We start from the raw sequence: 287,121 nt of genomic DNA on the forward strand, positions 1-287,121 counted from the left end.
TACTAGTGGGTGGACATTATTTTCAAATGGTAACATTATTTTTAAGACTGAAAGCTAAGCATGATAATTTAATGACACTACAAAACAGAATGCCTTTAGCGAGGGCAACTTATGGTCGAAAAAGGCGTTTCGCCGTCGAATGCCCTTTTTGACGGCAAATTGCGTCGGAAGTCGAAAACGCTGGTTGCAAATAGTTTTTTCCGACCAATCCGTCGGAAATAATGTATTTCCAACGCCCATGTTTCTCCGATATTGCTTGAATTTCTGTCGGAAATGAATTTACAAAGCGGCTATACAAATTCATTTCCAACCATAAGTTTGGTCGCAAATACTTATGCAACAATCGGAAATAGTTTTTTCTCCAGATCTTTTGTTACGCAACGCTATATATTTTCGACCAATGGCTATTTGTCAAAAATAGTATTTCCGACCCTAAATTACTATTTGTGATCAATATAATTTATCGGAATTGTGCATTTCCAACATGGAAGTGTGTCGAAAAAAATGTTTTTCCGACTACATTTATAGCAATTATCAAGAGTAAAAAGTCGTCGGAATGTACGAATATTTTGGAAAAGAAATATAAAAAATATTTCCAATGAGAAATTGTTGTCCGAAAAATAATATATATTATCATTAGGAAAAGACCAATGTAACAAATTCCAAAAACTCATTACAATCCTAAGATATATCCTATATCAATAGTCCTCAAAGCCCTCTTCCAACCAAATAAGGTGTTTGAATGCAGCTTTCAAGTCTTCCAATGACTTGTATATAAATACGGCTTCCTTGAAATGCAAAACCTTATCCCATGATTCAAGCACATCTACATACAAACAGTTATGATCCTGAATTGAAAACATATAAATATTCTTTTGGATGAAAAAAAAATATTATGAGGAATCAAAGACATAATACATGCCTTAATTGAAATAAAGAAACAAGTGATTGAACTAAATTTTACACATTTAAACACCTATATTCCAAGATTTCATCTTCACTCTCCTTTGGCACATGCCCTAATCCTTTATCACTGAAGCTCTCTGACTCTGGCCAAACTACTGCCAAACTAATAAAATAACTATAAAATAGTATACAGAAAAGGACCAGAGAAAAAAAAAGATTGAAGCCATACAAGTGTCAATCACACCCACAATGTGGAAGCAGCAATTGTTACTATATAATGTAAATTGAAAATTCTTTTCCCTCTTATTTTCTAATTAAGACTTAATCCCAAGTCCTAATGGACTGGAGTTAATTACATGGTCCCTTAAGCTTCTTGGTCCTTTTATGAAAGTTTAACAGAACTTGAGATCAGAAATTCTTAAACTTATCAACAAAGGAAAATAACACTAATTCCATATAATTAATTCATGCTAAGGAAATATGAACCCCACTCCAATTCCATTACATTTTATTCATGCTAAGAAAATAACAAAATAATCAATCCTGAGTATAGAGGTGTTGAAGTATGCCCCAACCTATGTCTCTCAGTGTGAAAACCCCACCAGTCAATGGCCCTCCGAAAAAGTCCAAAAGCCAAAACTTGACCTAGTTAAAAGTATACATAATAGTAGTTCAAAAATCCTTTATACTATGAAGTATTAAAAAGTTCTCTTCTTTATGACATTTATACAAGCAGCTAGAGCACAAAATAAACAGGGGGCTACTTACAAGTCCCAACATTCAGAAATCCCTAAACTCCCATTCTCGTAAGCACTTGTCAAGCTCTGCTTCATCCCGAGAATAGGTGTGCACAGCCACACCCAATCCAGCTAGGTTTTTCACCATGACATACGTGAATTGAAAAGAGAGCAAGACCAAAATCCATATAATCAATTTCAACAAAAAAACTTAGTTTAGAAGAAAACCATAAGACCAATTGAAAAACTTTCTAAGAAAATGAGAGAGAGAGAGAGAGAGAGAGAGAGAGAGAGAGACCTAATTCCACGAGTGCCAGGAGGTGACGAGGGCGTCTTTCCCTTGAAAGAACATCTGGAACTTTGTAAGGCTACATGAAAAGAAATAGCGAGAGAGAGATGCAAACGATATAGGGAGAGGTGATTACCCGCGAGGAAGAGAGGTGCTTACCCACGAGGAAAAGAGGTTCTCCGTTGACGACGAGGAAGAGGAAGATCGAGGTTGAGTTTTCCTTGCGTCTGAGGGAAAGAGAGAACGGGGTTACGGCGTGTTGAAAAGATAATGGGGTTAGGGCGTTAGTTCCCTAATTTTGTTTGTGCATCGAATTTTTTTAATTTTTGCTAGGAACGGGAGTTTTTAATTTTTAGTGAAAAAATAGGCGGCAACAAAATTTTTAAAGGGTCTTTTTTTTTTAAATCAAATTTTTTTAGAGGGTTGAATACATAAAAAAAAAAAGTATATACATTTATAAGTAATTAAAAAAATTTAAGAGTTAATGTCCAGTAAATATTATCAACAAAGAAGGATGAAATAACAAATAAAAAACAGAAAGAAAGCCCAGTGGCACGCATGTGAGCTCGTGACAAGAGATTAGTAGTAGTCTAGTAGAATGTAATCCAGTTCTCAATTAAAGAACAAGTTTATGTTGTGGTACCAATAATAAAACAAATTTCAGAGGTACTACCTTTTGTTCAATGAGAAGTGACTGCTATATAATTAAATTGTGTAATCAAATCCTCAATTGGATATTCCAAGTTAGGTCCTTCAGAGGATGTCATATAAAAATAAACTATAATGTTCTCTTTGACCATGTATTACTTTATTTTAGAAATGTCATGATTCATATTCACAATTTCACAACATAAAATGTGTCTAAATTTATTTGTATGATAATAATAAAAAACACTATTGATATATATAGTGTACATGTATAACTAAAACATTGCATTGAACTATAACCAAATGATGAATTTATAATTTATTGAAATTGGACATTTAAACTTCATTTAAGTTTAACTTAGTAATTAGTATATAAAAAAGAACGTAAATTTAAAGTAACCACACATTACACCAATTAATCATTGGCTAGTGTTGTATTGATTTTTTTTTCAAATGGTGAAAATTTGTCAAGTTTGAAACCCCTTTTTACTGTCAATACAAAGAAAGTAAACACATATAACATTAGATGATCATAATAGTAATAATATTAAGAGAAAAAAAACATTGGAATGGTGGAAAAGTATAAATTGGGTATTAGATAGTCTTTTCAGACAACCACTAGATGCCCTCTCAAATAGACATCCTTTTGCGAGAGCTACTGATTGCCCTCGAAATAAAGAATCAGTTTGACGACCTCTACTTCCCTTCAAACTCCCTTGAAAATGGTTATGGTTTCCGACAACGTGAACATTCCGTCGGAAGAAAGCACAACTATTACCGACTAGGATGCCTTTGGTCTTAAATAAATGTGGCGCCAATTTTTCCCGCTAAAAAATAGTTATTTCTGACGGCAAAAGCACTCTTTTCCGAGGGCAATTTGGGTGTCGAAAATGGTGAACACCTCATTGATGTATTTCCGATGAATGGTACTTTGTTGTCGGAAATAGTGTTTGTTCCGACGATATTTGGAGTCCCTCGGAAAAAATTGGTCGCAAATGACTACTTTTTTTGTAATGTGATATATTGAGTTCATTATTTCATTAATTGTTGAACATGATATTTATATATATTTTTTGAAATATATATTTGGGTTTTAGCATATTGCAAGTATATTGAGTTGATATATAATATTTTCGAGAATTCCTATCTATGATTGGTTATGTGTGGAGTACATGGGGTGTTGGTTTGAGATTGTGAAAAGAGAGTGGATTATAGTATGTCAGTTGAAGCGCTATACACACTACCCTATGTACCTCCCCGGATAATTGAAATGCAGTCATACTTGGATATGTCGTAACCTTGGCACCCTTGACGGGGTGTTTCGTAGACCCTTAACAGGGTTAGTCTGCGCACGAGGACTTGTCACAAGCGCACAGTATTGAGGATTTTGCTGTACGTGCTGGTAAGCTTAGTCCCAGTTGGACGGCTTGTTCCCTAGCCACATGGTCAATTGAGGATTCTTCCATGTGGACTAGTCAAACAATCCCCCGGTTGGATTGTTTCCCTGGTACAACTTAGTGGTGTCATACTTATATAACTATTTCAATAAAGACTTGTTGTCCAAGTTAGGTTAGGACTTTTAATTAATTCTTTTCCTATTCTTTCTTGGCATGTGGAGTATATAAAGAAGGCTTAACATATTGCTTAGGGGGTTGGAGAAAAGGGAACCCAACTTACACATATTCACTTTCTTAGCCGTTCATAGCAAGATTTTGCAGAGAAGGTTCAACTACAATGGATTCATCTAAGTGTTTTTCTATCTTAATTAAAACTTTGTATTTTATGTTCATTAGTATATTGTTTGTTTCTAAGACGGCTATGGGTACCTAAATTATTTGCTAGGGATCTAATGTAACCTAACATGATGGTTCTATGTTATTGAGTTTATATCTTATTTTTAATCAATTTATATTTCTTGTTTCATTCATTCTTATAATTGTGATCTTGAAACTTGTAATTGGCCATTTTATAGGTATTTTGGATTGTCTAAGATAAGGTTGGGCAATGGGTTCATCCCTAATCTTATAGGTACTATGAATGAATGAGTTGTTGAAGCTGAGGTCCAAGCTAAGACACTTCTTGGTTCTTGATTGTTCTTCTTGAACTTAATGGGTTCTCGATTAATCTTTGGCTATGGGGTTCATTAGTTGGGTTTAATTGAGAATACTTGGTGATACCTCGGCCAAACTAATCATTATAATAACGAAAGAACGAACTCTTGGAATTGAATTGAAACTTTATTCTAAAAATTAACTCGATACATAAAATAGGGTTGTGGTGAAATCGGAGACCTAGTATTCATCTATTGATTTTCAAAACCAATTTCCAACATTTATTATTTTATTTTATTGCTTTAAATTTTCGATACTAAGATTAAAGTTGAGTAATCTTATTTTCGGTTCTTTTAGTATTTTAATATTTTGTTATGTTTTTTTCTATTTTTCTTAAGGTATTCATATTTAGAATTACTTGATAAACTTTATAAATCTCTATGGGAACGACTCTCGTATTTTCTTGCTATACTATCTTCTCGATTTGTGCATTTGAGAGATATAACTTTTGTTCATTAGTCTTTTCGCTATTTCTTAACGGGATTCATTTGCGCAAGTTTAGGAAGCCTTTCAAATGCCTAGGTATGATTAATAGTCATTTTAACCTCAGTATGTATAAATCAAAACTATAAATATGCAACTTTTGTACATAATATATTACAATTTCATCTACAAACATGGATTGCATATGCAAATCCCTTGAGTTTGTAGTCATTCCACTCACCCTTTGCCTTATTTCCCTTATCATTCTCATCAACTTCTTACTCATGTCCCTAATCCGTGTCTCTACTTCTCTTTTGCTTCCCTTCGTATTCCTCTTATGCTTCCTCTTCCCCTTGTAATCTCACCGTCTCCTTTGGCAATTTCGACCTTACCCTTATTTTTAGTATACCCTATTAGTGCCCTGGATAATGAATCATGGTTCTTTTTGTAAGAAATGATTTCTCACGGATATTAGTTCCACAGTCTCATACTTTCTACAAGCTTTAAATACTTTAACTCTATCTTATTAGTTCTTTTTCGACCTAACATCACAACTTCAACAAAATATATGAGACCTAAATTCAACCTATCGTCCTTGACTGTGAAAGAATTCAGTATAGTGTCTACATCAACAATTATAACAATTTATTCCCTTTGAAGTAGGTATCTTGCACGATACTACCTTCATTGTTCTTCGTGTCTACTTAGGGAAGTTCACCACACAACATACCAGTTATTAATCAAAAGTCTCGCTTGATGAACTATATGACAATCTCCCCAATTAGAAAACTAACGGCATCCAGTTCTCTAAGCCTATTTCCGGTAACCTTAAGGACCATTAACCCATGGACAATGGAATGGCTTCACTTCAGGTCATGTATATAAACTAGATGTACAAAAGAGGACTTCTTTCAACTGTATCAGTTGTTGCCCATTGAGTGGCAGGATATGATTGGCTTGGAATTCGTATTGGATCTTCGCACTAAAAACTTCTTCCTCTCAAATAACTAACTTGATTTGCTATTGCTACTCCATGATGGTAATAAAACACTTTTGATATCACCCTGGACCATACTACAATCTCTGCTTGTCAACATGTATTTATCTTATATTACATCATATTATGATTACAAATATTATCAAGGGAAATATGTTCATCTAATCTTGCTAACAAGTAAACCAAATTATAGAGCATATGATGTAGAATAGATAACTGAAGCCATTGAAGAGGAGCTGGAGCGAAACTTGCTCAAAGGCAAATTAGGTAAACTGTAGATTTGGGCTCCGAGATCATAATTGAGCCCATGACTAGTTGATTCGAAGAGAACAACATCACGAGTAAAATACATTGCTTTTCCATGACGTATGGGCTTTTTCGGGCATCCGAGATAGTTTACTAGCCCGAAATCCAGTTTTAAAGTTTTTATAATTTTTGAAAACTTCGTTATTTTCCTATTTTAATTCCTTTATTATTCCTAGTGTTTCTAGGAGTATTTAAGCATACTGTACCTATAGTTATGGTTATGTTTTGTTATTCCAGTTTATTAAATAAATCTTGAGGTTTTCTCATATCTTCTTGGTGGATTCCAGAGTTACATATTTTAGGCTAAGGTTTAGCTAATCAATTGTCACGTTGCGTATACAAGCATATTAGGGATAATTCAAAACTAACACAACAGTTAATACAACAACTTAAAAAGAGGTCATCATTATGTTCTCTATCACGTTTCAGGCATGAATCTTCACTTGGTTTAACAAACACAACCCCCTCCCTCCCCAACTCTATCTAGGCCCCAAATGTCAACTTATATTATGAATTCAACAAGTGCCAAACATATGAATACAACAAAAATGCCCATTATAAAACCGTTCATTTCATTACTGCGCCCATGCCTAATCATTAATAATAAGAAAATGTATTACTTATACTTCCATATGTTGTAATGGACATACTGAAGTAACACTTCAATTCAAAATATCCTAACTTTAATTTTGTCACAACATGTTCAACCCCTAATGTTTACAAAATTTGAAAATATGTAGGGATTGAAACTGTTCACCTTTGGTTTCACGACGATCCTGGGTGTTGTAACAGAGCCAAACTCGTCTATTATTTTTTTGACATACGTCAAAGAGAGAGAAGGGTATCACCCAATTTGGGGACTGCAGGATATTAACGCCACCCAAATCCGTTCCGGAGCGACATAATGAATTGGGGCACTAACACGACACTAGTGGTAATGAGTTAAATATTTAAAAGAAGGGTTTATAAGCAAATATGTGATAGTTTATGATTATTTGGGGATGAGATTTCCAAAGGGTCCATTATAGAATAAGTGATCTACAAAAGGTCCATTTTAGCACAATCACCTTTTATCTTTGCTTTTTTTATTAATTTGAATTTGCAAGATTTTTAAATAATTTGTTAGGGAGTTACATCAGTTACCACCAAATCAATGAGATCAATTCAATACGATTTGTAATAGCTTTCAGTTATAAGATTAATTTGTAATTTACTCTGTAATTAGTATAGAGCTGTTACATTGGACATCCTTGTATAAATCTTGTATTCTTATGTCCTTCATAAATTTATAAAAATAAACATTTTCTACATGGTATCAGAGTGATACCCTTAGTATGATCTTTGCTTTCCTTTTTGTTAGTATTACCTTTTATCCTTGGGGTTATATTATTTGTGATTTACATTCCGATAATTTTTTTTTTCAAGGCCAATGTAAATATGGTCTTTATCATGTCTTACCGTCTTCTTCTCCATTCTTTGGCTTCAAGCAAGCTCTCATCTCCATTGTCGCCTCAACCTCCTTTTGGCGTCGTCGTCTTGGACATCTCTCTGATCGTGTTCTTGGCAATCTAGTTTCTCGATCCTTGTTAGGATCTCATCTTTCTTTGTGCACTTGCTAAATTTACTCGTCTTTCCTTTGTGTCTCATGATCATTGGTCCACTGCTCTATTTGATTTAATACATTATGATGTTTGCATGTCCCATACTATATATGTCTTTGGCTTCCGATATTATGTTATTTTTGGGAATGATTATACTCATTACATATGGCTTTTTCCCATGTACTAGAAATTCGAAGATTTCCCTCATTTCTCTAACTTTGTGACTTATTTGCAAACTGAATTTTCATCATTTGTTAAACAATTCCAAAGTGATGGTGGCAAAGAATTTGATAATTTGATGTTCAAGCATTTTTGTGCACATAAAGGCATTTTACATAAGCTCTCTTGTTCTAGCATCTTCAAACCCAACCCGAAATTTCAGTCCAACTTCTCTTCTCACTATCCAATTCCACAAGCTCTCATGGCCGCGGTTGGGTCTGAGATTGAACCCACTTGTTACACACAAGCATCCAAGTCTCCCTACTGGCAGCATGCTATTTTAAACCAATTCAATGCTCTTCTTGAACAAGGAACATGGTCTCTTATCCCCTCTTCTTCCTATCAAAACATAGTTGGCTGCAAATGGGTATTCAAAATCAAACGATATAAAGAACGTCTTGTCGCCAAAGGGTATCATCAGCAGTCCGAGATCGATTATTTTGACACGTTTAGTCTAGTGGTCAAGCTGACCACTATTCTCACCATTCTAAGCATTGCTATTTCTTGTGGGTGGGGAATACGGCAACTCGAAGTTAAAAATGCTTTTTTGCACGTTTATCTCTCCGAGGCGGTGTTTATGCAACAACCTCCTGGCTTCTCTGATCCTCTTCGGCCCACTCATGTTTGTGAACTCCATAAGGCAATGTATGGTCTTAAGCAAGCCACCCTGCTTGGTTTCAGAGGTTTAGCGCTTTTCTACTTCTAGTTGGTTTCGTCCAAAGTCGATCTAATTCGTCCTTGTTTGTGTATCATGATGGCTCGCATGTCATGATTTTACTCCTCTACGTCGATGATATTGTGCTTACAGGCAGTAATCCCTCTCAACTTTCCACTTTTATTCACGCTCTTGATATTGAATTTGAGGTTAAAGATCTTGGCAGGCTTAATTACTTTCTTGGCATCGAAGTCTCACATCTCAAAGATTCTGTTCACCTTACACAAAATAAATATACACTCGATCTTCTCTGAAAAAGTAATCTTCTAGATTGTAAATCAATCTCAACCCTCATGGCTTCCTGCAGACTCTACTTTTCGCATTGATGAGTCTTTCTTTGCTGATCTAACTCTATATCGCCAACTAGGGGTGGGCATTCAAACCTGGAAACCGGAAAATCGAGCCGAACTAGACCCAAAAAAATCGAAAAATCGAGTTGACCAAAAATCGGACCGAATTGACCAAAAATTGGACCGAACTCGTTTAATCCGATTCCAATTCCGGTTTTTATATTGAAAAAATCAGACCGGTCCCAATCGGACCGGTCATATTAAATATATATTTTACTTACACATGGCGTTCTATTATTTGTGTTTGTATTAAAACATTGTAATTAAAAGGCAAGTTGGGTTTGCATTCATGATATTGATGTCTTGGGCAGAGAAATAGAACGACTCTTTTTTTTTTTTTTTTTCTTTCTATGAAACCTGTCTTACTTTTTGTTTGAAGTCCACGCCTATAACCTCACTTTCTCTCATCCCATGCCTATTTGTATTAAAATATTGCAATTAAAAAGCAACTTCGGTGGGCTTTCATGATATGATGTTGATGTTGATGTCTTGGGCAGAGAGAAGAGAAAGGCTTTTTTAAATTTTTTTAATGGAATCCCTCTCATTTGACGTTTCTTTTTGAAGTTTGTTTTTAATCCCTTTCATGATATGTTGATGTTGATGTCTTGGGCAGAGAGAAGAGAAAGGCTTTTAAATTTTTTTTTTAATGGAATCCCTCTCATTTGACGTTTCTTTTTGAAGTTTCTTTTTAATCCCTCTCATTTCTATGATTTCTTCTTTCTCTCTCATTATTTCTTTCCTCTCTTCTTGCTCAGCAGTTCTTTCTTCCTCTCTTTTCTCTACTCTCATCCCATTTATTCTTTCTTTCCTCCATTCTTTCTCACTGATTATTTCTTCATCTCTTTCTCTTAGTATTATTATTTTTTATTTCACACCAGGTCTTTATTTCTTCTTCTCCTCTTTGTCTGATTTCTTTTTTTGGTTCTTACTTTCCTTTGGTGCATCAATTAGATATGTTTTGCTGGATAATTTTTTTTTATGTTAGCATATTTTAAGGTTCAGATATGGTTTTTCTTGTATGGATTCGGCGATTTGCTCTATTGCTTTGTGTAAAAATATAAGTTAGGCTAAGAGCCGGTCCAAAGTGTGAAAAACCTGAACCAAACCGGACTTAAATCGGCCCGGTTGGTCCGATTTTCTTTGGCATTCTAATTAAAACCCAAACCGGGCCGAATCAGATGAACAGTATTGGTTTCAGCCTGCTTTTGCTTGAAAATCAGGCCGAACCGGACCGTGCCCAGCCCTATCGCCAACTCATGGGTGCTCTTCAATATCTCACCATAACTTGCCCTAATATAGCCTACATAGTTCAACATGTTTCTCAATTCATGAGTTCTCCTAGTGATACACATTTAGAGGCTGTGAAATGCATACTTCGTTACCTGAAAGGAACTCTTGGGCATGGTTTATCCCTTTGTCGTTCCCATGATTCTTCTCTACTTATTGCATACCCGGATGCTGATTGGGCAGGGTGTCCAAACACTTGTTGATCGACTACATGGTATCTTTTTAGGACCCAATCTCATTTAATGGAGTGCCAAGAAACAACATACAGTCTCTCGATGCCGAAGTCGAATACCATGCTCTAGCTTATGCATGTGTTGATACTATTTGGATTCAAGGCCTTTTACGTGAACTTCAGTATCCTTTCTCGTGTTCGGTTATTCTTAATTGTGATAGTCTTTCTACTGCTTACATGGCCGCTAATCTGGTCTTTCATTCTAGCACAAAACATATTGGGCTTGATTATCATTTTGTTCGCGAATGCATTGCCACGGGAAGTCACCAAGTTCAATTTATTCCTTCTACACACCACCTGGCTGACGTTTTCACCAAAGGTTTACCTACGATTCGGTTCAATCGTCTCGTTTCCAAACTTGTCACCTCCCCAAAGTCAAGTTTGTGGGGGAATTTTAGAGAGTTACATCAGTTACCACCAAACCAATGAGTCAATTCAATATGATTTGTATAAGCTTTCAGTTATGAGATTAATTTGTAATTTACTATGTAATTAGTATAGGACTGTTACATTAGACATCCTTGTATAAATATTGTATTCTTGTATCCTTCATAAATCAGTGAAGATAAACCTTTTCTATATAATTATTTATCTTTTTATGAATTTTAAATTACATTTATTTATTTTTAACTACGCTTAGATAGAATGTTTATAAATTGCTAACTTTGTAAATGACAACTAGCCTCTTTGCACGCACTTCCGCGCATGTGAGAGGCTTTTTTTAAAAAAATTTAAATTTATTTTATAATTAAAAAAAAATGATGGATAGTTATGTTTTATAAAAATAGGATCCATCATCTGATTTTTTTTTTTAAATTTTAATTTTTTAAATATGAAAAATTGTGAATTTACCATATTATCTTCATTTAATTAATAATTTTAATTCTTAATATTTGCATTAACTAAGTGCATTTTATGGTATTTTGAATGTTGTACCATTCTCTGCTTTTTGCTTTATATATATGGATGACCAAATCTGCTAAATTTTTGGTCAAGCCAAGTTAAAAATGACTTAACTTGCAAAAGTAGTCTATTGGCTAGTTTGACATTGCTGTCTATGAAAATAATCACGATTTCTTGTGGAGTGAAATCAAGAGAAAGTAGTTTGTTGGTAAAATTTTTGTTAAAAGTGTTGTTAGTATTGATTTTACGCATAATCAAAAAATGATTGTTGCATAATCATTAAACTCAGCGCCTCTTTGAAACTAATTCCTACATAATCAAAAAATAAAAGCATTTCATTAGCTGATTTCCCTTATAGCTTTTCTAATAACAATTTTTAACAATAAGTGATTTTCTTACAATTTACCAAACGGGTTGGACTTCTCAAAATTTTTAAAAAATCACTTATCACCCTAAATAAGCAATGCCAAATAGGCACTAAGGTTTAATCCCAATTTCCCAATGGCACTACAACATGTGTAAAAAACCTCTCCCCTTTCTAGCTTTGGTAGAAAAAAAGGGGCAATTTTTTTTTAAATTTTTTAAAGCGATCAAATTGAATTTTCCTATAAATTAAAAAAAAAAAAAGAAAAAAAGAAGAAGGAATTTTTCCCAAAAAATTAAAAAAAAACATTTCCTGTTGTTTTTGTTTTGGTTTACAAAAAAAAGTAAGGCCTTTTTCTTTTTCAGCTCGATCGCAGCTAAAGAAAGACGTAGGATTGACAACGCACAAACCTCTTCCTTCTCTCTCACGAACCATGAGTCTCTTCGGTCTGGGCAGGCAAGTATAAACTTTTGATGTGTATATTTCTTTATTATCTTTAAGAATTGAACTTTCTTCTATACTTGGAAGTTTCCATTTTCTTTCCTTCCTGATCAGTTGATGCCTTATATGTTATACCGGGAGCCCTTTCACTTGATCTATTGAAATTGGTGACTTTTGATAGGTTTGTTTTGCTCTATTTGTGTTGATTAATGGGTTTTTCTCCCCTCCCACAGTTTTATCTTTTGTTATTCAAACACAATGATACTGTAAGTGTTATGTAAATGCAATATTTGGTAGGCGAGGATTAGTGTAAAGAAAGAAACTAAATCGAATGACCATTGATATTTGTCTCGCTCTTTGTTGATTATTAAATTTTAGTAATAGTGATAAATGATGCCTATTGATAATCAAAAGCTCTTTTCCAGGTTTGGTAGTTCATGAAAATAATAACGGCAAGATTGTTGGTGGTGGATAACATTATAGATGAATAGCAATATGGTAGTCAATGCATGACATGGGTCATTCAGTTGCTTGGAAGTGATTATTTTTTCTTTGCATCGTTTTTCATAATGATGATTTGGTGTCTGGAACCTAACGGATAATAACTATTTGCTCAATATGTTGCCGTTCTCTGGTATTAAAATGGGATGAATGTGTGGAATGCAAAGATTGCTGTGGCAGATGGAAGGAATCTGTTTTTGCCGAGGGGAGGAAGGCTTACTCTACTTTAATACGTTTGAAAAGTTTTCCAAATTATTATCTTTCCCTTTTATAATTCCAATTAAAGTGTGAAAAAGGTTCAAAAAGGTAATGCGGAAATCCTTGTATGAAGGTATTGAGAAAGGAAGCAATGAGCACTTAATTAGTTGGGATGTGATATATAGAATGAAGAAAAGGATGGTTTTGGGGTGGCTAATTTGAGGCGCTACTTGGGAAATTGCTGTGGAGGTTTCATTTGGAAGGGCAGGAAGTATGGCTTACTCTTACTTCGTTCTCTTTTGTGTAGTTTGCCAATTGATATCTTTCAGTATTTAGAGTTCTTGCGAAATGGCAAAGAAGTTAGAAAAGTTAATGAGGAATTTCTTGTGGGAAGGTACTGAGGAAAGGAGAAAGGAAAAAGGAGCATTGGTTTGGTTGAGATGTAATATCTAGAAGGAAAGCAAAGTCTTGTTTAGGGGTGGGTAATTTGGTGATGAAAAATAAGGGGCTACTCGGGAAATGGTTGTGTAGGTTTGTTCAAGAGAGGGATCTCCTGTACTGCAATTTTATTTGAAAGGTTAAGGTTTTTGGGGGGATGTAAAAAGGGTGAAGTTTTTTTTGGACGTGATGTTTTGTCTGTGTTTTGGGATGTGTTGCTTGTAAATAAACAGAAGGATTTTTGACAATTATGGAGCGAAGGGTGTAGATGTTTTGCATGACAATGTTCGATTTGGGTCTTCCGAGCGAAGGGTGAGGATGTTAAAATTTTAATGAGCTCTCAGAACCAACACCCCATAATTTCAATATGTCACCAACTTTCTAACCCCTCTCTCTGCGCCGCATTTTCCTGTGTGCGCGTGTTGATGTATGCAAGTTCATATTTATTTGCTTCTTTAGAAATTAGTATTTATTGTTTAGTCATTATCAATTTTGTAGAACTTACGTTTACTATTGATGCAGAAACCAGAGGACATTCCGCCCAAAAAAAAGCGCACCCTCAGGGAGCAAGGTTGTTTCCCTTAATTAACATGTGATTTTGGTAATCTTTATTTGTGATAGTTTGAGCATGCTAAGAGTTGTATATATTGGGCTTGAACTTTTCAGTGGTGGTGCGCTTGTGTGCTTTTTCATGCCATGTTTTCTGTTTATGTTAGAAATGCAATATCCGGTTCTTAGTAGTGAAATTTGAAATTTAGTGTTCATTTTTATTTTAATGTTATATTGGCTGCAATAGTTAAAGCACCCTACTTTAGAGGATAATCCTGCTTCTGCGGCTCAGCTTTGAGAATGCTTATGCGGCTGATGTAATATTACATTAGATTTGCTGAAGATTGGGGAGCTGCTGTCTCAGTGCACCTTTTCTTGTTCTCTTGTTTCAGCTTCCAGCTAATGACTTATTGAGTTTTTTTTTTATATTCTGTATATCATCTCCACATGTATGTGGGGCCTCTAACTAAGCTTTCTGGAAGACAAACAAAGCATTATTAGGTTCCTAATCTTGGCGAGCCTAATCTTTGAATTAGAATTTGGTTTCTTTTTCAGTTATGATTCTTGTCCTTTGACTTTTCTCCACATCAGTAATTTAGCACTGACCAAATGACATGCCAACACCTTTTTATCTTCAGTTAAAAAAAACTTGTTTGTTCAATTCCTAGATTAACCTTAGTGCTTTGACTTGAGATTTGATAGGCTGAGTCCGTTTGGGCAAACTTTTGGGGATTCGATCAGGCGCAAAAAAACCCATGAGGCCTTTTTTTTGTTTTTTGTTTTTTCTTTTGTTATCTTTAGCCACCTAACAACATCTCCACCTTCTCCTTGCCACAACAACAATCATTTCTCAATGTGGGATGCAGGAAATAAACACAAGGAACAGGAAGAACAATAGGATCGACAAGGACCACAAACCCAAAACCTTTGTTTTCGCATAACCTTGGTGTATTTTCTGAAGTAGGCTTTAAGCTTATCCTCTGAGGGTTTGCAGCAGTAAAAAGCTTGCCGTGATGTGAATCCTTGTGGGTTTTCACTTCCTTTTCACTCTTTATATGAGTGAAAGTTTGGATTTTATTTGTTCTGGAGCGGTTTTGTTAGATGTTTGAGATCTATGATTTGAAGAGGAAAGGAGGGTTTGCGGCAGACTAGAGATAGAGAGAAGGGATTGGGTGAAGTATGTATGTGTTGGCTTTGACAATGGGGGTTGGGACTTGGGAGATGGAAATGCGTGTTTGGACAGATGGCATATGCTGGATTGGTTGTCAGAAATGATTTTGATGTAGGTGGTGGGGTCTGGACGGCTTGGATTAAGTCGTCACTCGTCAGTGTGCTTATGTATGTACCATGTGTTTTATATGTACATACATATATGCGTACATTTCCCAACATATATAAGTTTCATTGAATTTTCTTCTTGTGGTTTTTACCTATATTTATGGATACATTTGTCAATCAAATTCTCTTTTTCTATCCCTCTAATTCCCTGCCATGGATAAATTTTTTCCCTCTCTTTATGTACCCATGATTATTTTCTCCCTTAATTTTGTGTATGTATCTATGGGTCTTTTAAGCGTACCCTTCCTTATATAAGTTTTGTCAAGTTTCATTGTTGTCATTTGTACCCATATTATATGGGTATATTTTGTAAATCTAATTTTCTTCTTTTGTCAATCTGACTTCCTTATTGAGATGCAGCCGTGGATAAATTTTTCCTTGTGTTTAGATACCTATTGGTATTTTCTCCTAGTGTTTTAAACTATCATACTATCATAATTTATGGATTTAAAATTGTGAGATTTATACGGTTTGAATCCTGTAGATGTGGGATTTAACTCTGTTAAATGCTATTGGGGACAATTTTGGGATGAGAAAAATAAAACTTGGTAAGATGTGTAAAAAACTGGATTTGCATCAGAAAAGGAGAATCCATAAAGTTATGATTTAAGGATGAGAAGATGCAATTTACCGGGATGAAAATTCAAAAATGAAAAGAATGGAAAGAGCTTTTGGGATTTTATACTACAAATATATAGGTAGAACTGAGTTTCTTCATTAATTTTTGTTCTTGTGCGATGCAGGGGGCTCAGCTTAGAAAGCACATTGATGCTACACTAGGTAGCGGGAACCTAAGAGAAGCAGTAAAACTTCCAACAGGAGAAGATTTGAATGAATGGCTTGCTGTCAACAGTTCTCTCTCTCTCTCTCTCTCACACACACACACACACACACAACACACACACATCACAAAATGTCGCCTTTCAATTTTTTAGTCTTTTTGGTTCTTTACATGGTTGATACATGATTACAAGTTTTGTTTCTTACGAAAATAGTTGCCTTCACATCTTGTGGCTCTTGCTCTATCTGCCCCCAATTAATAGAATTAAAAAACCAAAAAATTAACACCAAATGGGTTCATTTTCTCCCATCTGTTTTAAGACGAAACAAACAGAGCCAAAACGTTTAAGTATCTCTTTCCCCAATTTCTTATTTAATGTAATCTCTTCTATGGTGATCTATATCTGAAATTTGATTGTTGCTCTTTTAATTTCAGCTGTGGATTTCTTCAATCAGGTCAACTTGTTATATGGTACTCTCACAGAGTTCTGTACTCCAGAGAATTGTCCTACGATGACTGCAGGCCCCAAGTATGGGAGTATATCTTTTTAATTTATTTAAATTATGTATGTCAGTATATTTGTTACTTTATTGTTCTTTTTTTCTTAAATGATTAGTTTATGGTAATGTTATTGTTTGACATTTCATTGTTTGAGCTTTTGTACCATTGTGTACTTCAGTGCCTTTCTTAAATCATATCAATATTAATGAATTCGGATATTTAATGTACAAGATGTTAAATATTTAATAGTAATGGATTCAGTTTGCTGCAAGCTGTTCGCATAAGGACAGACTATTAATTCAACTATTACTTTGAGTCTCTGGTACTGACATGTTTTTTCTTACAATTAATTAATACTACTAAAAGAGTAAATATTCAATATATTTGTAGATAAGATAGAATGAAATGAAGCTTCTCATATCTCTACACCTTTCACCACCCTGCCCCACCATGCCCAACTTCCTTGCTCCCATGGACAACCAACCTACTCCTTCAAACAGTATGTGGAACTTCTTATGCTTCAACTTCCCCTTTTCTGGATTTTCCACCTTTCTCAGCCCCACAAACCCCTGTACTTGCTTCCTACACCATTACAGATAAGAATTCCATTCTGGTTATTCGAGATGTGGATTCTCCAGTAACCAACTGTGCCTACAGTTTTAGAGTTAATTTTCAGTCTCTGCTATATAAAATCATTTTGAGAATTTTTCAGCAAAACACCACACAATTTCTCTTTTTGCCTAGTACAACCTTTTGTCTAACCCAGCTTCTTTTGTTAATAATTATTTTTTTGGTTTTTGTTTGTAAACAATCTACAGGTATGAGTATAGATGGGCAGATGGTGTACTAATTAAGAAACCTATAGAGGTCTCGGCTCCAAAATATGTTGAATATCTGATGGACTGGATTGAATCTCAACTTGATGATGAATCCATATTTCCCCAAAAGCTAGGTAGTGTTTATTGTTATATTTTCTTTTTAATCATTTTGTGCCTTTCATCTGATCATTATAATTCATTGCCCCAATATGTGTTTTTTTTTTTCAGGCGCACCATTTCCCCCCAATTTCAGGGAGGTTGTGAAGACAATATTCAAAAGACTTTTCCGTGTATATGCCCACATATATCACTCTCATTTCCAGAAAATTGTGAGCCTTAAGGAGGAGGCCCATTTAAACACTTGCTTCAAGCATTTCATACTGTTTACCTGTGTAAGTACCCGCAATAACTTTGCTTTTTCCTTGGTTTTTAAAAAATTATCCTGAAATAGATTTTCTTGTGTTTTCTGATTTTGAATTGTATGGGCCTCCCCTTATGGGGTAATTTGCGTGCCATAAATTTTTGGGATCATGCCTTTTATTGGATTGCCTATTAGGGTGTTAGGACGATTGACAAATTAATAAGGGATTGTTTGTGGGAAGGTAGTGATGAGCGAAGGATCACCTAATAAAGGAGAAATAAAGCTCTGTAATTGTATTCTTCTTTTAGGCTAAACAAGATGTTATTAGTAATAATCATAAAACATGGCACAAAGATTTGATGAACAAGAGGTCCACCAACATTTTAATACAACTCATAAAAAGGAAAACAAATATACTCTTGACTTCATAATCAAAACTCTATAAACTCCCCTACAGAAGCTCCCCAATCTTATAAAATTACAGAAAGTGAAAGATCCCTAAAATCTGGAGACAGTGAAGTCTACAAGGATGCCCTGAATTTTACACAAGAACTCTCCTCTTCATTGCCACTATGATTCTAAAAATTTCTTCTATTTCTCTCCCACCAAATTAGCCCCAAAACAGCTACAATTCCACAAAATTCTTGTCTTCCACCCGAAAAGACATTTTCACAAGAATGTTTGAGGGTCACAAAATCTTGTCTTCCTTCCACTCTCAATCAAACATCACCATTTCCATAACCCTTGCACCTTGCAGTGAAGCACGCCTTTTATGTCCCACATGGGAAATGGAAGCATTGCATGAGTAGTTTAAATGATCTTGGGTCTCTCCACCAATTGCCAACTGGTTTGTGTTGGATACTCAAATTCTAACATTCTGAACTTCATTTCACTTCTATCCTGTCAATGATGTTAGAGGAATCTTGAAAACTTAACTTAGAAGTAATAACAGGACTCCCATGGTACTGGATAGGAGTGTGTCGCGGAGAATAGCAAAAGAATTGAAGAATAGGAGCCTTAGGTGTTGCCTTTTACTAATATTATCTGTTAGGGTCGAGAGAGATTGGAAATCATCAAGAGAACTCATTGAAACATAAGCAGGGTAAAGGTCCCCATGACAGATGATGAGATCATCAGAAAAACAAATATGTGCGAGTCTAAGCTTACTACACTTCCTCTGGAATTTGAAAGAGGGGTTTAGTGTGGAGATTCTTTTGAAGAATACGTGAGACAAGCCACCTGTTGCTAGGAAAAAAAAAAATCCCACTAACTCACCATTGACTGTAAGAGAGGACTCATAGGTAATGCAGGCTTGGATCCATTGCATCATGACTGTTAGGAATTATAGCCAGCAACAGACATAGATTGGGATGAGTCATGACTGTAATGATATCCGGAAGAACAGCCTTGATTCTATTAGCGATGAGTTTGGAAATAATTTTACGTAGGGTGTTGCTGGAGGAGATAGGCCTAGATTCACACACCTCGGAAAGGTTGGGGAGTTTAGGAACAAGGGCACGTTGGTGAAGTTTATTTCCTTGAGAAGCTGACTCATACAAAAAGAACTCCGTAACAGTTGAGTAACATCTGCTTTCCTAAGGAAATGACCATTTAAATTATATGGATCCAAGGCCTTGTTGGGATTCAAAGAAATACGAACTTGAATCACGTCAAAAGCCACCTCAATACACATAGCATTAGCTTGACTATCTGAAATCGAATTTTTAATTAAGTTTCTGATATGGGAAAGCCTATTTGAAATGAAGTGTTCTTCGTTGCACTTGTAGCTTTTATAGAGAGATAAAGCTTCACTCTTGATATCCTCATACTCTTCCATAATGTTGGCAACAGATATCCCAATGGACGTGATCCTAGAACAATTCCTCTAATTAATGCATCTAAAGAAAACATGAGCTCTGAGATTTGTATTGAAGGGAGTGCAGCTCATGTTGACGAACCGCAAGGGTTCCTTTAGCTTCCCTAGACGTAACTGAGACATTCCCAACATGGACCTAACTCCTCTTCTGAGTTCAGTTTTATTAGCCTAAGCCTGTGACACACTTGAAATTGCAACTTACCAGCAGCCTGAGAGGTCCAGCATTGAGAAACAGTAGGTAAGAAATCACCCCAATATTCCACGAAACTAAAGAACTTAAAGGGACACATCCTACCTCTAGGCATCTGCCCTACCTTCACCAAAGTTGAATTCCAGGGAATGATGAAATCACCAGAAGGATTTGGAAACTTAAAAATGCAGCCCTGTGTACCTCAAGTCTCCAACTCAGCAGGTTGAATACACATAAGGAAATCATCTGTAGCTCGAGTCCTCTTAATTCCACCAGCCACAACCTGCCATCTCCGACAACACTAAGGTTCCTAAAACAGTCGACGAAATACCATAACTGCCACTAGCTCCAAAAGAAATTGTGCTGCTCTTGAAATTCAGTGTACCAGTATAACTAATCTTCTTTTTGTGCTTCATTAAATATATCTGATTTAGTAGCCATATCTTGGGACACTCTTTGTACGTTCTTATGCTTCCGCTGTTTCTGAAAAGCATGTGGAAAGTTTCATACAGTTTGAAATGCCTACTTTTATGAAACTTTGGTACTGTGTAATTCCCCAAAAACATAGTAGGAAGCAAGGATGAAAATATTGGCCGTGCAGATAATATCGTGCCTCCAATTTACGGATATTTCGGAGGATATATTGATATCGTTTCAAGTATCGTGAAAAGATTGACAAAAAAGATAGATATTGGCATTAAAACACAGAAGTTTGGAGTAAAGCTTTCATAGACGTTAAGTACAACCCATTAACACACCAAAGGCCTATTATTTTAATTATTAAACATAAAATATTGAAACATATGAAATATACAAAAATAGATGTAAAATTTGAAATTAATTAATTGATTTCTGGGCTTATTTTTGCTGATTTTCTAAGTAGTTTTAGGCACAAGGATATTATGAGTTTGTTTGGGCTTTCCTTAAAAAAAAAGGAATTTGTTTGGGCTCAGCCCGAGGTTAAAGTTAGTATCTTAATATATTAAAGAGTTTCTGAGGCATCATCTTCTTCGTCACTCCTCTGTTTTCCTGTCTTCTTTTTCATTCCAAAACCACCGGACTTGAGTTCAAAATCACCAGATTTAGTTCAAAACCATTCAAAAAATGGCTCCAGAGGCGTAAGCCTCTTTCGATTTAGCGCGAAATCATGCATTCGCATATGCCTCGACAATGCGCAAGTATCAGGGAAATGTTGGCAAATATTGGAAAATATAGAAGATATCGCAAGTATCGGAGATATATTGCCTAAGGGGGGAAGAAATAGACTTACCCCCTATATTGATGTCGACACTTGAAAATAGCGATATATCGGTGTATCGGCCGATAGGAAGTCATTTCTATTGGACTATGAGTAGTGTGATTGTATTGCCATATTTGATGCTAGTGCGAGAAAGCAGAGTTACTTCTATTCATCTTTGTCCGGTTGATGAAATTATATGGTACTCAAACATTGAAGTCAATTCCCGGTAAAGCAGTACAGATTGTTAGTTGTCCAAACATGCGGCATGGCCCTATTATTATCAGATGTTAAGTAGATTCCATGAATAGGAACATGAACAATCTTGAGATAAGATATTGCAAATGATTAGAATCATGATATTTCTGCAAATAAGAAGGGTAGTTCATGAGTGTTGGGTGAAGTGTATAGATGCAAATATGTAGTATGAAGTATGTCATTGAACCTTTTGCTTTTAAACCCCCTAACCAAAGCAATATGCGGTCAAGTGCATCAAAGAAAAGCTCAGTTGTGTTTGAAAATATACAACAACAAAAAAATGCATGGAGTGTTTAAACATTAATTTATCAGCATGAAATCTTACTTGATGTACAAAGTTCTTGCTTGAATGGTAAAGTCAGTTGCTGATGCCACTATACTGTGTTTGTTTTTGCAGGAATTTGGGCTAATTGACAAGAAGGAGCTAGCTCCACTTCAAGAGCTTATAGAATCCATCATTGTTCCTTACTAAACAGGGTTTGCACATCCCATGGGATGCATATTTAAATTAAATAAATTGTACTCATCTTCACAGTATCCAATGTTGTGTGCTATAAATACTTTTTGTGCATATGATGTGTGCCTTGGATTTGAAATATTTGCTCTCTACTAATTTATATGGGATTTGAAATACTGTGTAAAGCAATTGGGCAGCCCTTGTTCTTTGTATGAGCGGCTAAGCTAATTTGGCTGAAGTGCAATGTGGGTTTATCATATGGAAGTGCAATCAGCCGATACTTTGCCCAGCTGGTTTATCATATGAAAATGCAGTATGGGTGCTGCATTTGATTTTGTTGGTTTTATGTAAAATAGTAGTAGCTCATTCGCTCAAGTTTGAAACTGGTTTGGAAATAAATTCTAAATTCTAGATTGTTTGAAGCGATATGCGGTTTTAATCAGTTTTGTTTGAATCGCCTAGAGTAGCCTTCGGAATTGTAGTATTATATGCAGTTTTAGGGTCATTGAAATTCGCAAGTTATGAGTCACTTAGGCAGGACTTAGAAAATTTATATGCTTTGTTGCAATTTCCCATATGAACGGAAACAAAATGTTTGAGTAAATTTGCTACTTCAATTAAGATTTTGTTATAACGTGCCATCTATTTTTTTTGGTCGAATAATATGCCATCTATTCGAAAAGGCTGTGTGATTTGCATGTCTCTGTTGGAAGATATTTTAACGTTCAAAATATTGATACACATGCATTGAAAGGATATCGTGCACATGCAACTTTTTGAACATTAAAATGAACATGGTTAGTGAAAGGTGATAAATTATAAGGGTTTTAACTTAAATGGTTCCAAATCTATACACAATTTGCATTTTAGTCTCTCAATTAAATTATTTGTTCAAGGGGTCGTATTGAGAGACCATGACTCATTGGAGTTCATGAACATGGTTAGTGAAAGGTGATAGTCATGAGCAGCCAAAATTATCGAAATCTCGAAAATCTCCCAAATCCCCAAATACGAATCCTAACCCAAAATCTCTAACGTTGCATTCGAACCTCTCATGTTGCTGTCAAAGCCCCTTGAGCTATGAAAAAGAGGCATATACCCTTCTTATACACATATGTTCTGTTCACATGATTAAAGCTCAGAAAATGTAATGGTGGGACCAATTCACGAATAATAAACAGTATGTGGACCATTTAAATAAATAATTTAGTTGGGGACCATTTGAGTTAAAAACCCTAGATTATAAGAAATGTTTTAATTCCTCTCAAAAAAAAAAAAAAAAAAGGAAGAAGAAAAGTTTTAATTAAGGTGGCAAATTATTGGTTTATATTTATTTATAAATATAACTTTGTCTTTTCGAAAAATTTGTAATATGGTTGTTCACCCCTAAAAGCGTGCAAATGTATTTTCTAGTACTGGTGTATTGGTTCTAAGCACAGTACAAAATTTAGATATTTTCGCTGAAATATCGGTGAAAATATCATTTTTTTGGGGCTCCGAAATTTTAGCACACTTCCAAGTATATATCGTCATTTTATCGATATTTTCCTCGATAATTTCGAGGATATTTCAGGGAAGATATTTTCGTCCTATTCGCAGTTTAAATGGTCATAATATCGCGACTTGAATTGTGTCAAAAATGAAACAATTTAAACTCAGCATTGTGGGGTTCGAACCTCTCCCAAGTTGGAATTTTTGCAGCCACTTAACCACCACGCTGACATTCACTTTGTGGAGTAAGCTATAGAATATGTATTTATAATACATGCGAGCTGTTTCTCAAAATAGAAATTAACATAATTACTTATTGTTTTATATTGTTAATCAGTTACTTAATTACTTAATATAATTTATTTCTTTTCTATTTAATTCATTTAATGTTATTGATTATTTTATTATTCATTATAAGTACTTACTTTACTAAATTCCCCATCAAATTGTTGCTCAATTACTTAAATCTCTATAATTATTTTCTTTGCTTACTACTTAATTCTTCCTTTGATAAATTTATTTATGTTCTTAGTTAATTTTCAATCTTCACTATTATTTTTTAAGTTGTTTACTACTTAATTCTTCCTTTGATAAATTTATTTATGTTCTAGTTAATTTTCAATCTTCACTATTATTTTTTAAGTATGGTAAAGTGCCTAATTTTCATGAAAAGTCAAGTTGGTTTAATTATTTTTCAATTTTTGATAAATAATAAATATAAGAACGTGTACCATGTCTAATGAATAATGTGAAATAAGGTCACACATGTATCTTACCATGCAATTTATAAAGTGTAAAATATTTTACTAAAAAATGATAAATAAATTACTATGGGGTGTTTAATTCTCTTCATTAATTACTCCATATTTTCTAAGTCACAGAGTTTGTCAGCTCGTAATATAATCAACTTAAATAACTCAAACCCACTATGCAATGCATTTTCTTCCAATTTTTTTGTGTCAAAATAATAGATGATTGACTAAATAAACTTCTTCTAAAGTTTCATTAAAAATTTCCATGTATTTATCATAATTTCCGTGGTTTTTATCCAATTTTTATCGATATCGATATTTTCCGATATTTCCATCGATATTTCCGTGTTTTTGAACCACCGATATTTACGAAACTATCAATATTTAAGACCTTGGTTCTAAGTTATTTCGGCCCTAGATTGACTGAAATATGTTAATTGGCTTAATTATAGGCGTGCCATTTATTGGTACTAAAAGGCCTAATAAAAAAGTGTTTATTAGATAAAAAATAGAGTGGATGTCTTGAGCGTTAAGAAACTTATTTTCAAGTCATTGTGCTCCAAGGCCCCGTTTGGTTCACGGAATAAATTTGAGGGGAAATCATTTCCATGTCATTTCTCAAGTGATGGGAAATGGAAGATTCTTTTCCCACGTTTGGTAATGCTGGGAAAGTAACCGGGAGATAACATTTTATTTCCTTTCTCATGTTTGTTTTGAGTAAGAATGGAAAATAAAGTTTGTATAAATTTTCAATTATACCCATATTAAATTAAATTAAAAAAAGAATGCATTTAATGATATATTGTAAAACTAAATTGTTAATGGGGACAAAATTGTCATGAAAAATGTTTATTTAATATTGGTTCATTTCCCCAAATTTTCCCATCAAGAGGGAAAACAAAACTCAAGTTGGAAGGATGACTTCACCTTTCCTCCTACTTTCTCTGGACTTACCAAACATGGGAAAGTAATTGATTTTCCATCCCCAAGTCTCCTTTGCCATGAACCAAACGGAGCCCAAATGGGGAATTGGCCTGAATTGATTCTTTTTATATTTGGTTAATTAAGGACTTCAATATTCCACTTGTGTGATGGGAAGCTCAACGAAACAAAGTGATAGAGCTATAATCAGCATGAATGACCTTCTTTTAATGGTAGTAAAATTGGGTCCAAATGGACGTTACAAACTAAGATAATAAGTGAAACAAATCCGATCAGATTGAAATAAAAGTAAAAGAGAAGCAAAATGACTAAGCCAAGCTCGAATTGGACTTACCTAAACTAAAAATGCAATAGAACTTTAGATAATCATAGTTTGAACTGAATGTCAACTAGAAATCATACCAACCCAAAGAAGAAGCAGAGCAAACGAACAAAAAATTTCTTAGAAGTTGTCGACTGGAAATGAAGAAGTGAAAGCAAGAAGGTTGTTGAGAAACTAGAAATCAAGTTGATCAAATCTGTTTGAGAGAAACTGTATATCTTGCTTCCTCCTTGCTTTTCTGTGGCCCAATCTTTAATCCCAAGTCAATTTTGGCCCAAACTAAGAGAAACATGACTTTGAACAAAGGCCTCTACATTATTTGACAAAAATTTCCATTTGTATCTTTGATGTTATGAATGCCAAACTCTACATCCACATATTTGATGACCCTCAAACTCCAAATCCATGTTTGAGCTTTTCCCTCCCGTAAGCATTAGTTTTTTTCTTATTTTTTTTCCGCAGATATTCATTAGAAACCTGTAAAATCACATAAGTAATTTTGTCAGCACTGGTTGCATGCAGATTTGAAGACAAACAGTGAAATAGTTTTACCTAAAAATTAATTCAAACGTTTCTTGATGGTTTTCCCTTGAGTTCCAATCTTTCTTAAACTTTCTCCAAAAAGAAAACATCATCATGCTAGAACAGTGCCATTTTATTTACCCCAAAAAAAAAAAAACAGGTTTCATCAAAAGAGAAATCTTGCTGCCTCAGGAATGCTTTTCATCCCTTTTTGTTTTTGGGTTATTTCAACTCATTCCACTGCCAACATTGCAACAAAAATATATACAACAAGAATAAGCTAGCGTACCCCTATTTCGATCTTCAACCAATACATCTTATACTGCACGCAAGCTCCTTGGATCTGAATGGCCAAATCTTGAAGCAACAAAACCATATCCTCCCACAACTGCAATAAGTACACCAAGAACCAGGACAAAGAACTGGAAGTTTGCAAGCAACTCACCCCGGACCTCATTGTCCACAGAATGACATGAGATCATATCATCCTTAAGCTGACAACCATCTGGCATCATGGGGCCATAGAGAGTGAATGCAGTCTGATAAAACCAGAGGCCTTGTAGAGTCATGGCAATACCGCTACATAAATCAATTGGAAAGCTGGTTGGTAAGAGGGCTCCAGCAACAGTCGATAATATGCAGAGCCCAATTAGAAGGACAAGGAGGATGTGGTAATAACCCTCGAGGCCTTTATGAGTTGTTGAGTGAAAGTAGAACAGAAGATACTCTGCACAGAATGCTGTGGCAGCAATCAGACAAAGAGCTCCTTCAGGCAACGGAAGAAATCTAAATGCAAGAAATTAAAAGAAAAAAAGAATTAGACATACTTACAAGGTTATCACATACACAACAGGCCAACAAAAAGAAAAAATACAGAGGTTATTGCTTAGATGAAGTGATGGATGAATAAATTAGCACTTAATTAACAATTAGGGGTTATGATCGGATGAGTACTGTAATATTGTTGAAGCACCCATAACAATGCGAAAATAGCTTTCACCACCTATCCATGTTTAACTGTAGTCTCTAATGTTAAAATTCCAACTAAAAATCAAATAAGAAAAGGGAATCCAACAACAAATGGCTTAAGGCCTATGCGGCAATGAGAACATCCTGAACCATCTAATGAGGTGTTTAAACTACCTGAATCCTATATACTGTGCAGCAATAAATGAACTGAGTCAGAGGAGAAGATTGATGAAGTTGCTGCCGCCATCTCATAATTTAATCAGTTTTCATAAGGACTTGGATCCTATTATTTTATAAAATTAGTTTCACAAGTAATTCTGAGATATTTTTGCAGAAATGGATTTAATCTGCATTCTGCAGGCTGCTGCAAATTTCATGGACTTCGGTTCTATTGGGCTTCTTCAGGTCCTGCTCAATAGGCATGAGCTCATAGAAACTCAGAATTGGAGGTGCCTTAAACCTTAGTATTCCAAGACTGGAACTTCGTATAATGTTCCCACAAGAAAATTGGATCATGGAAAGAAAGACAGAAGTTGCACAAGCACTAATATTTTGATGCCCTAACCCGCAACCCTATTCTACTTCTATTTGCTCTTTTTGCTAGATGAACTACCAGACTAGATCATTGACATCCCATCAATGCTTTTATTTTGAGTTTACTAGGACAAGTAGATTATTCAAGTGGTCAGAATCATTGTTATTTCATCTTCAACACGCAAGGGCTTGACAGGTACTGGTGAAATGAATGTCAACTTGGGTAGGAAAAACAGGAGTAAGAGCCCTTACCTCGCCTATCAAAGGGAGGAACTTAAACAGTAGCAAAGGCAACGTTAGGAGGACCAGACCATAAATTTCAGATGGTTCAGAAAATGGCTCAAAATTCTGAGCATAAGAGCTAGTCCCCTGAAGTTTGGGACCATGCTGCCTTCTTCCACCACCTGCTGAGGTGGTGTCACCACTTTCTGACCTCTAGAGGGGAGGTGGAGGTTCAAATGCATTGTCATTGAAGACTCCTCCAAAGGACAATTGACTTCTTTTCTATAGCAACCCAAAAAAAAAGAAGGGTTTTTGGTTGATGTGTGGCATCTAGAAACTACTGTGTTTCAGCAAAAGGGAAGGCATCAGGGGGTTTCACAAGTCAGCAGGCCTGGCTCAAAATTGGAAGTGGAAGAAGCCCCTCCAACGTCAGCATGCACATGTACAAAATGGGTAGCACCAGGTTGTATGGGCTGCAAAGGAGTCAATCTGTCATCTTGAGAGCTGATAAAAGTTCAAACAATTATCTACTCTTCCTCCATGGTCAAACAATGGAGCTGGTTGGAAGTTTGCTCCTCCATGACTAGAGCTGACTTGAGTAGGACATAAATGTATACCTCTCAGCTGACTTGTTTAGTGCCTAGGTTTCGTAAATGTAGGGGCCCTACCATATATTTCTTGGGCTAAGGAATTAAGGGAAATCTACTGCAGGGTACAAAGGTTTTAGGGGAGGAAGGGAAGTGGTGATGGGGAGAGGGTGTGCTGTTTGAAAGGAGGGTCTTGCTGACATCCATTTGCTTCCGGTCACATTACAAAGATTGCGGACATACAATATTTTAGGTTATAACAGAACAGAAATAAAATAACAGATTGCAATTTCATTGACTCTTAAAAACTGGGTTGACTAATACCAAACACTCTGCACAACAAGCCAAACTGTTGAGTTGCCCAGAACAGAGCGAAAGCCCAAGTTTTACTGATGTCCTAAATGAGGAAATTATAAATTTGTTATCTTCTTAGTTTCAGTATACAGATTCACTAGAAACCAGTAATAATCATGAGAATAATGTCAAACCAATATCAACACGATAATAAAACCACTAAATGAAAACAACCTAGAGACAAAAACAGATGATGCAGATGGAGAATGCCTGAAGGAAGCTTAGGCCGAACTCAATGTAAACCACCCCATGCCCTATTCATTTGCACTGGATTCTGGAATATATAGTTGCAAATTATTATTCCCACCTAATATACACCAGGTGACACAGCCATCTACATGTGCAAGTACTATTATTTCAACAGTTTTGCTTAGTAAGTTTCTATAATTATAATCAATTAAAATTTTAACACTGCTAAAGAAACAGAGGAAACACAGATACACTTGCCTCCAACCTGAAACAAAAAAAGAAAAAAAAAAGTTTTTGAATGTGTGCCATTTTTGTTAATTTGTTTTTGGTGCAGTGAAAACATCCACTTGAGTAAATAGAAGTAATGCTCTCAATTGACTGAAACATTTACTTCATCAGTCTCAAGCAGTGATTTAATAGCCGCGCCTTTCAACGCAAGGCTCTGGATCAAACGCCTCGCTTTACGCCTTAAGGAAAAACACTGGTCTCTAAGTACTAAAGATCTAACAGTCCATAATTTTATCTCTTTCCGTATCCTATAACTTTCCCAAGAATCAAACAGATTGTTACACAGCATGACATAAAAGACAATGAAAAAGGAAATTAACATGATGAATCAATTGACTACAAGCATACCTTGTCTTCTCTGACAGCAGACTGACAACGCCAAAGATAAAGAACATAAGAAGCATTCCAGAGTGCTCAAAATCATTCATGTGAGAAGGGTTCAAGACTCCATTGACAAAGAACTTGAGATGGGTCGAATACAAAAGCTCGATACACATATCAATGAAAGTACCAATAGCTATAATATAAAGCTCCAAATACTTGAGCCTCCCATCAAAACCCGGCACAGGACTCCATACCCGAACTCGGAAGGACTTGGGGTTGGATACATATCTCACCAACGAGCTCCATACGTGCCATACCCCAACTACAAAAAACAACGTCCCTGGCAGAGCATGACCTGGGAAAGAACCCATCTTGCCTGATATATTATCTGCAACTCCTTTGTCTTCTTCAACAAAACCAGTTCATTCCCTTTCAAGGGGAGACACTTTGAGGGTCGTACTTCGAATTTCTTTTTCTTTTTTTCAGTTGAAAGTTGTGGCTGCCTTTTGGGTGTCTTGCTTTGAATGAATTTGCTTCTTCTAGAAAAAAGACTTTGATTAGAAAATTTATGCGAGTATTTGTCAATTACCATTCATGAAATTTCCAAATACGGCTACTTTTGAGTTTCTAAAGTCTCATTTGATGAAAAGAAGAAGAGGAACCATTCTTGAAAGCCAAGCTCTTTCTTAGTACTTGAAAGTTAGACCAAAAACAAAAGAAAAAAGGAAAAAGTCTCACCAGAAAGTCAAAGTTGAACAGCTGATAAATAAATAAATCCCCCAATTAAACAAGATTGTTTGAAGAAAAAGATTGTGAAAAAAGAGTAGAAATTTACCCAACAGCTCAAGACAGCCTAGAAACAAAAACCCAGGCTTTTACACATGTAAAACTGCATCGATTCACAATTCACAAAACCAGCTTCTTTCTTTTCCCAAAGAAAGTGGTAGAGAGAGATATATATATATATATATATATATAAATATATTTATTATGATTATTATTGAGTGGAATTATTTGAAGAAATTAGTGTTACAAAGTAATTGATTAGCATGTAAAGAGCAATCATCGTGATATTAAATAGAAAAAGGAAATTAATAATTCAAATCGACGTACTTGCAATACTAATAAGCGTATGATTGATCAAAGCCTTGTCTTCTTTTTTTCAGACCCAAAAAGCCACAAAGACCGAGAGGAGAGAGAGAGAGAGAGAGAGAGAGAGAGAGAAGTGTAAAGGGGGGCTGGCTGGCTGTGTCTCTTGTGAATGTGATGATGATGATGGTGATGATGATCCGTGAGACCGATGGCTGAAAACACAAAAAGGCAAAAGAGACGGAGATGGTTAAAGGGAATTGTTTTCACGTGTGTCCTTCGTGCGCCTACATCGATGTCTCCCATAACGTGGTAGGCCCATCCTAGATCTACACCGTCGGGTCATTTTCTTCTTACAGTTTGTTTCCCATTGCATCACCTGTGTCAAGCCTAGATGGTAAATTCATAGAAGGCTTTTCATCAAAAGGCATCTACTTGTTACTTTTCGTTCTTAACATTTTTTTGTGACATTAATGGTTTTAAGGTTAAGTTTTGCACATTAAAATGGTCCTTGTCATCACCTACTATTCAAAATATCGTTAAAAATAGTCACTTGCTATTTTTAAGGGTCATTTTCGATCTAACCCATGATTTAGGGCAATGTCTATAGTGCATCAGGTATACTGATACACCCAGTTTTAAAAAAACATGGGTACCAATTATACAAGTTATCAAGCTTCCACCTTTTGTTAATATTTAATGCAAATGCAATTGCATAAAGGTCATGCAATTACGACCTCCCTATTTGGCAATTGGCATAAGATTTGACATGTTATTTTTCAATTGAATTTATTTTAGGTTTATTTACTGCAGTATTCCATGAAACTTTGGTCAATTCTCAGTTTGCCATTCGAAAGTTAAAATGACCCACTTAACTCCCTTGACCATGATTTGGTGTTCCACTTTACTCCCTACCATCAACTTCATCCAAAATTCAATTAAAATTGCTACGTAGCAAGGGTATTTTAGTCATTCCAAACTCATGAGTTATTTACCCACTAATATGATAAGGCAAAGTGGATCACACATCCACCATGGACCAAAAAAACTAATAAAAAATTTCTTTACCTTTAAAAAATCAAAAAATCAACTACACACCATAATTACACAATAAAAAAAACTTAAATAATCAATTACCTAACCTCTCTCTATCTTCTTTTCTTTCTCCTTTACTTTGCCACACGCTTCGTGCTGGGTGGATGTGATGGGACAGATTGGTCTTGAAGTGGAATTCTTGTTTTTTGGTGTCTTTGGATTTTGAAGGTCTTTAAGTGTAGTTTATTTGGTTTTCTTCTTGATTTGCAATTTACAAAAAAGGTTCTAAAAATGCCTATGTTCTAGCCAACTGGTAGGACAAGAGTTGGGGATATGAAGTTTGATGTGGGTAGTGGTGGCCAAGTTCTAGATCGAGACACTGCAATGAAAGATGGGATTTTGGGTGGTTAATTTGTGGTGGTGGTGTTGGTGTTGTGGTTGAAAAGTTGGATATGAAGAAGATGATTGAAGAGCTTGAGGCCATTGAGATGGGTTAACCTTCATTGATGATGCGGCACGTGGGGCACTCATAGAGCTCGTGGCTCGCACTCGCTGCCTAGAGGAGGACGCCGACCAGCTTCTTTGTCTTGGATTAAGCTCGGCTAAATCTTTCTTGAATAAGTGTGCCTTGTCGGCTAGAAATGGAGAAAGAGAAAGACGAGAAGATAGAAGCAGTCGGGGAGGGGCTGGAGTTAGGGATGGGAAAGCGGCTAGGGTTGGGTTGGTGCTGCTGAGGGAGGTTGGGAAATTTATTTTGTAATTTTGTAATTATGTAATTGATATTTTATATTTTATATTTTGTAAAGGCAAATTAATTTTTTATTAGTTTTTTTTTTCCATGTTGGATGTGGGATCCACTTTGCCTTATCAGATTGATGAGTAAATAACCCATTTGTTGAAAATGACTAAAATACCTTGCCATGTCATTAATTTTAACATAATTTTGAATGGAGTTAACGGTAGAGGGTAAAGTGGAAGACAAAACCATGGTCAAGGGGGTTAAGTGACTTTAACTTTCAGGGGAGAAATGAGATTTGACCAAAGTTTTAGGGGGTACTATAGTAAATAAGCCTTTATTCTATTTGACTCACGATGACATGCTTATAAATTTCGCAATGACATTTGTTTACTTTTATAAATCTAAAGTTACCGATTTAGACTATCTTTTTTTTTTTTTATGAGAATCATTTTAGACTCTTTGTTTTTTATTTTATTTTTTTCTTGATTTCTATCCTTCACCTCATTGTAGCTTTGCTCAATTTCATCATGATAGTTGATGGTTTTATTTATATAAATTCTGATGGCTATTCCTCTGTATTTTATGTTTATTTTTAAAAATCAATTTAGGCTGATAGTTTTAATTTTTGTTTCTTGTGTTTTTGTAGAATTGGTGAACGTACACCAATATTTATTTGAGAGCTTGGAAGTATTTATCCATTTGTAAGGGTCTTTTGTTCCAACAGCTTGACGAATGGACTTGGGCTTTGTAAGGGAAGGCGAACAAAATTTCCCCTGTACCTGAGTTCAAGAACCAGGCTCCAAAAGAGTTTTGAAAAGTTTGCTTAAACCTTAGAAAACACTTTGGATCCTTTTCATCAGTAAGCCGAATGAATATGAAAAATTTATAATATGGCTTGCTTAAGGAGCCTGCAACATGGGAGCTAGAACTTCACGAGTTTAGCAATTGAGAAAAAAAACAGCTTGAATTTCTTACAGAAACAAAGGCTCAGAGTAGGGGAGGAAGTAAACTAGGGAGGTTTTGCCTAGAGAAGAGGGAATGAGATGGGAATGGAGAGTGGGGTGGCTTGAGTGAATTTCCAGTTGCTTGACAAAGCTTGGTCGCACTCTGGATGATGCCTTTGCTGGGTAGAAGAAGCCTCCTTTTATAAGCACTTCGACCCCTTAATTTTATCAGACCTCTTCCTTGCTTTTCACTCACTTTCTTCCATTCACTCTTATTTGGTGAACTTCCCATACGCAGCGTGCATAGGTAACAAGCCCTTTGGGGTTCCAAGATTTTTACACAGCTGGACCTCCTCATGTGGGTGAGGCACCACCCGCTTTTCTTCTTGGTTTTCCTATTAGAGCTTGCAGAGGAAATGAGAATGGATAGAGCTTTTGCCTAATGGGTATGCTTCCCCCATGTACGAATTCCCTTTGGTTTTTGCGATGGCTTCATGTTGACTTTGCTATGAAGCTTTGGCAAGGGCTGAACACAACGCTAAATATTTTATTAGGTATTGCGCTGGGCTTTTCCTAAGGTATTTGGTCATTGGCATCTTGTTTCCAATAGTTAGCTAAGTCTTTCATGGTTTCGTCAAGCTATTGGAAGTAGCTTATATTCTCTTCTTTTGACGAGATGCTGAGTGTCTTAGTTGATGAGAGGCTTTCTTAAACGTTGTAGACCACTATATACTTTCTTAAGTTGCCAGGTCACGTTTTTCTTTTTCTCTATTGCTTACCCACATGCTTAGGCCCAAGAAATGGGCTTGAGTTTTGGCGCTCCCAAGCAGCCCAAAACTTCCATCCCTTGAACCCGCAATGGGTCTCATGAGGGCTCGTACTCATCCATACCACAACCTTCTCAGCAAGCCCCAGATTTTACGTGGCTTAGGCCCACTTGGGCCTGTAGTGTAGCTTGGTATTTATAGTAGTGATCCTTTTGCCTGTCATTGCGTGTTTATTTGGCATGTTTGAACTCCAGGGTATGGCAATAGGTTGTGACAGAGCTAAATAGTATGTTAATAGGTCAATGAACGTGGGCTTACAGAGCCGGTATGTTTTTACTAGCTCGTTGTTGACCCTTCTGCATGGCGGGTTTGCGTGTTTGCTTGGCATGGCATGTGACCCATGATTTATACGGGTGTATATGACAAATTCTCACCCATTGGGCTTTTTTCTTGCTTAAATATTGTGCTGGGCTAAAATTAAGCTTGGTCCCAGCCTTGGATTTTTAGGCCTTAACATTAGCCTCCTTGATTATTGAGGCCATGAATAGGTGCTAATATGGGCCAAATAATCAAACTCATCCCAATAATTAAATCCACATTGGTGATATGACCTTCTCGCTTCCGGCGTGTGACAGCGCCATAATCACCTTCTAGCAGCTTTTTACGGTTCCCACGTAGGTATTTGAAAAAAAAACTTTTATGTTCTTCGCTCTTCTTCACTCTTTTCACTTCCTATGCGTGCAAACCCAAGCCTTTCACCTTTGGAGACGCTAAGGCGTCAAGGGCACCATATGCAATCATTGGCTAGTTACCTCAGACCCTCACCCCTCCAAATTTTTAAAATCCCCTCCAAATTTCTCATTTTCCTTAGATTTACCCTAAGGCCAGGCTTGAGGAGACGCCTTGCGAGGTGCGGCATAACTTGGGAGAAATTTGCAGGTAGCAAGCCCAATTTCCCTCTCCTTTCTCTTGATTTGGCAAGTCACTGGAAAGGACGCAAGCGGGAGTGGTGGTAAGCATCGTTCCTCTTTCCCTTTTTGTTTCTTCATCTTGTTACTGCATATATATACACACACACGTACATACATATATTCTGAAAGTGCTTTCGATGAAAAGGATAATTGTAATCTTCCTTAGTTCTTCTTCTTGGTCTTTCAGCGCTGCATGTTTGTTTGATCCCTAGTGCCTGTCTTTATTTTCTTGAAATTAGATATTGACCACTGATTAGGGATTTTTGGGCACCCTCCAAGTAATAGCTTGTCTTGGTTGATTCTCTGTATCCACTCTTATTTGTTTGAAACCAGATATTGAATATTAATTGAGAACCTCTAAATTCCCACTAAGCGATAATGTGTCCTGGTCGAGTGCCATGATATCCATTAAACCTTAAGCAACGTGAGTCGAGAACCAAAGATCGAGAACTGCGTGTCCTTCTTCTTGCCTAGGTGTTTTGCCGATTGCCAACTTCGTGGCGTAAGCACTAGTTCATCTCATCAGCTTTTTTTTTTTTTTTTCTTTTTAGCTACATTTGACGGTTTTGAGGTCCGTGATTCTTCATCCCTTCTCATTTTACTCTTCTCTTCTACTTTAGTAACCTTGTCCGGCACCAGCCTATTTTCTTCTAACATTTACCCTTACTTTGCCTCAGTAGGTGTGTTTGCTTCGTAGACTGACCGCTTGGCACGCTTTAGAATTCCTTCTGAAATCGAAGAACACATTAATCTTTGGCCTGTATATCTTTTGCATGTCCCAAAACTTCTACTGTGGCAACTTCGTATTGTAATGTTGTTATGTTTGAACTGCTCGAGACATATTGTAATCCTTGCTCGCTATATGTATATATATTATGCATGGTTGGTGAATTTATTCATGTTTGAAATCTTCTAACAGTTTGGGTGGCCTTAAAACTAGGTATATGCTGCCAAAATTTTGGCAAGATCTTTATCCAAAATTCTTGACATATAGTTTTTTCTTTTTTGTGTGGCTTGCCTAGTTGTTTTAAACCAAAATGCACCCCCTTGTCATGCTTTAGAGGAGTCAGACCAAGATGCGCATGATTTCCTTGTACCAGCTTCGCTTTGGGTAACCCATATTATTTTGCTTAAGCTTGAGGCTTGTTAATGATTCGAGATCCCATCCAAGTGACTTCGCTTGGCATGCTTACTGCTAAGTAGCGTTTTGTATTGATTTTTATATTTGCTTATTTACATACGTATATATATATATATATATATATATATATTCCTTAGCACGAATGGAAGTTTGAGACATAGAAAGGCAAAGATTCAAAGCCCATGCTGCCATAATGGCGCATTTTACAAAAGTTTCCTAAAACACAACATAGGAATATAGAAGGAGGTCATATTTAAAATGAAAAGAAATGCAATAACACAAGAGATAAAACATGATGCTGACTTAGCAGTAGTAAGGCTTGAGCCACTTTCCATTGATGGATCCATTGCTGTGTACTTCCTTGACTGCAAACGGGCCTTCCCATTGCATAGCAAACTTGGAAGGTCCCGACACTTGTCTTCTCATATGCTCGACAACTTTTAGCACAAGATCTCCTCGTTTGAAGGCTTAAGGCGTGACTATCCTGTTATATGCTTGAGCAACAATTTTGTGGTAAAGTGCCATCATTCTTTCGACTTCTACTCTTTTTTCGTCCACCAATTCGAGGTTTAATAAGTGTCAGTCCGAGCATGACCTTGCATCCCATTCAAGATCATTGACAGCCGATACTTGGCCGTGGGAACAGTGATTTCCACAGGTGAGATGTCATCGGACCCATATATAAGCAAATAAGGCAAAAAACCTATAGCACTTCTTGGAGAGGTGCAGTAAGCCCATAAGGCATCCGACAGATGAACACTCCAACCACCTTCGTACTCATATACTATTTTGCTCAAAATCCTCAGTATAGTTTTGTTGGTGGCTTCTACTTGACTGTTTCCCTGTGGGTAATAAGGCGTGGAGCGACGATGCTTGATACTATAGCCACTAAGTGTCGAGCTCATTTGTTTGTTAACGAAAGGCTTGCCATTGTCAGTAACAATTTTGTACGGGATCCCAAACCTGCATACAATGTATTCCCGAATAAAATTTGAGATAACTGCCCACATGGCCTTCCAGAGAGGAATTGCCTCCACCCATTTCGTGAAATATTTCGTGGCAGTGAGAATCCATATGTAGCCGTCGGAGGGCGGATGGATCCTCCCAATCAAGTCGAGCCCCAAAGTATGGAAAGGTCAATGGGTTCGCATATGCTGCAACAACGTGGGAGGCTTGTGACTTAGATTGGCATGAATTTGGCATGTGTGGAACTCAGTCACAAAGTTGTGCGCATCATTCTTCATGGTAGGTCAGTTATACCCAAAACTCAACAGCTGCCGGTGAAGCTTCTTCGTTCCCTGGTACTCACCACATTCTCCAGCATGTGCATGACTTGATGTGCCTCTGATTCTCCCAAGCGTTTTAACTGTTCACCATTTTACGATAGAGAGTCGACCCATCTACGAAGTACTTCTTTACTATCTTCTTAAGCTTGTAAGCGTGTTTGGAGTTGGTCGGCAGAATTCCCTCGATGAAGAATGCTAATTATGGAGCCTTCCAGTCCTCTGCGAATGAGATAGTGAAAAATTATTCGGTAGAGGGTATTGTAGAACACATGGGGCAATTAGACTGGATCTCAGCTGCTTGTTTCTTCATTTTTGGCCAATAATAACCTTTGCGTTGCAGACGCCGATACAAGTTGATCACTGGCTCCAAGCTACAAGTAACATTATTTACCTCTTACAAAACCTCCATTGTGCTTCGACCACTGCTATACACCGGGTTAAAATGCCTCCCGTAGGACGTTTGTAGAGTTCTCCAAAGATGATTACATAGTCATTCAAGTCTTTAATGTTGCCCGCTTCTCCTAGCTTTTCTTTGACTGGCTTTCTCCAATCATTTTCTTCTTGCAGCTTCTATTGGACCATTGCTCCGACAATGGGCATGTCTTTCTTTATTACAGTAATATTGGGCTGCTCTTCGACAAACGAAAGCTTCGACCCAATGTAGCCAAAGCATCGGCATACGTGTTGGTGATCCCTGGAATATGCTCCAGCACAATTTACTTGAAAGAATTAATAAGTCTTTCGGTAGCTGTACGATATGGGGCTAAGGTTGCCTCTTTACGTTAAAGCTCCCTTGCAATTGACTTGGTACCAGATTTGAGTCACCAATGACTTTCATCTTTTCCACACCCATTTCTCTTGCGATAGACAATCTCTAACAAAAGCTTCATACTTTTCCACATTATTTGTGCATGAAAAATTCAGTTTTAACGAGAGGGCTAAAAATTCAGTTTTAACGAGAGGGTTATGGCTTGCCCCTCAGGGTTGATGAGTACCACACCTGTTCTTCCTCATTTTGATGTGGATAAGCCATCAAAGTAGAGGGTCCATGGTTCCTCCTCTGTAGCAATGACAACCATTTCCGGTAGCTCTCCTAGAACCTCTTCGGAGAGAGTGGGCTCCTCCACTTCAGGAAATAGAGCTAACATATCAATCACGACTTGTCCCTTGATAGCTCTAGGAGTCGTGAATGTGATATCAAATTCGAACACCTATAGCAACTAGCGTGCGAGGTGTCCGGATAGCACCGGCCTTGTGAGCAAGTATCTTACGAGGTCGGACTTTACTATGAACTGTAGCTTGTGGGCAAGGAAGTAATGTCGCAAACGTTGTGCAGCATAGACAAAGGCAAGACACAAGAGCTCGGTCTTCAAGTATCTCGTTTTAGCTCCCTCAATTGTCTACTTACATAATAAATTGTTGTACTTGTGGGTAGGCTTCTTGGCACTCCTTGCTCCACCCGTAAGGCTTGCCCTTCTTAAGTCCCTTCTTGAGTAAAGGAGTAAAAACACTCATTGTGGCAGCAAGGCCTGGGATGAAACGTCAAATGTATGATAATCTTACCATTAAGCTTTTTAATTCTTTTGCTAGCTAGGATGGGTGCTTGATGGCTTGATGAATATAGCAGCTAAAAGCTTTTCAATCTCCACTTTGATTTGCATTTCGATTTCAGGATGGAAGTTTTTTCTTGGCTGTACAACAGGTTTTGTACCAAGGTCAATATTCAAAGTATGGCTTACCAAATTTGGATCCAAGCCGGGCATTTCCTCATAACTCCAAGCAAATATAGACATGTACTCTGGGATGCACGGTGATCGAGATGGCCACCAAGTGTGCTCTGTGGCCTTGTGTTTCTGGCCCTGTATCAGCTATGTACCTAATTGGGTTTTCCAATGAAGTGCTGGAGATACCTAGCTTTTTGTCGAAGCAAGGCAAGGACTTTGTCACCAAGTGTTTGATGAGGGACCCAATGGAGAGGTGGTCAGCTGGTGAGCTTCTCAAGCATGAATTTTTACTTGAGGCACCCAATTATTTACTCAGTCCCACAACTGTGTTAGATTATGGTTTGTGGGAGGAGGAGTTTGATTTGGATTTGGAAGACATTTGGGAACTGACCCATCAAAGTGGTTGCTCAAATCGAGCTAGGGGAAGGATCCGACTGTCGAGTAAAGGCAAAGCGGCGTCGTTTTCAGGAGTGACCAATTGGCCTTGTGATGATGAAGATACTTGGGTCACAGTGAGAAGCAACGACATTGAACATCCAAATGTGACGCTCTATTGGAATGAATATGAAGCCAATGATATTTATGACGACGAGCCTCAGCCAAGAAAAACAAATGCAAAAACTACCTGTGATGGTGGGTTGGGTTTAGACACTAGTGAGGCTGCTAGCTTTAGCAGTAGGCAAAGGAAGAAGAGCAGGGCTTGGACGGCCTCCAAATGTAACCAATATGTCTTTTGTGGAAATCTGAATTTTGTAAACATGGAATTAAGGTTGTTTATTGATCAACTCCTTATAATTCTTCACTGTTTTCCTTCTCTTATTCTTTCACACACACAGCCTAGGCATGGCCCATCATACTTTCATTTCATAGTGTTGTCTGTTTCGAAAATGGGTTAATTTTTTAGACACCCAAGATGTGTCGATGGACACCCACCTGCCAAAAGCTTAACCAAAATTTCCAAAGACGGCAAAAAACTTTGTTTGGTTTGCTTTTGACATGCCCAATAGCCACCTGTAAATGGTTGCGACTCTTTGCAACTCTGGGTTTTAGTGTGGATAGTACTACTACAAGCATACCAAATACCGCACAGACTACACTTTCTCCACCCATAGACACAAGAAGAATAAGTGATGCAAACAATGTAGTGAATTTGTGAAACACTTGCATATATAAGATCAAAGAAAATATAAAGACGAGATAAAATGCGGAAAATATAATTCCCGAAGTGATGTAAGAACTCAAATGTGAAAAAAAAAAAATAATCATCTTCCAAACAATTGTCATGAAAAATATGAACTAAAATGTGAAAAATAGAACTCCCTAACAACTGTCATGAAAACTAAATAACTAAAAAACATCTTGAAAGGTCTGTAATCCCCTTAATTAATCTTGTTGGCTACCTTGTGAGTCTGTGACAATCTCCCATTCTAATTGGCTTCTTAAGATCTTGGTCTCCTCAAGTAACTGATCATACTCAAGAATATCATCTTTTAAATCTTCCTTTAGATCAATAATATTAGCCTTTCTCTCTGTCTTGACTTCATATTCTAGTTGTTTAAGCTTGTTGTCATATGACTGAAACTGGCTCTTCAAGCTTTGGTTTTCCTCAACTAGAACACCTTGCTTAATGAGTGACTCTTCAAATAATTTCCTTACAACATCAGTATTGGCTTCTGCAACACAAACCTCTCTCTCTCTCTCTCTCTCTCTCTCTCTCTCGATTTTAGATTCTAGCTGTTTGAACTTGTTGTCATATGAATGCAACTAGCTCTTCAAACTTTGGTTTTCCTCAAGTAACTCTCCATATAGGTTCCTTAGAACATCATTATTGGCTTCTGCAACATTAATCTCTTTCTCTTTGTTCTCAAGTTCAAATTTTAGTTGGTCCAGCCTTGTTCTCAATGACTGTAATTGCTTCTCTTTTTCAGCAAATAAACGATTGTGGTTGAGGAAAGCCTCTTCGGATCTTTTCTGTAACGCACTAACATAGTTATTTCCTGCCAAAACCTCTTGTGTCATTTCGTCAAGTTCATATTGTAGCTGTTGAAGTTTGATGTTTGATGATTTTAACCCATTCTGCAGACTTTGATTTTCCTGCACTACAATGCCTTGCTCAATATGTAACTTATTGAATAAGTTACTTAGAGAAAAACTATTGGCTTATGCAACAACGAGCTCTTTGGTTTTGGTCCTAAGTTCGTATTCTACGTGGTTCAGTTTTCTTCTCAAAAACTGCAATTGGTTTTCTTTTTCCCCAAGCAAACCATTGTCGTTCTCTTCGAATCTCTTGCGCAATTTTGCCACCAAACTTATTTGTCTCCGAAATTTTTTGATATCCTGACATACTTCGTGCATCACAAAATCAAGAAATATGCATAATCCTGCAAATAGACGAAAATATTTTAACTAACAAATCAGAAAGCATTATCAAATACAAACTCAAAAGGAAGAAAAAAAGTTCAGACATTATCCTACAACACATGCACCAGTACGATGCAACTTTCATAAGCACTGCCTATAGGTATGGTACTGTTGTGGACTATGGAGTGGTGGGTGTTTGATATTTGTTAATATCATCGTTTCTCAACGTTCTAGCCCACAATGAATAACATACCAATTCATTCTACGGAAATAAATGTGTTATCTAGCATAAATACTTAGATCATGCTAGTTTATACTAGGGACTCTAATATTCACACACAAATTGGGGATTCTCAAAGGGAGGGATGTATAATACAAACTATAAAAAAAATATAAAATATAAAAAATCAACATTTCAATGAACATGAAACTATCCACTAAAATCAACATTTAAATGAACATGAAACTATCCACTAAAACCAACATATGGCGATTGAGCAAAGAAAAAACACTTTATCAATGAGAACTAAGTCAATGAAGTAGTCAAATAATTGGGAGTAGTTGACGACATGCGACAAAGGCTTCTGAATCATCCTAACATAGTGCAGAAAGTAGAACAATCTGAGTATGCTCTTAACAATCATGAGCCAAAACAACGGAACATTATTACTCCTCATAGCGGACATGTTCATATTTTTAGTGTTGAGAATATCTCCAGAAAACTAGATTAGTTTATGATGAATTGAAAGCTACATAAGATTGTGTTTATATATATATATATATATATATATGTCAGATTAGGCCTTATGGGCAATTTCCTTGATGCATTAGTAATTAGGGGTGAGTTAGGAATCCTATCAAACTAAGGAGATTGAAGACAGAATATGAACCTCAAAACCGAACTTGCATAAGATGGTTCTTTATAAACTTTTCGTTTTGAGTTTTGGGTTCTTTTTCTTTTCGGGATGGGAAATGCAACCTAAAACCAAACGAAAAGGAAAGTTATTGTGGTTTGTACAACAACTAAAGGAAATTAATCAATCACGGTATTTTGTAATTTGAATGAAATAAAATTACATGTATCATTTAAAGAAATCCCATCTATAAACTGCCCAAATTACGTACATTCAAAAGGGGTTCAAAGTCCAATCCCTTATTAATTATAATTCATATTGCTACCTGGATGTGATAAACTCTATCCCGTTTCCCGATCCTTTTCCTTTCATCAACAAGATTTGAAAAAGTTTGTAATAAATAGCTGTTAATTACTATTTTACCCTTAAATTGAAGATTTATTATTTGAATTTACTTAAAATTAATATGACAACATCGACATGTCATATCCTCGAGTTGACAATGAGAGTTATGTTATTTTTGTCGAATTATTTTAAACCTTTTTAGTAAAATTAAAGAAGAAAATATAGTTTCTTAATTTGAATAATTTTTCGGTGTGACGATTACGCTATTATATGATATTACTACAACATGTCTCTATAACCTATATCAATGATTTATCAACTTTGTCGCTCACTCAAATTATATAACATGTAGGTTACTCAAAATTTCTTATTTATTTCTCTCTCTGTGGTTCTAGTTTGTACGAAGTTTTTTTCCGAAATTAAATTTCTTTCTAGATCCATGTTGGGGGAGGTCAGTTGTTTTTGTTTAGTTTTTTTGGGCCGTCTCTTGTTATGTTTTAGGCCCTCATTGTTTCGTGCCCTTGTTGAATTAAGTTTCACCGACCCAAAAGAAAAATGAAATAACAAAACAATAGTCTTCCTTTTCTTTTCTCAAGATATTTATGCAGTTTTTTAGCTCTTTCTTTTCCTTTTCTTTTTCTCAAGATACATATACATACTTATATCTAATACTATGGTCACATGCCATTATTTTTGACAATTTATATGGGTAACATTTCTGGATTAATCAAAACAAAAGAAATTGTTTTAGTTTTTAGTTTTTTTTTTTGGGACAAACTGGTCAACTGGGCCCACGAGGCCCACGACCTCCAATTTTCGATCCTAAAGTTCCTATGGGTTCAATAGGGTTTAACAAATATGTCCTGCTAGTTTGGTCAGAATCGAACGATCGGATTGCTCGCGATCGCATGATCGGACTGTTACCGTTTACCTAAACTTTGAATTATTGAATTGGAGTATCCGGGACTCCAATTCTCGATATGCGAATTTTTACATGATCCTAGATGTGCATAGATCAATATATTTGAAAATGAAGTCGATGCAACGGTCCGAACACATCGACCCCGGATAACGCCTAATATGCGATATTTGATGGATAACGAATTTCAAATCCGAGCTTCCCGTCATGCTCGTGACGACATGTGGATTATTTTGGGACGCAAAGAGTTGCCATAAAGTGGCCCACACACCACCAAACCCACCGAAAGCGCGTAGGTGTCCAAAGTGATTCCCGCAATAGGAAAATCTCCAAATCGCCGATCAAGACCTATACTTATATGATTAGAACAATGAATGAAGCAACTTTTGCTCTTGGACCATGGCCAAAACCTAACCGCAACTAGCCGGAATGAAGACAAAATCGTGAGCCCTAAGTGGGTGTTTTGAACGATCTCTAAAACCTCAAAATCGATCTAGAATACATACATAAATGGATAGAGCACGAAGAGTAGATGAAGTTTTATATCTCACTCGACGAAAACGGTGGCGAAGTCGCCAGAACTCAAAACTTTGAAAATCGCCAACACTTCTAGTCGCTCCACCGCGAATTCTTGGGTTTTTGAGCTGGGAAATGGGCTGGGTTAGGTAGAGGCTAGGTTGGGAAAAAGCCTATTAAGCTTAAGGAGAGGGAGAGTGTCGCGAGAGAGAAAAAGATAAACAAAACCTGGGCATCAGAGCACCCGGTTATCAGTTGCTAAAGTAACAAATTTGAAAATTTCCATTACGTCCTTTTTGTTTCGAAACCTTTCCTCCTTCGTTACAACTTGGAATCGGGGGTGGCAGCATGTCTATGAACTCATATCATCGAGTCCTACGCAGCGGTACTACCAAAATCACCAAATTCTTTCTTGAAAAAAAAGTCAACTTTAAACCCATCAAAATATCCTCGGGGTAAAATTGTTTTTTACTAAAATATTGTAATAATTAAATATTAATTTAGGAATGGAATGTCACATAAAATGTTAAGGTTGTTGATGAGTCAGCCTCAGATGGATACTCAAGTCCACCTTCCTATTGAAAACTTTACATTAGTTGAGGAAAATGAGTCCAACCAAGATGATGATACCAAACAATTGGTCGAGATTGAAGATCGAAATACGATATAACCTAAGGTGACCATCCTAAGAGACAATGGCCTACAATTTAGTAAAAGAGAAGGTCAAAGCATGACCCAACTTGATGCAATCATGATAGACAAAGTTGTAGAAGTAAAGCATGACATAGTGATACTACAGTTTCAGCAAGGTTCTAAGATAATATAATCCCTCTAGTGCCTACAAATAGCTTTTGCATGATCTGTCAGACAGTAAGAGATTAGATCGTTACCAAGATTGGATGTGAGTAGCTTTTCACATCAATAAAATGCAATTTTCAACTCTTTCATAAACATTTTAAATGATTTGTTGCTCCAAATAATTTTCAACTTGATGTGCATCAAAGTGAATATGTTCCAAAACTTAAGTGTAATGGTTGTTTTGCATCCACTAGCAATGTGTAAAACTTGTTTGCAATTGCATTTTGTTATTCCATACAATCTTCTTCTATTAAAATAACAATTTAGAATCAACCAAATGACTTAACATACCATCTTTCAGACAATTATTAAAATTTGATGTCATATATGTACTAGTCTTCAATTGCCTAAATAATTATGAGTTATTGGCGTGCAAAATCATCTATGGAACATTTTTACCTTTCTTTTTCTACCATTTTCTTGTGTTGTTTATATTGAAAAGCTTATGTATAGGACATTGTCATGTATATGCATACTTGTTATAAATAAATTACTTAGTCATTCTTACATGCATCCATCTTATTACAATATGAAGTTCTTGAACAATTTGCTTTGCACCATAACAACATGATCTATTATGAAAAATTAGTGAGGACCTTTAGGCATAACCTTGTGCTTTTATTTAGACAACCAAATAGAATACTTTATATTCTCATCATTCGGAAGGCCAGACCCTAGTTTAATTCCTCTCTCTTTAAAAAGCTTACATGAAAAACTCCATTGTAATCACTTTATTAGAGAAATTGATGGGTTTAGTCTATGTGTTTGGGCCTCAAATGTCAGTTGTTATTGTTGACAACTTGAAAAGCTTCTAGTTTTTGTTGGGAGATATCCATCGCAATTTTCTGTATAAGACTTCACATGAAGTTAATACAAATTGTATGCTTCATAAGAGGGGAATTGAAAATGGGTTAAAAATACTTTGGCTTTTGGGTGTGAAGTGATCGTAATTTTTATAAATTGTAATACTACAAAGTAATGTTTGTACAATGTAAATTAGTTTATGAAATCAAAAAAACAAGGGCTCTCATTTGAGCTTTCAATCATAGTAATCAGATGAGTTTTAGGTGGTGACTAGATAATGGACATGAAATTCCTAGGTTGGTCTCAAGCCTATTATGAGTCACCACACATGTTTACTTATCAGGAATATGTATTATAATTATTCCAATTCATGTTTCTAATTTTTTTTTATACTAACATGTGTGCATTATAATTATTCCAATTTCTGACTTTTCAAGCTTTTACTAACACATAAGGAGTCAAAAATTACATGGGTTCCACGTTATAATCCATAATCAAAGATTTGAAAAATTAGGAATTAGATTGATTAGGGCAGTAGTTGATCCTATTTCTATTCCCTTTTTCCATATTATTACTTTTTTCAATTCATGACTTCTTCCATTAATAATAAGTAAACATGCCTAAATGTTCTAAGATAGTGAATTCATTGAGGATTTGCGTCTCTGAAAATAGTTGTAGAGCCACAAATTTATAGTCTCCACAATGGATGCTCTAAGTAAGGGTGGCCATCGAGACCACAAAATCGGAAACCAAGTAGAACCGGATGGGAAAAAATGGTCAAAAATCAAGTTGACTAAAAAGTCAACAAACCACAACCAAATCGAATCAGATTGGTTTAAACCAGCCTCAGTCTTAGTTTCACACCTCATAACACCGGACTGGACCGATTACTGTATTTAATATATATAATATATAATATATAATATATAATATATAATATGTATTAATATATATATTATGTAGGCTAGCTATATTGTGTTACAATAGAATTGGCCGCATGTGATTAACACGAACACACAACCTTAGCCTTTGATTAGCATGACTTAGGTTTTTTTTTCCCCTCTCCCTCTTCTTTTCTCTTTGCCCTCTTCGTATGAACACATAGCCTCAGCCTTCGCTCGCAGCTATTTCTTTACCGACGACGATAACGAAACAACTCACGCCTTCTTCTCGGGTAAGTCAACGTTCTTCCTATCTTTCTCCTTTTTTTAACTGAAATCTCTCTCTCTCTCTAATCATGATTTCTTCTTTGTGCAGTCGCCGACTCGCTTTATCAGTCTCTGTTGCCGACATCATCGATTCCTCTCATTCAAAACTCTTATCTTCGTCTCCTATCTTCGCTGGTTTCTCTATAAGCATCTTGTTTATTGTTCTAAATTGAAGTTAGGGTATTGTTTGCTGTTAAATTAGGCTTAAATTAATTTCTAATTGTTGGTTAAATTGCTTATTAGATATGTTTTTAGGTTCTATTTGTATATTGATTAACTAGGATATGTTGTTGCTATATTGGTTTTGTTTTGATATTATGCTCTGATTTTTGTATTGATAATTAGCTTCTGATTTTTGAATATTAAAGGATGAATTGATCAATTTGAACAAGTGCCTAGTAGTAGTAATGAAGTACGTTCTCCTTTTGCATCTGCATCATCGCATCATCACATCACCTACTTTACCAATAACCCAACCTCAAGCCTAAACACCTCCTCAACTGAGTCGTTTTCCACCATTACCTCATTTCGAGACTAGAAAATCATCAAGAGAACAATTGGAGATATGGAATCACTTTGAAAAATATGATGATGTGGTTAAGACTATGAAGAAGGATGAGAGCAAATCTTTGACATGTAAAAAGAGAGCTAGATACAAGTATTGCTCTACTACTTATGTCGTAGACCTAATATGAATGAGACGTCAGGTTTGAAGAAACATATTGAGTCTATATGTAACAAATACCCAAGAGGGTTGATAATGATAAAAGGCAAAAGACCTTGTCTTTTGACCACGTACTTGGTGGTCTTTCAACAATCAGGTATATTAAAGAATATTGGTTAAGGTCTTGTGTAGAAATGGTAGTGATGAATGAGTTGCATTCTAGCATGGTTAAAGGTAAAAGGTTTAGATAATTTTATGAATCATTGAACCCTCATTTCCAAGTGCCATCTCGTAGGACACTTGTAAGACATTTTATAGTTATGTATGATGAGATAAAATAAAGGTTGAAAAGAGAATTAGCATTACATAGAGTGTGTCTCACAACAGATACTTGAACAAGTGTTCAAAACATAAATTACATAGTGATTATGACACACTTTATAGATGGTGAATGGAATTTGCACAAAATAGTTTTGAACTTTTGTGTCATTGCTAACCATAAGGGAACTCAGTTAGTAAACTTCTTGAGAATTATTAGCTTCATTGGGATTTGAAGAAGATACTTACAATCATGGCTAATAATCTTCTTCAAACACGAAGGCAATAAATTAGTTGAAGTGAAAGATTGGTCATTGGGAAAATGATAGTCTTGTGTTGGAAGGAAAGTACATGCATGTGAGGTGTTGTACTCATATTGTTAATAAGGAATGTGGTTATGCATGTAATATCATCTCCTCAAAGGTTAAAGGAGTTTAAAACTTTGTTTTGAAAGAACGAATTGAATGCAAAGGGCTTGTGGTGTTGGATGTTCCAATTAGGTAGAATTCAACATATATGATGTTGGATGCCACTTTGAGGTTTGAAAAAGCCTTTGTGAGAATGGGAGAAGATGATGATGCCTCATTTGCGTCTTGCTATGGTGAAGATGAACTGGTTAAGGAAGATAAGGGGGTCATTGCATCTCATAAGCCTAAAAAAAGGGTAGGGCCACCAACTAAGGAATTTTAAAGAAAAAAATAGACAACTCAAAAATGTTTGATTAAAAAAAAATCAACTCGTTTTACCTTGTGAGAGTTTTCACTGCTTCAAGAGACAAAAAAGGTACTTCTCTCTCCTTGTGAGAGTCTTCTTGCTAACAACTTGCCTTTGTTAAAGACTTCTTGCTAACTTGCCAAAGATTTTATATTGAAAATAACAGCAATAAATATCAAAGTAGTCATACATATAATTACTGGGATTTCGCAAAAAAAGAGTGTCATTTTAGTACAGATAATTGCATTTCTTTTCTGTCTACTAATGTCACATTTCTAATAGTGGTTCTACACTCTTATACATGTTTTCCAACAACTACAAGGAAAAACAACAGCTCAAAGCAAGCAGAAGCACATCAAATTCACAGACTCAAGGAACGTCAAATATTGAGTATACAATTTCTAAAGCTAACCAATACAGAAGAGTAGTAATGCTCATTTGTGCTTTTGTTCTCGCAAACGGATTAGACTAAAGCCATTTCAAGAACCACATTCCAATTAGCAACATGTAAATTCATAAATTCATCAAAACTAAAGCCATTCTTCCAACCAAACAATAAATGATTAAAAAAGCAGTCATATTCCAGTTAGAGATTAGGAACACCAATGGTTTCTGGTATTAATTCTAACAAACCACTTAAAAATTTAATGGTCCTCAATCATATAAACCTAACTCAGCAAACAATTTGATTTTTACACATGTGCGTGCTTGTGAACTTGAGTCATGAGCCAAGAGAAGAATAATTTAGTGGCTTACTAAAGAGCATCAGTTGCGACCTCAGAACAACCCTTTGTGTGGCAACAGCTACCAGCCCAATTATGTGAATAGAGTAAAAAACAATGAATTTGAATGACAGTAGATCAGGGCGAAAATGAGAAGGAAAAAAAGGAAAAAAAAGAAAATTTGATATGCTTGTTCTAACTATGTATAAACCATCTTCCAATCCCACAGTTTAACATCCATCTACATATATAGTACCCTGTTGGATGAAGTTCATAAGGCAGATCTGTATTCCTAATCATGTTTGTCTAAGAGCAATTACTTCAAAGGCCTCAACTAGCACTAAAGGAATCGAAGGCAAGAAAGCAAAAAAAGTAACTAACAAACATTCGATTAATTTTTGTGAAATATATTAAATAATTTTGATATGACACCTTATCAAGCACATGGGCAAAAGAATGATAACTGGAGCTCCCAATACACAACAAATTAAACGTAAACTAAAAGCTCCCCAATACAAGTACACAGCAACAAAAGGATTTACAAACACATATCCAGAAGACATCCCAAATTACTTCGAATAATGCTCTTACCTTTGTCAATTTTTTTAAAGATCTTTTATGATATGACATTGAAGATGAGTACTTTTTCGCATCCTACTTCCCACACCACCTTCATAATTTGATTACAATGGAGCGTGAAATTGGTGATTTGTTCTTTGGAGAGCAATTACTAAAGTTAAACTCACATCTCCACAGTTTTGAAAGATATGACATGTAGCATGACAATGAAATTTGAGAAGTATTGAGGTGACCCTGATAAAGTGAACTAACTTTTTATGGTAGTGCTTGTTCTTGATCCTCAATACAATTTGGGGAACTTGGAGTTTGTATTAAAGAGGAGGTTTGAAAACCTGCAAGATGCTACTAAGAAGAAGAATGAAGTGAAAGAGCTTTTAATGAAGCTTTCTGAGAAGTATGTTATCCCACCACCTCCTACTCAATGTACTAGTGCTAATGGTGATACTAGTTATACTATTAGTACTACTATGACGAGTTCTAGCTAAAAAGGAGGAGGAAAGCACCTTTAGGAAATGGAGAAAAGTTAGCTAATAGAATCTTAAGCAAGTAACACCGTGATATCAATAGTGGCTTCAGAATTATGATGCTTTAGCATGGGTGGTCGGGTGGTTAATTCATTGGGTGCTTCTTTAACTCCTAAGATTATGGAGGCCTTAATTTGTTCTCAAAATTGGTTAAGGTCCGATGACATCTCCGCTATACAATATAAACTAATTATTCAAGAGATAAAGTTTTATGAATCTATTAAATCATGTATTTGTTTTTATTTTTATGTGATTTAATGATGTATACTATATATATATATATATATATATATATAGTTTGCATGTTTGCCTAATGATGGGTTTATGTTTCTATTTGTAGATTTTATGAGTTTACTTGCACCTACCAACTTAAGTCATGCTATTATCTAGTGATCACTTAATATGTGAAGCTTCCATTAGTGGTGTAATGTTTTAATTTTTGACTTATGTTTCGAACTTCTAATTTGGTTTGTATTTTAATTATCAATTTTTACATTGGGTTGTAATTCTTAAGATTGTATATTGTGATTATACATTTGGATTGGATGACCATATTTTGTTTTGGAAGTTAAAATACATATGCATGTATCATGTATGTTGTTTGCTTTGTTGGATTGTATTGATTGTGAAACATAGGATTCAATTAAAGTTTAGGCCCAATTGAAATGTGAAATTAGAATGAATTAGATTGCATGCATGTTGAAATTATTAAAGTTTAGGCCCAATTGTTATACAAATGTGAAACATGGTCTTGATACTAAAGTCCAACACAAACAAAGGGACAAAAAAAGAAAAAGAAAACCGATCCAAACTAGAAAACTGAAAAATCGCACTTGGAATAGCTGGTTCAGCTTAATTCGATTTTCCTCCTGTTTTTCCTAAAAATTAGACCGAATCAGACCAATTGAATAACACCGATTCTAATTCTGATATAAAATTCAAACTAAACCGAATCAAACCCCGCTCAAGCCTAACTCTGAGAGCACTTCCACCCATTTGGCATGGTAAAGGGCAAGGGGAGGCAAGAGCAAATACTAGTCATGTGAATATTGTAGCCCTTGCAAAAAGTAAGTTGTATTTCCACCCATTGCCATGACAAATGACAAATACTATTCACTTTTCTTTTCTTATTATTATTTTTAATTTTTTTGTACCTAAACAATTAATTTGGAGAAGATTTTTGGATAAGATTTTGGGTTCCTATGTGTTAATATTTATTATAAAATTCATATTTCATAATTTGAATGAATTTTTCGGATAAGATTTTTGGTTGCCATGTGTCGATATTTATTAAAAAAATAAATCTCAAATTTCAAATAAGATTTTAGGATAAGATTCTCGGGTGTCACGTGTCGATACTTATTATAAAATAAAAGTCTCATATTTCAGATAAGATTTTCACCTTCTAAAATTACACCACGTGTCATCTCTATCTTCTAAATTTTTCTATAAAATAAGAGGCTCAACTCATACCTCTCACACCAGATCTTCTCTATCCTTTCATTTATCAGATTTTAGAATTCATACTCCACTCTCAATGTCAGACATGAGGAGATGCTTGGAGAGGTAGGAGTGAGAAATTAAAGAAAGAAGGCGTAGACGAGCTGAAGAAAAAAGGGTGCAGCAAGAAGAAGATGAACAAGTTGCCATGGCAGTGGGTTTGCTCGATCTACCAAGCCAAGGCCGCCGCTGTGGTTCACAAGTCGGCCGTGACCTGAATGTGGATAGACATAGGCGTTCTCGGGATAGGAATCTTTTGGAAGATTACTTTATCTCAAATTATGTGTACTCTAATGTTGATTTTCGAGGGTGATATAAAATGCAACCCCATTTGTTCAAAAAATTATGCATGATGTGTACAATTACGATGCAAACTTCGTTCAGAAGTATGATGCTGCTGGGATTTTGGGGCTTCTTCTAGAGCAAAAGCTGATAGCTATTATACGAATGCTGGCGCATGGTTCATATGCTGATTAGGTGGATGAGATTGCTAGGATGAGGAAGTCCACTACTCTAGAGAGCTTGGTCAGATTCTGTGATGCAATTGAAACTTTCTACACCAGGGACTACCTCCGTAAACTACGCCTAGGGACTTCCAAAGGTTTCTACAGAAATCCGAAGCTCAAGGTTTTCCAGGCATAATTGGAAGCATTGATTCTATGCATTGACAATGGAAGAATTGCCCAACTGCCGGGCAAGGAGATTATGGAAATAGGAAAGGGCAAAAAGTATCATCCTCGAAGCCATTGCTGGATTTAATACATGGGTTTAGCATGCCTTCTTCGGAGTTGCTGGAACTCAAAAGGACTTGAATGTGCTGGGTCAATCCCCAATATTCAACGATGTCTTGAGAGGTGAAGCCTCGAATATCACATGAAATTAACAGTACCGTATATTGGAATGAGTATTATCTAGCAGACAACATCTACCCGAGGTGGACCACATTTGTCAAATCAATTCCGCATCCCCGATCCAAGAAGGAAAAATTACTTTTTGCCTATCAAGAGAGTTACAGGAAAGATGTTGAAAGGTGTTTTGATATCCTCCAAGCTCGGTGAGTGATTATTAGGGGTGCTGCGTGTATGTTTGATGACGAGTTGTTGAGAAGCATTATGATAACTTGCATCATCCTCCATAACATGATTGTGAAGGATAAGTATGATTATGATGTTCTAGACGTGTTCGAATCGGATCCCATGAACACGACCTTGACAAGAATTTATGAAAGGCCCATGTGCTCAAATGGACAACCACTGGAATATGACTTGTTGGTTAAGGACAGTCGTTTCATGAACCGTATGATTGATTGATATATGGAGATGCAATTTTCTTATATTCATGAACGACATCAAGTTGACTTGATGGAACATTTATGGGTGGTAAGAGACAGTGACGGTGAATGAAGTGAAGTGAAAATGCTTTGTTTTAAATTTTGCTTTGTGTTGATGTTTTATTTTTTATTATGCTTTGGTTGTGGTTTTTTTATTTTTTTATAATTATGTTTTGTTTGATGTATGCAATGTGTGGAATAAAAAGGTATGTGATTGAATGATTTCTTTATTTACTCAAATAAAAGCAAAACAACTAATTAAGAATTACTACTACTTAAATAAAAGACAAGAATTACAACCACTTTAATACAAAACATTACAATACAATTAAATAAAAGACAAGCAACCTAACTTAATGGTTTTGATCATTTAACCAATCAGTGTTGCTAGGTCCATCGTCATAGAAAAGTCTTATTCTCATAACATCCATTTGTTCTAGCTTCTTTAATTATTTTGTTTCAGGGGACATATGGCTTATATCCATGACCATGGTTTCCCGATCCTTCTTCTCAATGTCGTGTTTGCATATATACCCCCTTTATCTTGCATATTCTTCATTCATTGCCTTCTCGTCCGCATCTTTTTTCATGTCTAATTCAATTCTCATGGTGACATTCCTTGCAATTTGTTGTAAAAATTTTGCAATATCATTGCTGGAAGTACTCCCTCTCTTCTCCTTCACCGTCTTTCGACCAATAGGCCTCAGCTCCTTTTGGATTGGTGCGTCTTGACTCATTGGGGAATCCAAAGACAAATCTGATGCCGTTGAATTATGGAGTGACGTCTTGTTCAACACAACGGTCGGACCCGTGGGAATAATTCTGAATCTCGAACAATTTTTTACTGCCTCCCAACATTGGTCATGGTTGAAAGATTTTTGCCTTACCCAATGGCACCGAACCACATTTGTGCTTGCATAATCTATTTTTTTTTAAATATTGAAAATGCAAGAAACATTAAAAAAAAATATTGGAAATGCAAGAAACATTAACAAAATATTGGAAATGCAAGAAACATTAAAAAAGAAAAGAAAAGGACATTAAAATTAATAAAATAGAAATTACAAATAATTTATCTCATTGCCAAGATTTTCCTTGCTTTGATGGTTGTCCCTCGCTTTTGCCAATGCATCTCTCCATTTCCCCAACTCTTTATTCAAAATTTTCCACATACTAGATAATGCCATTTTTGTACGAGCCGAACCGATCTTTCACAAAATTCGGCATGAATTTTTCTCCACATATGAGAGAATTTCATCTCATTGCCCATGACTGGACAATGATCAACTTGGACCCAACACTCACATAATAGAACATCTTCCATGGTGCTCTACGCCCCTTCGATTTCGATGGAAGATGCTATAAGATGATGAATAAAAATGAAATTTGAAAGTGAATAAAATGTTGTGTAGAAAGTGAATAATAGTAGAAGGAGAAGAAAATGTATGAGGATTTGGTATTGAAAGTGAAGAATATTGGTAGGTATTTATAAAAAAAAATTCAAGAATTTTTTGGTAATTTAAAAATATTTTTTCTAATATATATTTTTCATATTTTTAATACAAAAAAAGGGGCAGCCATTGGATTGGAGTAGAAAACTGGATCGGAGAGCCCAGAGACCGCCAACTGGCTTCTAATCGTTGGCTGAAAAACAGGGCTAATGCCAACTTGGCGTCAGCGTGCTGAATTTAAATTTTTTTACTGTTGGCGTTTCATGAGCCAATGATAAACGCCCTTGGGCTGGAGCACAGGCTTGTTCTGCCTTCGAGCCAGCCTAATTTCATGGGACCCACAAGCTACTCGGACAGCTTTGGCTCACTAGACGAGCGTTTTGGGGCTTGGGGCCCCCCTGCCCTGGCATGGGCTCATGGATGGAACCGCTCTAAGTAAACCAAGGGAGCACAACACTCTTTTCAAAATTTGCGAAAGCGTCCACGGCGCCAAGATACACCGAAACCTCTACCGGCCAATGAAGTTATTCCACGTGGCGTAGTTTCTCGATGACACACCTTTTCTTACTTACGTGGGATCTGCCACTTTTGGCCGTCAGAATCGCACCCTCAATTCACTGTCGTGGGATCATCGCTACCTCCCTCGCTGTCGCTGACATCCCAAACTTGTAACGTCGTCGTTTTGCATCGTCGTCCCTGATCCCGGCATTTCACCCACTTCTGAATAACACCGCCACCTCTTACTCTCTCTCTAGCTTTTGGATTCATATAAACGTGGAATTTGACATTCTAGATCTCAAGGAATTCCAATTCCACTTCCAATTCATGCCAATGGTGAATTTCGATTGCTAGGTCTTGACTGATTCGCTGATTATCTGGTTCTGGTTTGAGCCAGGAGCCAAACCATGAGTGATCAGATTACATAGGCTCAGAGTGGTCTCGCTGGAACCGAAGGTTGCGATCGGAGCTTCCGAGTCGGTGAGGATTTCGGTTTCAGAAGTAGATTTTCCAAGCCTGACTCTGGTAGCATTTGAATTGAAACGATGTCGACCAAGGTCGTGTACGAAGGGTGGATGGTACGATATGGGCGGAGGAAGCTCGGCCGGTCCTTTATTCACATGCGGTATTTTGTGCTTGAGTCTCGGCTTCTCGCCTACTACAAGAGGAAGCCCCAAGATAATCAGGTAAGTCTCTTTCACTTTTTAATTTTTTTTTTCATATTTAATTTATACACTGAATGTTTAGGTGAGTGAACTTTCAGCTGAAATTGGTAGTATATGGAGAGAAAAAAGAGGTTGTTTGATTTCCTTTTTAGTAATTCTTTTGTTATATATAAATTCAAACCATTTATTTTCTGCAAGACTGTAAATGTGTTTCTGTGTGCTTGATTAGGTTCCGATCAAGACACTTTTAATTGATGGAAACTGTAGAGTGGAGGATCGAGGCTTGAAGACTCACCATGGGCATGTGAGTTGATCAATATATTTGTTTATATCTGTGTATATTAGTGTATATAATAACATCATGTATATGTATGAGGAATTTCTCTTTTGCTAGATTCTTACATTAGCCCATATATATGTAGATGCATATAAGAAATTTACGCACTTGATACTTGATGTCAGTTAGTTTAAAACCGACTATGCCATTTACTTAGAAGTTCTAACCCTTGCTTGTTTTAATCGTTGAATATTTTCTCTTGCTAAAAAGTCTTACATTAGCCAATATATATGTAGATGCATATAAAGAATATTTGCACGCTTGATACTTGATGTCGGTTAGTTTAATACCGAATATGCCATTTACTTAGAAGTTCTAAGCCTTGCTTGTTTCAATAGTTGAATTTTCGACTTGGAAGTGTGGTTCGTTGGCATAGTTTTTGAACTACATGTACTATTCTAACATGTATATACTCATGGTGTTGTTTTTATGAAGAATATATAGATATATCTGAGTTTCAATTGCTGGACTTCCCAAAGACATGGGAACCATTGGTTTTGTTGAGTACATGATGAAATTAACACAAACAATACTAGGGGCATCACCCTTTTTGTTACATTTGTTGTATCTTAGGGGAAATGAATGTATACACTGGATAATGTTATCTTCTGTTGTTCTTGGAAGATGGCTTATGACTAAATCACTTGTAGCTCACTAGGTTCCTTAGCCTCCAACCATTTGAGATGGATTTGAAGAAGGGTAAAAGGGTCCATCAGTTAACCAATTCAAATAATATTTGCAAGTAAAGGTTTTAGAAGATTTGTGTTTCCAAGCCCTTCTACCAAACCTGAAGGGATACAAGAGTAAATTTTTGATCAAAGATAATTGGCTGGAAAGCCCCACAATTTCAATGTCATTTAAGTTTCTTCAAAAGTTAAAATTTAAGAGAATGAGAGTGACAAATTGGAAATTGACACATTATAAGTAGGTGGGAAAACAATAAGCACAAATGAAATTCCCATCTAATTCTTTCCCTATCCCCTACAGAAAGATGAATATTTTGAGATAATCAATTCTCTACGAAAAGTTTTCCCAAATGCTTATAAGCAAGCCTCTCAACACCATATTGGAATCCCGCCTGCTAGCATCAAGATCACATCTACTTTGAATAATAGCGTGCCAAATGACTTCCCTATCTTAAAGAACTCTCCACAACCGTAACAGAGCCACCCTCCTCTTAATCAATTTATTATTGTGAAAGTTGTGGTTCTAGTAATTGAAGACAAGTTTTGGGCATATCAACGTGATTTGCAAACATGACCCATTGGGGCATGTTCAGGTTAAAGCGGAAGTCACGTAAGGAGTCGAGAAGTCCAAAAAGGATAGATTAGAATCCCAAAAGGTGATTTATTAATCTGGCACATCCTTTGTAAAGAGGGGGAGTAAAGTGTGAATCATGTGTTTCTTCACCGTCCTTACTCCTAACATTTTTGGTGGACTGCTTAAGGTATGTGCTGGGTCATTCGAAAGTGGTGCTTTGAGTTGTTGAGTATTCAGTTCAAGGCCTTCTGGAATGGGAGGAAAGCCAAAACCTTGGATGGTTGTTTGGTGTTTGCATCTTTTGGGTTATTTTGGAGCATACTAGGAGAACTTTCGAGGATTACAAAGTTGTGGTGGAAGATCTTTGGGATTGAGTTAGATTTGGTCTGCATTGTGGTTGTCAGTTTCTGAAGATTTTTGGGCGATTCCTTATTCAAGTTTTTTTGTTGGATCTGCGAGCTGTGGTGGAGTGATGTTTGCTTGTTGAGGTTCAGTTTGTTTCTTTCATGATGGCTTGTAATATGTTGTTAGATTAGAGTGTTTGGTCATATTGTTTCTTATTTCAAGTTGGCTGTTGATGCCTCATCCTCAGTTTGTACTTAGCTTTTTAGTTAATAAAGTTTGTTTGTTTTTTTTAGGTCTGCATCCAGTAGCTCAGGCTAAATGCTTCTCACTGATGATGCTTGCTTCCTTTTGCAATACTAAGTTGTGATCTTCAGGTCTTAGCCTTTAAAAATGAGAGAGAGAACAGTCAAAATGTGCTGTAGTATAACTGAATGTTTTATTTTTATTAATTAAAGAAACATGTTTAATGCTGTCATTCTTCTACAATGTTTTGAATTTTTTGCAATTTTAAGAAATTCTGGTATGTTTTTTGTTGCTTAAGTGGTGAGTTCTTAAATCTTATTTTGTAAGGGTGGAATTGCTGCCTATATGCTAGGTTTTTTGTGGTTTTTAATACAACCAATATTTCATTGGCAATTCATGTGGTCTTAGGTGATGGTTGCTAAATACTTTGTATTGTTTTTTATCCAGTTGGATGATCTTGAATAAAGTAGTGTTGTAATTGATTATACAGTGTTCTCTGAGTGCTATGTATAATCATACTCCTCTAAAGAGCATGCCAGCAAAGTACAGTGTTCTCTGAGCCATACATATGAGTTTGGGGCAGTTGGGTGAACATGCCTATACAGATCCTTAGCTTGTTTCCACTAAAAAAAGAAACGAAAAAAAAGAAATGATTGTTTTTGAAATTTTCTGATTCTTTGGAAAGCCGAACCTTCTATGTAAATCTGTTTTGGAAAACTAGCGGATTCATGTTTCCCTCGAACAAACTTAGTTAGCTATAATTGATCGTTGGCTTTGCCACATGCTGATCTCTGCTTCTGATACATCTACTTTTTTTATTTACATTCTGCCCTCAATATGATAGTCTTACAGTGCTTTCCATATTTCTTTCCAAAGCTGTTTCTGAAAGAGATTATTTTGATGCAGATGGTATATGTTCTGTCTGTTTACAACAAGAAAGAGAAATACATTCGAATTACGGTGAGGGGCTTTTTCCTTAAATCTTTCAAAAGTAAATGAAGATACTACTTTTGATGTTCTTTTGATCTTCTATTCACATGTATGTGTAGTTTGAAAAATTACCGGAGTTGGTATATTGTACATTTATAAACTTCATTTTCTTTTTACTCATGCCTATTTACAATTGATTTCACGGAGCACATCGAGTTTTATAAGCTGGTTCTACTGTACATATATTTTAATTTTCTTTTGTCAACTTAACTTGCATTTTCAAGGGGTTACAATTAAAATCATCTCTTTTCCCTTTCTGTTATTATTGCTGATGAATATAGCTATGGAAAAGAGGTAAAATATGATTCCAATGAGTTGTTAGTCCCGTGGTGTTGGGACTAGTTGGGCCCCCCATGTGGTCGGGGTTCGACACTCATCAAGGTACCTATCAAGCAATTTGCTTGTGTTTTCTGCCCCAAAAGATTGTAGGGTTCGGTGGTGGGCAGAGAGGAAGGGAAAACAAAGGAAGGATGGTTCTTATGCATTCATAGGGTGTTGTTTATAATAGGGTGGGGGAGGGTGCATCTCTTAAGTCCACCTTTTGATTTGATTTGATTTTTAACTTTCCCTTTCAAAGTTGGATGGAAAGGAAAGTGCTTATCTATAAATTATGTTATCATGAACATTATCAATGGGCCCAATAAAAAAATCTGTAGCATGTCTTAAAGCAAGAGAGAGTTTTATTTTACTGGGAATAGCATAATGCAAAGAGCAGCTAGAGCACTTTCTGTGCTTTATTTCATTGACAACATATGGATTTAGTTTTTTTAAAGAGTAGCTGTTGGGCAGGATTTCTGAACTCCTACGTTCACATATATACACAGCGTTTTGATCTTCTGAGTGCTGGAAGTTATACTGCTTAAATTTTTGTGGGGAATACTTATTCATTTGGGTAATGTTCCTGCTCCAGATGGCAGCATTTAACATTCAGGAGGCTCTAATATGGAAGGAAAAAATTGAATACGTCATTGATCAGGTAGTTATTTTTGTACCAGCTCCTGTTTGTTCGACAAGGTCTTTCCTCCCACTCTACCCCCCATATCTAATTCATTTAAACTAGAGATAGGCTATGCTTTCCTGCATCTCATGGGCTAATGGATACAGGAATAATTGCTTCTTGATCTGTGTGCAGCATCAAGGTTCACAAGTTGCAAATGGTAACAAATATATTTCTTTTGAATACAAATCTGGAATGGATAATGGGAGGACTGCTTCCTCATCCGACCATGAAAGCCAGTAAGTAATATAACTTATAGAATATGACCACAGCAATGTTTTTAATTTTCTAGATGCAAATATGGTATTTTATTGTGCGACTATGTGTGTAGTTGATTAATGATGTATTGTCTTTTAACTGTGGTCTTTTTATTCTTGGATTACTTCTTCAAAGTGTTCCTATTGTTCACTTGTGGGTTGCAGTTCCATCATTAATTTATGTCTCAGCATATACTTTTGGAAATTGATATGCTTGTGCTTGTCATCTATGTGCCCCAGTTGTGGATGCAACTTGTGTAGTCTTGATTTATTTTATGTTTCATAATTTTTTTGCAGGTTTAGTGCCCAGGAAGATGAAGATGATGCCCATCCAAATTTGTCACGGAGAACAACAATTGGAAATGGTCTAAACTGATTTCTTTCTGCCATTGAGTTTGAGATAGATTGGTGTCATCTCTTTCTGAATCTCATTGTCTTTGTTAAGTGCAGGTCCTCCAGAATCAATATTTGACTGGACGAGAGAATTAGATTCAGATCTGTCAAACCAGAGTAACAACAACCAAGCATTTTCGAGAAAGCACTGGCGTCTCCTCCAATGCCAAAATGGTAAGCACTGCCATGTCATAGAGCTTCTTATTATTATGCTAGAAATGAAATTTGGGAACATAAACTACAACTATTTGGTAATGGTATTCATGGTGCATTAATGATTATTATTTTCTATTCTGGTCTTGGCAGGCCTGCGCATTTTTGAAGAACTTCTTGAAGTAGATTACCTTGTATGGAATTCTTTATTTGTTTACTCCATGTACGTTATGCTATTTCTATATATCAGCTTGTTTTAGGTTGCAACCACAATTTATAATTCGGTATATGCAGCCAAGGAGCTGTAGTAGAGCCATGAAGGCTGTTGGAGTGGTGGAGGCTACTTGTGAAGAAATTTTTGAGCTTGTGATGAGCATGGATGGAACACGGTTTGAGTAGGTGTTTTCCTTCTACAATGTTTATTTTTATTTTTATGGAGTTGCTCTAATAGCTTGTTAATAAATAAAAAAAAAAAAAAAAAAAAAAAAAAAAAAAACAGAAACAATAAGAACAGAAGTATGAAACTGTTCTGATGCAGGGCAGCGGCTATAAGCTGCTGTCCAGTGACCCAAACATACCCAAAATACAGAGAATAGAAGCATAAAGCAATAGAATTGAAGTTGGAACGAAGATAATTGAGTTCTAGGGCAAAATCCCAACAGAAACTCTATAGACTAACGTCTGAAATTATATTCATCAACAAAAACTCCATACCAAGAGTCTCTAACTAGACTCTTTATACTAGAATACAGAAAACCTAATTGACATAGGAAAGTATAAACCTAAACAGGAAATTAAACCAAATCCTAGTAAGAATAGGAAAACAAAAGAAGTAACTAATAATTTAAAGTAAATAGAACCCTAGCCCAATTGACTGACGGGCCTAAGTAATCTTAGAGAGCTTTGTAGATGCTTCTGCATCAGGCTCTCGACTTTGTATGCTAACCATGCTTTGGTTTGGTTATCTAATTTAAACTTGATTGGCCTGAACTAATGGTATCAGATTGAAAGGAGTAAATATTGGTGTATTATATTGGGTTATTTTTTGAAAGAGGTTAATCATACAAAAAAATGGATTTTGCTGTTTCCCTATTGTAGCAGAATTCTACGATTTGCCATATAATAAGCCCCCTTTTAAAGTTGTAATTTGTTTTAAGAGTACCATTTTTATTCATTATGGATCTTCATTGGTCCAAAATTCCCAATTGGTCTTGGTTAAAGTTAGACAATTCAACCAGAAACCCATTGGCAATGAATGAAGAGGCCCGAGCCGAGGCTTATAATTCCTGATGTGGGAGTTTATATTGTGAACATGCCCCTTCACGTGTGAACTGTATTGAGCTAAATATGTGCATCAATTATATAGAAAATCAATACATCACTTCTAATAGTATTCTCCAGAAATAAACTTTGAATCATGGGGACAAGAATTGAGGACCAAAATTGAGGTAAACGGTCAATGTTACCAGCACTGTGCTGAAGCTGGAGAGTAGATATTAATTATTCCCAGCTTGCTCCAAAATAGTAATGATGTTGGCTAACTGATAGGATTGGAGCCCTTTAATTTTGTATTAGTGAAGAATGAGTTCTTCTTGTCCGTTTATCGCCCATAGGAAAAGCAAACTGAGTGCCAAGATGAGATCTGAAACAACATAAGAGACAAGAACTGAGATTTCAGATGAGAAGATTCAAGGTGAACATATATCATAAAATCCGGATCGGAGCTGCTCTCTTTGCTTCTTTATAAAAAAAAAAAGAACTACAACACCTGAGCATCTGAAAGATCCATAAAGGCAAAAAAATACCTGAGACTGATAGTGAGTGGCGGGCTGGTTGCTGAGAGCTGTGATGACGTCATTGTTTGTGCTAGTGTGCTGCACTGGGTTGATGAATCAAAAAAACAGGGAAGTGGCATCAAGCAGTAGGTTGATGGTGGTTAAACTCTTGTTTGCAACACTATGTTTAAAGTCATTGTTTTAGAGAGAGCATGACAAGCAAATGGCCTGAGTGAGTTGTGGGTTTAGCGGTTGTAAGGTTCAGGTTTTTTGTTCTTTTTTTTTTTTTTTGGTGGCAAAAGAGGGCTTTGTGGTGGCTGTTTTTGGGTCTCAGGAGTATGCTGCTCTGGTACCACACTAAAGTTAGAGCATCTAACCTAAAACCAATTGGCAATGAGTGAAAATGCGTATAATATTTTATGTATGTAATTATGTCACTAGGGTGCAGAATTCCCAAAGTGAGATTTTATATTCTCAACAGCCTAAAATGTGTTCGTTGTTCGCTGTTCATTTTTCTTTTTCTTTTCTTTTGTGTTTCTAGTTTAGAAAGCATGAGCAGTCATATTTTTCCATTGCAGGTGGGATTGCAGTTTCCAGTATGGTAGCTTAGTTGAGGAGGTTGATGGACATACAGCAGTACTTTATCATAGGCTTCAGCTAGACTGGTTCCCAATGTAATCTCTTACTTCTATTCCCTATTACTTCCGTCACCATGTTCATGGTTGCAGTTTCATATTCTGTCAAGTAATATAAGCAGGCAATATTTTCTACAGTCTATGTGTAGATGGTTTCTTACAGGCTCCTCCTGATTTTTTTTTTCTGGATGGGTGTGTTAGTAAAATTTAGGGTCTGCTTGGTTCGTGGTTGGCTATTAAGTTTCAAAATCTATGTTACAATCTGAAAATTCTTATTGTGTTCAAAATTTTATCTTATTTGTTAAAATATGAAAACTTGTTTGGTATTAATTTTGAAACCGGTTTTCTGAATTTAAAATAACTTTTCCATTTAAGAAACCTTCTCTTATTTTGAATTTTTTTGTTGCATTATCTGAAAAGGGTCCATTTTTATTCTTGTTTTTACAAACTATTCTACCAAACACAAGTTTTTTTTAAAAAAAAATGAAAAGCAGTTTTTAAATTCTTTACCAAAAGGGAGCTTAATTTTGTGAATTATGACTTATGTTTCATGTTTTATTATGAATCTCCTTATTTCTTCTGATCAACTTTGAGAAATGTTATGACATAGAGGATGCGAGGTGCTTGACTAATGTGCTAGTTAGCAGTGTGCAGTTATAGTTTTGGTTCTCAAGAATTCTTTATATTACAGGTTTGTGTGGCCTCGTGACCTTTGCTATGTGCGCTATTGGCGTCGAAATGATGATGGAAGCTATGGTAATTTGCTCTCCTTGTTCCCTTGCTTGAAATTCTGGTTAATTGGTGTATATAAGTTTTCAATTGTTGTTTTGCAGTTGTGTTATTTCGTTCTAGGGAGCATGAGAACTGTGGTCCACAGCCAGGATATGTGCGGGCACATATTGAGAGTGAGTTCTGTACCTTCTTTTGAGGTCTTATATCATTCAAGGGATGAGAACTAGTTGGGATCTTTGTTCTTATTGTTTAATTTTTGTAGTTAGCCATCTCAGCAACATGTATATTGATTTTTCCAGGTGGGGGTTTCAACATTTCCCCTCTAAAACCTCGAAATGGGAGACCCAGAACTCAGGTGCAGCATCTGATGCAGATTGATCTGAAAGGATGGGGTGTGGGTTATGCCCATCCTTTCAACAGCATTGTCTCCTTCAGGTGTTAAATAGTGTTGCTGGTAAGTTCGTTGTTTACTTGTTATAACTTCTTTGGTGTATGTTTGTGTGTTTTATTTTATTCTTTTAAAATCGTTAATAAGACACAAAGTTTCGAGTGTTGTGGTTTGGTATCACTTTCCTCATTGATTTCCATGCCTTGTCTAACTAGATACCCTTTGTCTATATTCCCATTCTGCTTTCATCTGAGACATGTTTTCTTTTATTATGCTATATTGGGAGTTAAATGAACTTTTGGACAACACGTATTAAAGAAATGGTTTGACATGAATATGATATGAAACTCATTGTTCAATAGATCTATGAAATTTGAAAATTTTCCTCGACTACAGTCTACAGGTAGCAGTGGTTGAAAATATAAACTTGGTAGATAGTTTGGTCAGTTCAAGTTGTGATTCTCCTCACTATGGTTGGTGCAATATTGTACTTATTTTTATTTGGGGCAGTATTTGGTGTGTGTGTATTTATGATTGTTTGTTTCTCCTTAATTATATTTTGATCGTGCTTTGAGACTATGGATTTCTGTTAGCACAGAAAATGGCTATGCTTGGTGCAATATGTACTTTTATTCTTTTATGGCAGTATTTGGTGTGTGTTTGTATTTACGATTGTTTTGTTTCTCCTTATTATATTTTGATGCTCTATGGATTTCTGTTAGTACTTTTAAACTGCCCAATATTCTTCATCAAAGGACAATAGAAATCTTTCATTAAAAAAAAAAAGAACAATAGAAATCTTCCTGCTTAAACTTCTTGGATGCCAAAAAACAAATCATAAAAGGGTTGTAATGAGTAGGAATTCTGTTTTTCTTAAAGCTTGTTTCAATCTGAGTTGACAGTCCAGCAGAAAGTCATCTCTTTCTTGTATAATTGAATCTTTGTATTTTTTTAATATTTTTTTATGACAGGACTACGTGAGTGGTTTTCCCAAACAGATGAAAGGAATGCTCCTCCAAGAATCCCTGTGATGGTCAATATGTCCTCAGCTTCTGTTTCTTCACGAAAGGGGCAAAAGTTGCATGATTCTTCTATTAATTCTGCAAACAGAAATTCTGTGATGATGGATGACTACTCGGACGAGGATGAAGAATTTCAAATTGCTGAGGCTGAACAAGAGGTTTGATCCAAACTGGTTCTCTTATGCTTTCCTCTTTTGGAATTTAGGTTATTTTTTAGAGTTACTATGATTTTCTTTATTACATTTTTCAGGCATACCAAAATGGCCTTGAGAACGATATGAAGAAGACAGGTAGGCAATTACTATTTCTGTTTCATTCTATTGGTCTAAGATCCTTCTTTGTGGATTTGTGTGTAACACCTTATCACAATGTTTCTCATGACATGCAGCTGTAGAAGAAGAACCGGCCGATCAAATTGATTTATCCTGCTTCTCTGGTAATCTACGGCATGATGACCATGATAAGGCTCGTGATTGCTGGAAAGTTTCTGATGGGAGCAATTTCAGAGTTCGCAGCAAGCATTTTTGTTATGATAAGACCAAGGTTCTTTTATTTTTCCCCAATCCTATGTAGTTTGTGATTTTTGGGAAGCAACATTTATTGATTAATGACGGTTAGAATTTCCCTTATACTGTTGTCGGTATCTGAAGATTCCTGCAGGGAAGCATCTAATGGATCTTGTTGCTGTTGATTGGTTCAAAGACACAAAAAGAATGGACCATGTTGCTCGGCGTCAAGGATGTGCAGCACAAGTATGTATTAGAAGCTCTGTTCCTTCTTGGATTGATTTGACAACATGTTTTAACTGATGTTGCATTTTGGTGTAAAAACAATGAAATTTTAATTAGATCTTCAATTGGGTTGTTTTTGTCTTGTATTGCCACCTGATGAGTTACCGACCTTGTTAATCTATTTTTTAATGATAGAAGCTCAAATTTTGTTCAACTAGAAAGAGTTTTAAGTAGGATGAGCAAGAAGCCGATCCAAAACTCAAAAGTCAATCCATTTGGTCCCTTATTTTGGCTTCATTATTGGCCTTCTCTTTAGGATGGCCCCAGTTTCGTTCTATGGTATTTAGATTGGAAGGCAGCTCTGAGTTGATGGTTAGAGTTTATTTATTGGGGTTTGTTGTTTAGGTGTTTTGTCTCCTCCACTTTGAAGTTTCTATGCAATGATTATTGTAAATAGGAGTATTCATTTCTATATAAAATAAAATAAAAAACTTAAATGTCAATCAAATCAAATCTCCACCCTACTCATGAAGATTGCCCATCAATCTGTTATATATACAAATATGTGTATATGATTGTTTGATTACCTATTGTCTTCTTGTTAAGTCCTCTATAGGTTGTCAATAGCATCTAAGCCTTGTTTGTGAATTTGTGTAGGTTGCTTCAGAGAAAGGGCTTTTCTCTATCGTCTTTAATCTGCAAGTAAGTAGCTTTATTTTATTTGGTTCAAAATTTTACACCTGATTAACAGGGAGACAGCAAGTGATGAAGTGCTGTACTCTAACAGGTGCCGGGGTCAACACATTACAGTATGGTATTTTATTTTGTAACTAAAGAATTAGTACCTGGATCCCTCTTGCAACGGTTTGTTGATGGCGACGATGAATTTCGTACTAGTAGACTGAAGCTTATTCCATCTGTTCCAAAGGTATTAATCTCTGTTTCTTTATATCTGAAAAAAAGAATATGCACCAGTCAAATTCAGGGCGATTGCAGCCATCCTTCATTCTTGGCTCATGAATTTTATATGAATATGAATTATAATGTTGATAACTTTTAGAAGATTCAATTTCTTTAGAATGTGGTCGTGTACAATTTCAATGATGATTGTATGTGGGCTTGCATTTTCCTTTCCACTCTAAAATAGAAAGATAAATCAATGTGTATGTGTTCTTGTTTTATTCACTGTCATTAATCTTATTATTATTTTTTTTTTCAATTCAAATGTTGGAAAAAATAATTATCTTGATGGATTTGTATGAAGGTTGCAAAACATGTCAGTTCATAATTTCAGGATTATATGGGCATAGAAATGGGAGCTAATTTGGATGACATATTTGTACCATATCATTACCGAGCTACTTTGAAAATCATTCTTATCTTTGTTATTTTATTTTGGTAAATAAAAGTATATGGAAACAAAAATTCTAGGGGCACACCCCAGAAGACCTCAGCACCAAGGGCAGGTCACCTTGTTTTTACCACTCCCTTACTCAAAGGGGACCACAAGAAAGACCTTCAACCACTCCCCTAAAGACTTGCTATTCTATAAAGTTGTGGCAAAAAATAACTTCTTAAGGATAGCAAAAAGATGCTTCCCTTCCTACATCCACTTCCTTACGCTGAGCCACCTTGTTACTATCATTGTTCCAACAATTGAGTGGTCAAAGGTCCTGCACTGCACACAGTTTTAGGTCTTAGGTCTTCAATAAGTCAACCATAATATCAACTAGAGTAGAGGGGCAATCCAAGCTACCTCCATTAAAAGTTAGGTCAATAGAGTCAAGAAGCTTCTCAGAAGCATCCATCTGCCCCGCATATCCCAGCATAGGATATCTTCATATCCTCTTGTGAGATTAAGTGTGGCTGTCAGCCTGTCAGCAAAGAGATGGTGTCCCACAGCTCTAGAAATGTAGCTTAAACCACCTCTACAAAGTGAATTAGGAATATTGTAGAATTTGACTCCTGTCATAATCTTATAGTCAGTGTCCTTAGTCCATCTATATTAACCGATATTTTCCTCAATAGCAATATTTCCACGGACATTCATAAATCTGGACTACTAATCTTTCCAGCGACACTGATATGTTCATCTTTGGTTTGTATTAGGATACTCAATATGTCAATGATAATGTCACCTTCGAGTGACTTATGGATTGAACCCTTGGAATACACTTTCAGCTAATAAAATCTTAGCTGCAGGTTTACTGATAAATATGTACATTTTTTTCTCCTTATCCTTAATACGGTGTTGTTCTTTTCGTGCTCCCTACCACAATTTTTTCTTTTGTTTTGATGTAAATTCTGATATATAATTTTTTTTCCCGTTCTCTTATCTCTGTTTATACCATAGGACGAGGTTATTTTGTGGGATGTATGTTATTAAATATTATTTATGGAACCATGCAGGGTTCGTGGATTGTCCGCCAGAGTGTTGGGAGCACCCCTTGTTTGTTGGGAAAAGCTGTTGATTGCAACTATATCCGTGGTCCTAAGTATTTAGAAGTAATATATTCTGGCCAGAGATTATCAGAATTTTTAAACTAACTTATTAGCTCTTGTGCTCGGCAAGGTTCTTCGATTATAATTTCTTACCAAGAGGTGCTCGTTTGACGCCATTATTATGTTTTAAGTTGGTTCATATGTTTGCAGATTGATGTGGATATTGGTTCGTCTACTGTTGCTAATGGGGTTTTGGGCCTGGTAATTGGCGTAATTACCACATTGGTGGTTGACATGGCTTTCCTTGTACAGGTATGTTTCTCTTAATATAATGTTATCATCTGAGTTTTTATTGGCCATGGAATACTGTACTGTGTACCATCGTCATATTCAGCAGTACATTTGAACTAGTGAATAAATGATGGGTTGAATAAAACACAAGTTTTGAGTTTATGGGGCTAAAATAATCTAAAACCCACTCAGGTAGTCAACGGGACATGTAAACTTCTTTACTGTTGGTGTTTTGACCTGATCATAGTTACTGTTATAGATTTTAAACTTAATTTACATGATCTAGAGATAATAAATTTTGGTATCGTATATTATTAAATACTATATCAAGGTCAAATTTAATTCAGTAGGTTGGTAGATTTGGTTTAGATATGGTTTCACATTAGGCTTTCCTATCATGCCCTGAAGCAGCCAACAGAGTCATCTCCACCTGCTACATGTGATGAAACTGTTCTCTAGTTGTAGTTTCAATTTTCAAAAGCTTGTAATACCCATGAAGCTAGAAGCCAACTAGTCAGTCTCTGAACAATCTTTGGTTCTACAGGAGTTAGTCCTAAGAATGTGTCTTTCCTGGTACCGTTGTATGCAATTAATTCTGGGATTGATTATTCCGTCCCTAGTCCATAAATATTAGAATATAGTTCTCTCTTATTTCTGAATGGATTTGGTCCCTTGCTCAACGATTTGTTTGCCTATTTGTATTAGCCCAGTGTAAATCTTTTGAGTGTAACTAAATCTTTGCTCTCATCTTTTAGAGTATGAAATATAGTTGTTATTGCATTTTCTGAGAATCTAAATGACATAACTTTCATTCTTTGCATTTTTCTTTACTTGAATTTTTTACTTTCAGGAAACATTTTTTTAGTATCTGTCAAGCGAACTGATGATGGAAATTAAGTTTTGTGGGAAAAAATGAATTAATGCATGTGTCTCCAATATCCTTATGCAATATAATTAAATTTTTCATACCATCCTTGTACAATGTTGCTCACAGATGCATTATCCGTAGTATAGTTTTTTTTTAATGTCTTGGTCTTATGTATAAGTTATCCTCAGCTTTGCCTACAGATTCTATGTTAATTATTGTTCTTGTTTGATAGATATTGACGAATGCTACCAAAAGTATAACATTGATGTAAAACAAACAATTAAAATGAAAATTATTGTATTATGAATTTTGAGAAATGTAGCAGTAATTGATTTTCATACTTTGCCAATTATAATCAAAATGTTATAATTGGCGCATTTTTATATAAAAGAGAATCTATTGTCAACCCAGGAAAGACAGAGAAAAATCATCAAATGAGAGACCTAATCTAAAAGAAAGAAAGTCATCAGTCTTTTATCCAATACAAGAAAAATAAAATGTTCTATATCTAATTTCATACTCAAAAGCTTGCATTTAACAGAAGCCAAATAACATTTATAGTCCCTGTAGTTTCTCCGATTTTCCACTTTAATTCCTGTAGTTTTAAATTTGGCAATTAAGGGTATGTAGTTAAAGTTGCCATCAACTCCGATCTGTCAACTCTATCAAATGGGTGGATGGAAAGATAATGTTCTCAGCACCTGTACACGCTTTCTATAAGACCCACCCTTTTCACATGCTAAGAGTGTATCCTTCACATCATCTTTCCATCCTCCCATTTGACTGATTGAGTGGATTGAAGTTGATTGTAGTTTAAGTAAAATGCATGCCCTTAATTTCCAAAATTGAGACTACATGGATTGAAGTTGATTACAAGTATATATGCCCCGAATTTCCAAAATTGAGATGACATGGACTGAAGTGGAAGCTCGGGGAATCTCAGGGACCATAAATGTCTTTTGTCCTTAATAGAAACTACCTCTGTTAGATTTGGATTAATAGGATCACCTAACAGAACCTACCTCTGTCATAGAAGACAGGAGTAATGGGAAAAAGTTAGATTATGGTCTTCTCTATGGGCATCGACTTCTGCAGACTTCAGAGATTTATCCTCATGGATTATTTGGTTAGGAAAGCAGCCATTCGCTAGTTTTCCATGGTTTTCTTTTGCTATAAGTTTAGGGGTTTGTTTTGTATTGCTGCTATAGCTCTGTTTAGGTTTCTTTTTGTGGCCATCTTGGCCACCACTTTATTTTATTGTTATATGCAATAGACTTTTGTTTCTAAAAAAAAGGAGAAACAAAAGTTTTTTGTGTTCCTTTGTTCTCACTTTGTGGTTTGGGGAAAGGGGAAGCACGCTTCAACTTTATGGGGCTGTTTGGTCCACTCTGTATTCTGGAACATTTGGATGGAGTGTAATAGGAGAATTTTTGAAGACTATAAGGGAGTGGGAGTGGTTGAGCTTTGGGATAGAGTTAGTACTGGGCAGCTTTGTGGGCTTCGGTTACAAATGATTTTAAAGACTACTCTTATTCCACTATTATGAGGGATATGGCAGCTACGGTTAACTGAGGGTTGGGGGGTGTGTTGTTCTGTGGTTTTTCAGTTTTGTTCCTCCCTGTTAGTTGGGGAGGGACTGGTGCTGTTTGTTTCTCTCTGTGTTGTTTTTGTTTCTTCGGTGGTGGTTGCCTTATCCACCTCTGTGCTCTTTTGCTTAATAAAGTTCGTTTCTTCTCAAAAAAAAAAAAAAAAAAAAGGGAGTCTGAAATTTTAATCAAGACTCAGATGTTCCAGTAAAAATTTCCTACCAAGTTCTTGTTTGGTTTTCCTAGAACATAATGATCCACATTTTTGTGTAACTTTGGCTTGGTCGCTCTGTATCTTGTATTGCCCTTCGTAAGGTGTCATTGCTAAGAAGGAACACTTAAAAGAGACCAGCAGTTTCTTAACTAGTCTTTTTCGTTTTTCTAGGTTTTTTTTAATCCTCACAGGGCAATCTCCTTACAACCTCAGTTAATTTGTTTCGAATGAAATTGATATCAATAGTATGCTCTTAGTTTGTCGCTTTCATTTTGTACAGAATGCTCACTTATTCTATTTTGTCAAGCACTATTCAAGAGCTTTAAGGCTTTTATGTCTAGAAGGTTCTTATAGATAAGATGTCATGAATATTTAAGTAGAATAATAGTGGTGGCTTAAGTTATTTAGTATTTCTGATTGCTAATATTCTATCTTGGTTGATATAAAATGTTTGATTGACTAATGAACGGATGTCAGAGGCGTGAAGATACTAGGTTTCTTGGTATTTCGTTGCTTGATTTAATGCATGTGAGCAATCGTTGGCAAATGTTATGTTACATTGTATATTGACTAGGAAATGGTTACCTACAGGCAAACACTACAGATGAATTGCCAGAGCGGCTAATTGGTGCCGTCCGTGTTTCTCATATAGATCTCAAATCTGCCATAGTACCAAAGCTGGAACTGGATCCATCATGATGGACAGACAATTAACCCTTACTGATTTCATACAAAATCATTGGTTCAGATATGCATGCCTCCGGGTTTCATTGCCATATCTCATTTCAGGAATGAAGGTCGTCTGTTTCAAGTGCAATTTTTGCATAAAATAGTGACAGGACTGTTATGATAACTAGGTAAATTGTTTTCTGTAACTCTTTTTTTGAAGTAAATTCTTTTTTCTCTTTCGAGCCTCTCAAGACTGTTGCATACTTAGTCTTGTGAGTTTGAGGTGTTTCTGAGTGATCTTCATTGGTAAAGAAATGGCTATGTCCATTCCTGAAGGCCCTAGATTGGGGATTGCGGGATACCCATCTTAGTACGTATTCATGAGAACATTTTACCGAATGGGAACCGCATAGGGCTGTTGGTTCGTTATAAAGTCCCTTTTGGAACTGTTTTGTGCTCTAGCATATAATGTATTGAGGCAGACTCTCTTGGCCCTTGTATGTTCCGAGGCACGAACCAGTTCTTGACATGGCTACTTATCCAGAGAGTTCTGGCTACAGGTTAGTTGCAGTAAATACTTATAGCACAGCAGCTGACCCTGGTCATTGAGTTTGAGGTACATTATCCGCAAAATTCAATAAGAGAACTCTATTCCCTAGCCAACAGGAGATGTTTCATTTGTTTAATTCGTTTATTGTATTCTTCGGATTGCCATAAAAACAGTTTTCTTTTCATTGGAGATGCCAATTGAGTTGTTCGAGTTGTACTGTTTCTGTTCGTTTAGAATATTACAATAGTATCACTTATCAATTCTCTTGAATTCTGTGGGTTTCTTTAAAAAGGAAAAGGAAAAAAAAGCATTAGTATGACTTGCCATTCGGGTTAGTTTTATAAACCTGACCTGTTTATTAATTGTCTTGTTTAGGTCGTTTCGTCGTAAATTATAAACATTGATTAGAAGCCTCTTATTCCTAAATTAAGCTCATTATTCTTAAGTTTACTTGATCTAAATACTAGCACATCTAATGGGAAGGGAACCATTTCTACTTGCAGGAATTCATAAATGATAAAGACCAAAAGATGAAAGAAAATAACACTACCAAACCGTGAACTCCGCTTGCCACAAATTGGGAGTTCAGTTACTTGAGTCGCAAGTTATAATTTATTCAGTAATGCTGATAACCATTTCTTTGCAATGCCAAGAATATTAATATCTTCAAGCACAAGGATCCTTTTGGTACTCTTTGGATGGGAAACTGGAGTGGAATTATGTTAAAATAATTATGTTCATTTTTAATTTTGAATTACAGAAAAAGGCTTTACATATTAATTTTAAAGAGTGGGAATCTGGTGGAGGATTTTAAAAGTCTTTAATGCACCATGTTGCCTTTGTCCAATAATTAATTAATTAATTAATTATTATTCATTGTATGATGAAAAGAAACTTACTCATCAATTAGATTCCTTTATTTCTGCGTTATAGGCGTATTGAAAGACAAGACTTCTGTTCCTCCAAAAAATAAAATAAAATTACGAGACTTCCTTAATAAAAGATAAAAGTTCATTTAAATAAAATAAAGGGAAATTACTCATTAATCACAAAAAAACGATGTTACTGATGTGAGATAAGGTAAATTTTGGTTAGAATACGTGTGCCCTGATACATTGATACAATGAGAAAGCATCTAATAAAACACAACACATGAAAATTCAGTAAGCTTAAGCTGCTTTTTGAGCTACAAAATCCCTAAAAGCATCTAATGCAGCAACCGAACTCGTTGGAAAGCCATGCTCAAACTTGGCACTAAGCCTAACAGCTCGTTGTTTCATTTCTTCATCACCCATCAGCTTCTCAATTCCCTTCACTATATCATCCTTCTTGATTTTCTCTGAAATTTCATCAGAAATCGGATACCCCACTTTCAGAAAACTCACCACCAATTTGGCATCATGGTGTTGGTCGCCTCTGATTGGCCACGCCAAAAATGGGACCCCACGCCCAATTGCTTCCACGGTTGAATTCCATCCACAGTGCGATAAAAATCCTCCTGTTGATGGGTGGCTCAGTATCAACAGCTGTGGTGCCCATCCATGTATTATCAGACCCCTTTTACCCACCCGTTCTTCCAATCCATGAGGGAAATATCCTTCTTCAGCTTTTGCACCGGCATGGGGCGGACCCGGCGGTCTACGTGAACCGGATTGGACCACCCATATGAATGGCCGGTTTGATGCTTCTAATGCCTCTGCCAGTATTGAGAACTCCTCCACAGTAGGACAAACCTCGCTTCCGAATGACACATATAGTACTGATCCATTTGACTTCGAATCTAACCACTCAATCACCTCGTCCTCGCTGATGTTGGATCTTCGACTGCTGGTTCGGAGTTTGCCGTCGCGGAGAATTGAACCGTCTGATTTCCAGTATTGTTCAGGCAAAAGCGGGCCCACTCCCCAAACCGGTTTCCCAATTTGTTTGGCTAGGTATTCTATAAATGGGCGCTCCAAATCATCACACGTGTTGATCATTAAGGCAATAGAGCGGTCCGCTTCATCTACCCAAAGAGGTCGACCGCCTGGTTTGGGTGGGCCCCTTCTTTGCTGCCCAGGTCCATCGAAAGGTGGGCCAGGTGGAGGAAAATCTACACCTGGGCCTGATGGTGGAGGCAGGCCATGTGGAGGAAAATTTCCACCTAAGCTTAGTGGTGGGCCATCGCTATGCCCACTAGGAGGTGGACCAGGTGGAGGAAAACCTGCACCTGCCCCTGGTGGTGGACTGCCGCCATGATTGGGTGGCGGTGGCTCCCGAGAATGTTGTTTCAGATCAGATAGCGTGAGGGCCATTTCTTCGGGTAGCCCGGGGAGCAAACGGGTCTCCCCGGATTTGATATCCAAGGGTTGGGCCTTCCACATGGCATACTCCATGGCAGCAGAACAAGCACCGGAAGTGAAGATGGTCACAGTTGGAATTCCAAATTTCTTAAAAACCTTGGCATTCCAGCCCGCCATGACGTCAAGGACAGCACAAACGGGTGTTGCAGAATCCGGATTATCGGATCGGGTCGAGAGCAGCTTTTCAAGGCCAACGCCCATCTGATTATGGCCATCATGGTGGGGGCGGGGCGGGCCTGAGCTGGGCTGAGGCAGCGGAGATGAACCAGACGACAATGGTGGTGGGATTTCATCTGGGATTTCAGCGATTTGGACAAGTGGGAATTGGCGGAGAGATGAAGGGACAGAGGAGGAAAGGTTGGAGGAAATGACGAAAACGGCTTTGAAGTTTCTGGAGGCTATTTGCTTGCAGAGCTCCATTAATGGGAACAGATGACCCTGCCCAAAAAATGGAACGATCCATATCTCATTTGCCATCTTCAATTTGGTTGTGTTTTGGATTTGGATATGGTTCTGGGTTTTTATAGAAGAATGGAGAAGAAGAAAGCTTAGCTACGAAGGAATTGATGCTCAAAAGAGAGCTCTGATGACACAGGTTGTCTGCTTGGTAGGAGTGGGGTTTGAAGTTTTTAATGAAAAAGGAGGGGTTTGACTGTTAGGTTCGTTGAAACAGTTGAAGGGGAAACTTCTAACTTGCAGGAGATCTCTCTGAAACGAGGACACTTGGCAACGGTGCTATTATTTTATTGTTTAGATTATTAATTTTTATTTTAATTGCTATGAGTGTGAAATTTTAAAACCGAGTAACCGACCTTTGAGATTAGGTCGGTGGACATCATGAACGAGTAATGTAAAAGTGAAATTCATATTATAATGTGGAGAGAGTTAGGTGAAAAGATTCTGACTGTAGGGTATTATGGATTGGCTTTCATGATTGATTTGTCAAAGCAGCTATGTTGGTTTGTTTTGACGTAAGCGATATTAGGGAGGGAAATTTGAACGCCAAACCTCGGAGATCAGAGTCTTAAGACCCACCCCTAGTCTTAATTACTTGAACTACAAACTTATTACTTATCTATATTGGTTTGTTTGTTTTTGCAAATATTAAGAACTTGATATAACTAGGCATATACCTTAAACTTGTGGCCTACAGCCAATGTGGGTCAATAGGTTACACTAGGGGTGAAACCGTGGAGGTGGGTCGAACCGAACTCTGCCGACCTTTAGTTTACACATACAAGCTACCTAAATACGTTTTGAACACGGATTTGGGGTGCAACGTGTTTTTATGTATATTTATATAGATAACTAGCATATCCTGCATATTTTGTTAGTAGTTTATTCTCAAATACTTATCAGATTTTGACAACATTGAAGCAAATGCTGTAATAGCTTTATACTACTTTTCTTATAATAAGAAGGCATGAAGATGATATGCTTTACGGCTCACCGAATGAGCTGATTAGGCAACAAAAGCTCAAGCCGATGGAAGAATATCTAAAGCCACTTCCTTTAGCGATGGCATAGCTTCCTGCTGGTGCAAACAAACGTATCTGTTCCTCACTTTTCTGAACACTTTCCATGGACCTGGGTAGCACCTAAATGCAGCATAATAAATCAATACATAAAAGGTTAGTAAGTTTTTCGTATCACAGACCTGTTGAAAAGAAAAACAGCACACATCTATCTCTTGGTTTGTATATAACTGAAACAGACAGAGTATGAGTAGCTAGCAAACCTGAAAAGGGTCCCTCCATTGCGTCCCTTAAAATTGTGAATGTAGTATACAGTCTCCATAACTGGAAATAGGGTCTGGGAAAGTGCAGCGAGCTTCGGGTAGAAGAAAGGCGGATAATCTTATTTCATTCAAGAAAAAGGGTTATGAATGTCATGGAAAAGATCACTAAGGGTTTCAAGAATTATGCTTCATGGTTTTGATTCTCAAAAATCCTAATGTATTATCCTGATGCTGTAATGCATTCATGGCTTGTAATAGGAATGCAATGGCACTGATCGATTGGTCGCCAATACTGATATAATAGTGGGCATAAATACTGATGTGCATAACTATATTGGATGAAGAATATATATTAAGACCATCTAAAATTTGCAAAGGATACACCCAGATCTTATGCGGTCAAGTTCTCCATTGAAAATAATTAGGTTCCTGGAAGTGTTCTCAACAGCTTCTTTGTAAAGTTCTTCGACCACGAGCATTTCTGCATTGCAAGAAATAAGTACAAACTGATCACTAACTGTTGGGAGATTAAATCAGAATTTAGTCAATTATGTGTCCAGAAATGTATATTCAATTATGTGAGGTTTACTGATATGAGAAGAGAAATAGAAGAGGATAAAAAGTTTCAAAAGTCATCTTAGTGCTGTCTAGAAACTCTGTATAGCCATAACCATACATATCATTTATGTCTTTGTTAGATACATGTCCATGTAATATTTCTTTGCTAGAAACACCGCCACACAATGATTATGTAGATTCTGTTTTCACTGTGTTATATTTTCTAACATGTTAGAGCTGATGGTTTGAATCCTACCCTCATCCAAACAGAGCACAAAATATAATGGCCGTTTCAAAATAAAAGTTTTGCCACCAAAAGACAAGAAAAGAGACAAAGCCAATAAATAAAAGCAGCAAAAACAAGACTAGCAAAGAGGTAAAACAAGAACTGCTGAAATTAGAGATGTACCCTCCATTAAATCCAAAAAATGCAAATGAAACAAAAGCAAGAATGAGAACAATGTAACTTAGTTTGGAACTCTCACCAAATAGTCAAAAAGAACTAGCTTAGAATACTGGGATATAAGGGTAAAAGCTCATCCTGAGCATGGCCATCCTCATATTGCCGTGGGAGTAATAGTGTTACCAGTAGGTCAAAGAAGAAACAAGAAAACGAAGTAAAAAGAGATTGCAGGCCTTAAAAAGAAGAGGATATGTTGCAGGCCTTGGAATAAATTATTCGTTTCAGGATTGTTGAGCACATAGACGTATTTGCAAGAAAGAGGAAGAAATCATTAAGAAAGTGTTGAAGGTAATTTGCAAGAACTAGAGAAAAACTCAGACATCAAGAAAAGTGTGATGAGAAAATCCAAAAAATTCAGTGTTAAAAAATTGTAAACTCATGTCTTTAGAAATGCAGCGCTATCGGAAAACCTAATGGGATATAGAACCTTAATGTAATCCACTGAAGAAAAGAGGAACGGGAGAAAGAGAATCAAAAATCTTATTGTTATATCTAGGAGCTCAATTTTCTCTTTGATTTCTTATTGGTTTGAATTTGGTCTTTGCTATGTATAGTCCGATATCATATTCTTTGCTATGATCATAGATCCCATAAAAAGAAAAATGCGTTCCCTCTGCATTAGATTTTGGAACAATTATAAGAAGGGATATTTGGAACTACCGTTGACATTAAAATATGGATAGGCAGCCAGGAAAAGTTCATCTTCTGGCTTCACACGGTCTTTCATTTTCACTTTCTCAACAAAACCAAAATCCTCAAAAAATGATGGCTTCGTCAGATAGTCCAGCTTGAAGGAAGCTCCTTCAAAAACTGATTCTCTTGCAAATTTAACTTCGCTGGCCTCAGGGAAGAACTGAAAGCTTTCATACAAAGGTTAATACACTTTACTTACAGGTTAGGTACTTAAAAAAGATAACCAAGGAAAAGGAACAAATAGAGTAGTTAGGTTACTACAGAGTTGTGGATCACAGAAAAGGATTTTTGATGATATATGCTACTAGGTGGTTCAAGAAGACAAGCAAACACCTTAAGAAGAAAAGATAATGTGAAACCTTTCACAGCAACACTCCCAGAAAGCTTGTATCATGTGGAACTTGATATAGAAAACAAATCTTAGAAATCTATGCTCAACAGTGATCACATGCATCTACCAACGCATGTACATGCATTGCATATTCTCAGACATGGGTTAGGCCAGCTGACCAACGCAGGTGCTGCCCCTTTGCACCTGAGTTCGAAAGCCCTTCCCCATAGTTTATAGTAGTTTAGACTATAGCTTATGCAAATATCAGTAGCTTGAGTCATATCTTGAAGAATCCACAAAATAGAACATCAAATTTCGGTAACAGATTGATTTCAACTATTAAAACAGAATAGCATGTTTCCTTTTAACAAACTAATTTAGAAGAGTTCCGTCTTATTTGGTTCAGGGAACTGCGTTTTTTTAGTTAGCGTCTCTGCTTCTTAGAAATTAATGCAGTATAATTTCTCACAAGAAAATATTCATGTACGTATAAGTGAGTCCATCACAATCCCCTAAGTAAATGTGAAACTGCAGTTATTTATCTTCCGAAAAAGAAAAGAGAGGTTAAAGATGAAGAAAATTACTATTCTGGTCCGGGTGGCTTTCTCTGGGTTTATTAAGCGGTTACAAAATTCTCGAATTAGCTGCATACTTTCTGTCATTTCTATTCCTCCTTCGCCATCCCCTGAAATGTGTAGAATGGATTAAGATGAAAAACATAATGCAAGTTGATGGTGGAAGGAACAAACAGCTGTAAACATATATATCAGCTGGTGGAAGGAACCTGGTACAGATTCAAGTCCAGAAGTAGGGAACTCAATCTCCTGCACAAGTGACTTGTCGTCATCCCGACAAACATACTCCATAAAATTTCACAAATGGCCTGGTATAACGTTCTCATTATTTCTCAATAAAATTCGAACTCACCATCAACTGCTTGTTGTCCTTCAAAGCCAAATCAGTTGCCTTTCTGGCCTATCAATTGTCATGTAGCCCAAGAAAACACTTAGCACCAAATAGCTGTAAATTAGAAACCAAAGCCACACCTGACACCTAACAAATCAAGTGAAATGCTGACAGTGTAAACGAGAGAGAGAGAGAGAGAGAGAGAGAGAGAGAGGGAGGGAGGTGCTGCTTGTGATAAGGTGGAATAAGGCATGGTTTGCAAATTTTAGGAAAAAGCATATCCCAAATTAAAATTTAAATAAAAAATATAAGTTCACACCAAACTAGTGGCAAAGTAGAAAGTGCATAATTACTTGTTCAAGGAGCTCAGAATAGTCGCTAGGAATTGAGACCTCATCAAACTCAACCGAAGCAGTAGCGTCGTTTTCATCCCGAGAAGCTGAATTTGCCACAAATTTGAGATTTCTAGAGACACTGAATGCAGCAGCAACTTTGCGTGTACTAAAGTTGCCGCCATAAGTTTTTGGTGGCAAACGATTGCAAGTAACAGCAGCAACCTACAGCTTGTGGCAATACAAAAGAAAGAGGTAGGTCAAGACTTTGGTTGCACATTTCGAAATTACCAACGGGTTTCATTTAAATTACCTTGCGACTTGGAAGAGAAGGCACCACCGAAAACGGAACCTCAGATAAAGGCATTTTTCATTGATCACTTCTCTCTTCTGTAACAGAGAGGGAAAGAGAGGCGCGTATCTCAGTCAAGAGTTTGGGGGCGCCACATGGCGGGGATGATCCAATCAGCAGGTGTTTGATTGGACAATAATAATAGCCAATGGCGATTCTATCCTTTTTCTATATCTTCGGCCCAGCCCATCAAAAGAAAAATATTTCTGGAATTTGAAGTGAAATTTCATTCTCTTAAGGCAGTTCTACTCATTTGCCATGACAAATAATAAGTAAGGGTGGTTACTGTTTATGTGAATAGTATCTGCTCTGGCATTTTTTTTTTTTGGCTTTTCCACTCATTGTCATGGCAACCCAAGAGCAATTACTATTCACATGAAATTAATTTTATTTACACATATGAGATTAATAAATAAAAAATTGCTAAGTACTTATAACAAAAATTTCTAAATTTCTTTGTATTTTTCAGAATTTTTTCCAATTTTCTTTGCCCTCAAGCAACAGCTCGGGCTATTTTTGCCTTCGAGCCTGCCTAGTCTTGCTGGAGACCACCATTTTCTCGGGCTTGATTGGTGGAGTGTGTTTTTGTAGCCTACAGGGCCTTTTGGTTTGATAATACATACCGATGGAACTGCTCTTAGAAGTTAGATATGTTAATGGCTAGTCAATCAACAGTAATCTCACACATCCATCCGATACATTAGTGAGTGAAATACTTTTTTAATTGGGAAATAGCTCAAAATACCTCCCATTTTATAATTTTTTGTCAAAATACCACCCCTCCCCAAAAATTTTAGAACTACCACCTATAAATAATATTTATTGTAAACTGATTGCACCTGTATCACTTTTTCAGAAATTGGGTTCTCTTTCAACTCTCTTGGCTCTGTCTCTCGCTCTCTTGCGCAACTCTCTCCGTCGTAACTCTTTTTATCTCCGACGTCTCCTCCCTCACCATCAAGCTTAACTCCACGGTTCACATCCACGAGGTACTGTTCATCTTCCTTTTCTTAGAAATTTGGGGTTTTTGTGAATTTGGTTTATGGTATATGGATTTGTATGAAATTGGTTTAGGGGTTTCTTCCAAATTGGTTTAGGGTTTTAGGGTTTAGAGGTTGCTCTAAAATTGGTTTATGGTTTATGGGTTTGTATGAAATTGGTTTAGGGGTTTCTCTAGAGTCTAGGGTTTGGAATTGATGAGATATCTGATCTGGGCTTTAGATTACCCTAATTTGTTTTTCTTTATTGTGATTGTGATTTTAGGTAAGGATTGGGTGATGGGTTTTTATTTTGGGTCATTTGATATGGTTTTGAGATTGGTTTCATATCTATGATTTTGGTTAGTGTTAAAGTAAATAAATGGGTATTTCATTCATGCTAGCTAAGAATTGGGTGATGGGTTTTTATTTTGGGTCATCTGATATGGTTTTGAGATTGGTTTCATATCTATGATTTCAGTTAGTGTTAAAGTAAATAAATGGGTATTTCAAATGGCATAAAAAACTTCAAATGTGGGCCATGGATGATGTTTAAGGGGTTCTTACTTCTTTGCATTTCCTTGCACAAAATCATGAATTGATGAAAAGGAGCAGAGCAGATGGCACTATACAATTGGGCTGTGTGTGCACTTTCTTCATGATTTTCTTTGACAAATTGATTTGTGGTATTAATTTGTGTGTTAATTGGGTATTATAGGTATTGCTAAAAATTATGGGTGAGGTTTCTTTCTAGGTTCAATTCAAATAAACAAGTGCATATGTGGTGCAATAGGGTCTTTAATTTTTGTAGATGTTTACTAGTCCTCTTATGTGAAAATATAGGTTGTTTACTTTGTAAGATGGTGCAGAGTTTCAAAACTAAACGAAATCAATTCCATTCATACTGAAGGTTGGAATGTATATTTTTTTTATTCACTAGGTAGATGTGTTCGATGGACTGGTATTATGCATGACATGACAAACCTTGCAAATCCTCACTTAACTCATCATTTGATGGTTATCTAGTATAGAGTTCTTCAACAGAGCAGTGACTCTGCTACTCTCATTATAAAGTACTTTTTGCCCGTGATCTAGCCTGGTTACTTCTTCGTCATGTTTTGTGGCTCATAATGAATTGTTTTAACATCACTCTATTTTTGGGTGTCATTCGGGCATGGTTCAAATGGGTAATGAGAGACTTGTTTTTGTTGCTTGTTGATTGCTCGATCATGTCATAGGTGCATGAATAGATAGAATTCAAGACATGGAAGGAAAGAAATTTGAGGAAGGGAGGTTAGGGATTAATGTATTTCTTCTTCTTAAGGACTAAGGTGGCTAACGATGAATGAAGAAATTCTACCTCAGCCCATGAACCTATATGTTGTTTGTTCAATTTACCCATTAAATGCTTCTGTGATTGAAGAAATAGATTTGCCCATCCTGGTTTCATTTAATTTCCAGCTCCTTTGTTTATTGCATATGTATCATGTAATTAATTATTCCTTTAGCTGCGAAGTTCTATTTGATGAGATATCCACTTGTTATGCATTATTTGTCAGTGAAGTCTGGTACTATAGTGATAATGGCTGAAGAGGTTCATAATTTTATATATTGAAATGCAAGGCTTAGAATAGTGGATGTGTGATTTTATATTCTCAACAATTTGACTAATGTTTTAACAATTTTGCTGATGTTGTTTTCTGTTTATTTATTCTAATCAGAAAATATCTTCCGATTCTTGTAGGTACTTGATAAGATGCTGCAGTTTAATAATACTAAAGCTCATAGGAGAAAGCAAATCAAGTCAATGTTTTCTTTGTATCCATGAATTGGATTACTAAATGTTGCTGTAAGTTATTGTGGTCAATTTAATTATTTTTTTATTTTTTTTTGTTTTACATGTAGTATTTTATTTTATTTTTCGCATGAATTGGATTACTAAATGTTGCTGAATGGAATGATAAACAAAATCTGCGAAAAATAAAATAAAATACTACATGTAAAAAAAAATAAATAAAAAGATACTTAAACTGACCAGAATAACTTACAGCAACATTTAGTAATCCAATTCATGGATACAAAGAAAACATTGACTTGATTTGCTTTCTCCTATGAGCTTTAGTATTATTAAATTGTAGCATCCTATCAAGTACCTACAAGAATCGGAAGATATTTTCTGATGAGAATAAATAAAGAGAAAACAACATCAGCAAAATTGTTAAAACATTAGTTAAATTGTTGAGAATATAAAATCCCACATCCACTATTCTAAGCCTTGCATTTCAATATATAAAATTATGAACCTCTTCAGCCATTATCACCATAGTACCAGACTTCATTGACAAATAATGCATAACAAGTGGATGTCTCATCAAATAGAACTTTGCAGCTAAAGGAATAATTAATTACATGATACATATGCAATAAACAAAGGAGCTCGAAATTAAATGAAACCAGGATGGGCAAATTTATTTCTTCAGTCACAGAAGCATTTAATGGGTAAATTGAACAAACAACATATAGGTTCATGGGCTGAGGTAGAATTTCTTCATTCATCGTTAGCCACCTTAGTCCTTAAGAAGAAGAAATACATTAATCCCTAACCCTCCCCTTCCTCAAATTTCTTTCCTTCCATGTCTTGAATTCTATCCCTATTCATGCACCTATGACATGATCAGTCACAGAGCAGTATCAACAAGCAACAAAAACAAGTCTCCTCATTACCCATTTGAACCATGCTTGAATGACACCCAAAAACAGAGTGATGTTAAAACAATTCCGAGCCACAAAACATGACGAAGAAGTAACCAGGCTAGATCACGGGCAAAAAGTACTTCATAATGAGAGTAGCAGAGTAATTGCTCTGTTGAAGAACTCTATACTAGAAAACCGTCATATGGTGACAGTCAAAGTGAGGATTTGCAAGGTTTGTCATGTCATGCAGTAATACTAGTCCATCAAACACATCTACCTAGTGAATAAAAAAATATACATTCCAACCTTAAGTATGAATGAAATTGATTTCATTAAGATTTGAAACTCTGCACCATCTTACAAAGTAAACAACTTATATTTTCACATAAGAGGACTAGTAAACATCTACAAAAATTAAAGACCCTGTTGCACCACATATGCACTTATTTATTTGAATTGAACCTAGAAAGAAACCTTACCCATAATTTTTTAGCAATACCTATAATACCCAATTAACACACAAATCAATACCACAAATCAATCTGTCAAAGAAAATCATGAAGAAAGTGCACACACAACCCAATTGTATAGTGTCATCTGCTCTGTACTCATTTTCATCAATTCATGATTTTGTGCAAGGAAATGCAAAGAAGTAAGAACCCCTTGAACATCATCCATGGCCCGTATGTGAAGTTTTTGTGCCATTTGAAATACCCATTTATTTACTTTAACACTAACCAAAATCATAGATATGAAACCAATCTCAAAACCACATCAGATGACCCAAAACAAAAACCCATCACCCAATCCTTAGCTAGCAGGAATGAAATACCCATTTATTTACTTTAACACTATCCAAAATCATAGATATGAAACCAATCTCAAAACCATATCAGATGACCCAAAATAAAAACTCATCACCCAATCCTTACCTAAAATCACAATCACAATAAAGAAAAACAAATTAGGGTAATCTGAAGCCCAGATCAGATATCTCATCAATTCCAAACCCTAGACTCTAGAGAGACCCCTAAACCAATTTCATACAAACCCATAACCATAAACCAATTTTAGAGCAACCTCTACACTCTAAAACCCTAAACCAATTTGGAAGAAACCCCTAAACCAATTTCATACAAATCCATACACCCTAAACCAAATTCACAAAAACCCCAAATTTCTAAGAAAAGGAAGATGAACAGTACCTCATGGATGTGAATCGTGGAGTTAAGCTTGGATGGCTAAGGAGGAAGATGACTGCGTCGAGAGAGAGAGAGAGTTACACGACGGAGAGAGAGTTGCGCAAGAGAGCTGAGCGACAGAGCGAGACAGAGCCAAGAGAGTTGAGAGAGAACCCAATTTCTGAAAAAGTGATATGGGTGCAATCAGTTTACAATAACGATGTATTTATAGGTGGTAGTTTTAAAAATTTTGGGGAGGGGTGGTATTTTGACAAAAAATTATAAAATTGGTGGTATTTAGAACTATTTCCCTTTTTAATTTGTACTATACAATGACACAATGACTTCAATTAGAAGTCCTTAACTAATCCTTACAATGTGCCTGGATGCGGTAAAATAACTCAAGATTTTAATCAAAGTCGGGATTTGGAACGTGGAAAAGGGTAAGTTCAGCATCATCAACTCAGGATTCGCCAAATTACACGTAGAAAATATTGTGGGGATTCCACATTTAAACTCCCGAGTTGAAATTAGATGGTAATAGGCATAATTGTATAATTCCCAATAGAGAGGGAATTTTCATCTTCTGCTATCTTTTTCAAAGAGAACAAGCCTGCACACCATAATAGATGGGTATTCGTTTGATGGTGTTCTGCTGAGTTTTGTTGGTGAGTTTTAGTTTTCAATTTCTTTCCTTGTTGTTGGCCTCTTTTTTGTTAGCTATGATTGTTTTCATCTATGGAACTAGGGTTTATCCTATCTGCCTTATCTCTACTTTTATTTTATTTCTCCTCTCTGCCTTTCAATCTGACAAGAATATTTGCTTTTCCAATAATCAAGGTAAGAGTCTCAACTATCTAGACTCATCTTTCTCTGTTCTTCCAAGACTCATCTTTCTCTGCTCTTCCCATGGCTGTACTTGCTAATTTTGAGTTATCTATTTTTCCTTTGTCAGTTAATTGAATTTTGTTTACTAGATAATAATTCTATGTAGTTCTCCTTGTGCTTGCCCCTGTTATGTGCTTGGTTGTGCTTTATGTGTTATATTCGTATTTGTATTGATCGTATTGTTGATTAGTTGCAACTTACAATATGTGATTTTTCCTTTTCCTTTTTGTTTTTTAGTTGTTATTGACGCCATTGAATCTAGAGGTCCTTTTCTTTTTGTAGGTTTACAAGTACATTTGTGATTGTTTTATTTCAGTTTGTAGGTAGTGAAAAGTAGGCTGGATTTATATGTTATGTGAGAGTTGATTTTCTGTTTCAATATCACAAAGAAGGTGGGGAAGTTTTAAAATTAGGATAAACGTTGTTTTCAATCACTTTGGAGCTAAATCTTGTTTGTTGAGAAATTAAGCTTTTCTAAGACCCAATTTTGTGTTTTGAAGTATAATCATTTCACTATTCAATTATGTGCTGTATGATATTCTTCTTCTTGGCATTATGCTAATGGCTTTGGAATTTCAGTTTGCAATGAATTGCTATATCCATCTGAAAGATTAGTTTTGTGTAGAAAAGGAGTGAAAGTAAATTGTACTGCATTGTGTTGCATGTCTATACTAAGGCCAGCTCCATTAATAAATTGTATGATTACCATACTCAGGGTTGTACTGCATCTGTTTTGCAATGCATTTGGTTTAATTTGCTTGTCAGGTTTGATATCATAGAATTGTGTGGATCATGTAATCCTTAGGCTTAATTTGGTCATTCATTTGTATTCATTTAATTAGTCTTCAGTCTAATTTAGTCTTAACTCTTTGTGTTGATACTCTTTCTGCAGGAAGAAGAAAATAAGAAGAAAATGACAATTATTCTTAGTACCATTACATCTATCACTGCCATTGTTGGAGCCTAGTATAATGAAAATTATTTGGTTAAAGAGCCTTCAAGTTAAATTAATAATTAATAATTGAATTAGGATTGGGTTATTACAGGCTCAACCATTTGAGACTCTTTGTACGACACTCGGACCTATCCTTTAGGGTTTCGAAAAAGATAGAATTCACTTTTTAAGTCTAGTTTTGGAGTTCTGGTTTTGCTAATGGTTTTGTCCTTTCAAAGAGGTTCACAGACGCCACGTATCGCTTTGGACGCACCTAATCAGGGTTGAACGTGCTTGGACCCACAATGAGTGGACATTTGTTTTATAAATGGTTTCCATGTTATGAGGATTTTATTAAATTTTTATGATTACTTTCAAGCATACTATTATGATTTAGTTTTCGGTTTTGGTTTGAGATGATTTTAAATACGCATGCATGTTGTTAAATAATGATAATTTGGGAAGTTGAGAATGGTTTAAAGACTGGATTTGTGAAAGGGTCTTGGAGAGTGATTTTATGGGAATGGTTTTATAACATGTTCAGGAAAGGTTTTCAAACCCACAATAGGTACCCTAGTTGTTGCCTTTCGGAATATTGGCTGCCTTCAGATGTTATGATGTCCACGAACATCCTAGTTGCCTTCGGAAATTAAAATGTCTTAGAACTATTGAGTTGCCTTCAGATAAGTCTACGCAGGTATGACATTGCCCCATGAGTCTTGAGGACGCTGAAACAATGTGGTGCTAGGATTTGCATCTTAGGTTGACCATTGGTCCCTAAGTTCTGCTAGGATTTGCGTCTCATGTTGACCACTTGTCCCTGAATTTTGCTAGAATGTACCACATATGTGTAGTACTTGGAATTGATGGATTATTATTGGATTGACGGATTTTCTATGTGGTACACCTAGGTGGAGAGTATTTTCAGTTTTGAGATGTTTTATATTGGAATTTGATGATTTTATCTTGGGTTGATTTCATTTTAGTTTTAATGTTCATTGTTGATTTATCTCTTCGCATGAGTAGTTATATATGTATATATGAAATCTCGCCTTCCTGTACTGATATATAATGGAAGTTTGAATGGTTTTCAAAACGGTTTTTAAACTGTGGGGTTAGTATGTTTGTATTATGTTTAATAATTTTTTTTTTGTCCACTCACATTTTTACTGTTTTGTGCCCCCTAGGTCATAGAAGAGTACCGGACCACCACTTGAGGGCATCTATTCTTCTACTACTCTTCCAACTTTCCTCTTGTCGCCGTTGTAGATTCTCTTTATTGTAAACTTAACTTGACTAGATATGCTCTGATATAGCCCTGAATGTTTCTGAGGCCTGAGACCATTAAGATTACTTGTTTTTAGTGTGTGAACTTGTCTTGTGCATGCTGAACGTTTGGGTTTTAAACTGTGTGTTCTACAGGTGGTGTTGTTGGGCTGAGCCTTTTTTTCAGGCAAGACTTGCCGATTTTCTAGTAGGAGTCTAACTCTAAGTCGGTTTTAAATTTTTTGTTTAAAGAATGGTAAGTTGGTAATCTGGGCCCGACATCTAACAGGTGTTATATAGGGGGAATTCAGGGTGGGACCTGTCACCTATGGTTAATGGATCAATTTTAAATCCTCAAAGTCATATTTGGGCCCAGTTCAAATATCAAATGTCATAAGTTAATGGGTTCGTTAAAATGCATGATAATTTTTCTTGGACATTGACAATAAAAAAAAAGGTACAAAATCATCCAATTTTTTCATGGGTCATCTACCTATGAAAATCTTAAAATCTCCAAATTGTCTCAAAGACACAAATTCTAAATTAGTGGGCCACACTTACCCATTAATTTCTAAATTTTCGAACTACGTTAGTTTGATCCCTTCGAAAGGATACATAGGCAATCTAGGCTCAATCTAGATGCAACCGCTGTCAAATACAAGTCAAATAGAATCCCTGGTTTCTTAACCAAATTTGCCCCAAAACACAATTCACAATCGAATCCCTATCTTATTCAGCTAAATTCACTCAATACAATTCAAATCAAATTTTCCTTGCAATGAGTCATTTATTCATTGCGATTCTTTGAATTATGAGTGACTTGATTCTCTCAAAAAGATACGTAGGCACCCGGAGGTTCGACTTAAGAGCAATCGCAAAATCAAACACACACATTCTGTTTCTTTATGATGGAATCGAAGGGTGTTCCCTCTAGGGATTGTAATTAAGAGACACCAAGTCTCAAATGGGTCGAACCTAAAATAATAAAATTTCATTATTTAATTAGTGGTTGGTGAAATTATGTTGGAAGATTCACATTTTTCTTAAACTTATATGTAAGTTTAAGACCCTGCTCTTATCATACGCGTTCTCTAACCCTAGTCTCATTGGAAAGATCTAAGACAGAGTAGAAGCCTTAAGCCGCTAACCCTTGCAAGTCTCAAATCTTATTGTTTGTGTTGCCCCTGCTATTAGATGAGTTTTGAAGTTATGTACTCTAGGAAGATGGCGACATGTATGAGTGCCATGTGTTTCAGGTTGTGTGAAAGATCCTAACTCACTTATAGATTCAAATCCTTACATATTATACCTTGATTGAATATGAAATATAGGCATTTTGTTAGTCTAATCCATCCTAGTCTAATCCTCCAAACAAACGAGGCAATCTTTTTGGAAGAAAAAAAGGGTAAAAAATTAAGGAAAGCTTTGGCAAAACCAAAAAAATAAACAAATCCCAAACGGGGGTATGGTATCACACTTACCTCAAAATTGGTGATATTTCATAAGAAAATGGCCTTTGTGGAGTGCGATTCAAGTTGGTCATCATTAGGTTAGGTAAGCTTTGGTTTGGGGTGGCCAAATGTCGTCATTTGCCATTCTTTGTTTACCAACAAATTGCCCTTGTTGACCAAAATGGGGCACCTTGCCATGCATCGTCACTATTCTATACCTACTACATACCATTGTTGTAGGTTTGATTTGAATAGTTCTGTGTTGACCTGCTGTGAGTTTTGCTATCAATTGTGCATTTCACCAAATGTAAAAATAGAAAATTTAACGTACATCGCAAAATGTTTTTCAATTTTGGGAATGCAATGATCTTCTCTTTTTCAACAATAATCAATAATACTTTAATTATGTTTCAATAGCTTCTGGTCCACCAACTTTAGATAACTTTTCGATAATTTTGTTAGAAAAGAAACTGGTATTTAATTTTTATTATAATTTTTCAGTCCTTTTAGGTGTTTTAGTTTCATCGATAATTAATCTAAAATTAGATGAATAACAAATCTGATCAGCTCATAATCTTGTCATATTGACTAAAAGGAATTTTAATTGCAATGGCCCCTGTCCCTGAACTTATACATTTTAGTCCACCAATTCATTTCCTTGCCATTTTGGTCCTCTAACTCCTGATCAATTCATTCATTTTCGTCCCATTTTCTGTTAAGTTTAAGGGTCATATTAAAATAAGTCCTTACAATTCAAAAACTCTAGACAATAACCCATCAATAATACAATGTTTAAGTAAAACTCAATTTTAAATTATGATAAAATGTGTCCATATGGAGGTTGGTTTATTTACAAGATGCTAACCGTTTTTCAATCACCTAATTAAGGCAAATGAATAATACCTCACTGCACATTTATGTTTCCACTCCCAGAAATAATGGGCTACAATCAAATTACTTCAAATATTCTCTCCTAACCTCCTATAGCTCGAATAAATGAATTTAAATATTATGTCTAATATCCTCCTATTATATTTAAACATTACCTAATATTCTCCAGTATTATAGATGTATATGTATAATATATATTCTAATAGCTACAATACTCATAGAAAAATAGGTATGTTAATTAGATGACACTTTGTAAAAAAAAAAAGTTAAAAAAAAATTATATAGCTCAAATAGATTAATATTTTTTGGGTGCATTATATAGAAATTAATTAATTTTTTTTGGGTTTCGTACATTATATAGAAATAATGCACCTATTTTTTTGGATACCTATTATGTAAGAAAATAGGTACATTTATATAACAAAAATAGGTATAAAAAAATACATTTCTCGGATAAATGATTTTTTTTTTTTTTACCTATTAAATTATGAGAGGCAAAAATTGGTACAATATTTCTATATATATATATATTTAAAAAAAGACACATAGCTCGGTTAAATGAAATTTTTTTATACCTATTTTTGTTAACGAAAATAGATACATTATTTTCATACAAAAATAGGTATGTCACTTTATAATTGGAAATTTTGTACACTTTTTATAAATTGAAAGCATATTTACAAAATAACGTACCTAGCCCGGATAAATGAGGTATATGTTACTTTGTAATAGAAAATTTTGTACACTTTATATAAATTAAAAACATATTTTAAAAAATAGGTAAAAACAAAATATCGTACAACACACCCAAAAAAAAATCAAAAATCGAACAATTGTCAATTTTTTCAATTTAAGCTATTTTTTAGTTTATTTGTGTGTGTAAAATACTTATATTGCCTTTGAGAGAGAAAAATCAGATATATCAAAAAACCAAATTTGATTCATTTTCTCCTTTCACGCTGGTGCTTTCTCGGTGTTGGAGCAAGATGAGCTTCCATTGAAGCTCAATCTCAGGTCCAATTATATTCTTCATCTCTTATCTACAATTTTCAATATTTCACATTCGATTTCTTGTTCTAAAATCGTGCTTCTATTCATATATATATATATATATATATATTTGGATTGTTCGGAACCTCGAATGAACCTTGATCAGATGCTCTTAGCTCTACTCTTCATCTTCGAGCTCTACTCCTCTTTTGCCATGTTGTTGTCATCGTCGTCGTCGTCATCGTCATCGTCATCGTCGTCATAATCCTCATAGTTTGCTTTGGACTTGAGATTTTTGATCTTTTGCTTCAATTATGTGTTTCTCTTTCGAATTTTAGTTGATTTTCGGATTGTATTTTAAGCTTTGATGATCGATTTATTTTTTGTTACTATTTTAGTTATGGATCTCATTTTTGTTTAACAATGTACTTCTATGACAGAGTATTAACAATGTACTTCTATGACATAATAGTATTAACAATCTAGGCTCGGCTTGTTTTGAGTTGGTCTAGTTTGTTCTTTCTTCATCTTTTCTTTGGTGGACATGTATTGGAAATAGCAATATGACAAGCATTAATCAACATGACAGTAAACTAGCAGTGTTATTACCCTAGACTGGAACATTACAGGGATAGACATGCATTAGAAATAGGATGTCATAGGAAACTAACAGTGATTATTACCATAGACTGGAACATTACAGGGGTAGACATGCATTAGAAATATGATGTCATAGGAACCTAGCAATGTTATTATCCTAGATTGGAACATTATAGGGGTAGACATGCATTAGAAATAGGATGTCATAGGAAACTAGGATAACTGGAACATTACAGGGGTAGACATGCATTAGAAATAAGATGTCATAGGAAACTAGGGTAACTGGAACATTACAAGGGTAGACATGCATTAGAAATAGGATGTCATAGGAAACTAGCAGCGCTATTACCTTAGACTGGAACATTACAGTCATTAATCAACATGACAGTAAACTAGCAGTGTTATTACCCTATACTGGAACATTACAGCCATTAATCAACATGACAATAAAGGTGTGGAACATTATAGTCATTAAACAACATGACGCGTTAATGAAGCTACGGTTTTCAAGACGTTTTATTTGTAATGAATTGTTTGGGTTTTTTTGTTATAAAATTGGGCTGGGCTTTTTGGGTGCTTTTTAAGTTTTTTATGTTTGGCTTCTTTTAAGTTGATCAATGACAGTCACGTAATTTATAGAAACTTCAACACCAATTTCTTATGTAGTAAATGAGTTTCGGGTGTGTTTCTAAAGTGCATTCCATGTGGGGCTTTTTTATTTATAATTTCAAGCCCTATTTTGGGTATATTAGTGAAGCACCCAAAAAATAAAAAGCAATCCCAAACAGGACCACAGTATCACACTTACCTCAAAAATGGTGAAATTTCATAAGGAAATGGCCTTTGTGGAGTGGGATTTAAGTTGGTCATTAAATTAGACAAGCTTTGGCTTGGGATGGCCAAATGTCGTCGTTCGCCATTCTTCATTTACCAACAAATTGCCCTTGTTGACCAAAATGGGGCACCTTGACATGCATCGTCACTATTCTATACCTACTACATACCATTGTTGTAGGATTGAATAGTTCTGTGTTGACCGACTGTGAGTTTTGCTATCAATTGTGTATTTCACCAAATGTGAAAATAGAACATACGTCGCGAAATGTTTTTCAAATTTGGGAATGCAATGATCTTCTCTTTTTCAAGAATAGTCATTAATACTTTGATTATGTTTCACTAGCTGCTGGTCCACCAACTTTAGATAACTTTTCTATAATTTTGTTAGAAAAGAAACTGGTACGTAATTTTTTCTATAATTTTTCCGTCCGTTTAGGTGTTTTAGTTTAATCGACAATTAATCTAAAACTTGATGAACAACAAATCTGATCGGCTCCTAATCTTGTCATATTGACTAAATGGAATTTTAATCGCAATGGCCCCTGTCCCTGAACTTATACATTTTAGTCCACCAACTCATTTCCGTGTCATTTTGGTCCTCTAACTCCTCATTGATGCCAAGCCATTCATTTTGTCCCATGTTCTGTTAATTTTAATCCAGTGAATAGCACGCGACATTATTTTTAGGGCTAAATTTGACGTTTGAGTCCATTCTAAGTCATCATTGGTAAAATTATGGCTAAATTGGGGTTCTAAGAATTTTGGTGAATTAGGATTTCAATTTGAAGGAAATAAGATAGATACGTGAATGAAAGTTTCAATTTGGGGGAAATGGGCGGTCAGGAGTTGTGTCAGACATTTTAGAAGAATACTTGTGTTTGAATCGATTGTTTTACCCCTCAAATAGACAGTGAAATTGACGAAATGAGATGAAATGCAACAAAATAGTGGAATTGATGTGAATGAGAGAGCTGGAGAGGCTAAAATGACATGAAAATTAGTTGGACGACCAAAAAGGAACTCGGGTATAAAGTTCAGGGACTATTATGGTTAAAAACTCTAACTAAAATTTTATTTGGGCAAAGAAAGAAGTTGAGTGCATTGCAGCAAGGGATGGTGCAAAGTTGTTCTTTTGGCCGATGACCTAGATCTTTCAGGAAAAATCTTATTTATCAGCTGTACTGTTGAAAATAAAATAAATCTTCTTTATCAGCTGTACTGTTTTAATTTGGATATATACTTGGGCTGGAGCAGATGAAAACAATTGCACTTGCGTTCTTCATGGATATCTTTAACCAAGTAATTAATTTGATGGGTTGCATGGTATTAAGTTGAAACTTGAATCATCTTTCAACTTCGGAAAAAGAATGCCACTAAAGCTTTTACTTCTACTCGATCATGCCGCGTCAGGAAATTTAGGCAATGATTACATGAGGCTGACACAATTGGTAGAAGGACCAAACGAATATTTCTCTCAGCCAGCATGGAATTAGTTGAGCAGCCTGCGAAAACACCGACTGTGTCTACCACACAAGTCAGAGAAAGAAAAAAAGAGATGAAATATTATGCAATACATCAATTATTAGCTGGGACGTGATCTGAAATTTCATTTGAAATCAATGGAGGGCATGGACTTGGAGGGTTCATAACTTGATGACCTAAACACATCAACAACTTGTGTGATATTTACCCATGTGTTATGCGTCTAGTGCACCGTCGATAGTTTTTTGTCAATGTTTTTTTGTTGTTGTGTCTATAGCTACCTAGCCCACCAACTGATTGATAAAGAGTAACTTGTACTGTACTACAAAAAATAAAAACCCTAGCTAGCTTGCATATGAAATATTGTGACTGAAAAGGAAAATATTGTGAGAAGTGTCTATATAAATATGTATCTTCTGTTCTTAATATTTGCAAGAAAAGCAAAGACCCTAGATCGAAATGGGAAAGAGCAAGGTGCTTGTGGTAGGTGGAACTGGGTACATGGGAAGAAGGATTGTAAAGACAAGCCTAGCCCAAGGCCACCCAACCTATGTCCTTCAAAGGCCAGAGATTGGCCTTGACATTGATAAGTTGCAAATGCTCTTGGAATTCAAGAAGCAAGGGGCTCATCTTGTGGAGGGCTCATTTTCTGATTTTCAAAGCCTTGTTGATGCTGTCAAGCTTGTGGATGTTGTCATTTGCACAATGTCTGGGGTTCATTTTCGTAGTCACAACATTTTGTTGCAGCTCAAGGTTGTCAAAGCTATCAAAGAAGCCGGAAATATTAAGGTACGAAAAAGCTTAATCTCTCCGAACATCCTATATTTGTATTAGGCACATATTTACAAATTAAGCAAGGATGAATGCTCACTTGCTCATTGTATTTGTCACTTCTTTCCTGCCTTGGCATTTTTGTGTAGCGTTTCTTGCCATCAGAGTTTGGTCTAGATCCAGCACGTATGGGACATGCACTTGAACCTGGGAGAGTTACATTTGATGAGAAAATGGTGGTGAGAAAGGCAATACAAGATGCTAAAATCCCCTTCACTTATGTCTGTGGTGCCAGCTTTGCCGGTTATTTCGCTGGCAACCTTTCACAGATGGGAACACTCCTTCCTCCAAGGGAAAAAGTCCTTATTTATGGAGATGGCAACTCTAAAGGTACAAGTTAAAGAATTAAATCAAAAGCCACATCACCATATGCGTTCATTATAAATTTACCCTGCATGCAGGCCAATAATATATAAATTTACTATTCATTCAGATGTCTACACGTTATTTTTATGCGGATGACATTGTAAATAGGGAGGAAAGCAATTATGGGTAATAAAAAATATATGGCGTCCGCAAGATAATAACGTTCAGACATCCGCATAGGAGAATTTCTGTACATATATAATACGTGTCCTTTTTTCTATATTTTTTTATGCATGCAAATGCAACTCAGGTGTGGTTGAAGTATAAATGACATAGAATTAATCGTCTTTTTATGATGTTCTTCATGTACTGTGCAGTGACTATTGTGGATGAAGATGACATTGCAACATATACGATCAAAACAATAGATGATCCACGAACATTGAACAAAACATTGTACTTTCGTCCACCCGAAAACGTACTCACTCAAAAACAACTGGTCGATATGTGGGAAAACCTTATAGGCAAGAAACTAGAACATATCACCATTTCGCAACAAGACTTCCTTGCCTCTATGAAAGGTTTGTATCATACGGAATTTATTGAACGCAAGAAAATTACCAAGTTACATTTAATCTATAATTTTATATTTCAGGTATGGACTATGCTGGCCAGGTAGGAGTGGGGCATTTCTACCATATTTTCTATGAAGGCGCTCTAACAAACTTCGAAATAGGAAAAGAAGGAGAAGAAGCTTCAAAGCTTTACCCAGAAGTGAAATACACCCGCATGAATGAATATTTAAAAATTTATGCATGAGAACAAAGTGTTTATGGACATTTCGAGCTCTATTAATCACCTATTATGTATTGTCATTCCTTGATTCCAATTCAATTCATCAACTGTTATAAACAAAGATAATAACATTTGTGGACATGAGATGTTTTACGTCTGCAACAATTCATGGTGCACATTCTGACCAATCAAGCTGTTGTAGTTTGCTCAATTGATACAAAAACTCAAGAAAATTGGTCTAAACTTTCAAGCATGAGAAATAAAAATTGCATATCATGACCTGCTTAGCAAAATACGTACATGAGTGTAAAGAAAATAAGCAAATAACATATACGATTATTTATTTATTTATTTATTTAGAAATGAAATTCATTCATAGAATCAAAATAACGTAAATAGAGGGACATCATATAGTGGCCTCGTTAAGACTTTCATAGGGAACAAACCCCGTGATAGGAAAGAGTACCACACATGTCATGGACTAACAAGAGAGTCTGATGCAGTCATATAGGACTAATACAAAAGCAAAGAAAAATAACACTGACACAAAGACCTCCAACGAGAATACATCAACACAACACAACTGTCAAAAGAGTTCTTCTATGAAATCATAGTATTTTGCACAACCATAAGATAGTGAGAGCATCTAACAGAGAACACACCAAATCTCCAAAAAAGACAAATAGAACCCACAAAGCACACCAGCTTTATCCACCTTTAATAACGAATGGCCTTGCGAATAGCGAAGTCTGCAGGGAGCAACACAAGAGAGACAAAAGACAACGAGCAAGCCAAGATAAAAGGAAAACAAAAAATCCTCAAAGACACACTGTATCACCCCTACTCTGACAAGGAAACCTCTAATAATGAATCCATAGTCCTTAAGACAAGCGGATAATCAAAGGTATGCTGAGAGAAGAATTGAGAAAATATAATGCAACAATAACAAAACTGGCCTTAGCCACTTAACTTGAACCAAAGATCAGGCACAAAAGCATTCGTTGGATGCCAATCCCACGAATGTTCCAATAACACATTAAGAAAGGCTCCTAGGAGACCCCACTAGACCGGTTTCCATAGGTTTGTCAGAATAGGAATCAGTGCAAAGGTGCTTAGGAGCCATGAAATCTACCTTAGAAACCAAGGTATCACCACCAGAAATGGGCGCAACCAAATCAAGATAGCCAAGAACTGACATAGACATGGTAGCTGCAGGGAATATTGTGGGTATGGTGTTGTGTAGAGATTTCTAAAAACTCTACAACCAAACTTTGAGAGTATAAATCACTTACCAAGTCATATCTAATATGAAATCAAAGTAGGAGTAGAAGCATTAAATAAACTAGGGATTCATGCAAGTCTCATTTAGTCCCAATCTTTATAAGTCTATGAAGATAAAATGTTCATACCCTTGGAGCGAATCTTGAAACCAAGAATGGTGTTCAAGTAGAGGGAGTGGTCCCTTTGTTGTTGGCTCTCCCTTTGATGTTGATTATTCACCTTGTAGCTCTCCAAATAGGTACAAATATATGAACCTCCCCAAAGCTCTTCACCAAGGATTGAATGGGATGAGAGAATTAGTAGACAACAAGTGAAGAGTGGTGCTAGCACCCTCATTTGATGTGATAGATTCAAGGGGTTAGGAAGAGAGAGCTTGATGTTTTCTCTCTTCCAATTTCACCAACTTGAAAACCCTAGGATGATAGGATACCATAGCTACACACTTATAGGATAAAAAAAATGTCACCAGAGTGACAAAAATACCCCCATGCCATAGTGTAGCCGCATCCCCCCCTTTGTGTGTCATCTTTGTGCTATCTTGGTCCAACACATTAATGCTATAATGTGTCACATATGTGCCTAAGTCCATATGGTCAAATCCCTTTTGAATTTCCAAGTCATATGGGACCTTTAATTAAAGTTTCATAACTTTAATTAGATAATTAAATTAATCTAATCAATTTAATTACTCCAGTGACTTGACCAATTCAATCACTCACTTGTCTAACGAGTGTTGGTCCTGGTCATTCTTAGTTGACTGTGTCAAGTGTCGGGTCAATCGTTTGACCTTTGACTTTTGATTTTGACCTTTGACTTTCACATTGACTTTGACCAAGTCACAAAAATCATTCGTACTCTTCTTAATCTCCCAATCAATTCCTTTTCGGTGTGCAATCTTATAGGTTCTAATTAGCGAGGTAGTAGGTATGAATGATTCACTCTGAATCAAGTGTGAATTGTATCCCTCCACACAATTCTCCCTATTGGCAAAGGCTAATTATAATTAGTCCTTACAGGGCTTCCACAAGCCATGAGTGACACTTAACAGTATGTCATGGCTACCCAAGCTAAAAAGAATTCATTTAGAGAACCTAGTCAGTTTGTGATTACAATGCAATTCGATTCTTCTCTAATTCAATACTTTATGTCATATTCTTGGGATATGGTAAACTTGTGTCAAAATCCCTAATATAACATTTCTAGAATATATGATTTAATTTGATGAAATTGTAAACGTTCTTGTTTCATCTGATACTTTGGCCAAAGATTCATGAATCATATATTTAGAGTATTCTCTCTTCTTACTAAGAGCAGAGATTCCTTGTTGTACATTTACCTATCTCTACATACATGCTGAGAATCCAGAAGAACACCTTTAAGTCACATTATTTTGATACGATTGTATGGTGCTCTCAAAGAGAAACAACATATATATAAGACAATTGTTATGTCTCAAGTCTAAGGATTATTTTGCATTATCACAACTTAGAATTCTTTGTTTGACACTTGTGAGTAAGACTTCCATACAAGAATTCCAGAGTTGATCGCGTTCAGTGGACTCCATCTCTATAGAGCACCTACACATATGTCTCAATGTCTCTACACGAATGACTTAAGACTAGTCATCCTCCTAATTGAGCAGACATTATGTGTACCAATCTTTGCGAGTCACTATTGTCCAATTGGTGATCCTATGACCAGGAACATATTAAGATATGATATTTATATGTATGGAAATGTCTCATGCATCTAAGTTCTTTGTGTATGTTATGTATCTAAAGCAATGTTCTTGCCCCTTTGATTATTATATATATATATATATTATTTCTTAGAATGATCCATTTTTATATTGGCTTCTAGGGCATGTATCTAGCAGCAGTGACCAGAGGAAATAAGGCCCAAAACACAAGGAAAACAAGCCACCGAACAGCATGGGAGGGAAATCTGAGAGTGATCGAACCAAACCTCATCGCCTTCCTCTTCTCAGTCCACCTTCGACCTTCCGCACAATGTCACCTTATCTCCAGTCCGTTGTCTTTGTGCCTCTCAAATTTCTCTTTGTGAACGACGGGCTGGGGATTGAGTATCTAATATGCTTGCTTACACATATTAAGAGCTTAGCATCTTAATCATTTGAACAAGTGCGTTTTCGTTCTAAAACATGAAACTTAAGCTCTGATATCACATGTAAACTCTGCATACTGCATATAAAAGAGCCACTAACCTTGGTATGCTGCCATTCTGACTATTTAAAAACTATTATGGTTACTTTAACTTCTATTATGGCTACTTGGACCGCAGTTATGTCTCTATGTGTGAACCTTAAACACTAACTTTAAAAGAGATGTCGGATTAGTTTTAGTTAAATTCCTAATCAATACCAAGTCTTAGATCCCTATCATGATTAGAAGGCAACAATTATTAAGTGGTTCAAGGATGGGTCACTAATGGCTATGTCAACTGAGACACAGGTGGTGGCGATTCATAATATTTCTGTATCATGTTTTGCCTAAACCTCTATGAAATATGTGTAGTAATCTTTAATCTTTCACGAATTAGTTTAAACTTAAGACACAAAAAATACAAGATAAAGAAAATATGAGGAGAGAGAGTGGGGAAGGATATTATCAAGGGAACATGCTTAAATTGTAATAATTTCTCCTTCTTTTTTCAGATATTTGTTTCAAAAACTCTAATATATATATGTAGATAAAAAAAAATTCAAAAGAAAAATAGGAGAATATAAAAGAACACTAGAAAGACATTTGAAAAAGTGATGTGGATAACATGGTGACAATGCAACACAAATGACAAAACAACAACTCTGCATTCTTCTCTTATGCCTTGACAAGAAGGAAAAGAAAAAAAGGCATTTGGTATCATTTCCTTAAATGAGTGAGCTTACTATGAATTGAAAGTCTGGGTGTTTGTATTTGCAAGATATTGGAGAAATGAATAATATCCATGCATATATACCCCAAAACATTACAACCATAGGCTATTATGATCCACACCCTAAAAAATGCAAGGAAGGGACGACTCATGCCAAGCGACAAACAAAAATATGGACTACGGTGTACATACATAGGGTGCGCAACATTTGGCGTCAGTAAGGGTTAGGGGAAGTCTGGTGTAATTAACTTAACTTTTTTTTTTTTTTTAATACGTTTTTAATTATTTTTAGTTGTAATTAATTGATGGAAATGCCCGGGAACTTTAACGAAGTTAGACGTAGGTGGTGGATTGCAACACTTTATATAGGTGGTTAAAAATAACAATTATTAAAAGATCAGGTGGTAATGACACACATGCAAGGGTGAAATTGGTACTTAGGTGACAAATGGTAAATTTAATTACACAAACAAGACAAAACAACACAGCAATCTTCACACACTTTAAACCTTGACCAAATACACGTATGACTAGTCAACTGCTAGTCATGAACAATCACAATCAAGAGAACACACAGATCATGCCACAATGTACCTGCAACCCTAGAAGATTACTAGTGACAACCTAGGCACTCTGAAGGACCCATCAATCTAGGCATCCCCTGTGCTAGCAACAACTATGTGAAAGTGTGTGAAATCATCAAAATCATGCAAACATCAAACAGCGATAAAGATGACTAGTCAACCACCAAGAACACAAACCCAGAAAAATTACAGATATGTAAAACAGATTTTGTTCACCTAGAAACCCACCATTGGGAAAATCGGAGTCATCAACCGACTGCATTCCACTAAGTAGAAAAGATTCTTACAAAGGAAATACAATCAAGCTCAAGATTCACCTAGGTCTATTTAGGAATATGAGCAATACCTCCTTTGTGCAATCTTCTTCACCAACTTAGCAAAACTTGAAGCTCAGTTCTTCATGGCAATGGCAGCTCCTTCTCCAAATTGTTCATCCCATGACACAAGCTTGCAAGTTCCAACACGGACCAAAACCAATATTTGGATTCAAAGAGAATGACCAATTTCTTCAAGAAACCATACTCTTGAAGAAATCAGTCTTGAATCTGACCTAGATATAAATGAGAGATGATTTGAATAGCTAGATGCAGATTTGGGTTTTCAAAAGCAGTTTTTCAAAAAGAAATCAATTGGAAAAACTCATAGATGAAAAATATATGGTTCTCTCTTGAGGAAGAAGAGAAAGAAAGCAAAACAATCTTTCCCAAAAATTCCACGCAAAAGAGACAGCCGCCAAATGACCAAAATCGTGACCTTTACAGCCAAAAATTCGTTAGGTCAGAAAACACAGATGGCAGCAGAGAGAGAGAAAGAGGAATAGGACAAAACAGTTTGTTATCCAGCTGGAAGCAAGGATGACTAGTCATATGAGAAACGGATGACTAGTCATCATTTTATGAAGACTGTTTAATGTAATGATATGCAATGCTCAATACCTTTGTTAACTTGCTTGAGCTACCATAGAGCAAAGATTAGAGAAGAGCACCAATAAAAGTTTTCCCTAATCTAGACTTGAGCTTGATAAATTACATTACACATCCTATTACAAAGTTGTCAAGGGAAGCCAAAAGAAAATAGTAAAAACCATACATTAACAATCTCCCCATTTTTGGCTTTCCTTGACAACACACTCTCTAAGAACACTCAACCCAAAACCAAGACTAATGAGATGATGAAGTGAAGGTACCTGCAAGAACAACCAATCTTCCCGGCACAAAAACAAGCATATTATCACAGAAATTTTAAAACAATATGCAATGTGGGGTTGAGAGTGTTCTCCCCCTTGTTGATAAGGAAAGTGCAAAAAGGCAGAGAGAGAGAAACAGCATATAAAAGGGATTAACCACAAAGTGATAGGCATATAGGAACAAAGTTAACAGCACATATTCATATATGGATGACTAGTCAAACAACAGTTGGTTAAAAACAATACAGAACATAGATTTATGACTAGTCAAATATTAGTTGTTCAAAACAGGACAGAACGACTCCCCTTATCACAATGCATAGACTACCCACAATGTGTTAACAAAAACAATCCCCCCTTAGCAAAATGCACAGACTACCCATAAGGAGATTACAAAACAACTCCCCCTATCAAAATGCACAGCCTATCCAATATTAAACTTCCTAACAAGGACACAGCCAAGAGCAACACCAAGCTAAAACACCAAAGAGCCACCAGAATCCACAGAGTCATCCGAGTCCTCAACAGTGGCGGAGTAGGTTGAGTATCTGCAGCAGCAGCAGCAGGAGTCGAAGTGGATGGAATGCGGCTTAAAAGATGCTTGAATATACTCCTCCTTGGCAGCTAGCTGATCTCTGAGAGAGGCATTCTCAGAGGAAGACGACACAGAAGTGAGAAAGGTTCTAGAAACTTTCTGGCTAAGGGCAGCAGAGGCCTTGCCATAAGGAGCAATGGGAGGATGCCACTGATCGGAATCATGAAATACCACCCCATTTTTCTCACAAAGGCGCTGAATCAGACAAGGGAAGACAAGAGTCCCCTTGTGCTTGGTACCATGACCAATGGTTTTTCCAAGAATGGCATTATAAAGGATATCACCAAGGGGAATTTTATCATGATTCACCATGGAAATCATGAGTTGACAGGCAGCAAGAGTGGGATTAGAATTGTTCCCAGTGGGGAGAACATTATGACGGATAAAGTCCCACAAAAATTTATAAAACGGTGACAGGTAAGACTTGATAGGCAGACCTTTAGAAGTCAAAGGCATGGATTGATCAGTTTATGCCATAGATTTAAAAAGATCAATGGAGTAATCAGCAGAAGCAAGAGCAAATTTCGCATAATCAAAACCAGGGCACGATCGAAAACCTAAGACCCGATTGATAACAGATGGTCTCAGAGTAATGGGGACTGACCTAACAATTATCTGAAATTTTAACTCCTTAGGATCAGCAGGAAAGTTAGAGTAAAATTCTTGAATTACAAAGGCATTAAACTTACCAGAGAGAGAGTTTAGGGCATGAAGGTGGTAGTGCTCCAAAATTTGATTTGCAAACTCCTGAGCAGCCAAAGGAATAGCATCAAACTGGTAAGACATCTCAGGAACAAATTTCCTTTTGGAGACAACTTCTTCAAAGAAGGAGGCAGCCTCAGAAGACACAAATGGAGAGGAATCTCCAACAGGAACAGAGGAAGAGGGACGGGTTCTAGGAGCCCTAGGAATTGAGGGAATGAAATCCACACTTTCGGTGGATTTGGATTTGGAACGACGGTGGTAAGTGAGGATAGGCTTTGAGGAAGACATGGCTAGTAGCGGGAATGAATTTCGAAGAGAGAAAAAAAAATGAAATGGAGAGGAAGACGAAACTGTCGAGAACAGAGAGAGAGAGAGAAGAGGGAAATGAAAACGAGGAAGAAGAGGAAAAGAAATGACCTAAAAAGGAAAAAGACGCAAACGACACGACCCAAAAAAAAGAAAAAAACCGCTCAGAACCAAAAATTAAAAAAATAACCGCCAAAACGAAAAAAGAAAAAGACGCATCGGTTAGGAGACAAAGCGGATGACTAGGCAACCACAAGCAAGATGACTAGTCAACCCAGGCAAAATTGGCACAGGCAGAACCGGATGACTAGTCAACCACAAATATGATGACTAGTCAACTAATGCAAACTAGAGCGAGTATCAAACGCAAAACACCAAGATGACTAGTCAACCATAAGCAAAGATGACTAGTCAACCAAAACAGCAGTATGACAAACACCAAATAATATCGACCCTGTGAAAGACAAGGTTTTGATTTCTAAAAACACAAGCATGAACTAGCACATATATCAAGTGATCAAAGTTGCATTAGCACAATAGCCTAGACCAAGTCTTCAACACATGAAGGAAAAGGAATGAAAAAGAAGAAAAATTAAAACCATATGCAGTGTACATAGACAATCAACTCTGAGAGATAGGCAATGAGATGCAATTCATGCTCAGAGACAAGGCATATTTAGGAGAGAAGGAGGTTTAGAGCCAAGGGACACAAGAGATGATATCTTATCTCTCTTGGAGAAACAAGTATACAAAGCATTCTTAAGACATGATCATAGTATGGGCTCACAGCAAAAAATCATCACTCTCTAATGGCAAAATATTTGATGATTTATTTTGAGTTACTTGCACATCCCGAACATAAGTGCTTTGAATGGCCCAATTTTACGGCTCTTTGCTCTAGATTCTTCAATCAAAACACCTTATACCGTCCTAGAGCCGTGACTACATTGGTCACACTTCCTTTTTTTTTTTTTTAAATTTTATTTTATAAATTTTAAATAGATTGGCTAAGAGAGTGAGACCAGCTAAGAGATAATAACAAGAGCAGTCCAAAATGAAGCAAAGATACGTGGTTCACCAAGAGGACAAGATAGCACGATTTAAGTCTCATATAATAGCATCTTAAACAAGAAAAGGGATTATGCACAAGTCAGACAAAGCACAAAAACATTCAATCATTCACACCATCAGAAATGAGAGATATGAACAGTGACATATCAACATCAAAACAAAACACAAAATTTTGGGCTTGACTAGTCAACTACAAGCAAGATGACTAGTCAACTGTTTTGAAATGTGCTGAAGACAAAGAACAGACCAGCTAATCAATCAATTGAACAAAGGCCAATGGACTGCCGAAGTGTAACACGTTTATGAAAATCCAAGGCCTTGGTGAGTATATCTGCTAGCTGTTTTTCAGAGGGAACAAATTCCAAAGATAAAATGTTGTCTTCCACAAGATCTCTAATAAAATGGTGCCTAATGTCTATATGCTTAGTCCTAGAGTGTTGAACAGGATTTTTTGAAATATCTATGACACTCATGTTGTCACAATAGATTAGAAAGGATGATTGAGCAAGACCATAGTCTTCCAACATTTGTCTCATCCAAAGGAGTTGAGTACAACAACTCCCAGCTGCAACATACTCTGCTTCAGCATGGATAAGGAGACAGAATTCTGTTTTTGCTATGCCAAGCAACAAGATTGTTGCCTACATAGAAGACCCCGGAAGTGCTTTTCCTATCATCACTACAACCTGCCCAATCGGCATCACTATACCCAACAAGATTGACACAAGTGTCATAGGTATACCACAACCCAAACTCAATAGTCCCACTCACATATTTAATGATTCTCTTAACAGCAAACAAGTAAGACTCTTTTGGATCACTTTGAAACCGAGCACACACACCAACACTAAAAGAAATGTCAGGTCTACTAGCAGTTAAGTAGAGAAGACTCCCTATCATGCTTCTATAGAGAGTTTGATCCACACTTTTACCATGCAAGTCTCTATGAATCTTAGCACTAGTGCTCATTGGAGTTCTTGCAGATTTTACCCCCTCCAAACCAAATTTTGTCACAAGATTTTTTGCATATTTAGATTGAGATACAAAGATCCCATCATGGCTTTGTTTAATTTGAAGACCTAAGAAATAGTTAAGCTCACCTACAAGACTCATTTCAAATTCACTAGTCATGACATGAATAAAATCTTGAACATGCAAATCAGAGGTAGAACCAACCACAATATCATCAACATACACTTGAGCAATCAAGACATCCTTTTAAACCGTTTCACAAACAAAGTTTTATCAATGACCCTCTAACATACCCATTTCCTAGAAGATGAGAGGATAACCTCTCATACCATGCTCTAGGAGCTTGTTTCAAACCATAGAGAGCCTTTTTTAACCGAAACACATCATTTGGATGATGTGGATCTTCAAAACCCTTTGGTTGCTCAACATAGACCTCTTCATTTAGGACACCATTCAAGAAGGCAGTTTTGACATCCATTTGATAAAGTTTGAATTTCAAATGACAAGCAATGGCAAGAAGTAATCTAACTGATTCTAATCTTGCAACAGGGGCAAAAGTTTCATCAAAGTCAATGCCTTCCATTTGAGTGTATCCTTGAGCAACCAATCTAGCCTTGTTTCTTACCACATTACCTTGCTCATCGGTTTTATTTTTGAAAATCCACTTAGTGCCTATGACATTTGTGTTGACTGGTCTAGGAACAAGGTACCAAACGTCATTTCTCACAAATTGATTTAATTCTTCCTGCATTGCAAGAAACCATTCACCATGGTGTAGGGCTTCTTTCACATTTCTAGGCTCTTCCTTGGAGACATAACACACATGGCTAATTTCTTGAGCAAGTTGCTTCCTAGTTCTCACTCCCTGATTAAGAGGGCCAATAATGACACTCTCAGTTTGAGTGAGAGGACTAAGATCAGTATGAGAGCTAGCAGCCTGGACAGATGAGATGGAACTAGAAGTTGAAAAGGTTGACAGGTCAACCGGGACAGAATTTCCAAAAGTTGACAGGTCAACCACAAGATCCAGACCTGGAGATTCTTGCTCAGGAGGAGGAGGAGGTAAAAGATCATCCTCATCCAATGCCATCTCTGTAGATGCAGCAAAATCATCAATAGTGACATTTATGGATTCAATGATGGTTCTGGACCTACAGTTGTACACTCTATAGGCTCGGCTTGTGGTGGAATACCCTAGAAATATTCCCTTATCACACTTAGAATCAAACTTAGCAAGATGCTCCCTATCTCTCAAAATATAGCATGTGCTACCAAAGACCCTAAAATATGACACATTAGGCTTCTTTCCTTTCCAAATCTCATAGGGAGTTTGTTTGGTACTGCACTCACAAATACCCTGCTTGAGATGTAACAAGCTGTATTGACAGCTTCAGCCCAAAAGTGTTTAGCAAGATTTTTGCTATTTAGCATCACCCTTGCCATTTCTACAAGCACCCTATTCTTTCTCTCCACAACACCATTTTGCTGAGGTGTAATAGGTGCAGAGAACTCATGTTTAATTCCCATTTCTTCACAAAATTTCAGAAACTGAGAATTCTCAAATTCAGAGCCATGATCTGTTCTAATTCTAACAAGAGGTAGATGACTAGTCATCTTCTCTTTTTGCAAAAGGTGACAAGCAAACTTAAACCTTTGGAAGGTTTCAGATTTCTCACGTAAGAATGAGACCCAAGTGAACCTAGAGAAATCATCAACCATGACAAGAATATATTTCTTTCCACCAAGGGACATGGTTTGGATAGGACCAACAAGATCCATGTGAACAAGTTCTAGACTAACATTAGTTTGAATGTGTTTAACCTTTTTGTGTGACACTCTAACTTGTTTGCCTAATTGACATCCTTCACAAACATGCAGATCAGATTTTTCAAGCTTTGGTAGACCACTTACTAACTCTCTCTTGGACAATTTATGCAAGTCTCTAAAATTCACATGTCCAAGCCTTTGATGCCACAAAACACTTGTTTCATTTACAATCTTGTTGCAAACTACTTCTTTTGCATCATTGACACCATCAATGCAGTAGCAATTGTCCCTAGACCTTGCCACGCTAACAATCTCATTGTCACCTTTTCCAATGATTTTGCAGCCATGCTTGGAGAATCGAACCTCTACTATTCCATCATCACACAGCTGACTCACACTAATGAGATTGGATGTGAGACCCTCAACAAATCTAACATTCTTAAGCTCAGGCACTGGGAATACAAACAAGACTTTTCCAACAACTTGAGACCTATGACCTCCACCAAAAGTCACAGTGCCTCCATCAAAGGGGGTGAGGGATGAGAAAACATTTTTATCCCTAGACATATGTTTGGAACAACCACTATCAAAATACCAAGAGTTGGTGTTTGAAGCAGCAAAGGCATTTAGCACAACAAGAGATTTGGTATGACCTCTTGCAATCCAAGTAGACTTAGGCACAATGGGAGAACTCATTTTGAGGGAGACAAGTTTGGCTATCTTAGTAACTTCATTCATCAAATGATCAACTTGATCTTGCAAAGACCTGGGATTCCTTTTAGATTTTGAAGACAATTTTCTGGTCTTATCTTTGCTAAACATATGATGATGGTCGAATATGACCACTCAACCCACACCTGTGACAAGTTGGAACAAACTTAGGTTTCTTGACAACCTGCTGAACATCAAGAGGTACAGTGACTGGAGTTTCTGATTTGACAAAATTAGTGGTAAAGCTAGACGAACTAGAACCAAAGTGATTAAATCCAAGGCCACCTTTGTCCCCATGAACTTTTCCCATATTCAACATTTTGTCAATTTTTGAAGCACCAATGGTCATAGATATAATCTTCCTATTTGCTTCATTCAATTCACCTAGGAGCTGTTTGTTTGAGTTCTGGAAACCAATGTTACTTTCCTTGAGCACATTAACTTGATTCTCAAGGTTACTCCTAATTGACACAAGAGCATTACTTTCTTTTTCTAGAGACTCAAATTTGTCACTTAACTCCTTTTTGGTTTCTTTTAGGATGAGAATTTCATGTTGAAGATCTTGGTTATTGACCTCAAGTTTGAGGCTCTCTTCTTTCAAACACAAGGTCTCTTTAAACAAACAATCATATTTTCTTCCTAATGACTCGTATGACAGGTCATCTGACTCGGAATCAGATTCATCAGACATGGGCTGCACAGAGGCAACAAAGGCAACATGTTGGTCATCAACATCAGAGGAAGATGAATCCTCTTGAGACCCTTCACTTTCACTCTCACTCCAGCTCACTTTCATGGCCTTGTCCTTTCCTTTGGAGTATTTTTTCTGATTGTTTGCACAGTCAGAGCATAGTGTCCAATGCCTCCACATGTGAAGCACTTGACAGATTTTCTGAAATCTTTCGTGAAAGGTTTGACATCCTTATTCCTCTCATTAGACCGATCAGTTGATGGTCTAAACAGTTTCTCACTACCAGAGCTGCCCTCTCTAGCAAACTTTCCATTATCCTTAAGAATTCTCCTAAATTTTTTGACAAACAAGGCCATCTCATCCTCAAAACCTGATGGTTTTTCACCAACTTTCAGAGAGGAAACATGCACTCCTTGAAGTGCAACATTTTTTTATTTTTTGGAGTCATTTTCTTCCATATTCAATTCCAGCTCATAGGTTTTCAGTTTTCCTACAAGCTTGCCAAGCTTAATTTCATTTAAATTTTGGACCTCCATGATTGCGGTTTTCTTTGCTCTAAACCTAGATGGTAGAACACGAAGAATTTTCTGAACAACAAGAAGCTCTTCAATGGGTTGACCTAGACTCATGGCTTCATTTGTGATCATCTCAACTCTCCCATGGAACTCAGAAATAGACTCAGTTTCAGACATCCTAAGTTCTTCAAATTGTGCAAGCACCATCTGAAGTTTTAGGGTTCTAACTTGGTCATCCCCTTCATGAACCACCCTTAGTTTATCCCAAGCTTGTTTAGCATTAGGGATATGTTGTATATGTGCAAATTGTGTACTAGACAAAGCAGTAACTAAGGCATTTCTGGCCTTCTTGTTCGAATATGCACTAAACACCTCAGCTTCAGTCCATTCTGACCTAGGTTTGGGCACAACCTCACCAAAAACAGTCTTGACCGGAGCAACCCACTCTTTTGTGAGATACTCACTTGCATACTCATCAAGAGCATCAAGAAATATCTCAAATTTTTCTCTCCATGCAGCGTAGTTATTACCGTCAAAATAGGGAGGGGAGTTGCAAGATCCAGCAACTCGATCCCTTTCCATAGTGAGCACACCTAAACACCAAAATAAATCCTCGGATCTCTCTATTTGTGTTAAGAGCTGACGCTCTGATACCAATTGAAATTGGTACTTAGGTGACAAATGGTAAATTTAATTACACAAACAAGACAAAACAACACAGCAATCTTCACACACTTTAAACTTTGACCAAATACACGTATGACTAGTCAACTGCTAGTCATGAACAATCACAATCAAGAGAACACACAGATCATGCCACAATGTACCTGCAACCTAGAAGATTACTAGTGACAACCTAGGCACTCAGAAGGACCCATCAATCTAGGCATCCCCTGTGCTAGCAACAACTATGTGAAAGTGTGTGAAATCATCAAAATCATGCAAACATCAAACAACAGATAAAGATGACTAGTCAACCACCAAGAACACAAACCCAGAAAAATTACAGATATGTAAAACAGATTTTGTTCACCCAGAAACCCACCATTGGGAAAAACTGGGAGTCATCAACCGACCAGGCATTCCACTAAGTAGAAAAAGATTCTTACAAAGGAAATACAACCAAGCTCAAGATTCACCTAGGTCTATTTAGGAATATGAGCAATACCTCCTTTGTGCAATCTTCTTCACCAACTTAGCAAAACTTGAAGCTCAGTTCTTCATGGCAATGGCAGCTCCTTCTCCACTGCGTTCATCCCATGGCACAAGCTTGCAAGTTCCAACACGACCAAAACCAATATTTGGATTCAAAGAGAATGACCAATTTCTTCAAGAAACCATACTCTTGAAGAAATCAGTCTTGAATCTGACCTAGATATAAATGAGAGATGATTTGAATAGCTAGATGCAGATTTGGGTTTTCAAAAGCAGTTTTTCAAAAGAAATCAATTGGAAAAACTCATAGATGAAAAATATACACTATAAGAAAAAACCTCTTCAGTGACGAAATTTTCAGCGACCAACCCAATTTTGGTCGGTCAAAAAGGAAATTAGCGACAAACGTTTTGCAGTTGGTCGCGAAAGGTTTCGTGACATTAAGGCATCGTCCAAGACATGATCAAAATGAATTGCTACCAAATTCTTCAGAAGGGCGACGAATGTTTTCGTGGCTATGGTTGCAAGTTGCAACGAAAAATAATTTTGGTCACCATTCATTGAATAGAGTGCACGCGAAATTAAAAAAATTCAAGGTGACAAAATTTTTTTGTCGCTATGTTTGCCAGAGTCGTCGCAAAGCAAAAATTCGTGCTTAAAAATTTTGGGTTATTTGGCCACCACTGGTTTTGGTCGCAAATTAGTGTGAGCTAAGAATTAAATTAAACCCATTCCAACACACTTGTTATTTCCCTCATTCAGTTCACATACCCACTCCCTTCATCTCGCACACCCTAACCTGCTCTGACGCCGACAAAGCAATCAGTCACTGACGTCGGCCAAGCACTCGTATGGACATACCCACTCTCTTCCCCCAAGATTTCTGATGGCCTGGGTTATTTTCCACTGCCTCTGCCCCAGACCATCTACCCTTCAGTTCTCCAGAATTTTCAGAATCTCTACAGCCCCTACAGCCACAACCACGCAGTGATTCAAAGGTATTTTCTTCTTTTGTTTATTCAACACTTGTTCTATAGTTAATTGATTTTGATTCTTTCAAAATAAAATCTGTTTTTTTTTTTGTTCTTAATAACAAGGTTGTTGTAGCCCCTCAACCATTGAATTGACAAAGTCCTCCTCTCACGACTTCTTTCATATGGTGCCTTTATGTTAGGTATGAAGACCATTTGCTCTGTATGATGTGCTTTTTGAGTTTTGGAATGGAAATATTTATTTGGTCATCTATGATTTATTGAAAACTACTTCATACCATGTGGATTGGTCCTTAATGATAATGTTGAATGAAAGAAGGTTAAACAATTAAGGACTGACAAGTAACAAACTGGTACATGAGTGATTCTCCCAAGTATAGTAGACTTTTGAATTATTTAGAATCAGTTACGAGCCCTTGTGTAAGTGTCTTTAATTTATTAGACGAGTTTGTAGTCAAGCCTAATTGGATTTGCACACAATTGAAGTAAAAGAATTGGAAGTTGGAAGTGGGTTATGTGGGTGTGTATTCGTTTCAAGGTTTCTTTGCTTTTGTCTGTAAGATTATGCTTTATTTTAGTTATTATTATTGTGTGTTTTTTTTTTGGTCAAAGGAGCTTATGCTTTTATTGTTTGGGAGAATTTAACTAGGAAAAATAATGTTGTTGTTTTTTGATGATTAGAGAAACTTAAAGGGAGAAGTCATAGACTATTTTGAGTTTGCAGACTAATTTGCTCTCAAGCTCTCCCAAAATATCGTGTCTAACAAATTTTGTTATTTTTTGCAATAGCCTATTTGAAACACTTTCTGTGATAAATAATTCATCTATCTCAAGCACCTTTGTGATGAGAGTCAGTGTCATAAAAGTTGAATGCTTTAATTTTTTTCCTGTCTTTTTTGTTTTATTTTAGGGAATGATATATTAGTATGTTGCTCTGTTTGAGGCTTTGAGCCTTCTCTCTCTGTTTTTGTGCTTTGTAAATGTGCAGGATGATACTTAAGATGGCTGTTAGCTTAAGCAATAATAATAGGCCACATCTCAGCGTGTGTCTCATTCTCTAAGGTGGTTATTTCTTTCACCCATGTAATCAAATCTTCAAAGCCTGTTTTCTCAGTTGTCTTTTTGTCATTCCTAGGCAACTTGTACACTTTACGGGTCTGGCTTTCAATCCTCCCTATTGTCTTGAGGAACATTTACTCAAAATGTAGTTTACAGAACTTCAAAGAAGTAGATGGCTTGAAGTTGTACGGTTGGATCACTATACTTTCAATCCTCTATCTATTTCCTGTGGCTATTTTTGTAAGGTCTCAATGGGTTCAAGGGTTTCACAGAGCTATTGCAACTATAGGAAAGCCATCCACATTTTGTTGAAGTGTCTTTTTTCTTAGCAATGGTAGAAGACTAAGTGCCTAGTATGTGCTTAAGTGAACTTTGAGTCTTGGGCCTGAAAATATTATAAAGAAATATCTTCTAGGCTTCTAGTTTTTCACTAGGATCATCCTTTCTTAGCTCGTGTTTTCACTTTTAAAGAATTTTTCATGTCATTTTATTTCAATTCAATCCTCTTTTTGTACATTTAGATCTCTTTTTATTTCATTTCCTCATTGTATTCTAGTGGAAACTGAAAAAGTTGTCCTTAAATGTTTCTATTTGCATTGAAAACATTAAAACTAATACTTGTTTATGGTTAATTGATATTAGTTCATGTTTGATTGGAAACTTATTCTAAGTATTACATAGGAAGAATATAACAATTCTTGTATGTAATCAAAACAGAAACACTGCTTTGAACATAAAAAAGAAAGAGTTTGATCATACAGGGGGTCACATCCTTTCCTGAAACACATGGAAGCTGCTAAACATGTTTATAATTTTATGTCACTTTTATTCTTTTTCTTAGTTATTATATTGTAATAATTTCAAGTATTTCTAAATTTCTTTTGGTTGGAAAAATGTAGAAGGGTGAAAATCCTACATACATGCAAGTTTTTGACAACCCATGATTTTATGGTAACTGTGTACCTGGTTTTAGCATCAAATGAAGGCCTTATTCTTTTAAGAAACTGAAAATGCTTGTATATCTTGACAATGGTTTTTTATACTGAAAACTCAGTCTTTTTTAATTTTTTTATTTTAAATTTTAAATACTAAAAGGCCTTAATTTTCCACTGAATTGGTTGGGTACATCAATGTGGAATGGAATCACATTTTGACAACCTCTCTCTCGTTCTCTCTCTGATTTTGTAGTAGCGTTTTCCTCTGTTTTCCCTTTATTTAATTGGTTGTGCTTTGTAACTCAATATTGCACTGTAGTCTTGTACGTTTCTTCAATGATATATCAAATTGTCCATTTTTTTAATAAACAATTTGTATTTGTTTTAGAGTTCTGTTGTTTAGTGCAGGAGATGCTGCGTAATTGTTGAAGCTGCCATTATGGTTTTTGTTGTAAAAATTTCATAGTTGGTTATTCAATTTAAGCTTTGCCTTTATGTATTTTTAATTGTAGTTGGTCAATTCATATTAATACTCTTTCAATAGTAAATAGAAACATTTGTATGGTTTAGTGTTTTGATGTTTAAAGTTGATAAGTGGTGTATTTTTAAAGATTTGGGTTGGTTGATGAAATCTGAGGTTATGCAGAAATCTGTGATCTTGTTTTATGTTCTGGACCAGAAGGCCTAGTTCAGATTTATATTTTGGTCTGGATTTTTTATAATTAGACATTTCAATGAGCATGTCCAACTTGGTTTCATACAGATTGGAGTTAAATTGGATTTTTGGCAAATTTTTAAACTAGTTGTTATGTTGCAGGAAGCAGAAAACTCTGCAGCTCAGTCTGTTTTGGATTTTGTTTTTGACATGCTTCCTTAACTTCAAATGCCATGAAATTTTGATGTGATGAAATTTTATGTGTCTAGTTCTGATCTGGAAAGTTTCGCACTATTTCGACTCAAACTGGTTTTTTAGTGAATTTCCCAAGTTGAAGTGTTCCTTGCCAAATTGTTTAACAAAGTATTTATTTGGTCATATATGATTTACTGAAAACTACTTCATACCCTTTTGTTGAATTGTCTTTTTTCTTGTCAACGTTTGAAGACCAAATTGAAGTGCCTAGAAAATTAGGAATGTTGGGCTATGTGCTTAAGTAGACTCTGTGTCTTGGTCTTGAAAATATGATAAAGAAATATCTTCAATTAAAGAATTTTGCACTTTTAAAGAATTTTTCATGTTATTTTATTTCAATTAAATCCTCTTTTTCTACATTTAGATCTCGTTTTATTTCAATTCTTCATTATATTCTAGTGAAAACTGAAAAAGTTGTCGTTCAGTGTTTCTATTTGCATTGAAAACATTAAAAACCAATGAGCGATTGCCTTATTTGGGTTTGTGGTTCTCTTTATCTTATAATGTGTTTAGAAAAATGTCATTTAGGGTCTTAACTTTACTGAGGTAATATCTTGTTTTTGCATGTCAGATTATTTGAGGAGGTGGAAGGATTTGGTTTGTGGTTTGTGGTAATATCTTCTCATTACACTCAGTTCCATTTGTTTTCTTATTAACAGCTGTAGTGGTTGTCAATGTCATTGTGGTGTTGTTTGTTTAAAGGTATTAAAATGACATATGTGTTTTGTAATGTGTTGAGAAGTTTTGCAACCCGTGTTGGTTAAGGTGTATATTTTGGATTTTATGATTTATGTTTTATAATGGGTTTGTGCTATGCATGATATTAGTCTTTACATTGGTTTTTCGGAATTGTTTTCCTTCTTCATTTGTGGTATTTGTTATTATCACAAAGGTCTCCTCCTTCATTTGTGGTATTTGTTATTATCACAAAGGTATGCTTTAGACAGTTGATATTGAGAGGTATGAAAAATGAATTCAAATTTTATTAAGTTTGTTCAAATACCATTCTCAAACATTCTTAAATATTGATGACCAATGATCATTTTTCTTATGTAGATCCAAACTCTTTTTAATGGCTTATTTAGTTAAGATTGTGAATTTCAGCTTTTGGGCAAGATTTCTTGTAATTATGTTGTCGAAAATTGTTTGTTTTTGGTCTATATATAGTTTTATATTTAAATTTTCTTGGTTTTGGCATCTTCTTGACCATTGGCATTTCATTGTTTTGTTTCTTTTGTAAAGGAAGAGGATTGATGAGTCTGAGAAGATCAAGCAACAATTGGCAGAGTGTTTGGGAATTCCACGATATTAAATCGCAGACTCACAGTCCCTATCCACAGGTGTTAAAGATCATAACTACAAAACTTGGAATTACAAAAGGCAAATACATGCATCTTTTTTAGTCGAAACCCAGTCTTAGAGTGGGGAAATAATTACTACAAAACTTGGGTTTACCAAGGGCAAGAATATATGGAGCTTGGCCTCTAGTCTTTGAGTGAAGAGTTCTTCACTCGTTTATATTCACTATTTTTGGATATGTTATGTGTACTTGAATAACTAGTATGCTCGTGTACTTTTGAATGAAAGAAACTTTTATTCATGTCATTTTCTATTGATCTATTTACCTAAATTTATTGTTTTTCAAAATTACAATATGTTAATGAAAAAAAGGTTAATATTATCACAAAACAGAATATAAATTAAATAATTAAAAACACTTAAAATATACAAATTTTAGTGACCAACTAAGTAAGCTTTAGCGACGAAATCAGGTAGTCACCGAAACCTATCAGCGATGAACAACCTATTTGGTGGCCCAATCATTCCTCAGTTCGCGGAAAATTTTGGTATTTTCAAGCGAACATATCTTTTAGGCGACCAACTCTCATCTGAACGCGACGAAACAAATTGGTCGCAAAGGTTTTGGCGACGAATAACATTTTCGTCGCTTTTGTCTCTCGGTATTTCAGCCACGAGCCTTAGGCGACCAAATTGGCGACGAAATAATTTCGTCGCTAAAGGGTTTTGGCGACGAATGACAGCTTTTAGCGACCAAACGTGGTGGTCGCCAAAAGGGTTTTTCCTTGTAGTGATATGGTTCTCTCTTGAGGAAGAAGAGAAAGAAAGCAAAACAATCTTTCCCAAAAATTCCACGCAAAAGAGACAGCCGCCAAATGACCAAAATCGTGACCTTTACAGCAAAAATTCGTTAGGTCAGAAAACACAGATGGCAGCAGAGAGAGAGAAAGAGGAATAGGACAAAACAGTTTGTTATCCAGCTGGAAGCAAGGATGACTAGTCATATGAGAAACGGATGACTAGTCATCATTTTATGAAGATTGTTTAATGTAATGATATGCAATGCTCAATACCTTTGTTAACTTGTTTGAGCTACCATAGAGCAAAGATTAGAGAAGAGCACCAATAAAAGTTTTCCCTAATCTAGACTTGAGCTTGATAAATTACATTACACATCCTATTACAAAGTTGTCAAGGGAAGCCAAAAGAAAATAGTAAAAACCATACATTAACAAAGGGCAGTTTTGTGCACATGGCAGGTTGGGTGCACGCCCATCCCAAAATTTAAAATTAATTAATTAATTAATAAAAAAAACACCCTATATATGTTATAAGTCTAGTCCAAAATGTAAAAAAATTAAAAGCAAACCCTACACACATCCTGCCCATCCAGGTGGTCTCATTAAAATTGAGTATTGTAGGTTTATTTAAGGATGAAAGAGAGTTTGTCAATACATCGATAATTGAGAAATTTAAGAGTTTTAAGCCTTGCATGGTTAAATTTTAGATTTAAAATAGTGTTGTTTTATTTTGTATTGCAATTTTACTTTTGGTTTCAGTTTTAGTTTTTGTATTTGTTGAACTTCTTATGGATAGATATGCATTTGAGAGTAAGGCTCATTACGTCCTCTCTGACTATGTATTTATTTTTATGTTTATAATGAAATTCACTGGTACCGTCAAATTTAGTATGTATGTTTTGCCCAACTAGCTTTCGAATCCTGAAAGTGCTAAAGTTCATATATGATATTTATGCAAATTGCCCAAAATTTTCTATTTGGACCAATTCATTTATTTGTTGGGAAAATATCTATCGAGAGTACTTTTTCCAAAACATGTCTTAATGATTCTTTCTTTTTGTTTTTTTGGTTTTTTGGTTTTTTGGTTTTTTTATTTTTGTTTTTGTTTTTGTTTTTTGGTGTTCAATGCATACCAAGCTTTGCGATGACATTACGTAAAAATTGGTCATATATATTTTTCATAAGAAAATTGTCGCCTTCGTGGAGTGGGATTTGGCTTGGTTATCATTAGGTTAGTCAAGCTTTGCTGGTGCAATGTCATCGTCTGACATTTTTAGTTTACCTACCAAAACGGGGCACATTACCATGCATCGTCACTATTCTAAAATTCTTAATACGTGGAATATTGTAGTCCATGTAGTCCCTTGACTCGACATTTTTGTCCATGTTTTTCTTCTTGTGTCTATAGCTATATATACAAAAGTAAAACCCTAGGTATATATACACACATTCAGAGGGAAAAGTGATACAATTAGATTGATATGGAAAAGTGCAAGGTGCTTGTGGTTGGTGGTACTGGGTACCTGGGGCGTAGGATTGTTTCTGCAAGCCTATCCCAAGGCCACCCAACGTATGTTCTTCAAAGGCCAGAGATTGGCCTTGACATTGATAAGCTCCAAATGCTCTTGGCGTTCAAGAAGCAAGGGGCTCACCTTGTGGAGGGCTCATTTTCTGATCTGGAAAGCCTTGTCCGTGCTGTCAAGCTTGTTGATGTTGTCATCTGCCTCATGTCTTTTCGGAGTCACAACATATTGCTGCAGCTCCAGCTTGTTGAAGCTATCAAAAGAGCCGGAAATATTAAGGTACAAACACTACTAGAAGAGCTTCATATAAGTCATGGATATACTCGTGGCCGGTGCTAGTGTCAGTCACACACAACCTGTGGCCAAAGATCCTATTTGTATTAGGCATATATACATGAATTAAGCAAGGGTGGATGCTCATTTGCTCTATGTGTTTTTTGTTTCTCAAAAGGTTTTTACTCTCATGTTATAGTATAGGGTTTGTTTATTGTGCACTTATATTATAACACATGGATTAGTAACACTACGTGACATAAAATTTCTTGGGTATGTAACAAGTGGTGTTATGGTGTTACTAATTAACTCAAGTGTTAGTTGGATGACATGATTGATATTTCATGAACTTATGATACAACATTAATTAATAGATATATGAATTTTGAGGGGATTGATAGTACCACATGACAATAGGGCAGTCACACTGCAACATTTCTTTGTGTAATACGATCACATAAAAAAAGTTTCAAATAATCTAGTAAGATGGCTTTATTTCCCCGTATATGAATGATATGATTTATCTTTTTTTGTTTTATATAAATGCAACTGAACTGCAAGGGGCGGGGTTTCTCATACACAACCTACCAAGGTGCTATGCTGGTTTGAACATGAGATCATTGGTCTTCAAGTCAAGGCTCTTTACCATTGGGCTGGACCGCGTTGATGATTTCGCTTAATTATATATTTTTTTTGTCAGAACGATTTAGTTTAATTATTAGTGGTTTAACTTTTTCATTAATTAGGGTCTACTTCAATATTTGAAACCACAATTGATATTTAGGATGCTGATTTTCCCACTTCCTTTTTGTCCATTTATACTCCCCCCTTTAAAAAAAATTATATACTTTTTACTATAACAAAAAAGGGAGTGTAAGGGGATAAAAGAGAAGTGAGAACATACAATTTCCAAGTAAAGAGAGTGTAAGTAAATAAAAGAGGGATGAGAAAATCAACTCCCTTGATATTATTGTACAATAGATCGCATGACTTTAAATGCCTCAGCCAATTTATGCTGAGGAAGAGACAGTGTTTTATATAGGAGTCAGACTTGTCTTTTTAGTCGAAATAACAACTGTGAATGATCTTTTTGATCTTTTTGGTCGTGACTCGTGATCAAATTAACATACTGATTACAAACTCATAAATATCACTTTTTTCCTGCCCTGGCTTTTTTGTGTAGCGTTTTTTGCCATCAGAGTTTGGTTTTGATCCAGCACGTATGGGACATGCACTTGAACCTGGAAGAGTTACATTTGATGATAAAATGGTAGTGAGAAAGGCAATACAAAATGCTAAAATCCCCTTCACTTATGTCTGTGGAGCCGGCTTCGCTGGTTATTTAGCCGGCAACCTTTCGCAGATGGGGACACTCGTTCCTCCAAAGGAGAAAGTTCTTATTTATGGAGATGGTAAAGCTAAAGGTACAACAAAACTAATAAATTAAATTAAACACCACTTTTCACCTCCATAGGCATTTACTATTATGCAGGATAATACTCTGGTTTATTTATATATGACATTGAATTAATCATCTTTGTTGATCATCTTCATGTACCGTGCAGTATCTATAGTGGATGAAGATGACATCGCAGCATATACAATCAAAACAATAGATGATCCGCTAACATTGAACAAAACGTTATACCTTCGTCCACCCGAAAACGAACTCAGTCAAAAACAATTGGTCGAGATGTGGGAAAACCTCATAGGCAAGAAACTAGAACATATCTCCATTTCAGAAGAAGACTTCCTTGCCTCTATGAAAGGTACGCATGATATCATATGAAATCTATTGAATGCATGAAAGTTATCAAGTTGCATCTATATATGGTTAACCTCGCCAATCAATCAGCCCCTGGAATGGATTTCATTGTTCAGCACATTAAAATTCCTAGGTTATTTTTGCGCAGATCGATCAGACTCTGACTCATTACTCAGATTTTAAATTTTAACTCTTGAGTTGTGGTGCCTAAAATCCAAGAACCTGAACCTAATACAAGCTCTAACCAGAAATTTCACACCTTGAAGTAATCCATAAATGAAATTACAAAATCGTAAAATGTTGAGCTGTGGGTGCTTATGTGGTTAGCCATTATTTGAAAGTTACATTTTATCTTTAATTATATATGTAATTTTCTTTTGATGTGAAATACTATATTTCAGGTATGGACTATGCAGGCCAGGTAGGAGTGGGGCATTTCTACCACATGTTCTATGAAGGCGCTCTGACAAACTTTGAAATCGGAGAAGAAGGAGAAGAAGCTTCAAAGCTTTACCCAGAAGTGAAATACACCCGCATGAATGAATACTTAAAAATTTATGCATGAGAAACAAAACAAGGTGTTTAATAATAGTTTCTGAAAGAATACATTTGTCTTGTGATCACTTTCATGAAGGATATTACAGCTATTTTGTGTATGTAATACCGCATATTAAACACGTATTATCTATTGTTATAAATGGGGGCGGATTAGTGACATTATATTTTATACATAAGTTTTGACATAATTAATTTTTGGGTCAATAGATTACTCCATTTTTAGTGAATGATTTTAAATCTAAGATGGGATCTATCATGCCATATTAAGCTCCACCATCCAGCGTAAGGCTAAGGCTAAGGCTCCACTATTTTAATGTACGGGGAGGAGATCAAACTCGAGCAGACACAGGCGTTCGAGTGGGAGGCGCGAATCCAGCCCGGATTCGTGGTGAATTAGAACAGATTTCTTCCTAATTTTGGGGTCTTTTAAGTTTCCTATTCCTTTGTATGATTGTACTAAAGTACTATAACATATAAATAGGCAATTTAGTGCTAGGGTTTAATCTAACAAGTGCAAGAGAAAAAACTAAGGCATCAAATTGGGTTTCAGCCAAGGGTGAGAGAAACGAAAGCTAGAGTTTGTGAGAAAGCAAAGGGGGTTCTTCATTGTAACCAAAGAGTTCTTTCTTACTAGTGAATTTCTCGAGATTCACCAAAGATGACGTAGACACAACGCCGAACCTCTATAAATTCTTGTGTTCTTTGTGTGTGTGTGTTTACTTTTCAGTTGATGTGTGTGCTTTATCTTCATGTGGCTGTGGTAGTTGCATAGTCCATCAAACGACAAGATCTTGGGGTGTTTTCACACAACAAGCACTTATTCCCTTTTGTAGAAATAAACAAGCGTGAACATTTATGGGCTTAGACTGAGTGAAAAGGATGGAAACTCATGTTAAACAGTCCTAGATTAATAAAGGGATCTATCAAGCCACATTAAGGAGCACCAAACAGCTTAAAGCTAGTGCTCCACTTCTGGGCTTAGTGCTTATGTTTTGGAACAATGCCACCAACACTTTCGACTTTGGAGTTGGTCCAATGTCCATATCAATCCTAGACCTGGCAGGGGAGCTTCTACAATGAGGAGTTAAAGTGAGGAGACCGATCCGACCGTCAAAAACATTTAAAATATTTAAGTCCCATGATTTCTTTACATTTGTTGATGGTGAGATTTGACCTCCTCAAATAACCTCCTCACTTTAAGCCCTCATTATAGCCTTTCCGACATGGCAGTGGTCTTTGGATTTAGGCCTCATGGGAGGATGGCCGATTGTTTAAGAGATTTTCAAAGGACCACCCAACGGCTAAGAAAATGTTCCTAACTCGGCCCAAATTGATTGATGAAGTCAAGATCAAGGCGCTCACCATCATACCACTCTTTTTCCTTTCACAACCATCATCGACCACGAAAGCTGACACGCCACACAAGCTCTCACACTAAAAAGGACGACTTTGTTGCCAAATCAGCTCGACTCATCAATTATTTAACTCCGAAGAATCCACCCAATTGGCCAAAAAGATTTAGCGTCCAAAAAGATTTTGATGCAGCTCAAGCTTGTTCAAGCTATCAAAGAAGCCGGAAATATTAAGGTATTAGTGATCGATCTCCAAAAATAATATATGTGTAATAGGCATATATACAATTTACAAATGAATAGATGGATGTTCATTCGCTCCGTGTGCGTTTTCACTCACATGTTACTACACATCATGTTTTTTTTTTTGAACTTAATTAATATCCTATACCTAAAATATAAACACGTTATTCATTCATATTCTATCATATGGATTAGTAACACCGTGTGATGGCAAAATTATTGGTTATAATGTCACCCCAACTCGTGGTGTTACAAAACCCAAGTATTATAATATTGGTGAATGACATCTATAAATTTAAGAGATTGAGGATATACTATTAATAAATAGATATATACACACGTTATAAGATAAATGAATTGATTGTGACGCTCACACCAAAAATTTCTTCACCTACTGGTGTTCCGGTCATACAGAAAAGTTTTTTCAACTCTTAGTAGCGACAATATTTTATCTATTTTTATAGGTACCTTTCATTTTGGAGTCACTACAGAAAAAAAAGGGTGGCAATAGTTACCATTTTGTCACCAATTTTGGGGTTACTAAAGGCCTCAGTCACTAAAAAAAAGCAAAAAAGGTGATTGAAAGCCCTTTTAGTCACAAAAAAAAGTCAAAAAATGTGACTAAAGCCTTTAGTAACCTCCACAACAGTCACCAAAATTGATGACAAAATAGTAACTGTTGCCACTTTTTTACCTTCTAATTATTTTTCATTATTGCTCGTGTCAGGTGGCACTTGTAAGTATCTAGTTACCATTAATAGAAATGATATGGTTTTGCTTAAGAAGTGGTTTAACTTTTTCCTGATAAGAAAGAGAATCAAAGAAAAAGTGGCTTATGGTATCGAAGGTCATGGTGGTGGGTGGTTAACTTGATAGTGATATTCCAAGTCTTCAATATGAAAAGAAACAAAGTGAGTCCTATATATTATTTGATACTAAACTTATTAATTTAATTTACCACGGTTCAAAACTTGGGTACAAAGGCTCATTGTCCTTGTTAATTCCCCTAACTTAGTAATCTACCCTAAAAGAGGAAAATAATGAATTACATATAAATGTTTAATTTCCAAATTAAATATTTAAAAGAACACTAAGCATGATACAAACACACTGTATTTCTTATTCTCTTTGTTTCACTGGCTTTTGTGTGCAGCGTTTCTTGCCATTAGAGTTCGGTTTTGATCCAACACGTATAGGACATGCACTTGAACCTGGAAGAGTTACATTTGATGAGAAAACGATGGTGAGAAAGGCAATACAAGATGCTCAACTCCCTTTCACTTATGTATGTGGTGCCGCCTTCGCCAGCTACTTTGCCAGCAACCTTTCTCAGATGGAAACACTCTTCCCTCCAAAGGAAAAAGTGCTTATTTATGGAGATGGTAACATTAAAGGCAAAATTTAATAAATTAAGTTAAACATCACTTTTTACCACTATAGGCATTCATATATCGAAAATGTTTATCAACGGATTTCTAGCTCAAGTAGTTAAGAGCATTCAACCCTGCATTTGACAAAGAACACACCAAAGCTCCAAAAAAGACAGATAGAACCCACAAAGCACACCAGCTCTATCAACTTCCAATAACGAATGGCCTTGAGAATAGAGAAGTTTGCATGGAGCAACTAACCTTGGTATGCTGCCATTCTGACTATTTAAACACTATTCTGGTTACTTTAATTTCTATTCTGGCTACTTGGACCGTAGTTATGTATGTTCAAATGAGTATTAAGAATAAGAACAAGTGCTCTTATCCACTTAATTTGATGTTTAACTCACTTATTCTAGATGGGGTATGAATGTTTTTGTGATGGTGTGATCGAATGAGAATGAGCACTTGTATTTATAGGCATCAGTTGAGAGTCTTGCCCATCAAGAAATTCTTAAGCCTTTCCTTATCGCTTTAGGTTTAAAACTTCTAATCCACAATGAAGTAGGAATCCTTCTGTCTCTATGTGTGAACCTTAAACACTAACTTTAAAAGAGATGTCTGATTAGTTTTAGTTAAATTCCTAATCAATACCAAGTCTTAGATCCCTATCATGATTAGAAGGCAACAATTATTAAGTGCTTCAAGGATGGGTCACTAGTGGCTATGTCAACTGAGACACAGGTGGTGGCGATTCATAATATTTCTGTATCATGTTTTGCCTAAACCTCTATGAAATATGTGTACTCCTCAATGAATGAGTTTCAAATTTCCATATAAATATGAAAATTGTGGCACTCGGAATTCTTAATATTGTACGATTATGGAAATATCATCAATCTTATCTAAACGTTTACTTCAACAAAATTAATTATTTGCCATTTCTTACTCTGCATTCTTCTCTTATGCTTTGACAAGAAGTAAAAAAAAGCATTTGGTTTCGTTTCCTTAAATGAATAATATCCATGCATATATACCCCAAAACATTACAACCATAGGCTATTATGATCCACACCCTAAAAAATGCAAGGAAGGGACAACTCACGCCAAGCGACAAACAAAAATATGGACTACGGTGTACATACATAGGGTGCGCAACAATTGGCGTCAATAAGGGTTAGGGGAAGTCTGGTGTAATTAACTTAACTTTTTATTTTTCAATACGTTTTTAATTATTTTTAGTTATAATTAATTGATGGAAATGTCCCGAAATTTTAACGAAGTTAGACGTAGGTGGTGGATTGCAACACTTTATATAGTTCAGGTGGTTAAAAATAAAAATTATTAAAAGATCAGGTGGTAATGACACACATGCAAGGGCGGTTCTGTGCACATGGCAGGTTGGGTGCTCGCCCAGCCCAAATTTATAAAATAAAAAAATTAAAAAACCTATATATGTTATAAGTCCAGTCCAAAATTAAAAAATAAAAATAAAAGCAAACCCTACACACATGCATCACATCTTCTCTCTCCTTCTCTTTGGGCTATGCGACATCTGCTTGTTTCTCTCTCTCTCTTAGCTACCCGACTTGAGCAGCTTCTTTGTCCCTTTATTTTCTATATATCTTTAATTGTAGTTTTAATTCAAAGTTGAGTATTGTAGGGTTTATTTAAGGATGAAAGAGAGTTTGCTTGGAAGATAAAAACATATGTGGGTGTGACCACCCACCCACTCTCACCGAAATCAATTTGTTAACTCAAAAAACTTGACTATTACCTTCTTTTCTTGTAGTGTATATATTTTTTATAAGAAAATTGTCGCCTTGGTGGAGTGGGTTAGACAAGCTTTGCTGGTGCAATGTCATCGTTTGACATTTTTCTTAATAGGTGGAATATTTTAGTCCATGATCTAGTATGTAGTCCGTTGATTCGACATTTTTGTCCATGTTTTTCTTCTTGTGTCTATCGCTATACATACAAAAGTAAAACCCTAGTATATATATATATATATATATATATACACATTCAGAGGGAAAAGTGGTACAATTAGATCGATATGGAAAAGAGCAAGGTGCTTGTGGTTGGTGGTACTGGGTACCTGGGGCGTAGGATTGTTTCTGCAAGCCTATCCCAAGGCCACCTAACGTATGTTCTTCAAAGGCCAGAGATTGGCCTTGACATTGATAAGCTCCAAATGCTCTTGGCGTTCAAGAAGCAAGGGGCTCACCTTGTGGAGGGCTCATTTTCTGATCTGGAAAGCCTTGTCCGTGCTGTCAAGCTTGTTGATGTTGTCATCTGCCTCATGTCTTTTCGGAGTCACAACATATTGCTGCAGCTCCAGCTTGTTGAAGCTATCAAAAGAGCCGGGAATATTAAGGTACAAACACTACTTGAAAAGCTTCATATAAGTCATGGATATACTCTTGGCCAGTGCTAGTGTCAGTCACACAACCTGTGGCCAAAGATCGTATTTGTTTTAGGCATACATACATGAATTAAGCAAGGGTGGATGCTCATTTGCTCTATGTGCTTTTTGTTTCTCAAAAGGTTTTTACTCTCATGTTATTCTACAGGGTTTTGTTTATTTTGCACTCATATAATAACACATGGATTAGTAACACTACATGACATAAAAGTTCTTGGGTGTGTAACACGTGGTGTTACTAATTAACTCAAGTGTTAGTTGGATGACATGGTTGATATTTCATGGACTTAGGATATAACATTAATTAATAAATATACGCATTCTGAGGGGATTGGTAGTACCACATGACAACAGGATGGTCACACTGTAATAGTTCTTTGTGTAATAGTGTTACGATCACATAAAAAAAGTTTCAAATAATCTGGTAAGACAGCTTTATTTCCCGTATAGGTCCCTATGGAGGAGCACCTTTTTTTCTTCATTATTGATATGAATGATATAATTTATCTTTTTTTGTTTTATATAATGCAACTGAACTACAAGGGGCGGGGTTTCTCATACACAAACTATTAAGGTGTATTTTTTTGTCACAACGATTTAGTTTAATTATTAGTGGTTTAACTTTTTCATTAATTAGGGTCTACTTCAATATTCGAAACCACAACTGATATTAGGGTGCTCATTTTCCCACTTCCTTTTTCTCTATTTATACTCCATTTGTTTTTTTAAAATACTTTTTACTATAACAAAAAAGGGAATATAAGTGGATAAAAGAGGAGTGAGAACATATAATTTCTAAATAAAAGAGGGATGAGAAAATCAACTCCCTTGATATTATTGTTATAATAGAATATTGTAATAAGAGCGCATGACTTTAAATGCCTCAGTCAATTTACGCTGAGGAAGAGAAAGTGTTTTTTATAGCAGTCAGACTTGTCTTTTTAGTCTGAATAAGAACTGTGAATGATCTTTTTGATCTTTTTGATCTTTTTGGTCGTGACTCGTGATCAAATTAACATACTGATTACAAACTCATATATGTCACTTTTTTCCTGCCCTGGCTTTTTTGTGTAGCGTTTTTTGCCATCAGAGTTCGGTTTTGATCCAGCACGTATGGGACATGCACTTGAACCTGGAAGAGTTTCATTTGATGATAAAATGGTAGTGAGAAAGGCAATACAAGATGCTAAAATCCCCTTCACTTATGTATGTGGTGCCGGCTTTGCTGGTTATTTCGCCAGCAACCTTTCACAGATGGGGACACTCGTTCCTCCAAAGGAGAAAGTTCTTATTTATGGAGATGGTAATGCTAAAGGTACGCCAAAACTAATAAATTAAATTAAACACCACTTTTCATCTCCATAATAATAGTATATATGACATAGAATTAATCATCTTTGTTGATCATCTTCATGTACCGTGCAGTATCTATAGTGGATGAAGATGACATCGCAGCATATACAATCAAAACAATAGATGATCCGCGAACATTGAACCAAACATTATACCTTCGTCCACCCGAAAACGAACTCAGTCAAAAACAATTGGTCGAGATGTGGGAAAACCTCATAGGCAAGAAACTAGAACATATCTCCATTTCAAAAGAAGACTTCCTTGCCTCTATGAAAGGTACGCATGATATCATATGAAATCTATTGAATGCACGAAAGTTACCAAGTTGCATCTATATATGGTTAACCTCGCCAATCAAATGGATTTCATTGATCAGCACTTTAAAATTCCTAGGTTATTTTTGCGCAGATCGATCAGACTCTGACTCATTACTCAGATTTTAAATTTTAACTCTTGAGTTGTGGTGCCTAAAATCCAAGAACCTGATCCTAATACAAGCTCTAAGCAGAAATTTCACACCTTATGAAATACTATATTTCAGGTATGGACTATGCAGGCCAGGTAGGAGTGGGGCATTTCTACCACATGTTCTATGAAGGCGCTCTGACAAACTTTGAAATCGGGGAAGAAGGAGAAGAAGCTTCAAAGCTTTACCCAGAAGTGAAATACACCCGCATGAATGAATACTTAAAAATTTATGCATGAGAGTTTGGGTGTTTGTATTTGCAAGATATTGGAGAAATGAATAATATCCATGCATATATACCCCAAAACATTACAACCATAGGCTATTATGATCCACACCCTAAACAATGCAGGCAAGGGACAACTCACGCCAAGAGACAAACAGAAATATGGACTATGGTGTACATACATAGGGTGCGCAACAATTGGCGTCAATAAGGGTTAGGGGAAGTCTGGTGTAATTAACTTAACTTTTTATTTTTTAATACGTTTTTAATTATTTTTAGTTATAATTAATTGATGCCCGAAAACTTTAACGAAGTTAAACGTAGGTGGTGGATTGCAACACTTTATATAGTTTAGATAGTTAAAATTAAAAATTATTAAAAGATATGGTGGTATTGATACACATGCAAGGGCAGTTTTGTGCACATGGCAGGTTGGGTGCTCGACCAGCCCAAATTTTAAAGTTAAAAAAAAAAAAACCTATATATGTTATAAGGCCAGTCCAAAATTAAAAAAAAAAAATTAAAAGCAAACCCTACACACATGCTGCCCATCCAGGTGGTCTCATATCTTCTCTCTCTTCCCTTTGGGCTATGCGACATCTGCTTGTTTCTCTCTCTTTTATCTACCCGACATCAGCAACTTCTTTCTCCCACTACAGAAAAAACACATAACAATCATTTTTTTTTCGTGACTTTTGGCAGTATTAGCCACGAATATTAAGTGACTAAAGCCATTAATGTAACGGTGCAATTACAAGTTTTGATCCCGTGACTTTTGTGGCCGTAACTATTGGGTTTTCTCACGATTAAAAACACCATTTCGTAACAAATTGTGTTGACCATCCAATTGCTCCAAAGTGGGCCCCACATCATGTCTAATCAGACTATATTATATTTTATTATTTGACTTTGACTTTGACTGCACCGTCCAAGATCATTTCATTATCTTTAATTTTTTTTTTTAAAGAAATCCTTTCCATTATTATTTGTGTTATATTTGTGCATTATATTTTTCACAATTATAAAAATAAAAAGAGAGGAAGAGATGGAAAGTGACGGAAGGAAGAAGAAAATGGGAAATAAAAAATAAAAAAATTAAGGTGTTGGGAGAGATGAAATTACAAAAGAAAGAAAAAGAGGGGTTGGTTTGGGAGCATCCTCAGATGCACATGCATTCTCTCACATTTTTTATTATACTATTTTATTATTTAGAGTAACTATTACTAATTATATAGAGGGAAGGGAAAAGAGCCTTGGTTAGTGAGAAAGATTCCATCCATATATTTTTATTAAATTACCATTGTAAATATTTTATTATGGGAAAGATTATCCTCTTATATTTTATTACATTATTACTATTCATGTGTCAGCTACAACAAAATTTATTATATTTAAATCATTAGACACAAATAATGGTGACTAATTTGGTTCAGAACGTTGACCACCCATAATTGTCCCCAAAATAAATTAGTTACTTAAAAAAATGTGACTATTGCTTCCTTTTTTTGTAGTGTCCCTTTATTTTCCCGACATCAGTAGCTTCTTTCTCCCATTATTTTCTATATATTTTTAATTATGGTTTTAATTTAAAATTGAGTATTGTAGGGTTTATTTAAGGATGAAAGAGAGTTCGCTAATGCATCGACAATTGAAATTTTTTAGAGTTCTAAGCCTCGCATCGTTAAATTTTAGATTTAAAATAGTGTTGTTTTATTTTGTATTGCATTTTTACTTTTGGTTTTAGTTTTAGTTTTTGTATTTGTTGAACTTTTATTTATGGATAGAGATGCATTTGAGGGTAAGACTCATTATGTCCTTTATGACTATGTATATCTTCTTATGTTTATTAATGAAATTCACTCGTACCATCGAATTTAGTATGTAAGTTTTGCCCAATTAGCTTTCAAATCCTGGAATTACTAAAGTTCAGATGGTATTTATGCAAATTGCCCAAAATTTTCTCTTTGGACCAATTCATTTAATGATTCTTTCTTTTTCTTTCTTTTTTTTTTTTGGGTGTTTAATGCATACTAAGCTTTGCGATGACATTACGTAAAAATTGGTCATATATATTTTTCATAAGAAAATTGTCGCCTTCGTGGAGTGGGTTTGACTTGGTCATCATTAGGTTAGACAAGCTTTGCTGGTGTAATGTCATCGTTCGATATTTTTAGTTTACCTACCAAAACGACACATATTACTGAGTGTACAAATTTCCCCACGAGAATATTCGGTTGCAAAGATTCCTCTTCCTTCTCCGCCTCATCTTTCTCCCTGCAAAATAGAACAAATGAGAGGGCCACACCCGGGGGGTGTTGGCCAAAGGCCCTCCGATGCCTAAATTAGTTCAATTGAATCGTATAGAAAACAATAGCTAACTAGTGTACGGAGATGTATTTATGGTGTAAACCGGGCGGCCGGAGCCTTATGTAAAAGAGAGAGAGAAAGGAGGTGGCTAGGGTTTGAGAGGAATTTTCTGCAGAGTTTCAGTAGGGATTTCCGACTTACATCAACCCTTGTGTGTGGCTATGCTTTTATAATGGTCTTGGAGGCTAGAGTTTCAGAGGAATAATTCCGTAGATGGAAGGGAATTATTCCTCCCCTTTTTGGAATTGATTTGATTAATTAGGGATTTGATTTATTATGGTAAATCAAATCGCTAATTGTGGTAGGTATCAAATCAAATCCTAATTCAATTAGGTAACTCCTCACTTAATTGGGAATCGTGGTAATTAATCAAATCAATTCTCAACCCAATTAGGTAACGTTCAATTTAATTAGGTAATCCCCAATTAAATTGAGTAACTCCCAATCAGGTTAATTAATTCCCAATTAGGTCAAATAATCCCCAAATGGAATGAATTATTTGACCTAGGGTTTTGATTTAATTTGATTACCACAAATGCCCCTACCTTCTGCATGGCGTGCGGTGACATGTAGGAGATGTGAATTATATGTTGGGCTATCAAGTTGTAACTGGGCTTCCTTCTTGGATTTGGACTCCTTTTGTAGATTGGGTTCCCAATTGGAGTGAGCCTTTGACTGTTCTTGGAGTTGGGGTCCCAGTAGGAATAGGCTTGCGATTCCTTCTTGACCTAGGATGCCCAACTTGTGTAAATGCAAGGCTCCTCTTCACTCTTCTTCACATCGCAACCTTAACTTCTCTACTTTCTAGCTTGAGAGAGATCTTGGAGAATTTGTACTGCTTGTCGAAGAGAGGAGTCGCCACGCATCCCAAAGTAAGTCGAGCACATATATTTCTTTTTCTTCGTCTTTTCTTCTTTTTTGCTGCAAAAGTTAGCTGGGGAAAATCCGGCTAGTTGTCATCATGATATGCGACGGTTGGCGTGGGCGGCAATCGTGGTGAGGCAGGCCTAGGCCGGAGCATGTTGAGCCTCGTGAGTTGCAGGCCTCGTTAGCTAAGTGGGTATCCGGAGGAAGTTGGTGGCCTGCCCCCTGCTTAGGATATTGAGAGATGGAAGCATAATGGTCCAGACTTGGATGATCTGCTGGCTGGGCAAGAGGAGTGTTCTGCTGGACTCCCTAAAAAGGAAGGCTAATGTCAAGTCTTCAAGAAATGAAGCTGCGAATTCGCTGGCAAAAGATGGGTCCCCATTGAGGAAGAAGCCAAGGATCCCTTCTACTGAGAAGACTCAAGTGAGAGCTATTTCTTTTTATTTGAATTTCTTGAAGTGCGGCTGACTAACTTCTATCTTCTGCTTATAGTGAGTGACATCAGCAAGCAATGGGAGCTTGGACCGGACATGGCTAAGGTCCGCCGTGCTTTGAACATCCTTTTAAAGTTTCGCGAGTGGCGCTGGCTGTTGAGCAAGTACCGAGAGGTAGACGATGGTCTACCCCTGCCGAGGATGTCGAAAAGTGAAAGCGAACGGCCATGATCTGACGATTTGCTTGGGACAGGAAGAGTGTTTCGCTGAATCTCCCCAAAGAGAAAGGCTGCTGCCAAATCTTCAAGGGGTGAAGCTACTTCTTTGCACCAAAGAATGGGTCTCCATCGAGGAAGAAGCCAAGGCTCCCTTCTACTAAGAAGACTCAAGCGGGGTCTGCTCCATCATCATCTGCCAGGGTCAAGCATCTCGTGGGTACAAATAGCACAAAGGTTGGTATTATGCGTGGTGCTCAGGGTGTTCTGCCCGAGCCTCCTGCTGACACGCTCAAGAACCATGATGTGCCGTGAGGTAGCTCGTGCCTACCTAGGTCTGCCGAGCGTCAAAGAGATGCAGACATTCCTCCTCGGTTTGAGTCGTGCATGCGGTCAAAAGATGAAGATTGAAGCAGAAGTCTGCTCATAATCCATTGTTAAGTCATGGGCAGTCAAGCGTAGAGTTGATTCAGTATCATTGACTCATTTGGAGATGAGGTTGGCGGAGGCTAAGAGGATGAGAGAGTCATCTGCCCGGGCTAAGGGTTCTTCTCCAGTGTCGGCGGTTGATCCCAAGGCGAACAAGTCTAGCCTTGCATGGGACGCATGCGTGTCGATCTGCTTAAGACGAACTTCCTATCAAACCCGTCTTCCTGTGCTGAGTTGGTTGATCACATCCTTCAGGTCGGCGATCTTGGCACTTTCCCGAGCCTTTTCTTGGAAAAACAAAGGAAACCAACATTTCATCTAATTAAAAAAGGATTGGTTTTTGCTTGAGACTATTCGAGCTCCTCTGTTGTTGCCCCCTCTTCGCCTTTCAGTGAGTTAGAGAAGAAGAATGAATTGGCCACCCACTTTCCACGGACCGTTATGAGAAGAAGACGTCGATTTGAGGGCGATGATATATGAGCTGAAAAGCTCCTTTACCGAGAAGGATTTCGAGCTCAACTCTTTTGCCGCTGATTTGGTTACTCGAAAGATGTCTTCTTTGTCTTGAGCGTAAGAATGCTGACATCTCTCTTAGCTGCATTGTGCAGATAGGACTACTCCATTGTATGCAATTGACGACGTAGACATCAAGACGCTCTACCCGACTCACCCCGTGGAAGGAGGAACCAAGAGCAGCAACCGAGAGGACGCAGAGATGAGATGATGGCGATGCCGCGGAGTAGGGAGCCAAGGCGTGGATGATCAGTGGAGGCCGAAGAGACTGCAGCTCGAGGTCTCCTGCTGGCGTCCCAGAGTAGATGAAGACTTCTTTATTTCTTTTCAACTTTTGTAGTTTGCTTTCTTACTTAGAATAATTGGTTTTATTTGACCATCTTCTCTTTGTTGAACTTTGGCCGATTGGTCAGCTTGTTATGAAAATTTTAGTTTATTTTTCACCTCAATTTGTGTATTGATTTGTGAACTACTTGAGTAACCAGCCTGTGTCTTGATTGCACATCTTCTTCAGAGATTTATGAGTGACAGGATCCCTCTTTGAGGGATTCCGAGCGTATTATGCATATCTCGTAGGATATTTTCCCTTAGCAAGTTGGCGAGTGCCAGGATCCCTTAAGGGACTCCGGGCGTGTTCTACACATCCCTTAAGATGGTTTCCCTTAGGAAGTTGGTGAGTGTCAGAGCCCCCTTTAAGAGGCTCCGGGTGTGTCTTGCACATCCCTTAGGATGGTTTTCCTTAGGAAGTTGGCGAGTGTCAGGGCCCTCATTAAGAAGCTCCAAGCGTGTCTTGCACATCCTTTAGGATGGTTTCCCTTAAGAAGTTGGCGAGTGCCAGGGTCCCCTTAAGAGGATTCGGGCGTGTTCTGCACATCCCTTAAGATGCCTTGGTCGTCACCCTGCGTCTCACGAAGGACGCTGCTTATGGGCAACTATGTGACTATCCTGCCTCCCTTAGGAAATAGATAGGAATCTGGATACTTCCCTCAGAGGGCATGGAAACCTCCTTTTAAGAAATTCTGGCGCACTATGCGTCTCCCTTAGGAGGCTTTTTACGGGATGCATCTCCGGAAGGACGCTTTGATCGTCGCCTGCGTCTCCCTTAGGACGCTACTTATGAGCAATTGTGTGTCTATCCTACCTCCCTTAGGAAACTGATAGGAACTTGGATACTTCCCGAGAAGGCATGGAGACCTCCTTTTCAAAAATTCCTAGCACACCCTGCGCCTCCCTTAGGACACTTTTTACGGGCTGTGTCTCCCGAAGGATGCTTTGGTCGTCGCCTACGTCTCCCTTAGGACGCTGCTTATGGGCAATTGTGTGTCTATCCTGCCTCTCTCGGGAAAAAGATAGGAACTTGGATACTTCCCGCAGAAGGCATGGAGACCTCATTTTAAGAAATTCCTAGCGCACCTTGACTCCTTGGCGTCGGCTAGGATTGTATTAATCCTTATGACCTTCTAGGGTGGTTCCTTGGCGGTGTCTCGATCTTCAATTCGCTGGATGGCCTGCTTCGCGATGAACTCCGTGCAATGACCTTCTCTCACGAGTTCTTCAAGGTGTGCTTTCCAAGCGAAGCAGTTGTTGGTAGTGTGCCCGTGTGTCCCATGGAAAGCACAGTATTTGCTAGTATCCCTCTTGTCTGGATCTCCTTTCAAGGGTAGTAGTCTTCTTACCCAAGGTTTGTTTTTCACTTGGGCTAAGATTTGATGTATGAGGATGGTGAACTTGGTGTAGTTCTCTCCTGCTGCAGTGTCTCCTTGTGGGTGTGACTTGCGCTTGTCCTCACTCTTGTTGCTAAATTCATCGCTTCTTTGGCCTGCCCGTCTAGTCGACTGGTCTTCCTGCTTTGTAGACTTCTTTGCGATGATTCGATCGTCATCCCAAAGCGCGTAGCGTTCCACGGTCGCATAGACCTCTGCCAGAGTCCGGGGAGTGATAGTCATTTCCGCGGTACAAGACGTGTTCAGTTGGAAAACCTTTCTTGAAGGCAGATGACGCGATCCGGTCGTCACATCCTACAATGTTGGCCTTTTCTACTTTGAATCTCTTAATGTAATCTTCTTGATCGCCCGGTAAGAGGTGTACTCTTTGGTGAAGAAGTAAGCCAACTCATTGAAGCTGCTGACCGACCCGGATGGTAGGTGTGGAACCAATCTTGGGCTGCCCCTCGCAAGGTTATTACAAATACCTTGCACATCAGCGCGTCGTCGGCCTTATAGAGGATCATGACACTTTTGAAGTGTTTTAGGTGGCTCTCGAGATCGGAATCCCCTTTGAAGTAGGTAAACGAAGGCGTTGAGAACCGCTTCGGGAGCAGCCTACTCGATTTCGCCCGTGAAAGGTGTGGAGTTTTCCTAGTTGATCTCCTTACGTAGTACATCTTCAAAATTCCTGCCGGTCTTCAAGTCTCGAAGTAGGTCATTCACAAGCTTTTCTATGTCCTCCACACACATTGCTGGTCGGTTTAGTTGGCGCTGATTGACCTCCTCGTGGTCCGTGAGGGTCAACCTTCTCATCATCTTGCCTAGGCGGCGTGTTGGTGGATTGTGCTTGTGAGAGATTCTCCGTAGCTTGTTGACGAGAATCGTCTCTTCGAGAGTGAGCAGCGGAGCGCCTTTTCTCGTGGTCCTCATTTGAGGATTATCAGGTTGACCACCCTGATGACCTAGCCTCTCATGAATGCTCCTCTGCGAGTGGACAGCTGAGCGTCTTTCTTCATGAACCTCGTTACGATGGTTGTCCGGCTGACCTCCCTAGGGGCCTAGCCTTTGAAGCACATTTCCCTGCGGGCCCAAGCGAGCGTGGACTTCAAGTCGTGGGCCTAGCATCTCGCGCATGTTTTTTCTCAAACTTAATCTGCTCTGAGTGGGGCTCGCAGATGCTTGTGACATGTTGGCAGGTCGATCAAGTTGTTGTCCCTCGCCTTGTCCGCCCACTCCTGCTCGACCTGCTGGGTACCCGTTGAGCTGCCTGGCCGGTGCGTTTGTCCATCCTTCTCTCTTCTCCCGGTTGTCCAATGCCAAAGTTTTGAGCCAAGCTGATTTGGTGGAGGAGTTGCCTCGTCAGATCGCTTTGGTCGTCCATTTTCTGAGCTAGCTGGTCAACTCTCAGACTAAGGTCTGCTTGACTTCATGGATCGGGAGGAGAGAAGTGTGTGGAGCCCAATTGCACACGGGCTAGGGTTTCATTGAAGGTGTGCGCGAGAGCGTATATCGAGTGTGGAGGCAATGGAGGGAACTCTTGAAGTTGCTCCAAGACCGGACCTAAGTCAGCGGTGGTGACAAGCCCACCCTGATGGGAGGTTCCACCATGTTCGGTTGCGGTGGCCGGTACAGTGGTGAGAGGTGGTGGTGCCACCATGTCGATCGCGGGATCATGGGTAGAATGGCTTTGGGCCGTCGTGGATTAAGCCATGGCGGCGGCTTTGCCTCTCGTCTTCATGCTTTCAACCATGATTCTTTCGAAGTTTTCGGTGGATTGGAAAATAGGAGGAACGGATTCCTTGAGCACACGTTGAGTATAACTCGTGCTCTCAATGAAAGCACCAATTTGAGTGTACAAATTTCCCTACGAGAATATTCGGTTGCAAAGATTCCTCTTCCTTCTCCGCCTCGTCTTTCTCCTTGCAAAATAGAACAAATGAGAGGGCCACACCCGGGGGGTGTTGGCCAAAGGCCCTCTGATACCTAAATTAGTTCAATTGAATCGTATAGGGTGTAAACCGGGCAGTCGAAGCTTTATGTAAAAGAGAGGGAGAGAAAGGAGGTGGCTAGGGTTTGAGAGGAATTTTCTGCAGAGTTTCAGTAGGGATTTCCGACGTACATTAACCCTTGTGTGTGGCTATGCTTTTATAATGGTCTTGGAGGCTAGGGGTTTCAGAGGAATAATTCCGTAGATGGAAGGGAATTATTCCTCCCCTTTTTGGAATTGATTTGATTGATTAGGGATTTGATTTACCCTATTGTGGTAGGTATCAAATCAAATCCTAATTTAATTAGGTAACTCCTCATTTAATTGGAAATCGTGGTAATTAATCAAATCAATTATCAACCCAATTAGGTAACTTTCAATTTAAGTAGGTAATCCCCAATTAAATTGAGTAACTCCTAATCAGGTTAATTAATTCCCAATTAGATCAAATAATCCCCAAATTGAATGAATTATTTGAGTTTTGATTTAATTTGGTTACCATAATTACCATGCATCGTCACTATTCTAAAATTCTTAATACGTTGAATATTGGAGGTGTACCATCAAATAGACAAAAGAAATATGAAATATTTGCAATGCAACCCGCCACATGTTATAAAAAGAAATACAATAAGTTAGACAATAATTCCACATGTCTTATGTTTATTGGATAGTACACCAACCACATGGTATACCCGGAACATATAAAAATTTCTCCGAATATTGTAGTCCATTGATACCTGGACTTGTACCGAACACATCAACCACTTCTCTGATATTTATCTATGAACCCACTCGAAGTTTGATTCGACATATTTTTTTCCATGTTTGTCTTCTTGTGTCTATCGCTATATATACAGGGACAGATCCACGTTGTAGGGCTACAACCCATACAAATATTTTTTGTATTTGTAATATCAGTATTCTTAAGATTTACAAAAAAAAAAAAAAAAAAAAAAACAACTTAATAGAGATAGCCCATCCCAAAGAGGGGGAGAGAGATATAGAGAGAGAGAGAGGAAAAAAGAATAATAAAAAAGTGAGAGACAAGAAAATATAATAAAAAAGAGAGCAGGGGAGATATGTGTTGGGATGAGATGTGTTTTTATTTTGTTAGGTTCCCTCCCGCACAAAATGGGATATTTTTATTTTATTATTACTTTCTTTTTTAACTTCAACTCCTTATAAATATTTTTTTTTTCCTTTTCTTTCTTTGTTTCCCTTCAATCCCTTCCAAATATTTCAACAATATTATCAATAATTCTAACATTTTCTCTATTTCAAATGTCGTATAATAACAAAAAGTTCTAATGAAGAAAATATACTGAAAAAAGAGTGCTTATATAAAATAAAAATATAACAAACTAGGGCTTATGATTTACCCCAAAAAAATTTAGCCACACCATGTGGGTTAACTCTAGTTTTTATTTCCTAAAATCTATTATCCAAGCCTAAAAATCTACAAAAACCAACCAAAATCCACAAAACTCACCCATTTTTCTTAATACATTTGTACTTAAGGTAAATTTAGCCCATCCGATTTGCAATTTCTGGATCCGTTCCTGTATATATACAAAAGTAAAACACTAGGTATATATATACACATTCAGAGGGAAAAGTGGTATAATTAGATCGGTATGGAAAGGAGTAAGGTGCTTGTGCTTGGTGGTACTGGGTTCCTGGGGCGTAGGATTGTTTCTGCAAGCCTATCCCAAAGCCACCCAACGTATGTTCTTCAAAGGCCAGAGATTGGCCTTGACATTGATAAGCTCCAAATGCTCTTGGCATTCAAGAAGCAAGGGCCTCACCTTGTGGAGGGCTCATTTTCTGATATGGAAAGCCTTGTCCGTGCTGTCAAGCTTGTTGATGTTGTCATCTGCCCCATATCTGGGGTACATATTCGGAGTCACAACATTTTGCTGCAGCTCCAGCTTGTCGAAGCCAGTGGCGGACCTAGTCTTTTTTCAATCTGGGGCAGAAAAAACAATTTCATAGCTGACTCCTACAAAGTCTAGGTTTTCATAGCAATACGATATATATTATAACACATAATCTATTTCAATAAATTTTTAATATATGATTTTGGGCCAAAATCTAAGGCTTTATATATTGGACCATATGTTTATTAAGTCTTGGGCCTTGATATTTTCAATATAGAAGAGGTTTTGGGCTAAAACCTCGAAGGCTTTACTTATTTAGGGTGCTGGGTGAGGGATTTTGCATGCAAAATATTAGGCTAGTCTCTAATTTTTATTGGCTAGGTGGGTGAAGAAACCACCTAAGTGTGGGCAGTTGCCCACAGTAGGCATGTATTGGGTCCGCCAGTGGTTGAAGCTATCAAAAGAGCCGGAAATATTAAGGTACAAACACCACTAGAAAAGCTTCATATAAATCATGCATATACTCGTGGGGCCAGTGCCAGTGATTAGGCATATTTACATGAATTAAGCAAGGGTGGATGGTCATTTGCTCTATGTGCTTTTTGTTTCTCAAATGGTTTTTACTCTCATGTTATTCTACGGGGTTTGTTTATTGTGCACTCATATTATAACACATCGATTAGTAACACTAAATGACATAAAAATTCTTGGGTGTGTAACACGTGGTGTTACTAGTTGACTCAAGTGTTAGTTGGATGACATGGTTGATATTTCATGGACTTAGGATATAACATTAATTAATAGACATAGGCATTCTGAGGGGATTGGTTACGATCACATAAAAAAAGTTTCAAATAATCTGGTAAGACAGCTTTATTTCCCTGTATAGGTCCTTCCTTATGGAGGAGCACCTTTTTTCTTCATTATTGATATGAATGATATGATTTATCTTTTTTTGTTTTATATAAATGCAACTGAACTACAAGGGGCAGGGTTTCTCATACACAAACTATCAAAGTGCTATGATGGTTTGAACCTGAGATCACTGATCTTCAAGTTAAGGCTCTTTACCATTAGGCTAGACCGCGTTGATGATTTAACTTAATTATATTTTTTTTTTTGTCACAACGATTTAGTTTAATTATTAGTGGTTTAACTTTTTCATTAATTAGGGTTCACTTCAATATTCGAAACCATAATTGATATTAGGATGTTGATTTTCCCACTTCCTTTTTGCCCATTTATACTCATTTTTATATATATATATAAAAAATACTTTTTACTATAACAAAAAAGGGAGTGTAAGTGGATAAAAGAGAAGTGGGAACATACAATTTCCAAGTAAAGGAGTGTAAGTAAATAAAAGACAAATGAGAAAATCAACTCCCTTGATATTATTGTACAATAGAGCGCAAGACTTTAAATGTCTTAGCCAATTTATGTTGTGGAAGAGAAAGTGTTTTATATAGGAGTAGTCAGACTTGTCTTTGTAGTTTGAATAAGAACTGTGAATGATCTTTTTGATCTTTTTGGTCGTGACTCATATGTATCACTTTTTTCCTGTGCTACTTTTTTGTGTAGCGTTTTTTGCCATCAGAGTTCGGTTTTGATCCAGCACGTATGGGACATGCACTTCAACCTGGAAGAGTTACATTTGATGATAAAATGATAGTGAGAAAGGCAATACAAGATGCTAAATTCCCCTTCACTTATGTCTATGGTGCCGCTTTGCTGGTTATTTAGCCGGCAACCTTTCGTAGATAGGGACACTCGTTCCTCCAAAGGAGAAACTTCAGATAACTGCTGTTAGTTTGAAATTCAAAGTTCAAACATATCCGTTCAAACAGATATGTCCAAGGGGTGTCTTAGGCTTATTTAAATAGCCAAACGTACAAAGTAAAAAAACCAACTTTTGAAACCCAATACATCTCACACAACACTGAAAAACCATTGAGAGTATCCATACTGTAGTTTGCCAGATACCAAAATTCAAGTGCTAGAATTTTGGTTTTGATAGTTGTATCCTGGTGGACAGTCGTCTGCAGAATCACAAGCACAGAAGTGGGGGCGAAATACTGTCTAAGGACAAAGCAAATTTGCTAGCCTCTTATCATCTCTACAAGTTAGTATTTCTGGTTTAATACAAACTGTTGTATATGTAATTTTTCTGTTGTTATATATTGATTCTTTCAAAAGCCTTATATACATATATATATATATATATTATGTTATATTATTCAACTTACTGATTGTTTCCAACAATGTTAGACAGTATTCAATGGAACAATCAGGGAAGAACTCTTATTCCGAGAAGCCTCAAAAATTCAAGGGAGAGGATTTCAAACGTTGGCAGCAGAAAATGTTGTTTTATTTAACAACATTGAATTTGGCTAATGTTGTGACAGAGATTGTACCTAAGGCAGAGGGAGACAATATTTTTGCAGAGACTTTGAATGCAATTTGTGCTTGGCAACACAATGATTTCCTCTGCAAAAATTACATTCTCAATGCCTTGGATGATTCGTTGTATGATGTATATGCAGTCTTCACAACAACCAAAGAACTGTGGGAGTCATTGGAGAAGAAATATAAAACAGAAGATGTTGTTGGCAAATTTCTAGACTTCAAAATGACGGACTCCAAGCCTGTTGTCAATCAAGTGGAAGACCTCCAAAAAATCATTCATGATATTCTTGCAGAAGGCATGAAAATAAGTGATTCTTTCCAAGTGGCATCTATTATAGAAAAACTTCCTCCATCTTGGAAAGACTTTAAGAATTATCTCAAACATAAAAGAAAGGAGATGACTCTTGAAGATCTTATTTTAAGGCTGCGGATTGAAGAGGATAACAGAATAAGTGAGAAGAAAGGAGTGTGGTTTCAAACATGGAAAGCCAAGGCAAATATAGTTGAGAGAATCCTTCAAAGCAGAAATCTGATTCCCAGAAAAATAAGAAGTCTACAAAGAAATTTGTACCAGCGGCTAAAAGGAAGATTTCAAGAGGATAAAAAGTAGTTGTTGGGTTTTGGGAAACCAGGTCACAGAGCACAAGAATGTCACCATAGAAGAGACCACAATCCTGCGAATTCAAACAACCAGGCCAGGAACAATCAAGCAAATGTTACATAAGCAAAAGATGCTTTAGCTGCAGTAGTTTCTAAGACAAATATGGTCTCAGATTTTTTTGACTGGTGGATAGACACTGGAGCCACTCGCCATATTTGTGGTGATAGAGCAATGTTCTCTACTTACCAGAAAATAGATGGTGATAAGCACTTATCCATGGGAAATTCTTCTACATCTGCAATAATGGGAAATGGCAAGGTGTATCTGAAGTTTACCTCTGGAAAAGAACTAACCCTCCTAGATGTGCTACATGTGCCAGAAATTCGAAAGAATTTGGTTTCTGGTCCAATTCTTAGCAATAAGGGATTCAAACTAGTGTTTGAGTCTAATAAATTTGTATTGACTAAGGGGGGAATGTTTGTAGGCAAAGGCTATTTTGCTGATGGATTGTTTAAACTCAATGTATCTGCCAATCTTATTAATAATAATATGAATAAGGCTTCTGTTTATATTGCTAACTCATCTAGTTTATGGCATGCTAAATTAGGTCATGTGAATTTTCGTTCTTTATATAGGATGTGTAATTTAGGTTTGCTGCCCAAGTTTGGTTTTATTTCAAACAATAAATGTGAAATGTGTACAGAGTCAAAATTTGCAAGGCAAACCTTTAACTCTATACCTGAAAAGTCCAATGAGTTGTTGGGATTAATTCATAGTGATTTGTGTGATTTTAGATAAACTCCTACACGTGGTGGGAAAAACTATTACATAACATTTATAGACGATTGCAATAAATTCTGTTATGCATACTTAATACATAGCAAGGATGAAGCCCTGAATATGTTTAAGACATATAAGGCAGAAGTTGAAAATCAACTTAACAAAAAAATAAAAATATTAAGGTAAGATAGAGGAGGGGAATATGAATCCACTGCTTTTGCTGAATTCTGTGCATTACATGGAATTGTTCATCAAACAACAGCACCATACACACCACAACAGAATGGTGTTGTTGAAAGAAAAAATAGAACATTTAAAGATATGATAAATTTCACGTTAAACAGTTCAGGGGCTCCACACAATCTGTGGGGTGAAGCCTTACTTACTGCAAATGTGATATTGAATCGAATCCCACAAAAGAAGACTAATAAGTGTCCATATGAAGTTTGGAAAGGGAGATTGCCCACTTATAAAATTCTAAAAGTGTGGGCTTGCCTAGCAAAAGTACAAATCCCTTTGCCAAAACGAACCAAACTTGGACAAAAAACAATTGACTGTGTTTTTATTGGTTTAGCATCTAATAGTGCTGCATATAGATTTTTAGTTTTTAAATATGAGGTTTCAGACATACATGCAAACACTATCTTAGAATATGTTGATGTTGTATTTTATGAAGACATATATCCATATAAACAAGATAGGTCCTTTACAAGCAAAAGGAAATCAAGTGATTACCATTCGAAAGAGAATGATGATGTTGTTAATCCAACTTCATCTAGTTTGTCTGCAAATGAGGCAGAGCCTAGAAGAAGTAGAAGAACTAAGGTTCCAAAGGATTATGGACCGGATTTCTTGACATTTATAACTGAAACTAAGCCACAAACTTATAAAGAGGCCATGTCTAGTCCAGAAGCTCCTTTTTGGAAGGAAGCAATCAACAGTGAGGTTGAATCCATTTTACAAAATAATACATGGGAATTGGTGAACTTGCCACCTGGTAACAAACCAATTGGGTATAAGTGGATTTTCAAGAAGAAATTGAAACCTGATGGTACAATCGATAAATATAAAGCTCATTTAGTAGCAAAAGGTTACCGTCAAAAAGAAGGGTTGGATTTCTTTGACACCTATTCTCCTGTAATGAGAATAACATCTATACGAATGTTGATTGCTATAGCTGCAGTTTATAACATGGAAATACATCAAATGGATGTAAAAATTGCATTCCTAAATGGAGACTTAGAAGAAGAAATATTTATGGAGCAACCAAAAGGTTTCGTAGTTGAAGGTCAAGAAAATAAAGTATGTAGACTTGTCAAATCCTTGTATGGATTAAAACAAGCACCCAAGCAGTGGCATCAAAAATTTGATCATACTATGCTGAAGCATGGTTTCAAAATAAATGAATGTGACAAATGTATTTACATTAAAACACATAACAATGCATGTGACATAGTATGTTTGTATGTGGATGATATGCTCATCATGGGAACTAATAAGGATATAATTAATTCAACAAAAAAAATGTTAAATTCAAGCTTTGATATGAAAGACTTGGGTCTTGTTGATGTGATTATTGGTATAAAAGTCAAGAGAAATTCAGATGGCTATATCCTTTCACAGTCTCACTATATAGAGACAACACTACGAAGGTTTGGTCAATATGATTGCAAACATGCCGTTACGCCATTTGATGCCAACTGCAAACTTAAAAAACATGTTGGAGATGCTATATCACAACGTGAATATTCCCAAATTATTGGAAGTTTAATGTACATTATGAATTGTACAAGACCTAATATAGTATATTCAGTGAGTCAGCTGAGTAGGTATACTAGCAATCCTGGACGTGATCATTGGGATGCCTTAATTAGAGTGTTAAGGTATTTAAAATATACTTTGAATCATGGATTGTATTATACTAAATATCCTCCAGTATTGGAAGGATATAGTGATGCTAACTGGATCTCCGACAATACTGAAACTAAATCCACAAGTGGATATGTATTTACATTAGGAGGAGCAGCAGTGTCTTGGAAATCTTCTAAGCAAACATGCATAGCCCGATCGACGATGGAATCAGAATTTATTGCCTTAGACAAGGCAGGAGAAGAAGCAGAATGGCTGAGGTTTTTTTTAGAAGATATTCTAATATGGCCTAAGCCTGTAACAACAATCTGTATACATTGTGATAGTACAGCAGCTCAATCAAGAGCTAAAAACAATGTATACAATGGAAAGTCTAGGCATATTAGACGAAGGCATAATACAATAAAGCAATTGCTCTCTAGTTGAATAATTTCCATTGACTATATAAGGTCAAAAGAGAATCTTGCGGATCCGCTCACTAAATGTTTATCAAGAGAGCAAATAAAATTTACATCGAGGGGAATGGGGCTACAGCCAACAGAATAAATGATTTAGCCTTATGGAAACCTAACCTAGCTGATTGGAGATCCCATGGTCTAGGTTTAATAGGCAAACTGGTTAGGTATAAATCAAGTTGTTGACACACTATATGCCGCATTCTTATGGTGGAAGAGTGTGTTGTCTACTGAAGTCTTTTAGGGTACTTATGTTTAATGACACTAATTACTTATATTTAAGGGGAATATGGCAGACTATTCCTAAGTTGGTGTCACCTATATGAGAGTAAATGTGGGGTCGCATTTATGAGAATTATATGGCTGCATTCTCTAAAGCTCTCATGAATCCAGGATTTGTTCAGGACCAAAATGAACACAAATGTATGAATGCACAGTGTGTCTAGATGTGACATATGTGATACTTGTTGTCTTGGTATACTAGTTTGGTGAACAGTTCAAGATTAGATATCCACTGCGTCACCTTGTATATCCGATAAGTATTCACTAAGGTAGGTTCAGGTCCAAAAGACATCTCTCCTGATGTATGTTACATCTAACGCATATTCTCAGTGGTTACATATAGGCTTACTTTTCCCACTCAAATGTGGGGTATTGTTAGAGTTTGAGTGGGAAAAGAGTTTCCTACACTCTTTATAAAGTGGGGATCTTTCACTATAATAAACACAATTGGGTTTTTCTGAAGTAGGCTTTGGACTTGTTGGCCTTATTTAAATTAAATATATATATTTATATATTTAAGTTTGATAACTTCAGATAACTGCTGTTAGTTTGAAATTCAAAGTTCAGACATATCTGTTCAAACAGATATGTCCAAGGGGTGTCTTAGGCTTATTTAAATAGCCAAACATACAAAGTAAAAAAACCAACTTTTGAAACCCAATACATCTCACACAACACTGAAAAACCATTGAGAATATCCATAATGTAGTTCGTCAGATACCAAAATTCAAATACTAGAATTTTGGTTTTGATAGTTGTATCCTGGTGGACAGTCGTCTGCAGAACCACAAGCATAGGAGTGGGGGCAAAATACTGTCTAAGGACATAGCAAATTTGCTAAACTCTATCATCTCTGCAAGTTAATTAGTATTTCTGGTTTAATACAAACTGTTGTATCTGTAATTTTTCTGTTGTTATATATTGATTCTTTCAAAAGCCTTATATATATATTTTGTTGTTATATTATTCAACTTACTGATTGTTTCCAACAGGTAACGCTAAAGGTACACCAAAACTAATAAATTAAATTAAACACCACTTTTCACCTCCACATGCATTTACTATTATGCAGGCTAGTCGTATATAGATACTCTGGTTTATGTATATATGACATAGAATTAATCATCTTTGTTGATCATCTTCATGTACCGTGCAGTATCTATAGTGGATGAAGATGACATTGCAGCATATACAATCAAAACAATAGATGATCCGTGAACATTGAACAAAACATTATACCTTCGTCCACCCGAAAACGAACTCAATCAAAAACAATTGGTCGAGATGTGGGAAGACCTCATAGGCATGAAACTAGAACATATCTCCATTTCAGAAGAATACTTCCTTGCCTCTATGAAAGGTACGCATGATATCATATGAAATCTATTGAATGCACGAAAGTTACCAAGTTGCATCTATATATGGTTAACCTCGCCAATCAAATGGATTTCATTGATCAGCACTTTAAAATTCCTAGGTTATTTTTGCGCAGATCGATCAGACTCCGACTCATTACTTAGATTTTAAATTTTAACTCTTGTGTTGTGGTGCCTAAAATCCAAGAACTTGAACCTAAAATCACTTGAACCTAAAACCTAGGATTTTTAGTACCTGCGCAAATAGGGTTAAAATCACTGAAAATACTTGCAAGAATACAAGGTAATTGTAGTATAAATGCTCATGCAAGGTCGTTGTCCCCAAAGATTGTTTGACTAATCTGTAATTAAACTAACTCTTAATTAATAATTAAAATAGATTTTATCAAAGATTTGAAGTTTATGAATTTGAAAAGATTAAACTAATAGTAAAAGAAATCTGAAAGTTGGGAAATAATAACAGCAAAGGAGAAAAACGATTTCTTTTTAAAGACTAACAATTTAGAGAAAACTAGGGTTTAGCCAACACCGTCGCAATCCTATGCAATTCTATCAATTACTTATGAATTTCCACATATATGCTTTGAAGGTTAGGTTTTCCTAATGCATATTTTCCTTGTGATGTTCAAGCGAAAACGTATATCTAACATGCAATCCGTCTGTGATGTTCAGGATCAAATATAAACATGCAAGACTCATTAAGCTTTGTGAAAACCCTTTGAAAAACCATGCAACCCTTAAGAGCGTGATGTTCCAACAGAAATTGCATCAAATTACTTGTCTACATATCCTAATGGTGATCAGTCATTAAAATAGATAGATAGTTTTAAACACAGTGATTAATAATTCAAAGCAAACATGCATCCATTCATAAGCAAATTAATAAAACTACATATTCATGCTAAGGCTTACGGCCTCGCCCTAGCAAAAGGAATTAGTTACACATAATCATAATTGAAATCCAAGAAAATATCATTCGAATGAGTAAGAATGAAAACACCTGAAAGTAGCGAAAATCCAAAACCCTAGCAATTGCTCCAAAAGCCAAAAAGAAGTTCTAAAAGGAGATCCAAATTGCTGTGAAAAGAAGCTTAAATACCTCCTAAAACCTAGCTACCCAATCCCCACAAGGAAACTAAGTTAAAATAAAATAAGACTAGGAAATAAAGTCCAAATTGGATTAGGAGAATCTGCCCAAATCTGCCCAGCCACGTTTTGGTCTCAAATCTCCTCCAAATCTGGCCCAAGATAGCTCGTTTTAAAGATAAAAATATTCCGAACACTTCTCCAGAAGGCCACGAACCCATCCGAGGTCATCTTGGGCTCTAAAATCGCAATAAAAGCCCAAAATGTCATTATTCCAGCACAGCGCACTGCTCCTTTATTTATTCGCCAGGAAATCATCGCTTGGTGAAAAAGTCTGAAATTCTGACACGATCAAGTTAAGTGACTCACGAACGTCCTCCAACTGGAATTACTCCAAAATTCGTCCATTTGATTATGTTTTGCTCCAGAGGAAGTTGAAAGACCTATATTAGAAATATAATTCAAAGTATCAAAATTCTTCCAAAATATTAACCAAAATATACTAAGAATGGGGTTAAATATATAATATAAAATCGAACTCATCAAAATACCCCCAAACTTAGCTCTTTGCTTGTCCTCAAGCAAAACAAGACTCAAACAACAATAAAAACTTAACAAACTAGACATCTGGCTAACACTTTAACCAGAACAAAATTTCCACCTTCAAGTTGCAATCCATAGCGAATTTTAAAAACTAGAACATCTGTTCAAAAGATCCAATTAATCCCACCACAAAGTCTAAGCTATTTAGAACCAATTAGAAAAGAATTCACAAACTTCCTTCGGTGTAAAGTGAACCATCATAGTTAAGGAGATTCGACTAAAACCCTTACCTCTCATCCCTTTTATTCATACTTCACACACTTACTTCACACTTCTTTTTTTTTTTTTTTTTTTGAGTAACAGTAGTGGTTGTGCAATGTCGGTTCCCTTAAGCTTTCGATCCAACCCATGTAGCGAGCTTTAGGTCAATGACTCCCAAACCACTAAGGCTTTAGGGCACTAGGTGTAGAACACCCCTAAGGACTTATTAATTCAAGCTGAAAAGGCTACGAAACCAACTAACCACCCTGCCTCATGCCAAAACTCTACTGTTTGTCTCGAGAATCACTGCTGATTAGGCAGGACTGGCCCGGTTACTAGCAAAGCTTCGGGTGAGGCAATTATTACTTTATAACACATACTAACTTTATTTTTATAAAGAACAAAAATTAAAACATGCTTAGACAAAAAGTAAGTATTTCAATCTCACTCCCCAAAACCATGTTGGTGTGATGTGCAAATTTCAAAGTATAATTCATGAATTAGTGTCTAAGCAACAATAAAAAGAAAAGACTCTACTGTGGGATTGATTTTCACCATGTCCATTTGTTCCAAAGTTTAAAATAATCTATGGGTATGAACTTAAAAACGAAAATTTTAAACAAGACCCAAAAAATTAAAAAAATTAATTTTTAGTTTCCCACCCCCAAACTTAAATCACACATTGTCCTCAAGGTGTGGAAAATAAACAAAAGAAAAGAAGAGCAGACCAAACAACTAAATCCTAGAAAATGGAAACCAAACATCAAAGAGAAAGAAAAAATACTACGAGAATAAACTAGGAAAGAAAAACAAGAAAAGCCAAAGAGAAAAATAAATAAAAGACACGGAAAATAAAATAGGAAAGGTAAGAAACAGAAAACAGAAAAACAAGAAATGGAAAAGAATAGGAAAGAAAATAAACAGAAAACAGAAAAACAAGAAATGGAAAAGAAAAGGAAAGAAAATACCCGGAACTGGACACTTCGGGGTTCGAAAGGACCGGGAAGAGCGGAGATCTTGCATAGAGGCGCTGACCAACTCCTCCAACTCCACACTTGAGTCAAATTCGGGCAGCAGCGACAATATAACCGGATGCAGCCGCTGTAGTGTCATTTGAAAAATATTAGATCCCCTTCGTCTCACTCCTCCAACACCACACTTTGGCCATTCCCATCACTGATTGCAAAGCAGACAAACATATTTTCCTTCTCTCAGTTGAAACCCATCCATCTCCGCCCTCTTCCTTCTTCATCTCTCTCAAGAACTCAAGAGCCTTGTCTCTCTTTGCTTCTGTCACAACCGAAACCAGCAATTCATTCATATATATATATATTTTATTTTTTTTTTTTTTTAAATTAAAAGGAGTAAAGAGTTTAGAAAAATTGGGTTGCCTCCCAATAAGCGCTTTATTTTAAGTCTGTAGCTAGACTTTGCAGAAGCCTGGTGGTCAAATCACTGGTTCCTTCAGAGTCAAAGACTCGTTTGCAGTGTCAAAGGGTGTCTCCACGTAGGGTTTCAGCCTGTGACCGTTGACCTTGAATGTGTTGCCTTGAGCTTCATTAGTGATTTGAACTGCTCCATGAGGAAAAACTTGAGTCACCAGGTAGGGTCTAGTCCAGCGAGATTTTAATTTCTTTGGAAATAACTTGAGCCTTGAATTGAATGTCAGAACCTTTTGTCCTGGCTGAAATTCCTTCCGTAAAATCTGACTTGTCATGAAATGCCTTCGTTCTTTCCTTGTAGATGCGAGAACTATTATAAGCATCTTGACGAATTTCCTCTAGCTTATTGAACTGCAATTTTCGCTTTTTCCCAGCAAACGGTTTATTAGATTGACCTGTATTTGAATTGGCATAAAAATTGTCTTGAACCATACTGTCTACCACATCAATGCGCATGCATTCTTGCTGTTCAGCAGGACGTTTTGCTGCCTCAAACAAATTAAACACCACAGATTGGTCCTGAACCCTTAGAGTCAATGTTCCAGCTTCCACATCGATTAAAGTCCTAGATGTTGCCATAAACGGTCTCCCCAAAATAATAGGTGTTTGAAGGTCTTCGTCCATGTCTAGAACCACAAAATCCGCCGATAGATAAAGATTATCAACCTTTATAATTAGATCTTCAATAACACCTCTTGGATAAGTAATTGAACGATCAGCTAGTTGAAGTATCATTGATGTAGGCTTTAAATCTCCTTGCCCCAATCGCTGGAAAACAGAAAAAGGCATCAAATTAATACTTGCACCCAAATCAATTAAAGCACTTTTAAAATTAGTATTTCCAATAGTGCAAGAAATATTAAAACTCCCTGGATCTTTTTTCTTAGGTGGCAATTTGTGTAGCAAAACTGCGCTGCACTGTTCTGTCAAAACGACTTTGTCCAAATCTGAAAACTTCTTTTTGCTGCTACAAACTTCCTTCAAAAATTTGGCATATGATGGAATTTTCTTGATTGCATCCAGTAATGGAATGTTGATTTGAACCTTGGATAATGTCTGCATAAAGTCCTTGAGCTGCTGGTCCTTCGCTTTTGGCTTCAAACGTTCTGGATATAGAATTGGGGCCTCATAAACACGCTCAGGAACTTGTTTTGGAACAATTTTTGGATCTGCCCATTTATGTTTTTCTGCAGTTTTGGTAGGTTCTGCTGCTGCAAAATTTTCTATATTATCCTCCACTGCATGTTGCTCCTTTTCAATGCTATTTTCACGATTGTCATAGCTTTTTCCACAACGTAAAGTCCGAACAACGTTGCAAACTTCACGTCCATTTGGATTAGGAATTGTTTGACTAGGAAATTTGCCTTTGTCTCTGTCTGAAAATCTGTGCAGCTAGCTGGCCAAATTGTTGCTCCAAATTTTTAATTGATGCTTCAACATTTTGAAATCTTTGATTGTTGCCCTCGATGAATGATTGAGTTGTTGCTGCCAATTTAGCTAGTTGATCATCCAGAGATGGTTTGGAGGGAACAAAAGCTGTTTGTGCATGTTGGAATGGTTTTGCATTATTTTGATTGTCACCCCATTTGAAATTAGGATGATCCCTCCATCCGGGATTGTAATGATTGGCATATGCATCATTCCTAGGCCTTTGATAGCTGTTCATCATATTGACATGTTGTTCAACAAGCTCTGGGTAGGAGTCTCTATGTGGGCAGCCCATTATGTCGTGTGTAACCATGCTGCAGATAGTGCAAACTGTTGTTGCAGGTGGCTGCTGTGTAGAACTTGCCATCTGTTGTAGAATAATGTCAAACTTTGCATCAATTTTCTTCTCCATTTGTGCCATTTGTGCAGACATGTTAGGAGATCCTGCTGATAACTCAAAAATTCCCCTTTTCTGTGAATGTTCTGCTGCCCATTGTTGAGATTCTGTAGCCATCATATCAAATAATTCAAATGCTTCTCTTGCAGATTTATTTGACAACGATCCTCCAGCTAATGCATTCACATGACTCTTAGAGTTGGATTAAGCCCATCAAAGAAAATATTCATCTGTGTATCTGAATCAATATTAACATGCGGACACTTTATGTACATCTCTGTATATCTTTCCCATGCTTCATGAAACTCTTCATTAGGCTTCTGTGTGAATGTCAAAATCTCTCTCTTGTAATTCAATGTCTTGGATGCTGGATAATATTTGTTCAGGAATTTTGTGTGTAACTGCTGCCAAGTAGTAATGCTATTAGCTGGTAGAGTAAATAACCAAGTTTCTGCCTTGTCTTTCAAAGTGAAAGGAAAAAGACGTAACTTGATAGCTTCAGCAGAAAAACCCCTAATCAAAATATTCTTGCAACCCACAATAAATTTTGCAATATGTATGTTCGCATCTTCATTAGGCAGCCCACGGAATGTTGGTAAAATCTCAAGCATGTGGTGCTTGATCTCGAACGAATCACCCTCTTCTTGGGTCGGATAGACTATGCAATTAGGAACATCAGTGGCACGGGCTGCCAATGACTCTCTGAGTGGTCTGCCTGCTGCAGGTAATTCTAACGCCATGTTACCCTCGTCTACAAACAAATTCTGCAGAAAAGTGCCTGCAGTGAACAGTCCCAGGCCCAATTAACTTCTCTTCGTTATGCATGCGAGTGCGCTTTGGTTCTAGATCAAATGTATAAGATGTGCAGTTCTGATCTAGTCGGACCATGCGGTTTGCAGAATCAAACAAATCGTTCAATTTTTTTTTTTAATACTAATATTTTGACGAAAATTAAAAATATATATATATAATAAATAAAAAAACAGAAAAAGTGTAAACAAAATCAACTAAGAATATGATAGAAACAAATTAGTTAAAACAATCCCCGGCAACGGCGCCAATTTCTTGATAGGATTTTTAGTACCTGCGCAAACAGGGTTAAAATCACTGAAAATACTTGCAAGAATACAAGGTAATTGTAGTATAAATGCTCATGCAAGGTCGTTGTCCCCAAAGATTGTTTGACTAATCTGTAATTAAACTAACTCTTAATTAATAATTAAAATAGATTTTATCAAAGATTTGAAGTTTATGAATTTGAAAAGATTAAACTAACAGTAAAAGAAATCTGAAAGTTGGGAAATAATAACAGCAAAGGAGAAAAACGATTTCTTTTTAAAGACTAACAATTTAGAGAAAACTAGGGTTTAGCCAACACCGTCGCAATCCTATGCAATTCTATCAATTACTTATGAATTTCCACATATATGCTTTGAAGGTTAGGTTTTCCTAATGCATATTTTCCTTGTGATGTTCAAGCGAAAACGTATATCTAACATGCAATCCGTCTGTGATGTTCAGGATCAAATATAAACATGCAAGACTCATTAAGCTTTGTGAAAACCCTTTGAAAAACCATGCAACCCTTAAGAGCGTGATGTTCGCCTTAAGTGAACTTACAATTACTAATCACAAGAAGCCCTCCTCAATTTCAGGGTGATGTTCCAACAGAAATTGCATCAAATTACTTGTCTACATATCCTAATGGTGATCAGTCATTAAAATAGATAGATAGTTTTAAACACAGTGATTAATAATTCAAAGCAAACATGCATCCATTCATAAGCAAATTAATAAAACTACATATTCATGCTAAGGCTTACGGCCTCGCCCTAGCAAAAGGAATTAGTTACACATAATCATAATTGAAATCCAAGAAAATATCATTCGAATGAGTAAGAATGAAAACACCTGAAAGTAGCGAAAATCCAAAACCCTAGCAATTGCTCCAAAAGCCAAAAAGAAGTTCTAAAAGGAGATCCAAATTGCTGTGAAAAGAAGCTTAAATACCTCCTAAAACCTAGCTACCCAATCCCCACAAGGAAACTAAGTTAAAATAAAATAAGACTAAGAAATAAAGTCCAAATTGGATTAGGAGAATCTGCCCAAATCTGCCCAGCCACGTTTTGGTCTCAAATCTCCTCCAAATCTGGCCCAAGATAGCTCGTAATATTCCGAACACTTCTCCAGAAGGCCACGAACCCATCCGAGGTCATCTTGGGCTCTAAAATCGCAATAAAAGCCCAAAATGTCATTATTCCAGCACAGCGCACTGCTCCTTTATTTATTCGCCAGGAAATCATCGCTTGGTGAGAAAGTCTGAAATTCTGACACGATCAAGTTAAGTGACTCACGAACGTCCTCCAACTGGAATTACTCCAAAATTCGTCCATTTGATTATGTTTTGCTCCAGAGGAAGTTGAAAGACCTATATTAGAAATATAATTCAAAGTATCAAAATTCTTCCAAAATATTAACCAAAATATACTAAGAATGGGGTTAAATATATAATATAAAATCGACTCATCAGACCACCCAGCGACCGAGAAAATGTTCCTAACTTGGCCCAAATTGATTGATGAAGTCAAGATCAAGGCGCTCACTATCATACCACTCTTTTTCCTTTCACGACCATCATTGAAGAATCCACCCAATTGGCCAAAACGATTCCAACAACAACTAGTAGTAGTAGGTAGTGGAAAGAGACAGATTTTTAGCACATGGGGTATGGAGACTACCCAACAGTGGGCATGTAGGAAGGTAAAAGAATTATCAGAAAAATAATAATAAATTAGTTGTGAGATTTAATCAGAGCTATTAACAGTACTTCAATCTAATGGTTCAAAATTTGTATAAAAAATAGTGTTTGGGATCCGCCCGGTATATCAAGTTAGTAAGTCCCAATATACTTATGGATACTTGCAGTATGATCATGAAACGTTAGTTGAACAGCCTGCGAAACAAAAAAACAGAGGATGAAATGTTATGCAATGTATCAATCATTAGCTGCGATGTGATCTGAACATTTTCATCTTATTAATACGTTAACCACAAAATCATACTAATAAACTAAAATTCGTAATACGTGAATATTATTACAGTCCATGAATTGAAACCTGCAATGCACTTGTAGGGTTCATAACTTGAATTAACACATCAACCACTTCTGTGATATTTAGGCACATCAACCACTTCTGGAATACTAATATATTATATTTTATTGTTCGAAACCCTTGCATTATCGTGCACCGTCAACCACTAGAAATTTGATTCAACATTTTTGCTGTTTTTGTTGTTGAGTCTATATATAGCTAGCTAGCCCACCAACTATTTGATGAAGAGTAACTTGTACTGTATTACAAAAGTACAAACCCTAGCTTGCAAAGGAAACATAGGTCACCACCAAGTGAGAAGTGTCTATATAAATATAGGTCTCTTCAGTCCTTCATATTCGCAAGAAAAAACACATTAAGATCGAAATGGGAAAGAGCAAGGTGCTTGTGGTAGGTGGAACTGGGTACGTGGGGAGAAGGATTGTAAGGGCAAGCCTAGCCCAAGGCCACCCAACCTATGTCCTTCAAAGGCCAGAGATTGGTCTCGACGTTGATAAGTTAGAAATGCTCTTGGGATTTAAGAAGCAAGGAGCTCACCTTGTGGAGGGTTCATTTTCTGATTTCCAAAGCCTTGTTGATGCTGTCAAGCTTGTTGATGTTGTCATCTGCCCCATGTCTGGGGCTCATATTCGGAGTCACAACATTTTGATGCAGCTCAAGCTTGTTCAAGCTATCAAAGAAGCCGGAAATATTAAGGTATTAGTAATCGATCTCCAAAAATCATATATGTGTAATAGGCATATATACAATTTACAAATGAATGGATGGATGTTCATTTGCTCCGTGTGCTTTTTCACTCTCATGTTACTACACATCATGTTTTATTTTTTTGAACTTATTAATATCCTATACCTAAAATATAAACACATTATTCATTCATATTATATCATATGGATTAGTAACACCGTGTGATGGCAAAATTATTGGTTATTAATGTCACCCCAACACGTGGTATTACAAACCCAAGTATTATAATATTGGTGAATGACATCAATATATTTAAGAGATTGAGGATATATTATTAGAAAATAGATATATACACATGTTATAAGATAAGCGGATTACTAGTGACGCTCACATCAAAAATTTCTTCACCTACTGGTGTTCCGGTCGCACCAAAAAGTTTTTTCAAACTCTCAGTCACGACAATTTTATCTATCTTTATAGGTACCCTTCATTTTTTGGAGTACACCTTCTAATTATTTTTCATTATTGCTCGTGTCAGGTGGCACTTGTAAGTATCTAGTTACCATTAATAGAAATCATACGATTTTGCTTAAGAAGTGGTTTAACTTTTTCCTGATAAGGAAGAGAATCAAAGAAAAGGTGGCTTATGGTATCGAAGGTCAGGGTGGTGGGTGGTTAATAGTGATATTCCAAGTCCTCAATATGAAAAGAAACAAAGTGAGTCCTAAATATTATTTGATACTAAACTTATGAATTTAATTTACCACGGTTCAAAACTTGGGTACAAAGGCCCATTGTCCTCGTTAATTCGCCTAACTCAGTAATCTACCCTGAAAGAGGAAAATAATGAATTACATATAAATGTTTCCAAATTAAATACTTAAAAGAACACTAATTAAGTATGATACAAACACACTGTATTTCTTACTCTGTTTGTTTCACTGGCTTTTTTTGTGCAGCGTTTCTTGCCATCAGAGTTTGGTTTCGATCCAGCACGTATGGGACATGCACTTGAACCTGGAAGAGTTACATTTGATGAGAAAATGATAGTGAGAAAGGCAATAGAAGATGCTAAAATCCCTTTCACTTATGTATGTGGCGCCGCCTTCGCCAGCTATTTTGCCGGCAACCTTTCTCAGATGGGAACACTCTTCCCTCCAAAGCAAAAAGTGCTTATTTATGGAGATGGTAACGCTAAAGGTAAAAGTTAATAAATTAAGTTAAACATCACTTCTTACCACTATAGGCGTTCATAGATAGAAAATATTTAGCAACATATTTCTAGCATTAACCTTGCATCCGAGGTCCTAGATTCGATTTTCCTCTTGCTCAATATCACCTGTTTAAAAAAATATATATAAAATATATACTTCTATATTTGTTTCTGCATGCAAGAGCAATGATTTAAGTATATATGACATAGAATTAATCGTCTTAGTTTATGCTTTTCATGTACTATGCAGTAACTATTTTGGAGGAAGATGACATCGCAGCATATACAATCAAAACAATAGATGATCCGCGAACATTGAACAAAACATTGTACCTTCGTCCACCCGAAAACGAACTCAGTCAAAAGCAATTGGTCGAGATGTGGGAGAACCTAATAGGCAAGAAACTAGAACATATTTCCATTTCTGAACAAGACTTCCTTGCCTCTATGAAAGGTACGCAAATAAAAACTATTGTATCAAGAAAGTTACCAAATTGCATCTATGGTTAACCTTGTCGATTAATCATCAGCTCTACTCATGGATTTTATCCGCCGACACAATAAAATTCTATGATTTTTTGTACGCGCAGATCAATAGACATTCACTCATTACTCGGATTTTAGGTTTGAACTCTTGAGTTGCAGTAGCCTAAAATCTAAGATCTGAACAAAATATAAACTCTAAACTGAAATTCCAAACCTTGAAGTAATCCATAAATGAACATAAAAAATTGTAAGATGTTGAGCTGTGGCGGCAATGGTTAATAAATCGGCATTCTAAACTGCTTGTGTGGGTAGCCTGTATTAGAAAGTTAATTTAATCTCGATATGCGTAGCTTTCTTTTGATCTCATATATGTAATACCATACTTCAGGTATGGACTTTGCAGGCCAGGTAGTAGTGGGGCATTTATACCACATGTTCTATGAAGGCGCTCTGACAAACTTTGAAATCGGGGAAGAAGGAGAAGAAGCTTCAAAGCTTTACCCAGAAGTGAAATACACTCGCATGGATGAATACTTGAAACTTTATACATGAGAGAACAAAACAAGGTGTTTAGTAATCGTGCCTGATGCTCTATATTGTGTATGTAATACAGCATATTAATAACTTATTATTATGTATTGTTAGTGAGGTTATAGTTTCCTAGGTGATCTCAGTGTTCTCAAACTGGGACAAATATATATGCCTCTATGCATTTGTATGGGATATGAATTTCTTATTAAGAAAACAAAACCGTAATTAATACCACACGTTGAACCAAAAAAGGTGTCCTACATCCTTTTTTCCTTTTTTAACAACAAATAAAATTAGCGAGTTTCACTATTATGCACAATAATAGGGGCTCAAATTATTCATTAAAAAAAGGGGTATAAAATGGCCTTTAGAAACACACTCAAATCTCATTTACAACATAACAAAGAGGCTTAGAACTTTCTATAAATTACAAAATTGTTATCGATTTCTTAAAACAAATCCAACCCCAAAACCTCATAAAAAAAATCCAAAACACTCAAACGGGCATCATAGTAATTTAATAATCAAAATTAAATTCAAAAGGATCAGCTGTCCTTTTGGGTTTTTTGTGGGTTTGTTTATAGAAATTAAATGGTGTAGAATTTATCTATATGCTAATAATGGGTATATACCTCATAAAATTACAACAGGATCCCTAAACATACAAGTAGTTTGTATTGTTTATAGAGAGAAATCAAAGAAGCAACAATAGCCAACGAAGTCTAGCTCAGTGGAAAATGGCATTTACTTGTAGACCAAAGGTTTTAGGTTTGAATACCCATGGTATCATAATTTTGTGTGTGTGAGAAATCCTCCTCCTATGTAGTTTAGATTATCGCTTGTACTGAAAAAAATAGAAGCAAACAAGAAAAAAAATGATTTATTTACATTAACACCTAATGAGGATTATGGTATCTTTCCAAAACCCCGTCAGTTTTCAAAAAGTTTACAAAATTCCCAATTGTTTTCTCCCACAGTTGATTTCTCTCACAACAAATTTGATAGCGATTATTTTCACAAGCAATACCAAATTGGCCATAACCCATGTGGGAAAATGGAAGAAGATCACTCGTTCTTGGATCCAGGCTTGTGTGGCCATGCTTTGGCTTTCTTAATTGGGTTTTAATTGCTCTCGCGGACCAACTCCTTGCTTTTAATAAACATAGTTATGGCCCAACTACGTATTTATTTCAAATGTGCTACATCTAGTTATTTCAAATTTAGTCAATCAATGTTGTTTTTATAGAAAATTTAGTCTTGATATCAAATCCAAATCCTTTCTTTCAAATCCCTTCATCCAAATGGACCCTCAAGGCTTTTAGCAAAAAAACAAAAACAAAAACAAGGACCCTGATTTGCTGGTTGTGTTCTCCTTTTGCAATTGCATGGTTCCAATCGATATTGCATCTGTTTTGATGGCCAATGCTAGTATATTCAATTGATTTTAAGTTCTTCTGCTACCCTTATAAACTACAGCTTTTATAGTTGAAGAACAATAATCTTTTTACTGAGAGAAATTGAATTACAACACAAAACTACACCAACTACCCTAACCCCAAAGACCAAATAAAATTCATTAGAACACAGTATATTTCTCTAACTGTACGAGTGATGTAAATCAAGTGTCTGGGGAGATTCTGAATAATAGTAATCTAAGTTGTAATCGGATGATATTGTGATCAATAATAACACATGCATTCTTTTAACCACAGAAAAAAGAAAGTTGAAGGAACTCATAAACAATGAGAACTCAACAAAAGACATCTCTTTTTCTTTTTCTTTTTGGCAACAAATATTGCACTTAGCAGCCTCTTTTTTGAATAGAATGTGAATATAAGCTCAGTGTTGCGTGTTTGTCATCAAAGTGTAGTATCTTGTAAACGAAAGCGTCTCGGTTCGAAATCACCTGCATTTGAACCAACATAATCATAGCTCCCTTTAGTATTCAAGTCAAAATTTATAGAGCCCCTCTCAACCTTAAGCTTTGCATCTTTATTTTCTTCTGTATTTCCCTCTTCATAAATCTCAAAAGTTGAACCACTGCTCTTTCCTCTTCTATCCTCCTCATGTATATTCTCCATAAAATTTGATAGAGCCAAATTGAAGTCAGTTAATTGGGCTCTTGTAGCTTCTATAGTAGTGGGGCCCTTCATGTCTAGGGAGAGGCCCTTTTGGGCCTTCTCCAATATGGTTTGCAAGTACTTCCCTTGGGCTTCTATTCTCATCTGCAACTTCTTCTGAACCTATTGGAAAAGTTGTAAAAGATTTTTATCATAAGAAAATGCTGGCATATTATTTGGCCATTGAGATTTCTGATAGCAAAACAACATACCTCAAGCTGCTCTTGCAATCTGTTTTGTACTTCAATCTGACACTTGAGTGCCTCAGAAAATGGAAGTGTTCTGTTTTCAGCATTTTCGTTCATTAGTATCCAAGCGGGTTCATAAGGAAAATGAGCATAACAATATCCAAAGCACCACCAGTTTTTCTTATCTTAGCTAGTGACTGAAACCTCAGAAGGAAGGCTAGCTAATGCTAACACATGAACCAAACTGTAAACTACGTATTAGCTAAGTAATCAAATTGCAGTTGATGATAAGTGATGGTTTCACATACCCTTGTTCCGCATTACCACCTCTCGACGATTTGGCGCTCGAACCTGTTGAATAATGATTACTGAAATGTACATATGAATCCCCTATAATTTTTTAAAAAGGAAAACAGCATCAGTCAAACTGCAAAAGATATTGAAAGAACATATTACCAAAATTACACACAAATATTTCTAGGTTTATAATAAACTCACGATTATTCTCTCTGTTGTGTTCTTCTCCAGAGTTCTGTTTCCGAGCATGCTGTCCAAGCCTATACTTCTGCAAATTGACTAGCTTAGTAATGAATGCATTTGTCCATAAAAAAAAAATAAAAGAAAGAGGCAAAAGATACCTGCAAATGGCTTTTCAAGTGGTACAATGTTAATCCCTTCAGGCCCATTAGCCTCAAGACGGACTTGGGAGTTGCTTCTGAAAACAGAAACCCTCTTCAAAATTAAATTAGCTGGATCAGATAATTAAGCTTTGCAAATTACATGCACTAATACCATTGAAAATTCTGCCAAAACGACAAATTGATCACCCAATATTTATTCATATTTCAGGTTTAAATTAAAATCCCACAAAATATTACCGCATCAAGAATTAAAAGAAATATATACAAGTAGTTGATAGAAAAACAAACAAAATTACAAGAATTTAAGAAGACATACTGTCAGGGCCACCAAGTTTAGTGACAGCATCTACAAATCTGTCATGAAGATCAGGCGTCCACCTTAGTCTTGGTTTGGGGTCTCTTGTCATCATCACCCCATTCTCGTATCCACAATTCCCTTCCCCATCACAGGCACCTCCATAGTTCCTTTCCATTAACAAACAAATGCAAGCCTCCCCAAATCCCACTTCCCAAATTCAAGCAAATCTTGCTTCTCTATCTCTACCAAATAATTCTCAAAACCCAAAAGCCCCCCAGAAGCCAAAACAAAGAAAGGTGAGAGTGATGGAAGTGTATTGGGTTGTAAGAAAGACAGAATCAGAAGCAGGGACACAGAGAGAAAAAAGAGGAGGGAATAAGTTACTTTAGAGAACAGAACAGAACGGAACACAGAGAACGCGTTGTTTTTAAGTGGCATTTATTTATTTATATATTATTTATTTATTTGAATAATGCGCATATAATTTCAGCTATGCAATAGAAGAATTGTATAATTTGTTTTTGTAGAGAAAAGCTCGGCGACGAATCTGAAGAGGAAGCAGCAATGCATTAAGAGGGGGCTGGCTGGTGGGCTGTATATATTATATATTAATAAACAAAATCAGAAATATTTTTAGATAAAAGCGTTCATAATTCAGGCTTAAAGGATATCGATAACCATAACCAATGCAAAAACAAATAACCACCACTAGTCCACCAACAACAGAAAGCGCATATACTTTTTTTTTGGGTGAAAGGTATACCTACACTAATAGCCATGCATAGCCTAAGAAATGTTCAGGAAAACCAATCATATGCCTCAGCGCACCAAACCAACTATAACCTTATAAGAGCATCTCCAGATGTGTTAAAAGTGTTATATATATATTTAATAATTAGAAATAACATCTATCATCACTCCAACCAATGTGTCAAAGCTGATGTGGAATGAAAGCTAGAGGTTAAGATGTTATTTTTGACATTCCAAAAGTAAGATGTCAAATGAATATTTTATTACTTTTTCTTTTCTTTTCTTTTTAATTCAAAATAAATCAACACTAAAATGTAATAAAATAATAATTTAATTTGACATATCGAGTGGAGTGTAAAGCTGTGTAAAATGTCAAATTGTCACATCAGCCATTAAATTTAAATTTGATGTTTGGTATTTGATATCTCCCTTGGAGATGCTCTAACTCTTTATTAATAAAGACTATAAACACACAACAAACTAAAAAAAAAGTTGATGCACTTATTACAACTTCAAAAAACTGTAACACAAAACAAGTAAATAAAAATCGATCTACAACCACATCATCATAATGTAGAACAGATGACGAAAACAATCAAAGAGGAGTTGGAGAGACGCGCGAGCAAAGATAAACCTAAAAAACTACGACTCCAAACTCGAATTTTGACCCATGATCCATCGTTTTGAAGGGAATGACATCACGATTAAAACACATTGTTTTACTATGATGTATGGGCTTCCCTGAAATGTAATAGCTAGGCCAACCAGAAAACTTTTAACTTGCGCATAGTTTGTCTGATTAAAAAAGGCGTCTCGCTCGGGTGAATGGGTTAGTATTAAGGAATTAGAGGAACACGTGGAGGCCAGCGTGGAATATTCGACGGCAAGCCATTGGCTCATCTCGTCTTGTCTCACAGTGTCAATGATGATAGACGTAAAGGTTCACATGTGCAGAGAAAGACACGTTCCGAAAGCTCCGCATGCGACGGGAGTGCAGAATATTCCCACTGCCCAAGGGGAAGGGGGGGGGGGGCCATTGGGGCCATTTGTCCCGTGAAAAGCTGTCATGTCCATCCAACCCCCCTTTCCACCTTCTGCTGCCTTCTCCTATTTTAGTCCTCTGCATGCTTTCTCCTAATTTCATTAATAATTAATTAATTAATATTATTAATATTATTAATTGTTGGTTTACTTGTTAGATTTGGTTGACATAGCTTCATTTGAGTTATTTTTATTTATTTATTTATTTTTAAACGGATCGAAAGGTGCTATCGTTTTTGATAGGCCACTGCCGGTGCAAGTTTTAAAACTCCAAGGAGGCCAACAAACAAAGAAACACAGAATAAACTACGAGGGTCAGCTTTGGAGTCTTCATATTTAATGACTTATTCCAACAAGGGGAATAATGGAGAATGATGCTTCAAGAGTTTAATCGGTTATTTCGGTTATCAAAAATTGCACTAGATATAGTCATGTCATCTTTGCAATGGACATATCAGCGATCCAAAAATGCGAAAATTTCGATAAGAAATTACTTGAATAGAAATTGTGAAAATAGTATGAAAGTTTTGAATGGAAGTTTGACAAAATAATTTGATAAAGACTCAGTTGCATGGCGGAATTGTGTGTGACTAAACTTGAATATAACACCCATTGTCAGCCATTGTCATTTACAAAATGTTCACTTGTTATTAAAGTTTAAATACATATCAATTTCATATACAAACTACAAGTTTACATTGTCAATGGAGGATCTGCTAAGGGACCTGTGTAATAGAAATGATCATTTTAACATCTGCAATATGAATCCACTATGATTCATCAACCGCCACGCCCACACGCCACTATTATGAAAACACACTCCACATCAAAGTAGACATAAAAAATCCATTAAAAAGAAAAAAAAAAGAAAAAAAAAAAAAAAAATGAAACTTCAGAGGCATCATAAACACTACTATAATGCTGCATAAACATGTTTGGGTCATGAGTCCGAACAAGATTGTAAATCATTTGATGCCAAAACTCAGAACGAACTTACCGGTGATACTAAGAAGCATTGAACTCATTATGATCCCCACCGCATTTAGCCACTATAAGAACATCATACTAGACAACCTCTAAAACCTTTTCTAAGAGTAGTTTCATCCAAATTCCTTCCTATGAACACAAGCTTGTTAATCCTCTTCTCATCAGGTCCCCATGTACTGCCTGGGCACCCATCCAATGTGGAGTGCACCCCCTGAAGAGATTAAACATAATGGCGGAAGGCCAAAATACAAGCTAAATTTAGATTTGGCAAAAATTATAAAATGTTTTTCATCAAATCATAAAATAGAAACAAGCGAAAAAAAATGAAAACCTGGAAAACATAACGTTGATCAGAACCATTTATAGATAAGACACCCTTCATCCTGTACAAGTCTTCTCCTTTTTCTTCGATCAACCTTTCAAGCCAATCATCCACCTGGTCCATCCATTTGATCAAACAAAGGTGGAATAAATTCTAATTCCGTAAGGAAACAGTTAAACAAAATTGTTGCCTTTTCCTATCGTTTTCATGAAATTTCTTTTCTTAAACAAAGCATCTTCAGTGGGTATGGCAATTGAGAAAGTTCAATACCTTCTATCCCAGGAATTATGATCATTCTATGTATATGAAAAACAAATGTATTCCTAGACTCAATTTAAATTGGTACTCATTTTGGTTATGAAGTATTGTGCAACTATGCTTTGATTGAGTAATTAATGGCTTAAATATTTGATCGAGTAAAAATTCCAATTAACTTCCAAGATGAGCTTATGTTTCCAAAGTAAATTAGACAGAAGCAGAAACAGACACCAAACTGCCAATATAAATATATGTAAACAAAATGATAAAGTAAAATTTTGCTACCTCGTCAAGATCAAGGGTTCCCTCATAAACTATGCTGACACTTGCGACGGTAGAATCATGTACATGGTCGTGATGATGATTGTGGTGTTCTGTAAAATCCCAGCCATGTTAGAAATAAATCGAACAGGAGAAAATAAGCTTGGAATCACTTTAGAGAAAACCCTAAGTAGATGATTCAATTAACTAACAAGAAAAACAATAGAATTAGGATAAAAAAGGAATACTCAAGGAGAAAGTTATTCAAACAGAAACTAACAAGTTTAAGTGATCCCCCTCGAGTTCAACCACATGTAGTTTGATTTCGCTACACTTCTAATCATATAAAAAGTTTATTAAAGAAAAGGAAATTACAATATGTGGACAAGCAACAGAGATGAAACTACAATTTGCAAGATGAGTTACAACGAAGACAAACACTAATGATAAACAAACAACCCCTAACATTTAATGATAAATTTTATAAAATTACTGTTTCGTATAAAATAAAATAAATTTATCTAGATCCTATAGAAATAGGAAGCTTCACCTGCATAAATGAGAACAGATTATGAGTTCACCTTAGCAAATTTATAAAAAGTTTTTTAAAATCCTAACTTCTATTATTAATCCAAACAAGGGGAAAAGTAAATCAAGACACAAAACACTCAGATGCAAGAAAGAACAAAAGAGAGAGAGAGAGAGAGAGAGAGACCAGCACCATGTCCAGCTTCATGGTGATGGGATGGAGAACAGGAACTATCTACTTGAACTTGACTATCGATCCTGCAGATCAGGGCATTTAACGTGCTACAAAGATTAGTATACACTATATACATCGAGTAAAAATTGGTACTCATTTAACGTAAACAATATATCTATACATATATATAGACACCCTTTTCTAAGAGAGGAATCAGAGGAAGGTAAAAGTGTGAAAAGTGTGGATGTCCTTCACAATTTGCAGTTCAATAACTGGAACAATCAATTTTTTAGGTGCTCCTTCAAAAAAAAAAAAAAACATCCCCATAAAAAATCAGCAATCGTAACTCAACTATCCGATTAACTACCTTCCACATCACTGAAGTTTTATCAAACACACTATGTTTGTCTGTACAGTTTAGAAGACCACACAACTTCTGGTATGTCTGATTTTCTGTAGGGATGATCCTTGAAGGAGGAACTAAAGAATAGATTTTCAATCATTGAAATACATTGTAGGGAATCAACAGTATGCACTACATATGAATAAGAGTAACAAATCTCTTTTTTCTAGAACTTGAAAAAATAAAAGATAGCAACAAAGCAACAAGAGTAATATTATTTTAAAATGTATGAACAAATTTGAGATGGCGAAAAAAAAAACACACACACACACACACAAAGATTAGACAATGACCTTTCGAGATCATATCCTCCTACACCCAAAACAAAGTCCATGTCCACAGATCCAAATTTAGCTAGCTTGATTTGCGCCATCCCATTGATATGCTAGCATCCATGCACAAGTATTGCAAAATAAATAAATAAATAAATAATATTTCTCTCTTTTTAAGGGGTAATTAAAAAATCCAAATACATGCAACAAAAGCATAAAACAGAAAGAAATGAAGCATTGCCAATCTAGTTTGAAGTTAAGCAATAATTTCTACAAGCCAAGTGATTAACCCAGTTTAGCATATGCAATTCCACTATTAGAATAGTCCCACATTTCAAATTATGAATAACATGCATCTTACATGTTATTGATTAAATGTTGACTATTTGCAGCTTGCAAGTTCCTATACCCTAGGATAAGTTTTTTCACAAGGTGACAAGATAAGAGCCCTTGTAGCTTCTAAAGGCTAACAATCTTGCTCATTTATCTAAGGCTCCAGTCAATGTTTATATGATCTCTGTAACTCACATGAATATAGGCTGATTAGTATGCACAGGATATTGGACCCATTGGTATCCATGATTCCACAAGCTTAGCATTGATTCTGTCCAGGCCAACTTTTATACCACTTGGAGTGTGGACAAAGTTATATACTACTCAATGTTTTAAAAGGCGAGGCGTAGAGACGAGGTGTTTTTAGTCCGCTATGTGAGGCGAAAGCCTTGAAGGCATGCCTAAGCACGCGTTGGAGCTAAGTTAGTGTCCCCAGATCAAGAAGCAGAAAGATAATGAGCTTACTGGGATCTCTATAAACACCTAGAAACCTTCTTTCACCTCGGCGCACATGAACAAGACAGTCAAAGTGTGCAAAACATCACTAGATATCAGTTACCCCCATGATGTTTTACCTCACATTTCGACTCCAATGCCTCATCCTACTCCATCCAATGGAAATTTGAATGGGCCTAGGATTATATAATATATTCAATTTTCAAGCCATGCACACAATGTATAATATCCTGGGTCTGCTGTCTGCCCATTGCCAAATGATTTTAGGTTAGATGCTAGACCCTAACATAAATCTTTCTTCTCTCTCTACTATACTCCCGTATACTCTTTGTTTAAACAAACCAACTGCATAAATCTTGTGTAGATACCTTGATTCTGTTAGTCAATACCTCCAATTCAGTCTCGGTCACCAAATCTATCTGCCAAAACAATTGATAGAATCTCATAAGTTTGGAGCAGAAAATAGCATTCTAATTGGGAAGAAATGGCTGGAGTACAGAAATTAGACAGCAGAAAAAGGAAGGGAAAGACAGAAAGAACAACAGACAAGGAAAAGAACAGCACTTTTAGAGTAAGAAATAAATACCCACCTTGTTCAATATAATACGATCAGCATATGCAACTTGTTCCACTGCCTCATTCACCACAAATCTTGGTTTCACTTCGTTCAAATGTTGCATTGCATGCTTGGCATCAATCAAAGTAACAACTCCATCCAGTTTCACACGTCTTGAAACAAGTTCATCCATACAAAATGTTTCTATAACGGGAGCTGGGTTAGCAAGGCCTGCAGAAAAGATTTTATGTCAATCTTGAGTTCTGGCACCCTAAACTCAAAACACTATTGGCCCCTCTTTCTCTTTATTGTTCTGTACTTTCCTTCTAATGCGAAACACAATTTGGAATAGAACTTCTTTAAATTGGATCAAAATCTAGTTCAAATGGATTTCATACATAGGACTCAAATCTTTAATCATTTAGAATTTGAGTAATACTTACACCACCACCTATGAGTAAAATTTGAGAAATCCAACATACCCGTGGTTTCTATAACAATATGATCAAACTTGTCTCGTTTTTTCTTAACCAACTCCAACAGCATTTTAACTAGATCACCCCGAACAGTACAGCATAGGCAACCATTATTGACCATGACAATGTCTTCACTCACAGATGAATGACTAGCAACCAATGATCCATCAATATCCACCTCACCAAACTGCATTTACATAATCCTATTATTAAAAAAAATCTTAGGAACAAACCATTCCAATTAAAGAAAAAAATAAATCTCAAGAACAGATACAAATACTGTATGAAAAAAAAAATCATTATATATGTTAAATTCTTTATCACTTCCAACTTAATACATAGACTCCAAAAAAACAAAAAAAAAAACAAAAAAAAACTCTCAGCATATAAAGATGTGGGTAAAAAAGTTTTCAATATCCTAACATAAACTTGAGATCCAATCAGATCAAAGACTAAAGGCATATGTGGGTAAAATCTTATGACATGCATATGCTTTGAATGTACACATCCAATTGAAAGGTCAAATGCGCACTTAATGATGGCATCAGTGCATGGACTTGAGATCCAATCAGATCAAAGACTAAAGGGAGAGTCAAGATAACGTCAAGATAGTCATAATCAAATCAAGACATCGTCAAGCTTTAGGAGTTTTTTTGGTACTGCGTCTTGGGTTAACTTAAATCCATTGATTTTGTTGTGGATGTAGCCGGGGTCAAATTCAACTAAATTTTGTTGTTCACTGTATAGATGCTTATTGATTTAGTTTGTTAAATGGTCTTTTGTTTGTATGGATAATATTAAATGGTTAAAGACTTTGCTTCACATAAAAGATACACACAGTATTCACAATAAACAGTTTGTACTGAATGCCTAATATTATAAGCATATACCAGAATAAATATGAAACATATCAACATAATGACCAACACACTTGAGGACAAAAGATACTCGCACCTAGGGACAATTTAAGAGTGAAGCACAATATAAAAAATAGTAAATATTCCATAAAAAAATATGGAACTACTTAAAAAGAAAATTAACAACATAAGGTAGGAGCTTAATATAAAAACACCAAGTTAGGGTTAATTCAAGAAAACAATGAAGAAAAAGGAAAAAAATATTTTGGATATTCACGCTAAAAATTACTTTGTCATATTGACCCCTCCACCACGCAATTTCACTAATAAGATTGCTCAAGCAAGAAAGTTTTATATTCCAAACTCTAATAAATCATAGAGCTATACCCCAAAAGAAAAAGAAACTGAAACGACACAAAAATAAAATCATTTGCTTTTGTTTTAAGCCAAAAGTGTAGAAGTCGCAGAAATGCACACCATGAACTTGAGTCTAATCCTTCTTTGGTCATCCCATACTCCTTCATTAACATTTAGATAATCAAATCAACTAATGCATACATTTCTCGTATTTCACTGTGAATGTTCACATAAAATCAATACAAAGAAAAAATATAGCACAAAAATAGTGGCAATCGTGAAAATCAACTTCATTTTCTATTGGCACAAAAGAAAAAATACCTCATTTTCTATGACCGCAATCCGCTTCCCATGTTGAGATGTCAGAATATGATTCAGCAGTGTAGTCTGCATTATAAGTAACAATTCGATTCAAATTCAAACAGAAATGGGAAAACAAAAAAAAGAATCGTACAGTTAAGATGACGCCTATCTCTTTGTTTTAGCAAAAACCAACAAATACCCACTACAAGAAACAAGCAGAACTTCAAATTAAGCAGGTACAGTACAACACACCATTTCTATTTCTCCATTGTTACAAAAGTACAAATTAAAAACCAACCTTTCCAGAACCAAGAAAGCCGGTGATGACGGTGGCTGGAACACGAGTATCAAGACTCAAGGCCGAGTCCTGGTCGAGATTGTAGTTTGAAGCAGAGACCATGCTCCTGGAATATCCGGGACGAGGATTCTTGAGGTTGCGGAAATTGGATTCTCGGGAAACGACGGAGGAGAGGTTTCTGATGAATTGAGAGAGTGGTGAGGAACCATGGAGATTGAGATTTTTAGTTGATGTTCTTGCTCTTGAGAGTATGAATCTCGTAGCCATCATGTTTTTGCGCCTAAAGAATGTAGCGAGTGCTTAAACCCATTCAAGGTTTTAGAATTTATTTCAAGGATTTTTCATTTTTCATTTTTCATTTTACACCCCTATTTTGGGCTGAAAAGAGACCCATTTTTGGCACACTATGCCTCATGGGACTGGGTTCAATAGTACTAGAAATTAGGTGTCAGGTTCATGTTGTTTCGGAGTATAATAAATGTGTCAAGAATACTCAATCTGAACCTGACTCATTTAATAAGCGTGTCGTGTCGAGTTCGGATCGTCTTAAACAGGTTATTAAACAGGTTACCTGTTAATAACCTATTTACTTATTCCTATTTTCCAATAAATTGGTACACTTGTGAGTATTTATAGTTGGATGAATAGCACATTAATTTGTGTCGTTAAAATTTAAAATAAAAAAATAAAAAAAAAAGAGAAAAATATTTATTTCACATTAAAAAAACAAAAAACAAGGGACTACATTAATTTTTTAAAATTTTTAAAAAAACAACATCACGGCGCGCTTCTTGATTCCGCAATAAGAGCCTTTAGTTTGGCCATCTAGACCTCTTCTCTTGGGTTTTCACACGCAGCTTCTTGGGGCTCATCACTTGAGCTCCCAAAGATCACACCCTTAGCTTGAGCATAACTTGTGTCGTGATCTCATTGATTGCGACTCGGTCGATCCAGGGCCTCCAGTTGCTTTTGCATGTCTTGAGAGTAAAAATCTATCATCTTTGATAGCTTTTGATTCTCTTCCTGCAATATTTCAAGCTGACGTCGATTCACCTCCGCCGTCTTTGTCCTTTCCCTCTTCAAACTCTTTATAACACGCTGACAATCTTCAACCAAACTTCGCTCTACCACCAACCAATCTCTTAGCACCTACATCTCATGGGATTTCGCAATTAGGTGATGTCCCACACTTGCGACAGATGCAGCATTTTGCATGCTCGGTGCCATGACATTACTCACCACCCGGTTATCATCCCTCATTCCCAGCACGTGCACATTCCGGAGTCACCGAACTCCTCACAGTTCCAACAGCAACATCGTTATCAAGGAGTAATGAGTCGTTTACGGTAACTGGTCCTCGAGAGGAAGCAAAGTAGGGCATTCACACTGGTGCATTCCCTTGGCCCCATGCCTGTGTTGGTGGAGCTAGGTTTAGATCAATAAAAAATGGGAATGAATAGGCCATTTTATTTCTGAGTTTGAGAGATAGGTTTAGAGCGAGAGAAATGGGAAGGAAGAAAATTGGCGGAGCTAGGTTTTTTGTTTTTTGAGGTGTGATTTTTTTCTCTCTTTGTCTCCTTTTATAGACGTCCATTATGACACCCGTTTATGATTTTTCCCGCATTCCTTGATCTCCACACCCGTAATTTCTGGCTTTTCACCTCCGTGATTTCCACTCCGTGTTTTTCGCTTTCCATGTTTTCTCACTTTCCACCTCGAGTTGTACACCCATGTTTTCTGGTTTTCCACTTCGACTCACTTAATTAGAGAGAGAGAGAGAGAGAGAGAGAGAGAGAGAGAGAGGAAAAAGGAGGGAGAAAAAAGAAAGAAAAGAAAAGAAAAAAGACATGTGAAATTCTACTTCTTGTACAAACATTATAAATATCACATAGTGTATTATATAATCACAAAGTTGTATGTAGGGATGGCAATAATACCTGTCGGGTCGGGGACTTGAAGGGATTTTGCAAATTCGGGGATCCCCATACCCAGCCCCGATAAGTAATATATTTATTTATAATCAATATATTTATTAATATAATATAATAAACAAAGTTACCATATAGACTAGATGGATTTATTGTGCTTACTGAAAAAGTTTGTAAAGATTTGTATAGAAATGATTTCAAGTTTTGTGTCCACCTTCTTTGGCTTGTTGAGTTATTATTTTAACAAGAAATATCTTGTGGTGGTTGTTTTTAAAATTTCACAATGATGTGATTGTGCTTTAGAAAATTATTTTAACAAGAAATATCTTATTAAAAACTGGGGATTGGGGCGGGTATGGAAGGCACTTCCCGACGAGGATGGGGACGGGGATTGGGTCGGGGACGGGGGGGATGGTATTGCCATACCCGGGCCCTAACCGGCCCGTTGCCATCCCTAATTGTATGTAACATGGTGGATAAGGTGTTAGAGAGGAATGTAAGTGGCAAGGGTTCAAAACCCCTTGTGTGTGTGGTGAAGTCTCCATTTCCTTCATTTTTAGCAGGTTGGTAGGAATTACAAGGGTACACGACCCGTTTAATAAACGGGTTAAACATGTATTTTAGTAGGTTGATAGGTGGACTCGAAACCCGCCCATTTAATAAGTGGGTCAAAACGGGTTGACCCAATGACCTATGTTGTGTTGAAGGGATATATATATGATTCAATCGATTGTGTAAATCCCACAGTAGCAACGGAAAAATAACTCAATTATTAATCGTGCGGGTTCAAGTTGTGTTTTTTTTTTATATGGGTTTCGAGTCGTGTAACGGGTCATATTGAAAATTGTCACCCCTACTAAAAACCCATATTCAGATAAAGGAGGATTAACTTAAATGGGATTGTATAGTTCAATGGGGAAAAAAATTATCAGAATCGCTTGTCTAATATAAACGTGGTTCGCAAAATACCGATGGTGATACCAATACCACCATCAAGCATGCGAGCCTGACCACCATCATCAAACCTATAACCAGCCATCACAAACCCAATCAAACCATCATCACCACCCAATCAGTCAATCAAACCATCACCATCACCATCACACATAACCAGCCATCACATAGCAAGCTCAACCACCATCACCACCGAATCAAACCACCACAACCATTAATTAGTGGAACCAGAGAGAAAGGGGTGGGTGTTTGCAGCCACCACATACCCAGAAGTGGATGAAGAGAGAATGAAAAGGGGAAGAAAAAAGGAAATAGAAAGGAAAGAAAGGAAGAAAGAAAGAAAAAAGAAGGGATAGCCTGGGAAGGAAGAAAAAACAAGAGAAACGGGCCAAGAAGGAAAGAAAGAAGAAAAGACAAAGGAGAGAAGAGGAAGAAAGGAAGAAAAAGTAGGGAAAAAAAGAGATAAGATAGTTTTAGCATTTAAAAATATTACTATTTTTTTATTTTTTTATTTTTTATTTTTATGTCAAAATCCTTAATTAAATAGTAAAATGAATATTAGAATTTTAATTATTTATAATTATTTATAATTATTAATTATTAAAATAATTATTTTTTAGTCTGACGCAACACTAAACGTTGATCAGTACTTAATCCAACTTAGGCCAATTTGAGTTAATCCAAGACAATCCTAGGATATAGTCCAGTCCATAACAGTCCGTTGTACAAAACGATTCCTAAGGGCTTTCTTGGTATACCGTATTAGACTCTAGATATGAGTAAATAGTCCATGTCAGTTGTTTGGTGTCAACTTGTATTATCTAATTACCTGACTATTTTAAACAGTTTGAGCTTTTAATACTCTCCTTACTTGACTAACTAATACAACTTACACTCCCTAGTTTACATAATACACGCTTAATTATAAGACTAGGAAAAAAAGAACACACGTGAAAAATCAAACGCTATATTTTCATCTTCTTCTCCCCGATTCTTCTCTACTATCTTTTCCAGTGGTTATTCTCTTCACTCTTCTCCAAATATCCATCTCTCTCTCTTTCTCTCTCTCTCTCTCCCCCTCCCCCCCAAAATATGCTTCTCCTCTTCACTCATCATCTTCTTCTCTGCTATCTTCTTTAGAGGCTACTTGGTGGTTTTTTTGTTTGAATTTCGAACACCCAAGTTTGCAGCTTTGCTTAGTGTTGAAACTCGTTCTTGCTCCATTTATGTTGTTTCGATTCAAAGCTCAGCCAAACAAGTTTGGTTTTCAATCCTATTTTAATTTTTTTATTGGTGGGTTAGTATAATTGGTTCTCGATTCAAAGCTCAGCCAGATTCCAGATTTTTTATATATTAATTTTTTGGTCAAAATCCCATATTCCAAATTTAACTTGGGGGGTTTTGCATCAATGATATGGTGGGCCGGCAAAAAGACAATGAAGGAAGCAGATAGAGGGAAGAGAGAATTGGGAGAGAGGTTTCTTGTTTTAGTATTAGGCAGTCATTCGATGTATCTAATGGCGAAAATGATTTGTCAATGATTTGGCAAAAACAAATGAAAAACAATTTTGTCATATGAATCTTATCAAAAAAAATTGTGTCATTTGAATTTCAATTTCCGCTTAAATTATCAAAGAATTTTTATAAAAAAATAGTTTGATCCAATGTTATCCAACGAAGCACCAAACACAGTATAACTTAGTCTGACTATTTATCTGGAACAACACCAAACTCTTTATAATATTATGGATAAATAGTTAGCACTCTCCAAAATAAATTAATACTATCCGGCAAGTCTGACGTACCAAACGAGCCCTAAGTGTCTTACATAAGACCTTCTCCTACCCATTTGGTCATAAACCCAAATTTTCCCCTTCTAAAAAGTAATTATTTGGGTTTTGCCCGGACTCAAGCCGGTTTTTTTCCTAACCCTTTAGACTTAAATTTTAAATCCGCAACTTTATTAAATTATTTAAGAATGGTTTAAGTCTAATTTTTTTAAATGGATAACTTTTCTTGATTTAATCTTCTCAAATAACTTTATAATTTAACTTTTTTTTTGAACAATTTGACCTTAAATAATTGAAATTCCACAAATTAAATTGTTTAAGAAATGAGTGGGTATTTATAGAGTTTAGAGTGAGATTTGGGGTTGGATCTTATTTAGATTAATTAAAAATATTATTTTGACTGTTAGATTTAAATTTCAATAATTGGATCTTTCTTTTTAACGTTAAAATAGCTTCGCTTTAATATGGATTGTTAATTTGGATTATTGTTGAAGAAAAAAAGAAGAAAGAGATATTTGAATTGTCCAACGATAACATCACTAGTAGCTGACACATGGCGAGAGATATTTTGGAGCACAGTAGCGACAGGCCCCATTTGTCCTCATTGCACATAGGCTGCGAGTGGGCTCCACCAAAAAAATTTCCATTCCAAACAATAGCTGCACTGGTATTTGGCATCAAGTTTGCGTTTTCCCAAATTTTAGCCCCTTACTTTTCTTGGGTTGGGGAAGGAATTGGGCTAAGATTTGGGATATTTTGGGATGGCCTAAGGCTCTTAGATGAGGACCTATTTCTTAACTGTTGGATCCAATTGGTTCGTGAATCAAATTGGTTAGTTTGATCTAACGGTTAAGAAATAGAACGTCATCTAAGGGTCTTAGTAAAACCCTCACTATAGAATTCTCAATATAGATAGAATATTCAATTCAGGTTTTCCTCCCATAAATCTCAAAATTTGTAACTTTATTAATTGTTTAAAAAGTATTTTAATTTTTTTTTCTTAACTTTCTTTGAATTAGTTTTAAACTAAAAACATGCAAATTTTGAAGAAAAAAAATGTATTTCATAAAAATGAATACAACAAGGAAGTGAATAAAAATGTGTACAATAACATAGTAAAATGAGTATAAGTAAAAAGCCCAAAAGTAGCAGCCTGCTCTAAACAAACCCAAAATATTTTTAAAAATATGAAAAAAAATCCCTTATCTTTAGCACACATGCAAGTCTTAGGCTCAAAGCAACATGTGAAGATTTTGTATTTATTCAACAAAAGTGCAGCAACAGTGTTAGCAATGTAGCAGTCCATCTTTAAAAAATTTAATTTGTTTGTGCATATGTTTGAATGCCTTTTGTCTTAGTGTGCATATGAATTTGTTTGTTTATGTAAGTGGTGTGTGCGTTGTGAAGTAGTGTGAAGGGTGTTATGTAAATTCATAAGGCATCGGAAGCCTTGAAAGGATAGTAGCTGAAGGTGTATATAGTTAGTAAACTCCGAAAGTGAGAAGTACAATACCAGAGAAAAAATCTTAGTGCTCTCATTCAGCTTTCAATCAATAAATCTTAGTACTCTCATTCAGCTTTCAATCAATAAATCTTAGTACGCTCCTATATTCATATACTTTCCCTTATTACTTATTCTCTTCATACACCAATCATTTTTAATATGTCGTTAATATCCGACGACTGTTAATACGTAAACTCTAGATTACTTTAATACTCAGAGCTAGCAATTACCAGCAGTATCAATACTTAAGTAAATCTTTTCGTGTTTTATTTTTTGTTTTTCTTAGTAGACTTCTTGTCCAAAACAGGGGAACTCTGTTATAATTATGTTATTATCTTGCTATACTGACGATCATACTTTGTTCGAGCACTTGGTCATATTTGATATTTGTCATAACAGCAACTAGATGTCTGCCAGAGAACCTCTGAGTTTAGAGGACCTTTGAGTTCTACTCCATAGCCCTTTAGGTTAGCATCTTTGCAGTTCCATGTTCTAAGCATGGTATCTGGTTGTTATTTTGAGACCTTGGCCGAGACTCTGCTGAAATTTGGCATCAAAGCTTAGTTTAGCTCCTTAATAATATAATTATAACATTAAAGTACCTTGAGGACAGAAGTCACCCAATACAACTGTTAAAAACCAACGTGTTATAACCTGTTAAAATTTTGTTAATTACCAGAATCACTAGTTAACAGTGAACCCTTTGCATTTTTGGACATTGGTTTGGTGGTCACCTAATAGATTAAAAGAAAGGTTACAATAATTGAAATGGAAAAAAGTTGAATACAAAGAAGAACTTAGGAACGTATAAGAATTATTAAAATTAGAAGAAGTAAGTAATTATCCAAAAAGAAAATCAGAAGTACAAAATAGCAAAATAAGAAATGAGTATCATCTAGAAATTTGTAGAGAATCCATACAAGCATTTCAAGAGCCTTTAGGCATACTAAAAGACAAAAGGTAGACTTAGGTAGACTTTAATTAATTTTATGATAGAGTATCTTAATTTGGAAATTAGTGAACAACAAAAGCGAAAATTAACTTTAGATAATAATACATTAGTTTGTTATTTTCCATAAAAAGAACATAGACATCTATTACATAGCATTAATAATCTCTTAGAAAATAGTATTATTGATCTTTTAATTTATAACATCCCACATTGACCAATGGAAAGGGGGTAATATGCCTTATATGTACATGTCAATTTCCATCTAGCACGAGGCTTTTTGGGTGCTCATTAACTCCAGAGTCATAGGAACTCCGAAGTTAAGCGAGTTGGGGCTAAAGTAATCTCAGAATGGGTGACCCACTGGGAAGTTGCTCGTGAGTTCCCAGAAATAAAACCGTGAGGCGAGAGGGGGCCCAAAGCAGACATAGTATGCTACGACGAGTTGATCTCGGGATGTGACAATTTGGTATCGAGCCACTTTGTGTGTAGTGCGAGTGTGCCGGCGAGCGTCGGGCCCTAAGAGGTGGTGTAATATCCACATCGACCAGCGAGAGGGGAGATGTGTCTTATATGTACATGCTCATCTCCATCTAGCACGAGGCCTTTTGGGAGCTCACTGTCTTGGAATCATGGGAACTCCGAACTTAAGCGAGTTGGGCCTAGAGCAATCCTAAGATGGGTGACCCACCAGGGAGTTGCTCATGAATTTCCATAAACAAAACCGTAAAGGCAGAGGTACGGTGGAAAAATTGAAAGACAATTAGACAAAACTTAGATTATATAACATCTCAATTAGAAGATAATAAATATAAAAAAATGCAAAGATTTCCTAGGAAGAAAGAAATAAAAGATCTCATAGATCTTATATACAGTAAGCCAAAATAAGAAGAACTTCAATCATTAGAGATAATTGAGCAATTAACAATAGAAGTGTAAAAAATACAATTAGTACCCCAAAAAAAAAACATTAACTAAACAAGTAGAAAAGTTACATAATAACATAGATAGACTTTTAATTAATACAAATTTATAAATAAACCCAATCATAGACATGTATTTATAAAAAAAACCCAAACACTATTTAAACATAGAAACACACCCAAAATCAACAATTGTATATTTTTTGGGTATATTTCTAAATGGGTTTTGAGTGTGTGTAATGATGGGTTTTGGGTGTGTTTATAAAGTGTTTTGATTATTGGATTTTTTTATAATTTCAGCTTCCCTATTTGGGTTAGTGAAACTCCCTTTAATTTAATGACAGAGGGGTCGCTCTCTCGTTTCTATTAAGAGAGTTTTTGACGACTAGGGTTTTTTCCGTGGTTCTCACAAAAAGTTTATTCTGCTTCTCTTTGGTTTTCTGATGTGATTGTTTTCTCGTGCTATATGTTTCGGTTTCCTGGTGTACTTTGGCTTCCTAGTTTGTTTGGGTTTCTATTTGTCGTGTTGGTTGGAAGGCTCTGAAACAGTTTAGGGTTTTGGTCTGGACTCCCCTTACGGCTAGGGTTTGGACTTCGTTTTCCTTTTTCCCTTCGGTTTGGCTTGGAATTAGAGGCCATTGTTTTTGGATTTGGCTGTGTCTGTCTAACGGAAGTTTTGGTTTTGGTTTTCTTGTTGGGATGGGTACCCCGACCTCAGCAAGGGGGCCATCACTTGATGAGATTGGTCAATCGTTCGAACGTCAGTTAATGCTAACAAATCGTGAGAAGGTGGGTGTGGTCATAGTAGCTTCTGCAATTTCCGATCATTTTGTGGGATTTATTTATGGCCTTGTTGCCAAAGTTATCACGCTTCATGACGTGAATAGAGATGCGTCTATTAAGAACTTTTCCAGTCTGTGGAAAGGCAAGGAGGATATTTCGATTAAGGAGATTGCATAGATCCGCTTCTGGGTTCGTTTTGTCTGAGATCGAGACCAACGCCGAGTTGTTGATATGGAACTGTGGGCTTACCGTCACTCTTTAGTCTTGCTTGCGGAAGTGCTAGATGATGGTAGTCCTCATACCTTGCCGTTAAAGTTCGGGACTTTTTGGGTTGAACTACATGGCATCCCGGGTTTCTGTATGATAGTTGCTATTGTGAAATCCATTGGAGCAAAGTTGGGTGACCTGATGTGTGTGTATAATCATGATGGGGATGACTGTGTGAGTCGATTAATTTGTATTCGGGTTCAGTTTGATGTGGAGTTACCTCTCATACGTCGAATACCGGTCACTTTTCGAAAGTTAGGAAGAGGGTGGTGGATTTTAAATATGAATACCTCTCAGAGTACTGCTTTGCTTGTGGTTCGATTTGTCACTCGACCCAAGTCTATGTCAAGGCGCATGAGGGCATGGGCGTTTTAATTCGTTATCTTTGCATCAGTTTACAAATCTTCTTGGTGAACGAATTGGGACTTCGATCTAACATTCCTCCTCTCCTCAATCTACATTGCGGGGTAGTTATCATTTTTCCCAAGTGATGGGCCTTGGCGGCCATCCTCATCGCACCCCAATGTCCGTGTGAATCACCGCAAAAAGGAGGAGTTAGTTGATTTGCATCATCTCCATGCAAGAATCGACGGAACCATATGCTGGGTTCTATTGGTAATCTGATGGCTCAGGTTAGGCTTCATATTCATGGTGTACGGCAAACTGGTGATCCCGGGCCAGTTGATACTGCAGTTTTCCCTACTTTGCCTTCCTTGATGTCGATGGCAATGAAGGAACAGAGTGCGTCGCAAGTTAAGGCTGTGAACCTATCGGCACCCTTAATTGTTGACCTGAAATAGATGCTGATATACTAGTAGGTGGAGGTGATGCCCCTGTCATTTCACAATTGCCGGAGTCTGATCCTTTTAACTTCAAGTTGGACCAAGAGGCCTAAGAGAAAGCCTACCTCACCCCCAACCCCCTATGTCGTCCAAATGCAGAGAGAGGGAGAACCTCAGGGTTCTCCCATGTGTTCTATATATTCACCACTTAGCTTATCTTTCTTCCCTATGGTTTTAAGTCTTGCAAAGGTGAGGAGGAAGTAAGAGAAAGCATCAAATCTCTTCCCAAGGCAAGCTAAAATCGGTCCCAAGAGAAGTGTTTCTAGCACCATATACTTCTCTTGTGTATCATCTTCATTCCGAAGAGAAGGCTTGGTGTGGAGACTTCGGAGGTCACTACTCTGTGGCTTGGAAGATAAGTAGAAAGTGGATCCTACCACCATCACTAGGTTGAATACTTGGGTTGGACTCAAGTTGCGCTCCAAGGGTGAGCTTCTATCTACCTTCATATCTTTAATTTCAAGTATAATAGTTTGCAATTCACATCAACTCTTTGAACCTTAAGATCCTTTGAAAGGTTTTGTTTTTAGGCTTTATGGTTTTATTTAAAGTCTTTCGTTGCCTATCAAATGAACTTTTGATAATCTAGATGTCTAAATGAACCTTGTTTTTTAGAAAAACACAATATATCCTAGTTCGAGGAGGACTAGGTTGTTTTGGAAGCCTAGTTCAATGAGGGCTAGGTTGTTCTAGAGTTCTACTCCGAGAAGGACTAGGTCATCTAGAATGATATAAAAGGATGAAGAGACCCTTCTTCAAAGTGTCAATTGATGATAGTCACCCATATCAGGTCGTCAAGATCAATGCCCAATTACCACCTCAGATTCGTGTTGACCTGATAAACTTCCTACGTGAGAATGTTGAGGTCTTCAAAGGGTCGTATGAAAGCATGCCTAGAATAGTCCCGAGATCATATCACACCGTCCAAGTACCAATCCCATCTTAAACGCTGAGCTTATGATGCAAAACGGTACGCTGACATAAAAAAGGAGGTTGACAAGCTCACCAAGATTGGTTTCATTCGTGAGCTTATGAAGAAGCGATTTCATTGTTAAAATCACCGTCTAATAAGTTCCCAAGTTGTTGGCATGTGAATTAATGACTTAAAATCGTCGTTGATTAGTTATGAAGACGATGTTTTTATTGTAAAACCATTGTCTAATAAATTGGCATGTGAATTAATGACTTAAAACTGTTGTTTATTAGCTGTGAAGATGATGTTTTATTGTAAAAGCATCATCTAATAAGTTGGCATGCGCTATAAGTTGACACATGAATAATGTACTCTTTTCCCTAGCTAGTATTTTTGTCCCATAGGGTTTTTGCTAGTTAGGTTTCAATGAGGCATATGCTATTTGTAATGGATACCCAAGGGGAGTGTTAGGAAATCGCTAGTAAACATGGGTATCCACTTAGAGATATATTCCTTATATAACAAGAGATCTTTTGGGCCATCCATATAACCCTAAAAGATTCTTGTGGCTCTTTTTTTCACACTTTCTTACTTAAACAAATCTATTTTTTAAGAATTTTTATTTCTTTTTTCTAAAAAAATGAATTTTAGAACAAAAAAATTCAAAGTTTTTGAATTCCCTACTTAAATAACAAGTTCATTAAGCTTTATTAGTAGATCAAGCAGATCAAGCTCATTAAGCTTTATTAGTAGATCAAGCAGATCAAGCTCACTTTTGAATATAGGCCGATTTGTGAACCAACAAGAGTCTGCATTTTGCCATATTTCACAAAACGCATAAAAATTGCCAAACTTTGTGAGACTTCGCATTTCTTGCATAGCTGCTTTCCATGACATGCGAGCTCCAGAACCCCTTCAACGTAAGACTGGATTCTACGTTCCTGGGGACGACATTTATTTTACTTTTGGATTGTTCAAAGATAAAGAAGTGACATGTTGCAAGTTTTCCATATAGGTTAGTATTATTGCCTAATACAATGTGCATCAAATTAATTATCCTGGCAAATAATGAATGATAACAATTACAAGCTTGACAATAATAAATACAACATAGGAACAAGACACCAATTCGGGTTTAAGTTTAAATGAACCGAGGGTTCAAGAACAAATGCAAACGGACATGTCGAAATCTAGTGGACTTGATCTAGAAAAAGGGCAAATAAATTGGGCACTCTGAGTTGAAAAAATGGTTAAATCCTATCCATTCCGCTAGGATGCACAGTGAGCCTTGACAAAAAGAATTAAAGGAAAATTTCATGTCAATGCGCAACTTATGAGAGTACGTTATAGGTGATGATGGAGAAAATCATTATTCTTCAGTCTCAAGAGGCCAAACTTTTGTGAATTGAAAATAATTTGAATGAGAAAAATTTCTGGGGAGAGTCATGAGTGGTTCATCCCCGCTGAGCTTTCGAACTGCCAATCCCAAAGCATATCCCAAAGCTCGTGCAACAGGGACTGCAACTGCATTTCCAACTTGACAATATCTGCACAAAGTACACAGAATTTGCAATACACATCATATGATTATTCAAAAACACTTACCGAGCTCATTGGATAGAATATGGGCACTGAAATTCCAATATTATGTAACAAGATTATTGGTTAGAAAACAGTGTCAAAAATGATTTCAGTTCTATCCTAATTACAAATGGTTTGTTTTGGTAGCTCTTTTTTATTTATAACAATTTTGTATATTAATGATTAAGAAAAGGAAAGAAAAGCTGCTTTTAAGCAAAATACCCAAACAAGTTTTTAATATCTTAAAGGAGCAATGCCATAGAAGAAATTTGTTCTCTACACAACATGTAAACTAAGTTCAAATACAGATTTGAAAAACACAATAATAAAGTGTAAACATCAAAATTATGATATAAAATATCAATTATAACTACGGAAATCAACAGCTATGTTAAAAAGTTTACCAAAACTTTGAAGAACCTCAAAATTATTATAGAGTTCTTCATATAAGATTTTGCATAGGAAAAGTATGAAAACTGAATAGCCAAGCACATGAGAGGTACATAATAATTTGAAAGTTGAAAGGTGAAAAAGTTTTGGCTTTTTCCCAAAGTGAAATCTATAAATTTACTTAATAATAAATAATGAAATAAGAAATCATATATTCTCCGTTAGGTTCTAACATTTGAGCATATTAGCACTCCCAACTTTACATAAACCAAATTATGTCAAAATAACATGAAAATATATAACAATTGAGTCTACACACTAAATATATATACTAAAAAGTGTATCAAAAACATAAATGAAACTATAGAGAGAGAAGTGTAGGTGGGCATGCTTTCAGTGTAATTAGATGTTGAATAGTAAGAAACTTTAAGGTTTCATTTTATTTTGTTATTTAAAATCTCTTTGTTTCATTTTAATTTCTAATGTTTTCTGTTTTCAATTTTCATTTTCTGCAGAAATCTGAAAACATCGATCACAAACTTGGGCATGACTCAAAAAATGAAATTCATATTTTTTTCAAGAAACGGTCAAAAGGAATTAAATATGAAATTATACATTCATAAGAATTAGAGTATACCTCTCCTTAACCGTCCCACAGAATCTATAATAATCAGGAAACCCTTGCAATCTTGCACATTCTCGTAAAGTGAGGATTCGGTCTTGCTCTGGATGTAATATTGCCTACAGAAGTTTATAGGTCACTACAATATTCAAACCATGAGATGCCATTAAGAACATTTGAGACCATGGTCAAACCTGGCTGTGACAAGTTGGGAACGTCAGTACAGTGGGCACTGTCTCATCCCACCACAACCTCGCAAATGGTCTAAAAATATAAAAGAATCAGAAAATACGAGAGAGAAAAAAAAAATGGAGAAACACATGAGAAGGCTACCAAAACAAGAGATCTAACCTTTTTGACTTGCCTTGTTCATAAGTGAAGGCATAATCTGGTACCTGACAGTAGAAGATTGTGGTTAAATACGAGCCAATTTTCATTCCACTTGAGCCAGATGCTCATGACAAAACAGACATTGTCCTCTTCCTTAATGCCCTTTATTTCAAACCACTCTGGTTCCGATAGGCAGTTTCAGTCCTCTGAGCCCCTTTCAGCCCTATAAGAGTTGACCTTGTAAATACGTTCCTATTATTGATTCCTAGCCTTTTTAGGAATCCTTTGTAAATATGTTTATATGCCTCTCCATGACAGAAGAATAAACAATTCAAATTCCTACAAAATATTCTGCACAGTATCAGAGCAGGTGTGGGCCATTCTCTGAAAACATAAGCCTAAAATCTGCTACAGCTGCCACCTAGGTGATGTTTTCCCCTCTAGTCTTCTTCCACACAAAATGAAGCTCTGTTTTCCCCTAAAATCTTGATCAGATTTGTTTTTCCTACATCACTTGGTTCCAATTACTATGGGTGATAATATTCTTCATGAGTCTTCAACTGATCATGCTGCTCCTATTATCACCATTCCGGTGACTCCTCCTCTGGAAACATGTAGCGTTGGATCATTGATTCAGGCGCCACTGATCAAAGACTAATGATCCCTCTCGGTTTGTCTCTTTTACTCTACCTTGTTGTACTGCTATCAGGGTTGCTAATGAGGTATCTACTCCTGTTTATGGGGTGGGTGTTCCTGATCTCTCAAATAACTTACTCTTGCAACTCCTTTGGTATGCACACAACTTCTGCAAACTTAATCCACTTATATCAATTCAAATACAACTCCTTTGGTTCCATCTAGCAAGGACTTCAGTCCTTTCTGTGAACATTGTCTCCTAATAGTATGGTTTCCCCTCGACCATATAGCTTTCAAAAATCAATTATCTGTCGTGTTTATCCCAAAGAATGTACAAGAAGCTCATAGCAATCCTAAGTGAAAAAAATGCTATGCTACAGAAGAGGAAGGCTTTCCAGAAAAAGTCTTCGTGAGATATTGTGGAGAAATATAAGAAGACCGTGGGGTGTAAAGGGGTGTTTACTGTGAAACGTAGAGCTGATGGATCCATTAAAAGGTACAAGGCACCTTGCAATTTATCCTAGTCAGGTTCCAACTGATAAGGAGAGATATTAGAAGCTAATTAGGAGGTTAATCTATCTATCTAGCACACGATCCGATCTAATGCAGTTGGTGTGGTGAGCCAATTTGTGCACTCACCACAAGGAAGATGTTTATCGAATCCTAAGGTATTTAGTCTGCTCCTGGAAAGGGTATAATTTTCTGAAAGCATGGTCATCTAGAAGTAGGGTACACAAACTTTGACTAAGCAGGTTGAAAGATTGACAAGGAAACCACCCAGGTTATGTTCAATTTGTCAGGGGCAATCTTGTATATTTTCTGCACAATTTCCAGGCTTACAAAAAGAAAACAAGATAACACAGATTGCTTTGATATGTATACAAGTACAACTACCTCAGCAGACCTTTTCGACAACAAGGCATAAGTTCAAATTTGCACTGTTTCAAGGCAGGAAACTTTTGAAGAAACAGCAATGATAAGATTAAGTCCATCATTCTCCGTTGCAGATAATGAGCATCAACACTTACTAATGGTTTTCCTGATGGCAACAGCAAATGCTTTTCAGTTGAATCCCTCCGAGCCACATTGTCATTTCCTACAACAACACCAGGGAGGTCCCGGAAGTTTGCTCCCTGAAAATAGCTATAGATTAGAAATAACAGGATGGATAAAAAAAATTAATGGCACAAACGTGATGTTACACTTATCCATGCTGTATACATATCTGACCTTTCTTTTTGGAATTTGACAAACTCGTAAGTAATCATCTTCGAACAACGGGTAAGGCCGATGGTCATACAGTGAAACTTTTGTTTTCATAGTGCCATCTAACACAGATCCCATCATCTCTACAGAACCAGCATAAATGAAAGTTAAAATGGAAATCATATAAATACATGCAGTTGGAAGGATGGAAGATATAAAAAGATTAGCATAACCAATATATCAATAAACCTCCAGACACCCAACATGGCCATCAACCTCATCAAACAGCCAATTGATCAAGTTTGATGAGGTTGATGGCCATGACTAGAATGCCACAATAAATGTTCAGCAATATGCTGACCATGCTAAAGTAGTTCAAAAACAGATCAAGTTTGTACAGTGTATTATTCCATCATGCTCTTAGCTTTATTTCCTTATTGTTCTTTTGTACTAAACCAGTTATGAATACTTTATTAAGTGTAACTCTATTTCTATGATATAATAGGGTTACGTGGGCAGTAATCTAAGCTTGATATGCACCATTGGTGCATTCCCTGACAACTTAAGCTTTGGGCCTAGTGGTTGTGTAGCATGGTATCAAACCCTTCTTTGCAAGAGGTATTGAGTTTGATCCCAGTTAACCACATCTTTCTTAGTTTGCAGGGTGAATGATGATGTTGCACCTATAAATTTCTCTTCCTCCATCTGTCTGCCTCGGATAGGGCTACATGTGAGAGAGGGTTTAAGCTCAATACACATTACTGCCGATTCCATGATAGCTTAGGTTTTCAGGGTAGTGGTTGTGTAACAAGTTGCACCCCGATCAAGAGGTGGTTTACATTAGTTGCATTGTTGAACTATATTAATATTTGGAGACATCGTTAGGGATCAGATGAATCTACCAATTGGAAACACAGGTCATGAACTTCATTATTGTTATTTTCACCGTTCTACCTGCAAGGATATTTTTTTTCATAGTCATGTAAATATTTCCAACGTAAATATGCTTTTGGCCTCAAATTGAGATAATCAAGTTACAGCAATATTGTTATAATTTGGTATAAAAACCTGTAATGTAGCCTCCACAAGAAAAGACAAAACTATAGCCCTAAACCCTAGTGAAATGACTGGCCCCTTCAACAAAGAAATAAAAATCTAGCACACCTTCTGATGGCCGCCAGCACTCCCCTAAATTTTCCACCTCTTTCCGCTATCCTAGGAGTTGGGCGGAGTCATTGTCACCTTCAAGGCTACTGCCTCTTGTTTTTCTATATTTGGGGTCTTGAAACTCTAGTTTTTGTTTTTTTTTTTTTTTTTTTTTTGGTTTTGGATAGAAATGAAATTTATTGAAAGAAACGAAAAGGAACACACAAGTGGATAAGGCATCCACAAGCCAAACGACCAACAACAGAAAAAACAGACTTAAAAAACAAAGACACCAGCCAAACTACAGTCTGCTACACCAGAAAGAACCAAATAAAACAAGATGCAAAAAAACTCTTCACATCACAGCAGTTATTTTTGTTTTTTATCCTACATCTGCAACTATGCTGAATACCGAATCTAGAGACAAACCCTAAATCAATGAAAAAGTTTATATGAATATTAACTGCATACAAAGTCTGAGAATAGTGATATACCATATTGCGTTGACCTTATATATCTTTGGAAATCTGTTCCAGGAGGCTTTTGGTACGACATTTCTTCACTTGTTTCATCGTTTGTGACCTATAACATAAAACTAAATCAGAAATTTGTTCAATTGTAAGAGAATAGCTAAGCTTCAAATACGATGAACGCACAGCAGGAAGATCAGAGATGGCATCATGAAGAACCAGAGCTTCTTCTAATACACGAGGTTGGTCTTCATCATAAGCAACAGTATTGCGCTGCACATAAAGGTAAACAATTTAACTCGAAAAGAATGAACTGAAGAAGGTTTAAGCATTCCATAGAACACAATAGGTACCTCGAACTCTGGTGGAGGCCAGTATCTAATTATGACATCATGTGTAGGAAGAGGAAATTGAGGTAGATTCTGCAAGCAAACAGGATAAAACCACATCATGTTCTTGTTCCATCATCCAACATGAATGAATACACTATTCAATGTGTCCCATAAGAATTTGATTGAGCTTGAGTCATTATCAATTGCAGTATATTTATTCTCTTTCTTATTATTTTTCTATTGTTTGGAGCCTCATGTGACCCCTATGTATTTTTGTATTACCCTCAAACATTTATTTAGACAATGACAATGAAACAAAGAGACCACCTCACAAGGATGAGCACCCCACAAGAAAACACGCAACCGAAATTGTGGAAGGCCATAACAACCGGCAGCAAGTATTCCTAGCCTTGCTTGGTAATTCATATGCACCAAACGACTAAGTGCATACCTACCAAGAGAAGCTTTATCAAATCTCAAAATGTCAACTACATTTTCCATCAACACATACTTTGGCTTCAAAAATTTTACAATGTCCATGAAGACTACAATTTGATGATTTCTCTCATCATCTAATGGAGAATCAACGTTTCTGTAGCGATTATAGCCGCTAATGCCTTGGCAAGGAGGGCCCCCACAAATTACATCAACATCACCCTGGAATTATAGATAAATATCAGGATTCAGATAATACAAGATCAACACCTATATGGTACTACTTTAACTTGTACAATCAGTAAATACTTACTGGAAGTGGCAAGATCTTCACCTTCTTCCCATATCGTACAAAATCCTGTATGCTTCCTAGGCAGTTACTGAGAAGAGACGGAACAATTAGTGCTGAAGACCACACACATATTTCAAATCATAACAAGTCGCAATACCTTAACCCTCCAATTGGTTCCCATGTATCTTCACTGCTACTATAACCCTTCCAATGCACCTATTAAAACAGCTATGATTAAAATGTTTTTTTTAATTATTTTATGCAAAACGAGATATTACTAAATCGTGAATACTAATCATACAAGCATGGATAAGAAATTCACAGTCAACCACTATGGAGCAACAATTTACAACAACTAACAAATCCAGCATAATACTTGATAATGAAGAGCCTAAAAATCTGAAGTAACCAATGCCCAGAAAGATGACTAAAATCTAACTCAATCCAAAAGTTCTTCCACCCAAAATCTCACTAATCCTTTAAAAAATAAAAATAACAAAGCTTTATAGTGCGCTCCATCCAAATGGCCCAAAACACTGCAACAACAGACAGTGCCGTAGGGTTTTATCTTTCTTTCCTCTTCCCAAAGCCTGTAAAACTGAGTAGTCAACACCTCATAACACCCTTTTGGAATGACCCAACTAGCATTAGAAGGTAAAAAATATGGAACCTCTGATTTGTTCCACAAAACGCTACTGTATGATATGCATAGAAAAAATCCCAGAGTCCTCTAGCTTCCATCTCCTATCATCCACCCTAGAAATTGACAAATGAACCCCTTCCAACTTCTGACTCCAAATCAATAAGAATTCTTAAGCTAAAATTCCAGCAAATATAACCTGTCAAATCTTTGACACATTGCTCCTTCTCTAAAACTTGACCAAGTAAAATCAGCATTTAGAAAAGTTGGATCTCTCAAATTTGTTTCTTGGATAAAATCATTATAAAAAAAACCAGCATTTTTTTTTAATAGAAACATTTGTATTGATAATCAAGAGGAGAAATTATCCTCGACCATACAACGAAAGGAATTTGGACTCATTAAGCACCAGAATAACTAAAATAAAAAACAACTAACCTACCATGCCCGAAAATAAATCTGTAATTAGAAAACAACTTATGTAAAATCATCTTAAGACTGCCACCATATCTCTCATGATGATAGAATAATGATAATCCTTGAACTGCCCCAAAACGGATGCCCAAAGAGATGCCCAAAATTTAACTCTATCCCATAATTCCTCAACCCTTACTCCTATATGTCCCTGAAAAATTCTTCGATTGCACTCCATCCAAATATTTCAGAAGATAGCATGAACTAGACAATCTCATAGAATTCGAACTCTCTTCCCCCTCCCCGAAACCACCAACTTGATACTAAGGAACTCAAAACACCCTTTAGGAATCACCCACTCTTCTCTGAGTAATATGAACAGTGAATGAACAAGTGATCAATGTTTTCTGCATTCTCTTTGCAAAGAACACACCAAGAAGGAGATAAACACATCTTTGGTTGCCTCCTTTGAATAACATCACAAGTATTAATCTTGCCATTCGCTACCAACCACACAAAGAATTGAATTTTCGGAGGTGTCTTTGGGTTCTAGATTGAGATGAAAGGGGAGAAGACATCCCTGATGTCATTAGGAAGAAGAAAAGACCTCAAAGACTTGCACGAAAACGAACCCTGCTCCTCGATCTCCCATATTCTCCAATCCAATCTAGAACTACTTCATCTTACCTTCCCCAATATATCCAAAAGTATTACCACTTCTGCAATCTCAGCCTCGGAAAAATTCCTTCTGAAGCCAAAATCCCAATTAAGAGGCAGCTCTTGAGTGTTAACAAAATGAGAGATACTTAGATTTTTTTTCCTTGACAAGGAAAAGAGTCTAGGAAACAAATTTTTCAGTAACCCTTCTTTCAGCCAAGAGTCCTCCCAAAATCTAATATTCTTCTCATTGCCAACAAAAAAACGGCAGCATTGAAGAAAAGAATTATACCCTTTTGAAATTTTTCGCCATGGATTCCTACAAGGACACATTGACTACCTGTTTAGTCATCCTTCCATCATTTGTCTCACAGTGACAAACCTCACCGTATTAAAGTCTCCTCCACACAGCACATGATTCTTCCCAAAAGCTCTTCGTTTTCCTATGTCTGCACGGGCCATAGACTCCTCAAAGCCACCAGTCTGCTCCATAAACCTTTTATTTATGGATGCCAAGAACTCCCCTACAACAGATTCCAAAACCGATACATGATTTGTGTTCCACATCACTACAATGCCTACTATCTACCCCTTGAAGGAGCAAACACCAAATCCTTTAATATGAACAACAAAACACTCGCCACTAACTTACCGTCCACAATCGCTTTTTGTTTCTGGCCCCTGATACTACAATATCAAACATGAGTTAAAAAATATAATTGCAATTCGAGAACACCACAAATAGAAGGGGAGTTGACCCTTCCATCAGATATACAAATTATTAGAAAGAAAAAAGGTTCAGCTATTGTATAGTCTAGAGCACTTGAACTACTCATAGGTTTTGGAAATAGTTAGGAGATGGAATGTACATATAGCTCTGTTCATATTATATACATTAGCACGTCAATTGATCACCAATGTTTTTAGTTCTTTCTGAAAGACAAGCAAAGTAAATTACTCAAAGGGCACTAAATGTAAGAGACATATTGCATATACCCATAACATAAGATATAAAGAAATTATGCGTATGAACCTTTTATTTCAATGATTGGAAATGACAAAGTTTCAAATCTCTAGCCTCATCCAATACAAATGGTCGTAAATAGTTGGGAAAGCCCAGCCACATTCTTATATCTTGAATAGAGAAAGCATATTGAGATAATGAAGGACTACCTAAGACTCAAACAAGTGTCTTGACTCTTAATTTCGCATGAAAAACCCCTAGAACGAAATAATCACAAAAAATATAAAACAGTGAGTCCATATGAATTACCAAATTTGCTTAATTATCCCCCTCCCCTAAAATCTTTTACTAAGAAAATTACATTTTTCCCCTTTAGTTTTTTGGGTTTCACATCATATATATATATATATATATATATATATATGAGGACCCAAGCACTAACCGGTTAGTAAATTAATACAGTGCTAATCACTCGTTTGGTCCCACTCTACAACGTCATTTCATGATTCGGTATGCATATATATATAGATGTTGGGACCAGGTAGGCAGCCAAAGAGAAGCACCATCAACAAAACCTTTTAAGCCATTTACTAAGGATGACCTTTAAACCATTGAAAAAATTACATTCGGTAGGATGTTGGGACCATAAGTTGCAGTATCATCTGCTCATCTAGGTTCATGAACTGATATTCTATCATGTCTATCTCTTTGGTATAAGTAAAAATGCCATATATACAGCCATGATCATGTTTTCTTCATAAAAATTCATTAAACAAAGAGTGTGAACAGCCGCATGCATAACTTTGCTTAAGAATCTCGCACCCACTGGCAATGAGTTATCGTCTTTGAATGTAAGTGAAAATAAAATCTCATCATGACCTTGCAGACATTGTCATCAGGCATCTTAAAGGAATTTCTTTTACCTTAAAGTTTACTCCATGCTTTCCTGTCTTATTAGGATCACCGTAGCAGATATCAACAATCCTCGAAACTTCATATTCGTCTGTAGCAATCTCATTACTATTCTTGGGTGTTTTTGATGTTTTTGATCTTAATGGATGAGTTCTTTGAACATCATTGACTGTATACCGTCTGCATAACTTTTCCCATTCTTTTAACAGTTCAAGAAAATCCTCAGCTGCTTCATTCCTGACCTACAAAAAAAAACATAGAACTATTCTGTAATGTCATTGAACATTAAAGGGGTGAGAAAATTGGCTATTGCCTAGCAAAGGATAAGGTGTACTCACTTGCGTTTCTGGATGATTTAACTTCAAGCTTTCACAGGCAGATTTATCACTGTCAAGGGCCCATCTCTAAATAAAAGCCAGAGAGTAAGATTCACTTAAAGCCATAACATGTTTGAGGCAGCTGATAGTAATAAAAAAAAATACAATGAAAATGAAAATTGAAAAAAAAAAAATTGTTGAATACCGTGAGAAGATTAACACAAGACAGTTTGGCACCAAGACACAATCCAGTTGACATACCACCACAACCACAATAAAGATCTAAGACTGCTAACTCTGCATTGTAAGTTTCAGAGCTGGGCATATTCTCCAACAAGTTTGCAGTTGACAGTATAGAGACTGCTTCGATTGAATTGTATGCTGGCAAGTTTTGGTTCTTAAGAGAATTATCTGAAGTAAAATTAGACAAGTAGGAATTGTCAAACCTTTGAACTTGAAATTTTTGTGCAAATTTTAATGTCAACGTCTCACATTTTAGGTAGATCTTGGAGGGCCATGTGGTAGAAAACAACCATACTACAAAGTTTTCTATTCACTGAAATTGAACATGGAAGGTATTGTCTATAAAGATAAGAAAATAAAAGACTTTCTCAAAAAATTTATCCACTGAAATTGATAAGTCAACAATTGAATTGGATATCCCGAAACCAAGATACTGAAACCAAACAGAAGATAGTATTACTTAATTAATCCTATATTACAGCAAACATTGCATGGTATTAAAACAATCATATCCAATCTAGTCCAATCCCTGAGCAAAGTAACAATCCAAATTAAATCCTGCACACCAAACCAGAAACAAATATAAGCACCTATCACTGTCACAGTATGATCCACTCACCAGTAATCAAGGAGCGAAACGTGGAATAGTCCACACAGTATTCCATATCATAGTAGAAGTCAGACGACAAAATGGAGTTCCCTTTTAACCCCACCTGAAAAAAGTCAAAACATAGATAAAGTTCATTAATATAATATATGACATAGGCCTGGAAATTTCAAAAACAGAAAGCAATTATATAACAGAAGTCAAATTTAAAGGAAAAAATCAAGATTTAATTATACCCTAGGAGATACATGTTTAACATTGACTTTTGAAACTATGCAATCTATCAAATTATCATTCATTATAGTAGAATAGAATAAACGCCTCTTGTCATGAACATCCCCTACATCTTTGATAACCTGAGAAACAAATACAAAGAACAAAGAATGGTTAGTACTTAGTTGGATATTCTGCTCATGGCATTCCATACTTGAAACAGTTTTTACAAACTCACCGTATCTTCAACTTTATAAAACCATTGGACTCTAAAATAATTTTCTCCATCAGTTGTCTTGAAAAATTCTAAGATCCTTCCCACATGCTTTTTTCCTCCATCACCCTGTAAACATTACTTTAACATTTATTTCAAATGCTGCCTTCATCTTAGGAATGCCAACAGAAATACCCGAAACTGTGCATGAGCATTCTTTTGGATGCGTCCAATACAAACTGTAACTAGAGCTGCTCTGAAGACTTAAGGGTGTATTGATGTATTCAAAATATCATAGATCCAACATGAGCATAACTCGAAAGAATAACTATGTAGCAATTCACCCATAACCCTTAGCTTTTTTTTTTTTTAATTTTACATTTCTATCTTAATTAACATTTATTTAAAAGAAAATAAAAGTAAGAGAAAAACAACAATATTGAAGAGGAGCCATCTCAAGCAGGTATAGCATGTGGAGGGACTAGTATATCTATATTGGCTATAGGAAGAAATGCCCATAACCAGTACATACTTGGGAAAGAGAGCAATTACCTTTATGTATGCACAATCTCCAAGACTGAAGATGCAATTGCCAATTTTAGCTTGAGAAAAGTGACATTCCACATTCAAAATTATCTCATCTTCTTCATCTTCACTACAAGCAAGCATGACATGAACAGAAAAAAAAACATTGAACCAAAGAGGATTATATTAAAAACAATCATGCTTCGCTTAAGTCAGGAGCACATTGTTCTCAGGTCTAATCATGTAAGGGCACATATTCCACGTAAAATGAATCACAAACACCTTTTTTAGTTAAAATAAAAATCTTTTTTTTATCTCGTAGTTGGCAAGTCAAAAGAGAAACAGTGGAAGGGTGTGATCATAGAGAATATATTGCTTTTAAGGAAAAGAAGGTTTGGTAAGAATGTTCTGTTACATGTTTGTACCTCCTCACCAGTCAAGACAATGTGCTCTTGACAAGCGAGGAGCAACGCATCACAGCATGCAAAGCATAGAACTGAAGAAAACCACAACATAGAACTGAAGAAAACAACAACCAAACCATCAAAGAGACAAATTGTGAACTGTTTATTACTCACTTTAACTTCAAGCTTTGACTTTTAGATCTTTGACTCTGCAAAACTCCAACACAGCCACAAACAAATCTAAGACATATTAAACGCTATACTGAGGTGAAATTTACAATAGTCTCATTACAATGAGCATAAAACCTCAAACCCTATAACAGAGTATAATCCATGCCAAGTCGTCAAATGGCTTCAAAGGTACAAGTTAAATGCTCAAGAGCCAGAAATTATTCTACCCACACCATACAAAAATGCACAAATTTGCATTAAAACATGCACACTCATTTATATACATATAATGCAAACAGGTTCATGAGCACATATTTATATGCATATAAAATTTTAGTATAAAAAAAATGCATATAAAATTTCAATATAACTGTAGAAGATATAATAGAAATATCTCCACTGCAAAAGGTTCACTAAAAATGCATATTTGATTAGGAAATAAGGTAGCACATGGTCAACATTAAACAGAGGGTGTTGGAACGTTAAAACAAACACTCATTATGCCCCTCTCCCTAGATTTTTCTGATTCTTTCTTTGTCTCTACCAGTTCCCGGATCTCTCTATATCTTTATCTTTCAAATATCTTATTCTTACTCCTCACCAAGAAACATATTGATATAACTTTTTTGTAACCCTTATTAGATAAGCTTTGACTTCCACGTATTATAACTAGGAGCAGTATCTATATCAGCAAATTTCCAACCCAAAACCTTCTTCAAAGGACCAGTAGGAAGTCCAATTGAGAGAAAGATATGTGCTGAGTCGTGAAGTAGTGAGTCAATTCAATGAGGTGTATGTATGTATTCCCAATCAACTTGAGCTTCTTTTTTTTCCTTATAGAAAATCAACTTAAGCTTCTTCCTCTTTTCTTATAGGAAGTCTACTTAAGCTTTGCAATAATTGACAACTCAATACTTAAGTCATCAACAGAACCAATACAAAGGGGCTCTCATCAAACTCTACCCCCAATCTGCCGTACCGTTGACTCTATCTATTCATTGAATTTATTTTTTGACATTTTTTAAGTACAATAATGGCCAGGACGAAAATTTGTTAATAGTATAATGTACCTCTGATTTAATGTTGAGGTCCTTAAAGGAGAAAAAGAGTCGAGTAAAAGAAATGCAAAGGAATAAATAGTATCTGAGTTGATTTAACACCTTCATTTGATACCGCCAACCCCATCTTTCTTGAGCTTCAACATCAGGAATTGGATCCCCAATCAAGGAAGTACTTTTGCAATTCTTTTGTTTATTTTGCCTGTTCTCTGATGAATCCAATGTTTTCCTTTTCTTTGGTTGCTGTTTCACATATGTCTCCGGCAATTCAATCAAAGAGCATTCTGTTTCTCTTCCTTCATTCTCAAACATAGCTGTGGCTTCTTTTGGGGATTGCCTCAAGTATTTTTCATCAAAAATTCTTGAATCAGATTTTCCTAATGACATCAATATCTTCTTGGATGGAAACTCATCTTTTGAATCAGACAATCCGAAGATAATAGAATTTAGATTAGAGTTTTTCTCAGCTGCTGCTACATAAGGGGAAAATCTAGGAGATCTCCTTATCTCCTTTCCATTCACACAATGAGAAAATATAGGAGATCTTCGCATGTGCTTTTCATCCAATTTTTCAAGGTCAACATTTTTCAACGATTCACTATCGCCGTTTTCAGGGGCTGGCATTAGCCTTGAAGACCTCCTCTCATCTTCTGAATCAAACAATCCAACAATACTAGAATTTAGATTAGAATTTTTCTCATCCGCTGCCACAGAAAGGGAAAATCGAGGAGATCTCCTTATGTGCCTTTCATTCACACAATGAGAAAATCTAGGAGATTTCCGTATGTGCTTTTCATCCAATTTTTGAAGGTCAAAATTTTTCAGTGATTCACTAACAATGTTTCCAGGGGCTGACATTAGCCTTGAAGACCTCCTCAAGGGCATAGGGTTCTTTATCACCACATTCATGCCATGAGAGAGATAAATGCTGGACTTCTATATCTCTTGATGATGCTTCGACATCAGAAGGTTTTAAGGACATGGCCTTGAAGCAGCTTTTTTCAAGGGATTCCAAGTTTCTCAGGGATATCTCTTGTGAAGAAACTTTCAGACAGCAGCTTTCCGCTTCGGAGTGATTCATCAGCCTTGGAGATCTCCTGACAGACTTCTCTACCGAGATCTCTACATTTGATACTGCATCTTTATCCTTGTAAGCACTGCAACAAGTGAAAATGAAAAAGTCAATATTATTAGCACATGAAGACTATGAAGACCCCCCTACCCACGACCACAGCTACTCACTTTGATCCCATGCATCCGTGCTTGCTTTTTTTATGCTGCATAAGGCAAGGATCCATTTTTGGAATTAGAAGTGCAAAATAAGATAAATGGTCAACTAAACATGTTGATATCCAAAAACGGATCAACAAGAGAGGTGAGAGATGGAGAGGGGGTTAAGAGATAGGCACAAACACCAAACACAATAAGTATGTTGTTCACCTCAATGGGCTACATCAACTGGGTGACTTGGCTAATTAGGCTAACTTTTTGCAAGGTGATTTTTGAATGATGACCTAAAATAAAATGGTTTGGGTCATGAGATGACGTTTTAGAGTGGGCCCAAACAGCTTGTTAGTATCATCTTAACATACTAACCAGTTAACGCTTGAGCCATCCTCAATAGAAGGGGACAATATATATATGCACATAAATAACATAAAAACCAAGTAAAAACTGTAAAAGTCATTACAAAAGGTGATGTGTGCGCAAGGGGCTTGTAGCTCAAGTGATTAAGAGCATTTACCCCTGCACCCAAGGTCCTAGGTTTGACTCCCCCAATATCACTTGTATAAAAAATTAAAAATAATAATAAAAAGGGACATGTGGCTCTTTTTTTTGGGTGGTTGTGTTAGTATATATAAATGGGGAGGGCCTTCAATGTGAAACTTTCAAAATACCCCATAATGCCCTTAGTTAATGAAAACTTAAGGAAGAAAATTAGGCTAATTTTTGACCAATTTTTGAATGACGACCTAAAAAATAAATGGTTCGGGTCATGAGATGGCGTTGAGGAGCCAGCCCAAATGGGTTGTTAGCATCATTTTAACATACTAAACCGTTAAAGCTTGAGCCCTCCTCAGTAGAATGGGACCAATCCCCTTCTATTGAGGGACACCCCTTAGGGTACCCTACTAATTTTTTTTCAATGATCCAAACCATTTATTTTTCACATCTTCATTCAGAGATCATCCTTGCAAAAAAATCATGCAAATTGAAAATCATTAACGCATATAATTGAGACCAACAAAATTAATGAACACGATAATTCAAGAAAGTACTTAAATTTCAATAGTTTAATTGAGTGGTCAAATGATATCGAATTTAAGTGATTTTCTGTAAAGATGATCTTTGAATGAATATCTACAAAATAGACATTTTTTATTAGTGAAACACAATGTGGAGTGGGCCCTACAAGAGTGTCCCTCAATAGAAGCTCTGTATATATATATATATATATATGCATAAAAGTGACGTGTGCCAAGTGGATTTCGAAAAATCCCATGCCTTAGGGTTTTTCTCTTGTAGTTGTTCTTTCCCACATCACCAAAAAATTAAAAATAAATAATAAAAAATCAATATGTTTAAAAAGCAAAAAAAATCAATTTGTTCTTTCATGCTCTTAGTTAATAAATATGTTTAAAAAGCCAAAAAAAATCTTAAATGAGGACAACATAGTAAATTAACAATATTTTAAATTGAAAAGTTCAAAAAATAGAAAAATAAAACACTCACATTTCCTTAAACATAAGTAACTGTTTTCTTTGTTTTCTTTAAAGTGACACGTCGGTTACCCCATCTTTTAAATTTTCACATTTTCTTTATTTTTTTCAAATTTTCCATAGTATTTCCCTTGAAATGACAAATTTGCCCTTACAATTGACGGCAAAATTGGATGGAGTTTTGAAAACTTTTTTTTTTATACAATCAATATTCTACTTTAATCTAATCTAAATTACGGGAAGGGAGATTAGAACTCGAAGTGCATAATGAGGAGCACCTCCGCTCTAGCCAACTTAGCATGTCTGTGGAGTTTTGAAACCTTAACCATAAGTCCTAAATTGGCTTTTTTTTTCTAGTTTAATTCTTAGATTAACTAAAAATAATCGGAAGTAAAGTCATATTAGCGTGACAATTCATGAGGCAAAATGCCAATTTACCCATAAGAATTTGCTTTTAAATTATGAAAAGAGTAAAAACGACATTATATGTGAACAGTGGTGCGGGGCTGTAATTAATGAAACATGAAGGGATCCTATTAAGGTCCGCATGATCTTTTGATTCAAAGACAAGATGGATGGGAGACATCTAATAGGTGCATGGCCACGTGCCCCAAAGAAACTCTCATGGGACAAGTATATCACTTTTTATCCCGGCCAATAATACGACGACAAATTAGATCCCATGTCATTATATTATTGGCTTGCCCTGTTACAAGTAGGTTTTTTTCCACGGGCCCACCCAACTGTGCTTGCAAATCCACATTTGTAATATTATACAGAACCACAAAATATAAAGCATAGCTCAGAAAATAAAAAATAAACACAAACCCGCAAACAAAAAGGAATGACTGTGCTGTTATTTGTACCGTATTTACGGACTATAATGAAAGTGGGTCCCACATGGTGGGCAAGTAGTAAAAATGGCAATATAGATACTATATTTTTCTTCTAAAAAGGAAAAGGAAGGTGCAATTTATTTTCTTTTTTGAACGAGAAATAAAAGAAAGCTCCATCGCGGAAAAACAAAAATTGCATAAATAAATAGAAAGAATAGGGTAGTGACGCGTGCACCTGAAGCGATGCAGTCCCAGTTTTGCTATTCTCAGCTTCCACCACTGGTGACGTAAATCTGGGAGACCTTCTTATGCTCGTCGCACACTTGTTCTCGAACTTTCTGGAAGCGACATTTCCCAAAATACTCTTGACCCCCGTCCCGGGAGGCAAATCGGGCAGCGGAGAAAGTCTCGGCGACCTCCTCAGGCACTTGGGCTGCTGCTGCTGCGTTTTGGGTTGGCTGCATTTCTCAGCCGCTACGAGCTCTGGGTCGTAGGAGCTCAATGGCACTGCTTCCTCCTCACTAACCACATTTTCTACAAACACCGATAATGCCAAGGATTTCGAATTAGAGTTGGATTTGATTTGGATTTAGATTTGGAATTTGAGTTGGATTTGGACTTGCATTTGGGTTTTGATCTCATTATTGTTTGGGTTGGGAATTTCTGGGTTAAAAATGAGAAGGCCACAAAGGAAATGAATGACCAAAGAACAAAACAAAAAAGTGAAGAAAAATGGGTGCCTGTGTTTAGGGGAGGAAAATAGAAAAGAATCCAAACAGTGTCTTCCTTTCGATGACTTCAAAGACATAATAAACAAAGGAAATACTCTTTTTCTCAACTGACACATCTCACGAGGCAGCAGTAGAAGAGTAGGGGCGCGCAGAAAATATCAAATACTTCGGTGGATGGACTAGTCTAGGGTTTAGTTTTTATTTTTGAATTCTTTCAGTTTTAAATAGGGGTGGATACGGTCCGGATTGAATCAGTTTCACCTCAAAATCACGGAAGAACCAATTACAATATAACAATTTAGTTCGGTTTGATTTTGACAAAAGTCATGAAGAAAACTGAATCAAACCAAACCAATTTAAGACAATATGGTTCAGCAGATTTAGGTCTAAACTCAATTCTCATTCCTTTTGCATTTTTTCAATATTATTAGCCCAACTAAAACTTTTAAAGCATGTCCACACAACACCACCCACCCCCAACTCAATTTCCATTTCCATGCAGCCCCCCTCCCCACTCAAATTCCAAGCAGCCCCTTGTCCTTCTATGTCACTATGATTGGATACAAGAGCCAGAATTCTAAGTAAGGCTCAGAGCTGGGATGGGTTTTTTGTGGGTGGGGCTAGGGGTCGAGGGTGGGTGGTGGATAAATAGAACATATGGGAGTGGAAGAATGCAAATGGGAGAGAGAGAGAGAGGTGGGGCTAGAGTAGAGGTGGGTGGTGGATAAATAGGGAGAGAGGGAAGAGAAGTAGCAGAGGGTAGAGAGAACACAGAGGGAGAGAGGGGGGTTGGTTTCTTGAACAAACTCCCTCTTTTTGGTCTCTTAATGAAAGGGGTTAGGTCGAAGGGATGGAGGGTAGGTTGAGGGTGGCGTTGGGGTGTGGTATGGGTCACAGGGGACTGGTACACTTAGGAGAGAGAGACAAAGAAGGTGAGAGGGAGAGAGTGTGGGTTAGAGAGGGGGGTGCAAACTGAGTTGCGGGTAGGGATAGGGGTGGGTTACGCGGTGGAGAGAGAGCATGAAGGGACCAGAGGGGGATGGAAGGGCATGGAATGGGAGGCGAAATGGGTTGAATGGGAGAGAAAAGCAGGGAAGGGGATGGGAGGGAAGGGTAGGACTGAGAGATAGTTATAGATTTTCTTTATAGGCTTATTCACTGTAATAGCCCATAAAACTTTGGTCAAATCTCACTTTACCCCATCCCCTAAAAGTTAAACTGGCCAACTTAACCCCCTTGATCGTGGTTTTGTGTTTCACTTTACCTCCCAACCATTAACAACATCCAAAAGATCCTCAAAATTGATGACATGGTAAGGGTGTTTAAGTAATTTCATACATGTGGCTTTTTCACCCACCAATTCGAGTGGATGATATGTCAAAGTGGAGCCCACAACATAATAAAATAATTAAAAGAAATATCCTAAATTTAATTTACAAGAATTTTGCAGCAACTATCTTCTCTACATCATGACCACCATCCCTCCCAGCCCAGCCTGCTCTACTATCTCCCTTGATCTTCCCCCTCTCCCTCGATAATAAAAAACTAGGGTTGGGTATTCAAACCAGTAACCTGGTCCAACCGCCCAAACCAAATCGATGGGTTGGGTTGGTTTGGTTTTTTTTCAATTTCTTGTTGGTCATCGGTTTGAACCCAAACCAAACCGAAATATATGATTTGGTGTACAATTTGCAATATTCAAAACCACGGTTTAACCAAACCAAATGGAAGATATTAAAAAATATTATTATAAGAAATATATATAATACATAGTTTCAATCTTTTCTTTTTCTTCTCTCTCAATCTCTCCATTTGTCTTGTCTTCATCAATCTCTCTCTCTTTATTTTTTTTCTCATTCTTCTTTTATCTGTCTTCACTCCCTCTCCTCGTCTCCCTCTTCTTCTTCTCTCTATTTTCTTTTTCTCCTCTTCTTCTTCTCCATCTCTTCCTTTTTTTTTCTTCTTCTCCTCTCCATTGATTTTATTTCTTCTTTCTTTCTTTCTCTCTCTCTCTCTCTCTCTCTCTCTCTCTCTCTCTAAGAAAGCCAAAAAACTGAAACCAAACCAAACCAACAAGTTCGGTGAATTGAAGTGGTCGGTTTTCATCAATTATGGTTTGGTTTTAGTTTTCAAAATAGCCAAACTGAAGCCTATGGTTCGGTGTTCGGGTTGAGCCCAAAACTGAACCAACCCAAACCGAGCCCAGGCCTAATAAAAACCATCCAACAACTAATCCAACCTTAAAATGTCACATCCCGGGATCGGCTCACGTAGCACGATATTGCCACGGTCTCTGCACTCATGGTTTTGTTTCTAGGAGCTCACGAGCAACTTCCCAATGGGTCACCCATCATGGGATTGCTCTAGCCCCCAACTCGCTTAACTTCCGAGTTCCTATGACTCCGTGAGCTCCCAAAAGACATCGTGCTAGATGGAGGTGGGCATGTACATATAAAGCACATCACCCCTTCTCCGTTAGGTCGATGTGGGATGTTACATAAAATGTTTTATTTTTTTTTTCATATTTCAATGTTGAGCCAAATGGTGAAAACGAATTTCGTGATCACCCATGAAGTTTGATTTTGCATTCTAGGGTTGATTGAGAGTTGAAATCAGATGAACATGAGAAGAACATCAAAAGGAGAGGAGTGTGCATTAGGGAAGGGAGAAACAAAAAAAGGGCAGCTCGAGTGGAGACTAATTTCATTGGTTGGTAGGTTGTGGCCGGGGTATTAGGTCGCTGGGTTTGGTGACACAAAAGAGAAGAAAGATACACAAGGGGTAGAGAAGGGCGGATGGAAGGACACACAGGCGAGAGGAGCGGGGGTTTGTAGGTTGACTGCATTGGGTTTGTTATTTTCTCATCTGGTAATTTTCTCATCTGAGATCTTCGAGAGTCGATAGAAAATGTTGGATCCAAGCGATAAAGTGAGTAATATTCTGGGCTTGAACAAAGAAGACTCGAATGATTAGAGCATTTCCAAAAAGGGGTCCAAAGGGAGGGCTAGGGAGAGCAAACCCAAAATGGTATTTCCAGAACAAAAATATGTCGGGCAAGGTGTGGGACCCAACGAATGGACTGGCCCTTGGGAGGTCAGCCCGAGCACCAAAACTCAGTTTTGGGCTGACGCCGATGACGCGGTGTTGCATGTGCCAACGTTAAAAACTTTGACGCCCCAACGGGTCTCTTCCACGTGGCTAGCTTCTTCTCCGATCCACTTTTTCAAGCAATCCAACGGCAGCCATTTTTTCATCAATAAAAAATGAAAAAATTGAAACTACACCCCAACGGCTCTCTTCCACGTGACTCCTTCGGCTCTCCGATCCCCTTTTTCCAAAGAATCCAACGCAGCCAATTTTTTCCCAAAAATAAAAAAATAAAAAATAAATAAAAAAAATACCCAAAAAATACTGAATTTTTTTTCTATAAATACCAACCAATACTCTTCACTTTTAACACCAACTCCTCATACATTTTCTTCTCCTTCTACTATTATCCACTTTCTACTCAATATTTTTTTCACTTTCAAGTTGTATTTTTCTAGAAAAATTTATGGGTTCTTCTAGTGAAACCGGAGGGGCATGGAGTATCATGGAATATGTTAGCTTGTGTGAGTCTTGGCTCCACATTAGTCATTGTCCCGTAACGGGAAATGAGTTGAAATTTTGTCATATGTGGAAAAAAATTCATCAGGATTTTTGTGAAAAGGTAATTGGTTCGACCCGTACGGAAATGGCATTATCTAGTAGGTGGAAAATTCTTAATAAAGAGTTGGCGAAATGGAGAGATGCCTTGGCAAAAGCGATGGACAACCATAGAAGCGGGGAAAACCTTACCAATGAGGTAAATTATTTGTAATTTTTGTTTTATTAATTTCTATGTCATATTAAATTTTATTTAAATGTTTCTTGCAATTTATATATTTTGTTAATATTTCTTGTATTTCCAGTATTAATATGAATGTTTGTTGCAATATTTATATTTTGTTTTGCATTTCTAATAAATTGTTAAAGTTTCTTGTATTTTCATTTTTTTTTTTATACTTGTTGCATTGCCAATATTTTTTAAAGTTTCTTACATTTCTATTTTTTTTTTTATTATAGATTATGCAAGCACAAATGTTTTTTGGTGCTACTGGGCAAGGCAAAAAAAGTTTCAACCATACCCTATGTTGGGAGGTGGTGAAGAGTTGTAAGAGATTCCAAATTATTCCAACGGGTCCAACGGTAGTTTTGAACGAGACACCACTCCATGAGACACGGACATCGGATTCACCTATGGATTCCCCGATGAGTCAAGACTCACCTATCGAAAAGGGGTCGAGGCCTATTGGGGGGAAGACGGCGAAGGCGAAGAGAGGGAGTAATTCTACCAAGAATGCATCTAAATTTTTGGAGGAACTTTCAAAGTTGCAAGCCATGAGAATTGAAATGGACATGAAACAACAAGAGCACGATAGGTCAATTGATGTAGAATATGCAAAAGAAATGGAGGTATGTACGCCAAGAAAGGGAGTATGCCTAAGAAAAGATTGAAAAAAAGGATCGGGAAACCATGGCCATGGATACAAACCATATGTCCCCTGAAACAAAACAATTTTGGAAGCTAGAACGAAGGGATGTGATGAGATGAAGACTTTTTCGTGACGATGGACCTAGCAACATGGATTGGTTAAATGATTAAAACCATTAAGTTAGTTTGCTTGTCTTTCATTTCATTGTACCATTAAGTTAGTTTGTTTGCCTTTCATTTCATTGTACCATTAAGTTAGTTTGCTTGCCTTTCATTTCATTGTATTTTTTGGTTTGTTTAAAAAATTAGTGGTAATTCATGTATTTTATTTTATGAGTTGTATTGATTTTCTTTTAGTGAATAAAGAAAATATTTAACAAAATTCCTTTTTATTCAAAACATTCCATGCATAAAAAGCAAACCACAACCAAAGCATAAAAAATAAACAAGCCACAACTAAAGCATAAAAAAAACGACAAAGCATAATTAAAAATACAACATAAACATAATACATCAAAAAAACATCTTCACTTCACTTCATTCACCTGCATTGCCTTTCACCACCCACAAATGCTCCATCAAGTCAACTTGACGGCGTTCATGAATATACGACGATTGCATCTCCGTAGCGCTGAATCATACAAGGCATGAAACTACCGTCTCTAACCAATGGATCATGCTGCACTGGTTCTCCATTTGGCCCCATAGGTTTTTCATAAATTTGTGTTAAGGCCGTGTTCATGGGATCTGGTTCATACACTTCATCAGTATCGTAATCATACTCATATTCCACAATCATGTTGTGGAGGATGATACAAGTCATCATACACTTCTAAGTACCTCCTTGTCAAATAGACGCGCCGCGCCCCTGATAATAGCCCACCAGGCTTGAAGGATACTAAAGCACATCTCCACATCTTTTCTGTACCCCTTTTGATAGGCAACAAAAAAAAATTTCCTTCTGGGATCGGGGATGTGGAATTGATTTCACAAATGTTGTCCACCTCGGGTAGATACCATCAGCTAGATAATACCCGTTCTAGTAGACGGTATTATTGATTTGATATGTGATATTTAGGCATTCACCTCTCAGAACATCATTGAACACCGGGGATTGACCTAGGACGTTCAAATCATTTTGAGAGCCGGCAACTCCAAAGAAGGCATGCCAAACCCATGTATTAAAACCAACAACTGCTTCGAGGATGATGTTTTTCTGCCATTTCCGATTGCCATAATCCCCTTGCCAAGCAGTTGGACAATTTTTCCATCGCCAGTGCATGCAGTCAATGCTACCAATCATTCCAGAAATCCACGAGACTTAGCTTTTGTAGAAGCCGTTGCAGGTCCTCGGCGAGGTCTGCGCAAGTAGTCCCCGTGTATAGTTTCCACTGCATCACAAAATCGCACCAAGCTCTCCAAAATAGTGGACTTCCTCATCCGGGCAATCTCATCCACCTATGATCCGTAGATGACCCATACGCCAACATTCGTATCACAGCTGTGAACTTTTGCTCGGGAAGAAGCCCCAAATTTCCAGCACAATTTTTCTTTTGAACAAAGTATTCATGGTAATTACAAATATCATGCATGACTTTATTGAACAAATGGGGTTGCATTCTATATCTCGCTCAAAATGAAACATCAGAGTACAGAGAATGTGGGATAAAATAATCTTCCATAAGATTCTTACCCCGAGAATGTCTATGTCTGTCCACATTCGGGGCACGGCCTTCTCGTAAACCAAAACGGCTCTGGTTTTCTTCCTCCAGCAAAGCAACGGCCATGCCAAGTTGCTCATCTAGTTCTCTCTACGCCCTTTTGCTTGCAACTCATTGACGCATTCTTTCTCTCCTCTCTCGTTCTTGCCTCTCCAAAACATCTTGCATGTCTGCCATTGAAAATGGAGAATGAAATCTAAAATCTGAGAAATGAAGATGTAGAGAAGATATGGTGTAGGAGGTATGAGCTAAGCCTCTAGTTTTATAGAAAAATTTAGGAAGATAGAGATGACACGTGGCGCAATTTTAGAGGGTGAAAATCTTATCTGAAATTTGGAAATTGAAATTTATCTGAAATTTGACATTTTGAATTTATCTGAAATTTGAATTTTGAAATGTATCTGAAATTTGAAACCAAAAATCTTATCCGCTATGAATAGTATTGACACATAGGAATCCAAAAATCTTATCCGAAAATATTATCCAAATTAATTGTTTAAGTAAACAAAGTTGTGAAAAAAAAAAAAATGAATAGTATTTGTCATGGCAAGCCTAAACTGCTGGAAACACACTTTGTCAGATAGGGCAGCACTATTCACGTGAATAGTAGCTGCCCTAGGGCTCCCCTTACTATGGCAAAGGGCTAACTAGTGGAAATGCTCTAAAAAGGGCAAGAGAAACAAGCAGCTAGGCGATGATTTGAAATAGAGACTATTTCCCGAAACATTGGGACCTTTCATCAAGCAAACAAATCCCAACTGCACTAAAAACTTATCATTGGGACCTTTCATAAAGGAACATGTAAACTAGAAAAGAAAATAGCAATGGAAATATTCCCTTCTTAGCCAATGAGATAAACCAAACCCAAAGGATACTTCTTTGACTTTGCCAACTCTATCCTTAATTTATGTTCACAATTTGCAAATTGTGTTTTCCTCTTTTTCTTGTTCTGTTTCTCTCTATGATATTCATAACTACATATATGGAGATTTGATTAATTTTATGTGGGGATCTAATAACTTTGTTTTGTAATTAGAGGGAGAGGGAGAGACAAAGAAGGGCAAGGGGAGTGGTGGGGGATTTGGGTGAGAGTGTGGCTAGAGGGATACTGGTTGATGGGTATGGTTTTTTAATTTTGAAATTTCTTTAAATTTATTATGTAATATAATTGATTTTTTTTTTTAACTTTAAAAGTAAAGATTTTTTATTAATTTCTATTTGACAAGCATGTGGGGTCCACTTTTCCACGTAGGACGCTGACTGACGTGTGTGATTTTACCATATTGCAACAACTCAACTAGAGAAGGGTACTCATAAGGTGGTTTGTAAACCTCTTTCTTAATTCTCATCAAATTTATAGATAAATACATGCGGGAGAATGTGAAAAGCACCAAGGTGCGCCACGAGTGAGAGGACCTTACTTATATATTGTGTCAATTAAGTTTCCACCCATTAAGGAAAGATTTAATCCCAATAAAAGTATGAGCTCTGAGCCAATAATAAGAATCCACCACATAATAGATATTGGATCCACCTATTATATAGTTACCAGTCGACATTATCTTTCCCAATATCATGGACCAATAGGTGGCATACAGTACGCCCATATACTAATAATGGAACCAAAAGCTTACAAGCTAGCCTTCCACAATATGATGGCTCCGACTTCCTCAACTTACACATTACGTTGGCATCCTGAGGCACGACTAAGCCAAGCAAAGCCAATGAAGCATCAATGGTGTTAAGCTTATCTTTTGTTCCAATGTTGTCCTTGAGCAAGATAGGAATTCCATGTAACCCATAATAATAATTGGGGGCCTTCGCCTTTCCTTGATAACCTGCCTTATTAGCTTGGTAAGACATATGGGTTCACCTCCATAACAACATGAAGGACCGAGTTCAGTCTACATATTTCTTGAAGCTAGAACTCAACCAGTTTTCTTGATGTGATTTGGTTTTGTTTGAAATCTTGTTGGAGATTAGAGATTGTAGCTTCTCTAATATAGAGCCCATGGACAGAGAAAGTTCGAGACCCAAATGAAGCTAAGGATAGAAGAATCAAAAGAAATGATGCAAAGAGAGGATAGCGTGATGGTGGTTTTGCAGAGTAATGTAGTAGCTAATTTGTGTGTGTGAGAAACCCTAGATGCAGTGCATAATGATGCAGATAAGGAGGCATTAAATTTTATAGAGCATTGGGTGCATTAAAGTTTACTAAGGGCTTGTTTGGGAGTGCTTTTCAGAGGCTAAAAGTGCTTTCTGACAATCAAAAACACTTATGACAACATTTGGTAGAAAATGTTAGAAGTGATTTCTAAGTCCTGGAAGTTCTTTCTGGAGAAGCACTTGCTATGTGCTTGTTTAAGAAGCACTCCCATGTGCTTTTCATGGAAGCACTTGTATTTCTTATAAAAATTTCAACATCTTTATAACAAAAGCATTTTTGTGAGAAACAATTATGAGCAGAAGTGCTTTCTAGAGAAGCAGTCTTAAACAAGCCCTAAGAGTTTGGGAGTGCTTCTGGAAGGACCAAAAACACTTTCGATAACTAAAAGTGTTTCTGACATTTGGTAGAAAAGTTTAGAAGCATTCTGGGTCATAGAAGCGCTTCCTGAGAAGCATTTTCCATGTGCTTCTTCAGGAAGCACTCCCAAGTGCTTGTCCACGAAGCACTTTAATTTTTTATGAAAATTCAAGATTTTTATAATAAAAGCGCTTTTGTTAAAAGCTCTTATGAGCAGATACTTCCTAGAGAAGCATCTGAAACAAGCCCCAGTTTGCTTTTAATAAGTTCCATGGATTTGGAATACCTAGAGTCATAGTTATTTAGATGAGCTCAATGTATCTAGATTAATGGGGTTCATTAATTTGTGTTTTTGAAAACCCTTGCTCGAGTACAGATGCATCACTCTCCATTTTCCCCTGTAGTTTAGACTATCGCTTGTATTTTGGGTTTAATAGCTCTAGTCTTGTCTATTTGGGTTTGGGAAAATCCTTAAGTACTTTGTGCTAATTGTATCTATTATTATGTTGGTTTTATTAATGTTATTTAAAGAATTATATTGGTGCAGTAGATGATGTACGCAACATGCTTTGATATCTCTTTATTATTATATTGGCAAGCAGTGGTGGATCCATGAATTTTCTTTTTAGGATTCAACATGTAAAAGCCCACAATTTTATTTTTTATTTTTTTGACAAAAAAAGATCTGTAATTGAGAAAAATCGCCACTCAAACGCATATGCTAAAACGTGTGATGGATGATAGACATCAAATAAAACCATTGATTTATAGTGAAAACCAAAGGAACAAAAAATAAGAAGCTTAAAACTAACATATAAGCTATTGAGAGTCAATACACTGAAAAAAACTGATTAGTCTTTTGGGTAGTTGGAATTTGTTGAACAACAACCATTTATTAATATAAGCTTGTCTTCTATTTTGAAAAAAAAAAATTGACTCAAAATGGCACATCTCCCTTCTTCCTAAAAACGAATCTCGCTTTCAATCATTAATTTGCAAGGCCTACCATTAGATCACGGGATCACTTACAATCATATGCCAAACTTCTTACTTACCTGCTCTCTGGCCAGATTACTGTATCTCCTATGACAAGGGCAAGGAAAACTATAACTTTCTATTGGGTAAATAAAAAATAGACCGTGAGTTCTTGTGGAAAGAAAAGCCATCCATAAAGGATTCAACAATGGGATGGTGGCTGGGGTTTGGGGGTTGGGAATTTGGGTTTGAACGATAGAATTGTGTTAAAACTCATTCCCAAAATGAGTTTTATCGAGCAGCAGTATTAATAATAAATTTATAAAAATAAAAATAAAAACCCTAAGTGGGACAATTTCAATTTTGACGTTAGGGAAAAAAAAAAAAAAAGACTGTTGCCTCCCCCTTTGGGGCATTTCATCAAGCAGGTTATGGGCAAGTTGCAAGGGTCAATTTCTTCCTCTCCCATGGTGGATTCTGGGTTTCAGGAGTCAATTGACCACCCTTCCTCCTTGATGGATCCGCCACTGTTGGCAGGAGGGGAATACAAACTCAAAATATTATGCATGCAAACAATTTTGACATGCAATTCATATTTACATGTGCAATTTGGGATGACATGCCCTACAATGCAAAGGTTTCTTATTGGTTTTACTATATAAAACTTTGACTTTTCCTAAACCTTCAAATAGTAGTTCTTTCGCGAAATATTCATATTGTTGGACTTTTTTTTTTTTTTCAGATCTAGTGAATGCATGGTACCCACAAATGAAAAGGGTATTTAGAGACATATAAAGGTGAAAGGTATTATCTTTATGGTTTTTGTAGAGGCAATATCTAATCAGTGGGTCACAAAAAAGTATTCAACCACAAACATTCTTCCCTTAAGAGCATCATAGAACGTACTTTTGGAGCAATGACGGTATCAAAATTTCACATCCGGGGGACCTCCCACAAATTTATTAGTATCCTAAAAAGTCATCAAGGGCCTACAAGTCAAACTCTCTTTATTTTTCTTAGTTGTTTATTTGAACTCCTTGAACCTAATTGAAAACAAGAAATGAACTTAGAAAACTGGGTATTTTTGTTTGTCGATGAATCACCTGGTTAGAAGTTAGGGGAGAAACACCTCCTATATACTTCTTCATATAATTACTTTAAGTGATTTTAAAAGATTATGGGGAGAAGCACCTCCATTAAACTTGTAAATGGGTCGAAGATGAACTTCGCACCTAAAATTCGACTCGATCTGAAATCAAAAAAATTTCAACCCAACTCAATCTGAAAATCCGACAAACCATTCACAACTAGATCCATATCCGATTTGCTAAATTATCATATATCAGATCCAATAACCCGATCCAAATTTTGTATGTCATAAATACAAATAGTTGAAAATATTTTTATTTATTTACAAAAATTCACAATATTGTTACATATGCATATATATAGTTTTGCTCTAATGTGGAAGTCCGCATTTTGTTAAGCTACGGTTGTCCACAAATTTGCCAATATATATATATATATATATATATATATACAAGTAAAAGCATACATGTTGCAAGATTACTTTCACCTTGGCAGAGGTGTAGGCCCTCCAAAAAGTATCCCAAATATGGGAATATGGAGATGCAAAAGAAGAAGCAGTACCATCGGTTGCTCTCAAGGGCTCTCGCAACGTGTGCTAATTGGAATTGCATGAATCAAATCCACCTCTTCTGCAAAAAAAAACAAGTTGCAAAGTGGACAACCGTAGTTTAACAAAATGTGGACGTCTATATTAGAGAAAACAATATATATTAAGTGAGTGAAAAAAATAATAGATATATATTATATCAAATTGGATAATTATCGGATCAGATTACGCAAGATTCATATTTGTTTAGTTAACTTAACGGGTTAATGAATTTGGATCATAATCGGGTTATTGAATTATGCCACCAAATCCATCTCCTATTAATTACATCGGATTCGAATCGAATCCGAATCAAAATCCGATCCATTGACAACTCTATCTCCTATGTACTTATCCATAAAAGTGATTATTGACTTATCCAAAAGTGATTCTCCATATAAGTAATTATTAACTTATCCAGAATCACTCTCAAACGAGCCCTAAGTGCTCGTTTAGTATTGCTTATTTGGGGTGATAAGTGATTTTTAAATTTTTTTGGAAAGCCCAGCCATTTGGTAAACTATGAGAAAATCATTTATTGTTAAAAATTGATGTGAGAGAAAGTTATAAGGGAAAACAGCTAATTAGGTGCTTTTATCTTCTGAAGGAATCAGTTTCGAAGAGGTGCTGGGTATAATGATTATGCAGGAATTAGTACCAAAAATACTTTTAACAAAAAGTTTACCAAATGCCAAATTGCTTTCCTTTACAGCTGATTTCTCTCATAGCAAATCTGACATCGATTATTTTCACAGCACAGTAATGTCAAACTGACCCTAAGTATTTTGTAATCATTCCGCAATCGCACTAAAAGGGCGAAAGCATCGGTTGATAAATAATTAAAGTGTTAAATAACAAAAATAAGACGCGTTTAATAATTGTGTGTCTTCCTTTTGAGATATGAAGAAACTGTCCACTCAAAAAACCCCAACCAACAATATATTAATGGAGTGAAATATTTAAACCCTAATGAAGAAAACAAATTAAGAATATAGTGCCACCTTGTTGTATGATAGATTAGTAATTGGACTGTATGGGGTAGAAAAATGATAAAAGATAGTGAGAGTTGAGAATGATGCCAAACTTGTACCCTTCCTCTATTCGCATTTACATATATATGGACATACCGAGGCTTTTGAAGCCCTTGGGATTTTCCGCAACCAGCTGGTTTTTCATGTCCAGCCATCAACATCCTCCATTCTTTAGTATCACCAAGCGTATATACCATTTTCGTATTTTGAGTATTTATAAAAAGAAGCTTGCAAAAGTTCTGAACACGCACTTCCCTTGATTAATAAATTAGGGTTGAAAGAAAAATGGCTGAACCTAGCCCGGAAACTGGAACAAGTAGCAGTGCACAAGAGTTGATCATCAGTTCTGCGCTGCGAGCGGTCGAGAATGAGGAGGAGAAAGCATATATGGGGATTGGAACTACTCCAGATGTGCATGGGGCGGGCATGAAGATTCAGAGGGCAAGGGATGTGTACAAAGCATATGCAGGGGTTGAAGAGAAGCCTAACAAGGTGGAGGTTTTGAGTTGGTATTTTTATGAGTTGTGCTCTTACTTCATTCTTACAGTTCTTATCCCTATCGTCTTCCCCCTCATCATCAGCCAAGTTGCAAACGGACCAGTCGCCTCTGTGGAGGGAGGGTTCAGCGGCAAGGGCTTTGTTTGCAAACAAAAGGAAATCAAACTGTAAGTAGACGACCTATACTTGTGATATCATTTGCTAGTCTCTTGACCTTTTGCTTGCTTCAAAATGCCTTTTTAAAATTAAATAAAAAGAGTAAACTGATAAATAAAAAAAATTAAAATAAAACCACAGTTCAATTTAAAGAAAAATAATTTGTTAGTCTTACATTCGTTTTGGTTCAGTCTTTGTCTCTTCATATTAAAAATTGAAGGGGAGTTCCTTCAATAGATTTGGGGGTGGCAATAAAATTTCCCTTTCTTTTTATTAGATTTGTTAACTATTTGAAAAGTCTACATTACCAAGTAGGGATATTTTAAGGGATTCTTCTAATTGTTTAGCAGCATCAGATATTTTTCTTTTATGTATACTAGTTTTTCGACCTGTTCTCACACGAGTGTCAATAAACTTTTAGTAAATTTAGGTTTTTGCCATAAAACAATTTTCACTTTCGGAAAAAGTCAAAACTTTTCCGAAAAAGATAGAAAAATCCCTCAACTTTCAAACCAAAGACATGTCCTTAGAAAATCCAAAAATAAATAAAGGCATTTTTGTCCATTTTGGCTTCTTTTAAAAATATTTCTCTCTCATTTGGCCTTTTCCAAAATGTCCCAAAACTTTTTTGCAACTTTTTATTTTATCTTTAACTGGCCCCTTGGCACACGCTCATTCATGTGCCAATTGGTTTTATTTTGTTTTTTATTTTTTATTTTTAGAATTAAGAAAAAATAACGTGAGTAGTTATGTTCCATAAAAGTAGGATTTATTATCTGATTTTGTTTTTATTTTTATTTTTTTTAATATGAAAAAATATGAGTTTACCATATTATTTTCATTTAATTATAATAATTTCAATTATTAATATTTGAATTAACTAAAGGCATTTTTTGATATTTTGAATGTTTCACCATTCTCTACTTTTGTTTTATATATACATAGATTACAGAGAATTTTTGTTTTATCTTTAATTATCATTGCTGTTTATCTTTTTTGTTTCGTATAGAACGAAATGAGCTAATTTGGCACCTTTTCCCTATGGAGATGTCTATGGTCCTTTGCTTTTGTATGTCTAACTTCATAGGCCATTAAAGGTCAGAGTTTTTTAGATGAAAATATTTGTGCTCATCATTTTACATTTAATCATTATTATGCTTTGTTATAAGTCATCAGAGATTCTTTATACATAAAGTTTATTCTTTATTAAATTACAAATGTGTTAAGAAAATCTTAGTTATACTAAATTTTATTCAATTATAGATCATGGTCTTGCCAACGGGTTTAACTTATTGAAAATGGCCTTGACTTATAGACAAGAGGTCTCAAGTTCGAACTCCCATGACATCTTAGTTGTGTTCGTGCGAGATGCCTTTCTCTCCTCTAGTTTAGACTATCACTTGTATTTTTTTTTTTAATAAAAAAAAAAACACAACAACTGTGGACCGTGGTCTTATTTATTGATATTGTATACAATGACCCTTTAGAGTTAAGTTAGGTGTTAAATTTCAAACTTTGAGTTCATACTGAAAACCTATAGTGATTTTACATCCTAAACAATCACATGTCAATAAATGAGATAAACGTAAAAAATAAAAAATAAAAAAATAAAAAATAAAAAATAAAAAGTAAAAAGTTGAGTAGAAATCAGACTTCTCAATATGTCATGTCTAGAAATAGACTCTAACTTCAACATGCATCTGATCCTCATTTTTTTTTTCCTATTTACAGTTCACCAATTTTTTTTTATGGGTTAAGCTATTGATCACTACACTCCAACTAAGTTTCCATAGCTTAGATGGTGAAGTTTATGTGTTAATATTGCAGGTACCATTCACTCACAAAGAAGTCAATACTTTCCAAATACTCAGCTCTAGAGTGGACTTCAATTTCATGGGCCATAGGCCTAGCTCTGGCTTCTCCACTCCTTGCCTTTGTCTCCATCATTCTTGACCACGGCTACAGCCAGCCCATCATTGCTGCAGCTGCCACCGCCATTGGCGCCATCTTTTGTCTTCCTGCCGGCTTCTTCAAAACCCTCTGGATCTTCCCCCCATACATCGCCGCCATAACTGCCGCCCACATCATCTCCACCGCCTGCCACACCCGCCACCTTAGCCTAATGGTCCGCGGCTTCACTGGACCAACTCTTAAAAAATCCCAGTTCCAAGACCGCAGAGGCATCTCTGCCTGGCTCTCGCTTTACGCAGCTGCCGCAGGCTCCTTGGGCGCTGCCATCATATCCTCATTCACGTACCACATGCTTAGAGAGGAAGAGGAGTTCATAAGCCTCTGGGTTGTCTCCATCTTTAGCGGTATCAAATGGCTTTGTGGAATCTTCCATTTCTTTGTCACTGAAAGGCCTTGCGTCAACCCACCAATCTCAAAGTCCCATGCATTATCAATCTTCAAGTTTCCTCATGCAGTAGGAGGCCTTGTTGGCGCTTTCCTCTCCTCGGCAACAACAATGTGTATTTTCACAGGAGGGGTGCTTTACTTAGTTGGGCAGCTTTGCTATGATCCAAGATCATTGCTCTACTTTTGGCTAATGTATTTCATCTTCCCCTTGTTTTCTCTCCCAATGCTGCAACCCCTGCAGCATTTCATCAAGGCGAATGCTGTCAAAATGCAACTCATGGGCTTCTTCCTCTCATTAATCACCTCCGGGTACGGGTTCTTTTTCAGCGGCTCAGTTTGGAAGCAGCACCATGTTCTGCTCTTCGCCGCAGTTCAAAGCACTTCCGCAGGGCTCCTACACGCTTTCGGGCGCGTTCTGTTGATGGATTGTTCGCCTCCCGGAAAAGAAGGTGCTTTCTCTGCTTGGTTTTCTTGGACAAAAGCTCTTGGCACGTGTGCTGGCTTCGCAGTTGCATCGGCCATCCCGGGAAATGTGTCCACTTCTTTTGGGCTCTCGTTTATCACCGCTGTCTGTGGAGTGCTAGTTTTGATCTTTGGGAACATTAGCGACTCTGGAGGAGCCAAAGCAGCAGGGCATGTGAGGCATGATAGTGAGGAAGGAGGTTCACCTGTTCAGGGACTTGATGCTGCAGCTACTGCATATGAGATGCAAGAATCTGCCCAGTGAAAGATTTTAAGTAAAGACGAATTAAAAGGGAATATGTGGCATTTAATTTCCTCAATTTGTTATGCTTTACGCCTTTCATTCTTTAGGAATAACAATAATCAGCTCGGATATATGATTTTTGTTTTCTGGAAAATTAGGATCTCCCTCATCTTCCATTACATTTTTTTTAATAAACATTTTTAACTTTCTAAATTTGGATTAAAGCGTTTTGACATTTCTAATTTTTGGGTATTATTTTATTTGTTTCATGCGCCTGTCCTTGTGCATGGAGCTTAACGTACCCAATTTCTCACTGTTTGTGTTTTGAGGGCCTTTGCTAAAATTGCTATCCTATTCTATCCTATGCTGGCTAGGGGTGGCAGGGTAAAAGTAAGAGATGCTCTTAAGAAATTGATAAATGTTTTGCTCCCTTCACTGCAAAACTCCCACTTGAATTTTCTACAAGTGCTGCAAGAAATCACAAATTTTGGAATATTATACGATGCAAATCAGCAAATCTATTGATGTTTAGACAACATTCCAGATTTTCTTTAGTAACATCTACACCATGCTTCAAGCTTGAGTCATTCACCATGTCAACGGAGAACTTGTTATTTCTTTTCTGATACATTACAGTAATGCAAAACTCTCATAAAAAATTCCTCAGCAAGTAGTTGTCCACAGAATACAAGTTTAGAGGACATGCATAGCTGCTGATTATTTTCATCAGCTAATCAGCTATGGCCTCAAACTGAACTAGTCAACATCTAGCCGCTAAAAGCATATAGCACCTGCTTGTCTGAAGGAAACAGAAATGTAAACTATTGAGAAGAGCACATTTCAAAATGCAAAAGTGTACTCTCTTTCATTCCAGGAAATTGGCAGTACCTACATGGTACTCTGAAAGTTTTAACCGCAGAAATTGAGCTTCTTCATCACTTTAGCATAAGCAGGATGGACTAAGGCAGGTAGTCTGAGTCTACGCTTAGATATCTTCGACTGCAACAAATATGAAATTTCATTAATTTCAAGAATAAATTGATACGTTCAGAATTCTGCTCAATTACGAAAAAAAGAAAAAGAAAAAGAGTAAATCATGAATGCACCATTACAAGGAAAAGGTACATGGACGATTAAAAGGAACTCAAGTCTGATCAAGCAGGTCAAGAGATCGCCACTAAGAGACGTTTAGCTGTACTAACATTAGATGTAAAATACATGTTTGTTCTGACAGGGGACACCTTGTGTTGTACCTCTCTTTCTTTGTTAATAAAGTTGTGTTCACCAGTAAATAAAAACAGAGGACCACCTATTTTCTTCTGAGGTATAGATCTCACAGATTGAGTAAAATGTTTTTCCATTTGAAGTGGTATATTACCTACATGCTAAACAAAGTCATCCAGGCTGATGTATAGAAACAGATTTTGAGATGATGCAATGTTAGGATTTAGATGCTTAAATCAGACCAGAAAGAAAATGACAGAAACTCAGATGCTTGAAGTTGACCCCTGTATCCAGATTATGTATAACAAAATATTTCCTCAACAGACCTTCTATTCCCTTCTTGCTTGGCAATGGTGATCACTAGACTCTAGACATCTCCATAACTTGTGGTAAAAGTTCTAAGATCCTTAGGTCAAATCTTCTTAAATCCTTTCTCCTAATTGCTGTAAAATACCTGCGTTCTGAAAGTTCATACTATTTTGTTCCGGTAAAAACAGGAAAACCCCACGCAAAGAAATGACTCAGATTTCTTCTGTGTGAGGTTTGATGAATCAGCAACCAAATGTTGCATTTAACACCATTCTTTTACTTCGAGCCTCATTTCATTTCACTGTCCTCCATCGCTATTGTGGTCTCAACAAAAGAAAAGGATTATACTTATATTCCATTTAGAAAAAGATTACACAAAGAAAATACAATAAAAATTGGTTTAAGAGGACAACATTGCCTTTCTTCCCCAAAACTCAAAGAATGGATGACTTCTCTTAAGAATTCTACCAGACAATGACCCAACTTCCAGCAGTCCATCTCAACTCCCATAGACTTTTGTCTGTTCCAGGATTCAACTCCAATTATGTAGTGATCATTATTGCCATACCACCAATACTTCTAAACCAAATAAGACCTAAAATAAATTCAAGATGATGACTCTGACTAGTAAAATGAAACTTAATACAAACACAGCAATTTCATTTTAAAGCTCCTTGGCTATCAATTCTGCATATCCCATTCTGGGCCAGTAGCTACAGCATCGCCAAATTAAAAAGAAATATTAAGGAAGATATAGAATATCAAGTTTTTATTAGTAGATATGAAAATATAAAGATATTTAGATATAGAGCCTGAATTTCTACAATTTATGGCTAGCAAATGTCTAGTGAAGTATCATATAGGAAGGGTTAATTGAAACTTGTACGAGAAGTTAGTAAACTCAGTAGTATATGTTTCACTCCCTACATATACAGAAGGGAGTTGTCAGCAAACAATTGCAGAACTCCTTACTAACTCTGCATCCCCTCCATAGGAAATCCAGGCATAGCTTACTGAACCCTAAAAAAAGCAAGGAAAGAATACCATATCAAACACAAGAGAGGTCCTCTTAGGACCAATTACAATCTCTTCCAATCTACATTCCTTTCCCTGAATTGCCTTTCTATTCTTCTCCATCCAATTGTTCCACATCAAATATGGCACTACTTCCTGTGCGCTCAACGTTAAGGGGCTAAAAATTTAATATGTAGGCCTTTTTTCAGGGAACAAAAAGGTCTAATACAAATATGCGGGCCATTAGTATAAATATATATATGTGTTAAATAACCCGCCTTCTAGATCTTGTTCTTTGATGTAACCAACGGCAATAGACTAAACTAGCAAATATTAAAACACTTAGAAACACACAAGAATTATACTGGTTCGGCAGAACTTTTGCCTACGTCCAGTTGTGATTTCTCTAGGTAGAGAAATCACCGCTCCTTTGATTAATAATAGAGATTACAGAACTTTTGCAACCCTAGAACTAATCTCAAAACTCTTGGCTGTCTCTGGCTGTTTTTCCTCTCTAAAAATAAGCCTTGCCACACCCTATTTATAGATATAGAGTTGGCTTACATGTCCCAAGGCTGATTGGATTCCTATTCCTAAGTGGATTAGGAAATTACACTTATCCAAATCCTAATAGACTTCTAGAAATCCAAACCTAAATTGAATAAGGAAAACTGAAATTCTTTCCTAATCCCTCTAGGACAAGAATTGGTATACCTCTAATTTTCCTAAAACAATCCTAAACCAACTAGGACATATTTGATGAGCCAAAATACTAACAATATGTATATATTGGAAAATAAGCAAATCTAGCTACGGTTTTATAACATTAGCAATAGTTTCAAATAATAATTTAAATCAATTCATGTAAATCTGGTTGTGGTTATATATCATGTAAACCTAACACATTAGGATTATTAGCAGTAAAATAACAAATGTTGATGTTTAATATATGTTTCTATTCATGTAAAGTGCAAACATCTTATCTATTGATATCTATCTTTGTTTTCTATTTCTTTTTCACTTTTCTCCATTCTATCATAAAAAGAAATAAAAGTGACATCTGATAATTTGTTTTCTTAGACAGTATTTTTTTTTTCCTACACTTTAATTGGTGCAGTTGTTTAGAACTTTAGACTCTGAAATATTTTCAGCCTCCTTGAAAGAGTTCAACTTTATTCTTCAATATGAAATGGAATTTTATTAAATGAAAAAAATAAATAAATAAACAAGATGAAGTAGTGGACAAGTTGTCCACCACAACATATGAATCACAAAAGGCTAAACAGCAACAAAAACCAAGTATTTTCTTGCAAATGGAAAATTCAAAGTGTTAATTAGAGTCTTATAAAACAGCAGCTTTCCAATCTGCCAGTATAGATGAGAGTGGAAAATCCCAATATTCAGAAAGACATTGAAACTCACAGCGAAGACCAAAACTAACTTTGAAAATCCCACCAACCCTCCAACCCTGCAACCCCGCCCCGCTACAATCCTCAAAAATCCTTTTATTCTTCTCCAAACAGATACAAAAAACAACCGAACACACCACTATTCTACAAAACTTTTGCCTTCTCCCATCAAAATCCTTGTGGCCTCATAAAAAAAGCAGTGTTACCTGGTACGGGGAATGATACGGTTTGTGAAACACGAATGGGTGCTGGGTTCGCTAGTTTCTATGGTACGGATTTGTTGGGGGTAGGCATAGTCAGTACTGTGTTTCAAATCACAATTCGTTCGAGACTTTAATTCAGGTCATTGTTAATTTTTCAAGTTGTTTTAATTCAAGTTGTTTCCTGCGTAATAAACGTCATAATTTTCAACCTAACTTTTAATTTTTCTCACTTAACTTTGTCTATTTATTTTATCCAACCCCCAATTACTTGTATTAAATAGGGACTTCTCCACACATGCACCTTCCTCTTGGAAGATGAAACTGACACAGCATCCCAAGCACCTCCCTCTTTCGTATTCTCTATGTTTTTTTCCTTCTAACTTCTCAGTAGTTAATAGACTCGCTACTCAACAGAGTCAACAGACTCATCTTCCTCTCATCTCTCAAGAGTCTGACTCAGACTTCATGGATGTATTGCAACAGAGGTGTGCCATCTTCTTCCCTCTCTCTGGTTAGTTTCTATGATTTGGTTCACGAACGCACCACAATTCAGTACAACCAAACCAGTTCATGGTTTATGGTCACATGAACATAAAGAACATGCCACTGGCCAATGAAACAACAAATGATCCATACTTTCAGCATCCTTCCTTCCTACAGATAACGCACCAAAGGGAAGAAAGAGAGGGGAAAACGGACGCCTTTTTTGAACCATGTCACAAGTATTAATCTTCCCATGAACAATTACTCAAGCTAACACTTGTGCCTTAGGAGGTACTTTTAGCTTTCCATATTACATGGGAGGGTGTCAAAGTAGAAAGTAAGATTTTACACAAGATACCTTAAGAAACATTTACACAAATATTAAAATAATAATAATAATGCAAGATGACTCCAATCTCCAAATTCTCCTATATGCTCTACTTGGACAAGCAAGACAGATTCTAGATCTGACAGCAAAGACAAGTACTCTCTCACTTCCTGCTTGTTAAAATGTCTTCGATACCCAAAATACCAACTAGGTGGAAAACAAGACACATTAACACGTATTCTAGCAATGGGATAATTATGATATCAGGACAATCTATACAGACAAGGATAAAGAGTACAAAAATCGGTTTCCCATACCCAACTCTCGTCTCGAAACCTCACGTTACATTCCCCACCCACCCCAAAACAACAATACGCAGTGAAAAGAAACAATCCCTTTAAAAATCTGTCCATGGATATCAACTTGAAGCTCAAGCCAAAATCTTGGGATCCCAACCATTCTCATGCAGCCCACACTTGCTCCGGGTTACAGTATACCAAAAAGAATTTGACTTCGCCTGAATCTCCACAACCACTTCCCAAGCAAATCTTCATTCCTCTTTACTAAGTTTTGCACCCCTAAGCCTCCTTTATCCTTGACTTGAGTCACATCACATCCCATTTTACAAGTGATCCTTCTTTCCTTTCTGCCATCCCTTCCCACTTTAATTTTCACAATGCGCTGCACGTACATGTATTACTCAAATGAATTTAGTGATGATGTCAATTAGGATAGGTCTTGAAACAGTTCACCAGTTTATCAGTAATTCGAGTTAACTCTTGGATCGGCTCAAACTTGATGGGGTTGGTATTTTCTCAACTCAAATCTCAACCTACCTTTAACCTGACCATAGGAGATGAAATTTTGGGATTGGATTCACGGACTTCGGGCTGAGCCCGCTCAAGTTGCTTCCTAACATAACAAAGAAATTTGGCCCAAACAAGAAAATCACACTAAAGGATTTTTCTAGTGTATGTTGTGGGAATTTAAATGCATCATCCCAAATGTATTAAAGAATTAAACCATACAGAATTTAAACATGATTGAGATATAACGACTTGCTAGATGATTAGTGACCAACACTGCATATGGAACCCAAGTTTTGAATAATCAAAATGCAAACCACACCTTCAAATGTGCGTTGTGACGCTTGCCCTCCCTCCACCGTCGAATTTTCCCATCATTCATTGTCCTAAACCTGGACTTGTAAGACCTGACCAAGAAATTTCAAAATCATTATTACATAAAACTTTATTAACATTTCCAAAAGAAAATAATGACATTACTTGATGACTGAGAAAACATAAACCTACGAGTAAGCCTTTATTTTGGTTTTCTTTAACTTGGAAGTGACTGGTGTCATTGGCTTTCTCCTCTTCTTACGCTCTCTTGAAGAAACATGCCGCACTTGAAGCATCTTAACATGCACACATAAAACAACATTTCTCTTTTAAACACTATTATGGAATTGTACATCAAAATGCACTTAACAACACCATATGGGAATCCCCAATTCACATTTCCGTTTGATAGATTACATAATAAGGCAAAATAAAAATGTTAATTGAAAACCCAACAAACCCAGGTATTTCCTGCGAAATTTTATGCATTCCTTATTATTCAAGAATTAGGATATTAATCTTTCTCAGGCATTTTCTCAGTATTCAAACAAAATAATAAATAAAAAAACCACCCAGCTTACCGAGATAGGGAATGTTGAAGGGCGAAGAGTGGCGATAGCTAGCGAAGGTTGGGTTGGTGAATGTGCATTGAAAAGTGACCTTAAGCTCCATTTGTTGTTATTTGAAGCGAAAGGGAGAGGCTGGTGAAGACGAGGAGAAGAACAGAGGAAAGACGAAGAAAAAGATGGTAGAGTTTGGGTTGAGTGTACGGACAATGACCGAAGCTTGGTGCATAATCTCTGCATCGCCATCGTCTCGTCCGCCAGTAAAGGGTTTTACTGAACTCGTGGGTTTTGGTTCCCTTGGTGGACTGGGATTTGGGAATGCAAAATGTGAGTCAGTGTTTGGTTATTAAGTCATTGTATTCCGGTGTTGGATTTAGATTTTTCCTTTGTAGGTTTGGGTTTCCCAAAATGCAGTCGGGTTAGCGAGTTGGAAAGCCACTCAACCATTCAACTCACACTCACAATTAGAGCAACTCCACCCATTTACCCTTAAGATGAGAGGGGAGTTAGGGCAGCCACTATTCATATGAATAATAATTGCCCTTGCAAATAGTATTTTCTGTTTCCACCTTGCATGGCAAAGGGCAATTACTATTCATTTTTATTTTTCACAACTTTTTACCTCAATAATTAATTTGGATAATATTTTGATAAGATTTTCGGGTTCCTACGTGTCAATACTATTCATATCTCATAATCGGAGAAAATTTTAAATTTCAAATTTCGGATAAATTAAAAAAAAATTGGCTGGTATTTATAGAAAAAATTCATTAATTTTTGGGTATTTTTTAAAAAATTTCCAGTATTTTATTGCAAAAAAATTGGATGCCTTTGGATTGAATGAAAAATCATATCGGAGAGCCTAGACGACGCCACGTGGCAACAAAAAAAACAAATCAATGGGGTATCAGACACATCAAGACAACCCGCGCTTTTGGACCTCGGTGAAGCTACCTTCGCCAAACAGAGTTGGTGGGTCCCACACCTCCCCGAGCTCCACTGAAACTTTTTCTTTTTCCCACCTGGGTCAATGACCGCTGGACTTGCTCTTAGGCTGGCAAATTTTCCCGACCTTGGGGCTTGACTTCACTCTTAAGGCCTTCTTCAACTCATTTGGACTTAAACCCAAATTTTTCCTCTTCAAAAAGTAACTATTTAGGTTTTACTCGAACTCAAATCGTTTTTTTCCTCAACCCTTCATACTCAAATTTTAAGTCCGCAACTTTATTAAATTGTTTAAGGCCCAATTTGGGATTGCTGTCACTTTTAAAAAAAGTTGTTTCTGCTATACTTTGAAAATAATTAGTCAGTAAAGTAAAGCACTCCATATTTGGTAAATAATATTTTTAAACTGTTGTTAGTACAAAAAGCAGTGTCAAAACTGTTTGATAAATTTTAATATAAAATTGTTATAACTGTGAATAATTACTAAAATAGACATGATGTTAAAAGTGTTATGTACTAATCATGTGGTAGTAGTATTAGTAATGGAGTGGAGGTTGTGATGGTGATGAAGGTGGAGTTGATGGTGGTGGTGGTGGTGGTAGCGATGACGGTGGTTGTGGAGGTAGTGAATGTGGTGGTGCAAGTGATGGAGTTGGATGTGGAAGTGGAGGTGGTGTCATTTTTTAAAATGAATTATGGTATTTTGGGAATTAAAAAAATTCATTAAAGGTTTATCTCTGCTTCTTTTGAAAGCGGCTTTGAAAAGCAACTCAGATTCTGCTTTTAAAAGCTGTCAAAAGGCTACTGATTTTAAAATAATCAAGATATTTTATTTTTACCAAACACCTTAAACTACTTAATTTTAAAGTGAATCAAATTTTTGGCCAAAAAAAGCAATCCCAAACGGGCCCTAAGAATGGTTTAAGTTTAAACTTTTTTCATAAATAACTTTTCTTCATTTAATATTTTTAAATATCTTCATAATTTAATATTTTGAACAATCTGACCTAAAAAAAATTGAATTCCATAAATATAATTTTATTTGAGAAATATGAGGGTATTTATTGAGTTTGGAGTGAGTTTTGGAGTTTGATATGATTTAGATTAATTTAAAATATTATTTTACCCATTGGATTTAAATTTCAACCATTGGATCTTTTTTTTTTTTTTCAACCATTGAATTTAAATTTCAACCATTAAAATAGCTTCGATTTAATATGGATCGTTGATTTGGATTATTATTAAAATTTAAAAATAAATAAAAAATGATGCGAACCAAAACACTTGGCGTGACAGATTATGCAGCACAGTATAGTGCGGGGCCCCATTCTTTCCTCCTTGGTAACCATCATGGCTGTGTGGGCTCCACAAAAAATAAAATAAAATTCCAGTCTAGGCAATAGCTAGACTGGTATTTGGCCCCAAGTTTAGGTTTTCCCAAATTTTGAATCAAACAAGAAAGGTGGAGGAAATGTTAGTTGCAAGTGTCATTATTGTCAATGCAACTTTCAAGGTCATACTCTAGGGTGAAGCATCATTTGTTGAAAATAAAGAAGGTGGGATTAGAGCTTGTAATAAAGTTACAAAAATAATTTATAGAAATGCAAAAGCTTGGTTGATGCAGCATAATTGAGGATAAAAGATGCCCAAGCTAGGATCATTTCTTTGCCCACTCAAGTGCTAGTGCTTACAATTTAGATTTTGATGCATTGGATGCCATGAATGAAGGAGTTTGTGAACCAAAAAAAGGAATGGAAGTAGTGGACCTCTTGAGAAAGCTTTCCCAAATAGTGCAAGAGAGCAATTGGATGGTCTAATTGGAAAATAATTTACACAAGTGGTTTGTCATTCGACTTTGCAAGGAACCCATGCTATGTCGAAGCCTTTATTAAGGCTTGTTCTCACCTTGTTCCGGGTTATCGTTGAGTTATAATGCATTGAGGACTACCCTTCTCCAAAAAGAGGGGAGTCATGTTAGGATGAAATTAGAGTTGATAAAGAAAGATAAGGGATGGTCAGATTCACAAAGAAAACCGCTTCTCAATATTATGACGACTTGTAAAAGAGCTTAACTTTACAGCTAATTATTTTCAAAGTACAGCATAAGCAACTTTTTAAAAAAAGTGACAGTAATCCCAAATTAGGCCTAAGACTCATTCAAAGTCTAAAAGAGCTTAACATATCTTGAAAAATATAATACTCTAACAAGCAAGTGTTGTATTTTCGGAATTTTCAAGATACGTGTCATTGTCACATGACTATGCAATTGAAACATCACATTTAAGTGAATCTTAATGAGATCCTTTTCTTTTGGTTTTCATGTCGCTTTTCTCAATAATATTACATATTTATTTCAAGATTCTGACCTCCTCTACAAGCAAGGCTAATTACATTATACACTTAAGGTAGATTTTACACCTTGGTATATAGCACACAAAGTCAAAAATTAGGAGCCGAAAAATTAACATAGTCAAAACTCGAGTGGGGACATGCTGTACTACCCAATATCTTTCAGGTTACCCGGAAAAAAGTTTGTTTGGACTTTTGGCGTTGCTGTACAAAACGAAAAAAGTGACGCGTTACCACAAATTGTGTTCCTTTCATTCCTTTCATTCCATTGGATTCGATTAGAAAATTTACGTTCCTTCCTTTCCTTGGGACATGAAAAATAATATTTAAAAATTACACAGCAGATTATTTGCCGTAACTATAGCTAATTCCATAATGGCATCCAGCTTTCGCGCTGTATATAACACGTAAAACTGAAAGAGACAAAAGAAAATAGTGGCATTTTTTAATGATTTAATTTGTGTTTAAATGCAAAACATTGACAGCGTACAAAACCAATAATTTGATAAAACAAAATAATAATTAGCAGCAAGGATTGATATGCCAAACACGACACAACATAGACGAAGAAAGCAGCAACCAGAAGAGCTCAAGTAGTCAACTACGTCACCCAGTCACGCACGCGTTCACATGCAACAAACCAGTCATGGGAACTTTTAAATTAAAAACAAACAAAACCGACCACCCAAAAGAGCCGAAAACCACACCCAACAATAATGAAAACAAAAGTGAAACTAACTAGTCTTTCTTGTAATCATGCGCGGAGCCAATTAAGTTCGACAAGGGTCACATGATCCTTCTTACTCTTTGATCATTTGTGTTTTGTATGTGTTGTATTTGACTCAATCATTTTCTATATTACATGGTTGATCTTTCTTATCCTTTGAGTTTATTCAACTAAGTCTACTACAAAAGTGATTTCTCGTGATTTGTTAAACGAATGAGCCAATCAATTAGGCAAAATTCTCACTCTGACTATTGAAAGTTGACCTCCTTGATAAATTTTATTTATTCATATTTACTTACGAGTAAAAAGATATGAAATATGATAAACAAGGAATGGGAATAAAATCAACGAGAAGATGGTAGTAATCCAATCGTCATTCATTGGGTTATTTGATTAGGATCTTAAGTGAAATCATATATTAAATGATTTCTTATGTGTAAGTAAACTTAAGGAAGCTTTGAATGAAAATCATTTCGATTATTTGTAAGTAAAAGTCTTCTTTCGTCATAAAAAACAAAAAGGCAAAAACGGAAAAAGTGTTTTTCAGAAGAATATATTTGTTGTTAGTGACATAAACAGCCAGCTTTTAAGGCTCCTTAACAGATCACGAGACGCATTTGCAAACCCACTTTCATACAAAAAAATATTGTACAAAAGTGAAGTGATTATATTCTTTTCCCTCTTTCTTCCTCTATCTTCCAATCCAGTCTGTTGCTTCACCTTCACCTTTCTTCCTCCACTTTCCTCCTTATCTTCTCTCTCTCTCTCTCTCTCTCCAAATTCTAGCATGGCTTCCAACTCTGAGTGATATTGGGGTCTCAGCATTGATCAATATACTGAGTGCCATAGCTTTCCTTTTGGCCTTTGCTTTTCTTAGAATTCAACCTGTCAATGACAGGGTCTATTTTCCCAAATGGTACATTAATGGCTCCAGGACCAGCCCAAGGGGCTCTGGCAACTTTGTGGGCAAGTTTGTAAATCTCAACTTCAAGACTTACCTCACTTTTTTGAATTGGATGCCTCAGGCCATGAAAATGAGCGAGTCTGAGATTATCAACCATGCTGGCCTTGACTCTGCTGTTTTTCTCAGAATTTACATTCTCGGGTAACTTCACTTTTTCCCTTGAATTTCATTTTTCAACTTTTATTTATTTATTTGGGTTATTGGTTTGCATGTTTTGTTAGAAAGTTTTGGAATTTTAAGTGATATTATTACATGGGTTTTGTTTGAGTTGTTTTAAATAAATTTTAGGTGAAATTGCCGGTCACTGCTAAGTTTGACTTGGACGAGATTTTTTTTTTTTTTTTGTGGTTGTATTTTCTTTCCCCTGTTGTTTTCATATAATCATCATTTTCCCTTCTTTTTGCTGTTAATATTAGATGATTTTGACTCTGGGTGTTCTTTGTTTCTAGCGAAAATATCTACGGGATGGAAAATAAATACTTTTTGACTCTTTTGTTTAGAGTTATATATTTTTCTCTGGAGTAAAAGAATACAGAAATTGGACTTGAAAAACTTGAATTTCCCATTCTGTTCTTAGGAATTATGCACATGGTAGGCTTAATTTTTTATTTAGAATTAATTAATTGTTTGCCATGATAATCTATGGGTTACAATATTTTGCCTTCAACATTAGTTGGTCTTCACATTAGAGTACTATTTTTTATTTTAAAAACTTCGGGATGTAAATATTTGTGTGTTTATTTGTGCGGATTGGCTGTCAGTGTCACTTGTGTTAGCATCCAGACTCACAAAATTTGTATTGTTCAAACAATTCCATTTTGTCTTTCAAATAAAAAAGTATTCTAAAGCTTCATTTGTTAATTCTGTGAGCAATTCTCTCTCTCGATGCTTTAGTAGTTTTTCGACTTCAGAGTATACTTGGTGTTGACTTTTAGCCTTTTCAGCTTTGTTTAAGCCAACTTAGACTTAATTGAACCATCAAATGAGCAAGCATTACCAATATGTTTCAATAGAACTGCATTTCATCATCTATCCTGGTACTTTGGATGTGTAAGCACATCTTTATAAGACTTTCTAGTTTCTAGTTGCTACTTGTCCATTGATGGCTTGCTCAGGTGTTTGAATGCTAAACTATGAAGTGTTGACAAGCCACTATATAAACTCAATGCAGACGTAATGTGTTTTGTTTGTCGTACAGTATAATTGTTTTCTAACAACTACTTTCACTACTCTATGATGCTTTCTTTGGAATAACTGTCATTACATTGTAATAAGGCTCAGTCCTTTTAAACTTTTGGTCCAAACTGCTGAGTAAAAATAACTCAATCCATAAGTTCATCCACACCCACCCTTGAACAATCTTCAAAAAGCATTCTATTTTGCTCCATCCATATGACCCAAAACACTGCCTGATCCTGCAACTCCAAAGAGTTCTTATTATTATTATTATTCGTTTAAATATATATGTATATATATATATATATTATTGATACATAACTGAACCTTTTTTTTTCCACCTTGTACTTGTAGCTTGAAGATTTTTGTTCCAGTGGCAGTCCTAGCACTCCTTATTCTCATTCCAGTCAACGTATCAAGTGGAACATTATTTTTCCTAAGGAAAGAATTAGTTTTGAGTGACATTGATAAGCTCTCTATATCAAATGTGCGCCCTAAATCCATAAGGTAACTCTGTAACTCTTTTACACTTTTACACTTTTAATATTCAGGCTTGATAACTGATTAACGTATGAGGTGCAGTATTGACTTCTCTTTAATCTTCTCTTAAATTATGCATAAAAAAGATGACATTCTTGATATTAATGAGTAAATAAAGGTCAAAATAACACCATTGTTATGAATACCTTTTTATTTTTTCATGTTCAACCCATACATCCAGTAATTATTTACTTACCGATGATAGCACATAGATGAGAAGAATGTTGTTGTGCCTGGATTATTATATTGAATTTAACATTAAAACATGCCTAAAATTCCTTTTGGTTGGATAGTTCTTTGTTTATTTGGACAGTTGAAGTTGTGATTCTATTAATCCAGTAAAAATAGATTGAGCCAATAATATAATAGGAGCAATATTAATTCCAGTTTCACCAACTATAAGTTATTCCAAGTATTTGTTAAATAAGCAAGTACTAGAGTGTTTTTTAGTCAAGGGATTTCATTGTTATACATATTATCCATGGTGTACTGTGACACATGTAAAATCAATAAAAAAGAAAAAAGAAAAAAAGAAAGAAAGAAAGAGTAATAGTTGAAGACAATAATTATGAGCATATTTAGGGTGGAAGGGGGGAGAATTGGAATTGTATCTTGAAATTAAAGATCTGGTATCTACCACTATATTTTTGTTTTTGTTTTGTTTTGTTTATTTTAATCGTTTTCAGTTGTATTCAATTTTATCATATACAAATGCAGATTTTACTTAAGATTTGAAATCTATAAATTTCAGGTTTTTTTTCCACATAGGATTGGAATACTTGTTCACACTCTGGACTTGTTACATGTTATACAAGGAGTATGACTATGTAGCATCAATGAGGTTACAATTCTTAGCTTCTCAACGCAGGCGTGCAGAACAGTTCACAGTGAGTAAAATCATCAATTACCACATAATTGTGTAAACCTACTAAGCATGTTTTTTATTGAGGAGGAACAGTCACATTCTTTCAGTTTGCTTGCATTTCTACCTCCTTAGAGTGTGGTTCTATTTCTAGGGGTGATTAGGTGCTTGTATGAATCTTTATGATCTTCAGTCATAAATTTACGGAGTGCAACCTGCATGACTATATGTGTTGCTATTCCTGATCCCTGCTTTGCCCTCATAGACTCCATCTCAGGAAATTATTTTACATAAATACTGCTGCTACTTAGAAAAATATAGTCTTAACTTTTTCAGGATCTAAAATCCTTTTTCTCACATGATTCATATTCTGATCAAGTTCTTGTACCGACAATAAAAATATTGATTGTGGTAATGTTTTATTTTATTGTAATTCTTTCTTATTTGACAGTTTGATCAGGTAAAGTGAATATATTCTTAAATTTTTGTTTGAAAATCTCTTTATACTTCAAGGTTAATGCTATAATTTTCACCTTCTATTTCTTTTATTTCTTTCAGGTAGTGGTTAGGAGTATACCACACGTCTCTGGTCGCTCAGTATCAGATACTGTGGACCACTTCTTTCAAAAGAACCACCCGAATAATTATCTTTGTCACCAGGTACTAAATTTTTTCTGTTTGTGGGTAAATAAGCTCACTAGTAAGGAGTTTGATTGCTGAACAATATATACAATACCTGGAAGTATTTTCTTTGGTTTTTATTTGTAATTGACTTTTGTTCATTCAGGCAGTGTACAATGCAAACAAATTTGCCAAACTTGCAAGAAAGCGAGATAGGCTCCAAAATTGGCTAGACTATAACCTCCTCAAGTTCGAAAGGCATCCAGACAAAAAACCAACTACAAGGGTAGTGTTTTCATATGTACTTAAATTGAGCAAACATTTCAAATTTAATCATTAATGAAATTGTTTGACGTTAGCAGACAATAAATGTATGTGGCATGTACTTATTTAACAGTTTGAGTGCAATTCTTCATCTTGGATGCTGATCATTTAACACTCTTTGAATTTTCAGAAAGGATTTTTGGGGCTTTGGGGTGAAGGCGTTGATTCCATCGAGTACTACAAACAACAGATAAAGCAGTTTGATAAAATAGTAAGTTATGATTAAAATTGATAATGTTGTACTTTTTATTTTATAAGCTACCATTTTTCAGTTTTCTTTATCTATCTTCTTTAGGGTGGGGCATTTCTTCTTTAGGGGTTAGGTTTTGCTGTGTAGTGGGGTCTATATTTTCAGTTGGATTACCTCTCTCTCTCTCTCTCTCTCTCTCTCTCTCTCTCTCATATATATATATATATATATAAATGCATGAATTAATAGGCATTATATTCCATTCTTGTGTTGTATGTTTAGATGACACTGGAACAACAAAAGATTCTCAAAGACCCCAAGTCTATTTTGCCGGTTGCTTTTGTATCTTTTGATTCACGCTGGGGTGCGGCTGTTTGTGCACAGACACAGCAGAGCAAGAATCCCACACTATGGTTGACAAATTGGGCCCCAGAACCCCGGGATGTTTATTGGCGTAACTTGGCTATTCCTTTTGTTTCTTTAAGCATCCGAAAACTTGTAATAACGCTTTCAGTGTTTGCTTTGGTGTTCTTCTACATGATACCCATAGCCTTTGTGCAATCGCTTGCAAATTTAGAAGGCCTGGAAAGAGTTGCTCCTTTTCTCAGGCCGGTTATAGAATTGTAAGTAAACCTACCTTATTATAAGGTTTGTTGGATAGTATTGTTAAATAACATTTACCATGGTACTTAAACTTATTTGCTTTATGTTTCATGCCAGCTAGTTCTTCTTTCCATCAAGTCCCCAAGGTCTTATATATTCATTATATTGAGAAACTTGTAATATTGCTGTTAGTGCTTGCTTCTAGAAAGGTCGCTCCTCTTCAATAAAGGATGATAGAATTATAATAAACCTTACCATAATTTGTATTTTTTAATAGAACGATTGAATAATATGTACATAGATCTCGTCTCTTTGGTTTCTTTACTTTTATATATGACAATTGTTCATCTTGCCATAAGTCCTTAAAGTTCATCATCCTTTTTTAACCGATGAGCTCAGATGAACTATAAAAAAATATTATAGGAGTTCCATACCTGCTTGCTTTCTTAATACATTAAAATATCATGCTTATGCTTTTTGGTAGTTTCATCATTATTGAATAAACGCAAGAGCATATTCCTCTCTCTCTCTCTCTCTCTCTCTCTCTCTCTCTCTCTCTCTCAGATAATACTTTTGCATTCAAATGTTTCCCATTAGTTATGTAAAAACCGAAAATTCTGTAACTAATTACTTTCACGTCTTTGATTATTCTAATAATTCATGGTAAAAGCATTTTCTTGTACTTATTTACGTGGCATTTACATTTCCAATCAAATTAGTCCTTGTTTCATTGAAACTTCAAGTATTTGCTTCAACTTAGGGATACTATTGTTATTTTGTATTTGTACAACCTTCTGAGTGGACATCTTGTCCATCACATCTGTATTTGCATGAAGTTATAATACAACTTGGTTTTTTTTTAAGAAAAAAGAGGCTTGACCTCTGTGACATAGCTTTTGACCCTTTCATATGTCCTCCAGCAGCTGCGATTGATTGTTTATTTTGTTTTGTTATGTCATGTGGTTTTCAAATATTTGGTTCTTACTTACCAATAATTAATGTAATTATTTTTTACAGGAAATTCATCAAGTCATTTCTACAGGGCTTTCTTCCTGGCCTTGCCCTCAAGATATTTTTGTACATTCTCCCAACTGTATTAATGATCATGTCGAAAATTGAGGGGCATATAGCATTATCAATCCTTGAACGGAAAACAGCAGCAAAATACTATTACTTCATGTTAGTCAACGTATTCTTGGGAAGCATAGTGACCGGAACAGCTTTTCAGCAACTGCATGCTTTCCTTCACCAATCTCCTACCCAGTAATATTCCATCTCTATCTGGTCTCTATGTTTGATATTAGAAAATGAAATTTGACAATACAGCGGCTCCAAATATCCATGATTATCATGCTCACTTTTTTTCATGCTTTCAAGTGAATTTCTTGTACTGTCAATATCTAATCTTATATTTCTGTATGTTGTAAATGATAAATCTCTCTAATTGTAACCACTGCTGATAAAAATCCATCCACTGAAATCCTTGTATTAACCAAAAGCTAATCTTGAACATAGACCAAATCTAATCATTAATATTTCTAAAAATATTTTTACTAATATTATCAATACCAGAAATATATCTCACTTTCTTTAGAGCTTGATAAACATGCACTTTTAATGAACCTTGTTTTTATTTTCAATAGGATTCCAAGAACCATTGGAGTTTCTATACCAACGAAGGCTACCTTCTTTATTACATATATAATGGTTGATGGGTGGGCTGCAGTTGCTGGTGAGATTCTCCGTTTAAAACCATTAGTTATATTTCATCTGAAGAACATATTTTTGGTAAAAACGGAAAGAGATAGAGTGAAGGCAATGGACCCTGGGAGTGTGGATTTTCCAGAGACTCTCCCAAGTCTTCAACTATACTTCCTTCTGGGTATTGTGTACGCTGTGGTTACCCCAATCCTGCTTCCTTTCATACTAGTCTTCTTTGCCCTTGCATACTTAGTCTACCGTCATCAGGTCAGTTTACTAATTACATTTTGCATATGTCTTGAAGAACATTTGGAAACTCAAGTATAATAACGCATTAACATAAGATAAAAGGGCCAAAGGATGACTTTGCATCGTGTCCTTAAATTCAGAAGCAACTGGTTGTAAACTTGTCATGGCTAATCCAAGATAAAAAAAAAATTTCAATTTTCATCTCAATCTAAATGAAATAAAAATATATCAATAAATTGAGATTTTTATTTTTATTTCTATTTTTACAAATAACACTAGTGGTTGCGGATATGGTGAACACAGAAAGAAAAGCCATTAGATGTCTATGAAACTTCCTCTTGGATCACAACTGTAACAATTGTATATTTGGTCTTATTAGTTTCTCTATGTAATCTGTTCTCTATTTCTCCTGCAGATAATCAATGTGTACAATCAACACTATGAAAGTGCTGCTGCATTTTGGCCACAGGTCCATAGCCGCATTATAGCAAGCTTAGTGATATCTCAACTACTTTTGATGGGTTTGCTAAGCACAAAAAAGGCTGCTAATTCGACTCCATTTCTTGTTGTTCTACCCATATTAACATTATCATTCCACAAGTACTGCAAGTATCGTTTTGAACCTGCATTCAGAGAGTACCCACTTGAGGTAATCTTAGGACTTTTAATCAATTTTTTGATCCATTGCATTCAATTTTTTAAAGTAATGTACTCATGTTTCGAAACTTTCCATTGTCATACATTTGGAGTTGCATGTTGAAAAGGTTGTTTTCCCCAACACTTGGTTTATACAGTTCCTGGCTACTATTCCCACCCACCTTATTTTCTCACTCCCCAAAATTTTTTATAAGATATGAATAACACCCTTCCTACCCCTCATTATTAACTTAATACCCCAAAATAATGACTTAATCACCCACCAATTAAACACTCTTCCCCCACCAAATTGTCATCCCACGCACTCACTCATCTCTCATCTCCATTTATTTTTCTTTCATAAACCCTAATTCTATTAGCTCACCCAAGCTTAAACATTTATACCAGTTGGTTGCTACCCATCCTACAAGCTTATTCCCTTTCTTTCCCATTCATCAAAACGTATGACTATTCTATGTATTGTTTTCTTAAATTCTTTCTATGTATTGTTTTCTTAAATTCTTCTATCTGTCCAATCATAAGTTTCTTTCTATTCAAATACTTTTTTAAGGTAGTGATTTTGTGGTTCCTAGAGGTATTTTACAAAATTGTAAACTTATCATTAATATTCTATTAAAATATCGGTGGGATAAGCAGCACTGTTTCCTAAAATGAATCAGAAGAAGTGAGAACTTGTTTACACATTGGAATGGATTCCATTGAAAGTTGTGATGAAGATGCCTACCAGCACCACATTTTGGCATATCCTAAATTGAACCTTAAGCACAGCTAGCTTGAGTAATTACATTTGGCTACCTACTTACTAGTTTTCGATAGAAATTGATTCTAATATGTGTAGGTCCTTTCATGTTAACGAATAAAATATCCCTTTGTGACAAATTGGCTTCGTATTACAGAATGGGCCTTTGGTAAGTTGATTTAACATTTCTGTAACAATTTAAAGGTATTTATATCTTGGAGGGCCTTGTATCATTTCAAACTGGTTAACTGTTAATATGGATTGGCTTTCTACATACTCTACTAGTCTCTATTCTTGGATATGAGCAAAAGGTTAACCAAAGTCAATGTAACCAATCTACACAATACAAGGTACTGTATGGTTGAAGTTTTTGCTGATACAGTCGAGGTTCTCTTTATATTCCTCAGTCTAATCAATTCTTCAGTGTTCGGAAATGGAAAATGCCCTAATTTTATAATTTCTACAGTCTCCCTTGGTTATTTGTTTGTGTGACCAAGTCAGATGTTTGCAATGCACTTTATGGTTGAAGCTATGACTTATTTAATCAAGGTCCCTTCTGATGTACCTAAGTTGAATTGATATTGTTAGTGTACCATTCTTGTGCTGGATCTGTATGCTATGAGCTACAAACTTTCTTAGTGGTCATTTGACTGTAATACAATTTCACAGGAGCATGTAATTTTTCTCTTCAAATTTCTGATGGAAATTATTTCCTTGTTACTTCCTCAGGAAGCAATGGCAAAAGACACAATGGAGCGAACTGCGGAACCTGACCTAAATTTGAAGTCATACTTGGCCGACGCCTACTTGCACCCCATTTTCCGGTCATTCGAGGAACAGGAGTTGGTTGAAGTCAGAATAGACAAGCATCAAACTCATGCTGCCACTCCCATAACAAGCGAACTCAGTTCCCCCTCTCCACCCCATTATGTCCATCAGACACCCCCATCTCCTCCCCAATATGCCCATTATCAATCATCTCCACCCCAATACGTCTATAATTCAAACTCTCCTCCTAGTTATGAGTATCATTCAACCTACCCACCACATTATGCCTATTACAACGAAGAACCTTGACCATTAACTTGCTAGTATGCTTACAAGACCTCTAACCATGATATCTAGCTTATTTTCTAGTTCCTTGATGTTTTCTGTTGAGTTCTCAGGTGCCTTATAAATGTAATTATTGTTTCATTAATGCAAGTGTAGTTGCGTTGTGAAAATATTCTGAATCTGATTTTTGGCTGAATAGAAAGAAATATTTCAAAGATGCAGAGGTTTTGTATAAGTGCCTTTCTATGGTCCCAGAAGATCTGGATCATGTGGATGAGTTTGTGATACGCGGGCCATACCATCGAAGAGTGTCACACTCTGCGACCTTTCTTACCCTTTAGGGATCATAATAATCCTTATGCCTAAAGTCATCCAAATTTGCACTCCCAAGTAATATTTCAACACCCTTGCACAGCAGATTCCATTATAGATACACTCCAGCTCGTCTTTGTATTACCCAACTGAAATTGAAATCCTTTACTTTCAGCTGGTCACGTCGTCAAGGATCATCTCCAAACTTCCACCTTTATCCTAAAATTAATTCTAAAGGAATTAGCATGCGACACTCCATTTCCACTCTCTCTGGTCAGTGAATCCGATCTTTCTCAGAAGATGAAAGCCGTAATCAATAAAACAAGCTCCTCGTCTAAGGAAGAGATAAAAAAGAAAATTATTCAATTATTGGACTTAGATGGTGAAACCATGACTTCAGCATCTTCTTAACAACAGATGGAAGAAGATCCCTTTGCCAACGAGGACGACTGTTTTGGAATCTTTTCGCCATAAAGTGATCACTTTAACCTGTTTACTACTTTTTAATAGCTTTTGTCACATGAGGTGGTCTGGTACAACTATTAGGCAAATTTTAGATTATATAATATCTCAGAAAGGAGCTCGACTGGAGTACGCAATAATTTGTCGCATGCGCTTGCACAAGTCATGGTCTACGTGCCGCACCAAGCATATATGCAACTCGCCACGCAGGAAGTTTGTAACAAGCCTATAAAATGTACTAGTTCCACGAACATGCGCTTATTGTCCCGTCAAGCACCGTTTAGCCCTGCCATATCTCATTACAATACAGGAAAAGTCCAAGCACAAACACTCCAAATAACACGCATGCCGAGCAAAAAAACCTTTATTTTGGTACCAAGCTACGCTACGAGCTTAAGTAGACTCAAGCCACACGAATGTCGGGGGCTTGCTAAGTGAGCTGAGTTGTGGTATGGATGGTTAGGCATTCTCCAATCCATGAGGGGCTAAACCCAAATTTCCTCCCTCCAAAAAGTGACTATTTGGGTTTTGCCCGGACTCAAATTGTTTTTTCTCCCAATCCTACGGACTCAAATTTTAGGTCCGCAACTTTATTAAATTGTTTAAGAATGGTTTAAGTCTAATTTTTTTTTATATGGATAACTTTTCTTCATTTAATCTTCTTAAATAACATCATAATTTAATTTTTTGAACAATTTGACCTAAAAAAAATTGAAGTTCCATAAATTTAATTTTATTCCAAAAAAAAAACACACAACATAAAAAAAGCTTAGATTTAAATTTCAGCCGTTGGATTTTTTTTTTACTGTTAAAATAGCTTGGATTTAATCTAGATCGTTAATTTAAAGTTACCATTAGAATTTTTTATTTATTTTTAAAACAGATTCTTTGAATTCCAACAGCTCTTTGAGCTGGAAACACAGTGCATGTGGGCCCCAGCAATACTATTTGATTTTTTTTTTAAAAGAAAAGAAAAAGGAAACAGCTAACGCCCAATAGCTCTAGCTTGTAGTGTTGACACGTGGCTTTAGCCACAGCCAAAGCCCATCAGAAAATGTCACCAGCAGGTCCCACCATTTTTCGAAGTACATGGGCTCTGCCACATCAGCGTGGGGTCCAGTGAATAGTATTGGGTCAAGGCAATACTTGGATCCATATGGGTCCTTCCTTTTCTTGGGTTGGGAGAGGTTTGGGGATATTTTGGGTTTGAGTCAAGGGTTGGAGATGGCCTTACAGTGTTCATGAGACCCATTGATAATCCAAAGAGTGGAAGTTTTGTGTTTGAGAGCACCAAAACTTAAGCCCATTTCTTGAGCCCAATCACATGGGCAAGCATGAGAAAGAAAATGTCCAGCACCTTAGAAAATATCTCACATCCCTGTTAAAACCAAATCGAAGCCAAACTATTGTAAAAACCAAGCAAACCCATGTGCTGATGGAATTAAATCACTTTTTGGACCAGTACCCTTACCCATTCTTTTTTTTGCAAGTTCTGGTGGGAAAACAATAAAGAAAGGCAAGAGGTGCCTCACCTAGATGAAGGAGTCCAACTACAGCAAAGTCTTAGAACCTCAAATAGCTCCGCTTGGGTTACTTGGAACCCCAAGTAACTTTAAAACAATACCAAAGTGTTAGAATACGTAATCACACTTTTTGAGGTGAGCACCCTTTTAACTCTCCGACTCTGTATATCATTCTCTCCTCTGTTTCAAGTTTGAATAGTGGTAAAGAAGTGTCTCCTACTATTGTTATTGCGGCACCGGGGGTAAAGCATATTTAGAATTTTGGTCAATTTTTAGTGAGCCAAGTTTAAGTTTTGTGTAATCAATTTGCTTATTGTCTTGTATAATTTGTGATTATTTGCTTTGCGAGGACCCCTTTTGTGCTTTATTTCTTGTATTTGGTTCTTTGTGGTGAAACAAAATTTGATGGTTTATCAAATAAAGCATAACATCGTTTCCAAGTTGTTTTTTTTCCTTCGAATGTCTTTATTTAGCTCGCCAAGAAAAATGTAAATAAGTGATGAGTCGATTTTATATTATATATTTAACCTCATTCTTAGTATATTTTGGTTAATATTTTGGAAGAATTTTGATACTTTGAATTATATTTCCAATATAGGACTTTCGACTTCCTCTGGAGCAAAACATAATCAAATGGACAAATTTCGGAGTAATTCTAGTTGGAGGACGTTCGTGAGTCACTTGGCTTGATCGTATCGAAATTTCAGACTTTTCTACCAAGCGATTATTTTCTGGTGATAAAATAAAGGAGCAGTGCTCGGTGTTGGAATAGTGACGTTTTGGGCTTTTATTGCGTTTTTGGAGCCCAAGATGACCTCGGATGGGTTCATGGCCTTCTGGAGTAGTGTTGGAATATTTTTATCTTTAAAACGAGCTATCTTGGGCCAGATTTGGAGGAGATTTGAGACCAAAACGTGGCTGGGCAGATTGTGGGCAGATTCTCCTAATCCAATTTGGACTTTATTTCCTGGTCTTATTTTATTTTAACTTTAGTTTTCTTGTGGGGATTGGGCAGCTAGGTTTTAGGAGATATTTAAGCTCCTTTTCACAGAAATTTGGGATGCCTCCTTTTTTAACTTCTTTTTGGCTTTTGGAGAATTGCTAGGGTTTTGGATTTTCGCGACTTTCAAGTGTTTTCATTCTTAATGATATTTTCTTGGATTTCAATTATGAATATGCGTAACTAATCTTCTCTTGCTAAGGTGAAGCCTTGAACCTTAGCATGAATATGTGATTTTTATTTAATTGCTTATGATTGAGTGCATGCCTACTTTGAATTGTTAATCATTGTTTTAAACTATCTAATTGTCTTAATGTCTGATCACCATTAGGATCTTTAGAAAAGTAATTGGATGCAATTTTGGTCGGAAGGTTCCCTGAAATTGATGCAAGCTTCTTGTGATTAATAATTGTAAGTTCACTTAAGATGAACACCACATCTTAAGGGTTGCATGATTTTTCAAAGGGTTTTCACAGAACTTAATGAGTCTTTCATGTTCAGATTTGATCCGAACGTCCAGACGGGTTGCATGTTAGATATATGTTCTATGTTGGAGGTTCCAAGTAGAATATAAATTAGGAAAGCCTAACCTTCAAAGTGGCATGTGCAAATCATAAGTAATTGGTAGAAATTCATAGGATTGCTAGGTGACGGTGAAACCCTAGCGCTTTTATAAATTGGTATTTTAAACCTCTTTCCTTCATTCATATTTGTTTATGTGTCAAATTTATTTTTAGTATCACACAAGTTCATATTCATCTTTCTCTACTTTTAATTTTAGGTAGTAAATTGGAAATTGTTTTCACATAAATTGCTAAATAGTCCTTGTGGAAAATGACCTTGCATGAGCATCTATACTACAATAACCTTGTATTCTTGCAAGTATTTTATGTTATTTTAACTCTGTTTGCACATGTACTAAAAATCCTATCAATAAGCCTTCAAATTGTCAGGAGTAACCAAATAATTTGGGATTGAAACAGAAATACCTCTTGTCCCTTAGATTACACAAATATGGGGTTCAAATAGCAGCACTTTTTTCAACCAAAAAGAAATAGGAACACTTTTTTTTTACTCAGATATCATTTTAGGTAAAGAAAATTTTAAAACCCACGGAAAAATTGCTTTTGAACGTCCCGGGAAAAGTTGCTTCTTGTGGTCTCGGGACAAAATATGATTGGGTGGGTGGGGAGAAAAACCTCATTATCCTCCCGTTAAAACGTTAGCTGGGCTCCGGTCCGCACAATTTCAATGGTTTTCCTGCTGCATCAACACACTAGCAGCAGCAGCTTTCACCTTCCTCTCACTCACTCCCTTACTCTCTTTCGATGTCTACCTTCTCATCCGTACCCAACAATACACCCACCTCTCTTCTGAACCACCACAATTCATTATTCTATTTTCCAAGTTGCCTGCCTTCACTTTCAAACATTCAGAGAAGCCATCCCAAAACTTCACCTGTTGCTTTCGATGGCGCCAGGTTAAAACATACGCAGGCTAATGCCCAAAAAACAGTTCCTGGGGTGCTGAATTCCAGGTTCTTGCAAATTGGTTCTGAGGAAAGCTCCTCTAGTAGACATTTTTTAGTGAAATCAACTGGTGCAGAGAGTGCCGGCGGTTCCACTGTGTCTCAAAGTGTGAGTATATGAATGTTTGGACATTTAAATTTCTTGGGTTTATGTATGTTGTGTTATTTCAATGATTTTTTGTCAAAAGTTCTTAGCTTAGTTTGATGCACTGCAGGTGCTTGGGATTTTGCATCTGATTGTTTCAGTTGGTATTTTTCTAGCAATCGACAATTTTTTGAAGCAAGCATTTGTGGCGGCTTCCATTAAGTTCCCCAGTGCGCTTTTTGGGATGTTTTGTATATTCTCCATTCTAATTATTCTTGATTCCACTGTTCCTGCTGTGGCAACAAGCTTGATGAACTTCTTTGAGCCGGCACTACTGTTCATCCAGAGATGGCTGCCATTGTTCTATGTTCCTTCTTTGGTTGTTTTGCCACTTTCTGTGAAAAGTATTCCCGCTGCTTCCGGCATCAAGATCTGCTATATTATAGGTACGCAAGTTTTTGCTACTCTAACATAACTTTCTCTGGTGAAGCTATAGAGTATTTAAATTTCCCTACGGTGATTGTTTCTTTTGGTTATCAATGGGAATGACTTAACTTTTTTGGCCTATACCATCCTAATGAAGCATGCAAAAAAAAAAAAAAACCGCTTAAACTGTTATCTTTGTTGTTTTGGGGAAAATCTTAAAGTTCTTATTCATTTTTCACAATCTAGAAACTGTCTTTCTTGAATACTTTAAGAATTAGAGAGTGGTGTCTTCGGATGACAACCATAACTTTCTCTGAGCAAATAATTATGTAGTAGGAGCAGTTACCTCTCTCGCTCTCCCTTCTGGTGTACATGTGCATAATTCTGACATATATAAGATTAATGCTACTTACCTTGTATTGCTTATTTTCCGTAAATAGACTTGAGAAAGTCTACCTCCTGTACATGATATATACGGCTGTAATACAGAGACCAAAATCATCTTGGTCAGTTCAATTGCTCTATACTTCTATCTCTCATCTTCCTTCTTCCTTCTTGAGTCTGTTTCTTATACATATAAGTGATTTTCTGCAGTTGGAGGCTGGCTGGCTTCACTTGCTGTTGCAGGATATACAGCAATAGCTATTAGAAGAATGGTAAAGACAGAAATGACAGATGCTGAGCCTATGGGAAAACCCTCTCCATTTTCTGCGGTTGAAGTGTGGTCTTGGAGTGGGATCCTCCTGATGTCATTTGTTTCTGCATTATTATATCCAACAGCCCTGGGGACAAGTGCTCGAACATGCCTTCCATTCCTACTTGCATCAACTGTGTTGGGCTATATAGTTGGTTCTGGGTAAAACTTATTTTCCTCAATTTAGTTCTGTCTTCACAAGAATATTATTATGAAAACTAAACAAATATGTAGACCAAATAAAGGTTTTCATTTTAATACAAGTTACTTAAATTCTCCAGCTATATTTTTTCCCTTTTAAAGGTCTCACTCATTTGTTGACTTCTAATTTTCAGATTGCCATCAGATGTGAAGAAGGTTTTCCACCCGATTGTTTGTTGTGCACTATCTGCAGATTTGGCAGCATTGGCTTTTGGATACTTCTCTAAGTCTGGGCTTGACTCTGTTCTTGGTACACTTCTGAAACCACATTCTTGGTTCTGGCTAGTACACTATGCCCCCCTTGATTACTGAGCAATAAGATTAAAACAAAAGGCAGACTTTTAACAACTTGCAACAATCACCCAATGACAAATACCTCATAGATTCAAAGTTAGCTTTTCCATCATCTCTATTTTCTTTATTCATTTTCTTTTTGGATGTGGTCTCTTTCACCAGTCTATTAATTTATGTTTTCTTTCTTTTTTATTTTTTCCTCCATAAATCTTATATAACTACAAAATGACCTGACGTACCATCAAGAGGACTTAATGTACATCCTGTTATTAGATCACGTTAAAGAATTACTGAAAATGGGTCTTGAGGGAAGCATTTTATGCTCTGTATCATGTTCATGAATATAATTATATTCTTAAAACGAAGATAGTTTTGATATAAACATTTGACTCGTGTACAAAAAACAAGGACAGGTACTAAACAAACTTGTAGGACAGAAACTTAGATAATTCAAATGTCAGGAATCAGGATTATAAATTTTGAGTGTTTGCCTAAGTAATATGAAAGTCAGGAGTTTCTGCCACCCTGGTACGTTAGTAGAAGTCTGCATGTTTATTAGGTTTTCAAAATTTATGGTAGAAAGTAACAATGCTAAGCTAGTTTGTAATGAGGATATTTGGACCAAAAACTCCAATTTATCTCTATGATTCTTGAAACAAAAATTATAAAATGAAGATAACTCTTATAAAATTCAGGTCAAAACAATTTTTTGTTTTTGGTAACCACCTCCCATTCTCTCTCTTCATCCGCCTTTGTTAAGAATAAAAGAAAAATACATGTATAAATTCTCATATCACTCTTCATTGTCACCTCATGTTAGATATACTGTTAGTTTTTCATCATTCAATCTCAAAATTTTCCTCTAGTCTTGCTTCTCAAGATTTTTCTTTTGACTATCTCTGTGTTTGGGTTCTTAGAAATCATCGCCTACCAACCTATTTCTACTACCACCCTACAATTGCGGGCAACTAGAAAATGAAAGCCAACCATCTCTGAACCAGATAAATTATCCTCTACTTCCAGCAAGAAGTATTATTTATAGGCTTAAAAGATGATTAATAAAAGTTTTACAAAATAAACCTGCAGAAACTTTTAAAAGACTGAAAATCAGATAAACCTAGAAAAGAAAACAGAAAGACGCGCATTTAATCCCTAACATGCATGTGGATTTATTGCCACTCTTAAAGTTACTGAAGCCAGCCCTTAAGTGCCATTGATGTCAATCAATATTTCTTTTCATCCCAATGCTCCATAGAGGCACACACCACCTGCCCTGCATCAGTTTATCTGATTTTCTTACAACTAGTCTGTAATTTCGTTGATCCAAGGAGAGCCTATATCTAGTTTCGTATTGCCTTAATAACAGATAGAAACTGTGTATCGACCATCCTGAAAGGTATTACTTGGGACTCTAAATTCTTCACCATTACAAAGCAAATGGCTACAAGATTTAGAAATAAATGGCAGGGTTGAAGAATATATACTTGGATTATAATATACTAAGGAATTTCACTTCACACAATTTTGAGGCTTCAACGACTTATAGAAAAACTTAAGATGTCGTAGGACAACAGAGCTAATCTATTAGGATGCATAATACATCAATAGCATCAGAATTAATTTTTTCAAGGCCCTTACAAGGAGAAAAAGGTTAGCATTGCAAGTGTGAGAATATATGATGGTCCAGGATACTCTTCTGGTTTTGTCTTAGTTTCTTAGGTTCTTCATTTTAAAATTGGCAAGTTAATGATAAGAAAGAGCCTCTCTGCATTGCCTTAACTGAAATTCTGTTTGCAACTCTCTCCGCCCTTAAATAAGAACATAATATTTCGGATTTCTCAGTTTTATATGTGGATTTTCTTATATAGGAATGAATATGTCGTTAGTCCAACTAAGCAATTTCCAATACAAATCCCTGATTTTAAATCTTTCCATCCAAATGGACCAGTAGTGCTTTTAGTATGTAGATCGTCATTCTTAATGATATGCACAGGATCTTACCTTACAAAGGTTTCATCTAATCCTGGAGCTGGTGATGTTCTGATGGGATTCTTGGGGTCTGTTATCCTCTCATTTGCCTTCTCAATGTTCAAACAGAGGAAGGTAAATAACATTTGAAGAGCCCAGGTTTCCCATTTTGTGTCATCTTTAGTTTTTTATTTTTTATTCCATGGTGAGTTGAAAAGCATAATTGAGTAGGTGGACTGAATTTTATGGACTATCCGTTGGAAATATATTTCTTCTGAAGAACATTGCGTTCCAACCTGTGGAGTAAATATAACTGGGAGATTATCACTCTTCAATGCTTTAACTAGGATAGTTCTTTCATCATATTTAATTACAACATTTCACGATAATCTTCTTTCTTTACTTGGTATTCTGAAATATATCATAGGGAATATAGCAAAAAGTTGAGAACTGATTGCACAAGGCCTTAGAACAGCTTTATTTATTTATTTTAAGAAATATGGTTGTTCAAATCAAAGAATTTTGGTTTACCTTTTATGCCTACATACTTCATTACAGTTTAAACCTGATTCAACTCTGTGCATTCACCCAATGGGTGTCATAATTTTCCCCCAAAATTCTATTTGATGTTAAAACCAACTTAGCTGTCACATTTTTTTAATACATATTACAACCATTTGATGAAGATTATTGCTGAACTACAAATTTTCAGCTAGTCAAGAGGCACGCAGCTGAGATTTTCACATCCGTCATCCTGTCAACCATATTCTCGTTGTATTCAACTGCTCTTGTTGGACGTCTTGTTGGGTTGGAACCTGGTTTGACTGTCTCAATTCTACCACGATGTATAACTGTGGCACTAGCACTCAGCATTGTGTCTTTGTTTGAAGGTACTAGTTCATACTTTGGAGTTGTAGACAAGCAAATTTCTCACCTGATAAACATGTGCTAAGTTTGGCATGAGTTTATAAAATATTAGAATAATGAATTGAAGACTATTCCTGTCTCATTTTCCTCAATCTACTCCCTTCTCTTTTCTTTCTTTCAACATGCTACAACTAAGTAATAATTAGGAACAAATTATTGCATGCAGTACATCTTTATCTTGTATCCTTGAAATACACTTATGCACGTACATCTCTATAATATTTATTTTGTACTTTTTGTAGGTACCAATCCATCCCTCACAGCCGCTGTGGTTGTAGTAACTGGTCTGGTTGGAGCTAATTTTGTGCAAGCAACACTTGATAAACTAAAATTCCGTGATCCTATAGCTCGAGGGATAGCTACTGCATCTAGGTATGCATCTCGGCTGAACCCTCTGCATGAAACGGTCAATTATAAATGAGAAAGTATAGTGGACCAAACTTTAAACAATTAAAAGGAATTCGTTAAAGCATCTGAATTATTGCAGGAAAATTTTGTGGTTGAAAGTTCTTACTTAGATATATTAAATAATGAAAATTTTACCTTTGTGCCACAAAACCTTTTTAATCCTATGATTTATTGTTATTTATACTCGAATATAGGTGCTATTTACAAGATTCAGAGCATTACTCATCACAATCAGTTTTGAAAACTATGATTCAATGAACTGTGTGTTTTGTTTTTGTTTTGTTGCTTCAGTGCTCATGGATTGGGAACAGCAGCATTGTCAGCCAAGGAACCCGAGGCTCTCCCATTTTGTGCCATTGCTTATGCTCTGAATGGTATATTTGGCTCTTTGCTTTGTTCAATTCCAGCAGTCAGGCAAAGCTTGCTTGCTGTAGTTGGATGAAATTATCAGCTGCTTAGTTGCTCTCGCAATTAGATACTGCTTCAAAATCAGTGTGTTTTTGTTAACTGTATCCGTATACATATACACAAGAAATTCTGCCCTTAGTATGTATATTCTAAACGTTCATTTTATTCTGAACTACAAAGAACAAAATTTATAGGGGAAAAGACTCTGGCAATTTACATGGAGTACTGTGCATTTTATAGGAAGGCGACCTAAAAATGTATGTTAAGCTAACACAGCATGCATTAAAGCCTCCTCACGCACGTATAAGCTTGCACCGAACAACCTTCAATTTGATGTCTTGAGGAATTGAAGAAATTAACATGAACGAGTTTAGCAGGTTTCAAACAGATGTCTAAGTGGAGAACATTTTGGGGCCGTTTTGTGTTTCCATTTCTCCCTATATAACTTGACTGCCAAGATTCAGGCCTGATTAAACAATGTATATTAAGCTAGATTTTTTAAAAAAATTTCCTTAACATGGAAGGAGATTTCAGCTTGAGACCCCTTCCCAACATTGACAAGATAAATATTACTGATCAAGAAGAAAAACTTACATATCCCGGGTGTCTATCCATTTTCTATCTATCTCTATCCTCATATGAGGTGAGAGATAAAAGGAAATGGATATACACCCCATGATGTGGGAGTGGTTCCCATAGACCGTGAGCTAGTTGGTACGTGAAGGTGCTTTCTTTTCACAAGGGTCTAATCTTTGATTCTGAATTAGCATGAGATGTTAATTTGATGAGGTAGAAGCCTCAATAGTCGAAGATAGAAGCAAAGTGTCACGCTAAGGTCAGTCCCTATAAATGAACTAGAACAGGAAACAGAAAAAGAAGCAAATACAGTAAAGGACAAAGGGGACCATCATAAATGTGGTTGCTTATATCAGTGATGAAATGGAATGCAATGCAGCATTGGGAAGTGATCAATGGATGTGAACCTCATAACTGAATTTTGTATTCTTCTCTTCTTTTTTAAAATTTGTTTCACTATAATACAAATGTTCCATAGAATTACAACATGAAGATATTACAAAGTGTCATTGTTCTTGCTAGGAATAGCCTAACACTAACAGAAACACGAGAGAGAGAGAGAGAGAGAGAGAGAGAGTGGAAAAATGGAAAACTGAAAGAAGACAAGCTTTTCTAGAGTGGCCTGCGTTGCCTTAAAAGTACGTAGACAGTAGATATAAAGATAAGGCATAGTTTTAATTTAAGCTTTAGTTGCTTCTACTGGAGTTTTGGCCTTGCTTGCAATGAGCTGCTCAAAGAGGTCTCGGATCTTTAATCCGACTATGGTTTGGAAGAGACCAGTGCCGTTGTTGCTGCCGGGGAAGTCCGAAAGCTTCAACATTTGTTGGGTGACTTCTCCATAGAATTTGGTGGAGATGTTGCTCAGATGGCTTTCTACATAAATCAGCTCATCTAATCTGTCAAATTGCCCATCCATCTCCAACACAGACACCTAATAATATGACCATAACAAGCAAAACATTAAAAAGTAGGATACTAATATAGATACTGAGACACTAAAGAAATTTGGTGATCCTAGCATTATGAAGAAAAATTGTTACCAATAATAATTACTTACTAAGAATAAGGGAAGTTAGGAACTCAGGAATTAAGGAGTTGAAGTTAGATCAACTACTCCCTCTTAGTTGATCCGATTCCGGATTTTAACGTAGAACTCACAAATTTTTTGATTTCTTATATGTTAATAAACGCATGGGAAGTCGAGAATTGGAATAGTTCAAATTCCATGTGTCAGTAAACTCAGGAAAGCAAGAATTCGAATAATTCCAATACCCATTCTGATAAGTAAACAAACTGGAAATAAAATTAGTACCTCGTTGCCAAAGTAAGTGTCAGGGCCATAGGTGAACTTGATTCCAGGGTAAGAGCAGGTGAGCTTCCTTCCACATGGAATCCAGGAGATGGTGGAGCCCTCATCAAACAAGTAGACTGGGTTGAAAAATTTCACACCTTCTTTCATGATCAACCTCACTCTCAATACCTTCCCCTCATTATCCCCTGGAATCAATTGGGTTGGCAACACTTCAATCACTGCATCAGCATACTGCTTTTGTGGATCTGCAATTCAACCAAAAATTAACAAATTAAATAAATTAGGATTAATTAATTTTTCTCACTTATTTAATTAAATAAAATCAAAGTTTAACTAAGTTGGTGTACCAATATAAGCATCGAAATCAGGCTTCCGGGCTTCAATACTGGCTTTGATGCTCTCAAGACTGTGACCGCGCTCTGCCATGTCCCTCTGTTCAAATCCAATGGTTAATTTAATTGCATCACTCCAACTGAACACATGAAATTAAATTTATAATTAAATAGGGTTAAGGTTAATCACCTGAATTTTCCATGCAAACTTGACCTCATTGCTGATGTCCAAGTAGATGCTGAAGTCCAACAGGTCCCTAACTCGCTGATCATACCTGCATAGCCAATTAATTTCAAATTTAATGTAAAGTAAATTTAACCATCACTATTGAGGAAGGGAAATTCGAACACAATAGTGATGAAGGGAAATTCGAACACATGAACTCGGATGTAAGTATAACTGTTCGGCTTGAAATACAAGCCCCTTACCTCAGATTTGTATTTTTAAAGATTTGAAAGTGACGGCCAGTAGCTTGGAATTAATTAGAATGTAGGTGTTTGCTTTGGTGGCATTAATTAATCATTGAACAATCAAAGGCAATAGTAAAATATATATAAATGAAGGCCAGTTGTCAACTAATAATCCTCCACTTGTAAAAAAAGAAACATTGTTTTTGTTTTTCTTCGAATGCTTTTATTTTTATTTATTAGTGGCTTTCGCCTTGGTTTTGAACCTAGACTTATTGCCTCAGGTTTGACACAATTTGATCAGCATCAGCTTTTTTAATATTTAAATAGAAACTAAGCTCCACCAACAAAGAACCCTTGAAAACCATCCACCTTTACCAGCCTTCATGACTCTATCAATCTTCTTTTTGTTTTGTTTTGTGTTGTTTTTTATTGAGGTTAGTGAATAAATTCCCGGTCGTAATGATACAAGAGATAATTTTTTCATATGTCATTGCATTATTAATCGGAGATAGCAAAACAATGATATTCTCGTTACAAGAGAGTTTTTTTTTATTTTTTATAAAAGGATTCTTCAAAAGCATTCTCATTTCCTCCTGTCTTTTTTAGATTATAAATATATATATATATACATATTTATATTATCATTACCTATTTACACACGTGTATATAGTAATATTTTAATTTGCCACAAGGATGGGCCCTGAACAAATACTGAGAATTTGGACCACACCTTGACGATAATAATCTTATTCAATAGTATAAATTAATACTTTGATATATATATATATATATATATATATGAAGATTTTTTTTTTCCTCAACATAAAAAAAAAAATTGTCTGAAATCATCCTTCTCTAAATGTCTTTTTTTTTTTAAAAAAAAAAAGCAAAAATATAGAACAACATTTCAGGATTTCATGAATAAGTAATAAAAAAAAGTGGATTGCATTATAATTTGTACCCAAAATATATATATTATTATTAGTAAAAGAGAAAATTAATGAATGGGGAATATATAACAAAGTGACATTGAGAAAAAAAATGTTGGAGGAATTGGACAAGTGTCCATAATCATTTGTTTCAAGCTCCTTCTCAATTTAAGGATCCAAGATTTTTCCATAAATAAATATACTTACATTGGGTGCAAGCCTTCAATGACAAGAATCTTGGGGGGCTTGATGAGCTCAGGAGGGTCCAAGAGACCAGAGACATGGTTGTAAATGGGCTTATCAACAGCTTTCCCTTCCTTGATTGCCTTGACCTGCTCATACATGAGATCAAAGTTGTTGGCTCTTGGGTCAAGAGCAGTCACCCCCTTCTCCTTCCTCCCTGTCCTATCCAGAGAGTGGTAATCATCCAAGCATATGACTGTCGTAGTGTCGCTGATGAGCGTGTTCGAGTCCGGGTTGCCTCCCTTGGGTGGCTCCGCGGCTCCTCCGAACACGCTCGTCAGCCTCCTCATGAATGTGCTCTTCCCACACCCTGAGTCTGCTGCTAGACCAATCACCACCGTCTCTTGGCCACCGGCGGAGCATGTTATCAAACTCACACTTGCTCTCCTGCTACTACTTTGACTTCTCTTGTAAAACACCACCTGCTGCTTCTGGCAGAACCCAAATCCAAATCCCAGCTGGGTTTGGGTTTTTGATGCTGGTGTGGAAAACGAACATGTTGGGTTCAGTTGGGTTGTGTAAACTGCACAAATTGCCATTTTGGAGCACTATACTCTCTCTCTCTCTCTTCTGTTATGGCTTGGCTTTGTGAAGAAGACACATAAGTTTTATGGGTTTTGAATCTTTTTTTTTTTTTTTTTTGGTTTTTGGGTTGCAAAGAAAATTGAAAAGTTTGGAACATAAATAAGAGGTTGCTGCTGACAGGGGGTTGTGTTGTCTTGGTGATATGCTAAGGCCGCTTGCTGACGCGTCTTCTGGTTTGTGGGTTTCTCTGAGTACCCCTGGTTTCGGACAACCTTGGAGCTAATTCTAAGGTTGTAGGATGGGCTTAAACCAGTGGGCGATGGGTATAATTGTCATTTCACAGCTTTGTTTTTCCACTTGCAAAAAATAAAAATAAAATAAATAAATAAACTTTTTTAAATTTTTTTTAGAAAAGATGAAGTTTTTGATGATGAGGTGATGGCATTATGTGAATTGAATTGTGATAACCTGAGTCATGGAGAGAAGAAGAAGGCTTGGTGGTCATTTGCTTTAGTTTGGATATTTGATGTGCCACGCGGCATGGCAGTGGTGGCTGGTTGAAGATTAGGGGTGAAGGGTGAGGGATGGAAGAGATATGGAAGAGAGAGAGAGAGAGAGAGAGATAGAGTATGTGGCCATACACTTTAATCTTTGGACTGTGCCTTGTTTCTATTATTAATATTTTATCATAAAGTTTTCACAGTTTGGTAAAACCTGCTGCCGTGAGTCAGCAGCGACACACACATGACATTCTTAAGAAAGTGAACGTGTATATATATATTTTAGAAAATAGTCATGACGTGTACAATGAAGCATGACGAGTTACAATGAGCGACGTCACTCTAGTGTGTTTTACCATCAATCAAGATCGTATACTCATATATGATACGATTAAGCATAATGAATGTTGTTAGTTAGATTAATCAATCGGGTTTAAGCGTTAACCGGCTAATAAGTTTCATCATTCAAGGATCATTCGTGCAAAATTTCATTTAAATCAAAGAACATTTAGCCGCTTGATTTTTGTCGTGATAATTTTGTATTCATTTATTTATTTGATCACAACTATAAAATTAAACGCTTTTCGATTTGCGTGAATTTTTATTAGAATGATCTTTCGATGATGACAAGTATATTATTCGAATCATGAGATAGAATGTGGTGCGGGTCAAAATATTTGGTTAGTTCTGTATTAACTTACTAACTACTCAGTGCAGGAGGGATATTGTTAAACTAACAGTCTAAATAATATGATGTCTTGCTATACAATTTGACTTCCTTTGGTATCCAACTAACAACTCGGATCATGCATTCAAATTAAAAATAAACCTAAGAAATAATTCAATGGATAATACGACAATATAATATACAATATTAGTTAGCAAAAAGAAATTAACATTCTCATTCAAATAACACTGTTTTCGCATGAATATCATATACTAATAAACTCACTAGGTTATTTGAAGCCAGAAAGCATATATATATATATATATATATATATATATTCAAATAATGTTGGTGTCGTATGAATTGACCAAGCATACTACACTTCTATTTCTTATAAGGTGTGCATTCCTTGTAAAGAATTGGAATATTGTGTGAAAATTAACCAAAATAAATACATTAATTATACAAAGTCCTTCCATTCATAAACTTTCTACAGTTCTTTCTCTTTTTTATTTATTTTTTTGTTTTTTTATAAATATAGTTTATGAAGACTTGTTTGTTTGTTGGGCCTGGTCATTTAACCAGTTTCCCAATTTAATATTTATTTAGGTGACATCACTAGTTACCATGATTTAAGGTTTTGGAACAGAAAATAATCTACTCCTGCTACATGTCCAAGAAGTTCTTATTCATCAAACAATCCCTGGCTCTAACACATTTGCAGGTTTTTTTGTTTGTTTTTTTGTTGTTATTTTGGGTGTAGATGGGATTTTGCAGATCCCTTTCATTCAGAAAGCTCCAACGAAACGAAAGGGAGCTAGCCTCAGTTTTTGGAGCCCAAAGTTATGATTGAGGTAAATCAAACTCGACATTGTCTTCATCAACTGGAAGCACCAGATTTTTGATAACGCTTCTAATAAAAGCATTTAGCAGCATGAATGCTTCCGTTGAAGCCGTCCCAAACGAGCCTGTAGTTGCCGATCCCCAAGAGCTTTTGTTTCTGGCATATATATTTTTCATAATGTTCGCAGTGGCTTTTGCACAGGTAGTAGGATGAACATGAATATATAACAATCAAAGCAATTATAAGACTAGGTAGTTTGATGAGGAAAAGGGGGCAATAGACAGACTTTTAGAGTTTAGGGTAGACCAATACATTCTCTGTCATATATATTTATCTTACAAATCATTCTTCTACTTGCTCATGCAATGCAATTATCGCAACGAAATGCTACATAATAATAGGCCGCAGAAGAATATACTAAAATCACTCGAAAAGAACAACGTAACTCTGAATACCAATTGGACACAACCCCAGGATCAAATCTCACTTGTTCCCCCTGAAATACATGTATACTTTCTGCACAAACCAAAGAGGAAAAAGACAATCAGATATATACCAAGGATAAATACCATGTAAACAATGACTTCATTCTAACTAGGCCCCAAAATAAAATTAAAAATCATTCATAATAAAGAAATTCCAATCTTTGAAAAGGCGATACGGTGAAAGTGAATGATAAATTGTGTTTCTTGTGTTAACTAGATAATTAATAAATAATCTATTTCCATTTACTATATCTCATCCAAATCATATAAATTATAACTTGCAAGTATCAGTTTAATACAGGAAAGTTATTTGCTTTTCACTCATTATTACCCTCAGGTGATCTCAGCAACCATTTTGTTGTGGCAGAGATCAAGGGAAATAATAAGTATCAATTTAGCTTAAAATAATTGCCTGATTCCAAGTTTCCAACTACAGACTAAATTTGGTGGAGGCAAAATATCAGGGCCAAACCACTTTCAAGGAACAATCACTGTGGTCTACAGCTCCATAAACTAAGAGTAGTTTCCAAATCTACAGATTACTTTAGTGCATCTCTTTGTGAGCCACCAAAAGCATTTCCTATACATCTAAAGACTAAAATTTGAAAGTGCATATTGAAAACAAGGCAAACTCTGTATCTCACCTGAAGTACCCAAAAGCTTAGAAGGGTTTCTAAGCAAAACAAGGCAAACCCAGTTAAGTAGAATATCTGCACAAAGAAAATAAAAAGAAAGCAAAATAATATTAGTAATCTTATAATATTATAACCCAAACATTCAAGCAATTTGGTAATCAGAAATCCAATTCATGATGAATATATCCTTACCAACTAATATACCTTTTTTCCTTTTTCTGGACAAACAAATATACCTTCACTGTTCTGTCTTAACTCTTAAGAGTCTTTCTACACGTAAGTAAGACGCACAAGGGATGTGTCCCACATTAAAAGCACACATATTCTTTTACCAAACTTGTTACAGTACCTTGTCAATGCACAGCACAAATTTATGACTATCCAGCTATGCTAAGCAAACAAAGGTTTTACAACAATCTGATATTCTGAATTCTTTGCATAGCATTGAGAAATTTGAAAATGGAATCTTTTTGAAGTGAGTTAAAGTTCATTGTACGTATCACGCTTGTTTTTATCTTTTCTCCAAGTTTAGATCATCAGAGAAGGCAGTTACTGTTTCATTTGTTAAGAGTATTTTGGGGAAGAAGACACATTAATTTGGAGTCAAAAGTGAAGACATGCCAAAGATACGAAAGCAGGTTTAAGTTTTGACTTCCACAAAAAACCAGCAGGCATCTTTGTATTTCTTTCTCGACCTACTTCTTGACCTACTTCATTATTTAGATCATGCTTGTTCTTCTTCTTTTTTTTCCTGATTAAATGTAGTCCAAATTCTTCATAAAAGTTTGCTGTTTCGTATCTTGAATGTATTATAAACAGCTCTACGTATGTATTATGTAACAAGCTTTTAACTAATATTGTCTACTCTGTTCCTTAAACTTTAGAAGTTGTAATAAAAACTAAACACACAAGGATGATGGGCATGAAAATAAAAGAAACACTATATTTCCAACAACATTCTTCTAAGAACATAATTCATCATAAAATCTGTTATTTATTAATACTCTGCAGAGAGTTATAAAATCAAATGAACAAAAAATAACAGGAGAAAACACACACACACTTCTCAGGGCAACTCAGCCTCTAGCAGGCATTATACAAATTCACAAGCACACACTTTTGAAGCTGATGAAAGACAGATACAGGCATGTTTACAAACTTACCCCTACCACCACATGGTCTGAGAAGACATCAATTGCCGGAAGAATGCCCCTGTATTTTTTGTGAAATAAAAACCAAAAAAGTAGGAAACAGCATCAATATAAAGGAAGAAAATATACTGGTTCAGTTAAACAGCATGAAAAGAATTATATTCAATGAAACAACTCTATGTAATTTAGTAAGAAAAAGAAACTTGTTAATAACTTAAAATCCACCAGAAATTGAACTGTTGTAACTTCTCTCCAGGTTTGCCATTCCACCAAGGTAAAAATTCAAAAATATATATTTAGTTAAATATGAAAATGGTTACAAACAAATTTCAAATGACAAACTGCAGAAGTTACTTTCTTCCCTTACTTCAAATCAATCAACATTACAACAACAGGAAATGAAATTTGAAAGGAAGTATACATTAGCAAATGTACCTATGCATAAGTTATTAGTTTTACACTTCCAATTGCTAAACATGTGTTTAATGCAGCAGCTAATGAGCCAAAAAATTTCCTTTTATGGATGGCTTGTCAAAATGTACTTTGACTTGGTGGTAAGTTCCATGCTAAATTTTCATTTGCCAACCATCTTACTATAGAAACTTATACTCAAGAAACAAAGAAACAAAGAAACAAACAAAAAATTAAAGGGAAGAACTTACGTCAATGATCTCCCATTAAAGACAATTGGAGGAGCTATTGCCGCAAAAATGCAAAACCCAATATGGAGCTGCCTCATGAAATTGATTACAAATCAGATCAATAAGCTAAGCAGTGAGTATTCAAAAGGATACAGTATCAGTACATACCATGTAGAACAGGAAAAACCAACCAAACTTAAAGGCACTATCTGTCCTGCAAATTGGAAAAAATACCCCTCAACAATCAATACAAGCAGTGAAGACACAGATAATTTTGTGAGACATGCAAATGCTTATTCTTTTATATCTGGTTATTAGCTTGTCTTAGCTATGCCTATGATCCATGATATTTCCGACAAATATTTCTATGTACTGCCAAAAGTTCTATGCTACAAGCAGCTTCTCTGTGAGCTCCAGATGAACTACAAATCCTATATTTATCTAGAAACTAGAAACGAATCCCTCTTTAAATATTTACCTCATTGCACGATAGAGAGGCCTGTACCACAGAACATATGAAAGAGGGCATCCAAGTAGAGCATAGATCGTTGCAAGCAAAAATATTTTAACACCTGCAGTTTATGAACATCATCAGAAGCTCTAATTAGCATCATAGACAAAGAGCTAATCCTACATATAATCTACAAATAATGAAACATCACTCTGTAAAGCTTACCTCCGCCTCTAATCCAACAAACAATAATAGCAATTGCGTTAAAAGATAGGCAAAGAACTATGCCTGCAAAAACAATATTATTAAGTATTAGACGGGCATATCATCCTGCTATTTGCATGCATTACCAAAATAAATTTCAAAAACAAAAAACAAGGCATAATATATTGCTATATAACATTACTTTGAGTAGGGTGGGATGGTCCGGATTGGATCGGTTTCACCTCAAAACCATGGCCAAACCAATTACAATATAATGGTTTGGTTCGGTTCGGCTTTGACAAAATTCATGAAGGAAACCAAACCAATTTAAGACGGTTTGGGCCTAAGCCCAATTCTCTTTTCTTTTGCATTTTTTCAACATTGTTAACCCAATTACAACCCCACAAATTCACAACTTGCTCCATACTTAAATCATTTTCTAGAGTACGAAACCATCCTAAAGCTCAACATGCCATAAAACTTTAAATTTCATAACTAATCTTAATTCAAATATCCATATATAGTTATTGCCTAATTAGAGTATTACACATGTAAAATAAAATATAAATAAATGAATACACACTTAAATGGTTTGGTTTGGTATAGGTCGGTTTACAAAAGGTCAAAACCAAACCATATATGGTCCGTTTGGGTTTTTAAACCGTTTGACTTTTTCTTGGTCAAAACTTAACCAAACTGGTAATTACGGTTTGGATTAGCCAGTATCATCGGCTCGGCCGGATTGACGCCCACCCCTAACTATGAGGTCCTTAACAATGAAAACATGCTAGCATAACCAAAAATGAGGGCGTGTCCTGGTACAAAATGGCCCATTTCCCTCTCAACAAGACAAGTCCTAAATTTTACCAGACTATCTGAAATAGTTTTCCACATTCATAATGTCCTAAGTTAATCTCCACTGATTTTTTAAATAACTTTTCATCATCTCTACTGAAAATAATTCTAATATACTTTTGTTATATATAATTCCAATGAAAACAAAAAAAATATCCTTCTAAAAAGTAAGAATATACATTAATAACCTTCTTTATTAATAATAACTTAAATAATTCATTCAGTTAACAAATTTGGAGCTGTCTCTTCATATATCGTTTTTTGACTCTATTAAAATATAATTATTTGAAGAAAAGAGTTGCAAATATAATTTGCATTTTCTATTTACAATTTAACTTTAGATCAGAATTATATAATTAGGTCAAAAAATTTCCAACAAATAAATTATTCTTGAGATTTTCCTTTATTTTGATCAAATAAAATGTGATAATCAGTCTTCCAACACAAAAAAAAAGTGTGCTCTTTGGATCAGAAGGATATGTATTTCTCGGCACGACACGTAGAAACTGATGGCAGAAAAGACATGTAGAAAAAATTTAATGCTACATCCATTTGATCAATCAGTTTCCATTTTTCTGAATAAAAAACGTGTTATTGAGATAAAAATGGAAATAGCAAAGCTTATCCATTCAAAGAACCCAAAAGGCTGGTTATGAACAGCAACCATATGGGCACACCGAAAGAAGGCAACCTTAACACTTGGAAATAACACAAGTAAAACTGCATAGCAACACATTTGAATAATAAACTTCCATTACCTAGCCAACTTGCAAAAGCCAGATATTGTAGCCTTTGAGCATGTACTGGTATTTCATTAGCTATATCATGGTGAATAATTGGAAAAAATGGAGGCCAATTTCTATCATCAGCGGGGACACCAGCTGATTCACAAAGTAGAAGGAAAAAGTAATTAGTCATAATTTAAGAAAAGCCAACAAAAACCAAATTACTAATAGTTTAGGCTGCATATTCATAGTGCTTACCTTTTGCAACAGAATCTTCTCTCCGTTTAATATCCTGTAAAGTTAAATGTAAATACAAACACTATTAAAAACAAAATATAGGAACACATTAAGCAGCACACTTGAGAGATACTAAGGAATAGCACAAATGAGATATTATTACAGGAAACATTTCAGATATGTGAGCAATTTATAGATTCATAATGCAATAAACTCCAGTTTAAAAGATTTACAATAAAGGCAGACCTATAGATAAGTAATCACTCATAAAATTTATACAATTAACCTTTTCTCTCCTCTTGAGATCTGCTTCCCAAGTTGCAAGCTCTTTTGCCTTTTGCTTAGAATCCTGTAGATATCATACTGAACAATACGTAACCAAGCTAAATAAGTAGAGAAAATAGTATAGGAAAAAGAAACTACATTACATTCATTGTATCCAATGGTATATCGACTGTTGCATCATGCTTCTGCCCAAAACCCAGAGGTTCAGATGCCAATGGTGGAACACGTGACTTTGACTTGGGAGCACCAGCACCATTCTGCAAAGTTCTCAAATTATGGCACATTTAGAACATTACTATAGGGAAAAGAAAAATACATATCAACTAAGCTTTTTACTAGTCTTGATAAGCATGCCTTAACCATGAAGCCATATGGCTTAAAATCCGAAAGTGATTTTGTATGGTATCCTAGAAAATTCAAATTGCACCACGCACATGTAGTGGCAACATGACTTTAACTTCACTTATTTGCATCTAAAAGCAGCCTGACAATCAAATAGCTTATGCACAAAGACATGGAATAGGATTTATAACTTCTAAAATGCAAATGCACAAAGAACTGAGACTTCATAAAGATGCGAGTGAAGCACAAAGCATTGCATTAGCAACCCTCACCATTCCAATTAACCTTTTGGAAGCAAGTTAAACAACTCCAATTCACCATTAATACATCATGTTGCATCACTGAAATGGTCAACCATCATGGTTTCATAATGTTTAGCAGAGGTTTAAAATCGAATTACATATATAAAAAATCTAGATAGCTTGAACTCTATACACATTAATGAGAAACGCTCTTTAAACTCTCAGAATATGTACAAATCCATGATTCTTGAAGACTAACATGTTGATATTAAGGTGGGGAGATTGGCGGTCAATAATAAAAATCATAACTAGGTTATTAAATAAATACATTATGGGAAAAATGCAAAAGATTAAATAGACTAAAACAGTAGAATGAGAAGTCCAGAACAATGTAAAAGGACAACATTTCGTAAAAGGGGGAAGGGGACTCAGTGATCGACAATTTTCAAAGAAAAGAAAAAAACAAGAGCATAAAATAAAAAATACTCTTTAACTGAAAATTAATTAACTTACTGCCTGAAAGTGTTAGAAAGCTTCAAAACCAAACATCAATCGCTAAGCTGTACATTATACCTCTCTTCCAAATTGACCAGGACATTGTATAATTTTTAATTTTAATGAATATGTTGAGAAATGTATCCCAAATTCACCTTCTTCTTTTTTTCCGCAAAGCTGACTTTGAAGTGAATGAGGTATAACTTTTCAACTTCTGATTAAATTTTCAATGTTTATTCAAATTAACAGAAGTAAAAACCTAACTCATTTAAGATTTCTTAAGCATTTTAACTCGAAAAAATGTCTTCTTTTTCTAAGTTGATTTTCAACATATTAAATTTACTCTAAGCTAATGACTCTTGCATAGCGAGCATTGGCTCTGTTTCTACTGTCATTGAGAGATTAAGACTGCAAATCCACATGTTATTTCAAATTCTCAACTCAATTTTATAGGTTACATATAATTGTTTCCAAATTTTTTATAAAAAATAAAAACATTCGCTTTAGTGTCGGAATATTGAAAACCTAGGGTTCAGATCCAGATCCGAAAAAAACCCAACATCCAGGAATTCAAATTACAACTGAAATAGAGGGCAGATCTAAACAGGAAGAAGAAGAAGAAGAAGAAAACAGTTTAAAATGGAGAAAGAGAAAAGGTGTTGGCTGTAATTACCGAAAAGGGATTGACCTCGACCTCGACCACTTCTTCGTCAAATGGGTTGGGGTCGTGGTGCCGATTCATCGTTAGATCCCCAAATTTTGCAGAAAATTTAGAGAGAGAGATAGAGAGAGAGAGAGAGAAAGCGGGTGTGGCAATCTCTCTGTTGTGTAATGTGTCACACTACACTCCCACTTTATTATCCGCAATACTGGCTTATTTGCAACGCCTACGCGGGATAACAATTGGAATGAAGTTCGGTTTTCAGTATCCACCCCTAAGATTTTGAATTTTACTTTTGCTGCCATCTCCAAAACTAAAATTTTCGCCCTATAAAATACAACTATTCATGTATTACCCAAACTCAAACAGTTTTTTCCCTTAAGAATGATTCAACTCTTAAGATTTTTTTGTGTTTAATTTTTCTTAAGTTAATTTTCATTTATACCATCATGATTTTCTTTTATGAATATTTTAACCAAAAAAATTTCAAAATTTGAAAACAAAAGAAGAAGATAGAAGATAAAATTAAGACTTAGTTATTGATATGCCCCCTATGCCTTGTTTTTGTGTCCTACGTTCCCCTTTTTCGTCATTTCCTCACATAAATTGTTATCTTTGCTTATGCGGTAGCCACATGGTAGAAAAACGTGGGTATATTTGTCAGCAACAACATTTCAAGCACTTTGGTTATATATCCGCAAAAGTTGACCATATTTCCCTAATTTTGCCCTATGTCGCTAATTCAATGCCCTAGGAATTGAAGGTTGGCATCAATTGACGACGAGGGGAGCAAATTTGGGTCTTCTGCTATTGAAGTTACGCATGTTTAATTGGTTGATATTGAAGGTGTGCTAGTTCGAAGAATAGATGGAGATTGGAAAAGGAAGGCATCAGTGTCATTATGGAAAGTTGGCAAGGATTCAAACTTCATGGACTAATTCTAACCCAGGAAGGAGGATTCAAACTTCACGGACTAATTCTAACCCAGGAAGGAGATTTAGTCTGTCCGAAGTCGAAGGTAGGAAGGAGTCCTAAAATAAGATGCTTCATGCTTGGTTGTTTGACAGCAAGAAATGATAAATCTTGTGTGGATCAATGCAGGGAAGATGGTAGAAAGGATTTGTTTTTTGGGAGTGGTTTGCTCCTAAAATTTGTGAACATTCAAATATGGTGATACTTGGGTTGCTTAGAAAGATAGATAGATTGGAAAAGGAAAATGCAAAAAATCGAGAAAAATAAAGAAAAATATGTGTAGTTGTGTTGTTTTTCTTGTTTATGTTTGTTGTGATGAAGCATGTTTGAATAACGAAATGTGTTTTAGAAGGTTTGTTTAGTGAAGTTTGTCATATAACTTCTCAGCCTTGTAATTCAGTGTTGATGATGTTATGAAGTGGTGTAAATTGGTGTAACTTCTCTGCTAGCATTTGCTGAACCAAAATAGGCAAAACAAAGATTACACTTATCCATTAAGAACACAAATTAAGTTCCAAAACAAACTAAACATGTGTACAAACCATTAATTTCCAAAACAAAGTGTGTACATGAAGTTCCAAGACAACATAAAACATATCTTGCAAAATACGATTTATAAGTTCCAAAACACATTGCAAGTGCAAAAACATAGATTCCATATTGCAAGTTCAAAAACACAGATTGCATCTTCCATCTTCATTAAGATATCTTCTAACTTCAAGGGTCATACTGCTAGCTAGTGATGTCTAGGATGTTGCCCAGAAAACCTATATTGTTACTCATAATAGTTCTCGTTTGTTTCAACTTTGAAGACAATCCGTGACCACATGTCAAAATGGTGAGCCCATGAATGTGTCCCATGAGAAATTACATGTTATGTGGCAGCAAAATTGATTGTATACACCCAAGTGAACTTACCAATCCAAGTAATGTGGCTCGACGCCAGAAAGAAATTGAAGTTGATCCAATCTTGGTGTTCTTCACAAAGTCAACTACTTGCCTATGCCTCCCATAGTCATCATTCCTAGCCTTGTTCCTCAAGGCTCCTTAAGCCGTAGTCAGCTACAATTCTGCGTTCAAAGTCGCAAAAAGCAACATGAAAACTATGTCGCCTTCGACAAGACTGAAAACCTTCTAAGCAAGCAACCTAGTTCTCTACTCCCTATGGCTCATCAGGTCCCCCTAAATATAGTACTCGACAATGTACTGTTTGATCAATGCATTATTAGGATATGGCAGAAGTTCAAGGCTTTTGGGCAAATGGGTCTTCGGATTTCGTGGTCCGTATCGCTACCAAGCCAGAATCGGCTCAAAATCTCGATTTGCCCCAGAGGTGTAGTTGAGGGATCTGGGAAGCCTGCTACGAAGACATGGATGGAATTTTGGGGAGAGTGAAGGGCATTTTGGTAAATCGAGGATGATGGAGAAGGAGAAGAAAGAAGATTGGAAAGGAAGAAGAGAGAAAGAGTGAGCACACACAGGAGAGTGAAGGCTAAGAAAAGAGTGGGAACATAGCACACTTAAAAAAAATTATTATTCTAATTAATTAATTAAACATATTTACATTATTTAGTTCATATGGAAACATATGGGTGAGTCTACGTAGCAACACAAATCGCTACATCATTATTTAAATGAGAACATGATGGTCAAACTAACATAGGTATGAAAGTGATACGAAAATAAACGTTATGTATGCGATTGAGACAAAAAAAACTTGATGTATCGAAAGCTGAAACTCAGTAAACTTCAACGTAGTAAAATGAAAATTACTAGTTCTTATTTTTCTCCTTGGAATACCTCGCAACCATGAATCTACTACTCCTAATTTTTTATATAGAGAAATTCTATTACTCCTGAAATTTTTTGGGTTTAATTACTGGTTTCCCTAAACTCGAATATTGGTCTTAATTTACTGTTTTGATTTATCTATTATTCTTTGTTTTTAATTACAATATTGTCCACGAAGGCAACGATATATCCCTATTGCATGTTGTGTGTTACAAAATTTTATTAGAATGGAAGCATTTCGTGACAGGATGTTTGAAGAGTTTCAATTATGGCAACACCAAATATAGATATGTCTTCAGGAAACATTGCACAGATTGCAACCCCTAGAGATAAGATTGCAGCAGATTTGTGGCGTGATTTTACCTAAGGCTCTTAATTATATTTTTTTTGTTTTTGTAATATTTTGTCCAGAGATTTGTATGACTATGAATACCGTTTTTTAGCTAGTCTTTAATGTGATAATTTGGAGGAACACATAGATCATAGAATTGTGTTTTGGTTACTTGTTACTATTTTTTCTTATCAAATTTTATCTAGTTGAGTTTAGGAAAATATGTTTGGTTCATTAAATGCATAATAGAAAATGAGGCTTTGTTATTATTTATATATATATATATATATATAATTTATAAATTATATATATATATATATGCATGAAAATATTATGTCAAAAACAAAATTTAAAATCGTCAAGCTGAAGGCATACTCACTGATTTTATCATTTTCACGAATTATTGGCAGACGTATTTTCATTATTTTTGTTCTTTGAAACTGTTTTTTAAACTAACTACCAAATTCTTGAATTTCCAAAATGCATTTCCATTTTCTCATTTTTGTTTTCTAAAAATGTCATGCGAAAATGATTTCCAAAAATATTACCAGGATGAGGCCAAAAATAAATGTCAAGTTCCACTTATCCTATTGGATACGCTTCTGTTCTTCAAACTGAAATTGTAGCAATGCATTTGTATTACAAATGTTTAATTACGAAAGCAGATTTTCGGGTTTTAATTGAAATCTAAGACATCGATATTATTCTTAAGAGGTAAAGGATATCTGAAGGCTTCGTTTTCAAAGGTAGAATTTTTCCTTGCGTCTGTTTTTTCAAGGGCACCTTTTTTTAATTTTCCCTCTACTGTGGCACTTATTTTGAGTCTACTTTGTTTAATAAATAATAATTTAAAAAAACAAAAAGGGTACACTTGCTTTTGATTTTTTTTTAATGTAAATTATAACTATGGCTTCATGTGTGAGCGAGCTCCCTTCATTTTCGCTGTGAAGGAAACATGAATAAGTTTAAAATGACTCCCAACTTTGAAGGAGACACAAATAAGCTAATATAACCCAAAAAATCATCTCCCTCCAAATTGACCAAAGTACAGCGTGCTCATTCAACCCGTCATCCAATGAAAGCCAAATTTCAAAACTTTTAGCCAAGGAACATTAACCATCTGCCTCGACAGGCCTTTTGCTTTTCCGCGACCTATTGCGCTTCTTACGACTCCTCAAAGTAGCATCTCCATCCTTCCTTTCCTGCATGAAACTTCAGAATATTAAAAGACACACAAAGCAAGAGAAAGTGATCATGTCTTATCTCTTCCCCAAAAGATCAGAAAATGTTTCTATCCATGCTTCAATTGAAATTGAATTTCCAGGTGATTCTACATTGTAGTTTAGAGCTTTGTAAACTAATGTGAGATATCAATCAGTTTCATCATGGGCCACATGTACTAAAAGTTAAAGGCATGCAATTTTCATGAAGGATAGTGAGACATCGAAACAATATTTGCAAGCTCACCTGTACTGAATGAAGATCTGTGTTTTTCAAAGTCTTTTTCTTCTTACACGAAAGGGGGTTTGGACCCTGCAAGGTGGAAGAAAAAGAATAAAGTCATAAACATTGAAACAGCATCTTAAGGAACCATTTTCTAACAGTATTAGCGTATGCATCGACAACATATTAATCCCAATCAATTTCTATTTAATTTCACCCAAACTTGAAAAAAATAACATATGTCAACACACTGAACATCAGCTAAATGATTACATTCCCAGAAACATCTGGCTTGCAAATGATTTTGATTTCAACATTGTCCATTACAAAAGAGCTATCAAAATAAATTTGAATACAGAACAAGAAATGAATAACTAATCACTGAATAAGGAAACTACAGGCTGTACGATTAAACAGTTCTTATTTTATCTTAGTTCTTTAACACTACTCACTTTTGTAGCATTCATTAGAGTCTAGTCCCCCATCTAAGAAAATATATATGCATAGAAAGTGAGGAAGATAGAATTGGGTGAACATTGTAGACTTGCATGGTAATCAGCAAAATTGGCTTCTAACTACGATCATACATTATTATCTTCCTTCAAGTATCAGGTGCATGAATAAGATTGCATTCAAATTTTATGTAGATCCGGCGAAGCATCTTCCTAGTGAAAAATAATTTTTTCATGCGATTACTTGCATAATATGATATCTTGATATAAATATCTCATTTTTGCCTTGTTTAACTACATAAGACGGGCATTATGTAGTTAAACAAGCCAAAACTGGGATACATATCTTGGTAAGCAAAATGGGGAATAGAGTTGAAACATATACACATCATAAAGAATGGTGTAATAGAAATAAATCATATTAATGTCAATCCATGATGCACCTAAACCAAGGCCTATCCATGTATACTAAAAATTCTAAGAGTTTTCATAATCCATATAAACACAACAGATGTCCTTCCAACATTCTACTTCATATTATGTGCAGTCCATATCAAAAAAGTTAGATGGGGTGAACTCTAACACCTTACATAAGATCAAGTATAAGCAGACATATAGAAGGAGAGAAAAAAAAATGTATGTAATAAATATACAGGAAAATGAAAGAAATGAGTTTGGTAATACCTTTGCCTTCTTTCTCTTAAACTGAACTTTATCCTTCAAACCCAATCCTTTCCTAGCAGTGTGCTTCTTTGCTACAGCCTGCACTTCCAAGTTCTGATCTCCAAAACCATCTTCATCAGAGCGATCCTTTTCTTGATGAGAAGTCGACATATTATTTGTCCCCTTTGTCAACATCTTATATTCCAAGTCAGTCATATGCAAGCGTTGTTCTTCAGAAGTTTTGACAAATTGCCGTTGGGCGGAAGATGGGGACTCAAGAAAAAGAGCGGTTCTCAGAGCATAAATAGCAGGGACACCTGGTATCTGCAAGTGAAAAAATGTCTCCATGGATACATGCTTAAGGATATACAATATGACAAATGTAATACGCATCAAACCAGATTGCTTAGCAAACGCAAAGATGCCATTTATGAGGGTAAATGTGAGAGCAACAACTGATATACCGTGGAAAAAGTAACACCAACAACGACAACTGCCAAAATAATGGTAAGAAATAAAGTGAGTCAATAACCTTGAGAATTTTCTCACGAAGATCGGCATGCTGAGTAGCAACAAAGAAGTGCTCGGGATTATTCTGCCCAATAATATCCATGATGCAATCATCAGCACTCATGGCTCTCTCATGATCGCACCTGAGAAATAAACATAGTTCCATGTAAGAAACAATGAAATAATATCCAAAGAAAGAAAAAGAGAGGCATACCTTGCAGTAATGAGGCTTTCTGCAGCTTCAAGAGCCTGAGAATGGGAAGGAACATTCCTTAGATCTTGCTTTTTCAACTCACTGATAGCGCATTTGGTGGTGAAAAGCATGACAGGGGCACCCAGGATATTAGAGAGGGCCTTGTCAGCAGGCGTAATGCGATTGACGACGAGGTGATGCACAAAATTCACATCACATAGCACCTTGTACGGCTGTCTCAACCCATAGCATGCTGTGTAGAACCGCACTATCTTCCTGTGCCTCCTCTGCTTTTTCACTCTCATAATTCTACCCTACTGCAGCAGAGATAATCCTTTCAGTCTTAAACTTTATAAACAAAACAGATTAAAGAAAAAGCAAATGATGCATATGCTGCATCCTCACAAAAGTAAAACCAATCAACTGAAAGAAACAGAGTCTCACAAAGCTATATATATAATCCAATTTAATTAAGTAAGGTATATAATACAATTTCCTCCCAACCGGATTCCAAACTAAATATATTTGTCTACAGTATGTCAAGAATGAATGTACAGTAAAGACAATGTTTGATATGCACTACCAGTGGTGGATCCAGGAATTTTTAGCGTCAGGGGCGAAATGTGGAAGTGCAAAGCATTTAGTTTGAAGAGAAAGATCTTAAATATTAATTAACAAAACGATGATTCATAGTGAAGCACAAAAAGGTCCATACCATACAATCTCAATGACCAAACTCAAACTTGAAATGACTAATGAACATCAAATCGAAAACCGAAAATAACGTAAGTAAAACTCAAAATTGCAACAATCAATCAACTAACCACACATGAACACCAAATCAGACTGGTCCAATTATAATAATGAAAAGAACAGAAATTTTGATCCTTGGAACAAAGAACTGTAGAAATTAGAAGGCCCAAAGAAGAATAAAGAAATGAATTGCAGAAAGATCACTAAAGAGAGCAAAGGGACTGACCTTTAAACAGCAAAGAGACAACGATTATTATTAGAGGACGTATTTTCTGCTGTTGCTGCTGTCAAAGTTTCTTCAGTTAGTTTCACCAATTCGGTCGTATGTATTTGTACAAGACAAAATGGAGAGAGAGAGAGAGAGAGAGAGAGAGAGAGAGAGAGAGAATTCCGTCGGATTGGGTGAAGGTTGGGTAGGATTAGGGGTTGGGGATTTAGGGTGTGTTTGGTAGGCCTCACTATATGGGATTAGGTTAAATAACTCCTGAAAACCATGTTTGGTAACAAAGGGGGACAACTTAAATAAGATTATATAGCCAACAGTACCAAAAAAAACCCTCACTCGCTGGCCCAATACAACGATGCTGAAATACGGCTCGCAAAATAGCGAGCTCGCAGAACAGCGAGGCTGAAACCAGCACCGTCTGGGAGAAAATCAACCACCACCAAGTCGACTAACCACCACCATCAATTCGACTAACCACCACCATCAATTCAAACCCAATGGAACCACACAGTGGCGGTCTCCCCTAAAAAAATAAATTATTTGTTTTCATATGAAGATGGAACCATAAACACAAAAACTCAATTCCTAGTAGATCCAAACCAGAGAAAAAGAGAGAAACGTGAGAAAAAAAACTTGGAGAAACGAAGGGAAAAAAACAAGAGAAAGCCAAGAGATAGGAAGAAGAAGAGAGAAAAGGAAGAAAATTAAGATGATTTTGTTGATGAATCCCTACCACCTTTCCAACTTCGTTTGCTCCTTCTTTTGTATCTTGCGGCTCAGGCTGTTTTTGGTCCCAAGCTTTAGTTGGGCTCCAGTGACCTTGTTCTGCTTTTCATGCCTTCTCAAGTATATCTAAAGAGAGAGAGGGAGATAGGGGAAACGGCACGAAAGAAATAAAATATGAAAAAGGAAAGGGAAGAGAGAGGGAGAGAAAAGTGAACTTGGAAGAAGAAAAGGGGGAAAAAAGAAGGGAGTTAAAACACTCAAAATGAGGTTGAAATTATAAAAAAACCCAAGTATTATTTAAATATATAAACACATCCAAAATTCATCATTACACACACTCAAAACTTATTTATAAACACACCCAAAAAAGTTAACTTTGGGGTTAATTTTGGGTGTGTTTCTATGTTTAAATAGTGCTTGGGTTTTTTTATAAATACATGTCTAGGATTGAGTTTATTTATAAATTTGTAAAAAAAGAAAGGTAAAAAGAGAGAAGAAAGAAGGAGAAAGGCAGAGCCAGAGAGAGAGAGGAAGACAGATGGGAAAGAAAGGCAGAGCCAGGGAGAGAGAGGAAGGAAGAGGAAAGAACGAGATAATGGTTTTTTTATTTTTTAGTCAAAAATTAATTTTTTAAATAATTTTTATAATAAAAAATTCACACATCAACCCCAATTAAATATCCCTAATTAAATTTAAATATTTTTTAAGTGAAAATATTCAATTAAATTTAAATATTACAATAATTATTTTTTAGTCCAACACAGCACCAAACATAGGTCTTCATTATTTTTACAATCCAGCTTCTTAGTTCGACGTAGCACCAAACATAGGTCAGTACTTAATCCAGCTTAGTTCAATCCAAGACAGTCCCAAGATTTAGTCCAGTCCATGACACTCTGCCGTACCAAACGACCCCTTAGGGTTTGAAGGTTGAATTGAGTGTTAAAACTCATTTGGGGCAGCAGTGGAACGACGTCGTGATGGACGTCGAGGAAATTTTATAAAAAGTCGGTAATTTATAAATCCTAAACCCTAGACCACTTGCTCCTTTGTGGATTGCATTTGTGTATTTCAGTTAGGGTGGTTGCGGTTTGGTAACCGCGAATTTTTGTCCAAATCACAAACAGACGACTATTTATGTATGGTGATTTTGAAACCACAAAAAGCGGTCGGTTACCGTGAATTAGCGGTTTAAAACCGCAAGTTCTATTTGTGTCATAAAAATCTAATCTTCCACATTTTAGGCCTAATTTTAATGCTTCTTTTAGAACCTTTTGATTTCAAGCATACTTTAACCCAAAAATATAATTCACAACCTAAATAAATAAATTCACAACCTCCTCAACTTCTTAAGCATTCACAACCTGAAGAAAATTAAAGTTACAATTCCAAACATTCCAATTAAAGTTAAATTTCTCAAGCATTTCAATTCCAAATCATGTTTGTTTGCTAGTGAAACCATCATGTTTGTTTTTTGACCATACTTCCTGCAACCAACAAGTATGACAACCATATTAATTTGTATTTCGTGTATCCTGCAATTATTGGAATAATTTTGAATCTTTCAAGCTGCTACTTCTCTATGTCTCCATAGTTGGGTTGAGAATTACTATGATATTCTCGACCTCTACCTTGTTGTTGCAATAAACAAAAATTACAATTAAAATTCCCAATAACAAAGCTAATGAGGTAAGTCATCCATATTAGGCACAGACCTTGCATTTCTCAAAGCCCAAATTTCATTACTTGCTTCCTCACACTTGTCATAAAGTAAGGATGTCAACCCACCAATCATTTGCAATATCCTTGAAACAATTTCAGTTTGGACCTATAAATGGAAACAATAATATATGTTCCAATGTGGACTTCAACATTAAAACCATATGGTTTATTAGATCACCAAAAACCCAAAACACCTTTACCATCATTAATTGAAATTCAAATTACGAGCTATGTATTGTTTAATGACTTACGTAGGTTGCATTTTATGGTATAATCTAGTAAGGAGTTTTCAAGCTTTGCGGAATCTTAACAAATTGTGTCCTGTACTTTGGTCCCCATCTAGGCAATTTAATAGTCGACCCCAACAAAGTGAAATCCACTGCAAGTCGACTCTCTAAGCCACATAATGAGTGAAACTTTATGGTATTATGATAAGCAAAATGGTATTTTGAAGGCAGAAGTACTAGGCACATATTATAATATTAGAATTTATACATCATGCTCATTAGATGTGTAGTCCATGTACTTGATGAACTTCTCAAGGAACTTTTAATAGTCACGTCCGACCATTGTGCATTCTGAAGCTGGTTTGCCTTTAAGTATAAAGCAATTTTATCCTTGTTGAGTCTATAATCAACCAACATAGACTTTGGTGGTATCACGAAGACATATGCATGTTGAGTGCCAAGGCTCTGAACCGATACTCTCTCCCCTAAATATCAAGCATCTTTGGCTGGTCCCACCAATAGAACCCTCTGCTTCATTGCCGAAATACTCTTCTTCTTGTAAGCCGGACATAGATGTAAAATCAGTGATAAATAATGAACTATAAAGAAGAAGGATTAATCGTACCTCTTAGGTAAGAAACTTAGTTATTCTTAGTTTCCAACAACACTTGTTCCAATTATGGGAGGTGGTGTTGCCATGCTTAATCAAAAACAAATTTCGGAGCTCGGAGAAGCCATCAGAGAGAAGAGAGCTGGAAAGGAAGTGAAGAGGGGGAAAGTAAATATTGCTTTGCCACGTGAGAGTGGTTTAGTATTTGTAGTTCACCCTAACCCTAAGAATTATTAATTCCTATTTGTCATGAAAAATCCAAAAGAATTTGTATAATGAATGTAATATTCTAATATTTAATTTTTCCAATTTTATTTTGATTGGACACTATAATGTGAGTTTCGAAATCCGATTCTCACAAATATTAGAATTGATACATGTGGCATCCCAATAAATGAATTTAATATTCCACAAACAAAGGCAAATCCAAAGAGGGTTTTCCTGTACATTCATCAATAAATATTTCTAGATCCCAATACACCAAATGCCAGATAGCTGCCAAAAAGCACAAACCAGAAAACACAATATGTGCTCCAGCCACACCTTCGTAACTCCAAATACCTGGATTCGTTACAGTACCCCCTGTGATACTCCAACCGCCCCACTATTATGTCACAATCGAGGATCTTTCCGCTTTCGCTGGACACCTTGAGCATTGGTCGTTGAACGTTTGCCCTTAGATTTAATAACATCAAGATCTCTCACAATGCTTTTGATAAGTGTATTATTTCCTATATTTTTATACCTCTTATATTTGGTTTTTGTAGGGAAAGTTAATTAAAAAGAGCATTATTACCTTACTTTCCTTATTTTTAAATATTTTGCACTCTTGGAAGGATTTCAACTGAAAATCAATTTTTTGAATGAATTTTAGCACAAGGTTAATTGAGAAGAAACTAAAGACATTGAAAATCATTGTATCAAAGTTTCATAATTTTCTACCAAGCCAAATGCTCCGGACTTGGGATAGAACTAAACTTCTTCAGAGCCTTGATGAAGATGTGGTTGACAAAATTTATATGTGTCTTTGCCAATCTCTAATGTAAATTGGTTTGGGGTCCTAACCCAAATGGATTCTTTACCATCAAGAGTGCTTATAATATTCAAATGCAAGACAATCCTACTCCCCCTCAATCTGAGTTACTTAAGAAAATGTGGAAGCTTGAGAACCACCTAAAGTCAAGTTCTTTACTTGGCTGCTTAGTAAGGGAAGGATGCAAGTCCGAAGAGCAAGGGAAGAGTAGAACTACCCAAGAGCAAGAGAACTCAAAATTGGACTTTTGAAAACTGCATTGTAGTTTTACCAACATGTATTGAATAAAAAAAATATAGTTGTGTTTTGTTTAACTCTAGAGCTGAGCATTTTTGCCTAAACTCAGCATTGCAGTTTCTATTTTTGTATTGCGTTTCTTATGCATTTCTTTCGCTTTCTACATTGCAGTTTCCGTTTCTGCATTGCAGTTTCCATTTTCGTACTTTCATCTTGGTTCCTCCATTTTGCTTCAATAAAATTAATATTTGTTTTTGTAGCTGTTTTCATTTTTGTTTTTTTTAAACATAATTGATATCTATATAGTATTTTTGTTGCAGTTTTTGTGTGAATATGTGTTGAAATGATTTTTATTTTATTTTTAAAAACTGTTGATTGTTTATATAAATATTGTATAACTGAATAAATATTACAACATAAAGTTTGGTGTAGTGGTTTGTGAGTGAGTCTTCTTTCTTTGAGGCTCAAGGTTTGAGTCCCTTCAATAACACACAATCTTTTTTTAAAGGTCAATAAAGGGTAATGAAGTTGGTCCCCTGCAAATGGTGACAAGCTGACGAAGAGCAGTGGCGGCCACGCCTTAGAAGAAGTGGCATTGAAGGTAATTTTGATATTTTTTAATGATATTTTTGTAAAATTAGGTACTACATTTTGGTTTTTGATGTTATGTTAATTAGATGAAATTGTATCCATATCTTCCAAATTAGTAAACTATAGGGTAATTCTATATGAACCCCATAAATTACGCTTTACACCCCACTAAATTTTAATAAAATTTCAAATTACTCATTAAACCCCTTTTTTTTTCCCTAAATTGCCCTCATAAACCCCATTCCCTAACTACCCACCGAAAACCCCCTTCCCTTTCAGCCACACCCCATCCAAATCAAACCCCACCCCATCTGATATCCAGCCACACCCTACCAAAAATTCTCTCCTCTTGCAGACACACCCCATCCCATTTACACCAACCTCCATCGCAGAACCATCGAAGAAGCCCTTTGCCATTGCTTGCTTGCATCGCAGAACATCGAAGAACTCATCCATTGCCATCGCAGATCTTTGCTCACCATCGAAGAAGCCCTTTGCCATCGCCTCCAGCAAACCTGAACCATCTCTGAAACAGAACCATCACACCCATCTCCATCTCTGCAAACCCAAAAGCCATTGAAGGTCAAGTTCTCACAAATCCTTATTCAAGATTTGATTTCAAATTTGATTTATATATTTACGTTTCTAAGTGTTGATTAAGCCTACATTTGATTTCACTTTTGAAAAGCCAAAGTCTGATACTGATTTTGATTTTGATTTCAAGGTTCTGGGTAGTTCGAACCTGGTTTTACGAAATTGGATTCTAGTTTTGGTGGATTGCCACCGAAATGATTACATTGCTTCAGTGGTAGTCCACCGAATTGAACTGTACTTTCGGTGGGTTACCACCAAATTGTTACCTTGTTTGGTGGTAGTCCACCGAATTTGTTTCTATTTTCAGGGACTCCACCGAATTTCTTTCGGTTTTTCAGTGGTACTCCACCAAATATGTATTCTTTTTTGATTGTCCACCGAATTTATTTCGTTTTTAGTGATTATGTACCGAATACATTCTGAGTGTGTACTTAATATTTTTTATTTTTAGATATGAAGAGGATTCGCAGGGGTTCTACTGAAGCTTCATCATCACGACCTAATAGACAACGTCCCACGGCCTCAGCGAGGAGACAGAGAGCGGCTCCCCAAGATCACATTGAGGATACTACAGAGGTTGAAGATGTAGTTCCTACTGATTATAGTAATGTTGACGCAGAGGTTGAAGATGTAGCTACTGCTCAGGATAGTAATGTTGAGGTACATGCCTAGCCTACTGAGCCATCTCGAGTAGGTCCCATTGATCCATCTTTACTTACGAGTTTTAAAACTCACATAACAGCTACAATTTGGAATAAGCAGGTAAGTCGTTTTACTGTGACAATAGAAGGTAGAATATAAATCTGGTTCATGGTAACTAACCTTAATTTTGTTTTTTTGGTTTAACTAGGAACGTGAGCCCCTTAGGTGCATGTCGAAAACATCTACCCTTCGTGAGTGGAATTGGTGGGGTAATCCAAATAATGGTATATTCAAAGGGTACATTCAGAGTTTTGGATTAGAGCACCTTATTAGGTGTTCTTATCGGAATGCTGATAAGATTGTGGTGTCTACATTTGTTGAGAGGTGGCATCCCGAAACAAACACCTTTCACATGTCTTTTGGTGAGATGACCATCACATTGGATGATGTGTCATCTATTTTAGGCATTCCTGTGTCTGGTGCAGCGGTTGCTCCTCTTGGAGATGATGACGACACAAATTTTGAGTTGTTAGTTAAGTACTTAGGAGTGACTGATGAAGAGGCTACTGAACAATTGCACAAATACAATGATGAGTATGTGAGTTTGTCATGGTTAAGAGCGCGATTCTCCAATGTTTCAGACACAGATTCAGAGGAGTACATCATCTATTCGGCCAAGGCATATTTGCTATATCTCTTGGGTTGCACTTTGTTTGTTGACAAGACTGGCACGAGAGTCCAAATTGTGTACCTTAGACTACTTAGAAACCTTGATAGTGTTGCTGGTTATTCATGGGGTTCTAGGTGCTTAGCATGGTTGTATAGACAATTAGGCCAAGCTTCGAGGTCTAAGGTGATTGCTGGGTACATGACTTTGCTGGAGGCATGGGTGTATGAGCACATGCATGGTGTTGTTGTCCCTGATCATGACCTTGATTATTTAGAGGTCTAGCCTCGTGCACTTCGTTGGATTCCACGTCGAGACAATGGCACAACATCGGTAGACGTGCAGAAGTATAGACTTCGTTGGTCCAGCCTCGTGCAAATTCTTTGGTTCTATTTCGGATCCTAGCATTGTATATTGTCTTCATAGTTGAAACATTCATTGCATCTCTATCTTTAATGGTGACCAAAATATCTCTGGGTTTCACCAAACTCTTAGACATGTCCACCAACAAGGCATTCTCCTCTTCAGTAAGTCGCCCCACAAATGAATGACCTTGAAGATACTATGAAATAGGATGGTTGTGTACTCCACAAACCACCTCCAACTTCCAATCATCCCCATCACCAATATTGACACCTTTTAACAAGAATGGGCATCCACATTTCTTGGTACTAGTGTCTCTAGCACATTTTTTCATATCACTATTTGCATCCGATCTTATATCAGTTGTCTCACTAGACTTGCAAGACTTATAGTTACCGTTCCTCTCACAAGCAAGTATTACACGAGGTCTCCTCTTGCCCTCACCTCCATAATCAGACCTTTTAATTACAATGACAATATTATTCAATTTTCCTTGTTCACGAGCCCATCGAAGTAATGCATCTCTACCATTGAATATCTACACATAAAACTCATATTATTTAAATATAAAATTTGAAACATTAATGCCACGTTAATGATACTAAAAAGGATTTCAGATAAATAATTACCGAATAAGTTGTGAATTGATCACTATAGTCCATTACACATTCTGTTTCCACATTGTTGCCTTCAGTAGGGGCGTCACCTTGATTTTGTTCATTCAATGGGAGTAAGATTAAAATAGCTTGGATTAAATTTGTGGTTGGCAATAAGTTACTGAAAAAATAAATAAATTTCGGTTGGATGCCACTGAAACGCGGGTAAAAGTTCGGTAGTACACCACTGAACTACGTTCCATCTTACGGTGGATCCCCACCGAATATTAAGTTTCTCACCGGTGAAATCCAACCGAAAAAGGTGCAAAGTTTCGGTGGCATCCCACCGAAATTATCTGTCGCGTTCGATCTGATGTCTGAACACAACCAATGATTATGAAATATTAAACTTGCAAAACGCCAAAAAATAAACTCGTACCTCATTCGAAGCGTCTCTAACTTCAATCTCACCCTTCATGAATAAATACAATATATTTTTTCACCAGTATAAACTTATAAATCTTGGGTTTAGGGTTTAGGAACATGATAGTTTGAGAAAAAAGTCAAAGTAGGGTTGCAGGAACATATGTGGGGTGTAGTGAGCAATTTTAATTTTAATTTTAATTTTTTTTGTCCTTAACGGTAATTGTGTACAAGGGTAAAATAGGTTATTTATATTTAAAATTAATATGGGGGTGTAAAGAGTAATTAATGAGGTGCCAATAAAATCACCCTAAACTATATTGTGTTTTAAAACTAAAGCTCCCTTTAAATGTTAGGGTGAACAAAGAAATTGAGGTTTAAATAGAAAAACTCAAAAAAAGAAAAAAAAAGTTGTTTTGGTCGTGTATGCATAAGGTCAAAACCCTAGAATAAACCCCTTAGGCGGTTTCCCTCTGAAAAACCAAACGCCCTGTGTTCGCTCCGCTTCCGCCGTTATCAGGTGCGCTCAGTTCGTTCGGCTTCAATAATGGGTCGCAAACTCAAAGACCTCTCCAATCTCCGCGAACCAGAAGCTCAGGAAACCCAAAACCTTCGCGAAACCAAAGCTGAGAGGAAGAAGAAGCAGAAAAACAAAGACCAAGAAGAACAAGGCCAACTAACCCAACTCAGTCCCAAGAGAAAGCTGGAAGAAATTGTCCCTCAAGAAGATAACTCAGATTCTAATAAGAAGAAGAACAAGAAGCACAAGAAACCCAAAGATAAGGAGCAAGAAACCGAAAACAATGTGAAGGAGCCACAGAGAAATGGGGATGCCGACGAAGGTGAATCTAGAGAACAGGTTGTTGTGGTTACTGGGAAAGATGCGAATGAAGCCAAATACAGGTCATTGAATTCCTTTGTGGAAGCGAAGCTTCCGACTGAGGTTTTGCGGTGCTGTGAGAATTTCAAGAGTCCTTCTCCGATTCAATCCCGGGCATGGCCATTCTTATTGGACGGCCGCGATTTTATTGGGATTGCGAAAACGGGGTCAGGTACGTATTGTGGTTTGGATTTTGGGAGTTGAAATTGGGATTGTGTTGTGAGCTGTTTGGTTTGGTCGAGCTAATTCTGTTTCTTTTTGTGCAGGTAAGACTTTGGCATTTGGGGTACCTGCTATTATGCACGTTTTAAATAAGAGGAAGGGTAAGTTTTCGAAGGGCCGAACTCCTCTTTGCCTTGCACTTGCACCCACAAGGGAGTTAGCTCAACAAGTACGTGCTTATTAACCCAAGATGCATTATGTGAACTAGTGTCTGATTCTCATTTTTATTTTCGGTATGGATCATAGAATTGAAATTATATGCTATGCGGTGAGTTGTGTCTCTGAGGTGGCATTGAGTATTTCAGTGATTCAATTCACCTCTTGTAGCATAGGGTTCCAAGATTTCGTTGTTTCCGGAAGGTTTAAATTCTCTAAGATCCTACGTCCTTGAAAATTGAGTAAAGCCAGTCGGCATTTATAATCATTGGCCATAGGTATATGGTGATGGGCTGCGATGCTCAGGTTTCTTATGTAATGTTGATGGGATGTTTTGCAGTTATACTTGACCTAAAGGAAACCTAGAAAATAAGAAGGTTGGAAATCAGAGATATCGTTGTGCTGTAAATTCAATGAAAAAGATTGTATAGTATGTGACAATATATGATCCAGACAATCTTCTCAAGAATTTTATTCTTATCCGAGAAAATGAAAAGGGGTATCACTCACATACTTAGTGAGTAGAGATGGTCATATATTCCACTATAATAATACACAGATCAATTTTGAACAGAGATACTGCAAATAGCACATTTACTTACCAGAAAACTGAGAAAAGATGATAACCTTCTTTTACATTGTTGCTCATTAATAACCAATGTTAGTGCTACTCTTATGTTCACATTGATAGGTCAAACCTGGAAAGAAAAAAATGGGTGCTTGTAGTAGTGACATAAACAAGTCTAAGGGCTTAAAAATTTAGTCTTGTGCAAATTAATTTGGAAGTGACAGTTCAGTTAAACAGGGAAGCATATGATCCGCGGACATTGACGCAAATGTTGTCTCTCATCACAGACATGAGGTGTATTTATTGATTTACTTGGGCTTCTCTCTAGTTTATTGGAAAAAAAAAACCCATATATTTGCACAAATAATGAGCTTGGTTTTCATGTCTACATTTCTTGACAAAAATGTAGAAGTCAGTTATAGTTATGCGCTATTTTGTCAATGATGGTGAGTTACTTTTAGCTCTTGGGGTTAGCCCAAGTGGTGAGGGTGTGTGGGGAACGGGTTTGGATTAGGATAGGTCAAGGGTTCCGTTGCTCCCAATGTAAACAAAAAAGGGGAATTGTTTTTAAGCATACAAAGGATTCTCAATATGGGTGGTGTGTCTATGAATAATAGAGTGAAAACAATTTGTGGATTTTGTTACCAGTTTGGAACTTGGTCATACTGATTTTTTTGTTGTTCTTGCACATATTCCTTTTTTAGCTGCTGCTTTGTCATGTGTTTTGTTAATTGGATTAATTAAAGGTTAGTTCTTGAAAAGGGGGACTGACCATTTGTTTTATATCTGGTTGCAGATTTCGGATGTTCTGTTTGAGGCTGGGAAACCTTGTGGTGTGATATCAGTTTGTTTGTATGGTGGAGCATCTAAAGGACCTCAAATATCTGCTCTGAAGTCTGGTGTTGTAAGATACTCCATTCGTTTGATTATATATGGCACAAATTTGATTTGATTTGATTTTTCATGAAATTCTTCCTTCCCTTTCATTTAGACTTCACACTTGTTCACAGTTGACACTATATGCAATTGAATAAGAAAATATCAGAATCAACCTCAATTTCTAAACTGGATCAGTAATCTTGTGACTTGGGTCATCATGATCGGGTTGGCTCTCTGGATTAAATTTTAATGCTAACTTGTCCTTCTTTGCACAGACATTATGAGGAGACCTATTAATTTCTCCATTATGATCTATGGAATTTTTTATATTTTTGATTGAAAGCTTTGCCTGTAGTTAATTGTGTTAAAATGATGGAGGATTCTATTATGCAAAGCTGATCCTGTACTTGATGTACTCAACAGTTTCCCTCTTTTGCTTTCCCTATTTTGCGGGTCATATAACAACCACGGTATTGAATATTAATGTTGACGGAAATATGGAGGGGCTGAAGATACTGAAGTGTAGATGGTAATATTGACAAAACATAATATTCGGAGAAATTACAGGGCATTTCTGGTGAAAAGTACCAAAATGAAATATTGGAAAATTGTTGTATCAAATATTGGTACTCATTAAAACTTAAATGTCAAAGAAACACAGTGGGTAGGCAGGATGTAACTGACTGAATCCAAGCTATTCAAAAATGATCTAAGGAATAAGCAACAAGTTCTCATTTGAAAATCTTAATTGTTTGTCTATATATGTGTACTATTTAGATTATATTCTCTAGCACTTTGGTACTGTATTGCATGGTAGTTATAGAGTTTGTTAAGTTTATTTTTCAAATAGAAATATCAGTGGGAGGGAATGAGAGGAAGGAGGCAGAAGTTTTTTATTTGATCCGAACGGAGTAGGTTATTTTGTTAAAATGACTTGGTTATATTTAATAAGAGTGTTTTCATTCTGGCAATTAACAAATTCCTACTTTTGTATAGTATATATTTTTTTATCCATCTGTTCTGCATTTTTGTATCTTTGTATTCTGTAGAGCTTATGTGTTTGCATTGATTATGTGGTTCATCTTCTTATGATTTGTTTCCATACACTCTTCTGTGCTCTCAGGACATCGTTATTGGAACTCCTGGTCGTCTCAAGGATCTCATTGAAATGGGTGTGTGTTCCCTGAAGGAAGTATCTTTTACGGTAAGTAACATTGCCCAAAGAAACCTGTTTCTCAATTACCATGATCAACTAGGATCTGCTTTTACTTGATTCAATCATATGTCTGCTCCTTTTCTTATGGTGATTAATGTTGCTGGATTGTCATGAACTAGGATTTGAGTTTAACAATTGCAAATCAGTCTAGAAGTGAAGCAATTTGAAAATCATGCTTTCCAGTGTCCACTATAAAGATTTATTTAAACTATCTGGGAATAATGGCAATGTCTTTTGGTATGGAAGATCTGGAGATGATCATGGTATAAGCCGATTGTCCCCAAATGTAACATATTAGAATTCAGAGCTAACTGAAAATTTCTTTGTATTAATAAGAATGTTATCTATATATATGGATGGGCGGCCCTATAATATTTTCAATCGACGTGCAACATCAGGAACGAAGTGACTATCTGCTAATGCACTTTAGTTAGAAGTATAGTGAGAAAGCCAGTCCTGAATTGACTGCTTGCTAATGCACTCTATTTTAAAAGTCTAGTGAGAAAGCCGTGACATAGTAGAAGTGATTATTTAATATGACTGTCAACCTGACTTGGTGAAACCAAGCCCCTCTTAGTGTAGTGAGTCTTAACGGATTTCGGAGAACTTATTCTCAGTTTTCCTATCAAATGCATCTTGACATCCTGAAATGCTTCACTTATGGCTGCACTCTTGAGGTTTTGATATCTCATTTGGGTTTGTACAATTGTTTTGCACCATTCTAAAAATCTGATAACACCTACATTTGATTTGATTTAGTTTTATGATGCTAATAGACACTAGTACATTGAATTTGTCATTTTACTTGCAGTTATTTTTTAAATCCGTTTTTGTATTGATTAAATTTCATTGCCTTTGGATGTGAATTTTTATTCATTTTTTTATATATATGGAATATTATAGTAGCTTTATAGATATCAGAGAAGTGAGATGGCCAGTAATTTTCTGTAGGTCCTTGATGAAGCAGATCGAATGCTTGACATGGGATTTGAACCAGAAGTTCGCTTTATATTGGGCCAGACATGCTTGGGTATGTGATATAGTATTCATAGTTTTTTATTTATCCATCTTTCTTTATGTGTTATAAATACAGTTCTTGTCTAGACAGGATATGGTTGATCACCATTTAGAGCTTAGACTTTTGGTTTCTAGTCTCGGATTGGTTAATCGTTTCAGTTTTACATTTTAAGAAACCTAAATTCGAATCTCTAAAATGCCTAATCAACCCTGCAATAAATGGGATCAAAGTTGAATAAAATTGAGCATAAGAGATTTTGTCAACACGTCTGCCCTATTAGAAAGAATGGGCGTCCTGCACAGAGAATCTCAACTCCTATATATAATAAATACATAAATATAATATATGGATAGTTCTCTTCTTAATTCCTCATGAGAACCAAAAGGGATCGCATAGTAGTGGATACCCTGCTATGTGGTCTAGTGACTTGAACTATCTAAATTTTAGATCCCATATAAGTATCATATCTGCGAATAATCATGAAATTGAGGAAGTGTTTGACCATTATGATTATCGTCATGAACATTGTTGTTATTATTATTTTTATTATTTCTTTTGTTAATTATAATCCTTGAATGGTGTCCGTAAGAATGGATCATTGAATCATGTTGAGGTTGGACTCACATGCAATACCTCTTGTTTTGTTTTTCTTTTTCAAAAGGCTCTTCATTGTATTGTGTATATATGAGTGTTCAAATACCAACTTATTAGTGAGTTGGGCATTAATCACTACATTTCATTTTTTAGTTCTCCTTAAATGATCATCTCTGCCAAAAAAAAAAAAAAAAAAAAAAACCAGTCGATTTGGAAATGCATTAATCATCTAACTGTGATAAAATAAATTTACGAAAGAGTGATTTGGACGAAACAATGAAAGGATTGTGATGCTGATCAAATGGCAAAATGATTTTTCAATTTTTTTGATTCTTTTGCAAGAATGATCCTTGAAGGGAACCTGAAAAATGGATGGTTCAGATTTTGTTATCACATCTTGTGGTAGACCCAGAAAGTTGTTACTGCCTTCTCATTTGTCGTCTTCCTAACCAAGTTCCACAATTTAGCGCCCACTTAGTAATAGAGATTCTTTTGACCTGTTTAGATGGAATTCGCAGGCCGACAAAATGGACTCTTAGAATTGAAACATTTGGATGTACTGTCTGCAAATTTGTTTTCCAATCTATCATGGTATTGGTAACAATTTGGTTCAAAGGACATCATGCTGTGTTCAAGTCCTCTAGTTTTGATAAAGGACTCTAATGAAGTCTAAAAGATTTCAATTACTTGTTTAATTAACTTATGAACTACTTTTTTCTCTTGGGTATTCCATAGTCCTATGGAGAAATGATGTGAGGAATTATAAGAACTTCATTATATGTTACTTAATTGTTTATTCAATTTTTCGGAGTAACCACTCACCTATATTTAGGCATATGTACATATCTGGTAACATGTACAGATTTAGCATTGTTGGTTATCATTATTTTATATGAAAGCTGTTTTTTGTTTTTTTTAAGAAAATCATATAAATGAAATTGATGTTAAATTATGGAAGGGCCTGGAGGCAATTCAGTTACAAGAGACCTACAAAATTGGCCTTTGTAGATGTTCTCAAGCCGTAGATAATCAGGCAAAAGGTGTTTTGTAGTCGATAGTATAGAAATCTGAGAACTTACCTAAATGTGAAATAAGAAGCAATGCCTATTTTCACCAGCCGTGTCATTAAATTTGAGTTTGTGACATGATTTTATTGGAAAAGAAGGCTATTAAGACTTTACACCACAAGTTAGGTTGTATGTATTTAAGTTTGCTCCCAAGTTTTGGGTGATGTAGGGTCTCCCCAACTTATACCTTATATTTCAATATGTCTGGATTTTTCTAACTGGCTGGGTAAGTTTCATAGTCTATTTTCATTCTGGTGATGATGATATACATCTGTTGACTGTGTGCAGAACGCCAGATGGTAATGTTCAGTGCTACATGGCCTCCTTCAGTTCATCAATTAGCTCAGGAGTTCATGGATCCCAATCCTGTTAAGGTGCGAACTCTCAATTTTCATGACCTTTAAACAATTTCCTATCCACCTTTGGAAAAGTAATAAACATTTGCTCCAGGTAGTTGTTGGTTCAGAGGATTTAGCTGCCAATCATGATGTCATGCAGATAGTTGAGGTACAAATTATCAACACTTGTGAAGCTTACGTGACGATAAAATGTTTATTTTATTAATTAAATATATGAGTACTGCAATGACACCTTCCCTTTCACGCTCATAGGTCTTGGATGACCGTTCACGTGATGGACGCTTGGTTACTTTGCTAGAAAAATACCACAAATCCCAAGAGTAAGTGTTGGTGCATTATCCCCCGGTATTATATACGTAAGTTGTACCTTAGTCAATCCCTGGCGGATTTTTTCAGACCTTGTGTTGTGTGTGTGTGTGTGTGTGTTTTGTGTCAAGGAATCCACTTGCTTTACCTGTCTGTATATATCACAAGAATGGACCTCCTTCAATTCTTAGTTACTTTCCTGATCATGTATTTTGATTTCCTGTGTTGCTATCCTGCTAATACCGATGTTACACTGCTGACCAGGAACCGAGTTTTGGTTTTTGTCTTGTACAAAATGGAAGCTACTCGTGTTGAAAATATGCTGACAAAAGGGTAAACTCCTTGATACATGGTGATAAGGCAGGTAGTTGTTGCCGTTTATACTGAAGATATATGAGGAAAGCTACTGATGGTTTTTATTGCTGTTTATAGGGGTTGGAAGGTTGTTTCTATACATGGTGATAAGGCACAAACCGAGCGTACTAAGGCACTATCTCTATTCAAGAAAGGAAGCTGTCCCTTGATGGTATGTTGTTCTAGATAAGAGATCTATTTACATGCCTAATTGTAGTTTAGTAAAAACACAATGACCTCCCTAGGGGTGCATCAAGCAAAGTACATTGCTTCAAATTGAAACTGGAGTAAATTTACATGCCTAATTGCAGTTTAGTGAAAACACAATGACCTCCCTGAGGCACATAAAACAAAATACAGTGCTTACCTAGTTGATGATACTTATTAGTCTCCTAAGCAGGGATCCCTTTCTTTAAGATAAACAGTCCACATTATTAGGGCCTGCTCTGTAATGTGATCCAATGACATGAACTGTTTAACTATTAGATTATCATCATTTTATCGGAAACACTGTATGCATCAGAATATTTGGTCACAATTAGATGACCAAATCGTTTCTGATTTTGTTGATTTTTGTAAGGATGATTCTTGAATGTAGGTCTAAGAAATGGGGACAGTTTACATCATGAGATCACATTGGGAGTGAGTTCTGCATGCATCATTTTCTTTTCTTAAAATGAGGGATCCTCTCTAGCAGGGACTCCTAATTTGTATCCAGACTTTTTGAACTCAGTTAGAAAATTTGAAATAAGGTAAATTGAAAGAATAAATTTTTACTAGAACGAAACTGGGAAGATAATGATGATGACAAGGACCCCCAAATAGCTTGGACAAGCAAGGTGAGTATGTTTACCAAAACAAGGGAATGTTTTTGTATTGTCGTGGAAGTCCAGGGAGGTTTGTAGAATCCACTCAACTATTTGTATGGTTTTCTTTTAGCAGATTTAAAATGTAACTTGTGATGGGGCAACTTGTGGCTAGCACACTCTTCTATTTGGAAGGACCTGTCTGAGTTAGTGTTTGAAGAGATATTTCAAAATTCTTCTAGCTATATCTGTGAACTGTGCTAAAATGTAGTGCATTTGATCTGAAACATATTTCCAGATAGCTACTGATGTGGCTGCTCGAGGATTGGATATTCCAGATGTCGAAGTAGTGATTAACTATAGTTTTCCCCTAACTACTGAGGATTATGTCCACCGAATTGGACGGACTGGACGGGCTGGTAAGAAGGGTGTTGCTCATACTTTCTTCACACATCACAACAAGGTAACACTAAATATATTAAATCTATATTTTACAAGTTCTGTAGAACTTTTATATGAGAAAAATTCTAAGCCCAACTACTATCTATTATGTGACTATTGCAGGCACTTGCTGGGGAGCTGGTCAATGTTCTCAGAGAAGCCAAGCAAAATGTGCCAGAAGACTTATTGAAATTTGGCACTCATGTTAAGAAAAAGGCATGCATTTGGTTCTCTTTCATCCTCTTCCCTGCTGCATAATTCACATTCATGTTCCCATTGTATGTTTTCTTTTAGTCTGCTTCCATGTCTGGCATTTTGACCATCTTTTTGGTTTTCTGGTTTTCTTCTTTCTTTGGGGTATTGAAATGCAGGAGTCCAAACTATATGGGGCTCACTTCAGAGAAATTCCTGTGGATGCTCCAAAGTCCAAAAAAATCACATTTGACAACTCTGATGACGAAAATTAATTCGCTTTCAGATATGAAACCTTTTTTTCACTCCTGTGGTAAGACATAAAGTTGGTCGTGGGATCCTGGCTGCAGGGTTAATGTGCATTGATCTCGCTGGGGACAAGCTTTTTATTTCTTTTATATTGTTCTTGCTACATTCTACGTAATATATGAATAAATTTTGTTCCTTTTACCATTTCTTTTCTTCGTTTTTTGATTTTATTCCCTAAAATTGTAATTCATGGATGCTCAATGAGTATTTATTTTTACAAATTTGTGTAATACCTTGAAACTTGTAGATTGAAAGCTTCACTTGGAAAGCGTTCTCGAACATTTACTCGTGGGGGTTTTGCGATTTTATTTGTTTTAAAATTATTATTTTGAAACAATTTTTGTTTTGTTTTGCCAAACAGTCAAATTAACGGAGGCTGTAAATTGGTCGAATTTTAATATGTTAGGGTGGAAAGTAATTAAATTCAAAACTCATGGCTCATGTTAATAATGATTCCAAATCTGCAGGGAGTTGAGTATCGTTTATATGAAGGAAAAAAGGGAGTTTCACTAAAACACCCAAAATGGGAGTTGAAATTATAAAAAAATCCAAGCACTATTTAAACATATAAACACACCCAAAACCATCATTACACACACTCAAAACTCATTTATAAACACACCCAAAAAGTTGACTTTTGGGTTGATTTTGGGTGTGTTTCTATGTTTAAATTAGGGGTGGTATTTTAAACCGAAAAACCGCAAAAACCAACCGACAATTTACCGCAATGAAACCGCAATTGCGGTAAACCGAACGGCATTTGCGGTATTAAGAACCGAACGGCATTTGCGGTATTAAGAACCGAACCGCATTTGCGGTTGATTCTGATTTGATTTTCAAAACTTGCATTACCGCAAACCGCAAAATATAGCCACACGGATGATGGAGTTGAATTTTACAAGGAAATGGAACATATGACAACTTGTAAGTAATTAGTTTATTTATACTAATGTTATTTATGCTTCTTCTTATAATAAAATGTACTACACTATGTTGTTTTATTTGTAAATAACATTGGTGCTCAAACAACACAACGGGGTTCTTCAAATCCACTCACCACAAACACTTGAGTTTGTAACTTTAGTTTGTAACATTGGTGCATTGCATTTTCCTTTTAGTTTGTAACTTTAATTAACTTTGAATTGAATTTTTCTTTTTTGTTGTAACTTTAATTCATTTTGCTTTGCATTTTCCTTTTGGTTTATAACTTTAAAGGATTTAGAATTGGAATGCTTGAGAAGTTTAACTTTAATTGGAATGCTTGGAATTGTAACTTTAATTTTCTTAGGTTGTGAATGCTTGAGAAGTTGATGAGATTGTGAATTTATATATGTTTGAGAAATTGAGGTTGTGTATTTATTTATTTAGGTTGTGAATTTATATTTTTGTGAATGCATTGAGAACTCGCGGTTTTAAACCGCTAATTATTATGTAATCGACCGCATTTTGCGGTTTACATAAACCGCAAAACGCGGTCGGTTTGCGGTTTCAAAATCACTAAACCGCAAATAGTCGGTCGGTTTGAGTAAAAATTGCGATTACCGAACCGCAACCACCCCTAGTTTAAATAGTGCTTGGGTTTTTTTAT

The 287,121-nt window shown here is 36.1% G+C and overlaps 21 protein-coding genes, 1 long non-coding RNA gene, 1 other non-coding gene and 3 pseudogenes across 40 annotated transcripts; 14 read left to right on the forward strand and 12 right to left on the reverse strand.

Annotated features, from left to right (window-relative positions):
* Window positions 1–12,395: 12,395 nt before the first annotated feature.
* LOC103336788 (Mob1/phocein family protein) lies at window positions 12,396–22,206 on the forward strand. Of its 3 annotated transcripts, none has more exons than XM_008239885.2 (7): window positions 12,396–12,544; window positions 14,189–14,237; window positions 16,297–16,405; window positions 16,770–16,863; window positions 17,654–17,787; window positions 17,882–18,045; window positions 21,973–22,206. In XM_008239885.2, the coding sequence occupies exons 1-7, from the start codon at window positions 12,522–12,524 to the stop codon at window positions 22,045–22,047; spliced, it is 648 nt and encodes a 215-aa protein (XP_008238107.1). In that variant the 5' UTR covers window positions 12,396–12,521; the 3' UTR covers window positions 22,048–22,206. The 3 variants fall into 3 exon arrangements, with proteins under 3 accessions (XP_008238107.1, XP_088897605.1, XP_088897606.1); XM_089041479.1 differs by lacking the exon at window positions 12,396–12,544 and adding an exon at window positions 13,265–13,978; XM_089041480.1 differs by lacking the exons at window positions 12,396–12,544; window positions 14,189–14,237 and adding an exon at window positions 15,535–15,553.
* Window positions 22,207–25,392: 3,186 nt separating this feature from the next.
* Window positions 25,393–30,841, reverse strand: LOC103336789 (plant viral-response family protein). 3 transcript variants are annotated; one of them, XM_008239886.3, is made up of 4 exons: window positions 30,642–30,841; window positions 29,553–30,067; window positions 26,351–26,847; window positions 25,393–26,016 (listed from the first exon to the last, which is right to left on the reverse strand). In XM_008239886.3, the coding sequence occupies exons 2-3, from the start codon at window positions 29,897–29,899 to the stop codon at window positions 26,379–26,381; spliced, it is 816 nt and encodes a 271-aa protein (XP_008238108.1). In that variant the 5' UTR covers window positions 29,900–30,067; window positions 30,642–30,841; the 3' UTR covers window positions 25,393–26,016; window positions 26,351–26,378. The 3 variants fall into 3 exon arrangements, with proteins under 3 accessions (XP_008238108.1, XP_008238109.1, XP_088897688.1); XM_008239887.3 differs by lacking the exon at window positions 30,642–30,841 and adding an exon at window positions 30,364–30,574; XM_089041562.1 differs by lacking the exons at window positions 25,393–26,016; window positions 30,642–30,841 and adding an exon at window positions 30,364–30,576 and having other exon boundaries at window positions 26,223–26,847; window positions 29,553–30,064.
* A 9,766-nt stretch (window positions 30,842–40,607) lies between these two features.
* LOC148915532 (uncharacterized) lies at window positions 40,608–42,262 on the reverse strand (annotated as a pseudogene).
* A 13,226-nt stretch (window positions 42,263–55,488) lies between these two features.
* EDR2 (ENHANCED DISEASE RESISTANCE 2) lies at window positions 55,489–73,202 on the forward strand. The gene is given in 24 exon segments (XM_089055609.1): window positions 55,489–56,075; window positions 56,153–56,185; window positions 56,284–56,358; window positions 59,146–59,199; window positions 60,140–60,205; window positions 60,362–60,465; window positions 60,781–60,848; window positions 60,934–61,050; window positions 61,183–61,223; window positions 61,324–61,424; window positions 63,383–63,478; window positions 64,131–64,195; window positions 64,273–64,344; window positions 64,471–64,575; window positions 64,578–64,625; window positions 65,531–65,739; window positions 65,832–65,871; window positions 65,970–66,124; window positions 66,232–66,333; window positions 66,970–67,014; window positions 67,100–67,240; window positions 68,722–68,817; window positions 68,965–69,066; window positions 72,305–73,202. Coding segments are annotated over 24 exon segments (2,184 nt in total). The 5' UTR covers window positions 55,489–55,934; the 3' UTR covers window positions 72,413–73,202.
* Window positions 73,203–73,946: 744 nt separating this feature from the next.
* LOC103336791 (putative UDP-glucosyl transferase 73B6) lies at window positions 73,947–75,983 on the reverse strand. Its single transcript, XM_008239891.3, has one exon. It carries the CDS (start codon window positions 75,749–75,751, stop codon window positions 74,102–74,104), a length of 1,650 nt encoding a protein of 549 aa, XP_008238113.2. The 5' UTR covers window positions 75,752–75,983; the 3' UTR covers window positions 73,947–74,101.
* A 592-nt stretch (window positions 75,984–76,575) lies between these two features.
* Window positions 76,576–80,763, reverse strand: LOC103336792 (LOW PSII ACCUMULATION protein (DUF1995)). Its single transcript, XM_008239892.3, has 9 exons — window positions 80,609–80,763; window positions 80,317–80,520; window positions 79,985–80,032; window positions 79,842–79,881; window positions 79,642–79,742; window positions 78,694–78,886; window positions 77,395–77,493; window positions 77,013–77,130; window positions 76,576–76,872 (listed from the first exon to the last, which is right to left on the reverse strand). Exons 1-9 carry the CDS (start codon window positions 80,660–80,662, stop codon window positions 76,752–76,754), a joined length of 978 nt encoding a protein of 325 aa, XP_008238114.2. The 5' UTR covers window positions 80,663–80,763; the 3' UTR covers window positions 76,576–76,751.
* A 14,499-nt stretch (window positions 80,764–95,262) lies between these two features.
* Window positions 95,263–96,946, forward strand: LOC103336794 (isoflavone reductase homolog). The gene is made up of 4 exons (XM_008239893.2): window positions 95,263–95,627; window positions 95,759–95,999; window positions 96,353–96,556; window positions 96,631–96,946. The coding sequence occupies exons 1-4, from the start codon at window positions 95,298–95,300 to the stop codon at window positions 96,792–96,794; spliced, it is 939 nt and encodes a 312-aa protein (XP_008238115.2). The 5' UTR covers window positions 95,263–95,297; the 3' UTR covers window positions 96,795–96,946.
* A 14,941-nt stretch (window positions 96,947–111,887) lies between these two features.
* Window positions 111,888–116,711, forward strand: LOC103332109 (uncharacterized). 4 transcript variants are annotated; one of them, XR_016122369.1, is made up of 6 exons: window positions 111,888–112,199; window positions 112,299–112,375; window positions 113,182–113,255; window positions 113,329–113,442; window positions 115,669–115,708; window positions 116,340–116,711. It is a non-coding gene; the product is annotated as an uncharacterized LOC103332109 (long non-coding RNA). The 4 variants fall into 4 exon arrangements; XR_016122368.1 differs by having other exon boundaries at window positions 113,329–113,437; XR_016122367.1 differs by lacking the exon at window positions 113,329–113,442 and having other exon boundaries at window positions 111,894–112,199.
* A 1,921-nt stretch (window positions 116,712–118,632) lies between these two features.
* On the forward strand, window positions 118,633–121,521 carry LOC103336795 (isoflavone reductase homolog). The gene is made up of 4 exons (XM_008239894.3): window positions 118,633–118,998; window positions 120,176–120,416; window positions 120,558–120,761; window positions 121,159–121,521. The coding sequence occupies exons 1-4, from the start codon at window positions 118,678–118,680 to the stop codon at window positions 121,320–121,322; spliced, it is 930 nt and encodes a 309-aa protein (XP_008238116.2). The 5' UTR covers window positions 118,633–118,677; the 3' UTR covers window positions 121,323–121,521.
* Window positions 121,522–126,317: 4,796 nt separating this feature from the next.
* LOC103336796 (isoflavone reductase homolog) lies at window positions 126,318–128,842 on the forward strand. The gene is made up of 4 exons (XM_008239895.3): window positions 126,318–126,657; window positions 127,780–128,020; window positions 128,131–128,334; window positions 128,600–128,842. The coding sequence occupies exons 1-4, from the start codon at window positions 126,337–126,339 to the stop codon at window positions 128,761–128,763; spliced, it is 930 nt and encodes a 309-aa protein (XP_008238117.2). The 5' UTR covers window positions 126,318–126,336; the 3' UTR covers window positions 128,764–128,842.
* Window positions 128,843–138,905: 10,063 nt separating this feature from the next.
* Window positions 138,906–147,102, forward strand: LOC148915533 (isoflavone reductase homolog; annotated as a pseudogene).
* Window positions 141,427–142,294, forward strand: LOC148915534 (uncharacterized; annotated as a pseudogene).
* A 3,315-nt stretch (window positions 147,103–150,417) lies between the features above and the next one.
* LOC148915535 (uncharacterized) lies at window positions 150,418–152,885 on the reverse strand. Its single transcript, XM_089041940.1, is given in 3 exon segments — window positions 150,418–151,629; window positions 151,631–152,271; window positions 152,274–152,885. Coding segments are annotated over 3 exon segments (2,394 nt in total). The 5' UTR covers window positions 152,815–152,885.
* LOC148915536 (small nucleolar RNA R71) lies at window positions 152,321–152,427 on the forward strand. Its single transcript, XR_016122407.1, has one exon. It is a non-coding gene; the product is annotated as a small nucleolar RNA R71 (small nucleolar RNA).
* Window positions 152,886–155,540: 2,655 nt separating the features above from the next.
* On the forward strand, window positions 155,541–158,296 carry LOC103336797 (isoflavone reductase homolog). The gene is made up of 4 exons (XM_008239897.2): window positions 155,541–155,883; window positions 156,834–157,074; window positions 157,338–157,541; window positions 157,962–158,296. The coding sequence occupies exons 1-4, from the start codon at window positions 155,554–155,556 to the stop codon at window positions 158,123–158,125; spliced, it is 939 nt and encodes a 312-aa protein (XP_008238119.2). The 5' UTR covers window positions 155,541–155,553; the 3' UTR covers window positions 158,126–158,296.
* A 1,422-nt stretch (window positions 158,297–159,718) lies between these two features.
* Window positions 159,719–161,670, reverse strand: LOC103336798 (Homeodomain-like superfamily protein). Its single transcript, XM_008239898.3, has 6 exons — window positions 161,370–161,670; window positions 161,051–161,127; window positions 160,911–160,977; window positions 160,721–160,802; window positions 160,437–160,506; window positions 159,719–160,347 (listed from the first exon to the last, which is right to left on the reverse strand). Exons 1-6 carry the CDS (start codon window positions 161,524–161,526, stop codon window positions 159,964–159,966), a joined length of 837 nt encoding a protein of 278 aa, XP_008238120.2. The 5' UTR covers window positions 161,527–161,670; the 3' UTR covers window positions 159,719–159,963.
* A 2,100-nt stretch (window positions 161,671–163,770) lies between these two features.
* LOC103336800 (uncharacterized) lies at window positions 163,771–170,328 on the reverse strand. Of its 4 annotated transcripts, none has more exons than XR_016122324.1 (11): window positions 169,985–170,328; window positions 169,705–169,770; window positions 168,176–168,356; window positions 167,728–167,924; window positions 167,506–167,556; window positions 166,370–166,461; window positions 165,686–165,756; window positions 164,995–165,083; window positions 164,461–164,565; window positions 164,140–164,340; window positions 163,771–163,945 (listed from the first exon to the last, which is right to left on the reverse strand). XR_016122324.1 is itself a non-coding variant. In XM_089042036.1 (10 exons), exons 1-10 carry the CDS (start codon window positions 170,252–170,254, stop codon window positions 164,203–164,205), a joined length of 1,260 nt encoding a protein of 419 aa, XP_088898162.1. In that variant the 5' UTR covers window positions 170,255–170,327; the 3' UTR covers window positions 164,023–164,202. The 4 variants fall into 4 exon arrangements, 2 of the variants coding, with proteins under 2 accessions (XP_088898162.1, XP_008238122.2); XR_016122325.1 differs by having other exon boundaries at window positions 163,771–163,961; XM_089042036.1 differs by lacking the exon at window positions 163,771–163,945 and having other exon boundaries at window positions 164,023–164,340; window positions 169,985–170,327.
* Window positions 170,329–181,820: 11,492 nt separating this feature from the next.
* On the reverse strand, window positions 181,821–200,090 carry CMT2 (chromomethylase 2). 3 transcript variants are annotated; one of them, XM_089041653.1, is made up of 23 exons: window positions 199,408–200,090; window positions 196,859–196,893; window positions 195,719–196,773; window positions 194,562–194,596; window positions 194,011–194,113; window positions 193,483–193,587; window positions 193,268–193,387; window positions 193,044–193,137; window positions 192,387–192,592; window positions 192,203–192,268; window positions 191,876–192,106; window positions 188,435–188,493; window positions 188,299–188,365; window positions 187,878–188,207; window positions 187,572–187,640; window positions 187,405–187,491; window positions 187,243–187,330; window positions 185,627–185,745; window positions 185,425–185,529; window positions 183,782–183,825; window positions 183,625–183,694; window positions 183,446–183,549; window positions 181,821–182,384 (listed from the first exon to the last, which is right to left on the reverse strand). In XM_089041653.1, the coding sequence occupies exons 3-23, from the start codon at window positions 196,523–196,525 to the stop codon at window positions 182,207–182,209; spliced, it is 3,087 nt and encodes a 1,028-aa protein (XP_088897779.1). In that variant the 5' UTR covers window positions 196,526–196,773; window positions 196,859–196,893; window positions 199,408–200,090; the 3' UTR covers window positions 181,821–182,206. The 3 variants fall into 3 exon arrangements, with proteins under 3 accessions (XP_088897779.1, XP_088897778.1, XP_088897780.1); XM_089041652.1 differs by lacking the exons at window positions 193,268–193,387; window positions 193,483–193,587 and having other exon boundaries at window positions 199,408–200,087; XM_089041654.1 differs by lacking the exons at window positions 196,859–196,893; window positions 199,408–200,090 and having other exon boundaries at window positions 194,562–194,604; window positions 195,719–195,885.
* A 14,660-nt stretch (window positions 200,091–214,750) lies between these two features.
* On the forward strand, window positions 214,751–216,177 carry LOC148915537 (uncharacterized). Its single transcript, XM_089041686.1, has one exon. It carries the CDS (start codon window positions 215,119–215,121, stop codon window positions 216,079–216,081), a length of 963 nt encoding a protein of 320 aa, XP_088897812.1. The 5' UTR covers window positions 214,751–215,118; the 3' UTR covers window positions 216,082–216,177.
* A 477-nt stretch (window positions 216,178–216,654) lies between these two features.
* On the reverse strand, window positions 216,655–223,062 carry LOC103336802 (Ribosomal protein L35). Its single transcript, XM_008239902.2, has 4 exons — window positions 222,733–223,062; window positions 222,344–222,447; window positions 222,159–222,243; window positions 216,655–217,059 (listed from the first exon to the last, which is right to left on the reverse strand). Exons 1-4 carry the CDS (start codon window positions 222,961–222,963, stop codon window positions 216,970–216,972), a joined length of 510 nt encoding a protein of 169 aa, XP_008238124.1. The 5' UTR covers window positions 222,964–223,062; the 3' UTR covers window positions 216,655–216,969.
* Window positions 223,063–227,354: 4,292 nt separating this feature from the next.
* Window positions 227,355–236,652, forward strand: LOC103336803 (early-responsive to dehydration stress protein (ERD4)). Of its 2 annotated transcripts, XM_008239904.3 has the most exons (11): window positions 227,355–227,843; window positions 229,233–229,385; window positions 230,170–230,305; window positions 230,839–230,940; window positions 231,068–231,187; window positions 231,356–231,436; window positions 231,698–232,038; window positions 233,036–233,281; window positions 233,662–233,986; window positions 234,384–234,617; window positions 236,094–236,652. In XM_008239904.3, exons 1-11 carry the CDS (start codon window positions 227,755–227,757, stop codon window positions 236,439–236,441), a joined length of 2,175 nt encoding a protein of 724 aa, XP_008238126.2. In that variant the 5' UTR covers window positions 227,355–227,754; the 3' UTR covers window positions 236,442–236,652. The 2 variants fall into 2 exon arrangements, with proteins under 2 accessions (XP_008238126.2, XP_088897831.1); XM_089041705.1 differs by lacking the exon at window positions 227,355–227,843 and having other exon boundaries at window positions 229,261–229,387; window positions 230,171–230,305.
* A 4,197-nt stretch (window positions 236,653–240,849) lies between these two features.
* LOC103336805 (plastidal glycolate/glycerate translocator 1, chloroplastic) lies at window positions 240,850–246,865 on the forward strand. Its single transcript, XM_089041706.1, has 8 exons — window positions 240,850–241,351; window positions 241,458–241,773; window positions 242,348–242,609; window positions 242,783–242,898; window positions 244,936–245,045; window positions 245,623–245,800; window positions 246,080–246,209; window positions 246,537–246,865. The coding sequence occupies exons 1-8, from the start codon at window positions 241,043–241,045 to the stop codon at window positions 246,685–246,687; spliced, it is 1,572 nt and encodes a 523-aa protein (XP_088897832.1). The 5' UTR covers window positions 240,850–241,042; the 3' UTR covers window positions 246,688–246,865.
* Window positions 246,866–247,631: 766 nt separating this feature from the next.
* On the reverse strand, window positions 247,632–251,262 carry PRK (phosphoribulokinase). Its single transcript, XM_008239907.3, has 5 exons — window positions 250,421–251,262; window positions 249,064–249,148; window positions 248,889–248,973; window positions 248,542–248,786; window positions 247,632–248,160 (listed from the first exon to the last, which is right to left on the reverse strand). The coding sequence occupies exons 1-5, from the start codon at window positions 250,993–250,995 to the stop codon at window positions 247,909–247,911; spliced, it is 1,242 nt and encodes a 413-aa protein (XP_008238129.1). The 5' UTR covers window positions 250,996–251,262; the 3' UTR covers window positions 247,632–247,908.
* Window positions 251,263–253,247: 1,985 nt separating this feature from the next.
* Window positions 253,248–260,611, reverse strand: SCAMP5 (SCAMP family protein). The gene is made up of 12 exons (XM_008239908.2): window positions 260,414–260,611; window positions 258,805–258,918; window positions 258,663–258,725; window positions 258,398–258,431; window positions 258,173–258,295; window positions 256,581–256,643; window positions 256,383–256,476; window positions 256,073–256,118; window positions 255,926–255,993; window positions 255,276–255,324; window positions 254,122–254,187; window positions 253,248–253,508 (listed from the first exon to the last, which is right to left on the reverse strand). The coding sequence occupies exons 1-12, from the start codon at window positions 260,480–260,482 to the stop codon at window positions 253,476–253,478; spliced, it is 822 nt and encodes a 273-aa protein (XP_008238130.1). The 5' UTR covers window positions 260,483–260,611; the 3' UTR covers window positions 253,248–253,475.
* A 3,731-nt stretch (window positions 260,612–264,342) lies between these two features.
* MEE21 (PIN domain-like family protein) lies at window positions 264,343–268,618 on the reverse strand. 5 transcript variants are annotated; one of them, XM_016795830.2, is made up of 7 exons: window positions 268,472–268,618; window positions 267,736–267,790; window positions 266,778–267,073; window positions 266,586–266,706; window positions 266,075–266,377; window positions 264,963–265,028; window positions 264,343–264,697 (listed from the first exon to the last, which is right to left on the reverse strand). In XM_016795830.2, the coding sequence occupies exons 3-7, from the start codon at window positions 267,059–267,061 to the stop codon at window positions 264,608–264,610; spliced, it is 864 nt and encodes a 287-aa protein (XP_016651316.2). In that variant the 5' UTR covers window positions 267,062–267,073; window positions 267,736–267,790; window positions 268,472–268,618; the 3' UTR covers window positions 264,343–264,607. The 5 variants fall into 5 exon arrangements, with proteins under 5 accessions (XP_016651316.2, XP_016651315.2, XP_088897755.1 ...); XM_016795829.2 differs by having other exon boundaries at window positions 268,469–268,614; XM_089041629.1 differs by having other exon boundaries at window positions 267,736–267,793; window positions 268,469–268,614.
* A 7,926-nt stretch (window positions 268,619–276,544) lies between these two features.
* Window positions 276,545–285,839, forward strand: STRS1 (DEA(D/H)-box RNA helicase family protein). Its single transcript, XM_008239910.2, has 13 exons — window positions 276,545–277,218; window positions 277,313–277,437; window positions 278,789–278,896; window positions 279,995–280,075; window positions 281,039–281,117; window positions 283,055–283,140; window positions 283,217–283,273; window positions 283,378–283,445; window positions 283,696–283,764; window positions 283,864–283,957; window positions 284,890–285,054; window positions 285,156–285,248; window positions 285,404–285,839. The coding sequence occupies exons 1-13, from the start codon at window positions 276,714–276,716 to the stop codon at window positions 285,497–285,499; spliced, it is 1,626 nt and encodes a 541-aa protein (XP_008238132.2). The 5' UTR covers window positions 276,545–276,713; the 3' UTR covers window positions 285,500–285,839.
* Window positions 285,840–287,121: the final 1,282 nt, after the last annotated feature.

This window comes from Prunus mume, linkage group LG7 (genome assembly GCF_029339155.1).
Source record: "Prunus mume cultivar Tortuosa linkage group LG7, ASM2933915v1, whole genome shotgun sequence".
NCBI classification, from domain to species: Eukaryota; Viridiplantae; Streptophyta; class Magnoliopsida; order Rosales; family Rosaceae; genus Prunus; species Prunus mume.

Coding starts and splice junctions, on each gene's coding strand:
- LOC103336788 (XM_089041479.1), top strand. CDS start 13,935: ATGTTTTGCATGACAATGTTCGATTTGGGTCTTCCGAGCGAAGG. Junction 14,238..16,296: donor GCGCACCCTCAGGGAGCAAG/GTTGTTTCCCTT, acceptor TGTGCGATGCAG/GGGGCTCAGCTTAGAAAGCA. Junction 16,864..17,653: donor ACGATGACTGCAGGCCCCAA/GTATGGGAGTAT, acceptor AACAATCTACAG/GTATGAGTATAGATGGGCAG.
- LOC103336789 (XM_008239886.3), bottom strand. CDS start 29,899: ATGGGTTCTTTCCCAGGTCATGCTCTGCCAGGGACGTTGTTTTTTGTA. Junction 26,848..29,552: donor CTGCTGTCAGAGAAGACAAG/GTATGCTTGTAG, acceptor TCTTGCATTTAG/ATTTCTTCCGTTGCCTGAAG.
- LOC103336791 (XM_008239891.3), bottom strand. CDS start 75,751: ATGGCAAATGAGATATGGATCGTTCCATTTTTTGGGCAGGGTCATCTG.
- LOC103336792 (XM_008239892.3), bottom strand. CDS start 80,662: ATGCCTTTATCTGAGGTTCCGTTTTCGGTGGTGCCTTCTCTTCCAAGT. Junction 78,887..79,641: donor AAGCCACCCGGACCAGAATA/GTAATTTTCTTC, acceptor GAAAGCTTTCAG/TTCTTCCCTGAGGCCAGCGA. Junction 77,131..77,394: donor TGACCGCATAAGATCTGGGT/GTATCCTTTGCA, acceptor GAATGAAATAAG/ATTATCCGCCTTTCTTCTAC.
- LOC103336794 (XM_008239893.2), top strand. CDS start 95,298: ATGGGAAAGAGCAAGGTGCTTGTGGTAGGTGGAACTGGGTACATGGGA. Junction 95,628..95,758: donor AAGAAGCCGGAAATATTAAG/GTACGAAAAAGC, acceptor ATTTTTGTGTAG/CGTTTCTTGCCATCAGAGTT. Junction 96,557..96,630: donor CTTCCTTGCCTCTATGAAAG/GTTTGTATCATA, acceptor TTTATATTTCAG/GTATGGACTATGCTGGCCAG.
- LOC103336795 (XM_008239894.3), top strand. CDS start 118,678: ATGGAAAAGTGCAAGGTGCTTGTGGTTGGTGGTACTGGGTACCTGGGG. Junction 118,999..120,175: donor AAAGAGCCGGAAATATTAAG/GTACAAACACTA, acceptor TTTTTTGTGTAG/CGTTTTTTGCCATCAGAGTT. Junction 120,417..120,557: donor TGGAGATGGTAAAGCTAAAG/GTACAACAAAAC, acceptor TGTACCGTGCAG/TATCTATAGTGGATGAAGAT.
- LOC103336796 (XM_008239895.3), top strand. CDS start 126,337: ATGGAAAAGAGCAAGGTGCTTGTGGTTGGTGGTACTGGGTACCTGGGG. Junction 126,658..127,779: donor AAAGAGCCGGGAATATTAAG/GTACAAACACTA, acceptor TTTTTTGTGTAG/CGTTTTTTGCCATCAGAGTT. Junction 128,021..128,130: donor TGGAGATGGTAATGCTAAAG/GTACGCCAAAAC, acceptor TGTACCGTGCAG/TATCTATAGTGGATGAAGAT.
- LOC103336797 (XM_008239897.2), top strand. CDS start 155,554: ATGGGAAAGAGCAAGGTGCTTGTGGTAGGTGGAACTGGGTACGTGGGG. Junction 155,884..156,833: donor AAGAAGCCGGAAATATTAAG/GTATTAGTAATC, acceptor TTTTTTGTGCAG/CGTTTCTTGCCATCAGAGTT. Junction 157,075..157,337: donor TGGAGATGGTAACGCTAAAG/GTAAAAGTTAAT, acceptor TGTACTATGCAG/TAACTATTTTGGAGGAAGAT.
- LOC103336798 (XM_008239898.3), bottom strand. CDS start 161,526: ATGGAAAGGAACTATGGAGGTGCCTGTGATGGGGAAGGGAATTGTGGA. Junction 161,128..161,369: donor TAAACTTGGTGGCCCTGACA/GTATGTCTTCTT, acceptor TTCTGTTTTCAG/AAGCAACTCCCAAGTCCGTC. Junction 160,348..160,436: donor GATTGCAAGAGCAGCTTGAG/GTATGTTGTTTT, acceptor CTTTTCCAATAG/GTTCAGAAGAAGTTGCAGAT.
- LOC103336800 (XM_089042036.1), bottom strand. CDS start 170,254: ATGATGGCTACGAGATTCATACTCTCAAGAGCAAGAACATCAACTAAA. Junction 168,357..169,704: donor TTGCGGTCATAGAAAATGAG/GTATTTTTTCTT, acceptor ATGTAAATGCAG/TTTGGTGAGGTGGATATTGA. Junction 165,084..165,685: donor TGAAGCTGGACATGGTGCTG/GTCTCTCTCTCT, acceptor GGGATTTTACAG/AACACCACAATCATCATCAC.
- CMT2 (XM_089041653.1), bottom strand. CDS start 196,525: ATGAATGTGGTGATAAAGAACCCTATGCCCTTGAGGAGGTCTTCAAGG. Junction 193,138..193,267: donor TTAAACATGTATCTCCTAGG/GTATAATTAAAT, acceptor GACTTTTTTCAG/GTGGGGTTAAAAGGGAACTC. Junction 187,331..187,404: donor CCATCTCTGATCTTCCTGCT/GTGCGTTCATCG, acceptor TTTATGTTATAG/GTCACAAACGATGAAACAAG.
- LOC148915537 (XM_089041686.1), top strand. CDS start 215,119: ATGGTCCGCGGCTTCACTGGACCAACTCTTAAAAAATCCCAGTTCCAA.
- LOC103336802 (XM_008239902.2), bottom strand. CDS start 222,963: ATGGCGATGCAGAGATTATGCACCAAGCTTCGGTCATTGTCCGTACAC. Junction 222,448..222,732: donor CTTCAACATTCCCTATCTCG/GTAAGCTGGGTG, acceptor GTGCATGTTAAG/ATGCTTCAAGTGCGGCATGT. Junction 217,060..222,158: donor GTCACAACGCACATTTGAAG/GTGTGGTTTGCA, acceptor TATTTGTTGCAG/TCGAAGATATCTAAGCGTAG.
- LOC103336803 (XM_008239904.3), top strand. CDS start 227,755: ATGCCTCAGGCCATGAAAATGAGCGAGTCTGAGATTATCAACCATGCT. Junction 230,306..230,838: donor GGCGTGCAGAACAGTTCACA/GTGAGTAAAATC, acceptor TATTTCTTTCAG/GTAGTGGTTAGGAGTATACC. Junction 230,941..231,067: donor ATAATTATCTTTGTCACCAG/GTACTAAATTTT, acceptor TTGTTCATTCAG/GCAGTGTACAATGCAAACAA.
- LOC103336805 (XM_089041706.1), top strand. CDS start 241,043: ATGTCTACCTTCTCATCCGTACCCAACAATACACCCACCTCTCTTCTG. Junction 241,352..241,457: donor GTTCCACTGTGTCTCAAAGT/GTGAGTATATGA, acceptor GATGCACTGCAG/GTGCTTGGGATTTTGCATCT. Junction 241,774..242,347: donor CAAGATCTGCTATATTATAG/GTACGCAAGTTT, acceptor GATTTTCTGCAG/TTGGAGGCTGGCTGGCTTCA.
- PRK (XM_008239907.3), bottom strand. CDS start 250,995: ATGGCAATTTGTGCAGTTTACACAACCCAACTGAACCCAACATGTTCG. Junction 248,974..249,063: donor AGTTTGCATGGAAAATTCAG/GTGATTAACCTT, acceptor GGATTTGAACAG/AGGGACATGGCAGAGCGCGG. Junction 248,787..248,888: donor TGATTTCGATGCTTATATTG/GTACACCAACTT, acceptor GTTGAATTGCAG/ATCCACAAAAGCAGTATGCT.
- SCAMP5 (XM_008239908.2), bottom strand. CDS start 260,482: ATGAATCGGCACCACGACCCCAACCCATTTGACGAAGAAGTGGTCGAG. Junction 256,644..258,172: donor GGCTTTTGCAAGTTGGCTAG/GTAATGGAAGTT, acceptor TTGTTTTTGCAG/GCATAGTTCTTTGCCTATCT. Junction 256,477..256,580: donor TTGTTGGATTAGAGGCGGAG/GTAAGCTTTACA, acceptor CATAAACTGCAG/GTGTTAAAATATTTTTGCTT.
- MEE21 (XM_016795830.2), bottom strand. CDS start 267,061: ATGAGAGTGAAAAAGCAGAGGAGGCACAGGAAGATAGTGCGGTTCTAC. Junction 265,029..266,074: donor TTAAGAGAAAGAAGGCAAAG/GTATTACCAAAC, acceptor TCCACCTTGCAG/GGTCCAAACCCCCTTTCGTG. Junction 264,698..264,962: donor CAGATCTTCATTCAGTACAG/GTGAGCTTGCAA, acceptor AGTTTCATGCAG/GAAAGGAAGGATGGAGATGC.
- STRS1 (XM_008239910.2), top strand. CDS start 276,714: ATGGGTCGCAAACTCAAAGACCTCTCCAATCTCCGCGAACCAGAAGCT. Junction 280,076..281,038: donor TGAAGGAAGTATCTTTTACG/GTAAGTAACATT, acceptor AATTTTCTGTAG/GTCCTTGATGAAGCAGATCG. Junction 283,274..283,377: donor ATGTCATGCAGATAGTTGAG/GTACAAATTATC, acceptor TCACGCTCATAG/GTCTTGGATGACCGTTCACG.